Source organism: Trachinotus anak, unplaced genomic scaffold, assembly GCF_046630095.1.
Source record: "Trachinotus anak isolate AG129_WGS33_773 ecotype Australia unplaced genomic scaffold, CSIRO_AGI_Tana_v1 ptg000007l, whole genome shotgun sequence".
NCBI lineage: Eukaryota > Metazoa > Chordata > Actinopteri > Carangiformes > Carangidae > Trachinotus > Trachinotus anak.
The window spans coordinates 10,364,742-10,600,377 of NW_027273858.1; the positions used below are offsets into that span (position 1 = coordinate 10,364,742).

The following is a 235,636-nucleotide window of genomic DNA, read 5'->3' on the forward strand; positions in this document are numbered from 1 at the left end:
TGACAGATTAATATTTCAAAGACCTATTTATATTGGATTGTGAACCATAAAGCAACATAAAAACGCAGAGATAAAATGCTCCAACAGGAATCTACATCTAAATATGAAAAATCACATCCTTGCTCTCACAGGAGTTACCTGTGTGTGACTTCAAGCTGTAAAAGCAGCAGAAGGAAATGTTGATTTATAGCGTGACTCAATGTGTACAGTGCAAACCTTTGAGTTGGAGACGACATTGCGCCTCGCTTGTGTGTCCCGGACTTGGCGTGCTGTGGCTGGATCGTGACAACAACATGATAAGACCAAAAGGATTCCAGCGTTCATCAGCCGCTATCTGAACAAGGCCTGCCTCCACTTTTAGGCAGCATGGATATGTTTAAAGGGAATTTCAACTTAAATGCAGTGTCTGATGATGGGTGCAGCCTGTAGATACAGTTTAGTGATATCAATCTTTGGATAAGAGAAAGAGACACAAATAGATGAGAAGCTGGTGAAGTGGGACAAAGACGGGAGCAGTATCTTGTCTCTGAACGGTTCATGGAACGCACCAAGGATATGAGGCATGTGTTGCCCAGCTGCGTTTAGCCTGGAGCAAGTCAAGTTTTTCCAGGAAAAATACAGTATATCGCTGTGATAAAGGTGTTCCTAGAGCTTCAATAGGATAAACTCATATATTCTGCTGTATGAAATGACATTATATATAACAGATCATCACGTTTGGTGTATTTGAAGCTACATTTTTGGCTAAAATCCAAAAAAAATTAAAATTGTATTTTCTTCTCTGGGAGTACTGCTTTATGCCAAAGCCCACAGCCAAACATCCAAACAACGTCTGGCATGTTTCCCCCACAATACGTTCCTGAATGTAAGCAGACATCCAACCGCCTCCACAGCTGAGAGACAGCGCTGGCGCTCACTCATCTATGCAAGCATGTCATTGGTCACATGTGCATGGCATTAACAAAGACACAAACAAGGCCGGGGTGTACCGCAAGCCTATGATTAGGCTGATTTATGAAGATGTCAGAATGCACTCCACAAAAATATGATCCACTTTCCCTAAAAAGCTAAATGGATGAGGATTTAATCTATCGGTCTCTCTTGGTGACATCAAATTGCAAATTGCTCTGAATTACCACGGTGGCCGAGATGTTCTTTAAAGTGACGGCAGAGTTTGAAAGAAAGCTTAAATATGACAGAAACTCTTATTTAAAAATACATTTCACAAACAGCACATCACTAAGGCCTGAAAAGGCCTTAAAACTTTGGGAATCCTTGTCACACTGCTGAAGTGCCCAAACAGTGACATCCCGCCTTGACAAAGAGGCCTGACTGCAGCTCTCCATCAACACCACCAATCGATGAGATCTAGACAGATACAAAATACACTGCGGGCAGCATTGCCACAAGGCCCTACTGTATCATAAATCACAAGTGAGACCACCATGCTACCAAACCACACCAGGCTTAGCTTTAGGCTACTTTTAATGGGAATCACTTATGCTCAAACCCCTGTAAATGATTAAGAGCTGAGGTCATGAGTGACATTTTACATGTTGACAGCGTCTTTTACCCTTAAACAGTTTTCAGATGCTGTTTTTCTGCATCACTTTCACTGATATCTTGTGAAGTGACTTTTGCTAAGGGATCCAGAGTGAATCCTACAGCTGTCCAACAGTCTGATGCTCCACTTTTATTCCCAGAAAACTGTAATTTTGTTTGCCACATTTTGGCCACATTCAGAGATGTGCAATTTGGTTGTGTCAATATTTGCAGGATCATATCCAATCCTAACTCTTCACACCTCTGCAGATTTTGAGAGGGAACAAACTGTACTCCCGATTGGCCCAAATTTAACAGCCATGCTCCATGGGAACCTGGACCATACAGGTTGCATAACTCTCCCTCTCAAGAGGTCTCTCTCTATTTCTTTTTCTCCCTTGTCCTCCTTTCAGTAAACACCTCTACTTTGACAGGAGTGGCAATTTTCATCTCACTGATTGAAGACTAAAGCTGCTGCTGGTCCGCCACACAGACTCCTGCCCTGCCTCGCTCCCTCTCTCACTTTGTTCTATCAGTCATTTAAAAAGAACCTCCCCCATAATCTTAATCCTTCATGTCTCAAGGCCCCTTGAGAGCCGAGTCTGAGCCCTCAGCGTCTCCTCTGGCCTGTTTTCATTTGCTCTTGAAAAAGTAAGCAGCAAAAGCAGCACATTTTTAACTTAGAAAAACTTCTTCAGTCACAAAGCTGTTTTTTCCAGGAGTGTGACTTTGTGCACAAATCCCCACATGCAAGATAATATGTATATTTAGACTCATGGACAACAAACAAAACTTCACTAACTCAAGCTTTAATGAGTTGACTGCTCGCAATAACACAAAGAACCACTTCATTTCTCCTCTCTTAATCTGCCAGTAGCCTGTCCCTTTAATAGCACTGCTTAATTGTAATGACTGTGTCTGTTTGTCTTGGGATGAATGGGGCTCTTGGATAGAAGGGAGGCGGCAGGCCTAAACCACAGCAGCAAGGCTGGGCAGTGGTGACGACTAACAGCTCATCAGTATTGGAGACGGACGGCACCTCATCAAAGACTAAATCAACTAAACTGTCCCCCCACAGATTAGAGCCATGAGTGGCCGAAGCCTCGAAGCAATGACTTGGGATAATCTCAACCTCACCAAAGCCTTAACTAATATGAAGAGAAAACACAAAACTGACCACAGATTGTGTCTAGACGGAGCCTTAATCTACTCTGATGACTTATTCTAAGAACTTGCAGATGAACATATTGACGTTACTGCTCTAATTTTAGAAGATGATTACACATAGAGGCACACGAGCGCACCAGTAAAATGTACAGACAATCTATGTATAGAGCATTTTTTAAAAACATGTCAGAATACAACAGAACTAATATAAAGTTAACATTTGTTGCACAAAGGGATGTCAGCAGCTATTATAACCAGTTTTAAGACGACATGATGTTAACAGTGACACATAAGCCAGTTCTAAGCTCCTCAAGCTGTTAATTTCAAACACTCATGGCTGTTGTAACAAAAAGAGATTGTGTCTTGTTTTTAATCCAGACTTTGGAGTGCCTATTAAAGATGTGCCTCAGGACCCCAAAAACTCTGTGATATAGATTACTTTCAGAAGTAATCTTGAGAAAAAGAAAACAAAAAAAAAACTAGAAATCAATTATAAACTGAGCTGACCCTGAGGTGACTCACTATAAAAGTCAACTGGTTTCAAATTGGAGCAATTATCTACTTCTGGCTGGATCACTAATTTAGTGGAACTGGTTGTATTTTTCCTCGTCTTCTTTTGTTAAATTCACTGATGTAAATCAACAAGGACGTATAAGACACCATGAGAAAAAAAAAGAGAAAAATAAGAAAACTCTCCATCTGATTAAAAAAAACAAACAAAAACACTAACTTAAGGTTACATATATGTATATATGTGTGTGTATATATTATATATATATATGTATATATATATATATATATATATATATGGGTGCATTACCTGTTACAAAACAGGTAATAATAATAATAATAATATATATATATATATATATATATATATATATATAGTATTGTATTGGTTGTTTTTAAGAGCACATGCTAGTCTATGCAGCATTCCCAGTGGCTGGAAGAGGTGGAATGAATAAATACTGTGTTTGTTTAGATGGACAGGAGAGCAGCTACAAACTAATAATTAGCTCTGGGGATAACTCCAGACTGCGGCATTCATTATGGCATGTGATGATAACACTACGTGTGATGAGAGGAGCAAAACAACATGTCTCCTTTGCATTTCCCCCACTGCCTCAGTTGATGTTCCTGCATGATGAAAGCATCCCATAATCCCACTGGAATGACAGTGGACAAAACATGGATAAGAGCGGGGAGGAAATTGCAGTACAAACAGCCTGATGAGTGCCAGAGACACGGCCCAATGAGTATGGTCTGATCTGTGTTTGCACAGGACCGAAGCATGCAGATTGAAGCTCAAAGCCTTTGTGTGCAAGTGTGTGTGTTGCATTGAGCAAGAAGTTGAGGTTGCAGTAACAACAGCGAGCGAGGCCAACAGGTGATTCAGGAGAAGACTCTTCTGCGGGGATGGATTCCCATGGGATTTGCAGACAACTTTTTTCCCTTTGCCTGTTTCCTCTCATAGATCCCAGACGTGTGATCAGAATGACTTTAACTAAGATCTGTTGTGGATTATTGACAGGCAGAATCTGACTCACAATAAACATCTCTTTTTTTCACATGAATTGAGCAAGGCACAAGGTTTTGGATGATAATCTTTTCTTCCTCTCAGAAAGCATCTAATTGCATTGGCTGGCAAGCCCACACAGAATGGTATGCAGTTATGAATGGTGTGTGAGCACAGGTCGTTTTTATGTGAAGTGTATGTTTGCTTTCATATTGCACAGAATTTGCCCAATAACACTCACATCTACTATTAACTTACCACAGAGTTACTTCAGGCAAAAATACAACATTTTAACTCTTTATGATCTAGTCCGGACAGCAATGAAATGTTAAGAAGAACAACAACTACAGAAAAAGACTGCAATTTTTCTGCTCTAGAAATTAAATTGTAGGTTTAGAATTAAGAATTCAGCTCTCAGGGAGCGCAGACATCCCAAACATCATATTAAATTGCTGTTTTTTGAACACTACATATAACCAGCCAGCCAGTGGCTATTCAAACTGTCCCAGATACCACAGACACAGATATTAAAAAGACATTCACGTCCAAAATCATTGTTAGAGCAGCTGTAATAGGTGGATAGTGTCTATTCCCATGCTCGCATTGTCCCTCCACACACAGCCATGGCTAAATCAGTGGCGCCACAGCCGCAGAAGCAGGTAGTAATAAGGCTCTGGATGGTGGCCCATAGATGTGTTAGCTGATGTGTTACTCAGAGGGCCCCTATGAAAAGACCCCAGGCGCCTATCCCAGTGCCTGTCTCCACAGCGCTAAGCGACCATTAGGCTGGATTTAAAGGGCAAGACATTTAGGCTGCTGTCATCTTGTGTCAGTCCACCACAGGGACCGCGCCGTGGTTAAACAGGCTCGTAAATAAACACCACACGCATACAGGCAGGGAGCTGGGCTGTGGTGCTGCTGCTGCTGGTGGTGGGGGAGTCGACCGCAGGTTTGGACTAAGGCTCCTTTCAACGCCCCTCTCCCCAGCCCCGCCAGCAGCTCCAAGATTGCCAGACCTAACCTTCAACTTCATAAGTCATCGACTAGACTGACGGCTCCCCACACAGTCACTTTGTCCCAGTCTCGCTTTCGCTCCTCCATCTTTCCCCCCCCCCCACACACCCCATTTGCATCTGCCTCACACTGTCCCCGGGCTCTGCTCAGACGCAACAGCAGTGATGGAAAAACTGAGGGCTTCTTTCTGAGCAGCCCTGGGGTCCCACCCCCCCCTCCCTTCTCCTGTCTCTCTCCTGTCTGTCTTCTTCTGGAGTGGGGACCACACAGATGTTCCAAACCACATCCAAGCAGTCTGGCTGTGATGAGCACATTTGCACACAGAGTGTAAGCTAACAATCTGCCAACAGCTAAAATGTGTCTGACTATGGCCTAGCACTAATCTTTGTCTAAGACAACGGCCACTGGAACTAAAACTGAAGCTGCTTATGTAACTCTGGTAGACTTACTGGGAGACACACACATAACGGCAAATTATCGCATGGAATATGGGATGAGCTGTTGCTTTGGAAACAGGGCGAACAACTTAATAACTCTGGGTTGCCTGTTGAAGACTGTCAGCAGTAATGTTTTGATAATCAAAAATAAGACCAAGTATAACAATGTTTGCAGAAAGGCTTGTGCCTGAAATCACTCAAGAAATTAATATACCAAGCGAGAAAGCCTTGGATTAAGAATGTATTACAGTCAGGAACAGCTTAAATGGTGTGATTCAGTCAAACTCCACTGAATAAAGAGGAATATAATAAGAGTTACTGAATGCCACGTCCTCTTTGAGTAATCAGCCATCTTTACCAGCCTCACAGACATCAATGCAAGTATGTCTCAGCCCCTGTCATTTAAAACAGCTACTGTTTTAATGCACCAAAAACTAGTCAAACCCCTCAATTACTCCTCATGTGAATACTGTGTGTGTGTGTGTGTCTGTGTGAGAGTGTGTGTGTGTGGTGTGCATACTCATCTGCAGTCTGTGGTTTGGTATGGTTTGGCGGGTGTGGGAAAGTGTGGTTAGAGCTATACTCACACAAATAGCGGTTTTCAGTGTGAGCAGACAGTGAAATTCTCATTTTAAGACAACAACACAGTGTGTACCTCGAGGCTCGCCAATGGCCAAACCGCACAATGTTTAAATCATTTTGGCTTAATTGCTTTTTAACAAGGCTCCCTACTGTGTTGACATTATACATTAACACTGTGGGTGCTGAAAGCTCGCAGTCTGACAAGTCTGGCCTCGTACAGCAGCGTCTGAGGCAGAATAACACAAGAGAGGTTTTGGTGAAAAACATATGCTGCTTAAAAAATCAAAAACAATGAGCAGAAAAAAAAAATCTCCAAAAGGCATTAAATTGTATTTTTATACACCCACACCTCATCACATCAAAATCACCTTTTGAAAAAAAAAAAAAATACTGGCTTCATGTCCTGGAATAATGTCTGTACTGTGTCTAATAGACTGAGCTCTCATTGCTGACTTGCACTGCTGGCAGATATAGGCTGAGATATGATCTGACCATGTAGCCAGTGATAGAGCGGTGCATGATACATGGTACAAACACAGGACTACCAGTCATAAACCCCTTCATTAGGAGAGCCAGACAGTGTGGAGCATGTATTTTACTACACACCCAACATTTCGGATAGAATATAACCTTTGGGCGGGATGTCGTAGGACACTGCACTACACTGAGAGTGTGTGTGTGTGTGTGTGTGTGTGTGTGTTTGTGTGTATGACCTGTCTGTCAGCTAAACCTTACTTTGGGTTTTGAGTACATTTCCAAAATAACAATGTGCAGCATAGAAATTATAAAGCACTCAAGTTGTACAATATATAGTTATGGAAACCTAAAAACCTCTGAGATGACTTCTAAAATGGCATTAAGTCAGATGGCACACGCTCTGCACACACGACGGCCGGTGAAGGTATAGAAATGTCAAAACAAAACATTTGGATACATCCTAATATCCTCGAATTAGTTTGAAAGCAGGTCCCCAGATAGCTCTGGCTGCGGTCATTGGGTGCCTATTTTGGAGAGGCACAGTCTTAAATAGCTGCAGGAAATGAGGAGATGATGATGGACTTGAATCTACCCTCTGCCTAAGCGCTGCTCTCTTAAAATAGGAGTGATCTGTTGTCCTCCACATGCCAGAAAGAAAGGGAAAAAATAATCAGATTGACAGAAATGTAAACAAATTGGGCAGGCAGGAGCAGCAACAAGTCTTTAATATAAAACAGTATCATCTTGGCCATATTTATGTAGAGCAAAAGCATAAAAATGAATTAATTTAATGAATATTTGAGTAATATTTAATGGGCTGCCACAAAAACTAAGAAATTAAAAAACAGATCAGTAACAAGAAAAAGAAAAGTTAAGTTCAGAAAGACTCATGAGATATGACCTATTTCAATCAAGCAACGATTTTATTATAATTATTTATATATAATTAATGTTTCTACTTTGGTCAAGGAATAATCAGCATCATTTAAAGCATGTCCTCATTTAGTGGAGTAATAAAGCCTCACAAGATAAATAACCAGCCATTCTGCAGGGCCTCTAATGTCTAAAAAGAATAAAAAAAATAAAAATAAATAATTTTTCATTTCCAGTCTGTCAGTACCACCGCTTTATCAGTAACTGTCATCACTTCATTTGCCTCATCTTGCAGGCAGCTGTCAAACCACAGCCGTGAGTTTCAGGCGCCATCTTGTGGCCATGTGTGTCCAACATCTGTGTTCTCATGAGGACACAAATGCATCATGAATTAATTACATGCTTTCAGAGCATTCAGGCACGTTCAAGGCAAACATCAGATGATGTTTTTTACTTTTGTGTGGTTTTACTTTTTTTTTTTCTTTTCTGGTTTCACTCTGACACAAAATTTGAAAATCAACGGCCAATTAATATATGTAAATCTCTACATTAGTTAATGTTCTTCCCTCAAATGCATCACAGAGCAAAATGCTGGTGAAGTGACAGTGAGGCAATGGTTTATGTAACAATGACTAATGATTCTGGAAGTAAATGGGACAGCATTTCTATGTCATCGCAATATTCATCATCACCTCTCTGCCGCCTCCCTTTTTTACGATGGGAAAATCAAATGAAGTTTATATGGCTGACAGAGGGAATATCAAATAAGAGATAACCAACATGTCATAACTGACATTTAATAAAACAGAGTCACGCTTCAAGAGGAGCAAAGGCAGAGAAAATACGAGTGAATCTTTGAAAGTGTTGCTGCTGCCAACACTGGGACAAAAAAGTACATAATATGATGCAAGGCCTGCATGGGAATAACTAGTGAGGAGTGATTTAATGCATTTTTGCTACAAATACTTTGTTCCTTTAAAAAAAACAAGAAAAAGTATACTTCGTGATGTTCTTGCTGGCCATTTATCATTTCTCAGGGTGTCTCTCTGTGGGATTAACAGTTTTAGATGCTTCCACAGGGTCATGCAAGGATTCCTAAAGTTATTCTCAGCTGGCTTCTCCTGCTATCTCTCCGATCAGAGTTTCGACTCAACCGCACTGCCAAGGAAATCTAATTAGTAAGCAGTGATGTGCTGAAATGTGAAGAAGCTGGGTTAAGTGTAATCTTAACAGGTGGCTGAGCTGCAGGGCAAAACTGAAAAGGTGAGAACCAAATTGATCACCAGTAAAATAAGTGCCCCCAAGAGAATTCACAGAATGTTTATGAATTGGACTTAAGTGTAGTTAATCAAGTTATGGCCGATGGGGAAGCTTTGATGAATTTAGCATTGATCAGGAAAGGGCAAAGCGCAGTAGCATCACTTGTCTGCAGGAGTAATGAACTATCAAGAGAGGCAACAACATCAGAACTCGATAAGCGTCTCAGCTGTGTAAGCACTAAAGAAAAAGGGCACAAGAACAATACAGTATGTAAGCTCATCCGGCACTGACGAAGCAAGGACAATACATACTTGTGTCCCTGCTCCTCATCCTGAGTATAAGATAAAGTGACTGATGACTCTTAGTGTTGTCTGCATCTTGGTAACTTTTAAAAAGGAGGTTAGGGTTTGTTTCTTCTGTGTTTTGATTTCATGTCAGGTTGCATTCTCTGTATTTAACAAAATATATTCAAAGATTAACAAAACCTTTTGTATTCATCACCAAATATACATCGTATATTATAGTTATATAGTAACACAAATCCACACTCCGTCTTCCCTAATATCCCTAATGTGACTTTAACTATTGTTGTCTAAAGCCGCATATAAATCTGCATCTTATGTAAACGTATACTACTTTTAAAGAAAGATGAAGTCCAAATAAAAAAATAAAATAAAAAAAAAGATTTGGACTGAAAGTCAAAATATTAATAAACACTGTCTCTTGCTACCTCTAGTGTCTAGTGACATTGTTATACCAACAAAATGTGTTCAAGTGTTTCCAAACAACAAACCTCAGCTCTCAACATTAGTGAAGGATGCACTACAGAGGATACCTCATGCCATCTTACGAGGTTCTTCTGAGAAGAGGAATAAGTGAAAAAAAGACCGTATCAGAAATGAGAAAGGCAAAGCTCCAATTAGAGCTGTGGTTTCCAGAGTATTTGGCTTGTGAAACAATGTCTGTGACCCCTCATTATCTGTTGCACATCCACCCATTGTTAGCAGTTAAAAAGTGTATCTATCTATCTATCTATCTATCTATCTATCTATCTATCTATCTATCTATCTATCTATCTATCTATCTATCTATCTATCTATCTATCTATCTATTCAGTACAGTTCAGTTACAACAGCCCAGAATAAGGAAACACACTAAAATTCACCTTGTTTACCTACCAAGAAAATAATCAAAGCTTCAGCTTGTTAATTGAGAGACCTTCACCTCACTGCTTTGCTGTTTGTCAAAGAAATGACCCTTATACCAGATGGTGTATGTTTGGTTTAAGCAGTAATGCACAGCACCCTCTAATGTGGCTCCACTGTAATAACCAACCTGCGACCAGCCCCAGCCTCCTGCAGGACTATTCCCATCTGTCCCTGTGCTGGCTGCAGGGCAGACCTGATCTAGTTTAATGAGTAAAAAGCCAGAGTTCACTGAATAACAAAAATAATAACACACCGGATGCATGGCATGAGCTGTAATTTCTCCACCAGCTCTGCTGTGTGCTCACACAACAGAGACACACAAGACATTCCCTCTGTATTTTGGGATTTAGGATTATAAAATGTATGGTCATATGACATTTTTAAAAATGCATCTTTGTTTTCAGTTGTATCCGTATCCTCTGCTGATTTTTCAAAAAATAAATAAATAAATAATCAGCTTCTAAATTTAGGACTAAAATGGTGAAATGGATCATTTTATTTTGGAGTTAGATTTGGAGGAAACGAAGAGTCCTGCCCTTCAGGTCTGAGCATGCACTAAGCAGTGGTGACGGATAGGTATTATGAGGAGTTTCCTCCTGCCTCCGTTGGGGATTTGTGATAATCTCCTTTAGAATGAGTCATGGGTAGATTACCATATTGCCTGCTGTAGGCCAGGATATCCTATATAGGCTATGCTAATAGGTGAAACTCAGGAGGTTCGCCGGTGAACTTGGAATGAGAACAGTGCTCACCTGTACCTGGGAAGCACATTCCTGAGCAAGTGGAAATGGAATTAATGTATTAGCCACTCCTCCTGTGCACACATAAAATCAAATCTGCATGCTTATGTTATGGCTTCGGCTATCAAACATCTTACACACATTTATGACATGCAGTATTTACATGTAATAAAAGTGTGGCTGCTGTATTTGCTTTTTCACACACACTCGGTAGTAAAGATCAACGAACATGAGCGTACAAATCAAATAGTAATCTTAATACTGTGTCCTCTCTGTGCATGATAATGCAAAGATGTGATAATAATAGGAATTATACTCTTTGCAATAGTATCACAACTATGTAAGAGTACTTTTTTGACCCTTCGGTTTCCCAGATCTTAAGTCTCCTGACATGAAATGCAATAAGATGAGATGAGAAATGTGTTCTCACAGTGCCAGCAGGGAATCATTACTCCACAGGGTTATTACACATCAGAATACTGACACTTGTATATTTGAGAAAAGAAAAGTCTGAATCCCAAATCCTATTGAGCGTATGTTCCTACTTTACATGCACTATGAATATTTGATTAAAAGGTGATTTAATATTGATGCATTTCTGTAAAGTTGCTCCCACTTCTTCTTCCTCCTGTCAAATAAAATGTTAGCATATCAGCAGCTATGTGGCTCTATCTGCTGCAGCGATACTACATCCTCAGCAAGCCAACGAATTTGTTCACTGTTTAGAGAAGTGTCAGGCGTATCTGAATGAATGCATGAGCTTGTTGCGCTGATTAAACTAAGGGCCAGAAACAAGGCCTCAAAAGGCCAATTAGAATAAGCAAGCTGTCACAAGCTAGCATAGAGAAAGAGCACGACCTTGTACCTTTGTTTGGTGCAAACATAGTGCTGGTAACTTCGCAGACTCCCTGGTGTATGTATAATCACCCTCCATAAAACCTTTAGAGATTCATGAATATCTGAGAAGCACAGCAGTAATTCTGTGGCATGATTTAGATCCATAGGTCTATTACAGGATAACTGTTGCAGCAAATTCACATAAACTGTGGCAGAACCTGTTTCGGAGGATGTATAAATACATTCAAATGAACCCTAAGGTGAAGATTATAATACAGGGGCACACAAATGCTGCTTGTGATCTGCTCATAAAATTGAATTTTACATATCTGGTTTACTTTGAAGCTCAGAGCACTGTGACAATTTATAGACACAAAAACTGAGGCATCATACATTTTTAAATGTGTGCATTGCAAAAGATATCACCCCTCTTTCTCACAAACTGTCATTAACTCAATGATATATTTTGGAATAACTAGAAATGCACCTGGATATCTGCATTGAAGTTACATCTATTCCTGGTGAATTTTCACAAGAAGTCCTTTTCAGACATGAGTCTACAGTCATGCTGAGGCTGTGTTTAAGAACAGTGCTTTCAGTTAAGTTAATGTCAGCATGCTAACAAGCTCATGTACGTTTATCTTGATCACCATCATCGTTTTTAGCATTTAGCATGTGAACATTTGCTAATTACACAAAGGTTATTTGCAGGTTTTGCTTATAAACCAAAATACCTGATGATACATTGGATGAAATTAATTTTACAATTCATCCTGAAGGGTGGATGAATGTGTGCAGTAAATTTGATGTTTTTAGCATGAAGTCTTAGTGGACCAGATTTTGAAATTGAAATCATGTCTTGCTCAGTGGTTCATATAGGTTTGTGCTGGCTGGAGTTTAAAAGAATGGATTTTTTTTCCCCTCTAAACTATATACCCCCCCATCCCCATCTCCCCTTATTTTTATCCAGTTATATTCTGTGTTTTATTAGATTGAGATATTATTTAATTTGATCTTTTTCCACTTTAATGCACCTCTTCTAGACTTTGTGTCGACTGTGATTCTATATGGATCACAGCAAATTAGGTCATTGCATTGTTGCAAATTATCACTTTGCTTTTCCGGTCTCGTCCCTTGACAATGCAAGCCTTATTTAACTGATAACATTGATAGTGAACAGTACTGATCGGCTTAGGAATTTTCTGGAGGTGTGCAACATTTCATCATCTTTAGACAATATTGTTCTATAAATATTAAATGCAAATGACAAGTAAATCCCAGGTTTTGTACAATGCTCCTGTCAGCAGTGGTCGTTCCTGTAAGTGCTAATGCAGAGTGTAGCTGGTGGCGCTTGATAGACAGTGAACACTAGAGACCTTAGTCTTGTCTGTGCAGATCCAAAAATTAATCCGCATGTTAACAGTTGAAAAAGACACAGATGACAAAACGGACTGATCTGTGCGCTTTTTTTTTTTTTTTTTTTGAACACCTTGCTTCCATTTATTATATATTTTTTCTTTTTCCATCAGCATAGTGTATAGGTTTGTTTTGATCCTTTAGGACACCAGGCTTGTTGAGGTGGGATCAAGGTTCCCTCCTGACCTATTTTCTTTGCATCTTTTCAAGCTACTTCACTTTGGCATTCAGCTCCTGCTCCTTTGTGAACTTCAGCCTACAAAGAAGTCTGTGAACTTGATTGGCATTCTCATGGTTTGATTGACTGGAGGCCACTTTTTGTAAATGTCATTCTGAATGTGTCAGGTGTGTCAATCTCTGATAAACCGAGAAACAAATGAAGGGAATGTGCCAGAGATTTTCACTGCCTTCTGCCTTTTTGGTTACAATCACCGCCATCTTTAACAGATTTTTCTTCTTCTTTTTTCTTTTTTGCAGTTTTTGATGACAGGTGAGAAAGTGCGCTCAAGAAGACTGTCAGTTTCTCAGACTTCCCAGCACACTTCCTGCTGCTTTTCAGAGATACTGTAGCTATCCATAGCCCCATGTTTGGTGACCTGTCATTGCTCTTCTTTAAAGTGAAAGCCCACTGCACAGAAGAGACCTCATTCTGACAGACCTCTCTCTGCAGACATTGTATTTTTATGAGTTTAGAGTTGAGTTCTAGTGCTGTGTGTTACCTTATATTCAACTTTCATCCCCATTATACTATTAAGTGACTGTATCTTTATAACCACAGACATCCTTCACACTTTCATAAAGACAAACAAAAATGCTCTTCATTACTTTCAAATCTGTGAGCTGCAATTAACATTGCCCACGTTGCTAAACCACCTTGATGGCAGAAGTGGTAGAAATAGTCAAGGCTTGCAATTATGCTTCACAATACACATTAAAATAGGTTAGAGCTTTATTGTTGAATGTAATACATTTTTGGTAGTCCTTTCGCCCACGTATGGGAGGCCTGATGTGTCAGTTAATAATAATTATCAGGAACAGAGTGAATCTGCATCATGTAAAGGGGTTGTAAATGCCACATTCTGTAGTTACAAATGTCCATATAAAAACACTATGATCACACTGTCATAATTCACTGTTGAAATGCAATGATGACAGTTGTGTAGGTATTATGTTTTTAATGTCATGTTAGATTTGTCATCTCTGTTAGATACAAAATAGACAAAAATAATTTCATATATTTTTCCAGAAATTTTCAAAAACATTGTCAAGTGATCACAACAGAAAATAATCAATGACAATCTTAATTATTTGCAAGTAAAATTCTATTAGCAAAATAAGTTTTTTACTTTATCATAGACTATATAATCACAATTTCTTCATATGTTCACCATGATTTCTCTGTAAATGTCTTGACCATTGTAGTGAAATTAATGACAATCTCTTGTGATTTCTTTCAGGATTAAAAAAAAAAAAAAATAGAAAAAAAGCAAAACATGGAATCACTCAACAAAAGAGGCCTGTCTTCTGTGTTTAAAAAAAAAAGATTAAAATTACAGTCAAGCACGGTTCACATAAAATTTCATTTTTCTTTGAGGCACTCATTGCCTTGCAGCTCTGTGTTCCCATCTGTAATAGCCCTGTCGGTGATAAATGCTTGGTACAGACAAGTTTCAACATATTGTGATTAAATAAAAATTGACTATAAGTGCAATGGCTGGTGGTGGACAGTGATCGGAGCTTATCCTGTTGAGGCACACAATCATTTTTTAAATGATCTTTTTCTAAACAAAAACAACATGATCAAGATAGGAAAATAACAAAAAGGAAATTCATTTTCTGCATGGCCAGTCAGAGTTTTGTCATTGGTATGTGCAGACTGTTCCAGGGTCCCATCCATAACTCCTCCTCGTCTGATAATGTGTGGTCACTGTGGGACTCCAGTGTCTCCCTACTGTTCTTGTGGTTGTCAAGAGAAGTCTCTTGCTCCTCACTGACGCACGGGCCAATGCTGTTTCTGTCATTCAAGGCCTTGGCAATACTGGTTTTGGACCCAAAACTTTTAAGATCTGTGATGGTGGATCCCAGGGAGCCACAGGGGGACCGAGTGTTGAGGTTGACGTCCACGTTAGAGGGAACACATGTACCTGTTCCATTTTCTGTGTCATTTCCTGAACCCTCAATGCTAATAACAGGGGGGGGTTCTTCGTGAGTCACACCTAACTTGTCTAGTTTTTTAAAATGCTTACCCAGGCGGCACGGAGAGCCCAACTTCAGGTTGTTTGGGTGTAACAGCCTCCTAGTTCGGACAATAGTGCCATTTTGGGCGAGGTAGATGTTCCCGTTGATGTTGCTGTGGCTTTTGGGGAGTCGGTTCCGCTGGGTCTCTGTGGTGCTTTCCTCTCCTGTGGAGCTGGTCTCATTTTCCCGATCTAGCACCAGCTTAATCCGCTTCTTTCTCCCAGGCTGAGAGGGAGACAAGGAGCAAAAGTAAATAGCTTGTCCAGAAGATACAGTGCAAGCCAGTTTCTCAACACAGCAGCTGCAGATAGATGGGTTGTACACCAGCTACTGAGATCACGGTATTCACAGGGAGGGTATTCTACCCAAGAACAATACTGAGGACTATCATGTATTGAAATAAAAATGCCTTCCTCAAACCTCATTAGTGCAAGAGAGCAAATCATAAAATGCTGTTATTACAGTAATACAACTATGCACTACTGTTGTTTTGCAAAATTTTCATACCCTAACAAATGTGAATCTTCAGAAAATGAGAATAAACCCCAAGTATCTGCAGTGCTGTGTAACTGATTTCTTCTATGGAAAGCAGAAATACTGTATATTGCTGAAAAGTAACAATTTCAAAATCAGACAGAAACATTCAGTCAAAGCAGATGCAGTACAGCAACATGTGAAATCTTATAGCAGAAACAAGAGCATGAAGTAAAGTAAAGGCATAAAAAGTCACCCAGAAAACATCAAAGAGAAGAGTAAGTCAAAGATGTAAGAAAGAGGAAAATTCTCATATTTTGCATCAGAAGAGCATCAAAGTTTTTCCTTGCTAAAGGGAAATGAGGAAAAAGTGGATGCTTGAAACACTCTGTAGTGGCAAGTAATATTTCTTCACTCCCATGCAAGGGTAATTGATTTTATTCACTCTTACTTCACAGCGAACAATATATCTCTCTAGAAGGAAGTTGAGTTTCCCTCAGACTCTGAATCAGCATCTGATGTCGCCTCTGTTTCTCCTGAGTCCTTTGGCGCACTGCTGGCCTCTGATCCAGAGCCACTGGCTGAAGACCTGTCAGACGAGATGGCGTCCTCGTCCACCTCAGTGATAGGGGACAGTCCTCCGTATGTCTCTACAGAGGTATCACCGATGCTTCTGATCTCAGAGCTGTATGGGGGAGCAGTGTAGGGGGCAGAGGGTCCTGGGTCTCCAGAGGCCACACTGGATCTCCTAGATGAAGCTTCATTACTGAGTTCGCTGGCTGACTCTTTGCTCTCATCAGCAGTCTCAGATTCTTCCTCATCCTCTTCTTCACTCTTCTCTGTGATTGTGTCCTCAGATGCGCGGCTCAGGAGGGATCTTTGGGAACGCCGGCTGCCACTGTTAGACCGGGAACCAGCTGAACTCCTCTCGCTACCAAGGGAGCTCTGATCGGTCAGCTGACTACCAGAAGAAGACCCTTCACTGGACTCAGACCCAGACGTTTTCCTCTGGCTGGACCCACGAGATGAAGAGCCCTCACTCCCAGACTCTGTCTCGCTGGCTGTCCCTGTCCCTGACTCGGCCTCACTGAGCTCTTCACTGGACTTCTCCGATGTTACTGCGCTTCCTGATGATCTGGTTCTCTGTGACGACTTAACGCTTGAGGCAGATAAAGATTCAGCACTGCTAGCGCTGCCACTCTCACTTGCACTTTCACTTCCTCTGCTACCACTCCCACTCCCACTCCCACTGCCACTGCCACTCCCACTCCCACTGCCACTGCCACTGCCACTGCCACTTATGCCTGAAGCGCTGCTCCCCTTGCTGGCCTCAGTAGCTGATGATTTCATGGACGAGTGGGCAGAAGACCGACTTTCTCCAGTGCTTCCTGAGGCCTCTTCCTCTACAGACTCTTCATCAGAGTCTCTCTCTGTTCCTGAACCCTTTTCTGTGCTTGTTTCCTTCTCTGTTACCGTACCTCTCTCTGATTCTGTTTCTTTCTCAGATTCAGACTCTTTCTCAGACTCTGATCCTTTCTCCGTTTCTGTTTCTTTCTCTGTAGCTGATGACTTCTCTGACTCCGACTCTTTATCTGACTCTGATTCTTTTTCAGTCCCAGATTCTTTCTCACTGACAGAGTCCTTCTCAGTTTCTTCTCCTTCCGATTTGGACTTGCTTTCCTCATCAGAATCCCCCAGCACTTCATCAGGCTCTTCCTCTGAGTCCACAGTGCTCTCGTTGGCATCATCCCGGTCCAAATCTACTTTAAGATAATCTCTGTCAACACTGCTTTTCTCTGAGGATTCCTCATCAGAGCCTTTCTCTTTACTGCTTCCACTTGCACCTGCCTCTGGCTCACTTTCTGTCACACTAATAGACACTTTAGATTTCCTCTCATCCTCACTGGCTACTTGTGAGGCCTCCTCGTCTCTCTCACTGCCTGTGGCTGACCCACGACTCACACTACTCTGAGACTTCCTTCGGACCTGCAACTTGTTGCTTAATTTGATTTTCTTCAAAACTTTGCCAAGCTGACTGCGGGTATCAGACTTGCTGTCGATTTCTCCCATAAATGCTGGTCCGTCAGTCAGACTCTCCTGGCTGTCAATACGCCGAGCTGACATCAGTTTGGCGTAATCCTTGTCCTTCTTCCCGGCGCCAAACATCTTGAACATTTTGGCTTTCTTCCATGGAGATGGGCCAGAGGGACCAGCATCAGATGGCTGTTCTCCTCCCTTGCTGGCTGCCAGGAGTTTGCTGAGTTTCATGACAGACTTCAGTTTCTTGGCAGCCTTGGAAGGCTCGCCTTCCTCTGCTGGCTCAGCTTGTTCGATTTCTTCCTCTGGTGGCACATCTCTAAATGCAACCTTCTTGGATGTACCTCTACCCCGCATGCCACCACGGCCTCTGCCTCGGCCCCGGCCCTAAGACAGTCATATTTAATTTAGCAACCTTTTGTGATGATGAAACCACAATGTTGAGATGTCACATAGGGTTGATACTGCAGTTCCAATAACACACTGGACACACAACCCATTAAGGCAATATTGTCACTCTAAGGAAAGAGAATACCTCAGGGCCATGTGGACTGTAGTAATACCCATCATCCTCCACGATCACCTCTCCATATTCATCGTACATGGGAGATATCAGCCTCCTCCGGCTGCCATACTGAGGAAGGTCATACCTGAGAAAAAATGATGGATGATGCGGCTTTTAGATTAACAGTGGACTGCTGTGACCGTTTGGCAATAGTTTAAGTAATTCCTAAACCTGTTATTATTTAACATAGTGAAGCTAAACAGTCAGCATGAAGCAATGAAATTAACTATGTGCTATGGGGACAAGAATGATAGTAGAGTCAATATGCTCCTGACTTAGCTTGTAAACTGAAGGGTTATTTAACTGTAAACCTACTGCATAGTTTTAAAATTGTCATCTGCAGTACATTTCATACAGTTCAGCATGACTTTTCCAGTTGGTCCAGGCATTAATGCCACTGCCTGTCATAAAAGAACAGAAAGACATTTTTCTTCTCCTTTTTCAACTTTAACATTTTTAAACTCCGTCTCCTAAATCTTCTGTATTTTTTATAGATCTGGCAGTTTTTGAGTAAACAGCCAGTAGGTGTTGTGTTGATTTGTTGCACTTCCAAGAAATCACTTTGCAAACGTGGAAGGCTATAATGGAGAAAAAAAAAAAAAAAAAACACAAAGAGACTAAAAGAGATTTTCCTAAATAACAAATAAATAAAAATAATTCAAACATTTGTAAAGCCCAAAATCCCATTAAAGCACCTGAATAAAATCAGGTTAAATAGCTCTGACTTTCATCAGTGGAAGAATGCAGATTTTTTTGTCATTAAATTGAAAGACAAGGAAAAAGAGACAAGATTTCATGTTTTGTTATTTCAAGGCCGATGGCCAAATGTACAACACATGACCTTAAAATAGTGCCGATAAACACATTTGAACATATACAGTAAATCATGTTTTAGAAAACTGTCCACCATTAGGTTGTCTGCATTAGTATGGTGGACGGCCTTAATTGGCTTAAATCATTGATATTGAACATGTGAATTATTCTCTTTACTGTACAATAAAAGTAAATTTGGGAGGAGGGAAAGAGCCCGATGTCACTGCCACTTTCTGAACACATGACTGCCTGGTGACTGCTGGATTAAAAGCCTAACTCCTGTTAAAGTGTGCCCCTCACTGCAAACAGAAACAGATCAAAGGTATCCGATCACAGTGATGGGACACTCACTGGCAAGAGCAGCTTTTACTGTTAACTTTGTGACACACCATTAAAATATAATTACAACCTGTTGTAAATGAAGGCCAGTGTGATTCAGGCACAGAAATTAAAGTTATTAAAGATGACAGCAGAGGTAGGTCGGTGAATATAGAGTGAATAACAGAGACAATTACAGCACATTAACATTAGTGAGATTTTCTTTCAGCAACGGAAGGTGTAAAAGCTTCTTGCTGTTTTGACAAAAGTGTAGGGTAATTCTCCAGAGTGGTGCAAGTCGCCTGGAAGAGAGCAGGAGCATTTAATGAATAACAATTACTCAGCAGATGTTCCAGCTTTGAGTTCATGTTTTTCCTCTTTAGACCGTATGGACAATGTTACAGGCAAGCCAAAACGCCCTGTATCCAATAAACAATGGGAAATGGCCTTTAGGCCCTCGGGTATGTGACTCAAGGCAGCAAAAATGATCTTATTTGGTGGGAGAAGAGAGGGTCAAAACTCCGGTGGTATGTCATGCTGAAGGTGCAGCGTAAGTTATGCACATCATTTTCTGAACTTCTTTGAAATGCTCTCCATCCTCCAAGGATCTCAGCACTGGAAGATGGAAGGTTGTAAGTTGTAATGATGTAAATTTTTTTTTTTACTTTAAATGAACCAATAGAGATCAGTTCCATGGATCAGAGTAAGACTGGAGAGAGATGAGACTGTCAGTGGGCTGAATGCTCACCCTTGGTCGTAATTATAGTAGTCCTGTGTGTAGTAGTCTTGGCCCGGGTCAATACCTGACTCCATGGACAGTTCCTGCATTACAGTGAGGGAGAGAGACAAATTACTCAGCACTCTTCGGAGAAAGACAGCAGAAGAAGAGCAGCAGCATCAGACAGGGTAAATATACAGCAGATTGACTACAATCCCTGTGAATTAAGAAAAGCAGTTTCTACCTCAGGTCTCAGAAGAGACGGTCTCAGCAGTTGCTGTTGCTGCCAAATATTAGTACAGAAGAAGGATAAGGTAATGGAAAGAAGGGATGCACGGGAGAGACACAAACATAGGAAGAGTTCACTCTACACATTTCAGAATTAAAGCCAGGAAATGAAGGCCTCTCTTATGTTTACTTCTAAAGCTACATTATACAACATGGAGGAGCAAGGTGAAATATTGATGAAAAGAAAGGAAAAAGAGGGAAGGAGTTAACCAAGCAACAGAGTAAGAAAATAAGAAATTGCAACAATGAAACATCCTTTGTGTGTTGGATGTTAACATTTCATAGATTAGTTGGAGGTGTCAAAATTGGCACACAGCGACTTTGTTTGGTCTCTGATTATGTTTTTTTTCCAACAGAGAAGAAAAACTCATCCAAATGCTTATCTGCCATTTGACAGGAACATTGGCGAATACGACAGACTTTCGAATCAAACCTAAACTGTAATGTCAGTGTCAGAAGTCCTATCACCAGGATCTCATCTTAATCTCATTCAGTGTTTTCCATCAAGCGAGTTATAGATAAGAATAATAGGATATAAGATGCCTCAAGCTGCCTTGAGAGTGACAATATGTCTTGGCACAACAATAAGATAAAAACACATCACAACAGGAATGCTTACCTGTCTTCCGTAGCCTCGCTTGCTGTGCGCCGCAGAAAGGAGAAAATAAGACAAATAATGAATATGGACTGACAGCAAAATTTCAAGTGCTTTTAGATGAATTAAATGTTAAGTATACAGGACTAGCGCGTCTACATTCTGCTGACCACTGAGAAAATTGCAGCTTTACTTACTGTGCATTTTCATGTGCTAAATTAAAGAGTTGCAGATATTCTTCAGTTTTAAAGAGGATGCCTAAGGCCACAATGTTATCGCACTGGTGTGGGCTGTTTTTTCTCCCATTATCTCATCCAAACAGGGAGAAAAAAAAGATACAATAAAAGCAAATATCAAAGAGGCTGGGAAGATTGGAGTTTTAAAAAAGCCAGTGTTTATACAGACATATCTAGAGCATCTCCATGCAGATATGAAAAGGACATTGTGATTCATGGAGGAATTACTAACTCAAGGAAAGTTAATAAAATTGTCTTTGGTTATCATGTCATAATGTGCAATTTTCTCCTCACAGTTGGCAATGTTTTTTTTTTTTTTTTTCTAAATTGAAGTAAGTAAATCTTAGGAATTCCACTCTATCAAACAGATTAAAAAAGAAAAAAACGTCTCAGAGCTGCTCCTGAAGGCAACAGCAGTGCATCTGCGGTGCATTCAGTACAAGTCAATGAAAAACGGCGAGTAATGGAGCAGCCCAGCTGAAACCTACAGGTTCACAAGCGTACAACTGTAAGCTGTCTGGGCCCATAAATAATGACGACTTTCACACTCAGATATACGGCCAAGCAATGATGTGAGCTTCCTCTGGAGAGCTGTAATCTGTTATTATGGGCAGGGACCAGGGGACAGGGCAGAACCATATGGCCACACCTCCCAGGCAGAGTAGATGATGGGAGTGGGATCTGATGGATGACATGATGGCTTTGCTGCCGGCTACTGCTGCTTCATACAACATCAAGAAAAATGGCTCAGTGGACAGCAGCCATAGGAAGTTTGCACAAGAGAGGACTTGGGGGAAGATGTGTGATAAGGTAATGTTGTAGAAAAAGAGGTGGAAGAGGTGAGGTCAGAATTACAACATGACATGGATACTGAAAGAATCAGTGTATTATATCTACAACAGTAAGGTGAATCTTGGTTCTGGTAAATAAATAGCTTTACACTGTGTGTGCATTTTTATGCAAAAAACACTTTAACTAGGTCTTATTGTTCTGAATCTTACCATGCTGCTGCCACAAAACAAAGCCAACTTAGGAATAATAAAACAACATTCTGAGATATGTCTATACTCAAGTGTTAGATGATACCCCTCTCATGTCTGTGTGTTCGATGATACCCCTTTGTATCTGTTAAGACAATATGAAGCTACATCCAGCAGCTGGTGAGCTTAACTTAGCATACATACCAGAAACAGGGGGCAACAGGGGCTAGTCGTGCTATGTCCAAAGGTAATAACAAATGCATAGCAACACCTCTAAAGCTCAACTATTCACTTTATATCTAATTTAAATACATAAAAATCAAAATCATAAAAACAACAAAACAAGCTGTGGATTTATGAGGGGTTATGTGCTGACTATTCCATAACCAGGCATAATCCCCTGTAAAATTAATAAATAAATAAATAAATAAAGGCAGATTTTGTTTTCTTTGGACGGAGCCGGGCTAGCTGTTTCCCCATTTTATTGTGCCAAGGTAAGCTAACCAGCTGTAGCCACATATTTACTGTACAGATAAGGCAGCGATCTCATACCCTGGGCACAAAAACAAATAAAGGCTGAACTTTAACATAATATGTGATGTTTGAGCGGGTGGATGTTTTAATGCAATAAAGGATCTCTCTGATCAGTATTTTGCTTGTACATGAATATTTAGTATATCTTACAATTCTGTATACTATATGATCTTTGGTTTGTATTTTCTTGAACATACTATGCTCAGATCTGGTTAGTTGAGTCATTGAAATTTTGCCATACTTTTATTGTTACCCTTGATTTTAGTTACTTTTGAGTCCTGGTTTTGTAAGTTTCCCTTGGAAAAGTGCTACTTTAATCATCCAAATTGGGAAAATGTTAGAATTCTTTCTCCCTTGTGTGTCCTTTTTTTTCCATGCTGTTGCACTAAATTATCAGTCGGGACACAAAAGAGTTTGATAAAACCAATTGTAAAAATGGAATATAAAGAATACCAATCAAGCTACCATTCAAGCTGACTGCTCTTTGGGTTGAAAGAAACACCATGTGATCTGCTAGCCTCTTTAAAAAAGAGATTACCCCATGTAGTGAACACGGAATACAGAATTAGCAGACCTTCGATCTGCCCATCAGGGCAATGTGTGATGAATCAAACATCACATTTCTCTGGAAGGGAGGTATGCTAAGACCATTTGCCTTAGGGCATGGAGGGTGAAACAAGCGAATGAAGGGTTTGTGAGAGAAAGAGAGAATAGAGAGGAAGCGAAAAACCTGAACACAAAAAAAAAAAAAAAATGGAGGAGAGAGGGGACAGAGGCTGCATTGCAATGAGTGTAAAGAAGGTAATAGAATCTCCTGAGATCCACGAGGAAAGATTAACAAGAAGAGGCCATGGATTGGAAAGTATTAGAACTAACTACAGGGGGAGAAGAAGTGAGCAAGAGAGGCACAGACAAATGGGACAGGCAGAAGGTCAGAGGAATGGAAAAGAAAAGGAGAGGGTAACAGTAGTTGACAGTCCCACAGGCAGCGGCCCTGGTTAACGATTGATTGCTTCTCTAATTAGCCTTTTCCAGTGTGTAGCCGAACATCACAGTGACTACTTTATCATGCTGGGAGGATCTCTGCACACATGTGAATAGACAGGTCCCCCAGAGGTTGGCTCTCTTTATTCAACACGAGTCTGTTGGGGAACCAAAGTCAATGTATTTTTATCGCAGCTGCTTTGTCCAACATAAGAAGATGTTTTCACTTATATCTGCAATCAACTGTATTAGATTTAAATTAAATGATTTTCTGTAGTCCGTATTAGTATAATATCCAATATTTTTATTTGATATGTTTGTTTCAGTGTATGTCTTTCTAGATTTGTTTTATGTATATAGTCACAGATCTGTTAAGTTTTCTCTCACATTCATTCATCATTGCACATATTTTGTTAAGAACACCTAAAAATGCAATATGAGCTTAAGTCACTGCAACAGGTTTATGAATATGTTTCATCAACAAATGTGTGATCATCCTTTCTGAATACTGTGAAGCTTATTTCACAGATTTTGCATACCTTTGGGAAATTGTTATGGTAATTTTCCCTCATTTGAAAAAACATCTAACATTATAATTTTTTCTTTTGCCTAATTTGGATTCTGCGGGAAGCAACAGCATCCTAAATTTTCATGAATTTATCCTGGTGAGGAAGGAAAAGAGCTCATTCAAAATCAGCAAAATCGTTTGGGAAACACACCTCAGGGATGTGGGATTTTAAAATTTGGTGATTAGTATAATTAATTAAACAGTATTGGTTATGAAATGTTAATGTTATGATTATGAAGTTAGACAACATACTCAACACATGAGGACATAACTAATCTTTGAACTCTGGGGTATACTTTACACTATCATAGCTCTCATAGGAGTTCAGATCATTAAAACATGCAAATAAACTAAGCCAAAGCGATTCTGCATATGCAAGCCTTTTTTATGTTCTAATTCAAGCCTGTAAGCATGTTGTACAGTCAGTGTGGCAGAACTGAGCACATTTCTTGGCAGGTGGCACTAAAATTTGATTTTCACACAAAGTACTGAGTAAAAAAGCATTCTGGTACAGCTTATATAAAATACTACCAACTGTGCAAAAGAAAGAAAGAAAGAAAGAAGTATTTAGAAATAAAAGACAAACAGGCATGGAGACATATAAATGGAAATAATGAGAGTTTGGAGACAAAGAAAAAAAGTCAGAACACTGTGGACTGAGAGGAAAAGTGTTCACTGTGCTCAGCAGTGTTTGGGCTGTTTGAGTTCAGTTGGCTTGTCTGCTGAACCTCTGCTGCCATGTTCAGTTGACTCGTTCCATTTTCAGTACAGTTCATACTTGCTGTCGAGTTGATTTGGATTGCAGAGCTGGAGTTGGTTGTTTTTGGCGTGCTCTGCTCATCATAAGGATCAGAGCTTTGCAGTTTGTTAGCACCCTCTGATTCCTCAGTCACTTGTGGTTTCTTGTTAAACTTGGGCACCTTGCAATTTTTGTCTACTTGGCTGTACAGGTTGGCAACAGACCTCTCTATGTCGGCTAGATTCTGGATGTTTTTCAGGATCCCTTTAAGCTCCTTCCTCCCAACATCAGTTTGTGATGAGGCGAGAGGAGGGGGGTGTTTTCGCTCTGAAACAGGACGAAGCGAGGACAGGGGTGGCAAAGAGGTTGGAACAAATTGGATGATGGGGCGCGACTGATCACTAGCAGGTGAGGGAGGGGGAGGAAGAGGCGGTGGAGGTGGGGGAGCACGTGGTTTATTGTCAGGAGAAGGAGAGGATGGAGGGGGGGGCGGAGGTTCATGAAGGTGGGAGGTTGAAAGTGGAGAGGTAGGTGGACTAGAGGGAGGAGAGGTGGTTGGGGGCGGTGGATGTGGCTGCTGTGGAGGAGGAGGCGGAGGATTTTCTGGTGGGTCTGGTATGATTTCCACTGTGATCTGACATGGCTGCACTGTCATGTAGCTGGAGATGCTGGAGCTGAACTTCCGGAGGACAGGAGGCGTTGGCCTCTGGCTAGCCAGGGGCCATGACTCCCCTCCCTGGGTAATTATAATACTGGGGGGCACGTCTCTACCTACAGATGTGGGGCTGTAGGGGTAATCCATGATGGAGAGCAGGGTTTCAGAGCTCAGCTCCAGCATGTCATCACTGTCTCTATCCCTGACAAGGATGGTAGAGAGTGAGCCTTGAGAGCCTCTGTTTTGCTTGAGGGTTTGTTCCTGCAGGGCCTGCTGCTCAAACTGTCTGGCTTGCTCACGGACCGACAACTTGGGCTCTGTGCTGCCACTCAGTTGAAGTGGGTCTGAACTCTGTGGCCTTCGCTCGCCTCTCATGGCTGCTTGGAGTATCTGCAGCTCCCAGTCGGCCGAGTCCATGAGAGCTTGTCTCCTTTGCACCTCGTAACCGTGCAGCCCTCCATGAATGCGAGCAGGCATTGACCATACACATCCTGACCCTGCTGAGTGGGAAGGAGAAAAGGAGAACCGTTTTCCAGACAGACTCTCCCCCCGTGTATAGATGTCAGGACTGCTGAGGGGGCTGTTGTCGTCGTACACAGGGTTGTGGGTGGTGAGTGGGTTGCAGTCAGAGAGGAAGGTCACGTTGCTCTCTGACTTGGGTAAGTTGACATGCAGTGCTCCGTTGCCACGGGCTGCAATGGCTCGACGGGCAAAGGTGCTAAAAATCCTCTGGTGGTCAGCCTCCTCAATGACAGACTTTTTAGCCCTGCCCCAGTGAAAGGTGGAGGTGAAAAGGAAATGAAGAAAACTTGAAACAGGTGAAGACTGATGGTTTAAGGGCAAGTGAAGCAAAGAAAAAAGGGTGAGGCGAAAGCAACAGTGCTATCATGACTCTTAGTGCTGTGACTTATGCTAATTATTTTAGCAAAGCAATTTGTTTATTGATATAAATAGCTCAACATAAGGATCAGTTTAAGCTTATTCTAAACACTTACAATGTTATGTGATCAAATACTGAAATAGCAAAATTTCTATGCCCACAGATACGCCAAGCTTTGGTCCAACGATATAGTGTAATAAAATTAACACCATCAAACCATAGCCTACTGGATGCATTAGTGCAATCAGTCGCAGCACTAAGAGATGTGACGCTATAGGCAACTGAACACAAAAGGAGATGAATAGAAAGGCAGAGAGGAGATGGTTATAGCGATAGCTACTAAAGTGAAGTCCCCATAATCAAAGGGAGCTTCAATGTTCCTGACTACATGGAAGCAAAGGGGTTTCACTAAGGTTGAAAAAAAAACAAAAAACTTTCCAACTGCTACCACCTCACCAAGGTCAATTAGCATTACCAATTAAAATGCATTCACACGTAGGAGTATTGATAAAATGATGATGATGGAAAATCCTACCATTTTAATAAAAGTTAATACATATCACAATCACATCTACATATAGTATGTGCATATGCTCAGCAAAAGCTATAAGCAAGAGGGAAAATAAAGGTGCCGCTGCTGTGCTATATTTGAAAATAATATTGATCATATTCATAGACCTCATATGTTTTGGGATTACTTACTGCAGTCTGAATCCAGAGAGACAGGGGAATAGAGATGATGGAGAAGACAGAGACACAGACAGATGGTAAGAAGACTAAAGCATAAATGTCAGAGGTGTTAACGAAAAATGAAGACAGGGAGGGAGTGTGAGCGCAAGGGTACATCGAGTTTCTGCATACTGTAGGTGAAATACTGTAGTGATTTATTCGCTGTGTGCCTCTGAGAGTATGCACAAACACAACGCATGCACAATCACTCATGCAAACACACTAACGTTCTGCACTGAAAACTGTGTTTCACACATGAGTTTCAAAGTGTTTTAATAGGACTGTTTATAGGACCAACTCCACTTATTCCTAGCACAAGCTGGAAAATAACCCCTAAATAAATGATGCTCGGCTACAATACAATCCTCATGAGATCTTCTCTCCTGCTACACAATCAAAAGTGTCTGTTTGTTGTTGAGTGTTGGTCAACATCTCTCTCCTGTCTCAAGCGCTTTACAGCTTGCCATTAAATTTCTTTCTTTTTTTAATAGCAATTGTGATGTTAGTAGCAGTATTGCGTTAATATGCTGTAAATCAGAATCACTAAACCCAGTGGGGGAACCAGTTTCAATTCAACCTAATTTACTCCACATGCAATAGCATTTCATTACCCGAGTAGTATTCAACATGAAAGCTGAAAGCCGATCGCGCTGATGGCAAAACTCTCTAGACATAGGCATTCAGTGCAGTATTAATTAATGGTTTCAAGTTATTTAAAACAACATACATAATTAAGCACAGTATTTTTTTTCTGTTTCTAGTTAACTATGTGGTATTTTATTAACTTAAACACACTCTTACCTTGAGAGAAGGCCTTGCAAAAATGCATACACAGTCAAATTAGAAACACATACATAAGCTAAAGTCTAATCACCAGCTGTGGTGCAGCAAACAGAGTGGTTTGCAGACATCTACAATAGATCACGGTTTGAAAGCCCAAGAGCAGAGAGATCCACTGATGCAGCTGCTAATATGTCTAAAGCAGCAGTTAGATTGGATGAAATTCAAAGAAAGGAACCTGCAGAGCGCAATGCAGTACCTGCTTGTCATGGGAAGAGGTGGGATGGGTGGGCTAGGAGATAGATAATGAAGGGTCAGAGTTGACTCACATGCTGCTGTCACCCAGTTCCTCATAGAGGTTAGCGCTGGGAGCAACCGCAGGAGGTGCTTTCCCTCCTGGTGGTAAAGCCATCTGAATCCTGGCAGTTTTGGCGCACTCCGCCTGTCGCCTGTGCAAAGTGTTTTTTTTTTACATTTACAGTCACAAATATATGTGATTCTAGTAAAATACATGAAGAAAAAACAAATCCACAACAAACATACAAAGAAAAATCAACCCAAAATAGCAGCCTTTGTTTTTTTTTTTTACATTTAATGTAGTTAAGAATTAACTCCCTCTTTCTAGAACAGTGTGGTTAAAAAGTGAGCAGAGGCCAGACCCATCACTTATGCATGAAGTCTCTACCATGAATTAACCATGTGTTTTCACAAGGCATTTTTCTAAAAAAAGGGGGGAATGCAGTAACTGGTGGTAAAAATAAAGACGCTGTTATGTTCCGTCATGTCTAAAGAGATGTTGGGGACGGGAGAAAAAACCTTATAGCAGGATGACGTACAGGTAGCATCTATTCTTGATAAAGAAATATATATATACTATAGAAAGCTTTTTGGATATTTAAGATGAGGAAAGAAATTCCAAAGCAATCTAACAGAAATTAGCCTTGATACATTATTTCAACTTAACTCATTTAACTACTTCTCATGGCTGACATGCTAGCAAACAATTGTTGGCAGCATGGTTATCATACTTGGACCATCTTAGTCTCCATCTGTCTACAGCATGAACATCCAATGTTCACTGCCATTTCACTTTTACTCATTTGGAAGACACTTTTATCCAAAGTGACTTATAAGTGAGGGTAATCACAAAAGCTTCAGTGTAGTAGGAAACCTTGGTGTAAGTACTGAGCACTACATCTATTTAATAAGTGCAAAGTGATCAAATAAAGAAGTGCACTGAAAGTGCATAGTAAGGGTTAGTTAGGCATGTTAGGGTGTTAAAAGGTGTTAGAAGAAGAAGTGCTCTACGAAGATGAGATGAGATGAGTCTTCAAGAGATTCTTGATGGGATGCCCCTGCTTCAATAGCGTTTGGTAGCTTGTTCCACCATTGGAGGAACCAAAGACGAGAACAGTCTGGACTGAGACTGTCTTGTGTGCAGGGATGGCAATGCCAGACGACATTCCTTGAAGGAAAGCATTGGCTGAGAAAGAGCATAAGGCTGTATGACTGAGTTAATGTAGATGGGTGCAGACCCAGAAGTCACTCTGAAGGTAAGCATCAGTGACTCGAATTTTATTCAGGTGGCCATGGGTGGCCAGTGTATGTCGATGAGTGGCGGAGTGACAAGTGGGCTGATCATAGACAAGATGGGCTTGCAAGGGTTTCACTGTGCATGAAGGGAGGCCCACCAGAAGAGCATTGGAGCAGTCAAGGCGAGAGATGACCATCTTACTTTTAAGCGCAGTGTATGATGGTTACGAAAGTGTACAGCTGTGTGAATCATCATCCCACCAGCACCCCTGACATACACAAGGGTGTGACGGAACGATCAATGCTGCTTGCAGCTGTAAATTATACATAAGACACCTGAGAACCGATGGGGAACAAATCAGAAGGTTTTCAACAGAGTGATGAGTGTAACGTTAGAGTTGAGTAAAAGGATGTTTAGTATATAACTATGACTCTTGTTGGCTTTGGGTTGATTTTTCATCAAGAGAAATTGTTCTGTTCATTCTATAAACTACAAAATGAATCATCGTTGCTTTGTACCATTGTGCTAAAGTTATTTCTAAAGGGTGGCATTAGCTAGAGTCATCATCATCACACATTCAACCAATCTTTAAATAACTGATTGAAAAACACACGCACGCACGCACGCACGCGCGCGCATGCACGCACACGCATACGCACGCGCGCACACACACACACACACACACACACACACGGTAACTTGACATGAACATGAAGAGGAATTATTACTCACTCTTTGAACCTGGTGATGGGTTTTGATGCAGCACAAAGGAGAGGAGACAAGAAGAGGGTGAGATGGGTGACAAAACAAGATGCATAATCACACAATTTGATGAAACTGTGACTCAATACAATTTTAATGCAAGGAAGTATTGTTGGCAGGTCTTTTTAAATCACAGACATATTAGGGGAACAATGAGCATTATTTATGCAATCCTTACTGAGACAGCATGGGATTTGTATAACATGCCACGTTCACCTATTTAAACACTAAACTGGAGAAACAGAAGAAAAACTTTCTGTATGTTCTCCAAAATTTCTATGCAAAGTTGGTAGCACTCAAGCCTCAAGCAGTGACTGCAGGGCTACATGCAAAAGTAGCCATTGCTTTTAAGTGAATCTTCTACACTTCAAATCACCATTACTTATTCACAACAAAAATTCAATTATTCCACATGAATAAACAGATTCATGTTTTAAATATAACAGTCAATCCCAAATTTAGGCAATGATGAATTATGTGGACACACAGAAATGAGAAAATGAATCATTCGATTTTACCAAAGTAATGTCACCGCCAACAAGGCAGCATCTGCTATGACAGTTTGTGTGTTAGGTCTAATGTCACCATCAACAGATTTCTGCTGTGTGTTTGGTCTGAGCATTTGCATAAGGACAACCACTCCGCCCATCTGCCGTGAATAAACATTTCCCAAACATCACCGTTTATGGAACACTTGCAGCATACCAATGATCAGAGGGGATAAAAACCCGACTTCTGCCAACTAAGAGTTCAGTTACCTCACCAATGTGAATGATGCTTTTTATATTCATATTTTTTGTAAACTGCACATTGTGTGATGCGTGAATGAGAAAGATAAAGCCCGAAAGACAGAGGGAGCCCTGTTTATTGCATGTGTGTCGGGCAGAGATGATTAAGTAGTGTGAAGACGCACTGTGACGGTCACAATTGGCTGTAGATATTTGTCACAAATGAGTGTTAATTAATCTGCTTTCACAGAGCCTGAGCAGGGAGATTAGCCCAGCAGAGTGCGCAGTCAGCATGTCTGATGAGAGAGAGACGAAGAGAGAGAGAGAGAGAGAGAGACACACACACACACACAAAGGCAGCAAACAAGCAAGAAGCGCTGCCACTTTATCTTAAATACTTGACAAATACACTTTTCAGCACTGCTGCTTGTAGTTTTGCTGGCTCTATTCTAACAGGCCACAGGGTGGAGAATGTAAACAAAATTCAAACAATAAATATCTGATTTGTCTGTGAGGAGCAAAGCTGTAACTAAAACCAAGTATAACACAGTATCTCCCAAGATAATAGTGTGCTTAATTAAAATACATTTCCCTCTTATTATCATGACAACCAGTTAAAGATGATTAATTGATTATAGAAGCCACTGATTATCACTGAGGCGAGAGAACTCACTGTTTGTAGGTGACCATGACGATGAGGATGGCAGGGATGCAGCAGAGGATGATGATGATGGCCAGAGCTAGCAGAGCTCCCTCTGTGTAGCCCACAGCCTGAGCCGCCTTCTTCACACTGGCCACAATGTCTGGAGAGCGGATCTCGATAACGCGGCCGCCCTCGCCAAGGTATGGCTGGAACTCCTTGTTGATTTCCAGCACATTCCCATCGAGAAATCTGTTAATTATTACAAATATTGATAACAGTTTGGTTTTCAGTCAGCACAAAGCCACCTAGTTTGTCATTTATCCTCACCTTGTAAACAGTTGAAAATATTTTTTATCTTTAAAGCTTCTATAATTTATGTTTCTTTATAGCAATATTATATTAAATGATAACATGAAAACAGCTTTATGGTGTGTTGTAGCTCATTGTTTTGCTGTCTGGTCCACAACCACAACTGTGTTTGTTCACTCTCACTCACATCCTTTTAGGGAACAGGCAGCTGTTTCCAGTGAAAAAGCTCTAAAAACTCACTGTACTCCACCTGCTCAGCAACAAATGGCAGGCAGATACAATTACCGACTAGCTGGTGAACACAGTGGAACATTTGCTTAAATACCTCATTTGCTGAGAGACAATTATTTCAAGGTCAGTGACATCTGGTAATTTAGATCATCACATTTTGAGTGGTGCAACCCGACTGGGGATCAGCACACTGTTCAGACATTTATTTTTATCTTTAAGTGCAAATTATTTTGCCCACTAAAAAAACAAATGAAAGACTTAGTGTGACCTCTCTACCGACAGGGGTTGATTTACACTTCTGCTACAGAGTTTCAATTACAGACCTATGGCAGAATTTGCATCAGTGTTATAGTAAAATGCATATGCATATGCAATCCATCCGCTCTTGCTCCACTGTTATTTAGTAACACTAACCAGGTGCTGCAAAGTGCAGCTTTCAAACATTTTGAATCACAAAGGAGAGAGCAGACTGCCACATTTAATTACTGTCATTTTTGTTTTTCTATAGGTGAATAAATGAGTGGAGATCAAGGTTATTAGCTGGCTTCTCTGGCAATCTATCCTCTAGAGAACTCATATGGCGGAGAGTCCTATGTTCAAGGTGGTATAAGGACACTCTAATGCAAGAATCCACTCACTATGTTGTCTTTCTCTTTCTCCCTGTGTGATCTGACAGCAAAGTCAGAGATATATAACATGCAGTTACCCCACAACATTGTCAGACATGCACTGCATGCATAAAAATGCCTCTCTCCTCTAGTCTAAATGGTTTTCCTGCCAGTATCTCCATCTAAGGGAGCAGATTCTTATTAAAGCCGGGATGTAGCAAGCTTCTTTTAGATGTAGCTCCACTCTGTCAGAAGCTGCCACTCGTGATCAGGGCAATGGTCACTAGTAATGGTTAGAAATAAAAATTTTTAAAAAGCTGTTTTTAAGACACCCTCCACATGGTTGCAGCCTCAACCCCCCACTTAAAAAGGCTGTGGTACTCATCTGATGGTCAAGGACGCTGATCTAATGTTTATAGATTAGTTCGGTACACTCACAAATCACCTCTAAATGTCATTTGAGTGGAGGATTTCCAGGTGAACTGAAATTGTCCCACACTCATTTCCAAGAGATGGGGGAGGTTTCTTAGGAGCCATACACAAACAACAGAATTGGCAGCACACATGTATGAGGAGAAATACAGACGGAGGATGGTGTCAGATATCTCAATGTTAGGTAGGCAGGAGAGCATAGTGGTAGAGAGTGAGGGAGATAACTGTTTCATATTGCCCGGTAACTCTCATGCTCTGGTGCAAGACTGGTGTCAGATCGGTTTTACAGAAGGTAAGAAACATCAAAAAGGTGAGCACACGATTGTCATATGGTGCTTGCTTAGGCCAAATTCTTTTTTCTTCTGATGGGATGAAATTGTGTTTGTTAAAGTACCACAGAAAAAGTGCTTAATATCATGAGAACATGGCCTAACTGTGGTCAAACAGTATTTTATCAAACAGTTTCCAACAGACCCTGGGGACACAGGGTCTGTTGGAAACTGTTTGATAACTGTCCCCGAAAGGAAAGAGGTAAAGAATAAGGGCATAATAAAATAATAAAATAATAAAATGCATTGCTGGCATATCACCATGTTCATGGAACAATCTCTGAGGAGCTGGCATGATGGATTGATGGACTGATTGAAATACACCCTACTTCACTCAGACTTTGTCCATCCCTAACCCCACCCCCTCCTTTTTGTCCCTTAAATCTGCTCTTTCCCTGTGAAATATGACAGATTTGGTGCACCTGCAGGATAATCAAAGTCTTATAAAGCACATAAAGTCAGTGACAAAGTGGAGATACTGCAGAAGAGGAAGCCAAGACAGAGGGCAAAGAGACACTGATGGGAAAACATGCAGCACAGCAGAGGCATTAGGATATCAATTTGAACCAAATGTTGGACTGGACTTTTTGGAATGAAATTCACCCACTCACTTGAAGAGCTCCTGGCGTGAAATAGCCCTGTTGGTGAGTGGGTCAATGGCGTACACCATCAGGTCCGACTTACTGTAGTCCTCTAGTTCAAAGCCATCGCCATGACGACGTGGCCCAATTGACTCTACAATCACCTTAGCGCCTGGAATCTGGTCCTGGACGTGGCGCTCCAGAATACTGAAATAAAGACAAAACCACAAATGAAACTCAAGAAAGCAATACAGATGTAAATACTAAGAAGCAGTCAATGGCTAGACTTACATAAGCAAAAATCCAGGTTCACATTTATTTAAATCAGTTCTGGCACCTCTGTGCCCAAAGCAATATGAGAGCCACCAATCTTAAGTACTGCACTCTGGCAATGATTGTCCCATTGGGCAGCAGTTTGCTTCTCCATGCTGGGCTCTTGGCAAAGCTAGACTCTGATAATCCTTTTTGGGCAGGGAGAAATCCACACCTCAAATTACAGCCAATAAAGGAAAGCCTTGCTCTCTACCTTTGCCAAAGAGGATAAACAGTTTGAGCACTCAGGTAAAATGGCCCTGGATCTTCACCAGCTCTCTGCAAAATCGCAGACCTCTCAGATGACATCAACGCAAAGAGCTTAAAATGTCTAATGTGTGTGTTTTTTAGCCTAAACAGCAGTGTCACTTGTGTGGGAGAGACACAGCAAGCTCTTGAAAAACAACTATTAACACCCATTTGCCTTTTAGATGAACTAATTAGGCTAAACACTGTGCCCCAAGAGCTGCAAAAAGATGTTTCATGAATCTTTATCATTAATTAATTTGGATTAGAAAAACAGACTCTAAAGGATAGACTCACCTGTCTCATTGGCTAATCCACGATATTAACTGATTGATTATTGCTTAATGAACAACAAAAGATGAGCTTTATGTAACATCTATTTTTATTAGTCCATGTTCACTTTTAATAGGCGTTTGGCACAGCCGAAACACACATGACACTCCAGTCCTCAAAAACTATTTTGTATCCAAATGAAGGTGCCACCTTGAACCAAGTTCACCTCATATCATAGTGGGCAAAGCACTGCACAAAAAGAGCCAATTAATTTCCCTGTGTCATTTCTACCTAGGAAATCAATTAAAAGGAATATTAAACGGGCAACAAAATGTACTATAAAATAATATGTTGAATGAATGAGGAGAGGAAATGTGATGACAGGCGGCTAGTGGAAAAAACATTTTCAATTTTACTGTCTTATTACACAGTAGCTTGCTTTATCTAAAATTAGTACAAAAATGGACTCATAGCAATGCCAATATTGGTTTCGTGTCGTTTAACAAAAGGGTAATTTGGTTTTACTTTCATATTTCAATCATGTTAAATGTTGTCTTACCTAATGAGCTGCTCCTTATTCTCTTCCACTAAAGTGGGGGGGACAGTGGATACAACTACTTGCATGTCCAGCGCATTTACAACAGAAACCTGAGAGAGCAGGACAGAAGCAAGCAGAGAAAAAAAGGAACAGGAGGTAAAGGAGAAGATAGAAATAGAGAAAAAAAGTGATTAAGCCAGTTATTCATAGGTCCTACTGTGAGTTTGGTCAACATGTTCAAATGCCTCTTTCTGTGAACTAAATGAGACCACCTAATTGTCTGCTTGTATTGATGCCATGTGGCAAACTTAACAGTCCCTAATTTTGATGCCACTGTTAAGTGCATAGGCAACAGAGTCTGTATTCTGTAGCCAAATCTCCCATGCGGCTCCTGTGAAATTAGGTTTCCCCTTGAAAATTAACGAGCACCACGGTTAAGCACTCGCTGCTCTTTCATATACAGGCAATGTCCCAGACCTTCCTTCTGTCTCGTTAGGGGTTTGTTAGCCAGACATATTTCAATGAAAAGAAAAATAAGCCTGCCCACCATCAGGAAAGATGAGGATTGAACTGGGGGCAAAGCTGAGCCCTATCACAGTGGTGGTGTGGGGAAATTATTGGGAAAAAGAAATGCACATGGAAACGAGACGAGAGATTTAAACAAACATACAGACAAACAGACATAGATCTGTGTTGATATACATGCCTGAAAGAAAGAGTATAAAAGGATCATCAGTTAGTGACAGAGGTCACATGTTGACTGCAACCAAGACATTTCGTACTGAGTGAACAAAATCATCAAAATCTATGCTCATAATAAAGAAATAAGTATGAAGAAAAACAGTCATTGACTTTCATTGTCTCTCACATATTTTATAATATATGGTTGTGCTTCATAGCTGGTATCTGATTGATATATTGACAGATTTATTGTTAAAACAGTTATTCATAACCACAATTCTGCCTCACAAAACATTAAAACAAATAACATGTTACGCGCTACTCCAGCAATTTAGTTCTGCATCTCCATAAAGCAGGGATTGAGAGAGAAAACAATCAAAATCTGCAGCAGTGGCCAAGATATTTAGATTTACTCAATCACTAGTTTGGGTCTAGCTTCACAACAATGGAGCCTAAAATTTCATGTAATATATTCTGAAATGGCTTTGAAACACAGGCTTTCAACTAATAAAAAATTTTGGGAAAGATCAGTACCACTCTGATGTCCCTCTGTTAAATATAAGGCTAAAGTTAGCTGTTGGTTAGCCTAGCTTAGTACAAAGACTGGAAACAGAGGCAAACAGCTAGCCTCCTTCTGCCTATCTGCAACAAGACTGAAACATAACCCACTGCAATAAGGCTAAATATCATTTTTTTCCATTTTGTTTATTGTATGGTTAAAACAAATGGGATGCTGGGGCAAGTGGATTTTGTTACTTTCAGAGAGAGTCAGGCAACAGTTTCCCACTATTTCCAGCCTTTGTGCTGAGTGAAGCTTACTGGCTGCTGGCTGTAGCTTTATCTTTATTACAAAGACATGAGAGTGGTATCAATCTTCTCATCTAACTCTGCCAGGAATTAAATAAGTGTATTTCCCGAAATGTCGAATGAGATGACTAAACTAATGTCATTTGAGTAATTTTCTGAGACTTGCCAAAACTCCTCTAGAGCCACATTATGCAGCAGTTTTCACAGGTTGCGCAGCACCCCCCAGTGACTACTACAGTGATTTTGATATGTACAATGTTCTTTAATTAGGCCCCTCTGTATCAATAAATTACTTCATACTACATATTACTACTACTATACTTCAAACACTGTCCATCCCAAAAAGACCCACACACAACATACAGTCAATATGCCACTGGTGTGACATGTAAGTCAAGACTAACTGATATACACACACACACACACACACACACACACACACACACACACACACACACACACACACACACACACACACACACAAATATATATGTAGATCTTCTCAAACATGCATGTGCACCATAAAAAGCACTGTACTGGATACTCACGACCACTTCGGCACTGCTGCTGAGACCTTTTCCGTAGTCGTCTGTGGCAATGACTTCAAACTTGAAGTAAGACCTGCGCATGTTTCGAAACATCATGGCCGATTTAATCATGCCTGTGAAGGTCTCGATGACGAAGCTGTCCTGGCCCTCTGGTGTGGGAGGGATAATTAGGCGGTACGCCATAGCACTGTAATTCCCGGTGTCCTTGTCAGTGGCCTATAACACACATGTAGCACACACAAAAAAACTCAGACAGGATAACATTAGTGCCCTGTGCTGAAAGCAATAGGGAAAAGAGAAAGTAGGTATTCAGACCATGATGGGAAAAAAGTGGTCTTTATATTTTGAGAGAAAGGATTTAACCTGAGACGTTTTAGAGCCAGCATCCACCAAACACTGCATGAGCTCTTGACCATAATGGTGCCTGTTTGGTTCCAAGCATATTGCACTTTTGGCCACTTTGCAATCAGTAATATGACTGTACATAATTTGCTCACTGATGTCACACCTGCTGTGACATCAGTGAATTGGGCTGGCAGAGCAAAAAGAACTCACAGCAGGCAGGGTTATCTTTCTTGTGTGATTTAGTGTCGATTTGTCCCCATGGTGCATAAACCTTGCTGTTACTTATCACACAGTTATTCTACAGACATATGACAAATCAAAATGATTCATTTTTCTCATAACTGACCATCAGAGCACTGTGCACTGTTTTTTCTTGGGGGCAGCATTTCCTTTTATGCATTCATGATTTGTTCCCATACTATTACGTTATGTCAGAGCCACTGATGGACAACCATTATAATGTCATAACCATCAAGCATATAACCATAACCATTATAACAACTGCAGCTGCCTGGAGTGGGAAACACTGATTTGGCACATTTCTATCAACTATTTACTCATCACAGCAAACTAATACAAACATTGTAAGAGTGGAGCTGTAAATTAAAAAAAATTTGCACTCTTACTGTTGTAGATATTTGCTAATAATTTTCTTTCACATGCAGGTGCTCTGTTAAAGTAGCTGACAAGAGGGAAGAGAGCTGCAGCTGGAGGCTCATAAATGATCTGAAGTGGTTTGTTTCATGCTGCTGCAGCTTTACACATTGTTACCAACTGTAAAAGGCTCAAGAGGAGGCAAAGCTTCCTAACTTTATATTTAAATGTTTAAACCTGTCACTATTTTTGATTGACAACTTGGGGATAGTGGAATGAAGTTGTGAGCACATTATCACCTTTTAAATAGAATACTTGTTAGCGATTATTGCCTAATTACTCCTCCATATGTTTTGGAACAACATCTTCATTCATTTGGATTCATCTTTCTGGCCACTTATATTCTAGCAGTTCAATACTAACTCTCTTTTAGCTCTGTTTTGAGTCTCAACCAACTCCTGTGGGATATAACTGGATCTGCTAAATGCTCCACTATGTTCACCAGCTAGATGTTAACTGTGTCTGTCTGCCACTTGGTGCTGAACAAGTTGTGAGCCAGACAACAGACATCTTTGATATCAGACACCATCATTTTAATGCATTATTATAAAAATATTGATTATAGGTGGTTTGAGTTGAAGTCTATTACATTTTAATAATGGCTTCAATGTTTTACTGATTTTGGAATAAAGAGATGACAGGGGTAAAACCATTTCATCCTCAAAACAACATATAATTTATGAGAATCATAATCTGCGTGAAGCCTGTCGGACCACTTTAGGCAAAACCTTTTTTTTTTTCTACCATCGACCTCTGAGGCACAAGTTATAACTGGCCACTGAGCTCACACACAGGCATCAATTTTCAGAGTGCTTGTCTGTGGCGAATGACACTGATTAATAGGAACAATCTCTTTTTTTCTCCAGCTATTGGCAGAGGGCAGTGGGGGGTAGTAGGGTGGAGAAAATTCACAATGAAAGGGCTGCATAAATCACCGGACTGGGACATCCTCATTGGGTAAGGACAGTTTTACTAAATACATATAACAGCATCATATACTGAATGTAGGGCAAATGTTTTCAAAGCAGCTGTGGAAACTGGGGGAAAAACTGAGTGAGGTTCGTTTGCAACCTGCCACAAGGCAACAAGGGAAAATTTACATTAAAAACCCTTCATAACACCAAAGAATAACTTTATGAAAGAGCTTTGAAAGCTTACGGCATCTCCTTAATGTTCAAAAAGCTTGTCACTACGTTTAAAAGGCAGAAGAAGTGAGGGAAGGAGTTAAGAAAGAGTGGCTGTTATTTGGCCACCAATGAATCATATTACTTACTGCAGAACAAACAGGGTCGAGTAAGTGCCACACAGTTCAGGGTGCAATCATGAAATCAGACTTTTTTTCTGAACAGCTCACTTCTTCCTTGTTAATGAAATATTTTTTCACTGAACCTCTCCACATCACTGAAATGAGACTTTAGAGGAAAATAAGGCAAACCTGTCTGCCTCTGCAAAGTTCATTTGCTTACATAAAAATGTTACTGCTTGTGACTACATTATGTGACTATCCTGTTTCTAAGGTGAAATAGCAATAGTCCCAAAATTTCAGAATATGCCAAATGTAGAAGATATCTCTAATGATTATCTCCAGAGAAAAGGGGCACTCAGCTTCATTAGTTATTAAGACAAGTACAAACGCTTCAAACTAGCCACACTCCAAAGAAGTCTTGGCCTTGGGGAAATTATAGATAGCACTTGACCCATAATTCAACACTTTGGTGTCTATTCCAAGTTAAAGGAGAGATAGAAAGGGAATTTCCAAATTGGTTGGGTGGTTTAAGCCACTGCAAAGTGTTCGAAATCGATTCATGTTATTTCACTGTGACATCTGAGCCTAACAAAATGGTTTTTATATATTTAGAGGACTTGCACATGGTTAACCAGCCATTTTTAAATCATCTCCATCATTCATGATTCCAAAAAACATGATTTTGCTCTGCCTTCCTTATCTGAAAGGAAGGATCTTAATTTAATCCAGTTGTTGTCCTGAGCTGATATTGTGTTTCATGCACTCTGAACTCACACTGCTTGAATTTCTACTCTATATGTGGATTGTTTTTAATTTGCTAATATATTCATGTTTTTTTATTTGCTGTCCCTCAGACTCTAATATTACCTTGTTATGCTGAGGTCAGTTTTTGTATGCCTCAGGCTTACAAAATAAGGCTAATTACAGTTTAATTATTTTTGAGTGGTGTATGTCCAGCCTGTAATTTACAGCACATTCACAGCTATTCACAGTACACTAACACAACAGCTTTAAACTTTAGCTGGGGTTTCAAAGTAATTTACTAATGAAAATAAAAGCCTGTTTGTTTTTGTTTTTGTTTCTTATTTAATGACAATGATGTGAATACCATAACCCTGATTTAAATTTTACCCATTTGAATCATAGATTGAGGCTCTAACTAAATGTGAAAACAAAGCTTAGGGTATTAAAACTGATCTCCAACTGAGCTCTAGCATTAACCGAGGGATTTAATGAATGACACAGCTCTTAAGAAACCACAGGGGCAGGGTGTAAAGAATAATATGGCATGTCACATGTACATGTACACACCTTTGTTTTATGTTAGACATACACATTTCAAATACATGAAGACCCATTGTCCCACTAACATGATCTTAACATGTGCAGTGAATAAGGGTCCAAGGCTGATGATGTTCTTTAGTGTCTGTGCTCAAAATAGCCTTCTGTGAATTGCATTTGTAACCATAATTCAGTGTCTTCTATTTACATTTATTTTACATGTAATGATGTTGTTGAGTTGGTGTCCAAATAATGCTTACACCAACCTGTTTGACATTTTCTGCAGGTGTTGATGTGTTTGACAAATATTATTACTTTAATAGGTTATTTCCTATGTCTGCATCTCTTCACGTACAATCCTCTGACATGTGTTGATATATATGCGGAGCCTAGGTTTAAAGTTGTCAGAAGCAATAAAGAAGATTCACATAGCTTTACCGTCCTTGAGGAGAAGTTGTCTGTGTCCTAAAAGAGTTTTAATAAGTTATAATATAAAGATTAAGGATAAGCTCATTTCCTGCTATGAAAGCAACCCCAGAGTTTTATATGAAACCATCAATAAAATGAATATAATCCCTGGGTCCCCCTTGTGTCCTTATCTTTTTTCTTTTAGACAGCAACATATTTCTGGCCTATTTTGGAAAGAGGACAGGGATACACAATTAGCTTCCTCCTCATCTGATGATTTTGGCTGATTTTCAGACCTGCCAGAAAGTTCATTTTATGAATCTTCCTTCATGACCTTTAGGTCAGTTCCAGACATACTGACCTGTGTCCAGTAAGCATTATACTGTAAATAGCTCCCATGTTTCTGGACAGGTCCCAGTTTAATCTAAACTGGCTACAGTTCCTCCCAATGATATTTCCTTTCGTCTCCAAAATACTTTTGGGCATTAATAAAACTATAAATACACTATAACTATGTTTTTGTTCTCTGATCACAACACAGTTTGAAGGCAAATGAACAAGACAAATAAACAGCCTTACAGGCTTTTATGTTTCCTTGGGCAGATTTTTTCTTTTTGTTGTTAAGTAGATGATACTGAGCTGAAAATCAGGTTCAAGGTACAGGGTAGCTGTCCTACAAGGGTGATTATCTCCTAATGAGGATTAGAATTTCTTTCAGCTAAATTGCAACAAAGTAGGAGTCATGATTATTGGCACTGATAGCATCACGTCAAAGACATAGCTTAGTCTTACTTATCCTAAGTCACTAATTCATGCTCTGGGGAATAAAAAAAGTGAATAACATCCCTCAAGCCACTGTCATATTAATGTTTTTTCAGCTATAGGTTAATCTGGAAAATTGCTGCACAGTTGTCATGACTGAGATGGAAAAGTAAAACTGAACCCATTTTCACTGACTCTGAGTTGTTTGGGCTGACCATGGTAGGCAGTCAAGTTATTGAGTCTCGAAGCACTGGTCTCTAGCATTGTTCATCACACAGTCTTTGGGGAAAAAATATGGTCTGGATGTGAAGTGATTAAACCCAACTAATATTAGCTCTTTATCTTATGATTATAAATCAAGGACCATGCAAGCTTATTTGAATTGTAATGAGATGAAATGCATAATGTAGCAAAACTGGAAACTCATAACCATTGTTAACATACTGTATATATATTAAGAAATGCTATATAAATCTCTAAGCTTCCATATTATGGTACCAATTACTGTATTAAATATGGTACTGCACCAATCTTACTTTTTCCTGATACTTTGCTTGCTTGCTTTTGCATCTTTACTACAAAGAACTCTGGCCTTTACTGTCTTGTTTTTATCTGTTGTTCAAATCTAGAATTTATTTTAGACAAACATTAACTGTAAATGTTATTTTTTCCTTATAAAACAATGCTGGCAGTGACCTTGAGTAGTCTCTGCTGTATTCCTTTCATGCTGCAAACAGCCCTAGCAACTTTCACCAGTAAAGTGGGGCAGTCTGCATGTTATGTGAAAGGAAAAACCCTCACTGATTTGAGTGTATTGTAGTAGTAGTAGTAGTAGTAGTAATAATAATAATAATAATAATAATAATAATAATGAAAAACTAGAAACATAAACCCCCCCTCCAAAAAAAAAGAAAACTGTGAAAGCTAACATTTAAGGTAGGCTGTGCAGGCAATGGTTCGCAGGGGCTCTGTATATAAACACAAGCCTAAGTGTACACTAACACCCACCCACGCACACAAAAAATAGACATAAGGTGTAGTACACAAGATGACAAGTGAAACCTTCTTGGCAGAGCAGGCTGATAATCAGACAGGATGTCCAGCCATGCCTCTGTGAACATACTGAGATTACACCGATCAGCTCACTCTGATCCCACCTGCTCGTGGACAAAGCAGACAGTGGGCAGAGAGAAATTGAGGAAAAGATGTAGCGAGCGATAGGAGAGGAGATGAAACTGTGCCGCAGAGAGCATATCGGATGAATTCTCCCACCACGGCTGCAGGGTTTTGAAGAAGTGGGAGCAGAATCAGGCACTTTAGTTTCAGCATGTCTCCATGTATACCGAGACAAAAACCAACAAAAACAAAGAGCAGAGCTGATTTTCTCTTACCACTATCTTGAGCACAGAGCTGAAGATCTTGGTGTCCTCAGTCACGCCGCCTATGTACAGCTTCCTGGTGAAGACGGGAGGGTGGTCATTCTCATCGTGCACCTCAATAAACACCTTGGCTGTGTTCGCTGCAAAAAGCAAATGGCACAAGATTTGAATACATTCAACTCCTTTGGAAGTCATTCACTTAAACCATGAATACAGATTTAGCATGTACCTAGCTTAGGTGAAACCTACACCACTTTTTTCAGTTCATGGAAAACAAAAACAAATAAACAGCAAACAAACACACAAATTCAAGGGTGTGATAACTCAGGTTTTCTGCACCCTCACAAAATGAGGAATGGGACACACAGGCCCACAATATTTATATCATCACGGCCACTAACTGTTGAATAAACACATCTCTGAAGTCATCCGAACTGGTTTTGATCAAATGTTGCACAGTTTAGCATCCAAATTGTCATGTCAATATAATTTTTTTCATGGTCATCAGCTGGTCCATAACTTCAAAAGAGAGCTTGAAATCATTTCCCAGAATATGTTGTGGGTTAGTCATCGCTGAGAAGACGAGCACAGTTTGTCAACAAAGCTTTTTCAAATAAGATACTGTCGGCTAGCCATCACCAAATTTAAATAAAGTAATGCTTTTAATTAGAAAGCTATTTTTTATATTTTGAAATTGAGAAATCAGATTCACCGAACTTCTGAAATCTGACTGTGTTGTGTTGTGTTTAGGAGGTTAATTTTGTTCCGAGTAGAGAAAATATTCTGATTCAAATCAAGAAAAACTGAGCCTGAAGTATGCTGATGACTTCTCACTGCCCCCAATAAGAAAACAACTGAGCTAATTTGCATTCTGTTTACCAACCAACTAGTGATAACACTGAGTGAAATATGGCTTGGTGAAATAATAAAAATGATGGTAAAATCTTGCCTTCTAAGCCATTATTTTAAAATGATGTCTACCTTGCATCATTTGTTATTAAGAAGTTTGTTTTCTTCACGAGTTGGTGCACAACAATACAACCAATAAATGGCTCTGAAAGTTGTCCCTTTAAAAAGGAAAACACACATACACTGAGTACAAACTAATTTGTCACAGATACACCTATGCAGTGTACAGCAAAAACACGTACAGCGCAGAATCCTTCCAACACTGCAGTTTAGGTAAAAAATACCATTTTTCTTCTGGTGGCATTCAAAAATGTATAGTCATGTGGCATTGGAGCTAAGGATGCATCAGGGGAATTGGGCAAGCAACAACACAGCACATCAAATTACAGGCACACATAGCTGTAGTGTGAGGTGCAGAAGGAGGACTCCAGAGGATGGGAAAGAGGTCTGCAGAGTTTTCTCTCTTCCCTCTCTTTTCTAGAAAGTGGCTATATTCCATCCTCTGACTCTCAGGACAAAAACAAAAAAACAAACACTGCTTCCGCCTCTCCCTCTTTCCTCTTTCACATACACACATAAAAAAGCATTAAAGACACAGGCCTTAACAGTAAGAGAAAAGGGAATTGCTGCTTAGGCAGAGCATGCTCAAGTGTGTGTGTCACCTCCAAAATATGTATTAAATCTCGTTGTATTATATGTGTGCATGTATATATGAATTTCTGAGTTACTGGCCGTGTGCATTACATACACAATGCATGAGTGCTAACTGGGCTAAGATAATCTATCTGACAAATCAGTCCAGTAATGCTCTGATAATTTCAACTCAATAGACTCATTAATGAGAGGAGAGACGTTCTCTGTCATGGAGCCCCAATCTGCATTACAATACTACAAGAGAGACAAGTGAGAAAAGAAACGCTTTCTTCACACTCTGCCAAAAGAGACTGTCAGCCTGAGGATGCCAGTTAAGCTCTCTTCCTTGTGTGTGAGTCCTCTACTTTGCATCCATCAGAGAAACGATGTGTGTGTGTATTGTGTTCTTGTAATTGCTGTCAATAGTATGTGAGTGACAGTCGGTGCAGGAGGGAAAGAGCCAGGGAGAGCAGGTCAGTGATTATTCATTGGTAGCTCAAATGGACCGAGAGTGAGGTATGAACCCCATTTGATGTTAGAGCTTCATCTGTCATTATACAAAAACTTTTGTCAGTAAACTGGATGTACAGCAGCTTAATGATATTCTAGCTGAGGCATGACCATCAAGGAGTGCAGCCTGAAGGTCTCAGCATGCTTCAAACAAAGTGCTTCTTGGACAGTCGAACAGTGTTTCAAACTTCTTTTCTGATAGCGGATGTTTTCTGGAACAGACAGTCTGACAATCATGCCTGCTTCAAGCAGCAATGACAGCAGTGAGGAAAAATGGGTTCAAGTACTTCTATCACATTTTGTGTGTACAACCGACTGCAACATCATGAATGCCTTCGAGGAGAGACTATCTGAAAGGATGCACCATTATCCCCATTTGTGCAACTCATTGCATCCAGACTACAAAAGACAAAGAAAAGACACTGAATTCTTGGAGAGAGATGAGGGAGGAAGTGGGATGCAGCCAGGAGGAGGCTGTGACGTCAGGCTTTTAGCCTCGTCTTCGATTGTGGCTCTTGTCGGCTGGCATGTTGTACGATCTAGTTTCTTGCACAGGCCTTGAGAGTTGGAACACACAGAAGCTTCATTAACTGAGAATTCGCTATGATTAATGTTTTGTCACCCACCCTCATTTTGGGGGGTGGCCTGCCTAAGTTAAAACAAATGGGGCTATTTCTGATTATTACACCCTTGTGACAAATTTGGACACAACGATTTTAAGATTTATGATATTGTTGGACTGACATGCTGCTTCGAAGGTAGAAATAAATCATATTTTTAAGGTTATTTTTAGTAATTGCAGTGACTGGACAATGAGAGTCAGATCACTATACATATATCACATGTTCATATTCAACCTTTCCTATTACTAGCAGTCTAGCAGTGAACGTTTTACACTGCAGGTGGAACAGAGGGTGGCACATAAATTTTAAAAGCTCTTCTAACTTCTAAATGCCATTGTGGTCAGACAAGCTTCTTTCCCAACACGCTTCAGAAAAGTAGCTGCAGAGCTGGACATGAAAACCACGAAACAATACAATATATACTTAGTTAATTGAAAATCAGCTTGATGCTGAAAAGGGTGTTAATCTAAACAACCAATCACAGGCTGCAACAAACCTGCCCCAAGGAATACAAATGGATCAGTGCAGCATAGAAAGGTAACAGTGCATAAAGCACACAAGTTCAGCTAAACAGTAAACACTGCGACACACCGTTCTCTTTGTTTTGGCAGCCTAACAGATTTAATATGTAAAAATGGTAGACTGTACTTTTGATGTCAGCTTAACAGCACATCTGATTTAGCAAAAGCATACCTATGAGGTTCCGGCGAGAGATCATGTTTAATATTTCTGTTTTTATTTTTCTTCAGCATGGCCGCTGTGTGGCAGATTTAAGCATGTAATAATCCCCACATACAGTAAGTACAAACATATAATGCAAAATAGCTCTATGTAATTGCGGTAAATGTGAAAATAAATATGAAAGATAAAAATAGGCTGTGCGAGAATCATAATCTGTCACAGTGAAGGATTATGATAGAATATAAATGCAACACCTGGAATCACATGAAACATAATTTCATCCCTGATTTCCTGCAATTCAACCTACACATTCACTCGTTTATTTCTTACTTTTAGAAGGCACACGCAGGTTGGACATGACAACCACCATGGAGTCTGCCTGCACCCTGAGGACATAGCTGGTTATATTTTCATAATCCAGGGGTTTAGCTGTGGAGATGACACCTGTCCTGTTGTTCACCTGAAAATGACCTGGAATCAAACACAATAACAGCACATGACACACTGCAAAAAACACTCACTACACATCTCTATGTAAATATTTTTTAAATGCCACTCTGCAGGTATAACAACTGGATGTATTTATATCATACATTAGAGAACATTTCTCTTCATGGTCAATTGTTCATTAAGTGTAGAACTAAACAGAGGATTTTTACGCCTGCTACTATCAACCTCAATTATCTAGATGCTTAAGCAGTCGTAAATCTTCACACATGCTGTAGAAGAAATGTAAATAATGGTCTGCAGTGAAGTGACAGCGCTTGGAGAAAAAAAGCAGTTGTTGGACCATGAGGAAATCACATGAAAACAGCATTATAAATACCAGAGGGTGCTTACATTGTAGATTCTTTTTGAAATAGAATGACCATTATAGCTCTGACAAAGGAAATATCTCACAAACACTTCTGTCAGATTTTTTCATTAGTGTGAACCGAACCTTACTCCTCTGTGGCTGTGCAAAAAGGTCATGTTATAGAACAAGAATATTACTGCTAGTGACTTGAAGGCAGATTTATGAAACTCTTATTAGGTCTACCTGCAATATCGAGTAGCATCTAAGGAGCCACATGACACAGACACAAATCACTGCAGGTGCATTTGAGGTACATACAGTATGGGGAAGGGGCTACATCTTCCCTCTGCACACTCTCCAGCTCACAGATGTCTCCTACTTTTGGCCTAAAGGCTGAAACTGACTTCATACCTGTGAGATGTTCCCTCTCTCCATGGGTGTGATCATTAATATTATTAACAAGTGTGAAAAGCAGTGTCAAGTTTACCAAAAGTGTGCTTTTTAGTTCTAGACAGAGACGGGACAAACAGTACCATGTGCATCACAAAATTTTTCAGGAGTTTTATTTTTTAATCAGATTGTGCACATTTTGATGTTGATAAAAACTGTGATAGAAATCTGCTGTTGTCAGAGAAAAGGCTTTGTAGTAGCTGACTTAAGTATCTTTGCTTCATGTAGAAAAATAAACAAAAAGCAGGGACAAGCAGGATTTGTACTTCAAACATAAAATCTGTGTCATAATTTGAGTGAGTGTGTTCAGCAGGGAGTGTTAGGAAACATAATATACATTGTATTGTATATAAAAAAAACATTCTCTTGGATTTTGTGAACTGTAGGCTTCATTGATATGATCTGTAGCACATACCTAGTTCATTTCCTGCCACTATGGAGTAAAAGATAGTTTGATTGATAGCAGCAGCCAGAATAGTCCCCACTGGTGTGCCAAATGGAGCCAGCTCACTAACTGGAGGAAACCTGGAAAGACAGAACATAAATTATAAGACAAATGGCATTAGGACTTGAGGGGTCAAAGAAAATGCCTCATCTAGTGGCACACCAATACCACAGGTACAGTATAAAAAGGGTTAAGATGTATACAAAGGTTTTCATAAAAGCTACGGCATATCTACATACACTTAAATATTTGCGTAAATAAAATATCATGTTTGGAATCAGTTCCAATTGATTAAGTTGCGATTGATTACTGCACAGAACAGTAACAGTACAGAGTGGGTCTTCAGCCACTGTGACTATTAAAACATTTGCTGAGTTATATAACCATTGATCATTTACAACATCTTGGACAGAACTATCAGCTAGAGGCGTAGATTTTGACCAATAGTGAGGTTAAGTGTTGTCAGTACTGTATAAATGTTTTTTTTATTCTATTAGCAAAAATATTCCTTTTTTCTGCCTCATGCCTTTTCTGAGTGTGTACTTTCCAAATCTGCTTTGAATAAGAAATAGGTTTAACAATATCAATGATTAACACTATATGAAACTGTTAAACAGCAGCCATTTATTGTTCCTTTATTGATTCTTTTGTCATTTCTTTCAGTAGCTTTACCATTGACTTTAATTTCACTCATGTCTCCAGATTATGATATGTTATTTTTACCTCCCTGGTAAATGAAGAAGTGATTTTCCTCTAAGAGGGCACAATATATTTTGGGAAAAAATATAAGTCATAAATAAATAATCCACAACAGTTTGAACTGATGCCAGTGACTCAGTAGTGAGGATAAGAACGGTCACAAGGCTGGTTACGGTTTAGGTGCATCACCAAAGTAACCCTGGCTTTGTATCCGAGCATGGCAGTGACAAAGCGAAGCTCTCATTTTTCTGCTCGGTCTTTGCTTCAACTCTCAACTGTGGTCATGAGCTTCGGGCAGTGACAGCAAGAATGAGGTTTGGGCAGCTGAGATGAGATTTCTCTGCAGGGTGGCTGGACTCTCTCTCTGCATGATAAAGCAAGGAGCTCAGTGATTCAAGAGAACCTCTGTATTGAGCTGCAGCTCCTTTATATTGAGGGGAACCGGCTGAGCTTGTTCGGGCTCTTAGTGAATACGCTTCCTGACTGCTTCCTTCTGGGGAGGTGTTTCAGAAATGATGAACTGGGAGAAGACCCCAGGGAAGACACAGTACATTATGGACGAAATAGATCTTTCAGCTTCCTGCGAGTACTGGGGGTTTTCACTGGGAGGACATGTAGAGATTTACTGTGGTAAAGCCCATTTAGGCTGCTCTGCTGGTCCTGGTACTACTGAAACCCTGAGCAGGAAAAGCTGACAATACTACAATAGAAAGATAAAAATGCAGATTTCTTTGTATTGTTAAGGGAGTGAGAGTGTAAATCCGCAAATGATTTTATACTTGTTTATTTATTCATTAAGCGAATGTGGCCAAAAAACTTTTCACCAAACTGACTTTTTTTTTCCAGATAAAAAAAAAAAAAAAATCCACACAAAAGCTAACAAATGCAACAGGAATTGTTCTATGAAGAGATTTGAGTGTTTTTGTCCTGATAAGCGTGACTGTGTAACAGCTAATGACTATACTTGACTATCAGACATACAAGTGTGTAATCATATCCAGCAGATATGATTGTCACCACTCGCCACAGAAATTACAGCTGCCATAAATAGCAGGAAACCCTGTCTTGGCGGTTTGCCGGTGAGGGATTATTTAAGATGATAGTGTCATCTCACTGTGACACCTTCTTGTGATGCTGCAACTGCTTTCTTGCTTATTCTCTCATCTCTGCATACAAGGTGTGTGTGTGTGTGTGTGTGTGTATGTGTTTGTGCATGCATGCTGGTACACTTTCTTTTGCAGTTTTCATTTAAAGTTTGACTTTATTCACAGCAGTGGTAAGAATTCTGTGACAACATTGTGGGAGTAATGCTCACACCATAATCTGTGACAGTCAGAGTCTATTATAAAGTCAATGTCAGTGTTCCAGGGTATATTGAGGAGTAGACGCTATCTTGGCAGTCCAAGTTATATACACAGACCGGAGGTGATTAGACGCCTCCAGCCCATGTTTTTGCTGACCCCTCAGTTCCAACACATTTTACTACATGAATAATAAAATTATCCAATGAAGGAAAATGCGGTCATCCTAAGTTTCCCTTCAGGGCTGAATTTTATATTAAGGAGTAACTCCCCCTTACAAGATTGCACAAGGGAGACTGAGCCAATTTTCCAGGGTGAAGATAAAGAGTAGGTTGAACTTCATTCACACAGAAACAAAGAAGTGTGTTGTATTTGCTGAAAGGATACACAGCTGTTCAGACAATATATGACAGTCTTCAGGGCTCACTGTAGTAAGACAAACACTCACTAACTTTTTAGACAGTTGGCAGGTATAACAGTCACTATAGAATATGTGTTTACCACTCGCAAAGTTTCAGAGGCAAGCAAAGGTGAAAAAAATGCACTGTTGCAGGACACTGAGTGAAAAAGACCCATCTATCCATCCTGGAGGCAGCAGTTACTGTCTCAGGAGAAAATAATCCCCAAGGACATCTCGAGTTGAGAATAATTGTGGAAAATACACGCCATTCTCCTAGACAGAGAATGATATAGCATACCATTCTGAGAGATAATATTGGTGAGTGTATGTTGCAGTGAAATGACTGAACTGCAAGTTCATATAAAGCCTTTCATGAAATATACAGTCCTGTTATTGACATGTGAATAATGTGTTATTTGAATAATACTTTTGTTCAGTTTCACTCTGGGTGAACAGTTGGGCTGTCACTGAATAATTGCTGTGTCCGTGACAATCAGGAGGAGGAAGCCGCAGCATGCTCTACAGTGATGGGAACCAATTTATTAATGTGGCCTTCACCTAAGAAGATTACCTGTTCGGCTCAGATAAAAACACAGAGGCAAACCCTTGAATGATGTGAGCACAGTGAGGTGCAGCAGAGCCCAACATGTGACTCTGTAAGTCACATAAATGTGCATGTGCTTTCATGTCTAATACACTTTTTAGCAACCTATTGCCTGTTCTGGGGATCAGCAGCCCAGAAGGTGGGATGTCATAGGCCAGATGACACTGTTTTCAACACACATTAACAACTCTGGTGCTGCTAAGTGGCTGTGGTTGAGGCTAGTACAAGTTTCACACACCAGCCCTGTTTATGACACAGGTTTCTAAGCACTGATTCAACTGGTGTGTGACTATTCAAAGCAGATAGGTCAAAAGGTGAAGTACCTGCTGTGTAGGCCTTTGCTCAACAGGGTTGGGGCCTTTTGATATTATATTAACTGGCTGCTGCAATGTTTTTTTGTGGAGCCTGAGTGAAGCAGCAACACCAACCACCCGAGCTGAGTTTTAAAAGCCCTTCAATCAAGGCAAATTGCCCCCAAAATACTTATTTTTGAACCTTTCAAAACCACTAGACCCTGCATACATAGTGATATAAGCCACTGAAACTCTGAAGCCAAAGACATTGGCCCTAATGCAAGAACATGTTTATATTGTTATCAGAAACCTCTCTTACTTTTTTTGTAAAGTTTGCTCGTGTTACAGGCCACATTTATTGAACTCTCGTAACCGGAGAACTGGACTAAACCGGAGATTGCCCCTTAAGAACAAATCTCTTCATATGAGTTGTTCTCACATGAGGCCCTCTCACTCTCTACAGAGATTTTGAGGGTTTTCCCCAAAGATTTCAAAATACTTTGTGTTCTTGGAGCCCACACTTACTGACTTTTTTTCAGTGTTCAGCTTTGGTGGCTACAGCTTTGGTAAATCATTTAAAAACTATCCAGAGCAGGGCTGGATAACCTGAGCTGACCCTATTCATAGGGTTTTCTCAGGTTGTTCTTTGACTGTGAGTGGGATATGAAAGGCTGTGTGGAGCTAGTATGGGGCTACATGGTGTGATTGCCAGGAAGAGGCAGAGCTGACGTGTTATCACTTCCTTACAAAGTGGCTCTGCCTCAGGGTTGTAAGCTGCTGAGAAATGCCACGGGGGGTGTGAAGGTATATGAAGTGTGCAGATTAGTATAAAGGTGTATCCACGTGTAGACAGAAAGGATGACAGAAAGGTGAGATACAGTAGAAAGGGCAGATTGAAGGACAAATAAATAGAAATATGTACCGGGCAGATAAAATGTAAGAGTGAAATGATGATCTAAACAGCTGGTTGAGCACAAACACTCTGATAATATCTGATAAATAAATGGGGTATGTATACCAGTTGTGTATTCAAGAGTTCAGTACTTCGTAATTCAAAGTGTCTTTTATGTGGAATGCAATACCATGTACTACTGAGCAGGGCCAAAGCCACTTTTAATTCCTTTCATATTCAGATGAGGAAAAATCCCATCCAGACAGAGAGAGAGAGAGAGAGAGAGAGAGAGAGAGAGAGAGAGAGAGAGAGAGAGAGAGAGAGAGAGAGAGAGAGAGAGAGAGAGAGAGAGATACAGAGAAGCGGAAGATGCTGACATGTCTACAGGCAGCTGCACAGAGTCCTAGTGTCAACATGAGAGACGGTGAATGACATGCCACTGAGAAGCACAGGCGGCACACAGGTGTCAGCGAGCACTCTGCCCCAGGGCCAATGGTGGAGTGATGCTTACGAGACAAGGCAGAGGTGTATAAACCTTGTTATGCGCCACAGGGGCCACACTGACTATCTTTCTACCTTGCCCCTCTCTATTCATCTCTCTGCATCACCGACTGAACAAGCAGCAATGGACATCCCGGCCAATACAAAGAGTGACCTCCCCCAAGTCTCTGGTGGACATATAGATGCAGTGCTGCATAAAGATCTTGAACAACAACTAAGGCAGATATGAGTCATTTAACTGTAAAGTGATTATTTGCAAAAATCAGTGTGTAAAAGCCCATAAATACAAATTTGCAAATGTGTTACAGCGCATTTCTGCGTGAATGCTGATGGTTGTGTTACACTGCTCACTTTGTTCAGCAATTATGAATCAGCCTAATTTGATGGCTGTTGAGGTGGATATGTGCTTAAGATGTGTTTGTTAGTTAGCTGTTATTTCACCCTGGTGTTAACTTGTTTGTTCTTGCCTGGAAGCAAAGTCGGAGAGCGATAAACAGGGAGTCCTCTGACTACAACTAAATTACACATACAGAATGCATTTCAGCTCCTTCTCCAGCACAAGCAGAAGAGAAGGAAAATCACTGCTGTGAATCCAGAGCTCACGCTCTCCATTAAGAACACAGTTCTAATGGAATTTGACAACCAAGGCAAGTCTGCTCCGTGACACAGCACAATTTACACAGGAAATTCACCTCAAATTTCATTACAGTATTCAACATTCAAAATGACAGTTCCAGTTCTAGATTATGGAAACTGTTTTGTATTTTAATAATCTAAGCACATAACTGTTGCACACACATCATGTGTGCAACAGTTTAAAAGAAAATTACAAAGGTTGCTTTTCATACCATGTGACTGAGGCTGTAAGAAATATGTATGTGCCACATGTCATTCTGTGCCCAATGCATTTTGCTTTTTCAAACATCACGGCCCATTGAAATCAAAGTTCATGCTGAGATGGGGAGTGCAGCGCCGCTCATTTAATGTGATATTATTTTAGTTTTGAGTTTGAACTGTGGTGTGTTATTGACTGAAGGGTGAACTTTAAAGATCATAGGTTATGTTTAGAAAGACCAAAGAGAGAAAGAAAAGCGGAGGGGAGAAAGGTAAAACGAAAAACAGAGGTAAAAAAAAACCCCAGCTATTACGAGATACTGAAAAAACCTATAGATATTCAAAAGGTTTTGGAAAATAGTGCAGAGTCTCACAGCCAGGGAATTACAAAGCTATTTCATTTGGCAGGACTCAATTCTATACCTAGAATTTGCCATATGCTACTGCCATTGTGGATGGTGGGAGGTGGGGGGCACCCAACAACTGTAAATGTGCAACTATGCACACAAAATCCCACGGTCTCATAAAGGAACAAGAGCTCTGTGCGACCCATTCAAATAAAAAACTAATATTGAAACTCTAATACTCTATTTACAGTATAATACAGTTTAAGTGTGATGGTAAGTGACAAAATCTGTCTGTTGCAAAAGGTCTTGGTGCATTCTGCATTCTTAATATGACGCGCATGATTTTGTGTTGAGAATGCACACAATAAGAGAGCAGAGCAAGTCTTTTTAAACAAAAAACTATTTTCAGCCAAAAACAAAAAGAATAAAAATAAAAATCTGTCCATAGTGAGGCCTGTGGATTATCCGAAGAAACGGCTATATTGTTTCTGGAAACATGCTGCTGTTGAGATTTTCAAATGTCAGTTTTGGATGAACAAAAATGTAAAGTGGTGGTATCTCGCCTCAAAACCTGGAAACATTAAACCAGAGCTGCATGACCAGACACCATCAGGGATAAGGAAGAACAGCGTCACCATTTAACTATAAACATTCAGGAGCAAAAACATGGCAGGTGGTGAGGACAGAAAATATTATATGCATATTTATACATTTATAACATTTATAACAAATACATTTAGAAATAAGTATTCAGAATATTTTACCTTCCCTGGATCAAACTACCAGTACTGATAGAACAAAGCTTAATCTCTGAAGCTTTGTGTGAACCAATTTTAGTAACTAATGTCACTGCTGAGCTGCCGCCTTCTCCTGAATTATCTTTGGTCTATGTGCACTTTAGTATTTGTTTCAGTGACCTAAAGTGTGAACTGATTGAGACAATAAAATGAAAAACTCAATTAAAGCAAATTGAAGCAATTTCTGACTGTTAGAGGGCACAATGTCAACTCCAAAAGAAAGTCACTCTGGTTCTCCAACTCTTAATTAACATGTTTCGATGTCTATGGCGGTTGGGGGTGGAGGTCAGTGAGAGCTGAAGGAATTCAAACACACAGTTGAAAACCAAAACAGCAGCCCAGTGCTACAAGGGGCTGCAGGTCGCATGTTGATTCTCAGAGGGATCAACAGCACTACCAACTCTTTCACAGCACACAGGGTATTCAGTGTTAATATCGGAAATATTGCTCTCACTATCATCGACATGCCCTGTCTGGTGTCGGTTTCCTGTTTGATATTTAGCTTTTAAAAAGGTAGAAAATAACTTTGAGAACACAGTGGTTGCCTCTTTAAAACTACAGTCATTCCATCTTTATCTAAAGACAGTTGACAGCACAATTGTAACAGTAAATATCCACATTGTCAGCCTCTGATAATCATACTGCATCTACAGAATCTCATTAACTATGTCACAAACCAATCTTGACAGGAAAGCTATGTCTGCTTAATGTTAAGAAGGTCAACTCTTCTCTTTGGGCAGAGAACTAATAACAACTCTTTGTTTCAAGTACCTCTATTTAGCATTTATAACCACAACAGCAGTTTAATGAATGGCTTAAAACACTATATAATGTAGTTGTAATCAGATATAATTGTGTGTATAAATTATAACTCCTGTTGTGTACACGAACAGACCAAGAGGTCAATGCCTGACAATACAAATATGAATAACAATGTAGCCAAACGCTGTTGTAAAAGTAAAATATGTCTTCAATATTTAATTAATTATAATTATTGACAAACACTATACATTAACAAACACTATCAATTTCCCCTTTTATATATCATTTTTATTTGGCAATTTTTAGAAGCAATTATAAGACAAAGTAATGACCCTGTTAGTGAAGGAGATGTGGGCAATTCCAAATCATTCTGCATCAAATGCTCATCTAAAACGTGGAATTTGTCATTTTGTTATGCATTAAGTGTAAATATATCCTTCAAGCTTCCAAGCATTGAAGAGCTTATGCTAAATAAGAATCCCCTGCGGCTTGCAAACACAACATTATCCCATGCTGTTTCAATTCAAAACTATTACTATACATTATATTTAGACCAACTGAGGCTTCCTCAGATTCCTAAATGTGTGTAAACCAAATTTAACACTAAGAGATATTAGCAAATGTTTCTGAGCTGTTGACTCACTCTTACTAAGAGGATTTAGCAAAAACTGCTCTGGTGCAAACAAACATCTCAGAAATCCAACACCTTTGTCATAAAGTCAAGCTTGAGCGAGTAGTTACATTAAACTATCGCGTTTTATGAAACAAGAAAAAAAAATACAACCCCTGGTCTGATCATGTTCCTCCCTGAGCTGCTCCTCTGATCACTTATCTTACCACACCAGACCCAGATTTTCTTTGTATTCACAGTGAGCCATTTTTTTCCCACATTTTTCCACAAGAAAGAAAGGGACTTCAATCAAAAATATCTTCTGGAGGGTAAGATGGAAAACATTAGCAAAGCTGGAGAAACAACATTTACTGTGCAGCCAGATACGATGTGCCAGCTTAGCCATGTCAGCACACAGGATATCAATTCACATATCATCCACTAGGTCATTTGGCACACTAGAGGAGATCTGGCCAGTGAATGTTTTGAACACTGGTGGATGAGGGTCTTTTTCCAAACAGGGACAGTCACTGAGGCTTGCAATGTGATATCACACGTTGCCATGCAGGTACTGATGCCATCCTGCGTGTTTTACTGTAAAATCATTGTTTCTGCCCAAATTACATATTCTACCTCACCAACACCTGGAAGCCTCATACACAGACAGACATTAGTACCTCTCTAACTGGCAGAATAGCCCAAGAAATATTAGTTACAGAAATTGTGTGTTGGACAGGCTGCCACTGCATAAACTGTTTTTGAATGTTTCCAGAGAGCCCCAGTCACGTTTCTTATTGCCATGCTCGCGTCGAGATTGGGAGAGATTCCAGTTCAAGACCTTGTAAGTGTTCATGTTATCAAGATGGTGGTGTGATTACAGAGATGGACGTGTGAGGCTTAAAGGACTGTCACCATATCTATATCCATTCAATTTTGGTTTAATTAAACTGAATGGCAGAGTGTGGCTAATGTATGGCATGTGTGTTCGTTGGTGCCAAGTTGGATATATCAGAGTTTCCAAGTTGGAATTAGGTGCACAGGGAGAGTCATGACTTCATGTATTATCAAATATAAGTTTTGTTCTAGAATCATCTTAATTTTATTCCTTTCATTTAATAGTTAGTAGTTTACTGGTTTAGCTTCTTTGTCTCACCTTTGGTGCTCATTGTCTGGATGGACAGAAATAATTGTTCCCTTTTTGTCTTTTTGTCAGTCAGTCATCTCATTGTGTTTATTACTCATACATGCACTGCAGCTCAGTTTCTGATTTGGACCACAGTTCTTAGAGGGCTGCGTTATTTGCCCTGTTAACTGTTAAATGTCTTATATTCCATTGAAGTTCTGTGTTAGTCATGAACGTTGAAATTTGAGTAATAAAAAAAAACTTAACTTGCACCAGTCTCATATTTCCTGTGTTATGTTTCTTACCACCGCTTGATCTGCTTAAATTAGGGAAATTATAGAGGTAAAACAACTTGCCTGTCAAAAGAATTAAGCAGCTGGGAGAGCAGGAATGTCAGATGTAGGAAGATCACTTTCATTTGTCCCAAAGCTTGCACAACATCTCATGCAATAATAACCTGCTTCACCATCATTCTCAGTGATAAAGGATAATGTGATAGCTGACCCTTCTAGCTAGAAATAGCTGAGCAAACACCTCAGAAATTTAAATAAAAGCATCCTAATTATTCAGCACCACACACTGGTGCAGAGAGTATGCATCCATATAGTATACACATTTTTCTGCGAACTAAAACTTATCAGGAAAAAAAGAGCAAGTGCTTAATAATAGGGCATGCTGCTTTTCTTCTTTGGCTTTCAGCATCGACCTTTAGCTGATATTTGGGACATGTGCAATGAGTGTGACTTGGCATCTGTTAGACAGCCAAATGATGCCTGCCTACTTAGCAGAGGCAAGTGAAAGGTCAGTGTGCTCCTGGTGCTTAGAGGTTCAAGGCTCAGGGCATCAGATTTAAACCTGCAGCTGAAAATCAATTATGCCCTTCAGAGGTACGAGAGACCTCCAAACCTTACGGATGTTTAGAGGAGGGAATAGCAGGACAGAATGACAGATAGATGCATAGAAATAGGGAGGATAGAGCGTTGCTTTTTTAAGTGTAGATTTGCAGTGAGGCATGACGACAGTGTGTGGGAGAGCATACTGTAGGGTTTGCAGCTAACCCTTTAAATGCCTGGCAATGAGCATGGATGACTAGGTTGTAAGGAACTCTATCACTTGTATACATGTCTGGGAAAACAACAGTTGCAAGGAGGCTGCCAATAAAAGAGCTATATGCTATGAAAGCATGTCATCTGCCTAATTATGTCAGAATTACAACCTTGTCTGAATTGGAAACGTGACATGGGTGATTTGTTTTCTCCAAAAACAATAAATGCCATTTTCCTCCAGATGACAGGAACAGTTGATGGAGGGCCCAGAGCTGAGCTGTTGTCTTCCTTTAATTCCTCTAAAATGAGAAACCATTGTTTTATGGAATACTTTTTAAACTTTATTTATTGAGTAATTTATTGCCTGTTCATTACTGGCTAATGGCTGTGGAGTCTAGGGTGGCTGGTATTTCAAGTTATGGGATATCTATCTACTTCAGATATTATTCAGCCATTTGTGAGTCAGACTGCTGGGAACATTAAATCACTGGTCAGGTATCTACAGGACATGTACACAAGAAGGCTCTATGATTTCTATATTCTGCAGAAACTGCAGAAAATAGATGTGCTGTACAATAATACACACTTTCCCCTTTTATCATTGACATTCCCATAAATGGTCACAGTAACAAGGTCTAACGGAGAAATGGGAAAAAGCCATGTTCAAGGTTGTATACCATACAAAATGCACCTTTAAGAAGTTGTTGAGTGTATGCTGAAACCAATACAGAGTTTTTTTAAGTGTATATGCACATATGCATGGATCAGCAAACACTTGCTGTGTACACAGTAATTTTAATATACAGTCTCTAGTTGTGTAATTAGTGGGGAGGCAAGTAGCGACAACATGTTGATTGTAGTACTACTCATTGTTGACACTGTTTATTATGCTAACAGTATAACTAAAAGCACTGCTCAATAATAGGCTGCTGTGCTTTTCTCAGATTTGCACAACTGCTTATTTATGCAACAGGTATGGCACAACATCTGCTGTCTGCAACTAGTGTACTGCTGTAAAGGAAATAAATAATAGTGTTATGATAGCGTTAGTCTTCAATTAGTAAAAACACAAAGTATGTAAATATGTTGCAGAGGGAACAAGCATTATAATAGTCTTTCAGTTTTTCTTTGATAAACTAATATGCCTTATACAAAAATATGCTATGCAAAAACAAAGATGTAAATATGGACACGTACATCCAGTGGCATGTTTTTGAATGACAACTGGACTAAAACAAAGTTCCACTTGGACCAAAAAAGGTTAATATACAGAGAAAATACAAAACAAATGACCATTTAATTAAAGTGAGCACAAAGCTTACACCAATCAAGTGAGGATTTTATATAGAGTTTATATAAATCTGAGTGGGGGCACAAGCAGAGAGAATCACTGTTAGCCATACAGACAGAAATTCACCCCCTCGCTGAGGAGAAAATGAAGGGATACTGACTGAACAGTGAGGAGAGAAGCACAGGGAAGACAAAGTGAGAGGGAACCTGACAGTGAGCGATATAAGCTGAGAGGAAAAACTCATGGGACGCGGGGGCTTGGGGGGCTGAAAGGAAGAGGATGAGGAGGAGGAGGAGAGCAAAATGACATACTCAGAAGCAGTGAGGCAAAAGTCTCATGTGATTTAGAGTAGATTTAGAAGGGGAAGTGCTGTGGGCGAGATAAGCAGCACGGAAAACTGCTCAGACCACAGGTTTCCAACATTGGGCCAGAGAAGTAGCCTCAGTACAAGAGGGTGGATTCACATTGTGAAAACATGTTAGATAGTGGCTTACCCCTCCTCGTCTCCAGCAACACACCCAGGGGAAAATAAATATTCATTCCCTTCCCATGTGCCCAGTATTAAAGACTTCCCTGAGGGGTTGTGTCCGTGACTTCCATGTAGAAGAGTGGTTTAATGATAGGGCTCCAAAAACATTTTTTACCCCAGAAAATCTAGGCAGAACTTAATATGTACATACAATGAATGAAGAAAAAAAAAAGAAAAGCAATTAATGAGCAGAAAATTTGTTTAACCTGCTTAACACACTCACAGACACACACACACTATATACACACACCATACACACACACAGGTTGAATATCATCTGTCTACCAAATCAAATCAAGTGCCCCTGATTTTTCCCTGGGCTGCATCAACAAATGACATCACATGATGAACACTGCACCAACAGGAACAGAGGAATGAGGGGGCAAAAAAAATAAAAAATAAAAAAATAAAAAATTCCATCTACTGTGTGTGGGAGAGACAGAAAACTATTAGGATGGAAGAAAAAGCTTTGCAGAAATGAAAATAAAACAAAATGAATCAGATTCAAGAAATCTGACAATCTGCAAAAGTTTTGCAGCAGATAATGCAGCTATCAAGATGAAGCTATAAAGACCATGAATACTACAAAAAAATCCCTCCCATTAAGCTTAGAACAAGGGGATTACGGAGTCAATCACTCATCACCTGGCCAAAGATATAGCCCGGATCAACATGGTCGATTGGAACAGAGTTCAGTTGTTGGGACAACTCTGGTTGTTTGGGAGGTTGCAGAGATACAGACAAAAGTGTTTGTTGTGATTCCTAGTTTTTACAAAATTGTGCGTCCTCCTGGGGCCTAGAAAGACTCTCAAACAAGCTCATGCACACTGCCACTGTTAGCCGTATCACACCATCCACTTCTCAAGTTATTATATTTTATGTTTTTGTTCATGCATCCCGCAGATACAGAGAAACATGACCACTCAACTGCAGTTATTTCTGACCACCTGATATAAGTTCAATATTCACAGTTTTTTAGTACCAACTTCTGAGGAAAATATGTTTTCAACCTGCTAGGTGCTCGACTTTATTCACCAACCAGTGTGCACTTCATGCTGGGCAGGTAGTGTACACTCAGTTTCTACAGTATTATTTGGGGGCCTGTTAGACTCAATCATACACTATTCTTGTGGTCTGGAGAACTGAAGTGGACAGCAAAGAGGCTTAAAGCTGTGTAAAGCTGCTGAGTTGGCTAATAATTCTCTACAGGTCCAGCACTTCAAGCAACGTTTTCACACACTGAGTCATTTGCTTTGGTATTAGTACCAACAATATTACTTCATGCATGTTTAAATATAATTTCTGATTGGTTAATCCAAAAAGTTGTAAAATATATGCATAACAAATGTATTTCTACAGAGACAACACAAGGTGTTTTGCTCAAACCCTCTGAAAACTAAGTGGCAACATGCTGCTACTGTAGCAACTATGGTCTAAGCCATTTATTTTAGCCAACAATGACTGGGAGCTCCTCATTTCCCTCTGACAGATGGAGGGGACCAACCATAAAGCAGGAGCAGAAATCATTAAGTCAGCCAAAGCCCTCCAGAGTTGTTTTAATTGTATGTGCTGGAGCTGTAGGCATAGCTTACCTGATGGCTGCTATAACTAACTGCCTTCACAGAGACAGACGAGATCTTCTGTAGACATTTAAAGAGAGATTTGTGTTCAGAAGGTTCCTCTGGGAGAGGACGATGGGGAGAGACAGAGAGGCAAGGAATGAAGAGACAGTTCATTGCAGAATGAGCAGATTGGACGTTCTCCGCTGGAGAGAACCTTGTTCAGCAGGAGAGGCTCGAGCACCTGGCTAATGCGTTCATGGCTCATAATTTACAGCGGGCCTGCCACTGTGTGTGGTTAGCATTGTCAATGTGGCACCCTACAGAGACCTGTGCCTATGGTCCCAACCTTCAGCGTGTGTGTCAGACAGAGCACTCATTCATAGTGTTAATCAATGGCCTTTCAACAGTGATGCTGCTGTGCCTGTGTATCAATCACTGAATAAAGCTGAGCAACGGCAAAACGTGAGCACACACACAAAGTACAAGATTACAAGCTATTGGGACTCACACTCATCTGTATGAGAAAACACACACATGCAGACACTTAGTCAACCCGGCAAACCTTCACAAAAGACAGTGAAATGGGCAGAAAGACATACCTGTGCACAAAGAACAACACACCACCACCACCTGATGTGTTGACAGGTTGGGAAGGAATTCCATTCCCTGTCTTATGCATAAAGGCATATCAAATTCTGTTACAGAAGACAGTCTGCCAAGACTCCCTTCTTTGACTGACATACAAGCTATAAATCAATCCACTTAAAACAAGCTTTACTTTAAGCTCCTAGAAACAGCATGGTGCCAGGCAACTTTGCCATCAGCCTTTAAAGCTTTAGTCTGGCGAAGATCTCCCTAACACCGCAGACAGGTACCTACTGCAGCACAACATAATAGATAGCAACTGTACACACGGGCACTCACTCATGATTGAAGATTTTTCAAAGCAGCTTGAGCTGGGGTGTTAATAATCCATGTTTATTTTTAATTATAAATGACGTCTTGGCCTCCTCTTGAGTCACAGTAACATCAGTACAAACTCCACCCAGCCCTGACCCAGTACAGCCGTATAGCACATGTGTAGCAGCCAGTCATCCCAGAGTTGTATGGATTATGTCCCCTCAGTTTAACACTCTAAACACTTTATCTTGTCAAAAGACACTCTTAATGAACTCAAGAGGGAAGCCCTTTTGCTTTGCCCTCAGAGAGAAACAAATGTGGTTTACAGCAGTGATGATCTGCAGCATCTACCCTGAAGCTCTAATGCATATTTATACTCAACGCTCATTAATCAGTCATGTGCAGAAAAGAGAGCACGACAAAGATGGAGAAACAGAATCGGAACTGGGGCCACTTTACCGAGCGTTGACAACGAGAGCACGGTAGTGTGCAGATAGGTATTGTTATTACAAAATTATAAAATCTGAGGAATAGTGACTTCACAGCCATTCGTAGTAGCTCAGCATAGGATATATAATTTACCAAGTGATTAAATATCAATTCAAGTTTTAGAAAAGTTCAAAGGAAGATGCAACCACAGGTGTAAATGGGCGTCAATGTGTTCTTAGGATATCTTGTTGGCTTTCTCCAGCATTTTTCACTGTCTCCCTCTCCGGCACTACAGCCTGAGCTGTACTCTGGTGTATGAATTTACAGGCAGAGGCAGCTGCGTCAACAGTGTGTCAAGGAGACTTACTTATACTCCTCCTGAGTGAAGATTGGGATGCGAGAAGGCTGAAGGACGGTGATCTCCACCAAAGTACTGTTAGTCTTCACCGGCTCCCCATCATCATAGGCTATCACAAACAACTGCAGAGGGCAAGACAGAAAGCACATAAACAATATACAAATACAAATGTAAGCATAAAACTATTACTTTTTTTCTCCATGCTACTAGTCTCTACACAAATAATTCCTTTTTGAGGTTGCCAGGCATTGTTGTAGACATGTTCAGCATCCTAATAAAGACAGACTGGCAAAATAGGATCTGGCAAGGAGCCTGCAAAGCTCCCAGCGAGTGAGCATGAATGTATTGATCTACATTCATAGACTGTGGAGAATGGGGCCTGGGGGAAGGAGGGGGAGTGGGGCGGGAGAGAGGGAGAAATAGGCAGAATGAGAATAAACACAGAGGAATATTTAAAGAAACAGAGAAAGGAGGAAACAGAGACAGAGACTAGAGGTAGACAGACAACATCGGAGTATAAGTGACACATCCTCATTAGGACCTAATATCCTGCAGCACCTGCTCCAGTGTTCGCAACCACAGGTATGGCTATGGAAGGTCAGCTTAAGCTGGTAAAATATATTTATGTGATATATTTTGTTTATTTATCTATAAGAAAACTCAATATCACTGGTCACAGATATAAAAAAAGAGGCAAAGCAGTCATCACTGAGACAAGTCAGGAAACTGTGACAATTTGATTTTAAAGAGTGAATATGCACACATCTCTGAGGCACTGATCTCCACTGCAAACAAGCAAGGCAGAGCAGTAAACAGCTACAGTAAGAACTAGTAGCAAAAATAATAGTTGTAGAAATTAACATCTATGTGATTTAAAAGAACTTTGTGATTCTTGTATTTGTGATACAGGATTTGACTTTCATGATTATGATTATCATCATTATACCATTACCATTAATTATACTTGCAAATTCTACCATTACCACAAGTCATCATGATTATTAACTATTAGCCACATCAAATCATTGCCTTTTTTAAGCTAAAATATGTATTTTGTTTAGTCTGATCTGACACTTTTCTTAAATGCTCAAGCCAACACTGTTTGCTGCCATAGACCCCTCCACCACCACCCTAACCTCTTCCTTATATGTGCTTAATTTTTTTTGCTATTGATGATTCAATTAAGATAAGATTTCATATTAATGTATGTGCTTTTAAGGGAGGGGGGCTTTGCACAGATTCCCTGGAGCACCCCCAAAGAGTAGATCCTACTCTGCTGACTGTAATCGTAATCTAACTGTATAACCATTCAGTACAATTCCTGGACATACTCCAAGTGTCTCTGACAGAATAACAGAATAACATTAATATCTTGGAAGCACCAACGTGAAATTACAAGCAGCACCAGCCTGTCACGGCTACTGTCACCATAATCACCGCCACTCACCTTAAAGGTGACACTGGGCTCTTCATTGAGATTGACCCTCGTGATGACTCTTCCAGTTTTCTCTTCCACATCAAAGATGCTCCCACTGTATGGTGACCTGTCCATGTCCACTCTGTAGCGGACAAAACTGGCGGGAGTACCCTGGAGGAAGGAGACAGAAAGACATGAACCACATCACTCCAATGACAATCCACCACCTTTCACATTTTCAGATGATGCAAGGAAGATGGAGAGAGGTGTCAAAGTAATTAAGCTCTGTAAAATAGAATATTTCTCTATTATTGTTGCATTTTATTGTGTATTCATGCGATAGAGCTACAGTGGTTTATGTAAGAAAAGGTTGCTCTTCTCTGTAACCTGAAAAATTACCATAATGTCTCACTTCATACTCAGATCCATTTTAATAACTCTTAGCTTATCATGGCCCTCATTAGTCTGTCCTCATCAGTAATATAATATAATATAAACTCACTGTTATTCATTGATTCAGACCTCTTCCCTTTCATTTGGAATATAAAACTTCTCCATTAAACCAACCCCTCTAGTCTCCACACTTACATTCATTAGCAAGAGCCTGGGCTTTAACATGACCCTTTGATTAAGATTAATCATGGTTCCTGATTACTAATCATCTTTATATCTTATCCCACTCCAGTTTCATCCCTTTGGACCTGAAATTCAGTCTGATTTTTAATAAGCCTTTTGAAGCTCTGCTCCCCTTGCCTGAACTGCTTTTGCTCCCCAGGGACGGGGTAAAACCTAGGGCTTGAGAGAGAGGTAAATCCTGTAGTAGCAGTGGATCCCTTGGGAGGCTTACTCACACAAACGTGTCTCTAAGAGGTTACAAAACTATCTGAGCGAATTCACTAAGTGGATCCTCAAAAAAAGGGTCTCATCTCTAAAAGCTCTTCAAATTGTTTTCTAACATGTAATGGAAAAGATGTCAGGACAGGATCATTAATAAAAAAAAGCACACACCTCCCACAGAAGAATCTAATATAGTGGCTTCAGTCGTAAGACCTCTACAGTGACGTCAGTAGAGATGGTTCAAAGTGTTTTGCTCAAGGCTAACATACACTGTTGCCAACTTATTGTGAGAAACAAGCCTTGAGTTCTTTCCACTTGTCATTACTTTGCCTTTCGAAACCTATATGTCTAACTTAGCCCTTGAATTGCAGGACCACACCAAGGCAAATCAAATAATGAAAATGTTCGACCATATATTGTATTTTCCCTAGCAGATTGCACAATTTCAATCTAATCAGCGCGTCCAGTCTTAGCACCATCCTTGGTATGGGTAATTGGTACATTTTCTTGCAGCAACTCACTGCGGCTCAGAAATGATGTATAAACATGAGTCAAATAGTGAATGAACTGTAATTTCAGTGGTGTTTTACTCAGTCTCTGACGACAGACATTTTCAGCTTTACACCTTTTCTTGTCTGGCATTTGACTCTGACTATGAATGTTTTATGTCGACTGCTGGAGTGAACTAACTGTGTCATTAAAATTGCAGATCAGCAGCAAAAATTGTGGACATACAGTACTTAGTACTTTGGCATCAAAATATTTTTTTCATAATTGCAACCTAGAGCAAATGTTAAGACAGATTATTTTTAAAAGTATTTTTATTCTGCTTGTTTGTTTGTTTTTAATAAGAATACAGTTTGGTTTAGCATAAAATAACCAGTTCATGAATAAAAGAACAAGCTCAGAAGCTCTGAGAAACAGGGAACGATGCCTCAGAGACAACAGAACAGCAAAGCTTGAGCTGAGAGTTTAAGACAGAAAAACCAACATTGTAATATGACTTGTTTGTGAGATGATTAATGACTGATCTGATTTCCACGTGATTAAAAGATTAATGAAGAAATCTGTAAAGAACAGTAAACTTTCTCTGCTGTGATGAACAAAGAAGAGAAGAAGAAAAATAAACTTTCATTTTCAGTTACAAAAAACAGACTCTTCAAATCTTGTGCTGAAGAATAATTGTCTCCATGGTGATCTTCTTTCTTATTAGGATGATATTAACATTGACGTTGAGTGGCACTGCCAAAAATTCAGTTTTAAAAATCATTGGTATCACCTCTGCCAGGGTAAAGGTGGGAAGATATTATGCCTTCTCTCTAAAATGTACAAAGACAAAAAATAAAATATGTGCAGGAATGGTCAACACCATTATAACAGATTCAGATATAAATATGTATATATGTCACACATCATGACTACAAGCCAGAGTGAGTCTCCTCATGTCCTCCTTTTGTGTTTGCAGGTTTTTATGAGTCTGTGTAATAGAGGGAGAATGTGTGTGTTTAACAAGCACTAGACTAAACCCTGCTCCACCAAACAGAGGTGTCTATGACAGGCATCCTGTCAATAAAATGCTTTGAACTCCCAAATCCAGGTCAATAAGAGACTGGGTTAGTCGGCTCCTGTTAGGAAACCTAATCTCTCTGTCTGTCAAACCACTGGGAGGTGGGGGGAGTGGGGGGCAGTCTCCCTCTGGGAGGGGAAGTGAGATGTGCTGCAGTTACTATAGCACTCTGAAGATGTTCTACCACCCACAGGTGGGACTGACAGGCATCCGCATCCCTGAGTGTTTTTGTGCTGCAGAGAGTACACAAGCTCACCAGGCTCCAGTACAATCCCAAAAGCAGGGTCGCTACTAATAACGAGCAATGACATGAGTCTCTGAAAAACTCGTTAAGAGCTGGAAGTTTTTAGGGAAAGGCAGAGGACACTGGAGAATTTTTATTTGCTTTTTTGCCGTTAAAATTTGAAAATAAATGATTAAAAAAAGAGGCTGATTTGGTGAATTTTCTATTAAAGGAAAAAAAAACTGTCTGTATCACAGCCAAAAAGAAAAAAAGATGTGTGCAAGAAGACTGCTGAGTCTTCAAGTGCAATACAATTTTAAGGTGAGTGGCAATGCGAGTAAAAGAGGTTCAGCTGATGTGAATGACAAGGAAACAAACATTCGCAGGGCTGATACTTTCCTATTTACATGTTAAACTATTGACAAACCAAGGAACTACTCCCCAGTAAATGTTGTTCATTGCTCCTGCATTTCCTCCTCTTAGTCACTCTAGTTTCAACATGGTGTCACAGTTTCTTTTCTGCATTGTGTAATTTTGTTCCTTGGTTTGCAGACTCCAAAACAAGAAAAAAAAGAAAAAAAAGAAAGCTCCAGTCCCAGGAGAACCTGCTCAGATATTGTGAGGTAAAGAAGTCTGAGGAAGCATGACGCTGTCTGAGGCAACGGGTACATGAGTCATAAGAGTGAAGATGTTAAACAAGACCCCCTCACAATTAGAACTTGTGGTGCAGAATGAAAATATAGAAAATATAGACAGCGCTGTAACTCTAATGAGAGCATTGCAGTCTTGAAAACATCTTTAAAATGCATCGTGTGAAACGCTGCCGCTAAATTGGCTGATGTTCTGCGAGAAACATGGAGTGAGAAGGTAAAAATCACCCAGCAAAGCTTTCATCTTTGCTACCTTTATTAGAGACAGAGATGGAGTCAACACTCTCCATGTGCTTTGAAATTTTACCACCAATGTTGTACACACTGCATATTTTAAATATAAATTTGAAGTGTGATAGATGCATTTGACTATACTCACAGGTGGGTCTTGGTCCTCAGCAAAAACAGTTGTGATGACTGTTCCTTTCTCTGCATTGGGTGCCACCATGCCCCTATACAGGTCCTGGCTAAAGATGGGGGAGAAGTCATTCATGTCCTAAAAACAAAAAGAGATGCAATAAATGTATTGGTGATATTTGAAACCATGGCTGGCTTTGACCTCAACACTGCAGTTTGACAGTATAAAACATTATCGGGTCAGCACAGTACAAAACGCTCAGATATCTCTTTGATGACAGGTAACACTTGGCATAGAAAGGGTCAAATTAATTTATCAGTGTTATTGTAGTGCTATGATGATTAGTCACTGAGTGTGTGTACATGCAAAGTACCACAATTAGCTGATTAAAACTAAAAAATACATTGTGTAAATAAAACAAATACAGTTTTCTCTAACTTGAGTGAATATATTTACAATTAATCACGTTTATAGTTACACACACAGTTGATCAACATTTAATGAAATTATGAAAAAATGATAATACTGTCAGCTTTGACATTAAACCTTCCACAGTTAATACTTCTCTGTATGTGTTTGGTTCATTGTTTCTGAAGAACATTTACATTCCACTCTACGGTGCCTGATGAGAGGTAGGTACTGTACATCAGCTTATTATTGATGTCAAGTAAGACAATAGATGAAAGACAAGTAAGATTTTGCTGACAGGACTTTTGGAAAACTAATGTTCAAAGGTCTAGCTGTGGTTATTTGACGAGGGGTTGTGTGAGGTAGTCCTGCATAGTCAGTGTGCTACCTGCAGTAGATTCAGATCAGCATGCTGCCAGTTAGAAGAGGAACAGCAGGGAACACAGCACACTACCAGAGCTGCTGTGGATGGTTCTAGCGAAGAAAAACGTGTTTTAGACACTTTTAAAAGAAGCCCACTGAAACAATCCAATATCCACTTAAATGTTACGCAAAAGCAAGTGAATGAGAAAGAGCTAAACCTCACTTTGTTTTGACGGGAAGATAAAGCACTGAAAATATTCTAAATGAAGCAAACATTTGAACGGATATTGGATTGTGTCTGTGGGCGTCTTTTTAAAGTGTCTAAAATATGTTTTTTCTGCTGGACCCCGTCCACAGCAGCACATCACTCAGCTTCTGTACTGGTGCTCTCAGCTGCTTCTCTACACTGGCAGCATGCTGATCTGAATCTTCTGCAGGTAACACACTGACTATTCATGAGTACCTCACACAACCCCACGTCAAATAAGCACAACTATCACTTTAATTATAAGTATGTCTCATTCCTTGAAGGAAACAGACAAGAAAACGGACAAATATCAAGATTCTTGGAACATCAGTGAAGTGAATGAGTGGGCTGACAGTATCATAAAAATCTATACAATATGAAAAATAAATTTGAATACTGGCCCTAACAACCACAATAACAAGACTGATGAAACTTTGTGAACGCTGCATTCTTATTACATATTTTCGTTACATGAGACCCTGTCCAGGCAATGAAACAGTTTTGCTGGGATTCGGTGATTATGGCTTCCCAGAACACATGTGAGAACTTAACATCAGCACTACTTTTAATCACCTTCTTCCTATAAATAATGCACAGCAGAGCTCTGCCATATTGTGGGCCTGCAAAGAAATCTTCTTAACTGTGTAACCCTTGCTTTAGTGTGTGAGAATGAAAACTCCAGTAAGCCATTCATATACCTCTCAGGAATTGCTTAGCTCTACAGCATAACTGCTGGAGCCTGATCCTCCTTTCTCCTGACTTTTCCCTTTACTTTCCGCTGTTTTGACTGAGCAATGGGCAACGGCATGTGTTCTATAAACTCTGTGGTGGGGGCCAGCCTCCCTTTGATCTAAACATAGGTTTAGTGTTTCCTAGAAGAAAATCTATGATCCAGCTCTTGCTTTGAACAACAAAGCCTGATCCTTGTGCGGCAAGTGTTCACAAGGAGGCCGTGAGCAAGATGCATGCACAGACACACTTGTGTTTGCTAAAAACATACATGTGTTTTGCTCGTATTTTTATCCATGCACACACACTCATGTGCCTGCCCACAGACAAATGCACAGAGGGTGTCTGTCTTACATTTCTCAAGTGCAAGAAAAGAAAAAAAAGTTTGGGAGACTCATTCAAGACACGCAGGACACAGGCACCCATCACTGCGAGGCATCCAACGAAAGAGACAACAACAAAACAGTACGAGGGGAAATCAAACACAAGCGACTTCAAATAAGTAGAATCAGTTTTATCTCTAGTCCCTGAGAAGCCTGTGTGAATCCATTAGGCTCATTCTAATTCATGTCTGCCATTTCAAATAACACACACTGGTTTGATATCAGTGGTTGTGTAGTGCCTTATCCTATCAAACACTGTTCCTGGGTGACAGCACCAACACTGCAACAAAGCTTGTCCTTATCGGAGGACAAACTCCCTCTCCAGATTGGCAGATCATGTAGCGAGCTGGCTTGAATAAGTTTAGGCGTTTCCTCCCATTCAGTCTAATATATAGAGAGCTTATAGGGTGGACTGAATTCATAGACAGATAAATGAACACGCACGCATTCTGGAGCACAGTATTACTGACAGAACAAAAACACACACCCATTAACACACACAAATGTTCACGCATACACAGATGAATAGTATCACAACACAAGGCGTCTAATCCTTTGGTTAGGATTCAGCTGTTAATCTCTTGAAAGGTTGGAAAGGGAACACAAGCTCCTGAAAAACCTGACATAATTGCTGTCACAAAGCTAATGAGTCATACAGATCTGGTATAGCACTTAGTGCAAGGCAAAAACACCTATCCATCACTTCTCTTTGTCTTAATGATGCTGAGAGGACAAGCAGGATGGAGGCTGAAATGTGTTTTACAAAAGGAAATTCATTCAGCTTTTGTACCGAATGGCATAACAATGGATTTCATATCACAATAGCAGCCCAGGTGCCTCACTGTACAATATGTCTCCAATCCTCTTTTGGACTGTGGCTTAGGCCAGCTATTACTACTGTAAAACTCTGCTAATGATTTACCACATATTCACTGCCATTGCTGCAGATCCTGAGGGACAATGAGGACAGATAGAAGGAGAATAGACAACGGAGAGGTTGCAGTGGACTGACTATCAGGGGGGCTCTTACCGTGATGCGGACCGTGACGGTAGCTTGCCCTGGAGGCATGACCCCTCCTTGGTCGACAGCTTCCACCTGGAAAGTATAAGAAGCCCCCATGCCCATTGCTGCCAGGTTCTCGAAGTCCAGGGCCTGTAGCACAGCTAACTCCCCTGTGACAGGGTTCAGAGAGAACAGCTGCCTGGCCGACTCAGTCTTGATCCGGTACGTGACATTGGAGAAGAGGTCTGAGTCCACAGCCTATGAGCAGGAGGAGGAAGAAGAGAGGGATGAGTAGGAAAAACGATTAGAGTACATTAAAGAAAAAAAGTGGGGTGATGAAAAGAAAGAGAGGAAGAGCCATATACTTTCAAAATTGGGACCTTTATATATAGACATATAAGCTGGTGGGTAAAGGCTGTGGAAATAAATATTAATGTTTCTATTTTCATTTTCATTTTAAGGCTGGAGGGGTTACTTACATCAATCATTAATGGGTTGTGATTAAATTAAACCACCAAGGAAAGCTTAAGATGGTGCTCACAATTCCCATAGTAGATATAATTTGCATAGGCTTCTGTGATAGGAGCTTATTAGATATAGTGTATAGACACAGGATTGTATATTGGTTTGTAGATGCACACACACACGCACGCCCCTACATGAAAAGTGATTTTTCTACATTCCATTTGATATGTGTCGATATTTTAGTAAAAACTTAAAATGTAAACATCATGCTGGTGCTAGAGGAAAAGTCAGGGATTGCCTAGGTTATTAAAGTACATAGTCTGGGAACTGTCAATTTTCGGTAGAGCAGATATTAAGATATTTCACTGTATGAGTGAAATCTTTCACCTGCTGGTGGTACAAAATGAAAGCCATTCGATCAAAGACCCTCCCTAAGGAACTTAAAAATCTATGTCACGGCAATCAAGATATTTAACAGAGTCAAAAATGTCTACCTCTTTGTGGCAGTAGGGGAAAATCAGAGGATCATTAAAGGCAGTAGGTTTCATCCTCTGGGAACCAATGACCAAGAGGACCAACGGAGCAAGCTAATACATTCAGGTATAAGCAGTAGGTTCCCACTCAGCCTCTTCCTTTTCACAAAGTCTTTCTTACTGTCTCACTTTCTTTCTTGAGGTTTCTTGTCAGCCACCTCATCCTTTTAAAGTTCAGGTGTCGTTGTCTAGGAGATTAATGGTGTCACAGTGCCACTGTCACTCACACCCCTCGCCCTCAACCCTCAACCCAGCTGTTTCTCACTATCCCTTCCTACTATATCCCTCACTGAGAACTGTCACTCACAATACGCCAGCAATTACTCGCCCTCTGCTCTGCGATTTCCCTGCATGCACAGGGTTTCTCTATACTTTCCTTCAGTGCAAACATTTGCACTGACATTTGACAGTGCTGAATCTACCTAATGACAGATTCCACCACGTTAAAAAGTTTTTCAGCATTTGTGCTGAATGTTTGTTAGTGGAGATGGGAAATTATCCTCTACTAAAGACTGTTTGTGACTCCAGCTTTAAGTCTTACTCTGTCTAAAAATACACAGAGAGCTGATAGGAGAAAAAAATGTATCTCTCTGCTGTGTATATAAGGCTGTCTATGTTTCTGTCTGTGTAAATGTTTCCATTTGGAAGCATTTGACGTTTTAAACACTAAATTGCCTGCACTTGAAGTTAAAATATGCTAAAAGCCTGTTAATACAACAGTTGTTTGAAGCACCCATGTTGCTTGATATAAAGGAAGACAGGAGACATACAGGGATGGAGAAAACCAAAACACATGCACATAAGTACTTACGCTTAGCTGAAGAACTACAGTTCCCACAGGGCTGTTTTCAGGTACGTTCACCACATACGTTTGCTGAGAAAAGACTGGGCTGTTGTCGTCAATATCCGTGACCTGGACTGAGAGGGACAAGGTCGTCCGGCGTGGATCCACTGCCCCATCTGAGGCCTCTACCACCAGGTTATATTGGCTCCTGAGCTCCCGATCCAGAGGCACTCTTGTATAGATGCTGCCGTTTTCACTGATTGTAAACAAGTCAGGATGATTCACAATCCGGTAGCGCACCTGGCCATTAGCCCCTGCATCTGGATCTGTGGCCTGAAGAGACAGAAAATGATCAGAGGACTCTGTTATTGTGTTGGGACTCAGGTCCTTCAAGCGCTTGCTTCTGAACAGGCAAACCAGCCTTGCCTTTCAGAGCAAAGCAGCCCTAGAAGAGCACGTAAAATCCCTCACAGAGCAAAATGCTTGTCTCCTCCACAAAGTTCAGGCAGCCAATAAGAAAGCCATGTGCTATTTAGAAGACCTGCACTCAGCAGAGTTTGATCTCACTCACACAAGGAGGAACGGTTAAGGCTTAGATCAGAATGTCTTGGCCCACCACAGTCATTCAGCGAGTCCACTTTCTCTGATTAACCCCTTCTCCACTCAGAAGATGGAACTAATTGTCAACTGACCCTCGGGCCTTGGGAATCAAGTCAACTCCTCAACCTCCACTAAGAGACAGAGGTAACTAGGTATCGAATGATATGTTCTTTTTTTCAGGGTCAATTCTGATGCCAATTATTGGTAATTAAGAACATCAATAACCGATATTTGGAACCAAAAATAAATAAATACTTCTACATCAGGACACTTGCTGTGGCTTCCAGGTGTCTCTGTTATTTTGTCCGACCCATTTATAGCAATGAAGGCAAAATAACAGAAACACCTCTGTATAATGCAATAAAGCTCAGGCTGCAAAGTGCCTGACCAGAATTAATTGGATGCTTTCGGTGTTGTCCTCATCTGGGAACTGATACACCTGAAGATAACCTGATACACCTGATGCACAGCCTAAAGATGCTCTTTAATTTAATAGTTTTATCATATGTTATTCCCCTTTCACACTGTACATTTTAACTGACTTACTTTGTACTTCTTTCTGAGTCGGCAACATTTTTACACAGTAATTTTACTTACTGGAGTAAAATTTCTTTTCAGTAACAGTAGTGATTGGCTGTTCACATGCTGATATGCTGCAGTAAGTGACAGTGACAGCACCTCTGAAGGCTTCTCTGCCTCCAGCTTCTCAGAGTTTTACAGCCCCCAGCCGTGAGGACAGCTCACCCACGAAAATCAACACCCCCTCAAGTTTTATGTTTGACTTAAGTTTGTGTGATCTGATGCCTGATTTTAGACAATCAGCATTTAATGCCCCCAAAGCAAGTTAGTGAACTACAAAGACCATAACTCATTGCACCAGCCTATGTGCACCTGTTTAAACAGCAGTCAGCTGTCAACAAAAAAAGTCCCTTTCCCTCCTGGCACTGCTGAACTAAACTGACAACTTGTGGGAAACACTGAGAATCCATTCATCCATTCATCAATAATAGCAGAGAGAGATAAATATTCACCTATACACAGCAATGAATAACAGAACTCGAAACTGAAATACAGAGGTATTTCCCTTTAGGCAAACTATGAGGTTGATGTGATCCATAACATGATCCATTAGGGCTCGGCTTTATCCAAACCTCTTATGTTCTGTATTTGCAGAGGCTTTAAGTACAAAGCCATGTAAGTTATAGTGCTGCAACCACGCCAAAACAACTTTCCCACATTTGAGGATATATATGAAGAACATATTCTGTTCTTCATATTGAGATGAGTCTCTGTCAGAGACTGATGAGTAATCACAGGTTTAAAAGGCCAAAACCCTCTATCATGAAAAAGGAAATCATTGAAAGCTCAGTCACAAATTAATAGCATGCATGTCACTCATAAAATAAAGAGTAAAATAACAACTGAAAAGAAGAAATGGTCAGAAATGAAGAGCTTAAGACAGGCACATGGTGCTGCTCTGTGATTTTTGCAGGGCAAATTACAAATTTTAATTCCCATGTGGATATGACAAGTCATTATTATGCCTGTGCATATACATCTGTGTGTTCATACGCCAACTGTCACCAGTGTGGTGGTAATTCTTTGTTGTAATTGAGAGAGAGACAGAGAGAGGAAGGGGGAGGGAAAAAACAGAGGGAGATCAAGTCTCATTTCATCTGTCTGTTTGGAAATAATTGCTCAAACTCTGTGCAAGTAAGGACAAAGCAGCACAAAGAGGGAAATGAAGTCCACATATAGCTGCTAAAAACTGCCCCCAATTTGTTGAACATGGAGTCCCTGACAAATATTCAAAGTCAACGCTAAAAATTGGACCTCAGCATTAAGCCTTCGCAAAACAGACTAAAGCACATCGTGTCAATATGTGCATATGGATCAAATATTCTCACTCCTCCTTTCCTTGTAAAAGGTGTAATCCAATAAATTCACAGCCAATACAATCAAATAACAAATTAGCATATTTCTACAGTCACTAATTGATGTAGTACTATATGTATACAGAGGTCTACACAGCGCGGCCCACAGGTCCTGCAAGAACTGCAGCAGACGTTGGCAGACATGGTAAACACTTCATGTTGTAAAGCCTGGGCTAAGTGCAGACTGTATAGTCTTTGGTTTTTGAGCCATAGCTCACCCAAATTATTACCACCAAGTTATTGTTAGCCCCAAATTATGTGGCTATATTTTAACCATTTTGGCACTAAGCTTGAATTTACAGCTAAAGTCTTCTTCACATTGAAGCAGTTTTTCAGTCAGGACCCAGAAGTTTGGTTATTGGGTGATGTTAAGTGGCACAGACATCTGATTGTGAGAAGGTGGGCAGGCTTGATACATTGATTCTGGGAGCGGTGGAACACCCTGCAGGTGAGGGTGGCTGCACCACAAAAAGCAGCTTGAGCAGGTGGGTGCAGTCTTAAGAAACAGGCCCACGCAGACCTAGTACCTGAGAAATTTGTCTCCTTTGTGCGTTGCTGGCTTGGGTCCAGTGGGTTTTTTGGTCTTTTTGCATTTGCAAAAAAGGCATATTCATCTTGCTTTGGATGATGAATGCTGAAACCTAAAATTTAGTCTGAATTGCCCACTTATACTGCAGGCAGAATGACGTCTCGTTTCACCCTGGGCACAGTTTTTTCAAACATAAAATTAAACGTTGAACCTTCCTCTCAAGAAAGGAGTGATAACTGTGTGTGTGTTAACCAAGTGCAATGCAGCATGGCAATGCATACAAATGTCTTCATTTGGTAGCAGGATAAAACTAAATCAAACTTTATCAAGGTATGTGCTGGGAAAAAATTGGCATTGAGTTCAACAGCCTCTCCAGTTAGCAACAAATCTACATGATGCTTCCATGACATGTCTGACATGAATGCTAATCCATTTGTCCTCCGGTCATCTGCATGCTCAGATTATAGCTCCCCGTTTTGAGCTAACATAATGGGCTTGTATGCTGTAGGATTTGTCAGTCACAGAACAAATGACTCTGTTAGCACAACCAGCAGGACTGTCAATTGTGATAACCAAGTAAATCATCTCCAGTCTACGTGAGAGTGTGTGTAAAATAAGAACAGGTGGGAACCAGTTCCAATTACGATAATCCAAAATGCTTCAGGGCTAGCATTAAGATACTTAATGGCATAATGCATTTGCACTGCAGCCATCTTCACCTTTGGCAACTGCCTGCAGCTTTGTGGCTGACTGCATTGTTACTCCCTCCAGGTAAATTCAAGGCACTACAGGAAAAAAATTAATGGATTTTAAAGTAACACCACATTTAAATGTGAAATTATTGAGATACAAATAGTACGGTTGCTTAACGTCTTTATCTCATTCAGTCCTTCATCTGCCACTTGACTTAGCATGTCATGTGTCAGTGACCTGTAGGCTACTGTTTTGATAAGGACAGCATTTGCTCAGTAAGAAGAACTTGTAACAGACATGCACTTGCACACAAAGCTCTTAAAAAAAAACATCTCCACATCACAAGACGTTATTGAGGCCCACGGAAAGAGAGCTAGCAGTTAGAGAGCATTTGTCAGGACGGATAATGAAACACAGAGAAATACTTAAATGGCGCACGTTAAGTGATGATGCGCTGGCTCCACAGCTTTTTGCTTTTCCATCTTCTCTTTTACCATCAGCACATGGAGTATGGAAAGTCGTCAATGTCAAGAGTGATGCCCAATGTGTGAAGAGATCTGAGTAGCAGTGTCTCCCTCCCTATACAATCCTTTTGTTTTCACCTTAGATAGACCTTATTATTAGTTAACAAGGCAACATTTGGTATAATGCTTCTCCCATAATATTTCTACATTTTATCTTTCTTGACTGCCTGAGCACCTTGCAGATTAATTAATGAGGGCAAGTGTGAGTTAAGAAAATGTGAAAATGTAAAAAGGGGCTTTGTCTTACATACATTATATATACTCATAGGCACTTAGAATCTAAATGCCACATCTTTGTTGTTGAAATGGGGTCATTTATTAAAGTCAGAGCCCAGAGCCATTATAGCATATGAGTCCATCTCCCTTGCACCTTGAACTATAAATAAAATCTTAGAGAAAGACTTTCAACAATTGTGTTATCTATGTTACAGCCCACTCTGCAGGGTACGGTCTTTTCTTGAAACACAATTCAGTATGTGCTCCTTGCATGAAAAATAAGAAAAAATGTCTCTCCACCATGAAAGGATTATGTGAATGACACAAACCAGAAAGAAGCTGTAAAGGGAGTAAAAGAAACAGGCTGTGATTCGATTGTGTTATTGCTGGTTTGGTGTGTGCATCTTGTTTTCAGCTGTGATCACTGTGTCCAGCTTCTGGCATTTCAAGAAATGTGATGTTTTGCACCAATATGATGTAACCGTAACCCTAACCTTAAACCTAACCCTAACCATAACCATAACCTAACCATAACCCTTTTAACTTAAGTATTTCTTGTTTAATTAAGACATAACCTTTTCTATTGCACCATTTTAACAGCGGCAATTCAAAATGACCTTGAAAGGAAGGACAGGAAGTTTTTCAATAAATCAAATAAAAATAAAAGGGACATTAGACAAAAGGATTATATATTGTGCACTGTTATAGAGCTGAGGCAATGTAGTAAATTGATTGTGTAAGGGCAGAGGGAAATATAGTTTTTAGTTTAGATGAAATTGAGAAGAATTTAAGAATATAAAAAGTTTTCATATTAGTGCAGCACTGAAGCTGAATACAGCTTCACCACATTTGGTTTTCTCTCTAGGCACTACTATATTATGGCTTCCTAAAGATCTAAGGCACATACTGGGTTTTTATTCTTCAAGCATATCAGAAATGTTTTTATGCCATTTTTTAGCCAAAGATTTCCAACTTGGTGTTTAGCCAATTCCATCAAAGAATAGCTTCCTTCCTCCTTGTTGACATGCAAAATTACAGCATCTGTATTTTGTTTTTATGTAGCTGAACTCACATCTATGTATTTACTTGCTCTAAGCATTGACTAAGTCTACAAGAAAATAGTCACTTGGTGAAAGAGCAAAGAAAATCTTGGTGTCATCTGCATAGATATGGTGAGCATTCCTACTGTCTTGCAGATTTTGTTCAAAGGGAGCAAAACAAGTATGTCATTAGAAGGGTATCTACAGTCAACCATCAGCAAAGTTTCTAATGTGATGACAATGTGAAAATTACATGTCCAATTCATGGTATATATATATATATATATATATATATATATCACATAATTGAATCACTGGACCATCATTTTCTCTCATTTGTGTCTACAGTATAGAGATTTTATGAAACCTCACTGATATAAAAAAAAAAGGAAAAGCTCTCATCCCCTCTTGATCAGCTACAGTAGGCTAAGCTGTAGCCTCTCTATGTGCATGTGCATGGAGAGCAGGATTGTGTTGAGCTAAGTACTTTAATGTACTTTTCTTTTCAGTCAGAAAGGCACAACCTCAGCTGAAGTTGGCGAGGCGCCAGCTGAGAAAACCTTGCGAGGCAGGATGGAGAGAAAGAAAGATGGCAGTGTGAGCTAAGCCCCAATCTAGCTGGTGGCTGCATTTCTGAGGAAACACTTGGGAGTGAGAGTGGAGGTAGCTTTACCTCATGCAAACACCAAGCTTCCTTCATATGTCCTTTTGTCTTATTTCACAGTTCATAAACTTGTAACATTTACTGGTAGTCCATTTTATTACCCCCTGAAAAATGTAATGGGATGCCTAAAGTATATATCTCGAAGGCTCACGAAAGTCACTGATATCAGAGTGCCTGTTTACACTTGCCAATGTTTTTGTTTCCATAAGCAATTACAAGGACCTGAATTGAAGGAATTGAAATGGTACAAGCAAAATGTGCTTGATGAGTTTCTGAAGTCATCACAAAACTATTTAAAGTGTTTAATTTCCAAAAGTCTAACACCACTAACATGTTTGTACCCACCTGAAATGAAGATACTTTTGAGAGATACTGAAAGTGTTGTGACGTATATCGTGTACAAGATTTGATTAGCGTACATCAAAAACTACCCTATCTACTGCACATGCTAATTAGATGGGGTAAGTTATTATCAGATTGATTGCATTCATTTATTATCTAAATAGTGTTTTAATTATCTCACACTGTAATTATCTTATTTTGCTGATATTGTGGACCTGCATCAAAGCACAGTGGCTGAGGCAACCTACAAAATTTGGCAAAAATTTGTTCCATGATTTGAAGATACAGTCTCTCATATTGTATCAGTGCCCCAACCCCCCTGCAAATCTCCCCAAATGTCTCCTAGTGCACTGTTTTGAAACTTAACTCTGAACTATATTGAGTTTTTCAAAACAGCAAGTTGGAAAGAAATGTGAGGATTTAAAATCAGGATGTGAAACTGTAGGAGAAAGGGAGGCAATAAAAAACTGAGACAACTAGATTTTACTGCCTCATCTGGCACTTTGTAGATGTGCACTGTATGTGCATACTGACAGAGGATGTGTCTAGTCATTATTCCATGATTAATCCGCTGACAAACATCAGGCCAATTAATCTACAACAGTAATTAGAAAAATCTGGCAGTTCAGTGGAGCTGAACTAAGCCAGTCAACAGCTTTGGGTGACAAATCTGTCCAACAAGATTGATCATGATGGCAAATGTGAGGTAATTTTTGAATGGGCAACAACAACGAAAAATGGGGGACAGTCATGGCTGTGTCCTGCACAAAACATCTAGATATCAGATAACAGTGGAGAGAACAAGTGATCTAGATGCCTGATGGGGATTTTTTTGTCCTTTTAAAGCAACAAACAAACAAACAAATTGACAATTCTTATGAAACAATGCACTTACCCTGACTTGTCCTACGAACAAATTGGCCTGTTCTTCTTGCACAGTAAAATTAGTGGGTGTGGCGAGGTTGAACACAGGATCATTATCGTTGACATCAGTGACGACTATGTTCACAGTGGTAGTGGATGTCTAAAAAAAAACAAAAAAAAACAAAACAAAGAAGACAGTAAAGACCAGTGTTGCTTAGTGTTCTTTAACATGGAGTATTCAAATACAGCTTAAACAATAGAAAATTTGGACAATATCATCCGACTAAAACTTGGGACCAACTTTTCATGTTTGTGATGACTTTAGAAAATGAGATTCTTTTGTGCTTAAGTAGTAATTTGAAAGGCAAGGTTGCATGCTAAAAACTCTACAAAAATTATTTTAAGAAGTGCTTTTTACTCTAAGATAAACAAATACTATTTCACAACAAAAATGATTAGTATGTGTTTTATGAGTGTGACCACTGGCTTTTGTGATGCATAAAAACATATCCAGCCTTTCTTTTATACTGGTGAACAAAAATCTACTGTAGTTATGCAAGAGTAGACCGTATTAACTGGTAATGCCAGAAAATGCCAGGAAACTGGCATTTAAAACCAAACCATCACAGACAACAAAGATTCTAGCATTGCTGGTTGGCAGAGGTGGTAAGCTACACTGTGAAGAGGATGAATTGTACTGATTTTAGTGAGCCTCTGACATTTTGTCTTGCACCAATATGAGGTGGACTTTTTGTTTTTTAGTGAAATATCTTCACAATTATTTGGACAGATTTTCATTAAATTTGGAGCAGATATCCACGGTGCTCAGATGATAGACCCCTGACACTTACTCTGATGCCACCCTGAGGTTCACTGTGATGGATAGGATTGAAATGTCTTGAAACTGTTGGAAGGATTACCAAAATCGGTACAGATTTTTATAACTGCCTCAGCATGAAGTGTAATAACTCTCTTGATCTCCTGACTTTTTATTTAGCGACATCATCAGATCAAAATTATCATACTGATATTATGTGGAATCTGAATGGCAGCACGACTGCTTTGCTTGCAAAGGCACAAGAACATCTCTGCTTTTGGAGGGAAACTGAACTTTTAACACTGATAGAAATATTTTGTGTTTCTGCATATAATACATATCTATTCAAAATTTTAGGTGCACTGAACTCTATCCTTGTTGGTGCAAATGCGGTGATGAAAGTCATTTAGACCACACTGCACAAGGTTATAAGATTGGGTGACATAGTATCTGAGGCATGAAAGCACAAAATCAGATCCATCGCATGTTCCTCCCTCTGATTACACACTTTTACTTTCACAGTGAAGGTTCAACATGTCATGATGTGGAATCCAATTACTTAACAAACTCGTATAAATGATGGTTTTTTTAATGGAATTAGAGGATGTCATTGTTATACACTATATTTAAGCCGTTCACTGTAAATTAAATGATGCTTGTATCTGTTTTGTGCAATGTTAAGCGTATTTATGTGTGTTTGTTTGATCTCAAAGCTCACAGGGCAAGGCAGATCACCTACAGCACCATCTGAAGTGTTCAGGGCCACTCTATGGCACTGTACTGCTGCTAACCTTCAAACAATGACACAGTACACACACCTATAGCACGACTATAAATCAACTTAAAAAATGGCTGAATATGCACAATCTACAATCTCTCAGTGCACTGGGGCAAAGCAGTATGCAAATAATGGTGTAAATGGTCTCCTTTGGCAGAGAAGGGATGGGTGGTTTATGGGAGGAGTTGGCCCTTGCATGAAATAATACTTCCCCAGAAGACAGGTGTTTGAAGTTTCCCTGGCAGATGAGACTTTGTGTGATAAATGTGATAAATATGCATAGACGCTTTCTAGATGTTCTCAGGAGGCCCCCTTTTCCTCAGGATGAGAATACAATGTTGTGAATATGTTTTATAAAGTGCACACCTCATGCATGGCTCTGTGGTTTTTCCAAATGGTTAATATTACGTTGTTTTTGGGAAAGTGGCCTCTAGTTCCACTAGTTTGCAGCTGTATCAGTGCACTGAATTGGAAGTTGCTCTTATTCTTGAGCAAAGCCTTCAAAAACTGTTCAAAATCTGTAGAGCAAAACTACTTTGATAAATCAAACTACAGTAGCTGTACAAAAGGAGAGATGGGAGGTGTAAAACAGGAAACAGGCAAACTTGGTGAATGGTGGCACATGTCATGAAGGAAATGGCCTTAATTAATGTCACCATCTCACTCTGTCTGTTGGAAATCCCTTCATCATTGTTGTTTTCTTTGTTTAAGCTTCTGAGACGTACATAATCAGTCTTCTCAAGCTCAAACTGACACAGCAACCCAGGCTATAAACCATCACACTCCATGCCTCTTTTGCAATTTCACTACTAAAACTTGAAGACACCAGAGGATGCAGTGCACCATCAGTGTGGTGATGGGATCTGCTTATTTTTCATTTCACAGAAGACCTGAAGCCAATTAGCGTCTCCATCATGGCGTGGGAGTTCTTATCAAAGCTGAAACTTCTACCTCCATGGCCATGAGTGTGATTAATGAGCTGCTATTATTTATTTAACACAAAATAGATGGAGCTCTGATGTTTCGTCTTCTGTCTTCAGTGTCTGTAAGATCCAGAGGTAGTCGATGGTGATGTGCCTTTCAAGTCACAATCCTGACCAGGAGTCATGTTGCAGGGACTGATATGATCAGTCATGCACTCGCTCCTATGAGGACAAGAAGAACAGCTTCATCCGCATATCTCAGGTTAAGTTTTTGAAATCCACATCTGCTTGGCACTTATGATCACAGCTTGTACTATTGAGAATATAAATTTTGCATTGGTCACACAGATGAATTTGTTTTATGCTTGAGTTGATGAAAAGTTGAAAATTCAACAAGTAATAGGAGGAAAAGTTTGTGTGTAGAGATTTGACCATACTCAAAGAGGAGTAGCACCGGGGGGAGATGGCCCGCTGCTTTGCGCCTTTTGTCAGGTTGCCATGGTTACCAAAGTTCTGGGCTAATTATACATTTTAATCCCCTGTGTCCACATCCTCCTCTCTGTGGCTTTCCATTCCTTCCTCCTCCTTATTTTGATCCTTTCCCTGTTTCCAGCCTTCCTGTCAGTACTCCGTCTCACCTCCACCCTCATACAACCCTTTACCCCTCTCCTTTATTCCACTTCCTTCCTGTTGTGACAGCATTTCATCCGAGCTGTGACATTTAGCCCACACGAGTCAGCCAGTAATTTACTCTGTGGACAAGTGGTTTGCCACACACACACACACACACACACACACACACACACACACGATAGAGGTAAAGGGTGTCAGTTTGTACAATCTGTCTATCAATGTTAGGACAAAGGGGCACCAGCATGCGGCTGCCTCCCTCTGTGAGGTGAAGCCCCATCTTACAGTCTATTTATTTGCTCCTTTGTGTAACACTGGTCTCTGTCTGTGGCACGAATATGGGGACACGCTGGCAGCACACATCTGACGGAACGTTTCCATGTTTGGACAAACACAGAACATGCACACCAAATGCTGATGGTTGAGAAAAAATAAGTATACTGCATACAGGTACCTTACAACCTTGAAACTAGGTGGAGAATCTCTTTGAACAAAGGACCGAGCGTAATTTATGGTTTTCTTTAAGATGAAGCCAGAGGACATGATTGGCCACTTGCCCAGAAACAACATAATATCAACTAACTGGAAAAGCCCTCAAGCCATGCACAAGCTGTGAACTCTATAAAACATGTACACAGAAATTCGCATTCATCCTAAGGAAAAGGGGGCCTCCTGAGAATGTGTTTTTTTCACATTCATCACACAAATAAATGGTAAAACAAAGAATAAATGATAACTAATGATTCATACTAATTTTACTTTCGCACACATGCTTCTTATACAGCTCTCCTCCTCCAGCAAGAGCTGTCTGTCAACAGATGACAAGGAGCTGTAGTTCCAAGTGTTTATGCGTGTGCAGGTGAGAAGGGGGCAATCACTCCTGAGACGGCTCATCAGCTAATGTTCATTACCTATCAGACACAGCATCTTAAAAAGGAACCACATTTCACTTCAGCCTGGAACAGAGACAGCTGTTAAAACGGAGCCAACCGAGGTGAAGTCTAATTAAATTAAGACAGTTTATATGATTATCAGCTCTCGGTGGGAGACGGAGGAGCCAGCATTCACTTTCGGTTACAGTGTCTTCCGTTTCTCTAGGCTAAGTTACAAAGACAGATCTGTGACTGTACAAACTAAAGAGTCTACTACTCAGAGTAATGGCGTTGTGTGGACATCTGCTTTTTAGAGGGGCACTCAACCGATTTTACACTTAAATATTAGTTTACCTGATAGTTAGAACAACTCAGCCTGTGACAACAGTTGTGTAGGCTCCTCTGTCGCTCTAGAGAAGGTTTGTCAAGTCTGATAAAATAACACTGATTTTGTCAAAATGAAGTTATATATATACATATTAGCAGAGAGCCTGTGTCACAAATTAGAGACTTAGATTTGGAAATAATTGTGTCACCAAATTCTATAGAAGTGCAGTATTAAATCCCTGTAGTGCTCCTTTAAGAACTAGTGTTGCTCTTTATCTAGGTGTGTGTGCATATAAAGAAAACAATAGCATAACAAAACACTAGTGCTTCTTTCCACTAGTTTGCAGCTATATCCATGTATTGAGTTTGAACTTGCTATTATTCTTGCTATTACACTTGGGCAAGGCCAATGACTTAACTGTTCAAAATCTGTAGGGCAAAACTATTCTGATACCTTTTAAAAACTTTTGTGAGATGTAAAATAGGAAACAGGCAAACTTTGTGAGTTTTAAATAAACTTAATGTGCAAAATACCGTGCTCATGCAGTTGTAAATAAGCTATTATCACTTGCCAGAAAGAAAGAAATTAATATTATCACAGGGTATTAATTGCCCATTGTCTTAGCAATTTCAGAATCAGACACTTTAAATAACAGGGAATGACTGAACATCACTTCAGATGAACAAACCTGTGCTGTGGATAAAAATGACAAAACACTTGCACAGTTGTATTCACAGCAGACATTTCTTCCAATGGCCTTTATCAATCAGGGAAGAACTCCCACTATGGTTATTAAAGTCATACATTTCTACACACATCCAAATCTGAGACCCACATCTGTCAGTACATGGTCTTACATGGGCAGCCTTTATTATTCTGCTGCTGCATTGGTTTAGCAAACAGAAGTGGCGCTGCTGACTCCTAGTGCTACCCCAAATCTTATGAATCTGTGAAAAATATCCCAAGGTATTAAACTCTGTGAGCTCGAACGCACCATTGGATTTTCCAGGCTAATGAACCACTTGGGTTCAGTGAGCCAAATTTCCGAGCTAATACGCTTATATGAGAGGATCTTATTTGTGCTTAACGTGTTCAAAATGTTTGAAGACTGTCGACCCTGAGGAAATTAGGCCAGTAGTTTATTTAAGTGGGTTGTGTCTCACCCCTCCAGGGTTCCCGTCAGAGGCTGTGACAATCAGACGGTACTGATCAGTGGTCTCTCGGTCCAGAGGCTTGCCCAGAAGTAGAAGGCCAATCCTGTAGAGAGAGGGGTCAGAGAAGATACTTACGAAAAGGAGAGCACAATAGACAACTTTGTTTACAATCATTCAAGTATCTCTTGTTTGGGTTAAATGGAGAAAGAGCATTAATTTAAAGAGGTTTGTTCAAAACTTTTGAATATTTTATTGCTGATGCGATAAAGGGTGATGGAGAAGGCTGCACCTCGGAGTTTATTAACTTCCAGATTACACAGATTTATAAAACACGATAGCTGATAGAGGAGGAGGGGTTTTGGGCAAAGAGCAGGTGGGCTTTTAAATGCTCCCACTCTGTCTTCCTCTCTCTGTAGCCTGCCTCTTGCTCCCAAAGCACATGGACTACAGAAAGATTCATGTTTTCTTTCCAGTGACTGCAGCAGACACAGTGCCACCCCATCCCCCCTGCTCGTTCACATAGTATAATTTGGCACTCTGGCATTCCAAATACAAAGCGTGGATGCATTCCCAAGCAGAATGCTGAATTATCTTTGTTTGCACACACAGGTGCACAAGATATGTGAGAGCAAGTGCAGACTCACACACACGCACGCACGCACGCACGCACGCACGCGCGCGCACACACACACACACACACACACACACACACATAGAGCATACACAAAACAGGAGGCTGAGCCCCTCCTCACACTTGGACTCTGCCAGAACCGCAAATGGTAGGAAAGACTGAGATGCATCTGAGCGCACCGCTAGATGAATGCCCGTCCCATTTCCCTGCTGTCCCCCTTGCTCCTTCACATTTCTAATTTAAAGCTCCTGTGGCCAAACAGTCCAAGCAGAACCTGGCCGCTACTTTCTTCCTGCCTCTCCCGCCCATAACTGTCAAACTGTAGAGCCCCATCCTAAGATCTGAAAGGCAAATTACAGAGACCTCGATTAACATTGTCTGTTTCACTGAACCACTTGCCCCAAGTTATAGTGAACACATTGCTTTGGATCCAATACACGTGATGGTTGGCAGTTCAAGAGGGCAAACACAGCTCTCTAAAAGCACCATAAAAATGCAGCACACCATCCTTCACTGCTGTGCTCACACTTATTTATACATAGCCCTCTCTGTGCTCAATGAAGCTAAAGGTAGAGGAAGCGTTGATGTGAATATGATAATGAAGATTTACAGTGATAATTGTCATAATTGCAGTGTTAATGATGATGGTCTTGATGGTGATAATGACAAAGCTTAGAATGATTAATGCCACTTAAGACTGGCCCGGGGAGTTTACTCCAGGCTACAGCTGGAGTGCTGAACTACACTTGAGCAGCGAGGTCTGAGAGGTTCACTGATCACATGTGATAGCGCCCTGCCTCCTCTCTGCAGCAGCAACAAATGAAAAGATGTTGTCAGTCAGAAATGATGCTCTCACAGTATCAACCAGAGTGACAATGGTGCAGGTTAGAGGGTATCCATCCCAGTCAAAACAACAGTTGATCTCTTATTCTGCTTGGCGTGAATGTTTTATCTGAGGTAAACTAGCTCGATCAGGTGCGTGTGTGTCTCAGGATGCATTTGTAACTCAATTTTCACTCAAAGAAGACTTAAATTACACATTTGAAGATTTCAGACTTTACAGAATAACTTAAGCAGACTTAAATAAACTAACTCACAAAAGGAAATTACAGATACATTTGTGGCATGGATTTGTTTATTACCTCTTTTGAGCTGTTTTTATTTAGAACTGATTCTGGCCAACAGATCAGTGCTTGGTTTCAGGGGACAGTAAACAGGGTAACTTCTCCTGAACTCTTTCAATTAAATTTTCGATTTCACTTTGAAGCAAGACAGCGCACCAGAAACTGGAGCACAGGGCCACAAGGAGGCACGGAGAAAAGCTTAGGTATCAAAGTTGGCGTTGCCTCTAGGTTAGGTTTTGGTGACTGAGGTGCAACAAAAAGTTGATGTAGCTGATCTGACTCGAGGCTGATCTGGTACTGACAGACTTCATGTATTTATATTTGAGAGTGATATACTGGCTGTTACTCATTAAAGGATTCCTTAACTTGGTATTTTAAAGAATTCTGACCCACACAGTATGTACTGAATGGAACATTTTTGTCATGTCTCTGGTGGACAAACTATGTAATTAGACACTGTTTCTAAATTATTTCAAACATATCTTTGGTATTTCTGTAACATTTCTTACTCATTAGATGACAGTTACATGAATACCAATATATCTGAGAAAAGCTATTATCAGCAGATACATTAGCCCTGCTAACATATATTTAGTGGTTCATCAGGAGGGGCATGCTGTACCTTTCTAGTACTTGATTATGTTCTGGACCTATTTTGTTTTATCCATTTAGATCCAAACAGACACTGATCATAACATTCAAAGTTTCTGTAATAATATATGGAAGATCTTAACAGATTGAAATACAGGAGACTTGTTTATGATGTGTTAAATTGTGATGCTGCAGGTTATTATGTCATTACTAAATGCTCTGTATAGTGTATAACGCCTGGTGCCTGACAGAATATCAGCCACTGATTCAACGGTGCATCCTGCTCACGACCATAATGGTGAGAAGCAGAAGCATACCTCCCTCAGGGCAACCTGCCCCATTTATAGGGAGTTATAGACCAGAGAGCTCATTACTCATAATGGCTGGATTGAACAAGCCCCATATGTAGCCTGATTCTGAACATGCAGCAATACAAAAAAATCTCTTCACTGAATCACACTGGATTTCTGAAAGGTTGAAAAATGAGAGCATGAAGTAGGGCTCTCTGTATTGCGCACTCATCAACATACTAGCTAACCATTCTTTGATTCATAGTGTGCTATATCAGCATCTGCTTGAAGTTATTATATTGCTAGGCTGCTGAGAGCTTGTGATGTGATTGTAATATGTCTGCCACGCAGACAATGAACTGAAGAAGAATGTGTGCATCTATTTCAGCAAGTTTTTCTGTCATATCTGGTTTAAGAGATTACAATGGCAATGCTAACAATAGCAGTCTCCTGTTGGTTTGATCGTATGACCATGTTTTTTTGCTCACCATTACAGTACCACTATGAAACCATAAAGTACATATCCCTCCATAAAACAAACAATTTTAACACTGTGGAGCAGATTAAGAGTAAACAAAAGGAAGGGATATAGTGCTGCAACACAGCTTGTCCTTGCATAGCTGGGAGCCTGAGGATGCAGACAAAAGAGGCTTTAATCAATTAGTGAGAAACGTGTCTGGCATGGTCCTGCATTTTCAGTCTCCCCATGCCACTTCTCTCCACATTTGTTTGCTTATTTAAGGGAAGGTAAAAACCACAGACCACTTTAATATTTTATCCCTTTTCTTTGCTCCCAAGTAGTAATTGAGTGAGGTGGGATTTTTAAATGCCGATGTAGATTATGAGAGGTAAGGCAACATGTTTATGTGCCTTTTCATCCCCAGAAATATTTTGTCTTTTATGTCCTGGCTTCTCTCAGATGGTAGAAAGGCTGAGATGAGGTCAGAGCCAGAGAGAAGGAGGAGAGAGGGCGTGAGCTGAAGCAAACTCCAGCCATCAAATAAAATTTAATTCCATGTAATTATTTCCATAGAGTACCTCTGAGTTACAAGCCAGCTCTGCCTACCAGCTTCTGTTAGCTCTGACCTAAATGCCCCGACATGGTAAAAATTCATGTCTCTTTTATTTTGTAATACACACTTGACAGTTAATGATATTCTGTTGATATATGAGAGGAAGTTGTGTTTCACCTTATCATACCACTCAGCGATATAGTGTCTTGCAAATAGTAAGCGATCACAACACAACAGACCTCTATTCTAACATACATTTACTCCTATAGTAATTTTATTAATCCGTTTAAAAACACTGGACTGGTTCCATATATTTGACTAAGCCGCTCTAACTTGTCTTTGGCTGTCCCTTGAAGTTGCTTGAAATTTTTCCAGATCCATAGTCTTCCAATGTTTGTACTAATTTTCCCAATATTTTTACTATTACCTTATGTTATTTTACTGTTTTTTCAGTCTATGGCATCCAATGCATCTTTACCTTTTGTGGATGAGGGATTCTTCTATGTCCCTTTCGAGGAATTTGAGCTTTTTCTTATTCAAAGGTTGCATTCTACACAGAATGTAAATCACATTCAGGTAAATTTGTGATCCTGGGATATAAGAACATAAAAGTTACTTGACTAGAACATCGGTATCATGGTCACAAATGGCCGAGGCAGCTAGTGAGTGTAACTAGATGTGCTTTTCAGCTTGCTTCAGTGGTATTCTTGATGAAGCCAACAGCCGGCACCAGTGTTCATAAACAAAGTCATATATTGGCTAATGAATCACCCAAAACCAATAATTGGCAAGTCAGAACAGCTACTACTCACTATCATCATGACTGCACATCCCTACTCCTCTCATTCCTTCTTCCCCATCATCATCACTTGTTCTGCCAATCTATATCATCAGTGGGAGGCTAATGATGATAGCCCCTGCCTGGTTTGTCTGACTCTTATGTGGTCATCAAAATGAAGGAAACACTGTCTATCCATATATTGCTACTTTTGAACTTGAGAGGAGAACGTGGAACACAAAAGCTTATCAAAGACATTCATGGCCGAGTTGTCTGAGCTGAGTTGTTTATCAAAGACTTTCAGTTATCCATTCTCTCAGATCATAAGCTCAATAAAGGTTTTTCATAAACCAGCTACTGTACACAAAATCGTTGTCTTGCTGGTCAAAATCTTCAATAAACTCTCAAACTAATATTAGTGTTTGACAAGTGTCCCTGCAGAACAGTTTGCCACGGGCTTGTTATGTTAGTTGGACTGCAAGCTTCAAACAATTTTGCATCTGGTGCTCCTAATGGACTGGGTGAGATGTGTGGCATGCCATATATACAGACAACAATATTCACACCAAACGATATGAGTACCTGAGCAATGTCTGGACTTACGTTTCTGAGAGGTTGAAGACCTTCTGGGAATCCCCACTCACAATTTTGTATGTGATCGGGTCATTTTCTCTGTCTGTGGCCTGGAGAAAAAAAAAAAAAAAAGCAGCAGTGTGAAGGTCATATAGTACCATGAGAGCTAAAGGCTATGAGATATGATAGCTCAACAACAAGAATGCTGGAGTGCAGTGAAAGTGAGCAGACTATGTGTTGGGGAGGAAACTGTGAGAGACAAAGAAAAACAAAAGTGCACTTAAAGAGCACAGATGCCCAAAGCCAATGACAAGCAACAAACAACGCACTTCAAAGAAAACAAATTCTGATTTTTAGTAAATGATTTGGATCTGCCCCAAAGTTTAATGGGTTCTTTCCTGGCCCATGTCCCATCCCTCCACCAAGTTTGGTGCAAATCAATTCAGTACTTGCATAATCCTGCTGACAAATAAAAAGACATGTATGAAAATATAACCTCCTTGGTGGAGGTAAAAATGTTTCGATTGTGTTGCCTAAAACTGCAACAAAATTCAATGATGTGCTAAAGATTTCATCAGGTTGAGAACTGCAGCATCATACCAAAACGCTCATTAAATTGCACATGCCTCGTGTGAGGATGTGCATTTGTGGGTTGGTGACTCACCTGCAGATTGAGCAGAATAGCTCCTATTCTCATGGCCTCACTGACTTCCAAGCTGTAGGTGAGGAGAGGGAAGCGTGGGGGGCTCTGGTTGTTGGGTGGCAAAACCTCTATGTACACTGTAGTGATGGAGCTCCTGGCGGAAAGAAAATCACGCATCAGCCCACTGACAGCATCAGCTTCTCCTTGACAACCTGTTGAGCTGTACTGAAGAACCTTGCCCACAGCATACTGAAAAATGTTCATGATGTATCATCCCATATCAAAGCTCTCTTGTGTGGAGTTTTGATTGCAGACAAGAAAAATAAAAAACAGGTTTTAGACATATTTCTTTTAAGTGGGGTCTTTACCTGGTTCACGATGACATCAGGGATGCTTTTATACAAGTGTCAAGCTGCAGTATGTAGCTTCTAATTCATGATTTGTTCATGAGTGTAAAATCAATAGAAAACATGAAATTGGAACTGTTTATTTATTCACCGTGTGAGGCATCTTTTGTTGGACTGCTTCAAAAATACATTGAAGCAATACATTGGTAGATGTACCTTACAGTAGTACATTGTGTCAATATGCCTACCTGTAACCTACAGTACTGTAGGCTGTCTAGATAAGTCTGGATCACTGAATCTGTCTTTGTTTTGCTTGGTGAAACCAAAGAGGTCACCTATTTCACCCCAAACGACAGTGTATAATTCTCTGATTGGAGATCTGGAGCTCTTAAAGCTCTTAAACAGAATCAATTATTTTCTTTTTAATCATGAGTTAAAGAGGAGAAAATGTCACTCATTCTGTTATGAGAAAACACCTCATAACATTTATTGTTAGATGGAACAAGACCATCTGTTTTTTTGGCTCATAACAGCTTGTTGGAAATGTTATTTCTCCATAATTCAGCACAGAGAAGACTTTCTGTCATACAGAAGCCTAATTGTGAATCACTGTGAGCAAATATTGAATTAAATAAGACTCTTAAAAGAACACATGCTGTGTGCTCCAGCCTCCTACAACCAAGTGGAGACATATAAAATAAAACAGACAGTGTATGCGCAAGTTCTGAAACATCTAAGAAACAAATTAGCTCTTTATAAAAAAGTAATGAACTGCATATTATATTAATCATATTTAAATAATAAACCCTTCATCCGATGCGGAAATGCTTTAATGTTCAAAAAAAAAAAAAAGAGGGTGAGCACAGGTGACTACTGTACCTTCTCTGAGTCTCTGGTGCATTGTCAGAGGCCTTGACAGTCAGTGCGTAAGATCGCCCGACAGTTAAAGTGACACCAGGTGCCACAGTGATGCGTCCAGTGCGATTACTAATGATGAAATGTCCCTGGGCACCAGCTAGTATCTCATAGGTCACCAGACCATTCAGTCCCTCATCAGCATCTGCTGCTGTTAACTAGGAGAAGGAAACAGATACATATTATACAAATAAGACAAGTATGCAATATGCTACACAATATAAATACACAAATCTGTACTTTTTTTCAGTTTTACAGGGGAGTTCTGCACAGATGCCAGCAACATGCTCACTGAACCAGTCAAGCAGTAAATATGTCTCAGGAGGAGGTTGTGACTGACGTCAGTCAACTTGCCAACCTTGAATCCATTTTGGTGCACTATTATCATCTAATGGATACATGACCTTTGTTTCATGTATGGTTAGGATGAAATGGTTGGCATTTAGCTGAAAGTATACATACTACTGAGTATATCTGTCTTTTTCTGCTGGCTGCAATTTCTTCATTCCAAGTGATTGCAGTTTGGTGACCTTAATGATCAGTGAAGTTTGGACTTGATGGAGTTCATTCCATGATACCATTCATATGAGATGAATTACAAAGTTGTGGAAAGACAGCTGCTGGACAGAGTTTTTTTTTTTTTCTTAAATTAATTTTTTCTTAAGATTAAAAAAATAAAATAAATAAATATATCATTCCCTGCATGCTCTGTTATAAAAATGAATTAAGCAGCTACAATTTCTTTCAAGCCATTTAATTTAGGGCATCCCACTGCTTGTAATTATGAGGCCTTATGGTGTAGTTGGCTTAATATCTTTTAGGTCTTCAAACTTTAATCCAAGCTACCCAGACCTCCTTTTTCATGCTCCTGACGTTGAAGCAAAAGCTGTAGCATCAAATAAGCAGCAGCATCCTCAGGGACCCTGCAGCTCTCATAAACGGCTTATAAAAATCAGTTAAGCGGACATACCAGACACTCTGTGACCCCTGACCTCATTTCAGAGAGGCTGAAACGGCTGGTTTTTTAAGACAGATTAAACTTGACCTTTTCAGTCTGACATTTTTTTTGGAGAGGCTGTGCTGAGAGGACAGATCAACTGAAAGATGAAAAGATCATGTTTCGACTATCAAATGAGAAACAATGAAATGGTGGAAATCCGCACATTAATAGATACAGCACAATGGATTTATGGATTTACATTTTGAGGACTGTGTATGTAAATTTACCTGTGCTTGCCCTGTATTTGTGCTCTGCTGCTTGCTTTAGCTGCATTAGCATGTGTGCATGTGCTTGCATGACAAGAAAGAAAATCATGACCTTTTAAGCCAGTACACTAATGAAATCTAAACAAACAATGTTCTTTATTAATAAAACAAATCCAAACTGACTAAAATAAGAAAAAAATACAATTTTTAAACATCCCAATCCCTTTTATGCCAGAAGAAAGATTGATAAATGGTCATGATTAATGTGTAGCACAATGAATTAACTGCTGTCATGAGAGTGGCTGATCTACTGGGTAAAAGGTTCGCCAGGCCTGCGCACTGAAGACAGAGATAAAAACATTCTCCCTGACTCGTCTGTCATGACTGCAGATGAGATGACGGGAACAGTTCCAGGGGTTCGCCTGACAACACAACGCTCTGGATTGTTGTGGTTATTTGCTTTCAGCATGAAAGAACGTGTGTGTGAGAGATTCTGTGTGATGGGGACAAAGACGGAGGCGTAAAGCAGAACGCCAAAGCAACAGACCAAAAGAGAGGGAGAAAGGCAAGAGAACGATTGCTGGATTGATTACCTGTAGCACCGTCTCCCCCGGCTGCATGTCTGTAAAGACCTCCACATTGTAGGAGACCTCAGCAAATGTGGGTGTATTGTCATTGGCATCAAGGACCAGGATGTTGACAGTTACTGGGCTGCTCTGCTGGACGCCGTCTGATGCCACCATCTGTAAATACAGAAAAGAGAAGCGCGTATTGCAGACATGATAACAAAGTCCATTTGTTGAAATAAATCACAGAGAAGTGATGCTGTTTTTGTTTTGGTAAGAGAACACGTCAAACATCAACATGTTTCTACCACAACAATAAAGTCACCAACACTTAGCCCTTGTATACGTTCATTTTTCATTCCCTTAACGTTAAAAAAGCCTTTAAAGAGATAAGAAGAGGGAGCGTGTATAAAGCTTGCCTAAAGGACAGTTTGCAAACAGAGCAAACTGCATGTTTATTTGTCACTGGCAGCTCTGATCTCCAGTACTTGGCAGGAGAGAAAGAAAATGGACTAAGCAAAACAACAAATGAAGTGTAGGGGAGAGGAGATCTTAACAACTACTGTGGCAGCAGCAAGAAATACATGTTTCTGTGGGGGGAATTGCTTTTTCCCAAAAATTTGCATTCAGCACTGAAATGGAAATGACACATCTTTCTGGTTACACTGTAGATCAGGAGGGTGCCTTTAGAAGCAGCTAAACATTAACAGCACAGGAAACCAGAAACACAAGATAACTTATATGACAGCACCTATTTTCTCTCCCATCAAACAGTGTTTCTGTTCTCCAGCCCCAGGACAGAGACACCAAGCAATGTTTGGGAAGGGTGAAAGCCGATTTGGATTTACTGTGTCATCACTATTGTATGCATATGCAATCCATACTTATACCCATGTGCAAATACTGACATATGTCTCTGCATGAACACACATATACACAGAACATATGTAAACAATGTCATGCCTTCCTCCTCATCCCTCTCTTCCTCTCTCTCTCCCACCAACAGCAGGGAATGAAAACAAAACATACACACAATAATCTTTTGAGGCAGATATTTATCTAAATTGGATCTGAGTGCTCTCTCTTCCTTCCAGTCCAGGATATGCAGACTAATTATAAAATTAATTTGATGCTAGCGTTTATGGAAAGACAAGATTTCTCTCAATAACAATCTTTGAAATAACATTATCTCCATGAGAGCAAAAGCACAACCTTCAAAGCCTCTTTGCAGTTATCTAGTAAACATAATGTTAACAAGCTTTTAGCAGGAATTCACAGCATCCAAATGTAACGTTTGATAATATAGTCAATTAAGACTATTTTTCTAAGATGTCATGTGTAGTTTTGCATATCAGTTTGGCCTGTTTCACTCTTAGAGTTGAGAGAAATCATCTGAGTTACATACCTGAGGTACTGAACTGATTGTATTGACTCATGTATTGAACTGGTCGTATGTGGGATTTGGATACAATGGCAGATGTTGAAATGTCAGTGCAGATTTTGTATGCAAAATGGGTACTGGGTCAGTGGTGTCTTTGACTTTTATTGATCAGTTTCATTTATATTACATTTGTCTCTACATGGGCCGTGTAGGGAAAACAGCACGTCAGCAAAGCAGCTTCAGTATTCTGTCAGTGTCTACACAGGATGTGTTCAGGCACAGAGCTAGCTGCGTTTTGGCAGTGCTCAGAAATCAATTCAAAAATCACTGTGGTTACACATGTAAAACACAAGCAAACAGTCTTGAAATTATTTAGATAATGCATGAGTGAAAACTGGAGCTGCTGTGCACCTCATGAGGGCAGCTCTGTTGATCAAATTAAAAGTTGGCTCTGTCAGATGAGTGTGAAATGGACTACTCAAAATGCAGCTACTAAAGATGCATTTTGAAGATTCGAGTGCGAGAGGTGAGTTGAACTGTAAAACTGATCCAATTATATACTGAAGTTCTCATGTAGGATGAAATGATCTACACCCACTCACAAAGCGGTGATACTTTACTAAATGTGAAGATCAACATACGAGTGTGTATGTGCAGAGGGATTTGGTCATTATAAATAAAACTAACTCAGAAGCGATCTTTAAAGCTTTTAATGTACAGCTAGTTCAACAACAACCACTAAAATATTCACCAGGCAATAAACATCATCTTTTATTCTGGATGGAAACGGTGATGTGGGGGATGTTTCAGAGAGATAGACAGGACAATGCTGTTGATGATCCAGGAAGGGAATTTCCCCTTTATATCTCAGAGTGAATGCAGCAACCATGTTAAAGAGCTGAGGGAGCCATGGAAATCTAAAAATTAACTGTATTGAACAGTCACCACTGCAAAGCGGAGGCACATTGTCAGCTTTCACTATGACGTGTATTCAGAGTGGATCTTGAGCTTGAAAGCTTTCTGTGCACTTAGAAGATATAGAGCCAGCGTTTGAATTCCTCATACTGAATCCTCAGAGAAAACTACACTAGATAAACTTTGCAATCATAGCGTGAAAAAGGGTCAACTCTGTTCACATGCAATAAACACATCAAATCTTCATAAACTGCTGATGCTGATGTGCAAAGCACCTCTACCAGCCCAACCAAACTGCTTTAAATCAGAAGCTACAGTGAACCGAATCATCCCTGTTCAGAAGCTACTGTGCTCTCCAGGGAACCATTCCCACAGAGCTCACTGTTGATTTGCTGATGCTCTCTAATCCAAAGGAATCCCCCTCAATGGAATGAGCTGCTTTATTTCCCAAGATGCTGCCATCACATTGAACAACTTACTTTGGTGAACCAGGCTGTTGACATCAATGTAACAGCAATAAAACAGACTGAAAACACTGAAAACACCAAATATGCAGTGAAAGGTTCAATAAAACATCAGAAAGATTATGTGTAACCCACTTCAGAATCCTAATGGACCTTGAAGGTACTTGAGTTCAGTAAGGCTGTACAAATTATGTTCTTCTAAAGGAATAGTTCAACAATTTAGGAAATATATGTATTCACTTTCTTGCTGAGAGCTAGCTTTAGAGGTGCTGGTAGGTGGATTTTGTTACTTTTAGACTGGAGCAAATAAATGCATTTCCCCAAATGTCAAACTATTCCTTTTGTTTTCTAATGTCAAATTCTAAGCCCAAACAATTAGTTTTATAGTAATCACATTATTAAATTTTGTCTTGATTTGCCATTTTGAAAGCTTTGTACAATTGGTTGAGTAACTATGATTGTTTCTATGAGTGTTTGAAAATATATGATTTGTAACATTTTTTTTGTTGTGGCTGAGAGAGCCACTGCAACTGAAGAACCACAGGCAATTAGATATAACACAAGCAAGAATGGCAGTGCACATACCTCTGCCAAGGCCAAATATTTTCTCCAACCAAATCCAAATTATTGTCTGGATCTGCACCAGATTGTACAAACTCATAGATCTAAACACCAAAGTATGTCTAATTTTTTTACATCTAGTTCCGAATGTTATTTCTCGAGAAATTGACAACAATATCTAAAACTGCCCTCTCTTGCAATGTTAAGGAAAGTAGTTAAAATTACTGGCTTTGCCTCTTTATTTGGATTGATGGGTTCTTTCCTGTCCCTTGACCCATCCATCTACCAATGCATGACAACATAACCTCCTTGGCAGAGGTAATAAAGCAACATGCTGTAAATACAGAAGACACAAGCAAATACAGAAACGCTATACAACAACAGAACTAAGCTACAATACAATGCAAATTTCGAAGGTATCCTATAAACTGCCAATGATTGACAACAGGTTAATGCCTCACATACAGCCAATGTGGTTAACATCAGAATTACACAGTTAGATCATTAAGACTAGGAAAAAGGCTTGTATATTTTTCAGTTACAGATACAAGACTATAGAGGTCTGATGTGCCTTTGATTCACCTTTGGATGTAAATTTGTAAATCCAAGTGAACAGACCATTTTACTTCACTGCTGTCTGACCACTGATAAAGGTCATATTGTTCCAGAAGTGTCAGGTCAGCTTTTCGTCTGCAATTGCCTCTTGGTATGGAGCTAACCTGTGACTTCTATTAATATACACAAAATAGGAGATGTAGGTCACAGGGCTTGAGTACTGCCTTGCAAGTAGCTGCACTGAGTTCGAGGCCTACCGTGAAAGTATAGGCCATCTGCTTCTCCCGGTCCACAGGTTTGAGGAGCCTCAGGTAGCGGATTATCCCAGTTGGGGTCAAGCCAAACAATGTGGTGTAGTCATTCAGGGTAATCTTCACCATTGGGTCTTTCGTCTTCCAACAGAAAGATATACAAAAAAAAAAAAGAAGGAAAAAAAGAAACATGTTACCATGACGACATGAGTGTTTCATCATTTTATAACCAAGGCCGCAGCTGTGGGGCTGAGAAAACCTATTAAACAGTACATTCTGATCTGCCAAAGAGTTGAAAAAGTAATCTGCTGGCAGGTCTCGCCTCTCTCCACAAAAAACAGTGGAGAGGGAGGAGAAGATACAACCAGAAACCAATGTCTTTTCTAGCAAAATTGTATTAATAAAGAAAGAACAAAATAGATCCATTATTACCCTTGGTCCTTCTTAGGGACAAATAGCGAGTGCATTAATCAGTTGTTAAAAAATGGATTTTACGTTTTTAAAAAGAGGCATTTAGCCATTTACCAAAGGTATTCCATCACTGCTGTGGTTGGACTGTGTTAACAAATAAACCTGGTGGATACTGTGGTCCATTGCTGCAAGTCAGCTTCGATTCACGTCCATCAATGAGCCCTCTTAAGAGAGTTTGGTAAACATCAGTACTGAGTGGCTTATTGATTTTGTTATCTCTGTTTCCACTCCACTTTGATTTGTTAATCTTCTCTAAAGACTGAGTAAAGGGATATTTTGAAAGATGAACTAAAGGTGGTGGTCATTTGTTTTGGCTCTGTGTGCGACAATGTGTTTTTCTTCAATTTAAATATAACTGGAAATTAAATGGTTCTACACTGCGGTGGGTGAACACACAAACATGCACACAAACAGTCACCCAGTTTGTTAATTGTGTCAACCCACCCCTTTTATCCAACTATACACACAAGAATCAAGTCATAAAATAACAAATTCTTCTGAAAGACTAAAGTTGGTATTCAAAGAGAATAATTGCATAAGTTTTGTCTTATGCAACTGCAGAGAGCACAGCAAAAACATTCATCTGCATATAAAGAAGGAGAACACAGCACAGCAAAACACTCCAAACACACACTCCCATTAGGATACAAAATCAGTGCATCAGCTAGATTAATCTATGTACAGACCCGTCATTACCGGAGAACTGCTTAGTATTTAATTCACCGTTTACAACATTTTGAACACAAAACATATAATTTCTGCAGTAGTGAACACACTGGAGAGCTCACATTGTTTTCTCCAAAATAGACTTACAAAGATGATAATTCTATATTGAGGATATCTCCAGCAGTGACGAGGGCGCTCAGTTTGTTTTTTCTTTTCACAATGTGATGCATGCATTAAGGGTAGGGATGTCCCGAGTCAATTTGCAGAGTAGGGATCAAGCAGATCAAGGCATTTTAAAGGATCAGTATCAGCTATATAAATCCTATCCACCTCTGACTGTTTGTTTAGTCTAACTTGTTGCGCTCAGGTATGGTAGCTGTCAAAGCCATTTCAACACGTATAAAACACTGCAACCACTTTCTAATGCGTATCATAGTGAGAAAAACAGCGGACATTACTCTTATGATATCCACATTGACATAGTGCCACAGTGGGAAAAGCCACTGCTTTTCAAGTACACCAAGGAAACTAAACAAAACAAATACTGATCCTTCTTTCTCCAAAGATATTATACAAAACACGTTAGAACACTTAACCAAATACTATAAGAAAGCAATTAAAGCTGTAATGCAGATTTAATGCAGAGCTATTAAGCCATCAAATACCTAAATTGAACCATTTAATGATATAACTGTAGGGCTATTTAAGCCAATGAGTGTGCACAGAGCAGCTGTATTATGCAGGAAAACATAAATGTTGGATTAAGCCTGGTATCAGCAGATATTCAAGATAAAAAAATATTCATGTCTGAGATTAGGAGCAAGAAACTTGGACATCCCTAGAGTACAGTCTGTGTGTGTGTGTGTGTGTGTGTCACTGCATCTGAAAACAGCCCCTTTACCTACAGGTGTATCACCAGGAGCCAGCTACAAGAAAAAAAAATACAGCAATAAAATGACTCGTGAATGTATTACTTTCTGTGAGTACACAACATAAACACATGAATAAATGTGGATCTTACTCAATATTTAATCAATGCACTACAAGTGCTTTGTGTTTGTATGCACATATGCATGGGTGGAAATGTGTAAAGTGTAAACAGTGAGCATAGGATGATAAAGTCTCTCTCTCTTTACCTCTTCAATGTCATTATCGAGAGCCACGATTCCCAGGGGGGATGTGAGGTTGGCACTGGCTGAGATAGTTGTACCCACAGGGGAGGACTCACTCACATAGCCCTGATAGGTGGCAAACTGGAAATATGGTGCCTGGTTGTTCTCATCCAGGATTTCGATAATGAGGTCAGCATAGGCTGGGAGGGGGTGACCGTTGTCCTGTTCAGCCTGAAAAAAAGGCCAAGAAGGAGAAAGTCAGTCAGTCTCTTTACATTTACTATAGAAAACTCAAACCCAGTCCGCTGGAAATTAAGAAGCACTTATAATTAGTTAAATGATGAGAGTAACACACTCAGAGCTATGGCGCACCACCTCCTATGCAGGCACAGGGACAGAAAGGCGTAATATCTCTGAGTGTCATTTCAATTACAAAAAAGCTACATTGACTAAATTCAATCAGGGGTCCACTTAGGATTAGGCCTTAGTAATTACCAGGGCACTTAACGCAAATACCCTCTCATTTGTAGGGGAGAGACAGTAATTAGTGGTTTTTTGCGACTCTGTAAAATGGTTGACCAATGATTGAAGGAGGCTCAATGGAAATATAACTTGCTGAGTCAATGCCAAAATTAACCATTTAACTAGTAAATGAGTTTGGTTTGTCTCCACTGCTGATTGTGCAAACTCAACCAAACTGATTTGGATGTGTTGCTGTGCAGCGCCTCGATTTAAAAGCTTGTGCATAACAGATTTATATGATAAAATCCCAGTTGACACCTCTTCATCTCTTCAGCATGTTAACATCCTTCCCCAAAAACAGACACACAGCATCCAGCCATGGAACAAAACTCATGTCACCTTGCAAGTCTGCAAAAGTCAACAATGTGTGATCAACAGTAAAGTAGAAATTGCTGAATCAGGTAATAGTCAGGGAAAACCAGCAATATTCTCCAAAAATCCCCTCTCTATTTCATGAAATCAATAAACTTTGTTAATCTATAAAATCCAAGAGTGTAACTTGAAACAGTAAATGTTACCATACAGCTTGTACATAAATCCCAGGAGCTGTACACTCTCTGAAAAAATGCATGACTGAAATATTCACTCACCTGCATCCAAAATCTCCTCGTATTTGTGTCACGTACAGTGAAACACATACCAAACTGTACTGAACGTAAACATTCCTTCCCCTTCATTTTCCAGCACCGTTCGTGGTTGACAAGACTGCTCAAGTAACACAATGCATTACAACAAATCAAAATGTGTGTTGTCTCAGCTATTATTATTCAAAAAAAAAAAAAAAAAAAAGACTATACTTTAACCCAAGTTGTGTCTGACTACCACAGCCCAGTGAGACCAAACCAGATGGATGTGGTGTGGTCAGGCTGTCACTGCAATCTTTCTCCTCCTAAGCACATATGTCACTATTGCCTCCCACACAGGGATGCTTCAGAAACATTAAGGCTTTGAAAATACAGATGGAGAGGGGGAGTGAGGTGGCATCACTCTAAGCCATGACCTGGAACTAATTCTGCACATTAGCTCAATTTCACTGGGCTTGGGCTTGTGAATACCAATTGTGAGAGAGGAATATAGTGCTACTGCTAAATATGAAAGTGCAGGGGCCAATAAACTCTGTAATTTCTTGTTTATCATCCTATATGTATACCCCACTATTACAGACCCCTGCTACGCACTTTAGGAACATCCAGCTGCATTTCACCTTGGCTGAGATTCATACCTATTTTTATTGCCATCACAATGTTACACCAGAATATCTCACCCAAACATCTTCTATCCTTTTCCCTTATCTGTGTGATAATAAGGAACACCCACACTGCACTGACCCACAGATGCAATCTGCTCACTTAAACACCTGAGGGAAAAGTGCTGTCATTGACAGACAAACTGTGTGCCTGGATGTTCTTTTTCTTGACATTCACACAAACACTTTTGTCTGCGAGAGAGAAGATGGGTGGTGGGATTACAGTGTTCCCTGGTGATTTAGCTCTTTAGTGGGCTCGCTGTTTCTGGGAGGCCGTGCCAAATGACCTGCACTCCACTGCCACAACACACATGCCTGCAGGAGATTCACTGCTACCAAAAGTCAGTGTTTATCACTCAGTCTTGATTCTCCTGTTGTGACTCCATCATCCTTAAAGTGTCATACTGCATCTCTCTGCTTTCTTTTTCTATCTAACCAGACTCTCTCTCCCTCCACCTCCACCTGCCTCTGTCACTTGTCTTCATTTCATCCTAGTCATCTTGGTGGATATGGCTCCATCAGGATCAGTGATGACTTTTGAAGAACAACAGATGTGTTTTCTAAAATATGCTAGAGATGAGCTGTATACGTCCTAAAGCATTAGCTATGTAGACCACATACCATGCTGCATCAGAGCACTCCCAAGATACCAAAGTCTAATTCTCACTTTCCTCCTCCTCTGAGTCCCAGAGCAATGCCTCCTCCGCCTCTCTATGAATCAGGTAGATAAGGCTCCTACCATCTTCCACACACATTTCCCTATCTATCTTGGTCTTTCCCTGCTACCCCTTTGAACTGTCTCCCTTCCTCTAGCTATGCACAATCCTCTCCGAGACATGCAAAATGCCTCTCATATGATCAATCTCTCCTTCCTCTTGTGGAAATCAGCTCTTCCTCTCATCTTTTTGCTCCCCAGCTATCCTGGTAAACTGCAGGTTATACAGTGCTCAGAGGTGTCTAGAGGTTAGTGACGGGTGGATGGAAAGTTCATCTGCACTGTTGCTGTGCACCAGCAGCACTGAGGCAATACCTGACTCCTCTCTAAATTAGGATTCATGACAGCGCAGCAGCCTATCCTCCTGCTAAGTCCATAAATCATAATATCTTTTTCACCGCCATCTCCAAAGCAGCTACAGATAAGGTTAATGGTCTTCAGGACTGAGGTTATCTACGTGAAGCAGGTAACAGTTGCATGCTAAAGTTATCCAGATATGAGTTAAACTTGATGTGGAACACTTACATTAAAAATATGAGGACAGAATGGAGACATTTAATGAAACAGCCTTGTTTGCCTAATGCGAGGGCAAAAGAACAATCGATATTCTACCTTGGGCTGAACTCTGATAAAGATTATCAGTCTCCATCACATTCAGGAGGTGTAATTTATGCATGTTTTGTTTCATCAGCCCTGTAGGACTATACACATCTGTGAATTAATTGCAGCAACAAATCATCTTTGCTTTTCTCTAATTCTTTACAGCAGTCTCTTATTTTGACCTTACATTACACAGCACTGAGCAGGTCTTTGAAGTGGCTTTAGGTTCAAGTAAAAGTCACACAGGAAATCTTGCCATTAGTATAGACAACGTCCTGTATCCTTCAAGAAAATAAAACTAGCAATGATTCCGATTACCTTGATGATGAGTGTGAACCTTTGAAACAAGTCCCTGCTGACAGGCTGAAGAACACGCAGCTCTGCAGTGGTTCTGTTCAGGGAGAAATACTCTGGATATGTGACTGGATGACCTGCAATAAAGAATAACAATATTCACAGATGTGGATCCAGTGCATTTTATGATACCATCAAGAATGGCAGACATAATCAGAAGTCAAATCATGGCAGCCCAGCTAATCCAAAGAACATGAAATGTTAAAAAAAAAAGTAGAGATTCGTGGTGAACCTACCAACCAGGATGTAGTAAAGAATGCCAGGCCTGTTTGATGGGGGCTGTATGTTTCTGTCCATGTCCACTGCCCGTATCGGAGGGGTCACATTCAGTGGGTTCAGTTTGTTCTGCAACAGGAGGTAGGGGAGCCAGTCAACAACAAAGCAAAACAAGATGATGCAAATCCTTTTTTTTTTTTTTTTTTGTTGACTGTATAGCTGTAGGCTATAGTTGTGCCGAATAACTTTGAGGGTTCATTATGCAGAGACAAATATTCCAGTGTCTTATGATACTGAAAATTAATCTTTAAAAGAAAAACTCTAACGACTACTGCAAGTACATTTATTACTTTTATTGAACATCAACTTCACATGAGAGATTTCAGCAGTGGGTTATTGGGTAGGAGGCTCAATATGAAAAAAAGATAACAATAAAGAGAAAAAGACGATGAGAAAGGGCAAGAGGGAGAGAGATCTATAGTAGTCTGTGTGGTGATCAGACCAGTGGAGCTGGCCAAGAGGCCCATCATGTCTGCCCCCCCATTAAACTGCGTTCAGTATCGTCCACTTGCTTACTGTTTATGTGTTTGTACCTTCATCACTGTTTAATTCTTAACTGAGACAGCCAGCAGTGGGATGTTGCTGACTCATTTTACATGAATAATAGTTTAAAAAAAAGTGTGGCTGAAAAGCTCTGAGAAAATAAGGTAAAATCCAGAACAATCCAAATGCTTCAAATAGTTGTACATCTAGCAGCAGTAACTCTGCAGACAGCAGACAGGAGAAGCAGAGCGAGTTATAATGAACAACACAAATCCTTTTTGTACCTTAAGGTCGCCTGTTTTGCTGTTCCTTGCAAATGCTATTGATACAGACTTGCAGACCTACTTCTGCTGTGAGGTATGAAAATAAAAGACAAACTAGACTTAATGACAAAGCATCATATTTTATGAGATATTTCATAGGTGAATAAGTCTGAATTTGTAAAGTAACTGGTAACTAAAGTTGTAGTGGAATAAAAAGTTTTTCCTCTGAACTGTAGTAAAGTATAGAAAGCGATGGGATCACACCATCCATGACACTCGTCAACATGTTGACGTTTCGATCCAGGAGCACTCAGTCGTTATTACTACATTACTTCAACAGTACTCAGTACTCATGAGTCAGACCACACCCATCTTCAAATTAGGCCTTTGTTTTGATGTTAACCACATACCTGTAATCTGTGGTGACTGTGTTGCACAGTTTTGACACTATATCGGAGTGACAAAATCTTTCAAATAACCACACTATCATGGCTCGTAAGAAGGGTTCATATGCATCAGTCTTTACTTTTAATTATCATCAAATGCACGTTCATGTGTTCATGGCATTCTTAAATCATCCAGCAGCAGCCTTGGTGTGACAAGTTTTGTTTACTTGATGAAATTAAGTTTTCCCAATAAAGGAGAAGCTGCTCGGTGGTAAATCTACAGAGCTGAATGAAACCTGAAACTTAGAGATATTTTGGGGATTAGAAGATTAGAAACATTTAAAGGCTTAAAAGACTAAGTGAAAATGTCACAGGTTTCGTACAGTGTTTGTGGTATTTGTGACAGTGGACTTAAACTAGGAAATGGGCTAAATGGACCTATGTCCTCCATTTACTTGTTTTAAACATAGAAGCCATCCTTGTCTATAGAATAGCAACACATGATTCACAAGTGTGTGACTTCACCTTCCCCTGTACTCTGTACAGACACACACATGCATGCACGCACACGTACGTGCGCGCACACGCACATGTGCGCGCACGCACATGTGCGCGCACACTCACACACAGGTCCCTGAACACAGTATGTGTTAATGTGATCATTAAGCAGCACTAGAATCCAAAAAGAGAGTGGTTTTTTTCATGCTGGTTAAACAATGGCCTGTATATGTGAGCTTCTTGGTGGCATTGCTTAATTAGACAAAGAGTTGATTCATTTGCACTAATTGACAGCTAATTAAAGGAGTGAAGGCACATCGAATTGATGTTCCTCTGAGCTGTGAGGCCTTGACTGCAGGGAATGTTAGAGAGAGCGAATTATGAAATATTGAGTCTTTTGAATACCACCTGCCATTACAAGTAGTCTAAAACATATGGACCTATCTGTGAGCGTGTGTATGTGTGTGTGTGTGTGTGTGTGTGTGTGTGTGTCTGTGTCTGTGTGTGTGTCTGTGTGTGTGTCTGTGTGTGTGTCTGTGTGTGTGTCTGTGTGTGTGTCTGTGTGTGTGTCCAGCAAAGAGTGGCTAATTGGGAGGCAGGGGAAGATTCCCAGTGGGCCTGGCTGGTTGTTGGGCTGCAGAGGCCAGTGACAGTAAACATAATAATTCTATCAATAGATCATGTAGGCTGTCGGGTTAGGTTTTTTAAACAAACTCTGACGACTACTAAGTCTGTTTATGACTTTTTTTCAATATAATAATAAAAAGAGTGAGGGGTCGAGGGAGGGAGCAGGTTGGATAGCGCTGTGTGTGGGGATCAGCACAGTAAAGCAGGCTACACAGCCCTGCTGTGGTTCAGTGTCTCTCTCTCACATCTGGCTATCCAGCAAGCTATGTTCAGTGTGGTCTGTTTGCCTACTTACCATTTATGTGTTTGCATCTTTATCATTGTTTAAACACTGAAGCAGCAGTGGACTGTTGCTGACTTGCTTCACATGGGAAACAAAGTTTTTAACTGTGTCTGAGAAGCTCAGAGAAAAGAAGCTAAATTCCAGAAAAATCCAAATGCTTCAAAAAGTTGTGGCTCTAGCTGCAGGGACTGCAGACCACAGACAGGAGCAGAGCAAGTCCAGGAGTCCACAAGTCATTGAGTCCAGTTTTACAGAATAAGCTTTAGGCAGAAGACAACAGGAAGTTTATTTAGCACGATGATGTTGTATGGCTTCTGTTCTTGTTTCATCAGAAATTCTAATAAGAGAATTAAAGTACTCAAAGTCTGAGTGATCAGCTCAGATCTACAGAATTTTATTACAAAAAGATTCAGTAAAGGGATCAAAACGACTCCAATTAAAATATGTCTGGTGCTGAATTTGCTGTTGTTCTGTCCAGTCTGAATTCTAATTTCAGGCTGTTTATAGCTTCTAACTTATACAGAGGAAAGTGACAGAAAGAGCTTAAGTTTAATTTGACTGTTGTTTAATGTCATGTATTCCTCTACAAATCATCATAAATAATTTATCCTCTATTTACTACATGATTCTTGTGAAGTGTGAAACAGGCCGAATGTTATGTTGTGTCTCCAGATGGGTTTTGGTGGGCCAGTCCACGTCAAAATTCGCGGGTTGATTTTTATTCCCACTCTGTCCCTGTCATCTGCCTTGGAAAACAGATTTTATGTGCTACATATTAATATTTCAACTCAAACTTATTTGAGTTGTATATTAGTTGCAACTCTGCTCCTCCAGATGAAAACAGAATTCTCTAGAGAAACTGCTCTCCTCCTGGCCCATTAAACTATTTTCTGCTTTTAAACAGGGGTGAGAGGAGCTGCTGCGCTGCGATCGGGTGTTCTTTAAGCTTGACAGTTTCACCTGTATCCCTCCTTATAATGTTTCCCTACATAAGTCTCTTTTGCACTTGTGCCTCTGGTCACCAAAACAGTAAAAATTGGAAAGCTGCAACCTCTTGTGTCTGTCCCATGTTTGTACTAGGAGGCACATTTCTCTCCAATCACAGGAAAATTAGAAACTAGAGTATTTTACTCATTGGGTTATATTCACAAAGGGCTGCCAACCACTGAATATTAGGATATCAAAAACAACAAACACATTTCTGATAACCATTAAATCGCCACAATACCTGATGTAGGCCACTGCCTTAGCAATCATAATCCACAGTTCACTGGCCAGTTATTAGGGTGTCAAATTAATATGCCAGAGCTATTAGATCGATTTCTCATCAACATGCCTCTAAAGATGACTAATAGAGTTGCACATCAAGGACGAGGTGTTTGTGTTACTGTAGGCTGTATTACTTGCTCATGCATACTCAGACATCATCAGAACTAATTACCCAGCCAGCTCTTCCTCTATACTTTTGGGCCGACATATGGCTAAGTGGGAATATGTTTAGCATATCACATTTAAGAACACCTCTCCTCATGCAAAATACCTCCATATGGCTGATACAGTATGTGTGACTATGCTAAGAGGCCTGTGCCGAACTTCCTTAGCAAAGACAGGCAAATGGCTAACTGCTCTCTGGCAGGAAGAATCCCTCCCTGAGGGGGTATATTTATATCCCTCAGCTCTGGAGTAATCCTTACACCCCTCCCTAACCAGCTCTCTCCCTTTTACAATGTCTGGAGGTGTGCTAAATCAAATCCCCCTAGCTCTGCACAATGATGATTAGCTATAATACCCTCCTCCAGCAGTCATTATCCAGGGGACTCCAGAGCCCACATTATATCCCCCCAGGGTAAAAAAATAAATACAGATCAACTTAATAATGCCTGTCTCGCCATTGTGATTAATTACAATACACTCATCAATTACGAGAAGACAAATCTCCCCGAAGACAGATGTTAGCATAATGGTTACACTGCAGAATGGAGAAAAATCAGAGACCAACAAAAACTGATGGAAAATTACAAAGCTAATGTAGGCCAGTCCTAAAAACAACACTTATGAAATTATACTGTACACCGTTTATGAAAAGTAAAAGGAAAAGAACAGGAGGTAAATGCTAAGAATCAGACATTCTTTTGAGAGAAATTTAAGCATGTATAGATACAGTAAAGGGTAAATGCAACTTCACTGTAACTTAGTATAGCTGCCCCCACATCTTTGATCTACACCTACTGAACATGTATATACATTTCTTGTCACTCCCTCTTTCTCTATAGGCCATAGTCTTTAACTTTTGATTTTCTCAACAGATTTACCATATATAGCTCCCATTGGGTCTTTAGAGCTGGATTATTTAGTCTGTGTGCAGTTTAATTCAATTTAGTTCTACTCTCAAGTTCAAAACACCCCAGTACACTTAACCCATACTTAATGCAGTCTTTTCCCAATACTTCTTCAAAGCAGTATTCTCAGCTATGTGTATTCTGTAATTTTATCAGGCTTGAGTTGGTGCCGGTAATGAAACTATAAATTGGTTTGCAGGCCTATAATAAAAAATATATATATATATATATATATATATATATATATATATATCTTGGTATTTATCATCAGAAAAACTCAATGCTCTGACTAGACAGCAATTCTATCATATTCACCACCTACACTGCCTTAAATTGAGAGAAAGCATAAAAATAAACTGGTAAGTATACAAAATATAAGATTTCATGTTGTTCAAGAGCTAAAACTCAGAAAAGCAGGTTCACGCTTTTGGGCAATTTGGAGTTTCTAATTCACACCTCTTCAACTGTGTCGGCGGACTGCAGGAAGGAGCTGGAGCACGCGGGAGACCCATGTGACGACAGGGAAAACATCCACACAGAAGTGAGCCGTGCTGACTCCAATCCAACCCAATCAGTAAATCCAATCAAATTCAATCCAGACTGCTCCAATTCAACACAGTTCAATCCAATCCAATCTAGACTGCTGATGGAGACCATGTTACATGGTTGAAAGCACCAGAACAAGCAGCTAAGTGGACCTTGAGTCGAGACTGTTGTTTCCCGGATGAAGAATGAACTGCCAACCTCAATGTTTTTCAGTCATGAATGAGGAGTCATGAAGGTGCTCTGAATCACGGGAAGTTTACATTTACAGTTCCATGGCAACTGATCACACTCCATCCGCTGCTGGAGATCAAGTGAAATGACTGAAAGCTGTGTAACAGCTGCTAAATGGACACTTATTCACTAGTCTAGAGTAGTCAAATTCAGTAATGCAGCACAGCTCAGTTCATTCTGATCTTGATCTTTTCATGCACAGAAATACACAGTATAGCTCATATAGATTTTAAAGAAACAGATTAACAGTGAATAGATTATTAGAATTTCTGTAGGGCACTACTTGTTCTCGCTATCTCAGACTCTTTATCTCTTATTCTCAGCTGCCACACCATCTCCCTCTCTCTTTTTTGGGCTTCTATGAATTCCAGTAGTCTGTAGCTGTCATCCCAGGTCAACTCAGCCTTCAGCTCTAATTGCCAGTCCAACAGACCGGAAAATGCCCCTGGAATCGCCATGCTGAGAGAAAACAGCAAAGCGTACTCTACTTCCAGGTGTGCAGGCAAAAACAAGGTGTAAGCAGACAATTAGGCTATTTTAAAAGGTGTGGCATAGTTTAACATGTAGCAGGAATGTACAAATGTAGCACAAATCTGAATGATAATGTATGTGCATGTGCATGCACTCACTGGATGAAAACCACCTGCATGTGTAAAAACAAAAATATGCACATACTATTAACAGGAGGAAGTCTGTTAAAATGACCTTGTGCTTGCATTTGCCTGTCTGCCTGGTTCTTACCGGTTCAGTGAATTCAGGGATAGCAACACGGTAGGTGAGGGGGTTGCAGTCGCGGGTGTTGTTCACCAAAACACAAGGGAGGAACATGGGGCCCAGGTCGTCTCCATCTAGAACGTCCACAGTCAGAGTTGTGGTTGCTGATCGTCTGTTGGGAGGGTATGGAGCACGGTCCTGGAAGAAGAACACATGCTTTCAATCTTAAAACTCCCAAACGGTTTGTTGCTTTGTGCACTGAGGACAGCCACACTCCAGTTAGAATCAATATGACATGTAAAAACTTTAAAAGATCTCTGCAGCTTTTCTTCAGCACATACACTGGTCGTTGTTATGGAAGCTCATAGTCATGCATTTATTCAGTTCTTACTCATCATTTGTTTGGCTGCAGGAAAGGGCACTATAACACATTTTTTATGCTAAGCCGATTCTTATTGAAATATTTTCTGCGCTAAAAAAGTGACCTAGTAACATGTTGTTTGATACAGTGCATCGCTACAAGATTTGCTACATAAAATTTGAACATGACAGACCACATTCACTGCTAAATATAAATTAGTAAAATGCAATAAAGAAAAACTCAAGATAGAAACAGTAGTATTTTGATATATATCACCCAAACAATATAAAATAAATGACAATATAAATTAAATTTTTCAAATGTATGATGTTCAATGAACTTGCCTGATTCAATTCATGTATTGCAACATAAGAAATGAGTATACTTGACAGAGAGCTTATCAAACATTACTCAGGTAAAAAGACTCCCACTTGTTTATGTATTTGAATGGAAGAGATGTAATATATCCAACAATCAGTCCACTTCAAACCAGATGGAACAGCACTATTCCTCTACTTTCTAGTAAACCTTTTTTTTCTTAAGGAAAAATTGTCCTTGGTAATAAAACATATCTTTACAGCAGTTATCCTAAAAGATACTGTTGCTTCCCAGAGTAGTACCCTGAGAAGTGAGCAGCACAGCACTTGAAAGATTTGCGTTTTCTGTGTAATTGAACTCTTGACACAAGCAGTGCAGAGTTCTAGTAAATAGCATGTCTTCCTTCTTTCTCTACTCTCATGTCCTCTTCCAAGAGAAAATGAAATCTCCCTGGAGGACCTCTTGCCAGGCTAAAAGGCTGAGTCTTTTGCTCCATTTTGCAGGAAAGGGACACAGTAGAAGAAGAGTTGACTGACAAATGACCATCTGTCCTGCAGTTCTTTAACTCTCCCATTTTATATCGTAGAGTGTAATGTCTGACCACTTCTTCTTCAGTTAAGTGATTAAGTAATCACTGATTATAATCACTGATGATGATTATAAAATCATGATAATAGTATGTTTTTTTTGCAAATTGAGGTTCTGTGTATTGAGACCCTCAGCTCTCATACAATACGAGGCTCTGAAACATCTGGTGCCGTGGAGATACTGTAGGAAGGGGAAACTCTTAGATCTCAGCCTGGGTCACTGAAGTCAGATTCTTGGCTGGTGGCTTTGTGTTGGCTCTCGGTCAACAAACAATTGCTGCCTGATGGCTATGGGTGAGAACCACAGAAAGAGCATGTAAATGCTTTAATTTTTATTCTTACTGCTTTAATGGTATCATGAAAGGATTACTTGTATTACAGTATTTTCTAACACTAACACTAACCCTAACCCTTGCCTCATAAGAGCGTGAAGGCAAATGTCCTCCCTCTCGTAAAATCCATACATAAATCAACTTGGATATACAAATCTGCCCTGGTATATACAGACAACAGTTATCTTTGAACATCTCAAAGACAGTTTCTATCAGTTTCTATGGGGAAAAAAATATTAAGTTGTAACTAAACCTTGGAGTATTCAGTCCTCTCAGCCTAATATTGACAACCATGAGCAATTCTGAATTAGTATTAGTTAGACAGATAAATGAAACAACTTGTTTGTGAGAAGTCCTTCTACTGACTGCCATTCAGAGATCTCAAATTACTTTTTGGTAATATTTCAAAAGGAACAAGCATCCCTCTCATAAATGAAAAAAACTTAAAATGAAAAGGATGAGTTGCTAAGTGATGACCATATTTTTGACCTTGCCTTAAAACTGCAGTCATGAACAAACATTATACTGTGTTAGGAATTAAAGCAGGAAACTATTAACCTCCAGAATGATCCAAAATATGGTGGAAATACTGTTACTCTCTTAAACTGGTAATAAAACAGGCGCTTCAATGTTCCAATTCTGTGTTGCAAATAAAAAATTGTGAATACAGTTGCTGATACAAAGCACATTGTGAGATATCTGTTTAGTAGCATTAGGAGTTCTTTACTCTCAAGGTAAACATTGGAGTAGAAACCTGAGAGAAAAAAACAGTACAAGGAACCATACAAAGTTCACTTACATTAGCTTGGACCAAAACCATGTAGCGAGTTTTCTCCTCATAGTTTAGCCTTTCTGCCAGAATAATGTGTCCTGAAAGGGTGTTTGCGACACTCACTGTATTGTTAGAAGACTGAAAGAGAGAGAGGGTCGATATAAGACCGAAAGAAAGGTGGATAAAAGCAATAAGTCATGATTGTTGAAGAAATGTACAATGGTGCAGAGGGTGTTTATCATTGTGTGACTTGTCCATATACCGGGTCATTGGGGTTGTAAAGGATGCTGTATTCTATATGTCCATTGGGTCCGTCGTCAATGTCTGTAGCGCCGTTATTTCCTGAGAAGCCAGTGAAAATGGTTGTTCCAACTGGTGTGAGCTACAGGAAAAATGAGAGTGGGAAAAAATCAACAGCTTAAACAGCCCCTGTGAGTACAACATCTACTTAGCGCAGAGAGCCCATGCATATAACTCTTATTCTTGCCACTCCACCCCATTAGTATACAAAAAAAAAAAATATTCAAAAAGGGAAAATGTTGTAGTCAGCAGCAGTCTGGTAGGCTCACGCACACTGCTGACAGAATAACAAAAAGTAAGTATGAGAACCACTTCTGTTCCCCAGAGCCCTCAGCAAAGTCCACAGGACCAGGCAGTGGGCAGGAGTGCTTGTTCAGGGGAGAAGTTGACAGCAATGTAGACTGACTCACTATACCGGTGGGGCAGCTGCATATGGCTATGATAACACACTGTGACAAGAATTTTGAGCACGCAATGTACACAGTGTGAACAATGGAGACAAAAGTTGTAATAGCCTAAAACTCAGCAGGGAATTACCGTCTAATTTCTAAACACTTGAGTGTTAAATCATAAAATTTGAACAATTGTCATGAATCATTGCAGGTGAAGCAGGACTGGTGTCTGCTGCTCACTGGATGTATGTAACTGAATTCAGAACAGGCTGCATGCTCTCCTGACCTGCCAGCTTCAGTGAATACATATGTGTCAAATGAACAAACTCGAGAAAAAAGAACAAATATTTTGACCTTCATAACTTACAGGGAAGTAGCACTTAAGGCCCTAAAATGCATTTCCAGACAGCTTCAGTGTCAGGGAAAAAAAAAAATTAAACTGAGTCAACGACTTTATTTGATTCTTCAGGAACATTTTGACAGTCAATTTAGCTCAGATGCAAAGTAACAATGTTTTGGATTTGAACATTTCAGACTTTAGTGCGTCCACTGGTCATATCAAAAAAGATTCTTTGGCAACAGCACGATGCCCTCGCTTGCAGATCTGAAAACTGAAACCAACACATAGGCTGTACCAACTGTCACGGGGGAATGGTTCATTTTTCACAAAAAAAAAAATAAATAAATAAAATAAAAAATAAATAAAAAGAAAAATACAATAACAACAAAATTCAGCACCTATTGTCCTGACTTACAAATCCTGCAGAACCAGTCACAGGAGTCGCTCCCTTACCTCGTTTACTGCGACATAGTAGCGTGGCTGCTGAAAGCGAGGAGTGTTGTCATTCCTGTCCCTCACAACTATCCGCACCTCGTGCAAAATGACAGTGCCAACCAGCTCGTTGGTGCACTGGACCTGAACCACAATGGTGGTCATATAGTTGGGAGGCTGAGAGTGAGGAAAAAAGGCATGTCATTAGAGTATTGCATTCCTTCACCTGACTGGGGTCATAGTAAGTTATTGTAAAACATGTCTTTTCTCCAACAGTATCTCTGATATCTTACATTCTTCAAAGAAACAATGTATAGTTCATCAGAGAAGATAAAATGAGAGCACCACTGACCTTTGTTAATTCAAATACTTCAAGTAAACAATCTACAGCAAACAAATAGTCCTCAAAGACAAAAAGAAGGGGAAGAGGTTTTGACAAAATGTCTGTTTACCTCAATTCACCAGGGTTGTAATCATTAGCAATTAGCTTTAATTAGTTTCTCGGTGAACAGTATCCTAACATTGAAATCATCCAGGCTGAATTTAAAAAAAAGCAAGACTGATATTGCTATTCAATCTTCTTCTCAATTATGACGCATGCACATTACTGTTGTAAACAAACCATAGCTATTATTATTTTATTTTAAGCTGCCCTGTGCAGCCTGATTTTGCTTTTTGAATACTGCATGTAATAAATGATTAAAATGTCTGATCAAACAAATAGCCACAAGAGCCTTGTGCCATGTTCTGTTCAAATGTTTATTGGACGGCAGTAGTTTGTCCCGATGCCACCACTACTTATCAGACATAATCTGAATTTAGAAACAAGGATGATCTTGCCCTATAGTGTGATGCAGCCTGGTTAGCTTCACTCTCCCCCACTCTCCCCTTCTTACTTGCAAAGGTTTGAGTCTCAAATGCTCCTCCAATGTTGTCATTGCTTCTGTTAATTGGCCACATTTCTGAGATATTCCCATTAGTAGCTTCACATCCAGCTCCCTCACTTCAGACCATATGATCTAACCACCCACTTCAAAACAGCTTCTTTTACCACAGCAGTCAGAACAGTTAAAAGCCAGTGCTAACCGCACTGCACCTCACATCTCACATCCTGTACTGTACAATTTAGCCTGATCTGTATTCACTGCAGGTTCACTGGATACCTTAGGGAATTGAACTGAATATAATATATATATACGGACACAAACACAATTGCCTGTACTTATTTATTCTCTGCATAAGGGGTGAATTACTGTGCTATACTGACAAAAATGATTAAAACCTCTGTTATTTCATCACATTCAGTATCTTTCTTTGTAGTTTAACAGTGAAAAACACCACAAAAATTGGGATATGGCAGAGATTAACTTTATACTCTAAGATTAAATTCTTGTAAGAATCTTTATTGCCTTATTGTATTATTCATTTTTACATGAATGCTATCTATGAAATTTGCAAAAAGCCATTTTAGGCTATTTTAAATGTCAAGTTTGATTTATCACCTCTATTGTCTGTTTACTGTTTGTGAATGTGTTTACATCCACACAAGCATCCTGGTTGTATGCTAGCTGCAAGACTCTGATAGAAACCAGTTTTTCTAATCATTCCCTGCCATGTGTGCAGGTTCTTCATCAACATGTTATGTAGTAGTTGTCAGCCAGTTCAGAAAACCAGAAACCAAAATATATTCATTCTCAGCTGTCAAGATAACTCAGCGAGTAGAGAAATGCTACTGATTTGTCTGAATTTTCAGAATATTAATTGAAAAGAGCCCTCCCCAAAAAAAAAAAAAATTTATAATGTTATTTTTTTAAAAGTGCATTAAGGCACATATTCTGAAACTAAAAGCAAACTGGTGACTGATTGATTCACTGCCTCTTGTAATACAGCTAATTTTCTTCTTTCTTCTTCATAGCATGAGCACAATCAGTTTTAAAATGCTTTGAAACTTTGAAAATTTTGTCACCGCTACTGTGGAAAAAAAAAAACCCTCTAACAATGACACCATAAATTGCCAATTAAAACATTTCAAGAGACCGACTTATTATTTGTATGGCCTCCCGCTGGTCTCAGAAACTACAATAATGATGACTAATCACTAAATTTCAATGGCACGAATAAAAATAAATCCGAAAGCTAGCTTAGCTTAGTATTACCATATAAACAGATACGGTATACAACATACAGCAACATATTATGTATACAACACTTAATCATGACCAGGACACCAGTGAGCACATGACGGAACGAGCTTCAGTGAGATTCATGCACGAGAAGACATATGATGGAAAACACATTTACTTTAAAACACTGTGGCATATGAGGTGTGACTTCCTCATTTCAAACAGAACACAACTGCACTCACATCTCTGTCCAGAACGCGCCCGGTGCTGTTGAGGTAGAGCCTCTGTCGTGTTGGTTCTAGTATCACCCAGTAGTCATAGTTGTCCAGCAACGTCAGCGAGATGGTTCTGCCTGGGTCTTGGGCTCGGCCATTTATCTGCATGTTTTCCACCAAAACTGTACCTGTGAAGGCAGAGCAGTCAATTAGTAAATTAACCTGCTGTAGAAGGACATTCACTGCCACTGATTTTTTTCTTACAGAACAGTATTAATAGTTAAAAAAAAGACCTTTATTTAAATGATTTTTCACAAGGTGGTTATTGCCACCTATTGACCACCTGCTTTAATGATAAAAAGAATAACAAAAAGCAAAGGTGCTCGATAATAAAGGTCATTACTTCCAAGAAAAAAAAAAAAAAAAAAAAAGCTGAGATGAAAAGAGAAAGCTCAGTTTTGTTGAAAATAGTCTGAATACTGAAGCATTATACTTACATGATTGAAGTTTTTTTTTTTTTGTATCTTTGCTTGATAAAATTATAAATTTTAAAATTCATACCTACACTGACCAGTCAAAAACAGCCTATGAAGGCTTTGGGAATACTGCCTTAGATATCTGTAGTCTATTCCACATCTTATGTAGGCAAATCTCTGAAATGTATAATTATCATCCTTGAGGGCATCAACACTTTGTTTATATTCCACAGCTTTTAATCAGTGAGTGATTAAACTCTGCCACAGCGGCCCTGAGGGACAACCCTCCCAAAGCCTGTTAAATCCAAGGACTGCTTTACTCCTAAGTGGCCAAATTAGTGGATTTATGAAATAACTAGTGGTTCTCTAAAAGGAGAAAAATCCATGACGAGCAGTGGCGAGGTATTTTGATTGAAATCAGTGGTGCAAAAAGGAATTACAACTCGTACTTAAGTAAAAGTACACCTTGCTGGACAAGTCTTGGTGAAAGTGAAAGTCCACCGAGACAAAGCTGCTGTTTCAAAAAAATTCTGTGAAAGTAATTAGAAAGCTGCATGCATACTACAAATATTAACAGATTGTTACAAGAGTGAGAGATTCAACTCAGCAATAAACAGCAACCACAGCATTCACAATGTAAAAAGACATGTGGAGACCAACATGTATAACGCTGCCTGAAATCTTCACATTGCATTTGTAACCTTTTTACTCATTTAAGATCAAGATGTGATCAAGATGACAATAAAGCTACCAAGATGAGCAGTAAACACAAGGCAAATAAGCTACTAACATTAGCAGCTTCTGCTACTTCAAACTGGTCTCACCTCCACCTGGTTACGGAAGCCATGTGCTGTTTAATTTACGGTCACATGCACCCACAGGATTGTTGGTAATACCAAATTCAGAGGATGAACCTGAGTGACCCAGAACTCTCGGTAAACAACATTCAGACGGCATCATCTTTGTAAAAAATCAAATCCCATTTAAACTGGCAAAAAAGTGATTGTATCAAATCAAATGAGCTTTGAATCGCAGCATATTGTATCTTTAAAAATTATTTTGTATAACTTTTGTATCAAATGGTGGACTGTATCCAGAGACACCATGAATCAACTGTAAGGTAGAGATAAACACTACTGGTAACATAATTACTGTCTTCTGACTGCCATAAGTACAGACAACATCTTTACTGTTTATCTCAAACATCTTTGCAGTAAACAACATGAGCAGAAAATAAAGGCCAGTCTGCTACAATCAGGAGAATGTCAGGAGGGCAAATGTTATCCATGTGACAGTTTAAAAAAAAAACAATCATCTATTAGATCCAGGAAAACATATTGTATGAAACCCAGAGCCTATGCTAACTAGGGTTGGATAAAAATGATGGATTCCCATGTAATGTAGGAAGGCAATCTGTGCCTTACAGACATACTGCGAAAAGAATGTGTTTACACTCATTGGCCAATTTGCATTTCACTGTTAGTGCTTGTTAGTACTTTTATATGACGTGCAGGCATCACTTCAGTTTGTGACTGGCTGTGTAATTGGCAGATCACATTTGTAACCAAATCGCAGACAATGCCCCTTTTCAAATATAAGGCAAGTTATTCATTTACAGTCAGAAGTAGAAATAGAACAAAACAACGCGACAGTCGTCCAGAGCACAGAGAGCTTACAGCCATTCAGAGTTACAGCACCAGTGTGCAGTGGTTTATATTTCATGTGTAATTAACACTATGCGTCAAACAACCTGGTGATTCTTCAAAGTGCACTGTATTTTCTCCAAAGAGTGAGTTTAGTTTCAAGCTATGTAACCATGTATAGCCATATAGATAATGAACTGTAGAGAGACTTAAAAGCAAGCTGTGGTGGTATTCTAATGGGCTTTTTAATCACTGCCCATAACATCTTGTATTTTTTCCTTTCATAAAGCAGGTTTATACATTTTGCAGAGTCACTCAGACTCTTACATACTGAATGAGCCCAGATGGAGGTGTGATGGAAGCTTTTGCATTATAATTACAGCAACCACTCCTGCATTTTTATGCTACTATTAATGATGTTTGCAGCAGTCAGGGTTTGATGCATTTGTGTGTTGTGATCGCAAGGACCTATAATTATCTGTCTCACTTGGGCTAAACTCCATCTGAAAAATGGATCTTCTAAGAATTTAATTTAAAAGTCAAAAGACCCCCACCCCCACTGTTGCTAGTTCATTAATCTAAAACACAGCTTTTCATAAATATATCTGCCTCAGTAACTTGAATGGTGGGCTACATCTTTTTGAAACTCTCAGGTCGTAAATTACACCACTGATAATATTACAAGGGAGGGCTCAGGGAGCCTCCTACTTTCTCAAGTTAATTGAACTTCAGCTTTTCTGCTCTGACAGCCAATACTCCCTGTGTTCTGGCCACTTCCCTCTCTCAATCTCAGTCACACAAAAAAAGTTGTTGTCCTCATCAGTCAAGAGTCTGCCAGAGTCTGTCAAACCTTTAGAAACAAGTGCTGCCCAGAGTTTTACCATGCTGTATATGTCCATGTTTACTAAATAAGTAGAATAACTCTCTTTTTAGTAGCCTGTGACTCAGTCAGGGTCATCTCTGGTCAGAGAAGGCTCTGATCTGGGCTTCACAGTAGATTAACTCCACAGAGACAACACAGAGGGCTCACTTTTATCCCAAATATCAATATTGTTGGCATCCGCAGATGATGGCAGCAGATAAGTGTGGAGGCTTATTTCTGACACGGCTCCAGATTGAGTATGAAAAAAAAGTTAGTTGGTTTATTGCTATTAGCACAGGGTCCTGTTTGAAATATACTGCGCTTAAACTCAACAAGCTTAATTCATAATTGGTTCAGAGTGTTACAGCAAAGTGAAGGCTTAAAACAAGCAGTTAACTCATGACTATGAATTTAAACTACAGACAAACAACTGTGGTAGTTAAAGGACAGAATCAGTCAATGAAAGAAAATTCCTAAATTTGACAGAAACCCAAAAAAAATATGAGTTTTTTAAAATAATGAGAGTAGATGTAGAAATTGTGGTATGTGGTATGTTATGTAAGAAAATAGCTACAATTATGACGTGCAGACAGCTCTTGTGAAAGCTGCAGGATGTAAATTCACAACAATTTCAATTATAACTCATTAAGCATGAAGGGTCCTTTTAACAGGTGTTTAATGTTCTCTCTGTTGCAATGAATCAAGCTCTGTTGAAAACGCTTGCAGTTTTCTTTTGTGGAGAAATGTTCTGGAGGAAATTGTAGCAGATCAGCTGCTGGCTTTCACATGTGACAACCCAATGTCTTTCAAAGCTTTTCACTGTTTTGAAACTCTCCTCCTGACGGCAATAAATGAATGATATTCTTTTATCATATTGCTGAGCAGACATAACGAGCTGAGCATTGTATGGGCTTTACCGAAAACAGCGCTTTACTGTTAAAGTCTTAACTCTGGAAAAGTTTCAGTGTGGGCTTGAGTGACTACATAGGTCATTTCAGGACACCTCTGTAGGGACCACCCTACTCCTGTTCCGTTATTTCAAACTGCCTTTTTCGGATCTAGTTCTAATTCATTACATCTACCTCCACATTTGTGTGAATGACACAATTACTTGAGGTATGACCAAGCAGAAATCTGCTGAGGCCACAGCTGTCTCTAGGACATCAATTACTGCTGCTGATTAATGCCGAAAAAATCTTCAGATCCTCATGCCCTCAAGCCCTCTGATTCTAACCTGCAGCCCTCTAGCCCCATCTGAACAATCTCAGTATGAGTGAACCGACAAGCAGCTGTCTAACATTGCTTCCTTTAACTCGTGAAAAGTGAAAAGATGTCCTCTACAGAAGAAACCTGGAGACTGTAGAGTTATTTGTGTCTTTGTAATGTCCCGCCTGGATTACTGGAATTTCCCGTCCTCTGGAAAAAGTAAAAAGTTTCTTCCTGGCACTAAAACGAGAGCATATTACCCCTACCCTGGCATCACTTCAGTGGTTACTTATAAATTTTAGAAATGGATTTAAGATCTTACTGATTACTTTTAAAGCACAGAAGAGACTCCATATGTGCCATCTTGCTGGCTGAGGTCCTGTTGAAGCTCAGGTTTTGGATGCTCCAGAGTCTAACTACCAAAGGAGATCAGCCTTTGCAATTCAGGTGGCTAGACTCTAATGAGTTAACTGTGGAAATCGTGGCCTAATCTCAGCTGTCCATGTTGCTGAAGAGGATGATTAATATAAGTAACTGCATTCAACTATCTGGCTAACCCTTGATATATAGTGCAAATACTAGGAATACATATCTTAAAACAGATAATCAATGATTATTTTATACATTTACCAATGTTACACTGAATACATTATTACAGCTCACAGCTTTTTGCATTTTATAAAATATATGCCAATAAAACACAAGTGTGTTCGTTACCATTCACAAAGTAGAACAAATGAGAAGATGTGTATATGGAAAATAAATGCAGCAATTTAGGTTATGATGGAAGCAGAAAACAGTGTATTATTTATTTTATTTTTCTGCCTTTCATATTTTCTGCTTTGGCCAGCAGCTTTTAATGTGTGTAAAAGTGTTTTTGGATCCAAGAATCTTTCTCCCTCCACAGGCAAAAATATATAGCTGCATAGCATACAGGGCACATTCAGCAATACAAATAAAATGAAAGTATACAATGATGCAGCAAAAACAAAATTCACAAACTTACACCTTTTTCCATCAAAGTCTTGTGCAGTCATGATTGTGGAGCCTGTGCAGTGCATCACTGCTGTCTGTGCGATGGTGCCTGACATGACTACGAGGAGGAGGAGGAAGAGGACGATCTAAACCCGAGACATTTTCAAACTGAAAATGTCTGTGTGCTCACAGTGTCTGGTGGTCAAGCAGCAGTCATGAGAAATATAGCAGTGAGAGCTCACTTAAAATGCAGTTAAATTATAAGCTTTGACAGAGGATATTTGTGTGAGAAAACACACACAGAAGTGTTTTACGTTCTTGTGAACTTTAAGTTACGCTAAACAAGCCTTATTCTCTGAGATATGTCATTTGTGATTGCTGTGCCCACATACTGGCTCCTCTTCTCACTCAGACTTAGACTCCAATAAACACATACAGTACAAACATGCACCAGCTGTCAAGGGGCTCGCTGTCCCGCATACATCGCCAGAATTAAAATATGTGTACTGCAGCCACCAACAAATGAGGACGGATGTAATATTGCTGCCATCTTAGCACTCCAAATGCTTAATAACCTCTAATTACTTTTGATATAATTTGATACGAAAAAAAACATCTGTCTGACTAAACTAGATTCAGAGAGACAAAGGAGAAAAGCAGCAGCTGTTTCACTGAGTAAACAGAGAGTTCAAGAAACAGTGGTGCAGCTATCGCTTCCTCTGGAGAAATATAAAGTTTTTTTTCACTTCCTTTTCATACTGCACTGAGGTGTTAGTCATAAGTATGCACACGCTGTGCTTATATAGGGGATGAGCATAATTTCGTCAATGCCGGGTATAAAATGAACATCCTGCCATCATCCTTCAGAATTGGGTTAATTTCAGCCTGGGTGAAACTATCAGCTTTTCCCCATCACTTTGGCAAGCAGTTAATTTGCCTCTGTGGATTGCCTAAAATAGCTCAAATACAAACATCATTTCCTGACTGCAAATTGAAAGGACAATGGTACAATACGATGGTGATGTCAAACTCACAAGTTGCTGCAGCTCTCTTCCTGTTCTCAGTATTAAGCCACACATTTTTTTCAATACTGTATCTGAGCATTGTATAAATTTTAGTATATTTAGGGGGCATTACCACTGATAAAGACACTTCACATATGATGTTTATATAGCACATTTTATAACAAGTAAACTCAATGTGAGTAAATGCACGAAAATAAAAAACCCAAAATATCAACACAACCCCCGCTGCGTACGGAAGTAAAAAAAACTGTACAACACACACACACACACACACACATACACATACACATACACATACACATACACATACACATACACATACACACACACACACACACCTATTCTCTGAGGCTTAATTACTGTAAGTTTTGATTTTGAATGTGGAAATGATTGTGATGGACCTCAAATCAGCAGGTGGCTTGTTCCAGAGAGCAGAACCACAGTAAATGAAAGCACCTTCTCCAAACCAAACCCTCACCAGAGCTTATCAGATGCCTGCACAGAGGTCTTAAATACTTCGATACAGAATTTCACAACTCAACTGGCAAGTATTTAATAGCTTATAACATCAATGGCTAGGTAAACAGGAGAAACACACGTATTGACTGTAGTGTTGCATGTGTAACATCTCTGCTTAGCATGTTAGCATGCTAACATCTGCTATTTCAATATTTTTGCAGTAGGTAGATTTGCAGGTGTTTACTCATAAACTACAGTATTGGACAAATTAAAGTTTTGACCTAATGATGGTGCTAGAATCAGAGGGGATCAAAAAAGATGATCCAATCCACAGCATACCCACAAAAACAAAGTAGACTACACCACTGACTGAAAGCAAGTGCAAGGAGGCCACAGACATTTTGTACAAGAAATGTCTGATGTAGTAATCAAGCCTGGATGACAAAGAATAACTGAAGAACTAATAAATGCATGCATGTGAAAGCACAGAGATTTCTTCTTTGACTGCTGCCCACATCCTCTCATAATATTACACAATCTTAAATATAATGTGTGTGCAGTTTGCAATGCAGCACCTGACACCTCTTTAGGATCAAGGTTGTTTTACAAATGATGAACATGCTCAAAAGGTTGGAAAAAGGAACCTCTTGGGCTGGTTGCCCATGATGTCTCCAGCTACCTGTTCCCATACAGATTTGTGTTTACACTTCTGTTAAGGCTGGTTGGTTTTAAACAAATATTTTCAGCCTCCCAAAAGTTTGTTGGCAACACCTGGCAAGAAAAAAATAACAAAATCTTGAGCTAATTTGATCTTAAACTAATGCACTAACAAATGTAACATATTGTTATTTATGACCTATATTGTCTTTTTGTTCATGTAAATCCCTCCTATGATGGACAAAAGTAGCAGCCATTGTCAGACGGCGATGCAGTGGCTGCTTTGCTGTGGGAGATTGTGTTTTTTAAAAAAGAGACGAATGACACAGAGCTAACTGATGATGAAAAGTACATCAGGCCATCAGCACTGATTCTAAACTGACAGCATTAAAATTCAATAGCCAGGCTGCAGTTTGAGAACAATAACAAGTACGGCCTTGACTTTTGGAATAACTGTGCCTTTTAAAATTCACTCAGTTTATAATATAAAATGGGATAAATATTTTATAAAGAACTTTTACTTTCTAAGACGAATACACTACCTTAAAGATTCTGTTGGAATCATACTCACTTCTCCCATGTGGACAAAAATAGCTACGGTGACACATTTTTACAAGAGCATGAGGTATAGTATGCAATAACCACACAAAACTAGGAATGAGGTTTACTTCTTCACATGATAACTGGGGTGACTGAATACTTCGCAGTCGCTCGGGGCTGAGTGATGTTAAAAAAATGAAAAATATGAGTCACGATTTTAGTAGGGATGGTACATTTTTGAATTTCATGGGGAAAAAAAAGAAATATATACATATATACACACACACATAGACGTGTGTGTGTGTGTGTGTGTGTGTGTGTGTGTGTGTGTGTGTGTGTGTGTGTGTGTGTGTGTGTGTCTGTTATTTTTTCTGAGGTCTGTACCAAACATGTTGAAAATCATGTTTGCTTATGTCTGGAGATTATTATTTGTAGGCTGGGCCATATCTGTAGCACCACGATGCTTCATTTATGTTGTGTCGTGACACATTTTTTGTTTTATGGGAACAGCTTCTGCGAATTTGGATATTGCCCTTGGCCATACTGCTGTTTCGATAATAATTCAATTACCTGTTCAGCTCTACAGTTGCTTGATACTTTTTCATTGCCTGTGTCCAGTGTGAGAACCTAAAGTGAATGAAAACACTGTAAACAGTTCAAAGCCTCTTAAGGCCTTTGCTAGTCAGACAGGCTCTTAACAATATAAAGCTTATTAAAAATAGAACTATTCGTCCACAATAAAACAAATTTATAATGAAATACAAAAACTTGAGGACCTCATTAGAAACCTGGTACACACAGCTTGATTTCTGATTCTTTTTTGGCCATTAGCTTTTTTGATGTGTTTGTTTGTTTGTTTGAAGAAAGAAATAACTGTGCTGTCGCACCACAGAGCCTGCTTTCCCATTGTGGCATGTGTCCAAAATCTCTTCGAGCTGAGGAGTCATTTACAGTATCACTAATACACTTAGAGAATTCCATTCAAAAATATGACAGAGCATACAGTGGGGGAGAATTCTCATTACTGACCAACCCCGGGTTTTACACTAACGAGGTTACTGCAGTGCATGCAAAGTCCAATTTACCGCTGTAACCTGATTTCTCCCAACAAACTGGCTTCTTTTGTGCATGTTGACATAGTCAGTTATAAAGAAAATGGCCACCTACAACCAGAAGGCATCGCTATACCTGCCTGCCTATATGTCACTCTTACTGTTGTCTCTGCAGGATTTTTCATTCCATCCATTTGTGATTAACATGAGAATTGTGTGATTGTGTGATTAGTGTCTATGCCTTACAACAGCAGAGAGATAAAAAAAAAAAAAAAAAAAAAGAATGGCCTTGGCAAACAGCTGTGTTGTACTGTAGGTAGAAATAAGCACCTTGCAATCTTCTAGAAGCTTATCTTTTCACTTTGATTTGTACCTGCTGTGCTGTCTCAACATAGAACCAATGGCAATTATGACATTTTCCTATGTTTTGAACATATATCTTAAAAAAATTTGTGCCAATTTAATTTCCAAGAATTAAGCTGTTACAAACCAGGACTAAGAGTTTAGTGCGTGTGTGTGAATGAGTGAATCAGAAGCAAATTGGAGAGCGGTCTGTCATACGAAGGTTGTAAATTGTGATGTACTGTGAGCTCAAAATGAAAATGAGCATCATATTTATAACTGAATAACACTATATTCTGCCTGCAAATTTGTATCATTTCAAAATGAGATTGAAACATAAAATATGAATGACCAATCATTTTAATGTCGGTTCAGCCTAATGTGAGGATTAAACTAATCCATGATCCCATTACAATGTGCTGGAAATTAACTGATGAATGCTCCATCTCTTAATAACAGGACACGGGGACATAAATAAGTCCAACAATACAGGCAGGGTTGAGATGTTCTTTGAAACATGATGGAAATATTTCCCAGTTGTATTTCAAAGAAGACATGAGCCTTGAGAGCAGGTTAAACTGGGGTTAAAAAAAGAAAATGTTTGAAAGCATACACACAAACATATACAAACTATATATTTCCACAAACGACAGTACAATGTACAATATACAATGAATGTTTCAAAATGAGGGGCCACCACAGAGCAAGGACCTTGGTCCCTTCTGTTGTCAGTCAGCTGTGTGCAACTCCAAAGACTCAAGGAGGTTTCCTTGCAGAGACAACAGTTATGAGCCAGAAAATGCCAGGATCATTAAATCTGCCTAAAGCATTATTATGGTGTGTACAAACTTGGCACTGTGTCAGTGGAGCAGCTCCAGGATCTCTCTACTGATGATGCCATCAATACAGTGTTTGCTCTGCAGCTTTGTGGAACTCTTTCAACGTCATGCGAGTTATTTACAGTACATGGTAGATTCTCTGTATAAAAAGCTCACTCATTACATAATCTTTCAACTACTTTCACCGTTTTGTTGTGGTGTTGCACATGAAGACGTCCAACTAGTTACTATTGATGATTTGCAGTAATTTCCTCACTCTTCTGTGCCATAGCACTGTGTGGAGAACTAGCAACTTTCATTCTGCTCTATAGTCTCTTCATGTACAATGGGGATACCCTTAGAGAGATGTGAATTAAAAGGAAAAAAAAAAAACGTCTGTGATTACTCCATTAACCTAAATTGACAATCCTACTGTATTCTGCGGAAAACCATCTTGAATAACATAGTGAGGTTTGTGTGCTCACACCAAGGACAGCTCTCATAAAGACTGTTAAAGGAAATCTGTTGAGAAAAAACAAAGTTGTTTGGGTAAATATAGTGCAGACCATTAACTTAACATGTTATTTTCTCTGATCTAGCATTAGTAAAAACTTTAAATGAGATTAAGCAATGTGAATCAGAAATTATTTGCACCTCTGAGACATTTTTCATTGATATTTAAAACCCCACAGAATCCAAGTCCGGTCATGCAAAAAATTATACTGTGCAGTGTAACACAAGAAAGGCCTGTTTCTATAGCATAATGAGGATAAGCACAAAGTGATTTACAACAGGAACAGAAGTAATTATGCGGACCGTTTATCTCCACAATATACCGTAATTGCTGTCTTTATTTGCACATCAAACACTGAAATATGTTCTCCACTTCTAAAGAAAAACAATAGCATTAACAAGACTAGTAGTCTAATCAGGGTCATGTAGATGAGGAAGTAGAGGTTGTTGGAGGCCACTTTAAATCTGATAAACAAAGAACTTCAGCATCTGGAAAGCACACAGTTTACCATAAATCAGGTTATATAAAACTGTTGGCTTGTTAGGCACAAACCCACAAAATAGAGGTTTTGTACTGAGGCAGTTACAGAGTCCTGTATGTAGTGTATAAGTGAGCCTCAGTATGTCCCGCCCTCCTGTTTTGCTCTCTAATCCACAAGGAGCAGGTGTTGTGCACTAATCCCAGCCTTTCAGATAGGCTCTAATTATATATTGATGACCTAGCAATCATCACAACCGAATGTGATCACAGAATTGAACAGAGACCTCTGTGTGTGTGAGAGTGTGTGTGTGTGTGGGCAGAGTGTTCAAATCCTAAATCAGACATCTGCATAAAATTGATTAGAATAAAGTGGAATTCACAAACAAGTGCAACGTGTCCCCTCTTATGTGCGTCTCTCTCTCTCTGTCTCTCTTTCACACACACACACACACACACACACACACAAACACACACACACAAACTGCAATCAGTCTCACACAAACAAAAACATGCACACAAAACAGCAGCGCTCGTTTAGTTTGAGTAACAGATTCACAGCTGGGTAACTGCAGCCCACTTTGACCAGATGTTTCCTCTCCTGCTGGGTTGCAGTTATTAAGCAGAACAGAAATGATCAAAGTCCTGATCAGCAAAATTACAGCCAGCCTCGTGAGAGTATCAAATACATTTTCAATATGTTTTTCTTTTTTAACTGAGGCCATTTAACATTTAACCTGCTCACCAAACCAAATGCACTGAAACAGATTTCAGACATAGCCTACTGCCGAAAAATATGGCTATTATGCTAATGGATTTTACGGTTTGAAAAAAGCCATCCCTAGCTATGACATAAAATGCAGTCCCTGTTAGGGTTTACACAGGATTAGGGATTTGAACACTGAACATTAGCACTGACGTGTAAAATATCAAATACATCTGACGCGTTATTGTTTTTGCATGATGTGTCAGTGTAAAAACTGAGTGGTTAAAAATGTCCATATATGTAAGCCAACTGCAGTTTATGAGACTCACAAAAGGGACAGACTGAAAAAAGACTTGTCACACTGATCTATGCTCTTGGGTTGTGTTTATAGATTAGATATTTACACTGTTTGTGTTGAAGCTCAAATGGGATGTTTGGACTCTAACTGAAGCATGGCACTGACAGTCCATAGCTCTATGGGTTTTGGTCATATCTGCCAGAAGTACATGGAGCACAAGTCATCTACAGAAAATGAACATAGTGTCTTATCACTTTGTCCCAATTTTTCTGAAGTATCCGATACAGTGTACAACAGAGGAACAGTGCATATATCTATTTGTAATGAATAAGCAGGAGTAGTGATAAGCATTTTACTCATCAGAATGAGACTATTTGTGCTTTCTGCCCAGTTAAATGTGATCTGGAGAAAATGGACTTGACAATAAGAATGTGATGCAGTGCACCACAAACCAAAGTCACTGTCCTGGGGCTGCAAAGAGTCATTACTAACTATATTTGTTTTTTGTTTTTGTGTTGAGTGTATTCATTATTTTATACTGAGATACCACAAACTACAGCCTAATTGTAACTGTAAATTCATTTGGTGTGGGAGGATAGATTGTATTTGACTCACAGAGGTTTGATTTGTCATTTTCATATTTTATTGGCCTTGGAAGTGCCTACATTTTCTTAAAATAGACAAACAAACGACTACACACCAGGCAAATATGTGTCCTTGGAGGCTAAAGAGTTAACTAATGGTGGGGCACTATGCTTCTTCAGCCATGGATGAAGCTTTTTTCACCCCACTTGGTAAAAGAGTAACAAATTATGCCCTTGCTGTTTGTACAGGGCTACACTGAAAGCACCATACATCAATTTAGTCCCCTGCTGACAACTACTATTGTTTGAAACCAGTGGAGTTCAGGATTATTAGTGTTTGAAGATTCATCGCACTAAGGCATAGTGCTATAGTACATGTTTGCGAGGTGTCTAACTGGAGTGCTGGTGTTACTGTTGTGCTAACCTTGAACTAAATGTGCAACTATTGGAGCAAAAATTATATGCAACTTCTCAGGTGCATCTGACCAAGCTCAGCTTTAATTAGGAAAACTAGCCCTAAATTTAAAGTATGCATTTAATTTTCATCTAGTGCAATTTCCACTCTCAAAATGTGTCTTTCAAGTTTAATTCCTCATTTAAAATCTGCTGTCCGATACAAGTGTGATAAATTCATAGAGACAATCTCTCTAGGTATAAATCTTTCAATATTTTAAGGGTTAGGGCTTTCTACAGGTAGACAAAAATGAAGATGTTGCATTTGGAAATACAGAAAAGAAGAATGAAAGAGGCACAGATACAGAATACATACGACACATTAAGGTAAAGTAATGAAACCTCAGAGAGTATGGGCAAACTAATGACAAGCTCAATGGAGAGAAACTGTGAGGGATTGAATTAACTTTAAGGAGAGAAACTAATGAGTCCATGGTGGCTGAGAAAAACAGTCACGTAGGCTGCCTCATCTCATTAATTGTTTAAACCTGCTAACACATTTAACAATTTCTAGGGCTGCCTCCAAGCCCTTTGAATGCTGGAGGCAAACCAGTAGACATAGGACCTGATATTTTTCTCAGGAGAAAAGCCTGCACCACTCAGAGCTAGTCATCCTGGATGAGATGAGAGACCTTTAAACAGACTTCATGGTATTTATCAATGGCACTCTATATTTTCTCTCTTTGCCATCATTTTAGTTCTGTCAAAACCTTTAATGTCCTGTCAAGGCTGCTCTGTGTTCACATGTCTTGGGTCTAAAAACAACAAGCACTGAGGTATGATGGGAATTATTCAAATATTATTGATACCAATACCATTGTAGATTCCGCTAATTGGTTTTATTCTTTATCAGTTCCCTTACCAAAATTCCTGATTCTGTGTGGAAAAAAGTAAGCCCACACAGGTTACCAATGTCTACCAATGTAGATTGCTTAGAAACAGAGTAGGAAGAAGGCATGGAAGTGACTCAGGTGTACAAAAGGTCCACTGTTGTCCACCGCTGTTTTCATTTACAGTGTTCCCCACAGGTTTACTGAATTTACCGATGTTCCCTAAATGCCTTTCATGGGGGCTATCAGCGGACGCTAGCTCGGCAGCTACGCACCGAGAAGCCTCTAGTCCTTACTCAGTTACTGCAGCGTATGCAACTCAGACAGGTGTGTGTTCAAAAATGATTAATTTAAAGTACATGAAATGAGACATTCGATTTTAAGATTTACTAAAGATTAAACTGCGTAATTTTATCTGGTTGGGTCTTAATCTAGAGACTATAAATAGGAAACTCTAATTTAGGTTTTCCTATGTCAAAGAGGAAATCTGTGCTAATGTTATTATTGTCATTATTCACCCTCGGTAACAGACATGCTGCTTGGTTTAATCCCTTGTTGCATGACAAAATGTTGTTTTTCATCTTACATGAAGTGATCATTTTTGCTCTGTCATCATCTTTCTTCATGACATGAAGTCACGCTTTGGACAGTTTCCTCCTCTCCACCATGACTCCTTGTTGCAAGTTTCCAGCAGCGTAGATGCATCAGTTTGACGTCATTGTTTTGCGACACACAACTGTCAGAAAAGCATGCTGGCATTGATAAAAAGAATTGATAAGCTTGGAGGCATTCTGATGGTTCGGATACTAACAAGATGGTGAAAGCAAGAAGTTGACAACAGACCAGAGAAAAACTGCTGAAACACTGCAGAAGTTTTAAGTGGCTCGCTTTGTTCATCTTCACACAGACTGTGGAGAAGTTGTCACTCTATTTTCTGTCTGATCAGTTTTGTGTGGTTTAGTTTGGTGCAGTTCAGAGCAGAGTGTGAAGAGGCAGAGGCGAGACGAGGACATAGTTTTCTCCCAAAGGAGTGCAATTCCCATCACATGAATGATTGGTCTGAGTGCTGAGTGCTTTGCGTTGGAGTGCCCATTGATAGAGTGGCTCTCAGTCTCAGTTTTCATCACTAGTTTTTTTTTTATTAATATTATTAAATATCTGTAGAAACAAAAATAAAATATAGACCCCATGTAAATTGCAATGAAACTTAAATTACCATCAAATAATAAATGGCTGTGGAGAGAGTCATACAAGCTGATACTGGGACTCATTTTACACCGTCACCACAAGTAATAATATTAACAGCTTGCTCTGCGAACATTACATTTTATCATCAACTTTTCTTTTGCATAGCTTTAAGACTAGTGAGGACAGTCATAACAATTACATTAAGTAAGCAGCTATAGGTTGAAACTGGAGCACTGCCCAGACCAGAGCCTACAATGAACACACTCTTCCCCGGAAAGAAATTCAACATTCAGCAGTTTTTTAAATCAATTCAAATCCCAAATGGATGAAAATATATATCCAGGCTCATCTAAAGAGAAACACTGGACCATAGCTACACCTAACTCCTGCTCTGAGAGATAACGAGCAAAAGCATCAGTGCAATAACCCAAAGGACCTGCATTCTTCTTCTCCTGTATCCAGGGGTTAATATTTCAGGTCAAGCATTCATTTTAGTAACTTATACAGTTACTTGCATCATTGTCATCATCCTATTTAAGATTCTTACTTTAATGGCCTCATTCAAGTGGGGCTTCCTCAAAATGCATTGATTTAGAGTGAAGCTACGTTGGCAGATACACCACACACCACACCACACCTGATTTCTCTTTAATAAAACCCCTCAGCAACACTTGTTCCTGATTTCCTATTGCTGCTGTTGCTGAATATGCAGAGGGCTGAGAGGATCCTCACACGCTTCAGGCAACAGTTGATACAAATCATGAATTTGCAGAGACAAGATAAAAGCTATGAGACTGCATCCTCATTTATGGACACACTGATTTCCCACTGCTGTTGTAGGAAGCTTTCTGTCAATGAGAAAATACACTCTCTCTTCTCTCCCCGCTGCTTTCCACTCTCCACATATCCAGCTCTCTCTACCCAGCGAGATAGAAATCTCCTCAATCTGATTAACTGCTTTTGGGTTTAGCTCACAGGCTGAATAAGCAAAGGATCCTATGGAAAACATGCTTTGGCTTCCCAATAGAGATCTTCTCTGCAAGCGAGTGAGACTTTATGTGTTGTGTCTGGCACCTGTCAGTGGGTCTGCAGAAGCAGCAGCTTGGATAAATTAAACATGTTACGCTTCATTTGAGCAACTGGGTTGCTATCCCCTCGTGAGTATTCGTTTTTCTAAAGTGAAAACCTCCAAGAATAAAACACAGCAAGCTGAAATGAAAAAAAAGCACTGGAGCCAAGAAAATGGCCTTATTTTACACAGTCTGTGCCGAGGTTTATTGTTTTAACCGAGTCAAACAAAAGTCCACCTCAGACAATCAATAAATGAACAGCTGTCGAAAAAATACAGTACTTTGACAGTTTGCAAGTGTTATCATACCTCTTCAACAGGGTCTCTGACTCATGTGAAATGTGTTCTTCTGAGTAGCAAAGGGAAACAGGATTATATGTTTATTTGTTTGCCTATTTTATCTGACCTCAACCAAACAAAGCCAGACAGATGGGTGATTATGTTGTTTGTTTTCCCATTCACTGTCATGAACAAACGTAAAGGCAAATGCTCAGAAAAGATGGAATCTTATTATGTGCCATTTGTATGGTTTCTGTGTGACAGAAGAAAAGAGATGAAACACATTTAGAAGGATAATTGCTTTGGTCAATAACCGCGGGTTGCCTGTTTTACATTCCATTACGGGGAGAACGGGCCCTAGGCTGTTTCATCGAGGAGAGATAAATAAAAGGATGGTGGAGCCAGAAGAGGCCCATATCCCAGGTAAATGAGCGCTTTATGAGGAAGATTAGTGCAAATCCCTCACACACAGAGCATCGGCACATGTGGGGAGAAGGAAGCCTTGGGATGCAGGCTTGGTTACCTCCATCTCACACATTCCCCCGGCAATCGATCAAAGCCTCAAATCACAGCTGCACACACAGAGAGGAAGGAGTAGGTGAGACAGTATGACAGCCTGAATTGGAAGCTATTGTACTGACGAATGGCGGCCTCATCTGACACGGAGCCACCCAATCATACTCGGACTGAATTATGCACATAAGGTGTATGCATATATGCACACGACAATTTCCCTCTTGCAAGACACGCAACCACCCACAAAGCAGTGCCCAAAGCCCATGTAGCAGGGAAGTGGAGCATCTGTGACATAGTATTCAGACTGAATAAACAGGCTCTAGATCCTATCTGCAGTAAGAGCTGCTCATTAAACTCTGTTAACCTGCAGTACTAATATCTGCAGGGAGAACTGAGTGAGACAAACACACACCTGTTCCATTTAGGGAAATATATTTCTCATTCCCTCAATGTACATATAGCTCCTCCCCAAGCAGCACTCAGCAACCGCCTCATCACAAACGCACACACATCTGCACGTACACACGCGCTCATCCACAAAATGCAGATGGCAAACTAACAGCAAAGAGACATGAGGGTGAGGGAGGAAAAGAGAGGAAAACTACAGAGAGCCGAGAAGTGGGTGCAGGTGATTGAGAAGGCAGTGGAGGATGAGGAGGGAAAAGAAAAGGAGGAGCAGAATAGTTTCACCTGACCCACTAAAGTGCTGCGTGTCTGCTCTATGCATCAGTGATTCCTGCTGCTGTAGCACAGGAATACCACAGTAAAGACAACCTGCGCAGGGAGCAGACTACTCATTAATGGAGCCCCATGTCACATCTGTATGCCAAACACCATCTGTATTCACTCACTCAGACCCACACACACACACGCGCACACCTCTGCTTTACCCTGGGAGAGCTGAACAAATATACACACGAAGAACAACTAGAATTTATTTATCTATAATTTAAAATACAATCAAAATGACAATCCAAAACATCTCTTATTACCAACCTGCCCCAAGTGCCATCAGCGGAGCGACTGTACTCTCTCACACCACATCACTGAACAGTCCCAATAGGGGAAGTATTAATATGTATTGCATTACCAAAGCACCACTCACTGTAGTAAGAAACAAACCCAACACTGTAATCTACGCCACTTGAGTGCAGAGGCATTTGACATCCTGGAATACTGAATAAAGTGGAAGCAGAGATAAGAAGACTGTTTGTTACGTACCGTTGGGGCTCTCCTCGTCAATGGTCACTATGGTCGCAGGGGGGCCTGGCCGGGACAGCTTACACTCTGCATACGGAAAGAAAAATTAAGAAAATTAACTGAAAAGAAGCTGTTTGCCATATTTAAATAATTTATTTTACAATCCTAATAGTATATTGTGCTTCATGGCAGCTTATGAACATGACTGCATATTAGGGTGATTAAAATACAAGAATTACGAATAGATCTAGTATTGAAGCTAAAATGTGTTGATATACTAATACTATAGTATGTTATTTTCATAGTTAAAGTTTTGGGTAAATGCACTGCACTGAAGTATAAGCTAGATGATGCAAAATATTGTTAAAGATTACACTAGTACAAACAAAGCAGTGTCTACTTGTGGCCCCCTGTCTATGGTACAAATTGATGTTGAGGCCCAAAGTATTCAAATTATCCATTATTTCACACAAAATACTAAAGATTACACAAACATTCAAAAATGACAAATGTGAGTGAGTGTGTAGCATACATTAGTTTTTTTTTTTTTTTTCGCATTTCCTTGCACATTAATCCCTTCATCAGTAAAATAGTAATTTGTGTAATAAAGCAATATATAATAATGTATCAGTCACAAGCCCATTTCCAGCAGAACGAGTGATTTTACTTCTGAAACTTCAAGTCTATTTGGCTGCTAATACTTCTGTACTTTTACTGACATAGAATTTTGAATGAGAGACTGATACACAGTATTGTCTGACTCGCCAACAGCAATAATGGAACGACATCACAAAAAAAAACAAAAAAACCTGACATACAATCACTGACATAGTAAATATTTCATTGGTCTGAAGAAATAAAGCTCAGGGTGTTGCTTCGTTGTTTGTCTTTCATGCCATAAGCTGTCACATTGACACGACTTTTTATAGAAGGTGACATCAGCGCCTGCTACCACACAAACATCAACAGGAATGGACTCTACGATGCTGACACCAGACAAACGGGATGGTCAAAGTATGAGGCAACACCATAAGCCGAGCATTGACGAAAGCGGCTTCACAGATGGAGGTCACATCAGCTAGATGGTACATGCACACGGGACTCAGGTAATGGCAGTGTGACAGACAGCACCAGATGGGGCAGCAGGATGGGTGGAGAGGAGGAGACAGGAGGAAGGGAGATGTCTAGTGTTGAGGAATAGACACTGCAAGGCAACACGCTCTGCAGCTGATGCGAGGAAAGTTCAGCATTAAATGTCTTTCAACAGGGAAGAGAGAGAGAGAGAGAGGGGGTAGAGGTAAGCGGTGAAAGACATAGGAGTGAAATAAAATAAAAGGAAAATAGACCAATGGATGTTTGCCCTCTTACCCTCATACTGCCAGTCTGAAGGGGTCAGGGGTTAGTGGAGCCAGAGGGAAGCAGAGCAGAAGCATGGAAGAGAAGAAAAGCATGAAACAGTTGGTTGACGAACAGCTCTGATGTTAGAAAAGGAGAAAAAAGATCATTATAAAAAAAAAAAGAGCAGATATTAGAAAATAGCAGAAAAGAGACGCAGTTTCAGGGAGAATATACTGTAAAAGCCTTCACTAGAGAAATGATGGATGTTAGTGAACCACACGCAGGTTTTGCAAATATGGCCAGCAGATCCCTTCCTGCTGCCAGCTGCTGCCGGCTGATATTATTTCACAAGAGAGGTAGAGAGGTGCATTACAAACATGAATCAATTCAAAAACCAAAGCGCTTTCTTTTGGTAAATTAAGTAGTAGCTTGTGTTCTGGAAAAAAAAGCAGAAAGAGGATGAAGAAGCACTGCAACCCATATTAAAATCTTTAAGCGTATTTTCGTAGCTCTTTTTTTTTTTTTCTTTTCAATAGTCACTCTGCCTCCATCTTGTAAGATATTGAGTCTCAGGTAGCCTGCTGTCAGGTGGTGTCCTCTTACGTTACATGTAATCAGAGAGGGACAGAAAAAAAAGACACATGCTCAATGACACCATGTCAGCAGTCAGTGCTCTAGGGTTTCACACCCACCTTCTGTTCCCTGACTGAAGTTGTGCAACTATGCACCTGTTGCAAAACAGTAGATAGTTTTCTTATTAAATATGCATACCCATGAGCCTTCACTAATGTGGTGGTTTAAAAGTGCATATTAATTAGAGATAAAAACCTTAGGATGCCATGTTGCAGCGTTTTTAATTATTGCTGTTTCCAAAGTGCAGATACCCACAATAATTTGCGGGTTAAATAGCAATGAAAACCTGAGGCTTCAATATGTAATATTTCATGCAAACCATTAACAGCATTTTTAGCTTTTTGTTACTTTTAATATAGTCATCATCTGGACTCCTTTTTTTGTGGACTTCATCTACAGATAAGATTTACATCCATGCAAGGATCTTATGTTGCTCCATAGATTAAAATCCTTTCTCGGTACAAAACATGTTTAAACATACACAATCTTTTCTAATTTAAAATCCTTGAGGAACAAATCAGCAAGTGCTAATTCCTCAAGGTGTACTCACTGTTCATTTTCAGAGTTCCACGACTTTATAGCAATTAGAAAACCTGTAACCATCTGCTGAAGAAATAGCAGGATGAGGGTTTCCTTTAATAGCGACCAAACAGAGCAAGTGGGTCACACCTCACAATCGGGAGACATAAACAACAAGCAACATCAAAATAAGTATGCAAATCTGCTCTGAGAGAGTATACTCTACGTGAAGCAGAAAGAGTGTGCACATGAGTGTGGAATAAAAGTTACCTAAGCTCATTGTGAGAAGCTTTTTAAGGGATCACAAACGGTCTGTTTTGTTAGTTTTGCATTTGTGTGTTCAGGCGAGTGTGTGTGTGTGTGTATGTGTGTGTGTGTGTGTGTGTGTATGTGTGTGTATGTGTGTGTGTATGTGTGTGTGTATGTGTGGCTTTAAGTGCTAGTTGCAGTAGTAAGAGAAAAATGTGAAGAGTCTGCTTTGAAGACAAAAGGCAGAACCAAGCAGAGATAAAGAATAGAGCCCCCATTTGCAGTGCTAACAGTCTTATATTGCGATCAGAGCACAAACATATATTGCACTGGGGAGGTAAGATGCACACACACACACGCATGTGAATACTAATGCATGCTCACACAAACTCAAAGCAACAAAGCCTGTTCAGTCAAAACTGAAATGATCTGAACCTCTTGCCACATTCACACCTTTTAGCAGCGGGGAATATTTTCTAATGATGTTCTACATCAAGCTTTCCTTCCATTTCAAAAGGTTTCCAGAGTAACATGAGTATAAAATTTTTTCCTGGCAATTCACTTCCCAGTGGCTCTTTGGGTTCATACAAGAATGTGCCAGATACACTGGCCCTTACACCCCTCCTGCAGCACTCAAGCTAATAATGCTGGATGATAAATAAAAGCAAATACATATGAAAGGAAAACTACTAATACAATCCTCCAGCATTCTGACATCATCAATCCTCGAAAAACTACATGCGTGATTTAGGAGGTCAAAAAGCAGGCTGACTTCATTTGAAAGAGAAATATAGTAGCAGAACTAGATATAATTTGTTGCATGGAAAAATTAGTTTCAAACTGCAGAGGAGAGTCGAGAAGAAAATAGATGCAGTTGTTTCAAATGGTAACCAGTCAAAAACAGCACAGAGCAGACTAGTGAGAGTTAGATAAAAGACATAGTTGATCACACAGCTGAGGGAGAGGGGTGCACAGCAGCATGCGGTGCTCAGTTACTGAGATCTGTACGTTTTCAACAAGACTGTTCACCAGCCTTGCACTCGTGTGTGTGTGTGTGTGTTTAACAGTAACCTGATTCAAGAATAGAGTCAACTTTATTTCTTGTGTGAAAATATTCTGGTTGCAAGTTTTTTTTTTGTTTTATTAGAAAGAGCTGTAGGCCTTGGTCTTGACATAAATCAATACCATTGGAAAAGAGGAAGCTAACAACCTGTGCCAGTAGATGAAAGAAATGTTCCACAGTTTTGCAACTTCATCTCTGCATCTTTACCTGTCGGAGTTTGTGGTTGGTATAGCAGTACTGTGGTGATACGCAGAAGTCATAAAAAATACACAATGGTCAGTCAGCAATATCCAGCCTGATCAAGGACGGATAGTAGAAAAGATGAAGACAAGGGGAGACAAAGAAAATGTGACGTCACTTCATATAGAATTCTAGCTGTGACAGCTCAAACCACATTTTGTTTCTAGTCACTGGTTGAGAACTTCTCTGTGTGGTGATACTTCTGCTACATACTTCTGTAACCTTGTACGCTTGTACAGTGTTATGTCAATGGTGTAAAAATATATATATTTTTTTACAATACATTTCTTGATACTGTCAGCATAGATATCAACAGTAACTAACATGTAACATGGCAGTGTAAATTCCTTCTTAACAGGGTCAGGCTCTAATGTGTTGTAAAATTTACATATTAATATTGTGCACATGTACCACGGACTGAAAATAAAATACTGACCAAGGAGCAGACTTAACTGGGGTTTCTCTCCATGATGTTTGGAATATTTAAGCACCTATAAGATTACAGAGGTTCAGCAAGTCACAAGCAAAATGGTTGAGGAGAAACTGGTTTGCTTGTACAATAATTTGATTAAACTTTAGACAAATTTTCAGCAGATACTCCACAGGCTTTTGTTCAGTAAATCTCTCTGTACCAAATGAAATGATTACTGGGTGGTGGTGGAGCCAGGGAGTTAGAAAGAAAGAAAACAGGAGAATCAACAAGCAGCATTCAATCACTAATAGGTAATCAGGGCACTGTACACTTCAGAGGCCTTATCCGAAGATAATCAAAATCTTCTAATTTTGACCTCGGGGTAATTTGCTCTCACGGAAAGAGATTTTCTCATGAATCAGCCACACAATATTGACTTGAAGCCGTAAAACTTGAATTACGAAATGATAACTGCTTGTCGCACAGAGGGATCAATGAGAAAAAGAAAACAGATGCAAGTGAGCTTAAATCAATTTGTAAAAAGCTTGCGACTGAACAAAACAACATTCTCCCCCGCAAAACCATAACTTCTGACAAAAGGACTGAGAGCTGAGCAGAAGTGATCAGACAACACACAACTAATTAAAATTCTTGTTTAAATTTTCTCTGCAACTGTTTAATTGTATACTTAAGGACTGTTAAATACAATTTGCCTTTTAAACGAATAGCGAAAATGACTCAATCAAGATGGTGAACAGCTTATGCAGTGGTAGGAATAATTTAATTGTCAACTGTTGCAAAGGCTATGCATGTATTCCTATGGAGAAAAATAAAGCTTTCATTTTCTATACATTGTGCTTTCAAATTAGATGGTGTGAGATGCAGACAGCCTCATTGACTACTACATTACTGGGGAAACAAGGCAGTGGCCAGATGAATTCTGCTCACTGACATTTCGTTTCAAAAGGCATTTTTACCTGCCACTCGATTCAATAGCCTGTGCTTTCCTGTGCCTTCATCTGCAAAAGCACCTTTTTAGCAACCGATAAATCAAAAGCCTGCTACCTGGGGGTGGTGATTTTAAAAAAAGACAGATTTTAAAAGGACAACTAACCTAACAAGCAATGTGGTCCAGGGGCCTGCACTGTCCCAACCAATCTGTCACACCTTTGCAACAAACCTACAAAGGATCAGAGGCATCTGACTTAAATAACTAAGAAATGCAAATATTTTTCACATTTGCAGAAAAACATACTTGCCCTCTCTAGATGTGGACAGCCACTCATTAAGAACTGTCAACAGAGAGGGGGTGAAAAAAGAGAGAGGCAGAGAGAGAAAGATTCTTTAGAGAAGGCAGAGGCAACGGAGAGGAAAGTAGGAACTCATTTCTCATCCTTTAGATGCAGGCAAACTGCCAACTCGACACAAGGTTCCTCTTATCATAAAAACGTCTCAAACTATATGTCTATATACAATCATAAATGTGTCTACCCTTTCATATAAATACCAGGCTCTATGTGATGATAAGGAGATGTCTGGTAGAAAAGTTCTTCTGGAAAGGAGAGGGAAATCTGGACGAGATCATTTAAGCTCTCTTTCAGCCACAGTGCCGGTGGTCCACCTGAGGGAGGGATTCTGCTGACCTCTGGCTTGACCAGCATCTTATTTCAAACACTTAAAGTTTGGAGGTTGGAGTTATAACTAATCCCTGGGGTGGAAGTGGAGACAGAACAAACAGAGACACTGCTTTAATTTCCCAGTTGGACTGTTTATTTTGCATGGATCTATGTCTAGTGGAGCAGAGGGGCATTCTGGGACATGTCCAGTAGGGCCTGGGCAATGACATTGAGACAGACAAAGGGCAGCTGTCCAGTGGCACAGATTGCCAGGTAATGGCTGCTCATAGGCAGACAGCAGGTCAAAACAGATGAGCAGTCTGTGTTGTAGTAATGGGGCTGTGGCCAGTTGTCCACAGGAGTTGGCTGTCAGAGCAGTGAATCACATTAAACAGTAAAGGTCCATTGATGTTCTGAATACACTCCACAGGTCAATTCTTTGTCATGTCTGAAAAGCCTTTGAAGATTTAGATGAGTGATTCCTGTTGTTTGTAGATTCGATTTTTTCTTTTAATATAAATGTTGTTACATGTTTGTTTTTATATAAATAAATGTGTATTAGATGTGCATATCAATTAACACAGGGAGGGAAAAATACTTTCAAAACCCTGCAAAATACTGTGTTTGGAGAGTGTGTTGAGAGTATATCTCAACAACACCAAACATTATAAGCCTCACAAACGCAGTATTTACCGCATGCAAGTAATATGACAGGCATGACTCGTTTTTGTGACACAGCTTTTTAAACCAAATATAGAAAGTTTTAAAGCTATAGCCACTTTGCTTTCTACAGGAGAAAACGGCTGCCTGCACATATAAAAAACAGTTGCCACATAACATGCAAAGAATGTAACTACAGGCCATAGCTATCACAGCCTGGAATGAGGTATGACTAAAGTTAAAATTAACACATTTAAATTACAACAATTAAACAGCAATTAAAAAAAATCTATTTTTAAATAGACTTTATTAGCATGTTGTTAATTGAACTTTATGAATACCAGTCAACAGCTCAGTTGTGAGTGGTAGGTTTAGCCAGTTGGACGTTATAGAGATGACAGTGTTAGGACTTCAGGTAAGATGATGTTGACTGTTGCTGTGACAACACAGGATAAATACCTTTTCTGCAATTTGGCAGCATTCAATTTCCTTTTTTTTTTTATATGGAAATGGTCTCAGGCAGTGTAGGAAACAAACAGGGCACACTATTTTTGCAGTTGTATTTTTAAAGTCACTGCAGACATTTTAGACACATACGACCTTGTGTACCTTTTTGTCTACCTAATTTGAAATATAAGGCTCAGCTTACTTTTTGACATGTAGTACTTTACCGCTTTGTTTAATGTAACATTAGTATATAATGTAGTGGACCAATCATTTGCATCTAACAACAGTGACTGTGAAAGCAGACAGGCTGAATATTCAGGGAGAAATGTCTTACATGTGTAAAAGAGAAATCCACTTTAGCTGATGATTTTAAATTAAAAAAAAAATGTTAACATAGTAAGTACACATGTGAACATAAGTTTAAGGTTGCAATAATATCTGTGGATTTATTCCTGTTTATGTACGATTAAACTCATTCTTGTCAAGACCTTTACTCCTTTATGCACTTGAACTGCAAGACGCAATTCCAAATAGAAACCAAGCTTCTGAATCTAACAATAATTGGTTTTTCTTTATGGTGAAGGGATTGTTGCAGCTTTGATCTCATGCCACTGCACTTCCCCAAGACAACAAATCTGACACAGTTACAAACCAGTAAGGATCAAAGCAGCAAACAATTCAAGAATTCAGACAACTCAAAACAAAACAATACTTGAGAATCTGTGAGTTTTCTTTTATGAACAACCAAAATCTTGCAGCCTCAACCCCCTTACATATAGACATTTAGCCATTCCTTTACTTTAGAGGAAAAAATGGCTAAATCAATGTAGAGGCAGACAGTGCTGTGTGCTTCTTCTTGCAGCGTGACAATGTTTGGCACAGGAATGCAATCACTGCCTCTTTCTCGGTCTCTCTCCCTAGCTCTCCCTCTCCCCTTACAAATTGTTAGGCATGTGTGTCTCTCTATGGGGCTCATGTAATTGTGTGTATGTATTTATTTTTAAGGGTCACAAGTGGGGGAGAATACACTGTTATAAAACAGAAAGAAAATGAGAAATAGGCTGTGGAGAAAGGGGGGAAAAAAGGGGGGGTGGGGTGGGGTGAACAAAGCAGCAGCAGTGATTGTAGCAGTGATGAAGAACTGAAATTGGTGGAAATGAATTCCTGCAGCATCTTGTAAATCATTAGTGGCTGATAATAGAAGAGAGAGGGGGATTACTCTACTGATGTGTAATCCCTTGCAGAGGCTCTCCCTCCTGTTCTTCAGACTCCCCCCCCTACTGCTGCCTATCTTGTCTCTCTGTGAGGTTAACCACACCGAAAAAAGGGCAAAGGTTGCAATCACACTCCCAGTGAACAGATCAGCACGGTCACATACTGAGCTCCAGGATGGGCCGGTTGGTACAGATACCAGGCAGCACAGGGTCCAGTCTAACCAAGAGTGGCCCCCTCCGTTCTCATGCTCCCACAGCCTGATTACAGCCTCCTGGCGAGCAGATTAAAAACCCCTTCCCGCTGTCACTCCACTACTCCCCGACTCCACAGGCTTCTGCTGTAGCCAGACTCAGTCTGCACATCTGGCCCCTAATCAGACAATCCCAAAAATAGACAAACAATTGTGGGTCAGAATGGATGTGCAGATGGGAAGAGAGGGAAAGAGAGGGAGACGGGCAGAGAGACAGAAATAGTGTGAGAAAAGAACTGGCAGGATGATGTCACATGGCAGAAGTGTGCACGGGCATATTAACTAATCCACACCTCACTCACTCACACACACACACACACACACACACACACACACACACACACACACACACAAACACATCTGAGCATGTTTGTGCGTACATGCATTTGTCTGACGTGGATTTATTGACGGAGGGATTTGAAGGTATAGACGGCGTGCATCTGTCTGCTGTGCTTTAGATTGAAGTTTGACCTTTCATTACAATTAGTTAAACTGCTGGGCGTGCTGGTCTCCACTCACGCCAGGATCGATAGACATACATGAGGTGCGCTGAAGGATTTACATGCACATGTAGTCTCAGCGGAGTCAGAGTCAGATGACACAAGATAAGGCGGAGAACATGAACACATGAAAGGATGGCAGATGGAAGAGAGGATTATTATTGAAAAGAATGACAGCAGCAAAGGTGTTAAGGAAAGGCATTAAGGGATATAATACAGAGCAAATGTGGGAGGAGAAATGTAGGTGGCAGAAAAAAGGAAGAGAACAATCCTTGAATTTTCTTAATGCCTTCCCCCTAGTAGCTGAGACTAATCGGTCATTATTGTCTTGCCACACAAAGAGATTCTTTGCTCAATAGTTGTTTTTTTATGGTGAATGAGCTATTAGTCATTACTTGAAACTGACAGACAATAGTAATCATAAATACACTTTTGTCTTTAATATGCAACATATTGCCTGAGATGCCTGAATTAATGAGGAAGAATAATAGAGCTGGATATTTTTTTTTCAATTAAATCAACTAATTGATTAGTTAAAGAAATCCTAACACTTTTCAAGGTCGGCCCCATTTTCTCACAGTGTCCACATTCATATGAATCAGAAGTCTGAGATTCATGATGACTCCCGGCTAATTACAAAAAGGCCTGAAAGACACTGTGACATCCACTCCCTGCTGCCTAAAAGTTTCTGTTAGCCATTTTTATTTGACAGAGAGACAACAAACAAGTTGACAGAGCCAAAAGCCAAGGGCACCTTGAGGTGAGTGGAGCAGGGAGATTTATGAGTGAGAAGATGAGGGATGTGGTGTTGAGGGAGGGGAAAATCCCCACTCAAACCGAGATCATCCCTGGGTGACAGAGTGGTGAAGGGAGGCAGCAACAGCACCCACATTTGCCCTCACCCTGATATACACTGTCTCACCCTAAGTGATTATGCCACGAGTCAAATTACAGGCTGCAGCTACATCCATAATCAGCAGAAAAAAGCTTTTATGATGGTCACAGGACAGTGTCAGATATAAGGAAAAAAGCAGGGATAAAGCTCTGCCAGGACTGTGTGCGATCATAATCAGCACAGAAACTGTTTGATGAATTGATGGTTTACTATTCAATAGTAATTGATAGTAGATGTGGTGTAACTTTACGAGCATTGTGCTGTCTCAAGTAACAGAGCTGCTTTCAAAGCGTTATCCCTCCAGCCTTTGTATGATTTACATGTACCTCCATACTGTGTACAACAAGAAAGCTGTTAGCTGTGAACACTAGTTGCATTATGAAGGGGTAAAGATATGAATGAAAAAATAAGTGATTGAGTTATTAATCCTGATGTTTCAGCAGGTTAAATGATGCTGAAAGTGCAGCAGTGAATTATTTAGTTTCTTTTGGTTTTAATCATATTTATGTGGGATGTCATGCAAAAACACACACGGAGGATGAAAATACACCAGTAACAATGTAACTTCACAAAGTGCACGTTTAAGAATCAAAACTTAGGCATTTATTGTTTTTCTTGTTTTGGAAGACTGTCTGAAGTTGAATAGCCAAACTGATTTAAGAGCCCTGTCTCCTAGAAACTGCTCTTATTTACTAATAATAAATGTTTTTTAAGGAGTGTAATGCTGCCCAGATTACATTTTCTATAAATGCAACGCTTCATGTATTTACCAAGTGGCAACATGTTAATATCAAACACTGCAGCAAAGCTTTCACAGACAATGTATTGAATTTGCTTTTCCTCTAATATCTGCTTGTAACAACAAAAGTACGGGTGACATTTTTATGGATGTGTTTAGGCATCTACAGCACTTGGTTATGGTTAGGGAAAGATTTTTTTTTTTGGTGAAAGTCAACACTAACTTGAATCATGAGACACAACATGTTTACCCTTAACCTCACACCGGACTAGATGTGTTTCCAGTGCTACACTCCTGCGTTGTGAATCACTTTGACCTACGACTCGTGTGCAGTACATAAATGTAGCATTCCTATAATAGAAACAGGTTGCCAGGGAACATAATCCGATTACAATTCATGCAAAACACAATTGACAAAGCTAATTAGAAGGATATGAATAAAATTTTGCAGAGACAAGTGGGTTTAAACCCTGAACAAGAAGAACAGAAGCAACTTGTTAATTTACCCGTTTCACAGTTTCTGGCAAAGTGTGGGAGGTCATTTAGCTAATATCTAACATCTAATATCAGTAATGTATCCAGAAATAATTGCATTTATGTCTCTACATTAAACTCCTGTCACATGCTTCATGGGAACAGTCCCTGGAAACAACTAAACCTGATGCTGCTGTCTCTATGCTCTGATGTCTGAAGGTTAGAGAGGAGAGCTGGCAACACTGACAGATTAGCAACATTAGCTCACATTAGCTCGAGTAAACACAAGTTTGTTGAAGCAGAGATTCATTTTACCTCAAGGTTAGGGAACCTAATTAATATGGACAACTTGTCTACCAGCACCATATGAAGCTTTGATAAACAGACACTTAAAATGAATAATATCTCTGTGAACCAAAGCCATTGCAAGTTGTAAAAGAAATTACTCAGAAAACCATATTCCATAGGGCTATTCTTGAGTTCTACAGCTGTTGTGTTTTAGGTCAATGGTTTCTTTGCTACTTACACACACACACACGCATGCACATGTGCACTACTTGTCTATTAATGTGGTCAGAGCCTTGGAGTGAAATTCATCCAAAGAGGAAACCACAAGGCACCCGTTCACCTTCAAAGGCTCACTCATAAAGCAAGTCATTTCTCTACTAAAATGATATCATACAAAGCCATGAAGCAAACGTCTCAGAATAGAATCTTGATCCAAATGACAGTGAGCAGACATTATACTCCTATCTACAAATGCTTTCATATTAGTGAGTTTGTCAAGCAAGGCTGGGAAGCAGGAAAAGAAAGAAGGAAACAGGGTTAGGATGAAGGACATAAGCTTTATAGCATCTTAAAATTGACCTGAATCATGTGCAATATTGCCACACATGGGAGTTAAAGCTATGACTCTGTGCATGTGAAGCTTCCCCTCAGCACTCTCTTTAAAGACCTGCCAATCTTTTAACTCTTTTAACTTGCATCTGCTATAAAGTCAGCGAGTTGAGACTATAAATGCTAAGATTCTGTCTGTAATGTGGGAACTTAAACATGAAACTACAAGGAGAATCCTCTTAGCACAATCAGTGAACTGTGTAGGAAGAAAGCTGGATTTACGCCCTCTCTTTAAAGAATGTCTTTTGAAAAACATTATGTAAATTAGAAAGGGAGGATAGTGAGAACACCGTCAAAGCAAAGTTCCTTGCACTGAAGCATAATGCACGATGTGGAGAAGCTCACCTGAGAGCAACGTCTCTATGGTCCTCCTCAACTTCAATGAAATTTCACTTCTGTCATCAAAGTTCTATGTTCTGGCCTAAACAAAACCTATCATTTATATTACTGTAGGAAAATATTTGCAATAACACACTGATCCAGCTAAACTGTCAGCAGTATATAAGCAGGAAATCTTCATATGTATGACTTTGCAGACAGCATTCCAAACATTATTGAAGAGGTGGAAACTCTTTACAGAGTAAAATTACAAAATATGTCCTGGGAAAAAATACAAAATACATAACCCTACTTAGCAAGGAAAGACCATCCAGCTCGAAAATCATTTTTAAATATTCCAAAACAAGTTTTACCTCTGGCCTATTTAGCCAGTGTTTGTAAAATTGATCAAGTGGTTCACACCTCAGTCTGGCACATAATTTATTAGGAGCAACAGTGTTATGCTGTTGTACAAAGGTTTTTTCCACTAAGCTGGTCCTCTGACAGAGAAAAGAAACATTGCCTTGTCCACATAACAAGTTTCCTCTTGGCAATCCCGCTACAGTTAACTGAAGAAGGGGAGGCCTTAGGGCGTTCGCCTCAGTGCTGGCTGCTCATACCTTCTGTGTCCTGGCCCCAGCTGTGGGTTAGCAAAGAGAGGACTGCCATTCCTGTCCCCAGCCATCTGACGAGCCACCACCCCCGTTGCATCTTCTGTCAAGCCTTATTGCCTGCCCACCTGGACAAAAAACAAAAAAAAAAAAAACGAAAGACGATTTTTCATTTGTGTCTTTTCATGATTTTTCATTTCAGGGAGCCCTTCGGCGTGCACAGCTGTGACCAACACACACACACACACACACACACACACACACACACACACACACGTACGTACATCCACGTGCAGCATTATCATCAGGTCAATATTTCTGAACCACACATTAATCTCGAAATCCAATTCCTCTGGCAGTGAATGACATAATCCACTGGATTATCTAAATCAATCTGAATGTATGCAGTTACTTCTGGATTACTTCAAAATCAATGTGCAATGCAACAAGACTTTGATTCACTATACATCCATGTGTAAAATCTCTTTCTATTGTAATTTGATGGGGAATTGATTTTAGGTGAAACTTCTTGACTGACTTCTTAGAAGATTCAGAGCAAGTGTTACCAATTCTTCCCTTGTGTGAATGTGTGATGTTAACACATGCATCTTGTAGCAAGCTGGAGTGGGCCATGTATAGGGCCAAGAACTAAAGCAGTCTACTTAATTTTGGTGGAAATCTGACTTGATGCAAACAATATAATAATATTCTCAGAACAAAAGATTATATTGTATGTGGTGTCTGAGCAGCCCAGCCATGGCTACTTATGAGAAATGGCATCCATTTCTACTGCAGTCACATTTAAGATGAACCCAGGCACCATTAAACGTTTTACTAGAATTACCACCAAACAGCCAAGTTGCAGTTAATATGGTCACAATCTCCCCTTCCTGAGTTTCAGTGTTGAATCATGGCCTGAGGTGTTTTTTGCAAAACATTATGATGTAACAATGAAGTTGACCTTTGACCTGTTAGATACATGGTAAAATGTCATCATTTCGTAATTTTATCCTATTAGACATTTGTGTTGAATTGTGTCATAATTAGCAAATGAATTATTATGACTTACAGCCCAAAAAAAAAAAAAAAAAAGAAATTGTTTCACATTTGGTCAGTGACCTTGACCTTTGACCACTTCATTCAAGTCCAAGTGAGTGTTTGTGCCAGATGTAATGAAATTCCCTCTGGAATCCAGTCAGTTCATCTGAAAGTCCAAGTCCAAGTGAATGTTTGTGCAAAATCTGAAGGAATGCCCTCAAGGCATTACTGAGATATTGCGTTCATAAAGAAGAGATGAATGGACAAGTTGCCAGCACTTAAGAGTCAAAGTCACGAACTGCAGCACAGACACTGTAACAGTTCAGTACGTTACGATGGTGCCTGAACCAAACTGATAGACAGGACAAGCAAAGCAGTGCATAGAGATTGTATGTTGAGTCTTCCTTGTCATGCCTTGCACATGTAGATCCATAGCACACACCCACCAGTCTAAGCTACAGGAAGGCAAGGTGTCACTCTGAGGAATAAGAGGGGCTTTTTTGCTTCTGTCTGTCTGAGCTATTTGATGTCACACCTTCTTCACAAGGCTTATTCTCTGAGCAGGCAATAAGCTGTGAAATCAGCTTTCAGAGCATATGCTAAGGGGATGGGAGGGAACTCTCAGACATCAACACTATCATATCAAAGCATGTTTGACAAAATCAAAATCTCTAACTCATACTAACAGCGCCTGTTCATTTGTGAGGGTGCTCTCCCTCTCTTTTTCACTTCTCTTTCTGCTTTTCGCACACATTGTACAGTTTGTATTTAGTTAATTGCCTTCTTCCAAATCTGTGCAGACACTGAACCCAGTGTACCCAAACGACAGACATCTTGCATGTACACTCGGCGGACAGCAGGAGAAAGCTGTGTTCTCTGCGCTTACAGTGAAACAACAAGAGTGATTTCACACTGGTTTCCTATTCTCTCACTGCCTTCTCATCTCTCCGGCTCCCAGTAGTGTTCCCTTTTGAAGCGGATTTGATTTCCCACATTCGTACATCTATCTTTCTTAAGGGGGCTGAGTAAGATTGCTTTGATCCCTTTCACATGAGAAAACCCAGACCTGCACAACCAGCCACCCTGAAGAGACAAGTCATTTCTCTCCACAGCTTCCTCCAAATCTCCTCTTGGTTGACATGGGAACGCTGTATCTAATTTACATAGGCTAACAACAATGTTCCTTCAAACTTAATGAACAGGGAAACTGGAGCGATTGCTGACCGACTGCTGAAAGACAAATGGCTCCAGTACTTTTTCCAAAGCTGTCCTCTCACAGTGGCCCATTAGCAACATCATGAACAGATATCTGGACTTTCAGCAGTAATAAAATGCTTTGATGAAACTCTAATGGCGACAGTTCAATTCCTCTCTGCTCTGTGTTAATCCATATCATGTACCCGCAATCCAACCACCTGTCCATCCAACTTGGTGGTGCCAAATGAAAACGCCTATATGTTAAAACAGTATCTCTGCCATCATACCTCTTTGGCAGAATGGGGGAAAAGTGATTAAACTTATGACAGAGGGGGTGGACAAGAGAGAGCAGACAGTGTTTAAGGGAGGGTAGGGAGAGGTGAATGAAGCAATCACAGTTATGGATTACACTGAGAGTGAAGATGCAGTTCTTTATCCCCTAAGTGCAGGGGCTTTGCACTCCCTAGAAGTAGGAAAAAAAAAGCAGCTTGTCTCTCTTTCTTCCACTGTCTGTGTTTCTTCGATCGCCTCTCATCCGGCATCGAGTTCTTTTTCCACCCCTTCCTGTTCATGTGCTTTGGTGTTGACAGACTGTCAGAGATGTCTCGATAACAGAAAACACAACTTTTATTAACACTTTAAAGTCAAGCCTGTCACCAAAAGCAGGGAACATGATGTTATTAATATTTTACTGACCCTTGCAAGTGCAAATGAGTAAAGATAACCATTTGCATATTCAGACTTAAGAGTGAAGTCACAGTTCATACCAAACAGACACACAAGAGCATCACTGGAGGTTAAGTCATGAGTTTTGTGAAACATGACAAAAAAGGTACAAATCAATTACTAATTTATAGTAGTCATTAACTGCTAACAGCAGATTGAACAAATGGGAAAAAAAATAACTTCAATGTTCAATTTTCAATATACCATCCAGAAGTGAACTTTTTTCTTGGCAGCTTTGTTAAAAGTCTTTACATGTTTGTTTCTTATTAGAATTTTGTGTTTTGAGCAGATAAAACCACTAAAAAGCTAAAACTCTGGTCTTTCAATTCAGTCAGTTGCCCAGGAAAAGGAAGAGTTGTTAGTCTGGCTGTTGTTCATCGGAGCAGAGGAAGCTATCTGAACAGCAAAGCACCGTGACCAGCAGGGTTTCACCTTCATGCCCATTTCCCTGCTAACAGCAGTGCTATTGGTCTCTGAAGTGAAAAGGCCGGCTTTGACTCATGAAGACGAATGAAGTGTGTGAGATAAAATTATATTTGTGGCTTTAAAACTTTTAATTTTCTTTTGGCTGGTTTCTAATTTTAAAGAGTTAATTTCATGTTAATTTTTCAATTTGTACAGCTATTGGGTCTTATGAATTTATGTATTTATTTATGTATTATATATATATCAGAATCAGAATCAGAATCAGAATCAGAATCAGTTTTATTGCCAAGTATGTTTTCACATACAAGGAATTTTTTCTGGTGATTGGTGCAATTGATCAGCAACAGTGGGGCTCTCTAGCCTTGTTGATGAGGCTAATAGCAGATGGGAAGAAGCTATTTTTGTGGCGAGAGGTTTTGGTCCTGAAGGACCGCAGCCTCCTGCCAGAGGGGAGTGTCTCAAAGAGTTTGTGTCCAGGGTGGGAGGAGTCAGCTACAATCTTCCCTGCACGCCTCAGAGTCCTTGAGGTGTACAGGTCCTGGAGGGACGGAAGATTGCAGCCAATCACCTTCTCAGCAGAGTGGATGATACGCTGCAGTCTGTTATTGTCCCTCTCCGTGGCAGCAGCGTACCAGATGGTGATGGAGGAGGTGAGGATGGACTCGATGATGGAGGTGTAGAAGTTCACCATCATAGTCCTTGGCAGGTTGAACTTCTTCAATTGCCTCAGGAAATACATCCTCTGCTGAGCTTTTTTGATGAGGGAGCTGATGTTTAGCTCCCATTTGAGATCCTGTGTGATGGTGGTTCCCAAGAAGCGAAAATGCTCCACGGTAGCCACGGGGGAGTCACACAGGGTGATGGGGGTGGGTGGGGCTGGGCTCTTCCTGAAGTCCACTATCATTTCCACTGTCTTCAGAGCGTTTAGCTCTAGGTTGTTCTGCCTGCACCAGGTCACCAGACGCTCAGTCTCCCACCTGTAGGCAGACTCATCGCCATCAGAGATGAGTCCAATGAGAGTGGTGTCGTCTGCAAACTTCAGGAGCTTGACAGACTGATGGCTGGAGGTGCAGGTGTTGGTGTACAGGGAGAAGAGCAGAGGAGAAAGAACGCAGCCTTGCGGGGATCCAGTGCTGATGGTCTGGGAGTCAGACACGTGCTTTCCTAGCTTCACGTGCTGCCTCCTGTCAGACAGGAAGTCGGTGATCCACCTGCAGGCGGAGTCAGGCACGCTCAGCTGGGAGAGCTTGTCCTGCAGCAGAGCCGGGATGATGGTGTTGAAGGCAGAGCTGAAGTCCACAAACAGGATCCTGGCATAGGTCCCTGAGGAGTCCAGGTGCTGGAGGATGAAGTGGAGAGCCATGTTGACGGCGTCGTCTACAGACCTGTTGGCTCTGTAGGCGAACTGCAGGGGGTCCAGGAGTGGGTCAGTGATGGATTTGAGATGGGACAGGACAAGACGCTCAAATGATTTCATGACCACAGAGGTCAGGGCAATGGGTCTATAGTCATTTAGTCCTGTGGGCCTTGGATATATATATATATATATATATATATATAAATATAAAAATGAAAAAGTTAACATATAACAATAAATTGAGTAAAGGGTAGAGACATTTTCTATGGTAAACACTAATGGACTAAAGAGTCCATTTGGACCTCTGCAAAAACAGGATCTCTACAGAATCAGCAGCAAAATGTTCCTCTCATGTGCAGACTACACCAGTGTAGGGCTGTTTTGTCCCCACGAATTGTTTTTGTCCAAAATACATCTATTCAGCTACAAAACACCTGAAATTGCCAGACAGAGAATGTGGATCTGAGATGGTGGCCACTCAAGCAGTGAAATAATGACGCCTCACTGTTGTTTTCCAGCTGTTAAGTAGAGGTGTGGATGCCGCTTCGCTTTGATAGCTGACAGTGGAGCAGTTTTGAGTGGGTCACTCGAACACCAGTGTCTGTTAAATATGTAACAGCACACTCATCCACTGTAGCAGAACAAAATGGACCAGAGGAAGAAAAGCTCAGATTCACTGACATAATCTGACTGACGTGCCACACTCCAGCAATCTCTGACTGTTATATATTTCACTACTGTCTACTAGAGCTGGGTTACGCAGTTGAAATGATTGTCACTGTATTAACAAGGATATTAAGTGATGAATACACGGTGATGATGGTCACATCATGATGTGACAAATGTTTGAAATAAAAAAAATAAAATAAAAAAAAAACAATAATCTAGATGCTTAGGGCAAAGCAACGTGTTCCACTGTTTATTTATGTGAGTCTAAAATCTTATGTTAAACAAGAACTTGAGCAACTTAGTTTTTTTGTTACACGTTTGCTGGAAATCTTTGCTTTAGACATCAGAAATTTGTAGAATAACATGAGATCATGTCATCACAATATGATTCTGCTAAGATGAATTGTCATCAAATCTTACTAAACACTGAAAAAGATAAAAGAATAATCCCAATGAAAATCAATTCACAACCATTTTGATAGATTTGTCATTGCCTGAGTTTGTTGATTTTCTCTGTTTTATATCACTAAACTGATTCTGGATTTTGGGTTCTGGGTTCTAGATCTCTAGTTGGGCTAAAAAAAGATGTCACCTTGTAGGCTGGAAAACTGTAATGGGCATTTGTCACTACTTTATGTAATTTTTACGAAATAAATTATTAAAATACTGGACAGACCAATCTGTAATGAAAACAAGTGGTAATTTATGCCCTAGAAAATACTATACTGCCACTGCTTTGAACTTTGAACTGTGCTTTGACTTTGTTGTCTTTGTCCTCAAGGCAAATGTCTAACAAATAACTGTCATAACATTTGTCAACAACACTGTGAAGTACTTTAAAGCACTTTAAATGTGCCAACTTCAATGTTTTAATATGATCCAACCTGCAAATGGAAATACAGATCAAACGGTAAAAAATATTAGGCTTTAGTCATTGCTGCAGCTACACATTTTGTTTGTTGTTATCCAGATTAGTAGTTGTATATTTTGAAACACCAAGTCTAACAGCGTTCTTCAAAACATGTATTAAAAGTGAGATTCATAGCAACATTACAATAAGGTTATCAAGGCTGGGGAAAGTAGGTGGTGACACTGACTTCCTTTGAATTCATGTGGTATACTTCCAGTAATAAATAGTAACTGGAGAAAAATGTCATCTTTCAAACGATTTGACATCGTCATCAGTCTCATACTTTTATCAGCCTCCTCCCTCAAGTGCAGGTAATGAAAAGTTTGGAGTCATCAGAGTAACAGAAGCACCAGATTACATCTTGAGTGGCTCCTCCCCATCTCCATTTACTGTACAGACCCATGTCATCCGATTAATCAAGTGACCAAATGAAAACAATGCACAATAAATTATACAAAGATCTAAGTCATAAATACGGGGAGATGCCAGCAGCACATGGATTCATAAATTAGGTATCAGCAAACGCTATTTTACCCAGTAATGCCAGAGTGCTCAAACAAACTACAACACAGGGAGTTTTTGTTTAATCACCATGTTTACAACCTCGTTATGTTCCAATTTGAATTACAACAGCAGCTGACTGTCCTGTCATATTCAAATTTAAAAACACCTACAGGCAACACGCTTTGTCATTTTACAGTTACACAGAGAACAATAAGGTAAAATAAACAATGGATTGGAAATTAATTGGGCTCTATATAGCCAACACTGATCAATTAAAATGTTTAATAGACCCAGATAGTAAAACAACACTCATGAGAATAACAGCTTGGGGTAAAGAGCAAGGGGCCAAGGCAGGTGGGTTTTTGGATTATTGCATAAGATTAAAAGCATTTGATTGGCTGGCTCAGCACTCCACCCATTCAGCAAGAAGACTGATGCTTTCTGTGTGTAGTTTCCATCATCTTACTGAGCAACATTTTATGTAAAAATATGTCTTATTAACATGCTTGTCAGCCCTACTGGCATTCAGAGGGGACTCTGTTTGCACTAACTTCACCCAGTGTCCACCCATGTCTCACTTCTCACATTTCTCCCATTATCAAATGCATTCATGAATCCAAAGCCACACAGCAACACGGCATGTTTAGACAGCGTGTTTTTAGTGTTTTACTCTCTTTTACTGTAAAATATGCTGACCATTTGGCCTGACCCCTCGGAGCAATTCAAGGTCAGCGTCTTGCCTCCGACATGTGGACAAGAGGAGCTGGCAATGGAACCATCAACCAATGCAGTCTTAACTCTTGCAGTTGGGCTGCTGCTGCAAAATCTATTTTGCAGAAACACTGTCATGGACAATCCGCACTACCCACTGCCCATGAGTCAGAGCATCTAAACACAAAGTGGGGAAATCTGAAATGGAGGAGAGACACACAGTGCAGTCATGACAGTAAATGACCAAAAAGTCTCAACAGGTTACATCACAAGTATGTGAAGTCTCACCTGAAAGTTGATCTCGCCTGAAAATCTAGCAAGTCACATACCTGTCACAGTAACATAACACCAACTGCTCAATGCTGATGTGTCCCTCGAAACTAAGGAGTGTAAACAAATCTGATATCACTTAGAGCACCTCCACACAGACACACACGTGCATGCATGTTCAAAAACATCCACAAATAGCAAGCTGAATGATTAATAAATAAAGCAACTGTGAAGTCAGTTTGGTTAGGTGTGCTAGAGCAGTGCAGAGCTATTCGTTGCCTACTGTGAGATGTAATCAGTGTGGTAGCTTTAATGATGGGAGCGATTAGCCCCAGCTAACAGGCTGGCTGGTGCATGGCTCATGCCCAGCTACAGATAGCATTCAAACACCAAACAGAAAGATCAGACTAAACATCCAGGCAAGCAGCTGGCACTAAAACCTTATCAGTCTCTTCTCCTCTGTGTTTATCTATAGAACCCACCAACACCAGTTATTAGATACCAAGGAAATTCATTAACTGATTGCTTTAGGGTATTTGATCACAGAGATAAGGAAGCTTTGAGAGGACAAGCTCTGCGCTGCTGGGCCAAACACTCCCCCATAGCTTTAGCTCTAACGGGCAACCTGAGTTTACTGTGAGAGCTAATTGTTCTAACTGGACTTGATATCAGGAAACTGAACACATGATGACTGTGGTTGCAAATCCACCTGATTAGTCATATTTGAACGCAAGGAAACTAAAGGGTTGATTTGATAAAAAGAATCCAGTTCCCTGTGACTGGAGCCCTCACTTGCTGCCATTTAGGAAACGGCTTTTTAATTTGCTCTTAAAATCACATTGAAATGAAAAATGGCCTTTACACCTCATTAGCTTTTTTCAATTTTCCATGCCATGATATATGCCTATTAAACAGTAAATGCCAAAACATTTTTTACACATTTTCCTATCAAAATCTTTATTTTATTTACTATGAAACAGTGCATCTTGAATGGTTTACCTTAGCACAAAAAGTATGTAACAATTTAATGTCTTTTTGGTAAAAATTAGCTTTGGCTACCCTATTGAACTCTCTCCCTAACAGACCTCAAATTGGTTCAAGCTTCTGAGCAATCTCTGCCTGCATTACAGCCTGTCCTGATCTTTCATTACAGTTTGACAAATTAGGGAAGCAAGGCGTTCCTAAAATGCTGTTTACTGACAATTTTAATTTAAACTTATTGCTTAATGACAGAGAGAAACACAATTAGAAAGACTGGAGCTAGGAGATATATCAATTTGACAACAAAACACACATAACCTGTCATGTGCAACATTGTTGAATGTACTGTCACATTGTACTAAAACTCATGAACTCACCAAAAACAAAGCATTGAATAGAGATGGCAAAATAAGCTTTTTTTTTTTTTTTTTAAAACATACTTTCATCACATTATTCTATAATTTAATATACTTGCTGGTGTTCAGTCACCAACACTGCAGGTGCTTCCCTCTGCAGGATGATGTAACTGCTATTATGAGTGATTCCTAAGTGTGTGCTCATTGTGTGCCTGTGGCTGTGGGAGAGAGTAGCCCTCAGTGCGAGCAGTGATCTCAATGTGCACTTGACACAGAAATGAAAAGCTATTATGCAGTTAATGTTCATTCGCTTTCCTTAATTATATATATATTTTTTTCCATCCCACTTGTGTCACAAAGTGCATTTTATCATATTCCCTGTGAAGAACTGTGTTGAGCTGATGCTAAACACAGTCATAAAGGTTGGGATGTTTAGCCTGGGTATTTCTGTTGAAAAGACTGACCCTAATGAGAAAGTGTATAAACACCATTATGTGTTTTTGCAGAGTTTCTACCGGCAAATGAAAGATTTTATGTGGGCCCTGAGTGCTCTCATGATTATTGTGATGGGCTGGGATCATTCGAACATGATAAACTCTGTGCACCTGTTTATGCAATGTACTTTCACAGATAAATATATACTTGTTCTAAATAGAAAAACAGGGGAAGAGGAAATGAGGACTCCAGTGTTTATCATGACTGTTGCATATCTCAGCACATAAGGGAGGATCCTACTAATGCAGGATCCTGCTAATGTAGGTTAGCTGTAGTTCCACTGCTCCATACACATCTACACAGGAGCCGTTCAGGCACAGTATTGAACTGTAGGTCCCCCTTGTTTTGGAAGCAATCACAGCACAACATGCAATCACTGCAGTTACGCCTGTAAAATGCAGGAAAAAAAGTTTGATTGATTAAAATTGAGGCATGTCTGTTCTACCAGATGTGCGTTAGACAGAGGACTAAAAGACGCAGCTGAAACATTTGTGCTCTGGCTGCTCCGTCCTGCGATACTTAAAACTCATGAGCAAACTGACTAAAATGCACCAAATATGACCACGTCTTGTTGTGTATATGAGTTCTTCTTAAACAATCTCAAAGCGCTACTAACTGGAAACAACAGCCGCTTCACAATGAAAGCATCTTTGTGGTCCACTGTTTGAAAGCACTGCAATGTGAAGTAGCACATAAAGCACACACAGTAACATAGGAGTGAAAATAAAACCTCCAAAAGAGATCCAGTTGGAACCAAGTTGCAGAAGTGCTGAGAACTGAACTGTCATGCTGCCAAACAGGAACACAAGCATGTGGTGGTTGTCCACTGTTGTGTTTGTGCTTGGTGCGGCACAATGCTATTATGGTGGGCTATACCAATGGTGGACTATGTCAAAGTAACAAGCAGGTATCGCCTGGTAAATGTCAGGCCAGCTGGATAATGTACATTACTTCTGTCATCATCACATGAAAGGGCAGTTGATTGTGCACTACTTCTTTTTAATGAGGTGGAATAAAGGGTTAAGATGAAGCTACAACCAGAAAAGGGCCACAGGCATATAATCACCACACATTTGGATACAGGGTATTACATATTATAAAGTAAGCAGGATAACATATGATAAGCAGTAATGTCCTGATGGATTTTTATGCCACTGTATGATGTAGCGCCAGTAGAAAGTGATGGCAGCAGAAAGTCAGCATGTTATGGACGAAAAGCAGTGGGGTGCAACATCTTCTGTTCAAGTCAAGAATATATTATTTTTGTTTTCTTGAATAAATTAAAAGGAAAAACTTGCCATCAAAATGAGTCTGAATCATTATTGAACCAAACACAAAAACTTTATCTCAATTTTAATTAGATTTGAATAACTCACAATAGGAAGCTGAGACGTAAACCTACATGCAGTGCAGTGAGTAGATAATGCATTCAGCTGCATCTAATGTCAACAGAGCCCGGTGGTCCGCTAAACCTCTCATTTTCTCTAATTCAGAGCGAGTGTGGCACAGATCTCAGAGGTTCTAATCCTAATGCCTTAGTCATCTCATGACCACATTCTAAATCTCTAAACCCTCGCTGAGCTCAGTCCATGTGGGTGCCCCGACCACTCTGTGCTGTCTGCTTAGCATCAACAATGCCCTATCCATGTCACAAGGCACACTGCTCTGCACAATAGGAACCACTTAGCCACATGGTCTTAAACACATGCAGCTGATGCCAAACAAAAGAACATTTCTGACTTTTTGAAAATCTTTCACCCCAGTGGGTGACTTTTACCCCTGCTAATCGCAGTGTGGCTGCGATTGTCACAGGGTTTGTCTCAAACCTTTAACACATAATGGAACAGCTAATCCCTGCACAGAAAAATAAACCCCAAAAGGGAATGTGAATCATGAAGCATGTGGTCACTTTTGTGTATTTATTAGAATGAATAATACTGTTGAAGAAAAACATAAGGACATGTTTTAGTAAATTAACAGGCAATACAATAACTAGTGAGTGGCCAACCACTGCCATTGCTCTGCCATCCACCACTTGCCTGTAATGCAGGGATGTCATGATACCAGAAATTTGGCCGTCGATACTAATACCAATGAAATTCATTGACTTGATAACGAATTCATGACGGTGTAAAAATATTCATTTAAATTTGTTATAATTCATTATAATTTGACAGAGTGAACAGTACTGATGGCAGCCAAGTAATGTTGTCACCAAGCTCACATTATCAGCTGTTTCTAAACCAGCTAACGTTAGCCTTTGTGAATGTTGTGTGTGGAGCATTGTCATTCTAGCTGTCGCAATTCACAAAAATTGAACAGTAACATTTCAGAACATGAACATTTTGATACCAAGTTGTTAATAAGTTTGAGGTGTTTCCTCCTTCCAGTTGAAATGCTCAGTGGCACCGTTTGCACAGTGACTTGAGTTTTTGTTTCCACAACTATGGGGGACCCATTCCTGCATCTCCACTTGTTGCTGCCATTCCCTGTTGTTAATATTGTCACTGTACCTCCTTTTTCTTCTCTTTTAGTTTTATGTCAGATTAGACTGCTTGTAAGGTTCTTATATTGCCCTTGGCAGTCTCACAAGAATCACATTTCAGGAACCTTCAACATCTATGGAACCTTCTGTGGTACAGCATGTACATGTAGAAAAACCAGTACCAGCAGAATTTTCTGAATTTTGGCATCAACTTGGTACTGGTTCTCATGACATCCTACTATGATGTAGACCTGAATAAAGTAATGAAAATATCTAGTAGTACTGTCTGGTCTTCCAATGTCAGGACAATGACTCAATCCATTTAAAAAAAATCTATATCTGGCAGTTGCATTATGCCATATGCCATTTGGAAGATAGCCCCTGAGATTAGACATCTCCTTTCTTCTTAGTATTACTCATGTTTTTAAAGAAGTTGTACATACGCCATCATGGGCTCTGTCAAGATGTGTAAAACAAAACCTACATTTCCAATTTTAAAAGCCTGCTTAAGAAGTATGTCAGCCACCCCAAGTGTTACACTCAGCCTCTGTAACTTCTTCTGACTGCTTCAAATGTTTCAAATGACTCTATAATGGCTGGTATAAGAGACCAAGTGCACTCATTTTTTATTGAAAATGTTCTTTTATGAGCCAACACAGACCTGTAAGTAGCATTCAGGTGAATATGTCACAGTGATTCTTCAAAAATGCAGGCACTAGCTGAAAGCTTAAACCAGAAGAGCATCTCTGACCTCAGCCCCATGTCCTTAAAATACTGAGAACTAACATTCAAATATTCTACATTAGAAACCAGCTAATTACAAGAAGACAAATCACTACAATGTGTAGTAGGCAACCTTTCACATGGTTAGAAAGAAACTGTACCCATTGAGTTACTTTTCAATGAAACAACACTCTGTCTTTAATTTATAAAACTATAAAGATGGATAAACGTATGTACTGTGTATGTGTATGTCACTTTATCTCCAGGGTGTACATAAACAAAGTCAAGCAGGATATCATAACTTGTCATCATTGTATACATGAATCAAAGCAAAATAAATACTATGGCTGAAAAACTCTGGGAGTGAATGAATGTACTTAATGTTGTGGTGTCAGCAGCAGTGTTGTGTATTAGACAATCATGGTGAGAAACATGGCAGAGTGTAACTTTCAGAAAGTTTGGTCTACACTGTTGTCTGCACTGCTGCAGTGCACCACAGTGTTTAAAGCATGGCTCAAGGGAATTTCTGCTGTGGTGACAGGCACCACAGATGTAATGCCAGCCACCCTCTAGTCAAGAGCTCACAGCTGGAACACACCCAGTCAGACTAAAGTCACAATAAACAAATAAATATTGCAAATGCCCTAAATTCAACTTTCAAATTGAGTTTTTATTGCTTCACCTCAGCATATCAGGCTTTTTTTTCTCCTTACTTTTTCAATAAACTTCTCATCACAAAATAAACTAATATCTAGTCAAAGGCCAAGACATCTCTTTTTTTTTTTTTTCAAGCAGGTTTTGGCTAACAGCACACTGTCTCAGTGGCATTACCACAAAAAGCCGCTCAAGGGAGGAAAAAAACAAACAAATGTTGACTAGCTAGTCACAATGTGTGATATGTGATCTACAGTTAATTAAGGAAGAGTATGAAATCCCACGCTTCACTGGCTTTACTGCATGGCTTCTGTACAATACCTCAGTCTCTGTAAGCTTATTAAGCGTGACTTACAATCCCAACATACCTTATCCTAATTTCCATTTTCTTAAATTGAATCCATACTTATATTTCTATTTTATCCTTGAGATATTGCCTTTGTTTAAGCTCTCACTATGATGGCTGACAGTTATGATGTTGAGCCCTACATCCTGTCAGGCATCCACACTGTATTGAGGAGTTTACCAAGAAAAACCAAGTGCTTTATTCCATAACAGATAAAGAAAAGATAGGAGGCCACCTTGTTGCTGTACATGACATCAAGACCTAAATTGGATAAACCAGTAAAATACAAGACAAGGGATCTGAAGGTCAATTTCGCTGATCTGAATGAGGCCGGAAAAATACCTGTCTCATTATGATTATGTTGTGGATAATTCTTTTTTTAAACTGCAATGTGTCACTGTAGATATTGCACCAATTCAGTGGACATTGCCTAACTGTAGCGTTCACTCCAGTTTTTTCACATATAATAAGTGGACTGACATGCAAAACTTTTGACAAAGTCATAATTGGCAATAAAGAGGAGAGTGATGAGAACAGAGATGGAGAGAATTTGAGACTAACTGATGAAAATGAAAAGATCCACCACACAAGAAATGTGTGATTACATCAAAAAAGGGGTATTCGAACTACACTGACAACATTCCCCTGCTGCACAGATCATCTTTCAATCTCATGTACCACACCTGTGTCTTTGACTCATTTCCATGTTCGCTGCAGCTGGTGATACTAGTTCAGTATTAATGGTTCCCATTCGCATGTTTCATTTCACTACAGGTGGCGGCGATGAAATAGAGAGTTTATTACCTCTGATATCTGACACTGAGCTGCTGATCTGATAATAGTGCTCTTGCTGTGCAGTACCCGCCCTCCCCAATACGGAAACAGAGAGCAAGAAGGCGGTAAGTCATAACACAGGCTTGCAACCTACAGCATCTCTTCCAAATCTGTGAAAGAATATCATTGGAAATGAAAACACCAGGAGGAAGGTGAAAAGAAAGCAAAAGCATTTCACAACCGCTCCTGTTTCCCCTTCCTGTGCACTTAGGCCCAAATCATTTCAGGCATCACTACCCACGAGTCTCTTATCAAATAATATTGAAATGGATACCCTGAGGTGTCCATTGTGCATATGAATAAAGTCATATTTGCTGAATGATAAGTAAGTTATGATAGTAATGCACTGTGGGGAAAATATGCTTTATTCTATGATGAAATCCCATTTTGTAACTCATCCTGTTTTTTCACTCTGTGAAACCTGAGAGCAAAAACGTTCAACAGAGAAGTACGTACTGTATTAAATACTAAATCTAAGACTGATCTACAGCACTAACATGTCACCCTTTATCTAATTACTTCACTGACCTTATAGTCTCGCCTACTTTTCGGTGAAATTCTGTTGTTTTTTTATGGTGTTTAACAGATCTAGATAAGTTCTAGCCAAAGTTAATACTGCACTGAGGAAGTAGAGCATGTTTTTCTTAATGTTCCCTCATGTGATTTTGTATTTGTAGCGTGTTTGTATTTTAAAATCTAAATACACACTCCTAACCCATTTTTAAAGATTTAACCAATTAGCTTTAAGGTGAGTGCCAAAGACAGGGTAGCGAGGCTGGAACATATCCAGAGACAGACAAATGCATCAGTGTTTCCTCTAGGCCCACTGCACCCCACTTTTGGGATGCTGATTTATCAAATATTTATCAAAATGTACACTAGGGTTTTAATTATCACGATGTTGAAAACACTGAACAAATATTGAAGGTCATGGTTCGAAAATATAGTTTAGAAACTTAAATTACTCATAATGATATGAAAGAAAGATTAGTCGGGAGAATGCCCACCCTGACAGTGATATGGCGGGAAAGAAGATGTCTCACTCTGTCAGTGTGAACTAAAGAAGCACTCAGTTCATTTGCAGTTGTACAGCTGTGTTACAAAGTGGAGCTTCTTCCCTTACAAACCATCTTTGACAAGTGCTAACGGCATGTAGTGAGCGCACAAACCGACAACAGCCAAGTTTAATTTAGTTACTGACAGAATTAACATTACTTAGTGACAGCTGATACAACATTTGTCATTTTAACCACAGAGAGCTGAAATGAGTTCTACAGCTGATGTTCTCTACACTGCTTTGCTAATGGTTATTAGCGTTGGAGCTTAGTGAACCTTTGCGTCTTTCTGATCTCATTTCTGTCTTTCTCTCTTATTTCTCCTCTCTCCCTCTCATCGGGCACATAGACCAGATCAGGTGCATGCTTGGATGCATCCTCCATCCTTCACTTCAAACTGGAAGCCTTCTGCAAAGTCCTGTAATTGCGACTTAAAAAAATATATATATAGCAGAAACACTGCTTACTCATAGTCATTCTTTTTCAATGGGATTTGTTGCCAATGAGAACAGCATAGAATATCACTCTTACCCTTTACCTGGCAGTGGCTTAAGTTACACTTTTAGCATAAGACAACATAAAAAGCCTAAATTTATACCATATTTGAAACTCCCCTGATTGTTTTCTGCCTTAATTGCTCAAGGGCTACAAAATTAGTGCACTGTTATTTGTTACAGCACCAGAATGCAGCTTGTTGGGAAGTGCTGATGCAACCGACAGATTAGTCAGTCATGGGAGCGTTGCAGGCTTTGTTAATTACCGTTTTATCAGACGCGCATACACACACGCACACACACACCTGCCTGGTGTGAGGGCATATAATGAAGAGGTGAAGACTAAATAAATGCAAACTGCTCACCCAAAGCGATGGGAGCATGAGGTGGCTTGAACTGTGTCATTGTTGACTGCTGAGCATTGTATTTCAATACTGAAAGATGATGCTGAGATGGAATAACACGGGAAGCCATCCAGTTCTCTAACAAGCTGCTCCCCCTGATACAACCTGCTGTATCTAGTTGAAGCCTGCAACAAAGTGGGATGATTAGTCTCATTTTGACTTCCATCTGTATGTGCCACACCCTGCAGGCTTTCCTCTCCAATCTTTGGTGTGAACAAGGCACTCCATTACTTCTAAGGATAACACACCATTGCCTAATTCATCCCCTCTGGTTCACTTTTTTATAGCCTTTTTAGTCTGCCTTATTAATACTTAAAGAGAGGATGCCTTGAGCTGCCTGTCTTCCATCATGACTGTAAAAATGTTATATACCTTTTGCCAGTCCTGAAGCTCGTACCAGTGGTAAAGACCTCGCATTAATCAAGCTGCAACTACAAAGTTGCAGTGCAGAACTTCCTCAGACGTCCCTCTAATGGCCTAAAGAAATACTCAAAAAAAGTTCAGGATCATAATGCCATTTCCACACTTTCTGATGCTCATCTTGGTGGCCATTTTGAAAATAGCTGTAAACCCACCTCCAAGTTTTAAAACCTCCTCTTTGAAACCTAGAGCTGCACTAAATACTATACAATAACTATAACTATAACTATAATGCAACAGGTAGGGTTGAAATTGTTTAAGTTTTCTATCTACATTTTAGACGTGAAACACTTTGACATAAAATGAATCAGCAACTATTTTGATTCAATAATCATCAAACATCATCAAAAAGTCAAAACAAGAAATTCTTCAAGAAAAAATGCCAAACGTCCTTTAGTTCCTTAAATGTAAGAATTTGTTGAGGTTTCTTCTAGCTTCCGATTTTAAATTGCATATCTGTAGGTTTTAGACTGACAGTTGTAGGCATCACCTTGGGCATTAGGACACTGAAGTGTATTTTTCTCTAGAAAAAGTAATAGATTACTCAACGATGAACATAATCCTCAGCTGCAGTCTTATATTGTATATTGTATGTCTTTTTACGTCCCAATAATGATGCCTTTCATGATATAGTGCATCTTCCTGATATCCGACTCAGAAACCGAAATCCTTTAAATTCCATATATTATTCAATGTGTTTTACACATCACATGAACTGTAGGACAGTTTCACAACATGCCACATATATAAAAACAGACTGCAATTTATTTTAAATTACATACTATCATTGAATATCCAGGGCCCTGCATCCTACAATCTTATGTACAAGTGCACCGTTTTCTAATGCAATTTGCAATAGTGGGCCTCTAGCTACCTACAGTGCATAACGGGATTCTCTATAGGCACAGCTCACCAAAGTAATATTACATAGAAGTGCTTCTAAATGCCAAGGTGCACAGAAAAAAAGACAATGGGACACATGCATGTAGACACATCTGTGAACATGTGGTGCAGACGCCATTTCAAGTTGACTGTCTAACATCCAGGGACAAGGTGTCTTCACAACCTGTGGATTGTTCTATAAATATTAAAGCATCAGCTCATCTGTAGTTTTCCAAGAAGCCCTTACTTCTGACTTTTTTTGGTGTTGACAGCTAAAAGGGCCACTTGAAAAAAAAAAAATTCCACAGCAGTAATACTAAAGCAGATTGGCATTATAATCTTAACTCAACGTCCACATACTAGCTTCCTCTGGGGTTTTTATACCTTTTGTGTTACAGTAGTAAAAAGCACTGGATAACACTGTCCTTAACTTTTCACTTGTCGTCATAGCAAGAAACGCACAGATGTAACTCATAACATTAATAATGATGTCGACTTCATTTAAGTGAAGTCGTGGCTTGTCCGCTGCTGGACAAGCCACTAGAACTGACGCACCTAGATGGAGTGCAGCTGCAATTAAGGTTATTAACTACTTACCACTAATGTTATTAATTAATGAATAACCTTTCGGCTGATTTTTTGTTTTGCCAATGGGAACATGAGGTCTCAAGAGAATCCAAACTATCACAATTAAATTAAACATGATTGCTGTGCAGGGCTCTGCAGCTGTTTGTGGCACAGTGTTAACTCTGCAACTTTAACTCCAAACTCATTCAGCTTTAAAAACCCTTCACAAATCTATATTAATTTAGTTTAAGTTTCTTTTAAGTTCATGGTCAAAGCAGAGGCTGTTCAACACGAAATACCACAAACAGACAACAAGGAACATTCAATCTGGGGTCCCAAAAACCAAACTTTCAAGACTACATTTTGCTGCTCAGGTTAGTTTATGCTGTAGTGTATTGCAGACAGCCACCGGGAGACATGGGCTTTAACTTTAAAAGCAAATAGATTCTTTAATTATCTGGGCTTTTAAGCTGGTTTCTAAAGTCTAAAGAGAGTAGGCTACATTTCAGGAGCAATTCAACCTTGTAACGTTTTCCTTTAATATGCTGCTGAGAGCCTGTGAAAAGAGAGTGCCACTGAAAGAAGTTTTGAGGGGGCATGCAATACCTCCTGCAGCGCGATACTGCTCACACGCCAGGGAAGTTATTGCATGCCAGTCGCGCTCTGGGTAAAGTGCTGTAGTTGATATGCATAAGAGGCGCGACACAAAGTCAACTAATAAATGCAGCTGTCGACGCGCAGCCAGTCTACTGACACACTCATAAAGGGCTTCCTCACAAAAGAAAAATGAACTATTTCGGTTCAAATATAAAACAAAAGCTGATTGAAATATATATATATAAATATTAAAAAAAAAAAAAAAAAAAAAGCAGCCGCAGTCAGCATTAGCCTCTGCGAGGTCTGACAAACCATAACTGCTTTTTACAGTCAACCACGGGCATTAATGGGACCTCATCCTCAACTGAACGCTGATGCGCTCAGTCAGTGTTTGAAAACTTCACCCTCCAGAGATTAGCAGCCCAGATCAGGGCAGAGTTGAGGTGAAAGACTGCGCCTTGCCAATGGATTACTCATTTCACGGCGGGGAATCGACATGATACGGTGGAAATATTGGCAATGCAAGCCTCCCTCAACAAGCCCCTGTTCCGCGGTCAAAGAGACAATTACTCAGTGACAGCATTGATGGGCTACGTGTGCGTGGCACAGCGCACATGGGTGATCAATACGCGTAAAATATAACAACGGTATACAACGACAGCCGACCAGAAAACTAAAGATAACGTCTTACCATGTTTTGGCTCCAGAAGTACTCAACAAAAATCCCTTTCAGGCGGACAGCGGAGCCACAGACACCGGCTGGCAGGGCAGCTGCAGCCTCCTCACACGGGCACATCGGCACTCTGCTGCCCCAGTGTCTTCAGCCCAGCACAGCAATAGGCAGCAACACTTCACCGGAGGGATGTATCCTGGGTCTAATGCGAGCAAACTGCAGGGAGCAGCCCTGTTCAAGCCCCCACCCTCTCTCTCTCTCTCTCTCTCTCTCGCTCCCTCTCTCTCTCCGTGGCCATGACGTGCAAAGCAGGTAATCTTATTACACCGGTCAGTAAAGGTGAGCCGGATAAAGCTCCGATGCCCCTCCTCCCTCCTCATATCTGCTAGATATGCACCTGACCAACATACCCCACTCCAGAGACAGGTGGATTACATTCAACAGGATATCATTCCTATGTTATATACACGGGAAAGAAAAGAGCCACCAAACCCACAAGTCAAGGCCAAACAAATCCATAACTTGTTACAGCCTAAGGACTGCAATGTCACTCTCTCATCACAGTGAATGTGTAGTTTCTGACTGAAGGTCAACAAAAGCCATTTACTGTCAGTTGTCAATTATTTCAGAGTCAAATCCATTAGTCTGCTCTGTCGGCACCGATTGAAGTGGAGCTGAGAAATAATACCAGTGGAGGCAGTTAGCTATGACTCACTTGTCACTTTGCAACAATCACTGGCCTTTTCTTCCCTCCAGCTCAACCAACAACAAAAAGCCTCCCATCAATATACTCTAATTAGCTGCAGTGCTGAATAAGTCCTGACTAAAGGTTGCAGGGAATATTCAATAAAACAGCTTCCACACAACAGACATAGCTGGGGGTCTCGTTCACAAAAGACAAGTTAACAGGTGAAACTTTCTTCTGACAATATAAAAATACCTTTCTCAAGCAGGTGTAATTTGATAAGATACAGTATGAACTTGCCAGTATATATAAAGACTTTTAACAAAAGTAGACACTGACAGAGGAAGCTATAATAAACTCAAATTACATTCAAAAAAACCAAACATCACAACATTCAGACCATGGAAATTGAAATGAAATGGAAATTAAACTGACATTCTTGAATTCATGCATCATCAAAATCATATTATAAGTTACGAACCAAGCTGAACAGATTGATGGTTTAAATACAAATACAGCTGCATAGTGCATACTAAAGTTGAAGTAGTGCTATGTTAAAGCTAATAAAGCAAAAGGATACCAAGAAAATACAACCTGCACCACAGGTTTTCAGTGATAATTTCAATAGTGCCCTGTGGTAACTCATAACAAGTTTCACGGAAAGGAGTTACAGTGTGGATCTCCGGAGGCAGGAAGCTTAGAAAAGGAGCTAGACAGACTCTGTCTCTTTGATGAGCAAAATACTGAACAGTTTTCAATCAACAGCAGCACTTCAGAGTTCACATTAACCTGCACAATGGCACTGGAAAAATGTAAAAAGAAAACAACCATGAGTGATGAAAGGCTGTGGAGCTGGTAGATAAGAGATAAGAGATGAGGGCTGAATAATTTGGACAAAAAAAGGTTGAGAGCCGCTGCTCTAAATAATACTACTGACATGTATAATTCAGAGTGGAATGGATGTTCATCCCTGGCCTTTGGGAACAGCAAGAATCTAAACACAAAGGTCCATTTAGTGATATCTGGAGCTTTAAACTGTGTCTGTCTTCATTGACAAGCTCAGATTCTCTTCACTATGTATAATTCAGGGCTATAGTCTCATTAGAGAGTGTATCGTGTTAGTTTTTGTATGAGCCTGGTAGAAGCAGCAATCTTTAATTTCATCAGTGATATGTAATTTTTGAAGCAGCACATTTTTAAATACCACACCCTTAGTTAGGACAGAAGACAAGACAACCGCATGTTATGTCTGTCTACCAGTAATGCCAAACTAAAATATGCATAAAAATAGCTTTCTAACTGGTATGCAGAGGCCCTGGATGAACATGAAGAGCTAATCCGGGTTAAGTCATCACTACCTCCACTTGGCCCAGCTTGTTTTTGGTATGAGGAAGGCTTTGAGCAAAGGCTCTCTAATAATCAGCCCCTGCCACGGTACTAATTCTCCCTCTCATCTCGTCTCTGTTGCTGCAGAGAAAACGAGAGGCCAGGGTTCAGGCAGGAGTGAAGACACTCCACAGAGAAGGGTGATTAAGGGATACGCTGCTCTTGGGGAAAAAAGTCTCCTCTCAGCGCCCAACGAAGTCTTCTTAGTTAGAAATCATCAAACTGACAGCATACGTGTCCAGGTTTGTGTGTATATGTGTGCATATGTGTTATGTATGAATGCACACGTGGCTGAGCTTGTATGTCGGTTAAAAAAAGAGAAAGCAATCAGTGAGAAAAAAGTGCAACAATCACTGCAGGCACATGACTAATACGGTTTCATAACTAGCAATTAACAGGCCTTTCACTCTTCATTATTCTATTATTCATAATATCACTCTTCAAATATCTGCAGTGTGTGTGCCCGGCCTAATAATGTTGATGTAAAAAGGAGTATGGAAACAAATCTTTTTTTTTAATATTAGAAAGGATCAGTTTCTGGCGTACCAGTAATACATAATTCAACTGGAACCTCCACAGCTTTCTTTCTTTAAAACTAATTATACTTGCACAAAATACTTTTAACCAGGAGCAGTTACGTTTACTTTGAGGTACCACGTATTCTTCCGAGAATGCTCAGAGTTGTATCAGTGTTTGTGCTTTTTTCCTGTACAACCAGGGAAGCCTGAGGGTCCCATTATGAATGATGCTTACTACTTATTTGTATTCAGTTGAGGGTTCAATCACTGAGCAGGCAAAGTCTTCTTCAGGGGAAATCATTCCTATTAGTGATGGTGCATTAATACAACACCTTGAGTCATTTCTTAAAAGCTCAAGAAACTGATTTTGCCCAGCAGATGTAAACTCCCTGCAGTGACAGACAGCAACGGTTTAATTATTCTCAATGAATTACTTCTTTACTCACATTTGGGGGCTGCAGAAAGTGTTTATTCATAATGCTTTTTTGTGTGAAAAGTACATTGTTTACCTACTGAATTTTGCTGACACGTTAATTTGGTTTTGTGGGGTCATTAAAATGTTTGAATTTAAGTTGTTTTCAAAGAGTGACTGGATGTTGTCAGACTTGAGTGGATGCTGTTTGGGTAATTGGTTGCAAAGCATCTGCAGCTTCAGTTTATTCCACAAATGTGAGATTCAAACAACGTTCCAGTGAGCATGGATCTGGAAAGGAAGTGCTAGTGAACTGAAGCTTCCTTGTTATTTGAGAGGGAGTCAACTGGTGGCATGTTATTTTTGAGCTCTTTGATTTATTGAGCCACTGATTAATTCAGAGGCTTGTTTCTAAGAGAGTGTGGCCATATCTGGATGAGCAGAAAATGAACATATTGTTTTGGATGCCTTCTTTCTCAAATCTCTTTGATACTGTTTTGCCTCTTTACGGTGAGCTCTTAAAGCATATTGTCAACAAACTGATCAAAGAAAAACCAGTGGTGCCAAAAGCCCTGTGAGAAAGAAAAATCAAGAGCAAGAAGACAGTGGCACTAATAAAAATGCACACATCATCTTGACTATTGTTTTTCACGGGGGACAAATTGAACTATTCTTTTTGTTGAAGAGTCATTTCCCTGGACTGTGTGTATGCACTCAGCTGTTCAGTCCCAAAATCCTCTGCCTGTGAGCTTCCTGTAGGCAATCCCATGGGACTCTGTACAAGCGCATAAAAGTGCACATGCACAGACACATGGAAATCTAAAGCTGCAAAACAGCTGAGAGGGGTCACATCTTATTCCTGAAATTGAACAGCAATTTGAAATGAGCGGTGCATCATTTATTCCGTGATTTTAAAGGTTTATGTTACCAATATTATATTCACAAAAGAATAAGGACACGCCAAATGTTTTTTTCCTCTCGTCTTCCTCTTTGTACCATCTACACTGCTCCATGTAAGACAGGTTCAAATTGAAAGATGAGAGGACAGCTTCCAGATGTGCTGACGTGTGACACCATGTGTGAAGGAAATCTAGGGTAAGATAGGGATTGCTTTGCTTTTTGAGCACAGCTTGGTGCAATGACACATTCTCTCTCTTCCTCTCCCAGTACATTTTCGGGAGACACATGAACTGGACTTCCTTATGCAGTCCCCAAAAGAGCACCACACCTGCATTTACTCAGAGGGCACCCGCACAACTTTGTAAACAGAAAATATAGCCATATTTTATTAACATTTAGAAGTATAATTTTAGAACTCTGCTCCGCACAAGGCCAATAACATTTCCACAAATATTAAATACTTCTGCATACTTGAATGGTGGGTTTGTGTGTGTGAGGTAGTTAGCATGGTTACGCTGATGTGGGCAGCAGGCAGCCTCCCACACAGACTGGAGTATTTGGGGCTGTCCATGGTGCTGAAAGAGTCTGCTCTGTAGCAAAAAAAACACTGTGCAAGCTTTCTGTCTTCACTACATTTTCTCTAAACAGTGTATTTTTATGAATTATGCCAAATTATCTAAGAAAAGTAAGATAAATATCCATGGAATTCACTTGACAAGGCAAAATTTGTACTTGTCAAGCCATTTAAAAGATAGTGAGCGCTTAGTTCTGATGGCAAAATTGCCAAAAGGTGGGGTCAAATAGCTTCCACGGTTGAGAGAGCCACCCTTTTAAAAGAAACCAACAAACACACACACGCACACGCACAAGGTCTGCTTAGGGCACTTGTTTCTGTGTCTTCAACTTTGGCTTATTCTGACTGCAGGCTTTACACTAGCCCCCACTCGAGCCACTATAAAAATTGAAATTGGCTCTGTGCAAATGGAATTGCCAAAGGGAGTCTGAGTCGAATAAGTGTCAAGGGACATTCATAGTTTGGCACTGACAGCTTGTGTGATATTGAGAGGTCAGAGCAACTGGGACAGTGGGCAAGCAAGAGGGAGAGAGGGAGAGTGGGAGAATGAGGGAGGGAGGTCAAAGAAGGCCAACAAGACAGGGTGTGTGTGTGTGTGTGTGTGTGTGTGTGTGGGTGGAAGAGGTAGGGAGGTCAAAGAGAAACAAGTGAACAAGAGAAAAAGTAAGAAATAAAGAGACATGGAGATCAGGTAAGCCTTACAAACAACCCAGAGATAATGGGAGCACCAAAACATCAATACAGGTAATTTTGTCATATTGTATCCTGCCAAGTCCAATAAACACTGTGTGTGAGAATAAGTTGTAAAGGAAGCTGATCCTGCTACCTGAACAAAACCAGCGTCAATAGTCTGAACATCTTAAAATTAAAAGGTTGCAGAGATACTATATCAGATTGAGTTCATAATTAAATTATTCAGCTGTTATTCTAACCAAAATAAAAGAGGGGGTTGAGGCCAGAGCAGCACAGCTGACTCACCAGTTTAGCACAGAATATCCACAGGCTTAAGTCTGCACAGGGGGTGGATTTAAAAATAACTGTGACTAGTTTGTTCAAAACATCATGTTGTGGTGTTTCCCTGCTCCTTATTGAGATAGGAAATATGCGAGAATGTGAATTTAAATCCAAGAGCTAATCTGACAATGTCCTATTCAATTGAGTTGAAAGTGCATAATTATGCAAAATATCTAACTGCTCCCAGATTTGTGCCACTGTACAAGTATTTATAGTACAGACCTGGAGTCAATTTATATTTTATTGCTGTCTGAGTTTTCTGCATGAGAAATCATCTCTGGTGTGAAAAGGTTTTTAGTGTGGTAAATCCTTCAGTGGTGCAACTGTATGCATAGTCATGTAAAGGTACATCAGGTCAATCATCACAATCAAACAAAAACAACATCAACAAAACCACTCGCCATGTGCAGCAGTGTCCCTAGCCTTGCATTCCTGCTGCATATGTTGAGATTTTAAACGTGCAATAACTGTTTTTTGGTCAAAGCAGGAAAACTGTAAAGACCAGTAACTCCTTATCACTCTTTAAGTTAATGTGGTCAAATATTTACACATTCAGCACATATGGAGCCACATTAGCATTTATTTTGAGTTGTGTTTATGGCACTGGCACTAACTGGACAGGAAGTGTATGGTGGGTTAATGTAAGTGACACAGAGCGGTGAGAGTTCCAGGGCAATTGTGAATGAGCGACATCTCTCACATCCAAGTATTCACATGATCCACTGTTAATCTAAAAATACTGATTATAACAGGTTTAAGGACTAATGTCCACTAGTAAGAGGTAAACTGGCTGCTGCTGTTTCAAATAGCTTGGTTATTTCTGTAATACTTTTTGTAATTCTTTCTCTCAGTTGTCTCACAGCTATGTGACAGCAGAAACTCATGAGACATGATGTCTTTGGGCTGCTCACATGGGCATAGAAGCTAAGGGGGTTTGATAATTGGAACAAGAGGGGACCAGAGTGCAGGTACCAAATCTGTTACTAGGAATCCCGGAGGCTATAGAGACCTACACTGAGGGCGGTAATGAAAATGATCCCTCTTACTGTTTCTTTTTTTTTTTATCCCCTTCCTGCCTTTTCTTCTCTTCTTCAGAGTGTACCATAGTAACCTTAGTGAGAGAGCTCTTTTGACAGCAACCACAGGTTATTACTTTTACAACCAGGGGCAACCAGACCTCTAGAGAGTCCATTAGCACCCAGAAGAGCAGTTGACTTCTTCAACTGGCTAGCAGAGACTTTCAACTTTTAAAACTTGAATCAAATGCTTATTTTCCATCAAAACCTGACAGTTTGTGCAAACTAGGATCAATTAAGTGCCAAAGTGAGTGGCTTGGGAGGACACTGATTGGTGTCAGAGTTTGTGCACAGAGGTGGGATTGCATCTTTTATCACTCAGTACAAATCAATACATACCCAAAGCAAGACAGTGAAGATACATTGTTCTTTGCCCAAAGGGATATAGAAGATAAAGTCTTTGCAAAAAGGTCTTTTTTTTTTGGCCTTTGGATTATTCAATTTACACTTTTTGCAAAGTACGGTTTCAAATTTTTCTTTTCTTTGAGAAAAGAGCTTAATGGAACCTAAAGAAAACCTTTGAATCTTTCCCTTTCTTACTCTCTCACACCACTTAACCACAATCTCTCCCTAATTCTGTGAGTCCTGTTCTCCCTTGATCTCTCTCCCTCTCTTTTGGATTGACACTCATGTCTGGCACCATAGATAAGATGCAGGTGATAAAAGACGTAGATGCTATAGGGGGATAAGACTGAGACGGGACTGAGATAAAGAATAAGCAGCACGCACAGAGAGGACGGGGGAAGAGAACAAAAACTATAAAACCTCCTGTCACTTAACAATGCCCTTGACCTGTGTGCTTAGTATGATGTCTGCTACATCTGCCTCACTTAGTCTTCACGAGACAAAAAACTGTCTTATAAAACGGCGCCCGACAAATCAAAAGGAAACTACCTAAATTCAGGAAAATGTGCTTAGCTTACATTGTTCTCTATGTAGACATTATATTTCCACCAGCATAATAGCTGTGCTTCTCAGAAGCTCACACCTCAACTATAAAATCATTCTATCATTTCCTCCTGCAAACGCCCCATGTGGCAGCTGGAGGCTCATTTCTTTGCTGTGTTCTGAGTGTAAGCGAGTGTATGCGTGTGTGTATGTGCATGCATGTGTGGAAGAATAATATGTAATTTCATATAAAAGCCTTTCACACAGACGATCAGACAGAGGTGATGTGACAGAGATTGGAATTGAAGGTGGTGGAGTGGGTCCATTTTCAAGAACTCCATAGCTGCAACATGTAGAATACACCAGAGGCAGAACAAGACCGGAGACAGACAGCTGTCAGATGAACAGCAAATGAAATGCATGGAGAATTTGGCCCAAATCATAGCTTTGTGTTTAGTAACAAGGACTCCATTTTATTACTTGTCAGACACTGTTCCTCCTGAATATGCCCTTTCACCAAGTCCAAGAGGGAAAAATGGACTACTCTTCTTTGAGCATGAATTGTATTTTACTACTATCTTGTATTTTACTATTTATTATTCATTGTATGTGAGATCAAACCCCTCCCTCTTTGTCAGTATGCAGTAAAAATGTCACTGACCAAGCAATCAACCTGGAGATGTTCTATGAGAGCCCAACCAACACTACATTCTTCAGGTGATAATGATAGTGATGCTCAGTCATAAAAATAACCCCATAAAAAAAATTCAAATATTTTCAACAATAACTTGCTGTGATTTCTTCTTGTATATCTGCAAACATATGTGCAGGTACTGGTTTATTTATAAAAACACTCAGTAAAATCAGCCTGCCATTGCATTGGTCATACTCTATAGTACAGATTCATACACTCACCAAGCATTTTATTAGGAACACCTGTACATCATGACATGGCTGTTGGTGCCAGACAGACTGGCTTGAGCATTTCTGAAACGGCTGATCTGCTGGAAAAAACAACATCTACTGAGCAGCAGTTCTGAGGACAGAAACGCCTTGTTGTTGAGAGGAGAATGGTCAGACTGGTTGGAGCTGACAGAAAGGCTCCAGGAACTAAGATAACCTTGAGACGGATGGGTTCCAACAGCACAGAACCACATCGGGTTCCACTCCTCCAGCCAAGAATAGAATCTGAGGCTGCAGTGAGCGCAGACTCACAAAACTAGACAGCTGAAGACTGGAAAAACATGGCCTGGTCCAATGACTCTGGACTTCTGCTGGGGCACACAGTGGCAAGACACTTCAGGCCCCCTAATACTAATCAGTGTGAAAGCAACATCTAGGAGAAACTTGTGGATGTGGGAGAACAAGAAAATATCAATAATTGTGCAGCTGACAAATCTGCAGAGATTATGTGATGCCACCATGTCAACATGGACCAGAATCTCAAAGCCATGTTTCCATCATCTTGAGAAATTCATGCCACAAAGAATTGAGGCAAATTGCATAAATCTTGTACATAAAGAATGTACAGAAAGGCCAAATGAAACTGTATACTTCTTTGTGTTCTACAGTTTATTTTTGATGAGCGTTTGCTTTTTATGCTTCTCACTGAAAGAAAAATAAAAACAAGTTCACCTGTAGTGGAAGGGCCATGAGAAAATGGCAGACTTAATTTGAAGATAGATCATAATGTTTTTACTTGTTTACAGAGCCACTAAAGCAGCTTTTGTTGTTATGGATGGCCTCTGGCTGTTGTTGTCAATTCATGTAATAAGATGTGGACTCGCTAGGTTGACAAACAGTGGCAAACATATGCCATTTTCTTCCCCTCCATCTCATTTTACAGAAACAGATTTCACAAACACAAGTTCGCAAACAGCTCAACACTTCTTAACAGTGATCATCTCTCACCAAAGTAAATATGGCAAAGTTGAACTGTTTCCATTAAGTCCATCACACATATATTGTAGATATACAAGTTTATTAATACAAACAAACTTTCAGGATTCAGTTTTAAAACTCACAAACTGTTGCGGGCAAAATTCAAAGGAACCATCACCACGTGACAACGAACAATGAAAGTGTTACTGGTCTCTTCCCACAACCGCAGTTTAAGCACTGACAAATATGAACACTCTGGTAAGACTGCCCTTCATTGCAAATCAGTGCACTCAAAGACATTATACTGGATAATTTCACCCTGCTGTGTGCTCTGCACCCACTCACCACTTGAGTTGTTTCCTGAACCTGTTGAAAACCGATTTCCAGGTGAACTGCAGGTCAACATAGTACTGGTGTCTGAATGCTAAAACACACACACGCAAAAACTTGTCAGACAGCACCCCACCCAATAACCCCCCTAAATTGCCGTTTGTGCTCTGCCTACTGGAAACTTTCAAATGAAATCGGGTGAGACAACAGTCATAAACATGCCGCAGTTTTTAACATCCCATTAAAGAAACAGGAGGCAAAGGACACTACGCACTGATTACCATTTTGTCAGGGAGATGCATTCGGGGCTTGTGTGAGGAGGGAGATTATATTAGTGTAACAGTAAAGCTGTAGAAGAACGCTGAATGGGATTGTGTCTCAAAAGCATGCTTTTCTCCCTCTTCTATTCTGATAGAAATCCCATGAAGAGGCAGGGACCGCAGCCTACTGAAAGGTAACAATGACAATTGTAATTAACAATGAGATGAACAGGATGAACCCAGTGTCTCTGGCTCTGAAATAAATACTACCTTTTCTGTCCAACCTAATTTAGTTCAGGCATATATTAGTCTGTCAATTAAGACCACTGAGTTGAAGCCAATAAAGAAACCTCACTTACTTATACAGTCCTGGTTAAAAATTTTTGGCACCCCTGAATTTCAATTACATAATTCAGAATATCTTTGGAAATAAATGCATTTTGTAAAACCAGAATATATTTTTTTAAGTGTCCATGGTTACTGAAAAAAAGATGGTTGAAAAGGAAAAGATTGATTCATTGATATTCTGATAGTCCGAATTATTATAATAATTGATCAGGACTGTTGATGTAATGTTGCCTTGCATGTCCAATTTCTAAGATGTCCACATCTTAGCATCATCTCGGCCTGATGTCTGTGCCTGTGCTTGACTGACCATGCCATCTATGAGTATAGCCACCTGAACCCCATCAGCTCCGTCTCTACTCGCCTTTACGCTCCAACCACCTGCTCAGTGTACATCTTCTATGCTGTGGTACATGCCCCACTTCCTGCACCACTGCCTGCACCACTGCCTCTTTATTTATCCTGTCTCTCTTCTCCCTCCTCCTTGTTCTTCAGTTCACACACAGACTCTGAACCTGTCACTCAGTATGTGGATTGCAAATCTCTGTGTGTGTGCGCATGTGTATTTAAGTTACTAGTGTGTGTGTGTTACAGTCAGAAGTGGTGGACCAAAAGTTAAATTTAAAACCAGACTTTTCCTATTTACACAACAAAGAAATGGCAGAAACAGTGAGAGGGTGAATGAAACATTTGAAAACAGAAAGTGTGTTTGTGAATATATGAGAGAGAGAGAGAGAGACTCAAACTTCGAACTTATCGTTGTATGGTCCTAATTTGCATTTGTATCTTTAACATTCACTCACACACCAAACAATTTTTAAAATTAGAACACCTGCAGTAATTACTATGAATTATTAAGGATTTTACTGTACACAAATATCAGCTGAAACTAATTTTTATAATAATACTATCAATAATTAGATCAATCTCTGCAACATCCAGCAGCAATAGATTTGTGCTTTACTGAGATTTACTGTTACTAAGTAGAAAACCCCAAAAAACAATTTCTGTTGTGTTGCTTCTGTTCCTCTTGAGCATGGGTAACATTTTGGAGCAAGACTCTGTGGTTGAGTCACAACAGCTCGAATGTTTGTTGCACTAAAGACAACCCAAGCCTCGGACACTCACTAAGGATGGTCAATGCTGATGGGGGGACCCATGAAATATTTACCAGGTGGACCCTGGACAAGCAGTTTTATGATAGCAAGAGATTTGCTTGAGACAGAAAGCATCAGCAAATGTCAGGGCGAATCATCTTAGGGACATCAATAAAACATAGAAATGCAATGCTTTAAAAACCTCAACGGTCCATCCTGTCTGATTCAGTAAGTCTCTGAGATGTCCTCCTCGGATTCACCACTGCAAAATCACAGCGTGAATTCGCTGGGTGAGTAGAACATGCGAAAGACTCTAATGCATGCATGCATGTATGCAATAGAAACAATGACTGAATCTTTCATGGGTTACAAAAAGAAATACCTGATTTGAGTTCCTGTGATCACACCACATCTCGCCTTTTAGTCAAATTCACACAGGCCTATAAAGAAAAAGGAGGAAAGTGTTAGATCCACAATGTATAACATCTACAGGCAAACGAATTCACAGGCATAACATACCGTGTCAGTCAACTGTCACACAATCATTGACTCACTTATCTGTGATTAAGTGTAGTTCATAATCTCATTCTTAGATAATCTCCCCTCACTCTTATTCATGTCCTGTCAGTCTCCATTATACTGTTCAGTGAAGCATACAATAACTGTGCTACAAACACTTGTGCAAGGATGGAGAGTGGCCTTGTACTGTATGAGATTACGTGGTGGATCCTGAGTGATGTATTTCTGACTCGTATTCTATTATTGGCCTGCCTGGAAAACTGGCATTATCAGTTGATTTATATTTCATGTGACTTAAACCTTATTTTCTGGAACAAAGCTTAACACTTTAGACACAGTACATGCAATACTATGAGAGAAACTTCATATAGCTGTGTAAACAGAAGGGTCCCTTCTACATCATCAGATTACATTTTGCAACATTGTCATCTTTAAGTAACTGAGTTATGCAGCTTCATAATTGTTGCAACACACTGGTGAACACCTTCCTCGGGCATGTTTGTCAGTATGTTGCTTAGAGGTCTGACATGCATATCATCATCTCTCCTGATAAATAACTTCATTTCTATTGTCTTTCTGTTTTCCTTGCTGTTTATGCTGTGTAGTTTGGAGCTTTAATAAACTGTGTGCAAAAACTGCTTTGTCTTTGGATGCAATAAACTCAAATTTGATGGTAACCTTATTCTGTGTCAAACGACATAAAATTCAGCATTTCCGCACCAGTTGTCAGTTTGCTCCTATTTAGCCTATCTTAAAACAAAAACTGAAAAACAAGGAGAACCAGTTAGCTAAGCTTCATGGACAGTGAACCAATACACATTTTAACACCGTAACTCTCCTGTTAACAAAATGAACACAGACTGAAACCTTGTGATTTGGGAGCAGTTAGCTGGAGCTAGCTTTCTTCTGGAGCAACGACTGAAAACGGAGACCATGCAGAAGGCTTATTTTTATGGGGGGGGGGGGGGGGGGGGGGGGGGGGGGGGGGGTTTCCTGCTACAGTCATTAAGCTTGCTAGCTAGTCTAAGACTGCTTGTTTTTTAGAGGCCATTTCACGGAAGAAAAGCCAGGCTAAACACAATACAATCATAAACTATGCTGGTGGTTTATAAAAAGACTGTAATCATGTTGCAGTGTAGCCCCTGTACCCAGCATGTACCCAGCATACTGTGGGTACACTGTTGTTGAGCAGTATCATCTTTTCATACTTGCTAGCGGTGTCGCTCTGGGTATGGTAATGTTGAACTGTCGGGGGGTGAGGTGTCGGGGGTTGGTGCAAAGGATAATACAGGTATATAATAAAACTATACAGTATATTATTAATATAAAATTATAAAAATAATGACAATACCTTCTCTATATAATAACTATATGTTCTTTTAGCATTTCAAATGTAATAATGGCTGTAATAAGTAATAACTTCATAACTGAGGGCTTTTGAAAAATTATAATCAAACGCTTAACTTAAAAAGACATTTTTCTTCTTTGGTTAACTCCAACAATTAACCAACAGTCTCAATTTTTTTTTTTTTTAATAACAATCTCAACACATCTTGAATAGCTATAAAACCTCATTTCCTCCATTCTTCCCTCTTATATCCCACCTCCCCCACTTATTTCTCTGATGTCATCTCTCACTCTGTGTGTGTGTGTGTGTGTGTGTGTGTGTGTGTGTGTGTGAGCGACTCAAGTCACAATGACTGGCTGAATAGTGTCACATGACCAGTTCCATAAGGGCTACAAAAGCTGCGCTAGCTAAAATAGAAACACTGTCAAAATTGAATAATTCTCAGTTATTTATAGGTTATGGATCCGGGTCCGGATAGGATAGCGTCTGGGTCTGGATCCAGATGGTGGCCCCTTATTAGTGACCTCTGCTCTAGATGATGTGTCTTAATGTCTTTGGTGATCCCCTGATTTTTCTTCTCGCACCATCAGCAGGTTGACATTTTCGTTCCTGACTGAAATGTCTCCACAACTTTTCGCTGGATTGTGATGTCATTTAGTACAATGAATTGAAATGGACTGAATTAAATGTTGAACATTGTGATCATTACCTTCTACACATCCACATGTTAACATTGTAACTGTGAGTAAGCATCACCAAGAACAGCCTCACAGAGCTGCCCTCATGGCTATGACTTTAAGTCCCGTTTGTGTCTTTACCCAAGAAGTTGTCTTATGATTGAGATAAACTGTATATGATCCTAGATTCGTGCCAGGCTAATCATATCTGGGACAATATATGTGCTGGTTAGTGAAGACACTGTTGACTTACTGAGAGTAAACAGGTGAAAAATCATATGTAGCCCACATCGTGTTGCTAGCAGGAGAATATCAGTTTGTCAAATCTAATTATCCCTCAAACTTTACAAGGTTTAGAGTGATGACTTATGTGACATCAAGACAGAAATGTTGACATAAATATCATCATCATCATCTAACCAATACTTAAACTAATGTATTTGTGCAGTTATCAGTGACCTGCACACAAGTCTCTCAAACCCTCAACAGATATATATAGATATAACAGTATTGGCTTTAATGGAGAGAAATTACCTGAAGAGTGTTTAAGAATTCAAGCAATTCTAACAGCATGGAGAGACCTTAAGACTTGTTCACCTCATCCGAGTAATCAAACAAATTTAACAGCCATTAGATGCAACTGCAGAGCCCCACTGAGAATGAAGCAATCCTTTACCCACTCAAAGTGCTGAAAATGCCACTGCCGGGGTTTTTTTTTTTGTCAGAGGAAAAGCAAATGTGATACACATGCTTTTTCGACACAGATATGAACTCAATAAAATTCTTGATTCAGGAAAATAAATATGAAAATGTCAAGTTGTCATTACAAATCCCTGTGTGGAATCAGTCATGTCACTATGAAGAGGAAAAAGGCATTTGCTTGCATTAAGGGTGGCTGATGGTGAGTGAATTATAGAGCTTGTTCTGAGACAGATTGACTCAAGAAATGCATCAAGGGCCATATAAAAGAACATCATGCTGCATTGATATTAGCATCTATGAATATGAGAGAAAGAGACAGACATACAGAAAAGAGGAAATTGGTGAGGAGATAGGCCGTATCAGATTTCAGAATGATGTGCATTCAGCATAATGTGAGTAAGTGTGAGATATAGCTTAAGAAAATGTGGGGGGGGGGGGGGGGGGGGGTAAACATGTCTCAGATTCCTCAGCAGCCGACAGTATATGCCCCCGTCACGGATTGCTTCCCAAAGCACTCATTTTGCTTCATTTCCTGTTCCATCCTTTGGTAATGAATAGCATTCATCACTGTATGGATGTGTCTGTGGCTGCATGCAAAGAAAAAAAAGACAGGAGGGGGAAAGACAAAGACAATGGAAGGGCAAGTTATTGTCTTTCTCCTCTATACTGACATGCTGGACTAATGAAATGCTCAATCATTACAGTATGGTCTTGACATGCAAATCTTTGGGTCTTTATAATCACCCCCTGACAGTCTCAAACACATCCTGTCAAGAAATGGACAGTTGTCAAGGTTCAACAATCAGAGTGACACAAGCAGATAGGCATGTTCTCTGGAAATGAGTCAGAACATTCATTAGCCATGCTGTGCTGATGTAGTCTGGTGATGGCTTGGAGGATCAAGGCTCTGTACAGCCATTGTCATTGTCACCGCTTGCTGACAATACAGTACTTCTTTATGCTTCCCATTCCACTTTGGTCCCAAGGACAAGATTCTGCTGCGCTGCACTGTGCCATGCAGTTTCAGCCTGGATTTCCCTATGAGCTTAACAGGGAGTGTAGCCCTCTCATTGTTTAGCATTTCAAAGGGAACAAGAGAAAAGAGAGGACAGCAAGAGAGTGAGAGAGGGAGAGAAAGGGAGATGATAGACACAGGGTGAGAAAGGAAACATGAAAAAGATGCACAGGAAGAGAGAAGGGGAGTGGGAGGAGAAATATGAGAGAAATAAGAAGGGAGGCGATGGACACAGTTTGAATGTAAGTAGTTGCTTTCACAGCAGCTAAACTGTCAAGTGTGATGTCCAGTCTGTTTGTCCAAAAAGAAAAGCTTCAAACAGGACACAGAACAGGTTTATGAGGTTAAACTGCAGCTTCTTGCACTGGTATGATGTATTTCCAGTACAAGCCAAGTTTCAAATTAAAACAAATGCTCAGGTTCCTTAAGTTCAGTAACAGTCAATATTTTGCCAAATAATAAGGACATTGGTATTTGTTTTTTGGCCATTCTGCATAAACTGGCAATATCTAATGAGCACAGATTTTTTGTTAAGGCCATATAGTGCTTTTCTCTGCCTTCAAGATGGCTTCTCCTTCTGACAATGGTATATCCACCACCACAACCGCCATTGACATTTAGCAGTCTTGTGTAAGGGCCAACAGGTCTGCACACCAAAATGCCAAAATTGGTTGTTTGTGATTGCATGCTAAAAACAATACATGAGGGTTTTTGGCTTTTTTTTTTTTTTTTTTTTTTTTAAAAACACATATAAGTTATAGTTAGTTTATACACCTAAACTACTTGGTTAAGGCATATAAATTGCCATTAAAGGAATAATTTCAGGTAAAAAAATTTGGGGAAATACTCTCACCAAGAAAGCATGTAAGTGTGAGTTGAATGGATCATTATTACTCTCATATCTGTGGATTCAATATGCAGCTAGAGCCAGGAGACAGTTATCTTAGATTTGTTTAGCAGAAAGACTGAAACCAGGGGGAAAATAGCTAGCTAAATTTGTGGAGTCTCCACTGGTTTCCAGACTCACAGTGAAAACAAGACTCCAGGACATCCCTGCACCAAACCAAGAAATAGTACAACATGCTACTCCCTGTGAAGCTCACCATTTCTCCCAGCTTCCAGTCTTTCTGCTAAGGTAAGCTAATTGTCTCTTGGCTGTGTCTTTGTATGCAACACACAGATACGAGCATGGTATAGATCTATACCATATGCTTATTTCCTCAAATGTCAAACTACATGTAATCATATGGTCAAATTGGCCAACTACAACACTTAGAGAAATACTGTTATTATTAAATACTGCCATTATAAAGGTTATGGAAAGATCACTGGGATGTTAGCAATGAAACAACCACTAATACCTCAGGTATGTTTGTGGAGAGCACAGTCTCACAAACACTGTGATAAAACTTATATGCATGTGTATAAGCTGAACTTCAGATTTGAGGGTAAAAAACAGCCACGCTTAAGCGCAGAAAGGACATGACTTCAGGGAAAATATCTGCTTTGTGGAGATAATGAATTATGAGGTGTATGAACATCATCCCCCACTGCTCCACCACATTCTTAATTACCTGTCTCATAGCCTGGCAGTTATGACAATGACAGGGCATTAGTTAATCCATGTAGCATTAAGAAAGAACAGCACATCTGCATCTAATTACAATTCAATAAGGACTCTCACATCCAATATCCGAACTGAAGTTTTTGGTTTTGTAGTGAGTATTTTGTCATTTCAATGATGCATTTTCATGGATTCTGTTACCAAGTAAAAAGCATTGCTTTATTTACATTGAGACAACTAATTACTACTCATTTAATCTCAGCAGATAAAAGGACATGTTCATTTTACATTTAAGAGATTTTTTGCAACCTAATCAATGTCTTGTTGAATTATTTTCAAAAGCTAAGATTAAAGGACTTGGTCCCCCAAGAAAACAGAGTCTTGTGAACAGAAAGTTGAAACCTTAAGATTCTCAGTGAGAGTGAGTGAGAGTGAGAGATGTTGACTTAAAAGTAATATTTCATGAAAAGGACATATGAGGGATGATTATGTGACTCATCTTTGCTGAGCCTCCTTGTGTGTCTTGCGGCTTTGGCCATGTTTATACACAGATGGGCCACCTCAAACAGCTTTATGGTAAATCCATATACAACGACAGAATGCTGGAAGTATGCATAATAAGTTTTGCATTACTCTCTTCACATCTGTCCTCAGCTGAAGAGACTGTCTATCTGCAGACTCATGTAATTACAGCATGAACTCTACTGCTCTGATTTTTAAGAGCCCTGCATGAGGTAACTGTACATTCAAAGTCACAAGCTAAAATCAAAAACATCAACAACTGGGGGGTGGCATGCTGCATTCACACGTACCAAGACATAGGATAGTGACTTTCTAGCTGTAGTGAATTAAATATTTTGTTCAGTCATTGTTTATAGTGAACGCAAAAACACGAAAGACCAGTTATCTGGCGTTAGACTGAAACTTTAATGCCAACTGTTCACTCATTCCAATCATGCAGACCTGAGCATTTAAAACCTTGTCAAAGCCAAGACCAAAAGAAATAAAAAACTTTAAGACTGCCATCAACACAGGTTACTATATTTTCATGAGCTGTGTTTCATCACTGACTCTTAGGCTAGGGGTGAAGACCAAGAAATTCCAACTGTGGCCCAAAACCAATCATCAAACATCTGTAACTCAAACCTTACCAACATTTGGTTTTGGTATGCATCTGTTCTTCTTACTAATATACAGCGGCATTTTCTAGGACTACAGCAACCTCTATTACAAAAAGAGCTGATGCTGCACACCTAACTAGGCAATGAGACTGGACAACATCTGGACTGTGCATGTACTTGTTCACTTATAACCACTCCATGTTACGTGTTGTCCATGTAAGAAGCAAAGCAAGTTCTGTCAAAATAAAGAAAAAAAAAAAAGAAAAAAGGAAAGTAATTGCAATTATCAAGAGCCGTGATTCTGGCTTGGTTTTGCATAACAAAAAACATTATTGTCAGCGTTTCAGAGTGGGAAGCCAGTGAGGGATTATTACATCAAAGAACTATATACAGTTTATGCAATGCACTATAACATGAAACTGCATTTGAGAACAATTAAAATAACTGCAGTACAAACGAGGGGAAGAAAAACTCCCCTCTTCTTTTCCACACTTCTTTTTCTTATCATGCATACCAGAATTGGTACAGCTACTGTAATAAAACAAATATCTAACTACTGTAAACGGTTCAATTCAATAATGTACAACTTCAAAACTCATTTAGCACAATCTTTCAAATGTACAGCTGTAAAATAAATCTGTCAGTCAATGAGTGGCTGCTTACTGCATGACAGCCGATATAATGAAGCATTTCTTAAAATAATCCTCACACCTGTGCACGAAAGCAGTCACACTGCATGTGGTGTGACACCTGACTTTATGGGATCATTCATCAGTACCATCAGCTCAGTGTGCTAAAAGCAGCTCCACTTTATGAATTCATTCTGCATGTGACGCTCAGAGTCTGACAACCCTGGACCTGTGGTGGTAGCCATTAAGCTGAGATATTCCTTGTTATTAACACGTGTCATGGCTCATGTGCTTTAATGGACAGTAAAAGCCATTGAGACACTGTCTAGTGAGAAAACAGCCACACTCAAACTGCCACTTTAGAAAAGAAGTGTGGACAGACTCAGTAAATGAGAGACAGAAAGACAGATGAAAAGAGACAGATTTATAGTGGCAAGAAAAAGTATGTGAATCCTTGGCATTCAGAGCATGTACCTCTACCAAGGCCAAACATTTTCTACTAGCATATCTGAATGATCATGTCAATCTGCACCAAACTGTACATTGATTTCAACACCATTAATTTTTCTGACTTTTTACCTCAAGATCCATTCAGGATTTCCTGAGGAGTTGACAAAAAAGGACGAAAAACAGACCAAATTTTCATGGTTCTTTCCCTGGTTCATGCCCACTCCCCCCACTTCCTCTTAGTGCAAATTGGTTTAGTACATTTTGCGCAATCCTGCTCACAATCACACAATCTAACGTTTGAGGGAAAATATAACTTCTTTGGTGGAGGTTATTACCTGGTTTTCTGCATTAGTTTGCCATAAAATATGCTCTGCTCTTCCTCTAAGTAACAAGTGTGAACAAACAATGTGCTTAGTTTAATAACAATTATAATCTTTCATGTCTTAACTGAAAACAACCATTAAACATTCACAGTGCTGGTGGAAAAAGTGAGTGAAGCCTTTGATTGAACAACTGGTCGAACCTTCTTTGGCAGCATAACCACAAAGAGCTTCCTGTAGCTGCTGATCCGTCCTGCACAATGTTCAGGAGAAATTCTTCCTACAGAACTGCTTCAGCTCAGACATATTCTTAGGATGTCTGGTTGAATGTTTCTCTTAAGGTCATTTTATTCTCACAGCACACGATTGGTGATGGCTGTTTCTCAGATTCCTGAGAGCACATTTTGATGGCTCTGGTTTAAGATGAAGGTCTCAAGCGCTCTCTGCCTTCAAGATCACATCAAGCCATTCATTAAGTGTCTACAAAGGGTCAAGGAGGCAATGACATTATGTCCTTTCTTGCTTCTTAAAGCACTTTCCAGTTTCAGTGAACAAAAACCTATTTATTTCAATAACTCAATATCATTCACTAACAGGCTCACCACTGAAAGGTTTACATGTGTTGCTTAATATTATATGTGGTAGCCTAAAGGCTAGTAGGAAAAAGAGGTGTCAGGGACTAGAGGGACTTAATTGATATTGTTTTTCACAGCAAAGCTTAGCTCTTTTACTTGAGTGTTATGCGGTCCCTCTGTTGGTGTTTCTTATAACGTTTCTTCTAAGGTTTCCCCTCAGGTGTACCTCATCTGCTCTGATTGTTTAAGAGGTTGGGAACATAGGTGGTTTTCTGCTGTCTTCCTCCCCATCCCAGTAACAGCCTTTGTTTACTCTGATACTATGTTTTGAGAAGATGGTAGGGATAGCCTTATTTTGTGGCTTTGTTTTTCCCTCATCCTTTAGTGCTCCATGGCATGATGAATAATTTGGCCTGGGATCTTCTCTTCTTTATAGTCATGCTAGTGGAATGACTCTAGAGATGGCACTGCCAGTCCACGACTGTTCTTTGGGTCAGACTGCAATATTTCAACAGCTGTTAGATTGCCATGAAATTTGGTAAAAATATCCATCATCACTGGGGGATAAGTTCTAATTACTTCAGCGATCCCCTGACTTTTCATCAAGCACCACCTGCAGGTCAAAGTTTTCACATAGTTATTGAAATCTCTTAACATCTACTCTATGGAACAGTACACCATCTTGTACAGAAGTTCATGTAGCCCAGGGAATGTATCCTGATGACTGCGGTGATCCCCTGACTTTTCTTCTAAAGTCACTAAGAGGCTCATATTTGTGATTTTCAATGAACCACCTATTGGATGGACTGCCATGAAAGTTGTCATAATTTTAGTGATTCCATAACTTTTCATCTAGAGTCAACATTTTACTTACTTTTCCCAGCACTTTACTATTACAATACCTTTGCTTTATGCCCAAATACCTGCAAAACTAACAACTTCCCCCATGAACCTCAGCTGTACTTTGTGTTTACTGTTAGCAAATGTTAGCATGCTAAGACAATAAACATGGTAAGCATAATACATGCTAAACACAAGCATGTTAAAATTGTCAGTGAGAATGTTAGCATGCTGACATTTAATTTAGCTAAAAGTACCTGTGCCCCACCATAGCCTCATAGAGACACTAGGGTATCTGTAGAGTCTTTATCAGCTTAAAAACTACACACACTCATAAAAATGTAAATGTTACTTACTTTCCGACTGTCTCGCTCTCTTGATCACGTTACTGTTACTTAAGCAAATCTCATGAAACCAAACCCAGGTATTCCAGAGCGAGGCAGCAAAACTCAGAAGCAAGCACCGGAAAATAAATAGATGGTCTGACAAAGCGTGAGGGGAACACAGTGACACGGTAATTGGGAACAGGTGAAACTAATCAGGGCAGGGCAGGCAATCAACAGGTGCTGAACACACAACGGCAGGAAGTAAAACAACCATAGAACCCAAAAGATGGATGATTTTCAAAATAAAACTGAAAGCACAGAAAAAACAAGAAACGACCACGGGAGCAGTGCGGGACGTCACACTCTCATTGTATTCTTAATTCAAACTAGATCCCCTGGTAAAGATATTAAAATGACAGCTGCAATAATCACTATATGCATGGCCTCACATTGGGTATGATTTAATTATTGGACTGGAATGAATATCCCTTTCATGAAGAGATGAATGGTCATTTGAATTGCATGTGGGCCCATTTGAAATGCATAATAAGACATTTTCAATAACCAGACAACCAAGATGATCACTTACTGGACAGTGATTATGTTAGCAGTAATTATCATTGACCTTACTTTGCAGGAAATGACAGACTGTGACTGTGCCGAAAAAGCTTAATACACCATTACAAAGCCAACAGCACTGCGGGGAGTCTGTGTGCTGGCGTCTACATTTCCTGACAGCCTGTAGGTTCATGCCAAAACAAGACCTCAGTCTGACCTGCCACTAAATAAAACAGACACAGCCTTTAGGTGTTCATGTGGTGCTGTGCCCTACTGTGCTAAACTCTTGAATAAAACCTGTGCTTGATGTGTTTGAGCACTGCATTGTGTAACATTTAGCATACAGTTTTTTCATTTTTTCTCTTTAAAGCTTTTTCCATGAAAACACTTCCAGGAAAAAAAAAAAAAAAAAAAAAAAAAAAAAAAAGAATGTTGGCCATCGATTGCTCTCTGAGGCATTGGTGGCCTTTTCAAAGGTGGCCCAGATTTTTCTCTGGGTTCTGCAAATGAAAATCGATCATAGGAAAACCATAAACATAAATAGACCACAGCTATTTTTCTTGCACTGTACTGAGTTCCACTGTATGTACTTAAGGTCACAAAGGAAAACATCTATAAGCTAGGGTGACATGTCCAATTTTACTGGATAACCCATCATACTGAACAATAAGGTAAGAAACAAAAGCTGCAAAATGGAAACACATTTAAGGGCACAGGGAATGGATTGTGTGTTTAGATACAAATAATTTATATTGTATTTTTTCATCATAAATTCTTCATCCAACTGTCTAATGGAGAGGATAGGGACTATACAGAGAATATATCCTGAAAGGACTTCAGTGAACTAATGTATTGTCATTGTCACTAAAAAAAACAAGATACCATGACCTATGAAGGTTGCCATATTTGGTCACGTAAAAGGGTAAAAAAAAAAAAAAAAACTGTGTACCTTTATGTAGCCCAACTTGAAAGTGAAAAAGAGAGGGCTTCAATTAAAACCTGACATCAGTACAACTCCAAATTTCACAGCTAATTTACTAAGATCATAAGGTGTGTGTGGCTACTGCACAATCCTGCTGAGTGCCATTAAAAACTTTCCTCACATTCAGAATCTATTAATTAAGCCTCCAGCAGCGAGGAACCCTTACTGTCAGCCTTACAAGTGCAAAGTGGCACTTTTATAAATGTCACTGCCATATGTTGCTTTGATAAAGGCTATTCTAACTGTACTACACATACTTTGGGGGGGTAAATGTCATCCCTCAGTGGAGTGGGAGCGGAACAGTGTTTTATCTCCTTCCATACCCCTTGATCTGGCAAAACAGTTTGAAGACAATGAGGTGAGCTGATTGCTCCAGTAGTGAAGGAAAGATAATTTTCCTGAACCGTACAAAAAAAAGCGTTTGTTTGCTTTCCTGCTTAACTAAACAAATATTGAGATTGATTGATAAAGACTTCAAACTAAATTTACATGCATAAATCACACTGGCTTAAAACTGCACACAGCCTTCTGCGGTCTATACAGTTTCTACCAGCCTTCAATTATTAATGACTCCATCTGCAGTCAACTGTATGTACAAAGTCGAGAGGCGTGTGTGGCCCTTGTGTGTCTGTGTTAAAGTCTGTATTCAATCACTTGCGGTTTCGGCTGAGTGCTGGCAGGTTGACAGCCTGTGAGCGTGAGGACTGCACTGGCTGCCTTCTTAACGCCTGCCAAGCAGGTTATGTTTTCACCTGTGTCTGCTGGTTTGTTTGTTTGCTTGGCTGCAGGATAACACAAAAAGAACTGATTTGTACCAAATGTGGTAGAGGGATGAGGAATGGGCCAGGGAGGAACCCTTTAAATTTTGGTGGAGATCTGGTCAGGGGTCAGATCCAGGAATTTCCTTAACATGGCAAGAGAGTGCATTTTTCAACATTTTTGTATTGTTTGGCCTAGGCGTTGTTGTGTGCTCCACTGAGTGCCATTCTAGTTTCATCAAAAATTCCTCTATGAGCAAGTATGTGTCACTGAAAGTCATAATATTACATTCAGTTTCAAGTGGATTGGAATTCAGTTCCAAACTAATAAATTCAATTTCAAATTATGTCGTTCAGATACATTTTTTTTTTCAATGCAATTATTCAAGTTAAACAATACAAAGCCAAATGATGTGATTTAAATTCCGTTTTTTTTAATGTGATTATTTAAGTTGAGCAATTCAAATTCAAATTTAAATGATTGAAATTCAGCTTCTAGTGACACATATTTTACGGTGATGAGTGGGAAGGAGTGTAATTGCTTGTGAAATTGTCATTGCACCTGTGAGACATTCTAACACTGCTCGGAAAGTGATAACCTTCACGATGGGATGCAAGGTTATTCAGCCATTTGCTCCCCCCAGTCTGCCCGCTGAATAAATGCACTGTCAGTCTTGAGGAAATATTTGTAAGGAGCCCCTGTTGTGGGTGTTATGAAAATGTTGGTGGTTCTCACCAACTGGCTTTCAGACACAAATGGCAGTTTTGGTGTATAAATAGCCCTCTAGCGTCTGGTATTCTCGAAGTTGTCAGGAGTATTCATTAGGGAGGTACATGGGGGGAAGAATTAGACAAGAGCAGAGCACATTCTGCCAAAAGGTTTGATTTGGTGTCCTCTCTAATGGATGTCCTCCTTAGATCAGAAAATAGGAAAAGACTAGAGTGAGATGGAAAAGAAGTACAAATTAAAAGCATAGAGCAATGCACATGGAGCCAAGCATGATAAATTCAGAAGAGTCACTGACATGTGCATGTTTAGTTTGGTAGTAATGCTGTCACAAGGGTAAATTATAGAAACCAGCACATCATCAGTCCCACATGCCCTTCAACGATGCTGCACATCGCCTCATTCATGAAAATCATATGAAAAGTGCAAATGCAATTTTTAAAAATTTTCCCCTGAACTATATTAATGCAGCATCAACTTCCTTCTTTAATCAAGAGGACATACATTCTCCTGTTCACTGCAGACCACTGGCAGTACATGATTTATGTTAAATCCGTGACTCATTCATTGATGCATAGCTGCAAGAATCAAAACAATTCAAAACCATGCCAGTATGACAGATGTCATGCCTTCTGTTACAATAAACATTTTGTTCTTTGTGTTGCTGCTGTTGATATTAATGAAAGGCACTGACAAAAGTTTACAAAGGGGGACATTGTGACCTTAATCCTGTCTGACATTTTAGCAAAACAAATCTTTCTGAAAAATAATTGATCTTCTGTAACTTTTTGCGTGTATGTATTTATTAATCCTCTCGGAAATCCTCCTGTAACAAAAACATGTATAGTCTATAGTATATATGAGTGCATGATTTGTCTCTAATTCCAATTAATTCCATTGTATGAAATGAATTTGAAGCATTTGGAATATAATCATGTCTCTCTGGTTCCTTCTACATCCTATTTTTTGTTGTCATCCAAAGCATTTCTGAGACTCAAGTGTGGCCTTGAGTCTACACAGACTTACAAAATGTAGCACAAGTAATTCAGAGTGTGTCTGTTTCATACTCATGAGCTCTCAGTCCACTGCCTAAGGTAGGATCACATCTGAAATACACAAGATGTAGTCTGAGGGTAGTACTGACGGAAAGAGCTGATGTTTAACTAAATCCATTCTTATTGTGATGTGCATTTAATTCAGTGCTGAGGCTTGAGGGATATTAAAAAATCTGTCCAGTTAGTCTGTGGAATCTGCTGAATTGCTGAGTGAGAGCACGTTTTTAGATTTAAATGCACGTATTGTTCCTGATATATAATCTACAATGTAAGCTCTCTGTGAAAAAACGTCAGCATATTGTGCTGTAAAATTTCATCAAAAGCGGCAATTCAAATTGGCTTGCTGTGAGGTACCTGTCTCATGCAAATAAGATCATTTTGTCTTTAAATCATGTTTTTGCCTTTTGTGAGATGACTGAAGCAGACTGGCAAGTTGCATTTTCAAATCCCTGTGGCAAGAAGAATGATTATGCTCACATATGGATAAAAAAAAACAAAAAAAAAAAAACAAAAAAACATCACTTATTTCACCGAACCATGAAGTCATTTTCTCTATTGAATGTACTACCACTCACTGGTGAGGTAATGGGCCTTGACCATGTGCATTTACACGCTGCTGTCAACCAAGAGCGTCATAACCCACATGCAGCAAAAACACCAAATTCTTCATCTAGTGGAGTGTGAAAGACGATGCAGAAGCACTGGCGTCCGAGGCTCGTGGGTAGGCTCTTCAAGCAAAAGGTTAAGAATTTCTGCTAAGCAGAGCAAAGTGCAGAAAAAATGGGAGTTTTTTTTTTTTCAATTTAATTGAGTCTCTCACATTAACTTCAAAGCGACAGAAGTAATTCCCGCTCTTTGCTGGTGTTCATTTTCCCAAGTTAAAACCTTGTCCTCTTCATTAAAAGTCCACCCCTCCTCATCCCCTTGAGCCTGTCATGTTCAAACAGTGTTCTCAGCTCCTTGCTAGGCTGGATTAATGAAATATTTGATATAAAATGTCAAAATAAGGAAAAAGCAGCTTGGACCAGGGACCGCAGTGATTATCACTAGGAGAGAGAAAAATATAATGAGGTACAGTCGTTTTTTTCCTTCTTTTTCCTCAACTACATCCATGCTGTACTGTGATGCTCAAAAGCTGAAATAGATTTTACCAAGAGGAAACCTTGCAGCCAACCCCAGAATGACAAACAAGAAACAAATCTTGACCTCGGGCCAAAATGTCCTAAGAGATTTCTTGTGTTAACCTTTATCATTACGTTTTTAAAGATAGGAAATGGATACCAAGAAATGAAACCGATGGTCAAGAACTGTCAATCTCAAATGAAACCTTGAACAGTAAATTGTTGTTGCTGCTCCTCTCATTCCTTATTCACCCCAGCAAGCAAACATTTGCGTGACTGTAAAGAGGAGAAAAAAGGCAGGGTTTGAACGAAAAGGACGTAACTCGGCTTTAATGTTAATTTCTTCGACACTTACCTGCTCTCTCACGACTCCTAATACAATCATTATAACACAAGCATTACTACGTTAAACTACTGGCCATGACTGTTTTTCCATGTTGACAAGCAGACACAGTTATGAACACACCTGATACATTCAGAGTAAAAGCTGGATGTGCCATGACTTGAAAGAGTAAATGCCTAAAATCCATTTGGCCAATGCTTAAAGCGATAATTCTGGCAGATAAAGAATTGGCTGGCTCACTCCTACAGACAGCATTAACATACTTTGCATCATTCCCTACTGTTAAAGATGGAGTTAAAAAAAACAAACAAACAATAAAAACAGAGGAACAGTCTTTCAATTCCCCACATTATCACTCGCATTAATTGTGACCCAATTGCAAAAAACACAGATGTAAGATGATTGAGGGCTTGAGACTGCACATGTAATAATACTCCTACATTGCAGCATCATCAGGAAATGAGTAGAGGTCCATGATACTTCTAAGAAGCTAAGCCAGCTGGAAAAGTCACCACATGTTTAGCAATTAACAGAGTTAAAAATCTCAAATCTCAAAAGTTTGTCACAGCTGCTCCAGTTGACCACCACCTGTGAGAAAACTGCAACTCACCAACCAAGACTGTCGTATCAATGCAGAGCAACAGTCTGACACAGCAGAAACACTCCTGCAGACATCAATTCTCTACTTCTGTTCCCCTTTCAGCAGCCGTCTGTATGTACGATAGCCCTTTCAAGCTGAAAGGCCTGTAGTGGACTCTCATTATTCAGTGCCTTGACATGTACGGGTGTATTTCAGTCTACAAGCCCCTCAGCAGGCTTCTACTGTTACAGAGAGAGGTTAATTAGGTGACGGTGCCCCTAATTGAGTGGCTCGACCACTCATGACTCTCTCACTTCCCAATCAACATGAGTGGGTCCACAGACAAAGCGACAGGAGTTGAAGAATCGTAGCGAGGTTATATAAGAACTAGCCGTTATACCCTCAGTCCAGGTATTTCAACTTACATCTTCCCATTTACAAACCTATAATCTCTAGTACTTTGCTTTTTTTCCAATTAGAAGCAGCAGAGTTGTATGGTATGGTAATGGCAACGACTCAATCATTGTGAAGACACTAAAAAAATCAAGGTGAAATAAGTGCTATTTCCATCCAAACATTCTGGCCCTGCACGACGTTTGAAGGCCACAAGATAATTGGATTATTGCCACGCATCTCTGCCTGAAGAGCACACAACCCGACACACTCACACTGACACATGCACCAAACACACACACACAAACGTTTGTCAGAATGAATGAAATAAGTAGATCGTGGTTTGTTTTCAGCAATTTGCATGAAATCTGACAGTTTTAATTGCCTGCAACCCCCCACAAAAAAACTTCACCTAAAAGGATTGATAAATGGGGGCACAGGTATACAGCATCAAACATGTATTTGAAAGACTGCAGTTTTTCAAAATAACAGTAGTACGCTTGTGCTGTAGGGCCTGCTCATTGCAGGGAGGCTAATAGCGTTACAAATGAGGCTCTACACTGGTTTTGATCAAGTCAAGCTCTACTTCATCTGACCTGATTATCAGCAGACATCAAAACAATGATGTCCCCCTTCTTATGATGAATGGGTTTACTTTTTCAGGCCACATCCGTCACAAATACACTTTGATTAATATTCATTCTGAGACTATGCCGTGTTGGAAAAATGCCACAAAACAAAAAGTTTTTGGAAAGGACATTATTCTTTCAAGTTGTAGGATTCTATAGAGCAACGTGACAGAAAAATCATGCAAGAGCCAAAATGAACCCCACAAAGCAAAATTGCTCTTGAATCAATAGTCTATATCCCAAGGACCCTGCGGGGTGACAGTGAATGGGCCTCCAAATGGGCTCTGTCACCTGGAATGAGGAGGCTTTATTTATTCTCACCTCAAAGTAAATTTAGAGTCACTTGCAGCTGAAAACAACAACACTCTTCAGGCATATGACCCATTCATTTTATGCATTAAATCTCCATCTTGTACATTTAGAATTTTTTTTTTTTTTGATCCCGTTAGAGGGCAGAGCACAAAAGAAACTGGCTGCTGTGATAAATCTATTACCTGTCTACCTGCAGCCAAACTGCCAGGTAGTACTCAGGTGGACAATGCTTTAAAACTTGTCGATGAAAGGATGAGGCACCATTTTCACAATGTAATCTACAAAAATTCGAATTTTGGTTTGCTTTTTGTGTACCTATACAATGAAAGTAAAACATAAAAATCCTGTGGTGTTTCAATTCAATTTCTTAATGAAGTAAAACCTTAACAAGAAAAGAAAAACATGTGCTAAGACATCCTGCTCTGCATGCAGCTAAGAGCTGGATATTGTTTTCATACAAACAGACTGAGCACCTCTAGCTAGATGGTCTTTTGACATCATCCTTTCCAGAAAAACAATGTCAGCACAGCTCGTTTTATCAAACAGCTTAAAACAATATTTAAAGTGCATAAGGAGTGAAAAGTTGGCTTTTGTTTTGCCAGGAAAGTTCTGACAGCTCACATCTATTCACATCTCAAGTTTTTAACCAAGCACATGTACTGCATGAATATTTCCTCTTTGTTGCTGTCGCTCTAACACACAACGCTCTGAAAACTTACTTTTATAGCCAAGTCTTACTACATATTTGATTTTCATCTAGTTAATCCTTTGCACCTTATTTTTTTTTAGATGTGTCTCAGAACTGGATGTTAACTCACTCCCATTAGCAGGAATACAACTGCAGATGGTGTCATATGTTAGCTCCTGAAGATTTTGTAAATGAAAAACTTCACCACGTGCAGGTTTTTGAGGCACCTGATCATTAGCTAACTTTGTGCTTTAACACGAATTCATAAGCCCTTGTAATTTTATCTCTATCTTTTATCTTTATCGATTGTATTATTTTTGCACTGATGAAAGAATGCAGCATACTTGGCCAGTGAGAATACTTACAATAAAAAACAGACATGTTAATGACAGCGCCCACATTCATACTTAAATATTCACCAACAAAGGCAGAGCTTACTCTACATTGCTAATTTTCTTGCATTGTTTGCTTTTGGCCTCTGCATCCCCTGTTTTCTCTTTGGATCACTGTCCTTCTCTCTTCAGGACAACAATTTTTGCAAAGAACACAATAAAAAGATAAACCTATTAATCATTGCATAATAATTTTTCCAAAAGGTCAGCTGTCTTTCAGGTTTTTATGAGCACTGCTCATGTGGACACAAATATGCAGAATTCATAATGTAACTGATTATTTGCTTCTTATTTGCCATCAGCAACAAAGAGTGAACATATGGTTGCTCTATGATCACATGTTTTACAGCACGAGATGATGTTAAAACCGCTAACTAAAGCATGACTGCATTATAAAAAAAAAAAAAAAGAATAAGAAATGCTCATGAACACGTCCAAAGGAGGCTGATGTATCAGCTTTAGGGGAGAGTGTAGCCAGGATGGAGCCACACTAATAATTCAGTCTTGTCTCTAATCACATTTGTCTCTTAAATTCACAGCTTTTAAGCCATAACATGAAAACACTCCACATATTTTCAATCCAGCAGAGAGAGGTGTGCACGTAACTAATGCATGCACATCAGTTTCAGGAGTTTCAGTATGCAGCACAGTTGTCAGTGACTGCAAGATTCCCCCAATATGCAACTTTAGTGGTTTTCTGACATTTACTTGTTAGTTCACCACATCACATCTGGTGCCTCTCACTCAGGGGTGGAAGCAACGAGTTACATTTACTCTAATTACTGTAACAAAGTCATACATGTTTGGTGTGCTTGTACTTCTTCGAGTACTTTTATTTTATTTTTTATTACTTTTACTTTTATTACGTAGAAATCGTTATGGAGTAAAAACAAAAGTCACATGATAAATAAAAGAGTCAAATCAGCAGCTGCAGCAGAGAAGAAGCTGGGGGTGTGAGGGGCGTGTTTGCATCTGAGCTGAACTATGCAATGAAATTAAGGATGGCGTCGTTATGCATTTTGTCCGTGTTTTTCAGCTCCAACTGCTGTGGAGTTTATAATAATAATCTTTATTTATAGAGCAATTTTCAAAATCAAAGAGACATAATCTTGTTTACGCGTCACATTTTCCGCTGCTTTATTTTGCTGTTAATTCTATAAGAAGTGGCAGCTATTTCATTTTTGTAGCTTACCATTGCTATTTAAAGTCTATGGACACCTGCTGTGTTATTTACTTGTATCTATTATTTTGTCCGCCCCATTTATAGCAATGAAGGTAGGCTAAATAACAGAAGTATCTATCTGTTTAATACAATACAACTCAACAGCACCACAAACTACATCCTCCGAAATGATCATACATTTGAATCAACAACTTGCTACTTCAATTTCAATAAGAATGAACATTATAACCTTCATGATGGAGAGTTTATTGCAGGACTGTTGTGTTAGGCTACATCAGTTTTTGCTCAGTGTTCCTAATAAAGTGTAAACTGATTTATTTTGAATAACAGTACTTCTACCTAAATTTAATTTTTCAGTACTCTTTCCACCCTTGCTTTCACTCCCACAAATATGACCCTCTACTCTCCCAGAGAGGTCCATCCTTTGAGCCCTCCATATTAAACATTAGCTGCCATGCTGATGATTCGCAGCTCCTCATTTTACTATACACTGATCAAATGAATCCTTTTAACTCCCTAATCAACTGCTTTGTTGGCTCTAAATGTCTTACAGCTGAACATGGAGTCTTTGTCATAAGCTGCCTAAAGTTTTGCAGTTCCCTATTCATGGGCCTTCAAGCTAAACCCACCCACACACTGCAGTGCATTCAGAGTGATGCAGAGAAAACACATTGTTCATGTCCTCGTTCGTAAACCTCCACTGGCTATCCACTTTCAGAATACAATTTCTTTGGTATAAAGAAAGCTCTTAATGGTATTGCTCAATATTACATATTAGGGACACTCTAATTTTATAAAACCAGCCGATCTCTCATTCTCATGGCACCTATCTCCCACCTTCATGGAGAGCATTTTCAGGGTCTGGTGAGATTGCATTTAGCATTTATACATTTAAAGAATGGCACAGCATGTCCTGCTGATGGTAGACCAACACCAACAATGTCACTTAAAAGCAATCTGAAAGCCTTATTTAGTTTAGCATCCCTCTAGCATGGTTGTATATATCCCATTCAAGTGAAGTGGTCTCAGACATTTGGATCCCAAATGCATATGTATATATACATAGGTTGCCGCCTTGTGTTACTGACAATGCTGCTGGCTAAGGATCATATACAACTCAATAACTTCATTAGCATAAGTAAACATAAAGAGCTGAAGATACTCATTTATTATGCAAGATGATGTTGAATGCAAGCAAAGCACCAACCTTAGACAATGACGACAATGTGACTTTACCTGAGTAACACTTCCTGTTGTGACATAATTGCAGAGAAGATCTGAATACCGTTTACATTTTTAAATTACTTGAATTAAAATCTTATAAAACATTATAGAAAGCGGTTAAAAAGTTTTTGTTAGCCACTAGTGTACTGCATGTGTTAATACTCCTTGAAGAGGTTGGTTTTATTTAGATTGATATCACAAGCCAAAATATTTTGGCCAAGATAATTAGAGCCTACTGATGATTTTTGACATAGGCACATGAATAAATCTTACTGGCTGTCAATCAGCCAGTTAGAGCTGATTTTCTTACTACAAGTCTCAGAGAAATGAAGATCATCACAGTTTGTGTTCACGTAACACGTCTCTCTGTCTGTCATGTTCATTTAAACAGCAGAGTCTATGTAGAGAGGTTGGTAAAGCCAACACCAGGCCAGAAATGACCTCTAAATTACTTTTGACAGTACCTGGAGCTCTGTGGCTTTAAGTGTGTGATTATTCTTAGCAAACCTCATGCGGTGGTCATGTGGTGAGAAAAATACCAAACAACTTTAGATTATCTATGACTTAAAGCATAATCAGTAAAATGTCATCATGGAATCACACATCATGCTCCCACAACCTCTGATTGCCTCAGAGCTCCATAGCATTGTGTGCATCTCCCTATTTTTAGGCTTGAAATAGATACTCAAAAAGAGGCTGCGTGTCTGTGTGCCTGAGTGTTTGAGCGTATGTTTAAGGGAGAGCGAGAGAGCATGAGAATTTGGAGATGTTTTATTAGTGAGGTGGGTGGGGGTGGATCTTATGTACTTCAAGATTTATCCCTCTGAGACTAAAATCTTTCACAGGCCTTAGCATTTTGCCATGGATATTGATTGGTTTTTTTTTTGTTGTTTTTTTTTTTTTTTTGTCACCTAGATGTTTGGAAGTGTTGGAAATTCTGAATGTAAAAATTTGTTGGTTTTAGTTGGAGCTTCATCACACTGATGGTATTTCTCCTGGCGAGGCTACATCGGCGCTGGGCTCTTCGGCTTGTGCATCCACTGAGTGCACCCTTCAGTTTACAAGCATCTAAAGTTTCAAATTAAACGTCCTGTCCAACATAGCTGCAGCAAAGACCACTAAACCAGTCAGACCTAGATGTAGCAGTCGTCAGTGTTGTTTGTCTTCTTGTAATGTAGACTGCCAAATTTATCCAAAGTAGCTTTACCTCAAAGTTGCTCTGATGCATGTTTTTATATGAACAGTTGATCGAATGACTACATGGAATGTAAAAACCCACAGATATCACCTGATTATTATCTGATTCTGCATTTTAATTCAGGCCTACCGACAATTTCAGCATCTTTCGCTGTAACTCATTGTTTTGGTTCTATGAGTGCATTCTTACTGTTTTGAGTCACTCTCATCAGCGTCGTTTTCAGCAGCAACAGGCAGCCATTGTAAACCACCTGTAGCGCTGAATGGCACCTAGAAAAAGTAAGCAACTACCTGGTGAATGTAGTGGAGCATTTAGCAGCTGTGGAGCCCGTTAGTATCCTCATTCGCTCGCCGAGACCAGAACAGAGTGAAGAGGCAAATTAAAATTGGACTTATATTTGCTGGGGGGCATAAACACAACTTCATATTAATGCTAATCTTGATCCATCCTTCTGAATGTGAAAAAAACTGCTTTCTTATGCATTTGTTATTATAAAGTAACAATGCAGTATTGATCCATCCATCCATTAGGTATACCACTTATCCTTATAGGGCTGCAGGTGAGATTTTATGTAATCAACACATTTTATATACATCAACTTATGTTTTTTTCCGACATTCTATAGACTGTCTTGAGTTGCTGAAAAACAGAATAATTAATGATAAAACTAAGTTGTAATGTTGACTGCAGTTTGAATATCAATTTTGTCAATATTTTGAATCATCTAGTTACATTCCTTATATAGTTCACAACATTCTAATAATCACACAGGGTCGGGGCAATCATCTTGCATGCTAAAGTTAGAGAACATATACCATAACCTGTCACATCAGCCACAGATAAACACTCTTACCGAAGTGTGAAATTAAAACATGGCCACAATGTTATCTGTCCATGCCTACAAATCATGCAGTCAATGTTTAGTCAAGCTATTATCATAGTATGGTAATTCCAATCCTTCCTCTCTATTTGCTTTTTGTACAGCAGTATTTATTTGGCGCTGGGGCAAATATTAATTTATGCTAATAGAATTTCAATCAGCAAACATATGGACACTTGAAAACTTCCCCCCAAATTATAGATGAAAATAATCTGCATATCTGCTTCCCTCAACCTGGCTCGCCTCAAAAGTCAAGCTGTCAGCGAATCCTTGAGCAAAAATTAAAAATGAGAAAGTCCTTCCAGAGGCAGCTGCCACAGGGAGACGACACTAAATGTATACTTACTCATGCACTGGTGGGATCCTGCTCATTTGATGGACTTTTACTGAAGGGCAAGTAAACAACAAACCACTTTCAGTCTCTATCTAATTATTGATTCAAAGGGCAAAAGCCCAAACATCAACAGCATGATGAGTGCTTAATTTTAGCTTTTGCAGATGGTGTAATTGGCAAGTTGGAGTTTTAGTTTGACACTGTTAAAATGGACAATTCAGCGAAGGGGAGACTCCATTATGTAGCATCTTTATCACTCACCGAAACATCTCATAAGGGTTTCATATGGAGGAGAGGTTAAACACAAACATCAGCCAGCCAATCAGCACAACTCTTGTTCCATGTGACCTTCTCAAAGACACTCAGGTAATCATTCCTGAAGGAAGGAGCTTCATTTCAACGCCTCCAGAAAAATCTGTGATTCCAATCAAAAGCCCAGCATCCACATACATACTTGTTTAACACTTAAAATATCCTACTCTCAGCAAGACACTGCTGCCCCGTAATGAATAGTTACTGCAGTCCACATTCAAAGACTTAACGAGAGGGTGAAAACACGGGAGCTAGACGAACAAACTGCCCTTCAGCATTCTGTTGGGCTCTGGTGTAGATTAGCTGACCGTGCTCCCTCCCACTATGAGGTGTGCTTGTTAACCAAATTTAAAAGAATGGGATTCCACACTGTGTATTATTTCATAAACCTGTTACCCAGTGCAAACAGGTCTTATCTGAGAGGAAGAGAGCATCATGTTGAAGGATAGAACCAGTCATCGTGTTAGAACGTGACAAGAAAAGAGAGATAACGCAGAGGGAAAGAGCAAGAGAAGGAAAGAACGAAAAATATCTGCAGTGCATCCACATGCATGTTTTTTTTTTTAATATTCACATCAAGTTCCTGTTCAGTTAATTTTAACACTGAGATAACTTATATTCAATCATCCTCTCCCTTAATGCTTCAGTGGAGACCTGGACACCATTTCTGCTACAGCTGCCAGCCGTGACAGTTAGTCAAGCTCTACAAAGACCTAATGCAGCAACACACTTTTTTTTACCAGAAGATTTACACCTCAAAGCTGATGAAGTATTGTTTTCTTGATTTGTAGATCACAGCAGCCCATTTGACATGTGTGTTCTTATTGAAATATAAATGTAATTATCTGCAAATGTTTATTTATAATCAGTCTAAATTGTTACAATTGTGCAAAATTTATAATAATAATGTTGCTCATGAAACATAGCCAAGCACGTACATCTGTATGTTGCATCAAAAGCAATAGCTTAAAGCCTATTGACTGGTGCTTTACAGGATCAAAGAAGAACACTGTGTAGTTGTGCAATCTTTTAAATAAATGTAGACCATTGAAGTCCTTTCAAGTATAATTAACAGTGACTTTCACAGCAAGAAGCAGCAAAAGTGCAAACAATAAATAAATAAAAATGTAAAAAATAAGCAGTGCTGAGCTGAAAGTGCAACGCTCCTATACTGCAGCACCACTTGTAAACTTTTGCACTTCAGTGTGGCACTTCAAAAGTTACCCTTATTTGTTCAAGTCCTCAGATGAATTTCTTTGTTGCCTCCCCTGTGGTTGCTCTTTTCTGCTTATTTCCTCTCTCTCTTTCCAAAAAAGCACTAAAGCCTTGATCACTTCCACCTGACACAAGCACAGACAGCCATTAGTGTTTGCTACTTTTTGTGCATGACTCCTCTCTGTTACTTCTTTATTTCCCAAAGCAATGGAAGATCTGTCTCTCTCACCGGCCCCGGACAGAATACTGCAGAGCATTGCAATTTCACGCACTCACGACAGATAAATCTTTCTGCTTGGCTGGCCATGAATCTTACAGAGGCTGAGTGGCCACACAGTATGCCACTGTTGCACCTGATGGTAGAGGAGCTGCTCCCTTTGAAACTTCAGATGCACCTGCTTTTGTTGGAATCCCCTTTTTATTTTCATGCCATCTTGGGTACAATTAGAGAAAATGAAAGAGCCATGGGGGTACTGAACAAGTCAAGTATCATTTTGTTAAATACGCATCTAATTGCAATTCTGCTCTAAGAAAGTAAAGCAAGATGAATTTAATTAGCAAACAAAGATGAACTGACCTCATTTGTTTGGGCATGTCATGAAACACAAACTAAACTATTATCAAAGCACCACACTAGATATATTTATCCACCCGGCTCACACAATATGCACACACACACACGCACACACTCTCACACACACACTATCAGCCATTACCGTGAGGACATATCTTTAACCTTCAATAAATTAACCTTTAGTTTCTTTCCAAGCTGGCTTTCAACCCTCCTCCATACCCCCTCAATCATCAGATACTATCCCACTGAGCAAGCCATGACAATGGGCTGCCTATGGAGCAGGACACAGGCAGAATATCAATGGAGTCTGGCTGGCCTCAGCCATGCTACTCTTCATCTCTCATTTCCCAAATGTGAGCCTCTGGAAAGAACTGGCCCAACCCTAGACTCATGAAGACATCCTGCAGCAATTCTTTTTACATATTCTCTGCACACTTCTAAGGCACTACCCAAACCTGTAGCTGTTGGGAAGTGTAGTACACATAAAATAACATGATGTCAGAGATGAGAAGAGCAGGATAGCAGCGTTTTCTTGAGGTTCACACTATGCTTATACCCCTGGATACAGTATCAACATATTTGATCTCAGTGATTCAGTCATATGAACACCAACCAGTCTGCAGCAACCTACAATGACAAAGTCAAATTAAGACGATAAACATGCGCTATAACCTTAAGTCTAAAAACTTAAATTCAGCAAATGTGGTAGAGGTCTCAGTCAAACTGCACTGATCTGAGCAGTGCCCCTCAGACTGCAGAGCCACACTGTTGCAGAGTTTTCCTTTATTCTTGCCACTAAATACAAAAATATTACAATAGCTTTTGTGCTTCAGTTGCTCGCAGTTGTATAGATGGATAGACTGCAGTTAAAGGCATGACACAGTGCATTGCTATGCTCCCTGTGCACCCACTTGCTGGAACCAGAGTGAGATGCATGTGCACAGTTAAATCATCAACTCAAGGCTATTTTTTTGTTTGTTTGTTTGTTTGTTTTTTGAGGATTTACTGCTTTTCTGATAAACAACAAATTGTACTTTCTTTAAAGCTGATGCGGAGTCAGTCTGCTCTTTAAGTGAGCAGAATGACATGCTCATATTTTATACAGAATAAATATCATGGCCTTTAGTGTTTGGTTTATTTTGCTCATCCCCCAAAGTAACAGTGTGTCTCATTTGAAGCAAGTCCATGTTATACATCTCTTGGTAGGAAAGATGTCTCCTTCGGCTTCTGGCGTGGGGAGAGCTAAAAAAAAACGATGGCACTGTCCCAGCCGATCCAAATCACGTGTTCCTTAAATAGTGGCACTCGGAGGGAAGAAAACTCGCGCAGGAATCATTTGTGATGCCCCGATGAGAGCAGGTCGAGGCATTTAACAGCAGCTTTGACCCCGGCTTTGACTAAAACACGAATCCCTGAAGTACTGATCTCCCAGTTGGTAAGCTTCACATTCTGCATGTTACACTCGCCTTCGTGCGTACGGAGCGTTGGATCTTCAGAGCGCGTCAGTAAGCTGACGTGTTAAGCGTGTGAAACACAGTGCACGGTCCCTGGATGAAAGCCGTGCAACATAAGGGATACCCTTCCACTAACACTGTGCCTGTCAAATATACATGATAGACTACTATTTAAAAGGATTGCCATGGCACCTGCGCGTAACAGGCTCCAACAGAGGATGTCATTTTCCAAATACCCACAGCCATATACTCAGAGTGGATTTCGCTGTCTGACACAACTTCACATATATAATTAACCCCAACAGCCTTAAGAAAACTCAGCAGTGACCAAATGATATGCTTACCTTAGGGGCGCACCCGCTGTGTATATTCCAAGTGCACCAAAGGTCACTGCGCAAATATTGAGAGGACAAGATGTAGGAGTGATGAGAAGTAGGTTAGCCTGCACAATACCTAATCCTGTTCTTAGTGTCCAGACGTCGTCAACCCTCTAATCTTCAAAGCGAGAGGGGTCGGGTATAACACCGGGCGCTCAGAGCCTCCGTTAATAACCTCGCCACTGTCAGTTTCTGCGTGTGGCTCACTTTCTCCTGCGCAGCCGACCAGACAAAGTTGTCCGTGTTTATTTCACTAATGCAGGCGACCCTGCACACAAAAATGTGAATGTTTGCCAATGACAAAGTGGGGAGAGGTCGGCGCAGTCTTCGGCGCAGTAGCCCGTTTACCATTCCTGGCAGGTGGCGAGTCCAACCACCCGCTGAAGAAATTCACGCATCATCCAGCGGGATGTGGAGACGGCCGAAGCCACAAAGTGATTCTCCAGGCAGATTAACCCGTGAGTTGTGTTGGTTTTTCACCCGCTTCCTCTTTTCTTGCGCTCTGGCGCCACCCTAAGTTGTGCTGGAGCTTTTTTTTTTTTTTTTTTTGGGTTTTTTTTTTATCCACACGCAGAGATTCCCAAATGTCTGCGCGTCCAGCCCCTCTCTAAACAGATTTAGACAATGCGCCTTAATTTGACAAGAGTGAGATTTAGAGTCTTCCGGGGAAGAGTTTTTTTTTGTTGAGTGATATCACTTGGTGCGGAATTTGACATCTGATTTAATTCTCTCATTGTTATTCTGTCCACGGGATCAAATAAATTAAATATCAGTGAAATGGAACAAATCCAAATCTTTCTGGAGCCTCACTGAACGCCCTCAATACATGGATCCTGGACTGGATCCTGTTGTGAATTTATGGGCCAAATTAAGAAACAGAATAAAATAAAAAATAAAAGTCTCAGAATGTGCGTCATGGCCACAAACACTCTTAATATCTTTGGGGTTAGTCTTCCTGTTGTCAGGCTGCCAGTCATTATTTCCTCCTGACACTTGAGACCCTGCCATTTTGTCTCCGCTCCACAGTCGTGCCATATTTCCCCTCTTTAGCCATCACATGACTGTCACGCCTGCTGCACCTGTTCCCAACCTTCCAATCAGCTTCATGGTTTATGGGCCGCTGTCCATCATCTCAACAAAAATAACATACTTAACATTTTACACTATAGAGCTGATTTTGAACTGATAACATGATGCCTTGCTTCGGAGTGGGGATTTTCATTATTCTCTATATGCGTAAATAATGTTGACACTACTTTTTATGCAGCATGACACCAGCAAAACCCAGATCTCTCTGGTCTCTGTTAATGTTGTAAAGAGTGAGAGGGAAAGGCAACCTGCAAGAGCAGAGAGGAAGCCTGTAATTGAGTGTGGAAAAGGTGAAAAAAGGTCTTGGTGCATGGTACTGACATTCTGGCAAACAAAGGGAAAATATATTTGTTCATACACAGCACACACATATAAAACATAAACCATTCCCTTTTCAAATGTAGTAATGATGCGTCATGGTCATTTCCATATTTTGTCCTCTTCATCAAATATATAAACCCAGGGTTACTTTAAAATCATACTGGCTTTTAATAAGGTCATAATGTGGTAAAAAGGGGGACTTTTACACAAGGGGTTTGTGTAAAAGTCAAGATATGAGTGAAATAATAGTAATAAAGTCAGTGTCAACAAACAAATAAAATATAACTCCAATACCAATATCTGCAACACTGAGCTGTCAAATTGATTTGACAAATTATACAGTTCCACTTACTCTGCTGGTTTCTTGCATAAAAATAAGCCCACGTCGGCTTACTGTTGCTTCTTAATGACAGGCTGTAGATGAAGAGGTAGAGAGGAGTTGAATCAGGCTCTGTATGTATTTACTCGATAATAGCACAGAGCAATTTACAGGTGACTAGGAACATTTTAACGTTGCATCTGATTATGATGATTATGAGATATTTGAGTAAGAAGGGACTGTGAATCTGCATAATATCTATCCATCAGGCAGGACTGAAAAGCTCAGTTGTGATTTGTATTGGGTTCTGTCATTACTGTAAATCTCACTAAGCAGCATGAAAACATGCTGAGTGTCAGGAGCATTAGACGTAAGTGCTGAATCTGCACACAAGTCTGTATAATATAAAGTGCCTACATGTGAAGTCTTTTCTGATCTTATCCCACACTGATCCCATGTAAGCTCTCTTCTACCAATTCCAAACTTCCATCCTGGTGTATGCAAACACACCAGTATTTTTTAAACTGTGTCAAGATTAGTCCTAAACCAAAACTGAATCCAGCGATAAGACTCATCCCAAGTAGGGTCAAAACTCACCTGCGAAAGGGAAAATGAAAAAGGCTTTAGTATTAGAGAAATGCAACGTATAAATTCAAAACTGAATAAATTATGTTTCATGCAATTCTTAAATTATGTTCTTCCCATTTCTTCAGTCATGCTACACCGATTTTATTATTTTATGCTAGACTCATGATGCTGTGGGAGACTGATCTAATTATATCAAGGCCATAAACACTGACCCTGTTAATGTGTCATCTGCACCAATAACAATACACGTGTGGAGGCCAGACCAATTAGACCTATCTCGTAATACATTTGATAAATGGTGGTAGGAAGCTTGACATTACATGAGTAGTCTTATATCGTCAATTTGAATTTCACTAACAAGAACAATTCTTGTCAGTGTGCTAGATCTTTGAAAAATGATTTCATCCTAGTGTTACTAGCTTGAAGGCACAAGCTTGATTTCTATTCCTTTTGAAACTGGTGTGAAATAGTATCAGTTTGGTCATGTAATGTACTAGTAGAGGCTCAGAGAGCTGCTTCCTGGAATAATGCTGCTATGCTCCTCCAGCTCAATCTGCAGCGCTATAACAGTAACAACAGACTAGGCGTTGCCATTTAGTCTGATTATACTGAGTGTGTGAAAGATGACATGTCACTACTTTACCTGCCTGGTTACCATGGCTGCCGTGTACATGTAAAATACCTTTTTACGTGGAAGTATCATCTTATTTTGCACACTAGAAGAATGTTAGGACATCGGCATCGTGATTTACAAAAGTTGAAGAGCTGACCTCCATTTGCTCCTCACGACAGGGCTCTGATTGTTTATGACCTTCTCCTCTCTTATGTATTGTAAACCTTAACACAGATGAGGTCTAATGACTAATTTGTCATTACTTAATTCCAGAAAAGCAACAGTTAATGAAAAACAATTTATCCAGTTCAATAAGTAAATGAGCTGTTAAATTAATTGACAAAATGTCTCTTATTTGAAAATGTCATTAAATAAATGCTAATTCACATTAAACTAAACCACAAAATGCAAATAAACCAAGCAAATAAACCTTCCTGCACACCAAATTTGAGTAAGTCAAAAGATTCACTTGCAAAAAGTACAGGTATCAATCAAAATTTCAAAGCTTTATTTTCTTCAAATCCAAAACTCAATTTTATGTGTTGTTTTGAAACTCCATTCCAACAAAGTTGCCACTGCTTTTCATAGTCGCACAATTTTTAAACAGGCTTCGAGATAGTCAACCATAATTTGAGTAGTTCATCTTGCAAAAGCAGACAATGCTGTGTCAAATTACTAGGACCTGCTAACTTTTACATGTGGTTTAAACAACCCCCCTTTTATAAACATACAGGAAGCGGAGTAGTGCTGTCATAAAGGTGAATAATAAAGTTTTAGCTGAACAAATGTACTGTGTTAGGTATTTCCCATCTGTGAAACCCCTCGGTGCCAGAAGATTCTCGCTCAATTTAGCATGAGGGGGAGGGTGAGGAACCGCTCAGCGATGGACACCACAGACTGTGTGGCAGTGTGATTGAAAATGCCCAAACAAAGACTGATGTTACGCCAAGATTCAAGAATTTCAGTTGGGAATCTTATTAGGGATTTAAACCTATATTTGAATCTTAGACAGGCATTACAGCAGCTTATGCTTCTCTACACAAACTAAATGACTAAGCTCAACACCGGTATTGAATGTAATTAATCACCAGGTAGAAGCTGGAGAAACCTTATAATGCAATACAGGCTACTTCTCATGAAAATGGTCCTTGAGGTGTCCTTTATCGATTTTCAGGTAGGTTGGAATCATTCGTCCATAAACACTGAGTTTAATCATAATAACTCAACCCGTCTGGTCCAATCAGGGGCTCAGCCAATGAATGTGGAGAGATGTTTAATCTAATCAAAATCCATTCGTGGTTGTCTGACAGATCCATTTGCCAACAGATTTAAAGGATATACTATTGTTGTTAAAGTACAAACAATAACAGATATTTCAGGGGGAATTAGTGCTAAATGGCTCAACACGCAGCACTTGGCCAAACCACAAATCTCACGGTAAGCTCTCGATGAATAAAACATATGTGGATTATATCAAAGAAATACAGAGTTTTTTTGTTTTTTTTTTGGTCTATAAGAAGTCACAGTCCTTCCTTGTTATGCAGATGAAGATGTCAGATCTGGGTCTTTTTTACTATGCTGTAGCATTTCTCGACAGCTTGAATGACTCATAGCACTCCACCAGGGCTGCATCTGACTTTGAATCCAGAGCTAACACTGCTCGGATTTACATAAAGGATATTACTCTCACTCTCATTTTTTTTTCTAGAAATTTGAAATGCATTCACAGTTTTTTTCCCCCTATACTGTACACCTTATCTTTTGTAACATGTGACCTGTTGGTTCTATCCTTGTTAAAGTAAAGTATTCATCTACTGTTTAATTTTTTAAACCAATTTTGACATCTGGTTGCCTGCTGTCAAATGTATTGGCTCCAGGTTTTATTAGCGTTCAAAATAAATGCCACCATGATTAAGTAGTTAATTAATCTTCATGACAGCTCATCATTTTTCATGTGGGTAGCCATCTACTTGTTGATGTCAGAAGATAAATCTTCATTAATTCACAATGAATAAAAAACACATGACATGTTTTTGACCCATTTTTTCATCCATTTCTATGCAAAAGGAAAACAACTCCATTGTTTGTTGTTGCCTTAAGTTTCAGTCCCTTCAATCCCTTTATCAGCTTTTCAAAAATTAGGGGCGTGTTGTCATGGACTTTCTTGTAGCTTTTCATAATTAAATAACATCTTGGAAACTGTGAACACAGTTGACACAGATATTGCAGCACAGAACAAAATGTGCCACATTTAGTTAATATGCCCAAAGTGAGTGCTCACTGTGTTGTGCCTGTGATAAAAAAAAAATATTCAGTGCTTTTTCTCATCTGATTCTCTGCCCCTAAAAATCATATCCTTTCTAATATAATTGTTGCTGGTGATTCTACAAACGGTCTTCTATAATCAGATAATGAACTAGTTAACCTCCCAGGCAGCCCTCTGCTTGGTATGCATGAAACACCACGCATGTTAGGAAGGATTTTGGGCTGAGGATCAGATCAAACAAGAGCCTGGCCAGTGACAGGTGGTTGCCAATCACTCTGTGTGTGTCAGTGGCAGGACGTAGTCAGTCATGAATGCGCCAACTGATTTGGCTCCTCATTCTACACTGTTTACAAGGCAACTGTCAGGACCTAAGAGTGGGGGGGGAGTGACATGAAAAGCGTGGAAGAAGTCATACAGATAGCCATTATTTTCCGTCCATCATTGTCATTATTTAAGTCTAATAACCAGACTACCTACACATAGTAAAACAAATGAGTTCATCAAGACATCAAGAGCAAATTACAATGGATGTAATAGAAGTGATTTGGATGTAATAGTCAGTGAGTCAGATCAAAGTAGAATTGATCAGTATACTGACACTGGAAATATCCTCATTAAAGTGCAAATAACAGGCAGCCTAGGAGAGACACCCTTGGGTTTATGAACAACTCAGTTCGACTGCTGATATAATGAGATATTTTAAAAATTCCCAGGCTGTCCAGTCAATAATCAGTCAGTTAAAATGTGGCATATTTTACTTATAAAGTAATGAGGAACCTCTCTGAAATTGTTGCTGAAATCATATTTTCTCTGCGTGGCACAAGGGCTCCAGATGAACGACAATATTTGGCAGCAGGTTCAGATACACAGGCATAGTGTAGTGGTTTTAGATGTTTAAACACGGTGTACACTGTTATAAAGTCTGCAACCAAAAAGAGCACCATCCAAACCATCATCTCAGAGGTTCCTACTCACAGCTCTCAACAGTGCACCAACATTTGTGATGGGGGAGCGGTGGGTTTCATCCACTTGAGGGTCAAGGGTTGAGGTGCTTGTAACACTCCCTGTCCAGTTAATTGTGAGAATCAGGAAAGACTCACAGTAGAGTAGAGCACATCCCTGATTTGTGGCTGAATGAGATTCACAATATTAATAGCATGAAGCTGCACAGGATGAGATCGTACATTACTAGTACCAGTTACCCATTAAATACTGAACAAAGATTTTCTAATAGTCTTATTAAGAAACAGCTTTATTACCTGTATATAGATAATTAATAAAAATTTTATAACACACTGTAATAAAGACCAATAAACAGTTAAAAAGACATGAGTGTTTCTTATAACTCCTCCTATGCAGCATTCATAACTGGTGTATGAACAGCTAATGAATGACTGAAGAGTTGTAATCAGTCTAGTGTATAGTCACATAGCTTCAGTAGTTTAAATGCATCAGCATTTATAACCGACTGATTTGTACATGTGTATGGTATGGTTAATATAGATGTTATAATAAACTGTAAACTATATTAGTAAATGATAAAAATATCTTATAGTGTGTTATAAAAAATGTTTTAATGAATGTATGATAATGAATGACAGATACAAGATATTATATTAGCTTATAACAATTTTACCTCATAAAGGGTTTATTAATCGCAGGTTAAAGTGTTTATTAATTGCAGGTTTAAAACTGTTTACAGCTGAGTTTAAAACTGAAGACATGCTTACGACTACACTGTGTTACACCGTGTTGAAGCTTCTATTCACTGCAGCTATGAAAGCTTCATGAGAGAAATTCTACTTGTTGACAAATACAGTAATATCTTACATCTGCTCACACCTACATCTCAGTGAATTATAAACCATTAATTGGTTTGTTGTATATATGCTGCTCAAAAATGCTAAGTAGGGAGTTATAATACATTGTTACTTATTATCATTGTAAGATTATTGGATTGTCTTATCAGTACCTGAGGTCATGAAATGTAATGTGCAGAGTTTGAGAGAGACAGCAAAATAAAAGGCAACACAAGATTCGTTCATTTTGATAAACAGGAGTAGCTACAACAACAGAGGTATAACACTCTGAGACTTGAGTGTCCTGAGAGGCAAAAAAGATTATTATGAGAAGAAGCAGTGCAGTGTTTTTTAATGAAAGGTGAGCTCATCTTTAATCCCAGTGCTTGCATTATCCATCTCAGAGCAATTCTAAATTATGCAGTGGATGACATATCATGTGTCAAATACATGCAATCCATAATTAAATTATTTTCAGTAATGAATTAAATGCAAATTAAAATGCCACTCCAGAAATGTATGATTGTTGGATAGCATGTATGAAGCCAACACAGGATAATACATTTGAAATTACAGGTTACAACTTCCGAAACTATAGTACATGGTACAATACTGTATAAATTTTACAACACTGATTATTCTGCATCAAAATTTGACAATGGCAATGTGAAAAAATGACATTATATAAAACTTCAATGTCCTGGTAGAGTCTTTCTGCATATTTAATGTAGGAGTACATATATGTCAGCGCTGGAATCATATATGAGAATTACAATCATAGGAGGAGAATGGATCGACAGTATTAATCAATAATGATTCAATTACAAAGCTACAGTACCAATTAAAAGTTTGGACACAGAATGGGAAAGTGTGTCCAAACCTTTGACTGGTAGTGTACTGTACAGCTTTCATTAAAGAGTACCACTTTAACTCATCGTGCCAACTCTGATTCATTACCCTTCGGCAGTGATCCTCCATGATATGATATGTGTCTATGAAATCTCTATGAAGCCAAAAATACAGAAGCCTGTGATTCATCTGCCAAACTGTAATGAATTGCTGTAAATTTACGGTGGATTTACAACAGTATAGTTCATAGTAATACCGTTAAATATTCATCCTTCTCAGGTAAATTAACAGTTATTGCACTCGGTTAACCAATAGCTTTGGATATACACACCTTCATGCCTTTGTCACTCCAGTCACTTCACTCCAGTCACTCCATCATCGTCCTACTGATTATTGGAGACTAATGTTTCTGTTTCGATGATTACATTTTTAAATTAATCGAACTTCCCATACAACTCATTTTTGAGTGACAAGACGCGTCTGGCTATTTCTGAGCTTGACTTCGGACTGCACAGCTTCACTGAAGAGTAGTTCGCTTATGGTGTGAAATTGGCATTGTCTAGTATTGTTTTGTCTGCAGGGTTATTGAACCATTGGCGTGTCAGATAATGTTTCATTAGGCCTGTTTCACCAGGTTAGATTGCTAAAATTGGCAAACAAAGCTCTGTAGTTCGAGCAACATTAGCAAGCTAACAGCAGACGGTGTTGTTTTCAGCCGTTTCATTAAACAGTTCAGTAAATAAGGTAGAGTATCCTTAGACACTGCAACTGAAGCCAGCCAACAGCCAGTAAAGTTAACTTTATTAAAGTTACTCTCCAGTTCACATTTACTGCAAAAGACCTGTTTCTAAGCTAAACCGTGATACAGCTCTGTGACTCTGTTCTTATACTGAGGACATGTAATAAACTACAGTAATATTCTATTAAATGTGTATTCTCTTGCTTGCTTTTTTTATATTGGGAGATTCCAATGCAAAAGTAACCCATTGTATTACCCTTTGTCAATAAAAAGTAACATGCTGGTATATACTGTAAAATTACAGTAAAGGTCAGTTGTCCTACCGTCATATACTGTAATCCAATATACAGTAGTATCCTGTTAAAATACAGTACATGCACCGTAAAATAACATTAAATTATTGGCATCTCTGCTGCCAGTAATTCACTGTTATTTTATGGTGAAATTGTTTACAGTGCAGGGGAAGGGCAGCCTTTGGAGCTGATGGAGGAGCCAGATGATTTGGACTCCTAATACAGTGGCACATTAAAACCTCTGAAAACACTGACCCTGTGTGCTCTGGCCAGGCCAAAGCTTTGGCAGTGATGTGACCGTGTAAATGTAACTTTGTTAATTGACTGGGATCAAATAATTATACTGTTGCATAGATGCATGGGACAACCTTACAAGAACTGCAGGTTTTAGATGAGTACATTGTACACTCTAAGTAGAAAGACATTTTGGGAGCTCCTCGTAAGCTTTATGAGAGGACTGATACCACTCTCATGTATGTACATTAAATATAAAGCTACCGCACGTAGCCTCTTTGCTTAGGTTAGCACAAAGACTGGAAACACAGGACTTGCACTGGTCAAAGGTAAAAAACAATCCACCTACCGGCACCTCTAGAGCTCACTATTCAACATGTTACACCCTGTTTGTTTAATCCATATAGGTTGGTTATGTGAATTAAGTGAATTAGTTCATTTACTAAAGTGGTGAACTATACCTTTAACAGTTTTGATACAGTTTTGACACAGCTGTTAGATTTTTGATTTCAGCAACTGAAGATGTACATGTCTCTAAACAGTTTATTGATAGTAGGTGTAAGTCCATGACCTGAGTTGCTAAGTTTTTATTTTCCAATACTAAGCTCAGTGTGGGTTGATGATCGCTCCAATTTGTCTTGCTTTCGCTGACTTTGCTTAAAATGCACTGTGAAGGAAGAAAAAGGCCCAAGTGAAAAGACCTGTCTTTATAACTTATGGTTGAAGAGGTCAGAGAAAATCTATACTTGTTTCATATAGAACCACAATATGCAGCAATTCAATCGTTGCTCGAGGCAGGGCAGAGCTATGGATGTGTGGGCTCTCCTGAGGATTTTGGATGCCATCTTTTACATGTTGCCACAATAACCCTTGATTAGTGGAGCGGTTTCTTTTTTCCTGGACAGACTGAAGGAGATTCAAAACTTTTACTTTTGCTTGTTGTGGATCATGACACAAGACTGTGTTTCATAATTGAATGACACAGCTTCCCTCTTTCTCTTGGTTATTTAAGGAGGTATTCCAGGCAAGTTGAGATGGTAGGAGCAGACCCAGAACACACTGGAGGAAGCATATATTCCATCAAGCCTGGGAACGTCACAGAATCCTCCAGGACAAGGAAATAAAATTGGCAGAAAATGTACAAATGGATGGATAACAAAACACTTATGCTGTGTCTCTATTCAAGGGCTGGCCTCTTTAAAGTCTGGATTTGTAGAAATCAAAAGAGACTGCAATTCAGGGTCTTCAACAATTGCAGACAAGCTGTGCTGCCTTTATTTACCCAGCGCAAAACAACCTTTTGAAGCCTTTCAGAACTGTCTGATGGCATTCAGGTGGTCCTTGTCTACTTGTAAAGTGAAATACCACAAAACCACTTTGTATTGTACACCAGCTATTTGCACACAGTTGCTCATTTAAATCATGTGAATAGACTGTATTTATCAGGGATCTGGTACACCATTTATCATAATCTGTTTTTCATTTAGCATCTAAAATGTGTGTGAAATCATCGAGTTTGTCTCAGTGATATTTTGACTTTGTCTGCCATTAGAGGGCAGCTTTCTGCTGGTAAACTTGAAATGTTGAACATTACAAGCTGCCGTTGGCCACCCAAATGCACCATGAAGTTTAGTCTCTGTGAAGTCAAGAGTCTTGTTTTGAGAGCTGAAGCAGGTTGAGAATGCTTCGTGATGACCTGTCCTTCCTCCTGGATGACTAAATGAGTCACACATGAGAGATTAAAAGAAAATGTATTCTGAATTTAAGATATAATATAGACAGACGAGCAGGTGGAGAGGCAAAGAAGAAAGTGAGGTAATAAAATTAAGTCACTTAAATAAGCCACTCAGGTGTAGGCCGCTTCCTGAAGGTCTTTCCTTCTCTTCCTCTTGGCTCCTGAACCAGAAAATCTGATCACACACACACACACACAACTCCAGCGGGTAGGGAGGAAGGAAAGTCCAGTCCGAGAATATGGACAAGGCTTTAATCTGCAGAGACATTGCCATCATGTGTAATTAAAATTTTCAACCACAGTCTTTTGTTTGGTTCTTTTAGCTATAGTTATCGGTGTAGATAAAAACCAACGCACACTATTATCTGACCCTATAAGCTCGGGCAAACCTGACTGATAAAACTTTATAATCCCTTAAAATTTCTCTTAAACAAACCTCTAGTGCTTCCCATCCACATTGCTATTCTACTGTTGTAATCACTTTTGCATGCTTCTGTTCCCACCGAGTTCTGCAGTCATTAACCTGGTGACTGGGGTACTGAAGCTCCTAGACCCCAGAAATCAAACTGTGCGTATGCGTGTGTGCTGTGAGCCCTGTTGTCTCCAGAGAGATTTGATTTATATCCTGCTTCAGTCTGTTGCTTGGCATCCTCTCACTCCCTGCTACCCTCTGTCCCCCAGAGCAGGAGCAAGCCAGCCCTTCCCATCAAAACACATTATTTCCATACCAGTGCTCGCCGGCAGCCACATATACCCACTTTTAATTAAAACTTGATAATTCACAACAGTAGAGCTGTTAGAAAGCATTTTGATACAGATCCCAGATTTTCTTTCATATAACATATCAGAGTAATTCTTGTCTCTCAGAAGAGGTAAATGATCACCACAGTGTATTTTTGGGTGGCATTTTTATCGCAGAAGGTGTAAAGGAAATAAAATACAAGTGTGTCAAAGTCAGATTTCACCGGTTGCAGAGACTGACGGTGATCTGCTTTTATGTCCCAAACAAAGTGCGATCAAGGCTCGAGGCAAATGAATGCACAGCTGGAACAATCTTTCGTCCCAACTTTTAGGGAAAAAAAAATAACATTTCTACATTAATGATGTGGACACAATGGCCCAGCCTGGAGCCACAAGCATGAATGTCAGCATCAATTTTAAGGAGCTAAAGGGACATAACACGGCAGTATCATCCACAGGTGTTGCCAAAGCGCTGCAGATCAAATTGAATTTATGTAAAAACAGGGAAGTAAAAACGATCTTCAGGGCACTGAGATTGAGCAGACAGACAGACGTATGGATACACCTCATCAGTGCTTTGGTCTGATGAGGAGGAGGAGAAATCACCTCAGTGGCTCCGGGCTGTTACTCCAATCGATACTTTTTAAAAGGTTTAGACAAGACACATGAAGGCACTCCAAATCTGTCAGCTTCTGCATTTGGTGTTGCTACTGTGTGGCTGCTGCACTTGTTGCAGATACAATGTAAACATACGGTGAGCCACATTAAGTGAAGATTTTTTTTTAAGCCATAACCAGGTGTGTACGCATGTGATTGTCTTTGTAAAAAAAAAAAAAGAAAGGCAGCTGTTCCCATCCAAAACAATGGGCAGACTTAGCCAGCAGCAAAGCAGGTGTGAGGCTACGAATAAGAGGGCTTATCTGCATTCGAGCAAATGTACTGTAAAAAAGATCACATTTGCATAGTTCTTCATTAAAATGAAACTCTTGCAGGGGGTTGCGAGCAATGGCACTGAGAGATTAGAAAATAAATGTTAGAATAAATGAATTAGCTTGTTCCTCAAGGCTGTTAACAACACAAGGGTGGTGGCGGTTATGGTGGGGGGGTGTATCTACCCTGCAGGGTTCAAAGCACCCTTTCCTCTTCATTTAATTGGCAGACAGAAGAGCCTCCGCCTCCTGCTTCCGACCTAGCCTGCAGGTTTATTAGTCCCACCACAGCAGGCCAACTTCTCCAGCAGCTCATTCATATCACTTTGTTGTCAATTTAGATGGTGGACTTGATGTCTTTGCCCTTTGTCTCCCATTTTATTTTACCCCAACTGATGATTGAATCAAGAGGTAATCAGAGAAAAATTCACCATAAGGAAGAATTGACCCAATGCTTTCGGTCAGACAGATGTGGACGTCTTGTCTGAAGTATGTCTACTTCAGCAAGAAACAGTGACAAGTTTTGCATGAGAATGGATTTTGGCATTAATACAGTTTGGTAGGAATATTATACATTTTTTCTTGGATCTTACTTTTGACACCAAATAAGGTGTGTTTTGTAAGATCTATGTTGTTTTGTCTGAATGTTGTTTTGTTGGAAATAATTCCCCGTGTTGTTGTTTTGTTGTCTTGTTGTCTTTTGGCTGCTCCCATGAGAGGTCACCACAGCAGATCACCATCCGCATGCTTGATTTGGCAAAGGTTTTAATGCTGGATGCCCTTCCTGACACAACCTGGGTTGGGGAGGGTTGGGGATCAATCCTCCAACCCTGGGGATCAGCAGCCAACCTGCTCTAGTGAATTATGATAAATTTAAACACGAGTCTACTTCCTTGCTAGTGGCTCTATGAGACTGTGCTCAGGTATAACAATTACCATGCTGTCATTGCCATTCCTATATCCACATTGCTGGTTTGGCAAAAAAAAAAAGGAGTCTAAATTATTTTAAAATTTTATTCACTCCACTGCTGTTTATTTGTTTTCTCCAAACATTCAAGCGGCTGAACTGCACTAGACGATCAGAGGCAGCTCATAAAATGTGTGCCATGTCATCACATAAAACCACCATGTGTCAAAATGACAGACTTCCAATATGCAAATAATCATCTCCCTTAAAAATCACGATCATTTGACAGGATGAAAAAATATACATCTATCAAAGACCAGCCAGGGCGGTCTCATTACGTTTCCCAGTGAGACTGTAAATGTTATCTTTCATTCTGCCAAAAAATACGTCTGAGTCTGCTGATATCATAAGATCTGAGTTTCAAATAAGGGATCGGCTCAGCATGGGATGTGTGGAAACAGACAAATGTTGTAATGCCCTGAGGGAAGGCCAGTGCCATCTATTAGCACCAGTCTCAGCCTAAAATGTGATTTACTGTTCTGTTTGATTCATGAAGGCGAGTGCGAGGTAGACTGTCGTTAAGTTGAGAAAAGAAGAAAAAACTTTTTTCAGACTGAAGCTTATTGACACACAGTGCTGAAATTGTCATTTTTGTGTGTGAACAAACATATAGTAAAGCTTGTTAGCTCTTCAGTTCATTTCATAACGTGTGTTTTTTTTTTTAATCCATGACAAATATCTTCAGAAATTTCCTGATTCAACTTATATTTTGATCTGTCATCTGAAGTGATCTAGATCTCATCCATCTTAAAAGGCTGACAGGTTTGCAATATACTGTATTTCAAGCACTGACTAAACTCCATCATGCATTTTATGTGTGCCATTCATTGCTTATGTTAACTTTTCGGTCTTTTTCAGTGATAAATATTGATCACTGCTCGTGGCTCTTATAAAACATAGACTTATAAAGCAGACAAACACAAACAGTCTTGAGGGCCTACTTCAGAAGTGGAGAGCTTTATATGAGGGCTAAAAGCTGTGTGCCTGTGTGTTCCTGCTCTGTGTGTGTGCCTGTGGTCCAGGCCGCACAAAATGATAAACAACATTGCAGAAGGTCATGTTAGGAAGTGTGGGAGCACGACAGGAATGGAAAGAGGTAGACAGATTGAGTGTGCCGTGGAAAAGCCATCAACTGCCCCCCCCCCCCCCCCCCCCCCCCCACCCCCCCCCACCCCCCCCCCCCACCCAAACTCCCCTCCCATTTTCAGCTCAGTGCACTCTTTAGCAGAATTATTGATGGTTCTTGTGAGGTACAGAGGACTGGAATGAAGATGTCTCAATCCCTAGGCTGCAAAACAAGAGCCAAGGCAAAGGGTGGGGCAGCCAGAGGAACAACACATGCAGTATTTATTGCTGTGTTCAATATGAAGGGAGAGAGGAAGAAAAATGGAAGTGATCTCTGAAGTGGAGCAACACACAACTCATCCTATACTGCTGTTACTGTATTAGCAGTTGTGGAGGAAGCAGTCGTTTACAAAAGTAGGTGTGGCAATAACACAGCATGAAAAAACCAAGAGTCACCGAGAGTGATCCCCTTAGTGTGCAAGTATGTGACGTGATCCAGTGTTGATATAGAAATATTAATTACAGCAGTTTCAAATACAGAAACAAACTCCGAGTATTTTCCGAGAAATATTGTGAGTGGAAGTAAAGGGTGGCTATACTGTGTGGTTTTCAGTGAGGATCTGAGGGGAAGGTCCACCTTTTACTTCAGAGTGTTGCATTTTAACTGAAAAGAGTGGGAGGAACATCAGGGATACACGCAGTTAAAGGTCTTGGTTAGGAAACTGGAAAGAGCTTTTTCTTTCTCTATTTATTATATAGGAACTTACAGTATCTTATCTTGAAGTTCAAGGTAAATGTGTATACTACAAGTACTCCTTGTAGGTGGGAAGGTTTGCGTGGTTGGAAGAGAGCAAGTGTTTTTTTTTTTTGTGCAGATCTGTGTCTTCAGTTTCATCATGCTTACAGTACATTACTCGTCTCCTCTGAGCTAACAGATCCATGTCTTCTTTCTATTCCCACGATGTACAGTACATCATTATACACTACTTTATGCACTGCATGTAGATAAAAAGGCAGCACGGGGGTGAAGAAGAAAGACGTGATTTCAAAAATCAACCAAAAGGGTGTTTTGATTGTGAATCCCTTTCTCTGAGCTTTTGTCATTGCACCTTTATGTATCTCACACAAAGAAGACCAGGGTTATATATATATATATATATATATATATATATATATATATATATATATATATATATATATATATATATATATATATATATATATATATATATATATATATATATATATATATATATATATATATATATATATTTGTTTGTTTGTTTGTTTGTTTTTTGAAGCTGTCCTTGATGCCTGGTCTTGATTAGAACAAGAGATTACAAATGTTCTGTAGTGTCCTCTTCACTTCTTCTTTCAGTGAAATTAACATTCCATGCATCGAGCCCCTTTTCAATCACCACCACAGAGAGATGACTCTTATGCTGGCAGTTCATGAAACTAACTGCCTCAAGATCCATCAATAAACTCGTAAACACCAGCCCCCTTGATGTTTATTCATAACATGAGCAGGAGGAAGGTATGATTCGAGGCAGACGGACAACACTATGGCTGCTGTCCCTTTTGATAACGGTCACAGAGAGCATTGCCATGATCCATGTTTACAGTGTAAATGAGCTCATCATCAGGAGGTGACTTTTCATGGTATGGTCTTAATAAAATGATGGTTGATTGAAATGAGGCAGCTAATTTAATCCTCTCTCCATTAGGAGGATTACTGGACACATAAGATAGTTATTAACAAGCATCATGTATAGCTAATTAATGACTGATTTCAAAACCCTGCTAGAGTTTTATCTGTGCCACTGTGTAATGTGGCATTTAACAATTTTATACTTTTCTGACCATTGTATATTATGATTTTTGTTCTGTTTCTCATTTCTGTTTTAGTTCTTGTGTAGCCCTGAATGCAGAGCAGCAGTTTATTTCTTTTTAAATGTGTTTTTGGGGCCCTCTAGAGGTGCATTAACAACATCACATGTCAGTAAGTTTGTAAGTTGCTTCATACAGGTGAATAAGAAGAATCAAAATGAACTGAAAGCACAGTATGTGTAGGAATTTTGTATTCTTTTGTGTAGTACATTGTCTTAAAGTATTAGTGAAATTAAACGCAAAGTACAAAGAAATCTTTATTGATTCAGTCACAATCTTCCAAAATAACTCAAACCTGCACCCAGCGCCCAGTGTTTCATCCCTGCCAGTCACTTCATTGTTGGATCTTGTCAGTCCTCTGACACAAGCAGCTGGGTCACCATGTTGATGAGAGCTGGCACCTCAGATACTAGGACTTCCTTCCAAGCCATGAAGTGACCACAGTTTGTGACACTGCATGCTGTGACACATGCTCTGATAAGGAGTGAGTGAGTTCTGCTGTATTCTGTGGCAACTAAAGATAAATGACTTGGGACTGTGACTGCACGCCTAAGAGAGCATCTCCATGTTTATGAGTAATAAAGAGATGATATGTACTGCATTATATGGTCTATGTAATATTTTATAATATGTAATATATTAAGTTTAATTAAAAAGACTGCATTTTTTTCAATTGCAATTTATTTTTCCATTTTGTTTTGAAGTCAGTCCACGTCACTATGACTACAACACACTTTAGCCTCACTGAGATATAAGGAAAAGACTAATACTTTTCCAGAAATAGATCCACTGGAGTGTGACTCAGGTCAGCTGTAAAACATGTACTTATAGTTAGTCATAGTCTAGCTAAATATAAGTTTATGTGGGTCAAGTTTTTTTTTTTTTTGTGAATGCAATATTAATGATGACAGAACTGCAATTTGTTTCTGGTGCCTTTCAAGACACGCAGGGTTGGTCATCGGACAAAAGGTAAAAACTACAGCACAAACATATGAAAGACAACCACAAGAAATAAAGGTCGACTTTCAATTCAATTCAATTCAATTTTATTTGTATAGCGCCAAATCATAATATACATTATCTCAAGGCACTTTACAGGGTAAGGTCAAGACCTTACTTTGTTACAGAGAATAACCCAACAGTTCCCACAAAGAGCAAGCGCTTGGCGACAGGGGGGAGGAAAAACTCCCTTTTAACAGGAAGAAACAAACTTTAGGAGAGGATAGTCTATTTATATACGAGCATATATGAACATGAGGAAGATAAAGTACGAAAAAAAAGTAGACAGTAAAAAATAGCTCAAGATGTATTAGAGGAAATACAAATCCAGTAAAGGCAATTGCAAAGTACAGCAGAGTTTAATTTGCATTTGAAAGTGGTTCAACTTTGGGCACATTTACTGTAAGATCATCAGGAAGTTGGTTCTGTCTGGGGTGCACTGTGGTTTTTTTTGTTTTTTTTTTTAACTTAGCCACGTCTGTTTAAAATGGTACGCCAACTCATGCAGATTAATTTTATTGTAACTTGTCCAAATATTTTCATCAAAACGTTCAGGCTACCTCTTTATATTTACCAGTTATTTATTTAATTTACATATATCAGCCAAAAGCAGCAGCTACAACTAATAATACCATGGGGAAGAGGAAGCTGGTTGACCAGTAGTTGTCACAAACCCAGCAGCACGACTTCCTGCTTGTGTATCTGTGTGTGATTGCAGCTTTGAAAGAGAGGCAGAGAGAGAAAAGGAGAGAGAGAGAGATAGTTGGTGGATTGGGTGGCAAACGGCTTTGACAGTCACTAAAAACGTTGCAGTCGACAGCAGCAGAGAGCAGAATAATGGAGCCAGAAGAGATCAGAGAGGGATACTTGGTGAAAAAGGTAAGAACTACAGGAAAATACAATTCATCTCCTATGGTTGCATCTGAGGAGCTTGAACCTGTTCTTGTCAAGTCTCACATTTACAATATTATAGTAGAAATAATATTAAAACACAACTTCAGTGGCACTGTAATGAAAGGTACACTCTGGATTACCAGAGATGCTTAAAGGTTCCACTTTATAACGACACACCCAATACGACTTTGTGTCTTGTGTGAAAAAAAATACTAACTTCAAAGTGATGCAGTTGCAATAGCAGATGTGAGTGACAGAATAAAGTTCAGAAGGTGTCACAAAAGTGCCACGTTTAAGTTTTCAAACCATGATGTGACAACCACTGCAGTGAAAAACAATCACTCACTGTCAGTGCAGGTCTACGGTAAGTTGGTACCTAAAACTGGAAAAGAACTACAAACGTAAACATCCAAAAAAAACGTCACTGCAACACAGTTTCCTGGACAAATAGAAGAGTAATGTTGTTCCACATCTACAGGAACAGTTGTGAATGTCACATGAAAGTTGCTACATAAGACAAAAAAACCCACTTCTGTACTACAGCCACAAAAAAAAAGCCAGTTCCTGCTTCTGTTCAGAGCCCAGAGTAAAACGTGTTTTTCCAGATCAAGTCCAGTGTAACTTTTTACTTTTGCTTTATGAACCATATGTTGATTAAGTGCTTAAGTGCTGTTGATCAAGTGTGTCCATTTTATTATTCTTTTTTCATTTAGTTTACATTTGGTGGTATTCAACAGACCTTTATTACCCTGTATATACTGTAGATTCTTTTCATTTTGTCCTGAAGCACTGTGTGAACCCTGTTTCAACACCATGGGTGGTACGAGTAGTCACAGATGTGCGTAATGGTTGTGACTGTAGGTGTGCTCAGAGAACATTTCTTCATCGTGGACAGAGTGGTAGAACAGTCAGCAGTATTATGCAAACAGCTGAATAATGGTGTGGCTATTTCCATTCATAAGTTACTGTTCGTCAGTAAAGATGCAATGGAACACTTCAGTCAAGGCAAATAGTTGGTCAGACAGGAAACTTGTAATGTCGAGCATTAAAAGCTCTTGTACCTCAAGCATTTATTTCATGTAAGCAGATTAAAAAACAAACGTTGAAGGATAAGACTCTTATGTTTTTTATCAGTATTTCTTGTGTAACCAAACCCGTGCAGCTAATTCCTCTATTGTGGCTGAAAATAGTCACTAACAAATGCACTATGTATCCTAGTATTGTTTGCTAAAAAACTGCAGTTCCCAGCCATTCGGGAAATTACTCAGTCTTTTTGAAAATAAAAATGAAACTAGATATTTATAACAATTTTTTTTTTGGTGAAAGTTTTACTTCTTCAAATTTTCTTTACAAATCAGTTTGGGGATGTGAGCCACAAACAGGGCAGGGAGGTCAGAAAGTTCTGAGATGTCAATGAATCGTTGTGGAGTTTGGTTTTCTCATGAAATTTGTTAACAGTAAGACAAGTCATTGTTAATACTGGGAAGAGAAATCAGCAGTGTGTATATGTTGGCCTATCCGGTCTTAATACAATTTTATGCTCCTCGAAAGAACCGAGCTAAACATTTGATATCCATAAGAAGATATATTTGTGGTTTTAAATCTTTAAGTACCAAAAAAATCTCTGTAAAGTTTTACTTCTTTCTTTCTCTCTGAAGCTCTAGTAACAACAGGTCACAACAGGTTACAGAAGTCCTGACCGCTCGTTTTAAGGCTCAGTTTCTGAATATGGGCCGTGTGCATTACTCTGCGGAATGAGCGATTTGATACTCTCACAGTATTAAAGTAGTACGTAGAAGTGTTTTCATGACACGGAAATCTCGCTTCATGCAATATGAGACCTTTCAGAATTAGCTGAATTTGAAGTGTATTATTCCTCAAATAAATGACGATTGGTTCAGTATTCTGCTACACACAGTGCAGGACATGACAAGAATGACACATAACACATAACAAGAATGACAACTACAGTTGCTCAGAGGGAAAAGCTGATATTCCAACATTGTATTGTTCTGTTTCTCTTACCCTGCATAGCTACATGTTTAGAGCGCAGCCACAGTTCTGCACACAGCTTTCTTGCGGAGCTAGAAGTCACGTGTTTGAGGGCAGATACATTTTGGTATATAAGTCTTTGTTTCTAACATAAGTTTTGTAACTTTAAATGTTGTACATTCTCAGAAGCATGCCCGGCTGAAAAGACTAACACTGGTCAAAAAAGTTGCTTCAGTTTCCTGTGGAAGGAAGCAGAGGACACTGAACAGGGCATGATAGTTTGTTCAAAATCAAATCCAGTACACTGGAGCAAAACCAAATAAACAAAAAAACAAAAAACAAAAAAACAAACTCAAACTGGTCATGGGAGGAGTTGCCAAAGCCTGGGATTTTTCTTCAGCATATAAATTATCAGAAGTCTTTACTGTAGACTCATTTCTGTGTTTTCATGTACGGGGGCTATTCATGGTGGTTATGTTTGGACTAGGGAGAAGATTAGGAGGAAGATCATGAGGACTTTAAAAGGAGATGCTAAACTAGGCATACATCTAAATATTCAGTCAATGTACAACATGCCCTTTGTAGCAACTCCTTCCTGGTCCAATTCTTTTGCACTTTTCCTCAAGTCTGCCTGTGGTCACCTTTCTTATTGATCCTCAGGGTACGGTGCTAAACTCCTGGAAGGCAGTGTGGGTGGTGCTGTCAGAGGATGGGATGGAATTCTATAAAAAGAAAACAGACCGGTCTCCGAAAGGAATGATCCCTCTAAAGGGAGCAACACTTATCAGTCCTTGCCAGGACTTTGGCAAGAGGACGGTAAGAAAATTATACCTTATATGTAAAAGTATACCTGTTTGTAGATATTGAAGAAGAAGAAAACTGTGAAAACAGTGAGGATTAATCATAAAGTTCAGGACTGCTATTTGTGTTTAAGATTCAAAATACTGGATTTAATGAATTTCCGTCCGCTAAATAAGACATTTCTTTTCAAATGAGTTAATTAGACAAGACAGAAACAAAACCACGTAGTATAAAACCGTGACTGACTAATAATGCTCCATTTAGCTGGTTTTCAAGATTACCACTGACAAGAAGCAGGACCACTTCTTCCAAGCCTCATATGTGGAGGAGAGAGAGTTTTGGGTCAAGGACATCAAGAGAGCCATTACCTGCCTGCAGGGGGGGAAGAAGTTTGCCAGGAAGTCCACAAGACGCTCCATTCGCCTGCCTGACACAGTAAACCTGAAGTATGTTCTGTGAGACCTTTTTGGTGGTGGAAAAAATAATTCGAGAAGGGCTGTTGATGGATTCATTTTATTCTAGGTATTTACCTCGGCCAAGCCCCACCCTCCTCAGGTCCACACTGTGTGTAGTAACAATAGAGGCATCAGTCAGAATTCGGAGTAATTTCTGAAACAACGCTTCCATGATTTCAGACGGTAGACAAAAACAGACAGACGCTAAGCTGTTGTTTTCTTGATTGTCTGGCACAGGGGTTAAGTGAAGGGTCAATTGCTTGTGCTTAGTGATAGAGTAATAGTATGGTAAGACACGTTGACAGTGTTCACATTGTGTGTTTCCCAGTGAACTCTACACACTGATGAAAGACCAGGATGACGGAGTGAAAGAGTTAAAACTGGAGCAGGAGGGTCGAGTCTTCAACCACTGCTTCACCGGTACTGCCATGTTGGTTTTATTGATGTTACACATGTAGAGGAAGTTTTTTGTTTTGTTTTGTTTTGTTTTTTTCTCACAATATTTAACTCCTTCCCTACTTTTGCTCAGGTGCAACAGTGATAGAGTGGCTGATTTCAAAGGAGAAAGCAAGAAACAGGCCTGAGGCCCTGATGTTAGCAACAGGGCTCATGAATGAAGGTTTTCTCCAGCCTGCAGGGGACCTGGCAAAAGATGGAGCTGAGAGTGGAGAGCAAACAGTCTTCTTAGATCAGACAAAGGCCCTTTACTACTTTGTAAGATCAAAACTTATGACAAAGTATTTTATCTTTGTCAGAAATTGAAATTTGTCTTTTTTTTCTTTTTTTTTTGACAAATACAGCAAAACAAAAAATCAGTATTAATAATCAGTACTAATATTTATCTAAAAAAATCAGTGTTTCTATGTAATGTGTATGGCTCTGTTTGTGTGCGGCAGGTAGACAGTGGGTTCTTCTGTGAAGGCTACTCAAGTGATGAAGATGTGCTTGTGAAGGAAGAATTCAGAGGAAATATCATAAAACAGGGGTGCTTACTGAAACAGGTGACTCAGAAAGCAAGCTCAAATGTCACATCGTTTTTGTTGCATGTGCTGTTTTTTACATTGTTGCTATGCAAAGCTTAAAAATATTAGCAATAAGAGGGCATTGTACTATGTTGTCCCTCTGCAAAACATCACACCTGTTTAAATTAGCTGTCACATTCATACACTGTCATGAAGATAAAAAAAATAACACACAGCAGGCCATTCTTCCTGTTTTTATAATAAGTAATTTGTCACCTTCATTGAAAGAGGAAGTCCGGTTCATTTGCTTGTTTTCTGTCATGTGGTGTTCAGCTCATCAGATAAAGCCTGTTGTGTTATTTGTCCACAGGGACATAGGAGAAAAAACTGGAAAGTGCGAAAGTTCATACTGAGAGATGACCCTGCATATATGCATTATTATGACCCCACAAAGGTAACTGTACAAAGTACAATCTGAAACACAGAAAAACATTGAGTTTCCTCGTCTCACATATGTTGTCTTGCTCCTACTTTCTTCCTTCTTCTGTCTCCTTCCTGTCAGGGTGATGACCCTCTGGGATCGATCCATCTCCGTGGGTCTGTGGTTACAGCTGTGGAGTATGTTCCTGATGGTGAGTGAGACCACTGTCACGTGACAAACAGGCAGTTGCTTCCCCACTGTGACAGACTGTACCAGGAAATATAATTGGTGTTTACTGCCAGTAGTTTCTTTTCAACTCATCCCTTTTAACTCCTCCTACTCATCTTTTCCTGGTTTCAGCCAAAAAATATGACATTGACGGCAACCTCTTTGAGATCATCACCTCAGATGAGGTTCACTACTTCCTCCAAGCTGCTACAGGCGAAGAAAGAAAGGAGTGGATCAAAGCAATACAGGCAGTGTCAAAAAGTGGAAAATAACAGGAGCAGTGAAGCAGCAGTGCAGTGTCTGCGAGCCACAGTCGATCCTACTGATCATAAAATTTTGATAGATCTGTAATTACATTTAACAGTGTGTCAGCTAAGTGTAACTAAAACATTATCATAATATTGTGCTGTGTCATTCTAGAGTAAGTTTCTCCCCTCTCTACACTATCAAACTATGTTTTTGTCCAGTATGTAACTAATTAAAGAGAAATAAAAGTCATATTATTATCTAAATTTAACAATTTAAAGCTTTATCACTAATGCCTAATTACATTTTTGTCTACAAATTATGTTGCACTGCTGTTGTAATTAGTATACACCACCAAAGGCCTGCAGCCACTACCTATGTATACCTCGAGGTGCTGCAATGCCCAAATCAGTGAGAGTGCCTCTTTATCTACAATAGAAGTGAAACTTGCATGAGAAAAAGCTGACTGCCCTCTCAAAACCAGGTGTATCCTGTTGCAACAACGCGGCACCAGCACCCATATTGCTGGCATCCACTTTGAGCTGAAATGATTCCTCAAGATGAAGGGCTGCAAGCACTGGAGCATAAGTGAAAAGACCTTGAACATCATCAGAAAGGTTTCTGACAAAGACCTGACCATTTGGACCTTTGGTCTCACCAGGTCAGTCGAGGGAGCAACTACAAATAAGAAGTTCTCACAGAACCCTCGGTAATAACCTGCTATCTCAAAAAACCAAGTAAACTCTTTCTTTGTTGTGGTAGAAGAAAGCTTCTCAATAGCCACTTTTGCTCTTACAGGATGCACTGTACCCTCCCCAACCACTTTACTCTGCTCTGTCATTGTAGCCTCAACAAACACATTTTGCTAAGTTTGCCATGAGGTTTGCCCAGGCCAGGTAATCAAATATGGCTTGGATGCACTACATATGTTCTGGCCACATGTCACTATACACCACTGTATCATCGAAATACACTGCACACTCTTTTAGCCCAGAAACCACACAGTTCATCAAGCGCTGGAAGGTGGCAGGTGCATTTCTCAAACCAAAAGGCATGACCATATATGAGTACAACCCTGAGGGTGTGATAAATGATGCAATTTCTCCAGCTCGTGGTGTCAGGCGTAGTTGTCAGTAACCTTTGAGAGGATCGAATTTACTTAGAAACTTTGCAGAACCAACCTGATCCACATGATCCCCCCATTTGAGGAAGGGGATAGCTGTCTGGTTTGGTGATGGCATTCACTTTGCTGAAGTCAGAACAAGGTCTAAAGGTCCTACCTGGCTTTGAAAGTAATAAATATGGAGAGGCCCAGCTAGAATGTGAGGACTCTGCAATTCCATTCTCTAACACGTATATAACCTCTGACTCTAACTGCTCACGTTTTTCAGGTGTCTGTTAGGGAACATCTGAACACTGGGTGGGATGTGATCTTATCAAAGAAACCAACTCATTCAATCTAGACTACAGCAATGACTCAAGTTTAATCAGAGACTCAAGGGTTTTGGATTAGTATGCAGCTATGACATCCTCTCTACCAACGATTAACGAAGAGAAACACCCCCTTAAAGTGGTCCTTGGGAGTACCCTGTCGCTTGGCTAACTGCCCATCCAACACCCTCCCTCTCGCAACCCTAGTCTTTCTGCAAGCCCATGCATGCTGTTGCTCACCAAGACAACCACAGACATGTACCCAAGACATTGTCTAATCATCTTTATGTCACCACTGGGGGGTAATGGGGGTAGTGTGGTTAATGATAATATAGTAAGTATTAATGCTACTAATAACAGTAACACTGACTACTTAATAATACTAATAATTGTGTAATGTCTGTCCAAATGTACTTTAAAATGTTACCTATTGAAACCTCATTATTATTACAAAGACATTACCAGGATATTACCTGTGTAATTACCATGTTAATGTCCTCAGTATATCCCTGCTACCAAGATATCAGCCCATATTACCTTGTTATCACTGAGCTATTATATAAAGAGCCACTGTGTTAATGACAGTATCTCACCTTCTGCTATCTAAAATGATTATATTGTGTAATTCAAACGTCAATAAAGGCACAGTATGTTACAAGCTGTATGCTGTGGTTTACATGCTAGCTAACCAGATGAGCAGACTAATTTTATCCTATAATGCATAAGGTGTTTCCTGAGAGAGCTGATCTTTGAACATCTTCAGATATTGATAATATACAGTTATGCAAAATTGTGCAGCTGTTGTATCCCACAACTGTCTGTTTGAACATACAAGGCAGTGACAGGAAAGAGACTCTGTTTTCAGTTTGAGGCTTATTATTCTACCCAGTGTGGTTTTTCTGATTTCCTCTGTGTTCACTTGTCTTTCAAATGTTTGAGATAGTTCGAGCTATCACACATGCACACACAGTTCCTGAGTGTGAAGTGTATGAGTCTGAATCATATTCCGCCTTCGCTGTTCATTGCCCCTTTGTGGCTTTTTGTCCTGCGTGTGTGAGAAAATTCATCACTGACAGTGAGCAACAGTATGTCTACATTAAAAACTGTTAAAGTGATGATAAGTCATGATAATTAACCTCCAGTTTACGACAACTTGAATCTTAATTTCATAGGTTTGTACATCAGTTCAATTACACTTAGCAAGTAACCTGCTGAGATCTGGGAACATGACAAACTAGTCAAACATGTCATAAACGCCCACCCCCCACATGTCCTGAGCGGTTACTCTGGTGATTCACACCAGTGTTCAGTGTTCACAAACCAATCTTTACTTAATCTTAATCTTAATCTTAATCGTTTACTTTTGCTTTTATTTCATCAAACACTTACTTTATACACATGTTAACTTTTACCATTTTGTCACCTTTTACCAATAAAGGGTTTCCTCCAACAAGGCATGCTGAAAATTAACATTACTAATGAGTAACAATACTAATGTTTGGTGGATTGGAACCACGATTGCACTGGTGTGTGCAGCATCTTTATAGATTATCTGATTTTTGTATAAGGGTAAACATAAGCTGCTGCTTCACGTGCTGCCATTTTGAAAATTAGTCACTATTTTGAAAGAGTGAGGGCACATCACACATTTATATTCTCATGGTCAAAAAACATTGTGGCTGTCTGTGTGCGTGGGTGTTTTACCACTTTAACACAGGAGGGCACTATTTATCAACCTAAGACTGTTGCTGTGAGTCATAGCAAAACGGGACCTTGCTTTCAATGGTTGATGGCCAATTAACTATATTTGAAAAACATGGTGAAAAGTAGGTAAGACTAATTAAACTGCTTACACATTTTATAGCTACATGCTGTTAACACCCTGTGGTTCATAGCTCATGTACACTGTCAGAGCTTAGGGTACGCATGTCCTTCTCAATCAAAACAAACTCATTCAGGCTTCTGTGAATGATATTTGAAAGATGGGAAATGTGACCATTCAATAAAACACACAAAGAATATTTGTCATGTTGTGCCTATGTATGAAGAAATAACATGTTAACATCAATCATTATATGTTGCATACAATGTGATAATTGCAGTACAAGTTAATATGATAATTTAGGGGTCTTTTCACACCCAAACTGATTTGATCAATTTAGGACTAATCAGCTGGTGAATGTAAATGTAATATAAGATCCATCAATCATTACGATACATCCTGGGGGAAAAAACAACAACAAATGTTACAGGGGGTGTATTTGACCCCCTGATGGTCAAGTAGATACAAACAGGGACGTGGAGCCCACAACACCAAGACACAGCAGCTCTGTCAAGCCCTGTGTAAAAAACACCGATTCTGATGGGGGAGAAAGCAACGAACATCGCCCACACTGTTCAACCAACATGCTCTGTCAGCACAGGAAGGAGAAGTGAGCTGCTATTTCATGCACACACACTGAAGTTCAACAACTGATACAGCAATGAATGAGTGACTATTGATCCTTTTTGTTAAGAAGAATGCAGTGTTCTTCAGTGTAATTACCAACCACTCGAGGAAAACTATATGAAAATTCAGTACAGCTGAAAGTGTTGCATAGAAAATAAGGCCAAACATATACTGTGTACTGTGGGGTTGATGTTTTCACAAACTGATCTGAGAGAG

General features: G+C 39.7%; 2 protein-coding genes across 4 annotated transcripts; one reads left to right on the top strand and one right to left on the bottom strand.

Moving 5' to 3' along the window:
• Positions 1 to 12,722: 12,722 nt before the first annotated feature.
• On the bottom strand, positions 12,723 to 208,636 carry LOC139622812 (protocadherin-15-like). Of its 3 annotated transcripts, XM_071480421.1 has the most exons (38): positions 208,073 to 208,636; positions 181,113 to 181,170; positions 149,600 to 149,718; positions 136,536 to 136,601; positions 118,373 to 118,533; positions 116,029 to 116,184; positions 114,806 to 114,925; positions 114,571 to 114,681; positions 112,201 to 112,371; positions 105,764 to 105,872; positions 105,492 to 105,604; positions 102,115 to 102,321; positions 99,848 to 99,982; positions 95,742 to 95,891; positions 93,907 to 94,100; positions 92,702 to 92,834; positions 92,068 to 92,147; positions 87,047 to 87,140; positions 81,567 to 81,695; positions 74,157 to 74,462; positions 72,375 to 72,605; positions 69,236 to 69,352; positions 65,610 to 65,750; positions 64,172 to 64,284; positions 48,855 to 48,964; positions 47,524 to 47,664; positions 43,850 to 43,977; positions 37,763 to 37,978; positions 35,748 to 35,836; positions 34,388 to 34,564; positions 31,898 to 32,116; positions 30,467 to 30,475; positions 28,530 to 28,649; positions 21,140 to 21,161; positions 20,477 to 20,515; positions 20,263 to 20,336; positions 18,354 to 18,468; positions 12,723 to 15,532 (listed from the first exon to the last, which is right to left on the bottom strand). In XM_071480421.1, the coding sequence occupies exons 3-38, from the start codon at positions 149,688 to 149,690 to the stop codon at positions 14,918 to 14,920; spliced, it is 5,202 nt and encodes a 1,733-aa protein (XP_071336522.1). In that variant the 5' UTR covers positions 149,691 to 149,718; positions 181,113 to 181,170; positions 208,073 to 208,636; the 3' UTR covers positions 12,723 to 14,917. The 3 variants fall into 3 exon arrangements, with proteins under 3 accessions (XP_071336522.1, XP_071336520.1, XP_071336521.1); XM_071480419.1 differs by lacking the exons at positions 12,723 to 15,532; positions 18,354 to 18,468; positions 20,263 to 20,336; ... (3 more) ...; positions 30,467 to 30,475; positions 208,073 to 208,636 and adding an exon at positions 190,847 to 190,981 and having other exon boundaries at positions 31,894 to 32,116; XM_071480420.1 differs by lacking the exons at positions 12,723 to 15,532; positions 18,354 to 18,468; positions 20,263 to 20,336; ... (4 more) ...; positions 181,113 to 181,170; positions 208,073 to 208,636 and adding an exon at positions 169,383 to 169,545 and having other exon boundaries at positions 31,894 to 32,116.
• A 17,559-nt stretch (positions 208,637 to 226,195) lies between these two features.
• Positions 226,196 to 231,806, top strand: plek (pleckstrin). Its single transcript, XM_071480422.1, has 9 exons — positions 226,196 to 226,420; positions 229,088 to 229,243; positions 229,493 to 229,674; positions 230,012 to 230,103; positions 230,213 to 230,397; positions 230,580 to 230,684; positions 231,016 to 231,099; positions 231,208 to 231,277; positions 231,427 to 231,806. Exons 1-9 carry the CDS (start codon positions 226,379 to 226,381, stop codon positions 231,564 to 231,566), a joined length of 1,056 nt encoding a protein of 351 aa, XP_071336523.1. The 5' UTR covers positions 226,196 to 226,378; the 3' UTR covers positions 231,567 to 231,806.
• Positions 231,807 to 235,636: the final 3,830 nt, after the last annotated feature.

What these genes read in the sequence shown, in the direction of transcription:
- LOC139622812 (XM_071480421.1), bottom strand. Translation starts at nt 149,690, where the DNA reads ATGCAACGGGGGTGGTGGCTCGTCAGATGGCTGGGGACAGGAATGGCA. An exon ending in TCCCTGAATTCACTGAACCG is followed by an intron (nt 105,873 to 112,200) that starts GTAAGAACCAGG and finishes CTCCTGTTGCAG; the next exon opens with AACAAACTGAACCCACTGAA. An exon ending in TCGATAATGACATTGAAGAG is followed by an intron (nt 99,983 to 102,114) that starts GTAAAGAGAGAG and finishes TTCTGTTGGAAG; the next exon opens with ACGAAAGACCCAATGGTGAA.
- plek (XM_071480422.1), top strand. Translation starts at nt 226,379, where the DNA reads ATGGAGCCAGAAGAGATCAGAGAGGGATACTTGGTGAAAAAG. An exon ending in CTTCAACCACTGCTTCACCG is followed by an intron (nt 230,104 to 230,212) that starts GTACTGCCATGT and finishes ACTTTTGCTCAG; the next exon opens with GTGCAACAGTGATAGAGTGG. An exon ending in CAAAGGCCCTTTACTACTTT is followed by an intron (nt 230,398 to 230,579) that starts GTAAGATCAAAA and finishes TGTGTGCGGCAG; the next exon opens with GTAGACAGTGGGTTCTTCTG.